A 288358-nucleotide genomic window follows, 5' to 3' on the forward strand; every position below is an offset into this window, starting at 1 on the left:
TCCTGAAGGAAGCACTCAACATGGAAAGGAACAACTGGTACCAGCTGATGCAAAATCACGCCAAAATGTAAAGACCACCAAGACTAGGAAGAAACTGCATCAACTAATGAGAAAAATAACCAGCTAACATCATAAAGACAGGATCAAATTCACACATAACAATATTAACTTTAAATGTAAATGGACTAAATGCTCCAATTAAAAGACACAGACTGGCAAATTGGATAAAGAGTCAAGACCCATCAGTGTGTTGTATTCAGGAAACCCATCTCACATGCAGAGACACACATAGGCTCAAAATAAAAGGATGGAGGAAGATCTACCAAGCAAATGGAAAACATAAAAAGGCAGGGGTTGCAATCCTAGTCTCTGATAAAACAGACTTTAAACCAACAAAGATCAAAAGAGACAAAGAAGGCCATTACATAATGGTAAAGGGATCAATACAACAAGAAGAGCTAACTATCCTAAATGAATACGCACCCAATACAGGAGCACCCAGATTCATAAAGCAAGTCCTGAGTGACCTACAAAGAGACTTAGACTCCCACACAATAATAATGGGAGACTTTAACACCCCACTGTCAACATTAGACAGGTCAACGAGACAGAAAGTCAACAAGGATACGCAGGAATTGAACTCAGCTCTGCACCAAGTGGACCTAATAGACATCTACAGAACTCTCCACCCCAAATCAACAGAATATACATTTTTTTCAGCACCACACCACACCTATTCCAAAATTGACCACATAATTGGAAGTAAAGCTCTCCTCAGCAAATGTAAAAGAACAGAATTTATAACAAACTACCTCTCAGACCACAGTGCAATCAAACTAGAACTCAGGATTAAGAAACTCACTCAAAACCACTCAACTACATGGAAACTGAACAACCTGCTCCTGAATGACTACTGGGTACATAATGAAATGAAGGCAGAAATAAAGATGTTCTTTGAAACCAATGAGAACAAAGACACAACATACCAGAATCTCTGGGACACATTCAAAGCAGTGTGTAGAGGGAAATTTATAGCACTAAATGCCCACAAGAGAAAGCAGGAAAGATCCAAAATTGACACCCTAACATCACAATTAAAAGAACTAGAAAAGCAAGAGCAAACACATTCGAAAGCTAGCAGAAGAGAAGAAATAACTAAGATCAGAGCAGAACTGAAGGAAATAGAGACACAAAAAACCCTTCAAAAAATTAATGAATTCAGGAGCTGATTTTTTGAAAGGATCAACAAAATTGATAGACCGCTAGCAAGACTAATAAAGAAAAAAAGAGAGAAGAATCAAATAGATGCAATAAAAAATGATAAAGGGGATATCACCACTGATCCCACAGAAATACAAACTACCATCAGAGAATACTACAAACACCTCTACGCAAATAAACTGGAAAATCTAGACGAAATGGATAAATTCCTTGACACATACACTCTCCCAAGACTAAACCAGGAAGAAGTTGAATCCCTGAATAGACCAATAACAGGAGCTGAAATTGTGGCAATAATCAACAGCTTACCAACCAAAAAGAGTCCAAGACCAGATGGATTCACAGCCGAATTCTACCAGAGGTACAAGGAGGAACCGGTACCATTCCTTCTGAAACTATTCCAATCAATAGAAAAAGAGGGAATCCTCCCTAACTCATTTTATGAGGCCAGCATCATCCTGATACCAAAGCCAGGCAGAGACACAACAAAAAAAGAGAATTTTAGACCAATATCCTTCATGAACATTGATGCAAAAATCCTCAAAAAAATACTGGCAAACCGAATCCAGCAGCACATCAAAAAGCTTATCCACCATGATCAAGTGGGCTTCATCCCTGGGATGCAAGGCTGGTTCAATATATGCAAATCAATAAATATAATCCAGCATACAAACAGAACCAAAGACAAAAACCACATGATTATCTCAATAGATGCAGAAAACGCCTTTGACAAAATTCAACAACGCTTCATGTTAAAAACTCTCAATAAATTAGGTATTGATGGGACATATCTCAAAATAAGAAGAGCTATCTATGACAAACCCACAGTCAATATCATACTGAATGGGCAAAAACTGGAAGCATTCCCTTTGAAAACTGGCACAAGACAGGGATGCCCTCTCTCACCACTCCTGTTCAACATAGTGTTGGAAGTTCTGGCCAGGGCAATGAGGCCAGAGAAGGAAATAAAGGGTATTCAATTAGGAAAAGAGGAAGTCAAGTTGTCCCTGTTTGCAGATGACATGATTGTATATCTACAAAACCCCATCGTCTCAGCCCAAAATCTCCTTAAGCTGATAAGCAACTTCAGCAAAGTCTCAGGATACAACATCAATGTACAAAAATCACAAGCATTCTTATACACCAATAACAGACAAACAGAGAGCCAAATCAGGAGTGAACTCCCATTCACAATTGCTTCAAAGAGAATAAAATACCTAGGAATCCAACTTACAAGGGACGTGAAGGACCTCTTCAAGGAGAACTACAAACCACTGCTCAATGAAATAAAAGAGGATACTAACAAACGGAAGACCATTCCATGCTCATGGGTAGGAAGAATCAATATCGTGAAAATGGCCATACTGCCCAAGGTAATTTATAGGTTCAATGCCATCCCCATTGAGCTACCAATGACTTTCTTCACAGAATTGGAAAAAACTACTTTAAAGTTCATATGGAACCAAAAAAGAGCCCGCATCGCCAAGTCAATCCTAAGCCAAAGAACAAAGTGGGAGGCATCACGGTAGCTGACTTCAAACTGTACTACAAGGCTACAGTAACCAAAATAGAGATATAGATCAATGGAACAGAACAGAGCCCTCAGAAAAAATGCCGCATATCTACAACTATCTGATCTTTGACAAACCTGAGAAAAACAAGAAATTGGGAAAGGATTCCCTATTTAATAAATGGTGCTGGGAAAACTGGCTAGCCAGATGTAGAAAGCTGAAACTGGATCCCTTCCTTACACCTTATACAAAAATCAATTCAAGATGGCTTAAAGACTTAAACGTTAGACCTAAAACCATAAAAACACTAGAAGAAAACCTAGGCATTACCATTCAGGACATAGGCATGGGCAATGACTTCATGTCTAAAACACCAAAAACAATGGCAAGAAAAGCCAAAATTGACAAATGGGATCTAATTCAACTAAAGAGCTTCTGCCCAGCAAAAGAAACTACCATCAGAGTGAACAGGCAACCCACAAAATGGGAGAAAATTTTTGCAACCTACTCATCTGACAAAGGGCTAATATCCAGAATCTACAATGAACTCAAACAAATTTACAAGAAAAAAACAAACAACCCCATCAAAAAGTGGGCAAAGGATATGAACAGACACTTCTCAAAAGAAGACATTTATGCAGCCAAAAAACACATGAAAAAATGCTCACCATCGCTGGCCATCAGAGAAATGCAAATCAAAAGCACGATGAGATATCATCTCACACCAGTTAGAATGGCAATCATTAAAAAGTCAGGAAACAACAGGTGCTGGAGAGGATGTGGAGAAATAGGAACACTTTTACACTGTTGGTGGGACTGTAAACTAGTTCAACCATTGTGGAAGTTAGTGTGGTGATTCCTCAGGGATCTAGAACTATAAATACCATTTGACCCAGCCATGCCATTACTGGGTATATACCCAAAGGACTATAAATCATGCTGCTATAAAGACACATGCACACGTATGTTTATTGCGGCACTATTCACAATAGCAAAGACTTGGAACCAACCCACATGTCCAACAATGATAGACTGGATTAAGAAAATGTGGCACATATACACCATGGAATACTATGCAGCCATAAAAAATGATGAGTTCATGTCCTTCGTAGGGACATGGATGAAATTGGAAATCATCATTCTCAGTAAACTATCGCAAGAACAAAAAACCAAACACCGCATATTCTCACTCATAGGTGGGAATTGAACAATGAGAACACATGGACACAGGAAGGGGAACATCACACTCTGGGGACTGTTGTGGGTTGGGGGGAGGGGTAAGGGATAGCATTGGGAGATATACCTAATGCTAGATTACGAGTTAGTGGGTGCAGCGCACCAGCATGTCACATGTATACATATGTAACTAACCTGCACATTGTGCACATGTACCCTAAAACTTAAAGTATAATAATAATAATAATAAAAGAAATTCACTGGAGTGGCAGAGCAGCAGGTTTGAGCTGAAAGAGGAAATAATCAGTGAACTTGGAGACAGATCAATAGGGATATGCAACCTGAAGAACACAGAGAAAAAAGAACAAAGAACAATGAACAGAGACTTAGAGTAATTTAGTACACTTTTGTGATGGTTAATGTTAGGTGTCAACTTGATTGGACTGAAGGATACCTAAACAGCTGGTAAAATATTGTTTCTGGATGTGTCTGTGAGGGTGTTGCCAGAGGAGATTGACATTGGAGTCAGTGGACTGGGAGAGGAAGACCCACTCTCACTGTGGTTGGGCACCATCCACTCAGCTGCCAGCATGGCTAGAACAAATTAGGCAGAAGGAGGTGGGAAAAACCAGTTTGCTGAGTCTTCTGGCTTTCATCTTTCTTCCATGCTGGATGCTTCCTTCTGTTCCTCCTGTCCTTAGACATGAGACTCTAGGTTTTTCGGCCTTTGGACTATTGGTTTGCTGGGGGCTCTTGGGCCTTTGGCCACAGACTGAAGACTGCATTTTTGGCTTCCCTACTTTTGAGGCTTTTGGACTTGGACTGAGCCATTACTGGCTTCTTTTTTCCTCAGCTTGCAGACAACCTATCATGGGAATTTGCATTGTGATCATGTGAGCTAATTCTCTCCATTAAACGTCTTTTCATATATACATGTATCCTATTAGTTCTGTCCCTCTGGAGAACCCTAATACACCTGTTAAGCACACTAACATATGCATAATGGGAGCAATGGAAAGAGAAGAGAGAAAAAAAGGAACAGAAAAAAATATTCAAAGGAATAATGGATGAGAACTCCCAAAATATGGCAAAAACGTTAATTTGCACTTTCAAGAAGCTCAACAAACTCCAAGTAGTGTAAACTAAAAGAAGTCCACACCTAGACACACCACAAAAAACTGTTGAAAAACAGACAATCTTGAAAGCAACAATACAAAATGACTCACAAAAATACCCTAATAAAGAATAGCAGCTGACTTCCCATTAGAAATCATGGAGCCAGAAGGCAATGGGATAATATTCAAAGTGTTGAAAGAAAAAAACTGTCCACCAAGAATTCTATCTTTCAAAAAGGAAAATGAAATAAAAACATTCTTAGTTAAACAAAGACTGAGAAAGTTCATTGCAATCAGACCTGCCTTACAAGAAATTCCAAGTTTTCAGGCTGAAAAGATATAAAACCAGATGGTAACTTGAATCTGTTATGAAGAAATAAAGAACACAGGTAAAGTAATTCCATAAGTAAATATAATAGAATAAAGATATATTTAAATCTTCTTTTAGTTTTTAAAACATTAAATAAAATAATTAAATTGTGTAAAACAATTTAAAACTGTATTGTTGGGCATATAACATATAAAGATGTCCAGGTGAGGTGGCTCATGCCTGTAAAGCCAGCATGTTGGGAGGCCGGGGAAGGTGGACTGCTTGAGGTCAGGAGTTCAAGACCAGACTGGCCAACATGGTGAAACCTCCTCTCTACTAAAAATATAAAAAATTATATATTTTGTATATATATAAAAAATATATAAAATGTGGTGACAGGCACCTGTAATCCCAGCTACTTGGGTGGCTGAGGCGGGGAAATTGCTTGAACCCTGAAGGTGGAGGTTGCAGTAAGCCAAGATTGTGCCATTGCACTACATTCTGGGTAGCAAGAACGAAACTCCGTGTAAAAAAACAAACAACATATAAAGATATAATTTGTCCAAAGCAATAGTATTGAGAAGAGATGGAAGGGAGCTATTGTGGAGCAGTTTGTATATACTACCAGAGTGAAATTAGGATTAATTCAAAGTAGATTATTTTAAGATGCAAATTATAATCCCAACAACAACCCTAAGAAAACAACTCAAAATATATTAAAAACAACTACAAAGGAATTAAAATGGTATATTAGAAAATATCTATTCAACAAAAATAGGTAGTAAAGAAAAAGGATAAGATTAATGAAGGCATGAGACATGTATGGAAAAAATACCCAGATAGCAGACATAAATCTAACTACATAAAGTTACATTAAATAAATAAATTAAGGAACCCGGTGTAAACATAGATTGTCAGATTGGATAAGTGAAACACAGGATCCAACTATTTCCTGCCTGCAAGAGATACACTTCAGATTTAAAGCCACAAACAGGTTGAAAGTAAGTGGATGGAAAAAGACACACCATGCAAACAGTAACCATAAGGTAGCTGAAATTGCTATTTTAATATCACACAGAATAGGCTTTAAGACAAAAATTGTTACGAGACAAAGAGAAATATTTTGTCTTGATAAAATTGACAATTTGTTTTGAGACAGAATCTTACTCTTTGCTCAGGCTGGAGTATAGTGGTGTAATCTCAGCTCACTGCAACCTCCACCTCCTGGGTTCAAGCAATCCTCCTGCCTCAGCCTCCTAAGTGTTGGGACTACAGGCATGTGCCACCACACCCGGCTAACTTTTGTATTTTTAGTAGAGACAGGGTTTTGCGATGTTGTCCAGGCTGGTCTCAAATGCCTGACCTCAGGTGATCTGCTCGCCTTGGCCTCCCAAAGGGCTGGGGTTACAGACGTGAGCCACCACACCAGGCAGAAATTGACAATTTATCAGAAAGATGTAAATATTATAAACATGTTTGTATCTAACAACAAAGCCCTAAAAATACTTAAAACAAAGCTGACAGAATTGAGTAAAACAGACAACTTGACAATAATAGTTAGAAACTAAAATATTAATAGAACTGCTAGATGGTTAATCTGTAAGTATTAAAGCAACTTGAAGAACTCTATTAATCAATTTGACTAACTGATATAGAAGACTGCATCTAACCACAGTAAAATTCACATCCTTTCAAAAGTGAACATGAACTATTCCCCAGGGTAGACTATATGCTATGCCTATATAAGTCTCAACAACTTAAAAGGATTGAAACCATGCCAATTATATTGTCTGACCACAAGGAAATTAAATTATAAATCAATAGAAAGGCATTTGCAAAATCCGGAAATACTTGGAAATCAAACAATATATAGCCAAATAGTCCATGGATCAAAGAAGAAATCACAAAGAAGATTAGAAAGTATTTTGAACTGAATGAAAATGAAAACACAACATATAAAAGTTTATGGGATGTAGCTAACTTAGTGCTTAGGATAAAATACATAGCTTTAAATATCTGTATTACAAAAGAAGTTCTTCAATCAGTAATCTAATATTCCACCTTCAGAATCTAGAAAAAGAAGAGCAAAATAAACCCATGACAAAGATAGGGAGCAGGCATAAATAAAATTAGAGCAGACATAAATAAAATACAAAACAGAAAAATAACTGGGGAAATCAATGAAACAAAAAAATTTGTTCTTTGAAAAGATCAACAAAACTTGAGAAATCTTTAGCTAAACTGACCAAAACAAAAGAGAGAAGATACACATCACCAAAATCAGGAATATAAGAGGGGACATCAGCACTGAACGTACAGCCATTAAAAGGATTATAAAGAAATATTGTAAACAAATTTAATCCAATAAATTAGAAGACTTAGATGAAATGGACAAATTCCCAGAAAGGCACAAATTACCAACACAGACTTTAAAAGAAACAGAAAATCTGAATAGATCTATAACAACTAAAGAAATTGAATATATAATTTAAAAATTCTCATAAGGAAAACGCAGATGTGGGTGGCTTCCCTGGTAATTCAATCAAACATTTAAAGAAGAAATGGTGCCAATATTCCAAAATTGTTCATTATTAAAAGTCCCCTGCTATTATTGTATTGCAATCTATCTCCCCCTTTAGATCTATTAATGTTTGCTTTATATATTTGGGTGCTCCAGTGTTGAATGCGTGTAAATTTACAATTGTTATGTCTTCTTGCTGAATTGACCCCTTTATCATTATAAATTGACCTACTTTGTCTCTTTTTGTAGTCTATGACTTGAAGTCTATTTTATCTGATATAAATATAGATAATCCTGCTCTTTTTGGTTTCGATTTGCATGGAATATCTTTTTCCATCCCTTTACTTTCCGTCCATGTATGTCTTCGTAGGTGAAGTGAGTTTCTTATATGCAGTATATAGTTGGGTCTTGTTTTTTGTCCAAGTGCTTCAGAACATTGTTCCGGGCAAAGACTTTTTAAGTAAGACCTCAAAAGCATAGGCAAAAATGCAAAAATAAACAAATGAGATTATGTCAAGATAAAATCATAGGTTGGTGCCAAAGTAATTGTGGTTTTTGCCATTAATGGCAAACAATTCAATAGCAAAATAATAAATAATCAAATTTAAATATGGCTAAAAGATATGAGTAGAGATTTCTCAAAATACGACATACAAATGGCCATTGGGTATATTAAAAATACTCAACATCGCTAATCATCAGGGAAATGCAAGTCAAAACTACAATAATGTAACATCTCACCCCTGTTAAAATGACTTTTATTAAAAAAACGAAAAATAACAGATACTGGTGAGGATGTGGAGAAGAGGAACCCTCGTACCCTGTTGGTGGGAATGTAAATTAGTACAGCCACTATGGAATGTATATCCAAAAAAAAAAAAAAAGGAAATCAGTATATTGAAAAGATATCTGTACGCCCATGTCTATTGCAGCACTACTTACAAAAGTAAGTTGATATGGAATCAACCTAAGTGTCCATCAATAGAAGAATGAAAAAAGAAAATGTGGTATGTATACACAATGGGATATTATTTAGCCATAAAAAAGTGAAATCCTGTCATTTGCAGCAACATTGATGGTACTGTAGTTCATTATGTTAAGCAAAATAAGCCAAGCACAGAAAGAAAAATATCACATGTTCTCACTTATCAATGGAAGCTAAAACTGGTTCTCATGGAGGTAGAGAGTTGATTGGCAATTACCAGAGGCTGGGAATAGTAGAGGGGAGGGGAAATGAAGTGAGGTATGTTAATGGGTACAAAAATACAGTTTGATAGAAGGAATAAGATCTAGTGTTCTATAGTACAATAGGGTGTCTATAGTTAACAATAATATATTGTATATTTCAAAAAAGCTAGATGAGAGGAATTGGAATGTTGTCAACATAAAGAAAAGATAAAAGTTCGAGGTGATAGATATCCCAATTACTCTGATTTGATCGTGATCATTACAAACTGTATGCATGTATCAAAATATCATGTATACCCCCAAAATATGTACAAGTTATGTATCGATAAAAAAAGAAAATAAGACAATCACTGTGCAGGGAAAAATTTTGCATATCATATTCCTGAAAAATAAGTTGCATTTAGAATATAAAATAACTCTAAAAATTAAATAATAAGACAAATAATCCAATTAAAAATGGGCAAAAAAAATATTGGAATAGACATGTTTCCAAGGAAGATAAAGGAATGGCTAATAAGCACATGAAAAGATACTCAATGCCAGTAGGAGATACCACTCCACAATTACTGGAATGACTGTAATCAATGCAACAGACAAATGTTGATTGCAACGTGGAGAAACTGGAACACTTAATCATTGTTTGTGGGAATGTAAAATATCACAGCCGCTTTGGAAAACAATGTGGCCGTTTCTCCAAATATTAAACATAGAGGTCCCAGTGACCAAGCAATTCCACTCCTGGCAATCTACCCAAAAGAACTGAAAACATATGTCCACACAAAAACTTGTAAGCAAATGTTCACAGCAGCACTATTTACAATACTCAGAAAGTGGAAATGACCCAATTGTCTCAATTGATGACTGGATAGACAAAATGTGCTATAGCCATACAATGGAATACTATTTAGCCATAAAAAGGAATGGAATACTGATACGTGCTATCACATGGATGAAACTCAAAAACATTATGCTAATTGAAGCCAGACACAAAAGACTACACATTATATGATTCCATTTCAATGAAATGTGATGTAAAGGCAAATCTATAGAGATGGAAAGATTAGTGGTTGCTCTGATATGGAGCTGGAAACAGGGATTCAATGTAAATAGGAATAAGGTATCTTTTTTAAAAAAAATTTTTATGTTATGTTCAGGGATACATGTGCAGGTTTGTTGAATAGGTAAACTTGTGTCATGGGAGTTTGTTGTACAGATTATTTCATCACCCAGGTATTAGTTTTTTTCATGATTCTCTCCCTCCTCCCACCCCCACCCTTCGATAGGCCCCAGGGTGTATTGTTCCCCTCTACATGTCCATGTGTTCTCATCATTTAGTGCCCCCTTATAAGTGAGAACATGCAGTATTTGGTTTTCTGTTCCTGCATTAGTTTGCTAAGGATAATGGCCTCCAGCTCCATCCATGTCCCTGCAAAGAACATGATCTTGTTCTTTTTTATGTCTGCATAGTATCCCATGGTGTATATGTAGCACATTTTCTCTATCCAGTCTACCATTGATAGCTATTTAGGTTGATTCTATGTCTTTGCTACTGGAAACAGTGTGACAATGAATATATGTCTGCATGTGTCTTTATAATAGAATGATTTATATTCCTTTGGGTATATACCTGGTAATAGGATTGTTGGGTCGATAGTATTTCTGTCTTTAGGTCTTCGAGGAATTGCCACACGGTCTTCCACAATGGTTGAATTAATTTACACTCTCACCAACAGTGTATAAGTGTTTCTTTTTCTCCACAACCTCGCCAGGATCTGTTATTTTTTGGCTTTTTAATAATAGCCATTCTGACTGGTGTGAAATGGTATCTCACTGTGGTTTTAATTTGCATTTCTCTAATGATTAGTGATGTTGAGCTTTTTTTCATATGCATGTAGGCCACATATATATCTTCTTTTGAAAAGTGTTCACGCCCTTTGCTCACTTTTAAATGTTTTTTCTTTTTTTTTGTGATTTTAAGTTCCTTATAGATGTCAGAAAGTAGACCTTTGTCGGATGCATAGTTTGTAAATATTTTCTCTGTAGGTTGTCTGTTTATGCTGTTGATAGTTTCTTTTGCTGTGCAGAAGCTCTTTAGTTTAATTAGATCCCATTTATCAATTTTTGCTTTTATTGCAATTTCTTTTGGAGTCTTCGTCATGAAATTTTTACCAGGGCACATGTCCTGAATGGTATTGCTTATGTTGTCTTCTAGGGTTTTTATAGTTTTGGATTTTATGTTTAAGTCTTTAATCCATCTTGAATTAATTCTTGTACATGGTGTAAGGAAGGGGTACAGTTTCAATCTTCTGCGTATGGCTAGCCAGTTATTCCAGCAGCATTTATTGAATAGGGATTCCTTTACCCATTGCTCTTTTTTTGTCAGATTTGTTGAAGATCAGACAGTTGTAGGTGTGTAGTCTTATTTCTAGATTCTTTATTCTGTTCTGTTGGTCTATGTGTCTGTTTTTGTACCAGCACCATACTGTTTTGGTTACTGTAGCTCGGTAGTGTAGTTTGAAATCAGGTAGCATGATGCTTCCAGCTTTGCTCTTTTTGCTTAGGATTGCCTTGGCTATTTGGGCTCTGTTTTGGTTCCATAAATTTAAAAATGTTTTTTTTTTTTCTGGTTCTGTGAAGAATCTCAATGGTAGTTTAATAAGAATAGCATTGAATTTATAAATTGTTCTGGGCACTATTGCCATTTTATTTTTTTCAGTTTCTAAAAGCCCAGAAAGTATGGCTATTTAAAAGATATTGATTTTTCCTCTCCATGAGCATGGAATGTTTTCCATTTGTTTGTGTCATCTCTGATTTCTTTGAGCAGTGGTTTGTAGTGCTCCTTGTGGAGCTCTTTCACCTCCCTAGTTAGCTGTTTTCCTGTGTATTTTATTCTTTTTGTGGCAATTGTGAATGGGATTTTGTTCCTGATTTGGCTCTCGGCTTGACTGTTGTTGTATAGGAATGCTAGCAATTTTTTCACATTGATTTTGTATCCTGAGACTTTGCTGAAGTTATGAGCTTAAGAAGCTTTTGGGTTGAGACTATGGGGTTTTCTAGATGTAGGATCATGTCATCTGCAAACAGGGATAGTTTGACTTGCTCTCTTCCTATTTGGATGCCCTTTATTTCTTTCTCTTGCCTGATTGCCCTGGCCAGGACTTCCAATACCACGTTGAATAGGAGTGGTAAGAGAGGGCATTCTTGTCTTGTGCCTGTTTACAAGGGGAATGCTTCCAGCTTTTGCCCATTAAGTATAATCTTGACTGTGGGTTTGTCGTATATGGCTCTGGAATAAAAAGGTATCTTATGGGGGTAATGGAAATGTTGTAAAACTGGATTATGGCAATTGTTAAATAATTTGGTAAATTTATTGAAAATTATTGAATTTTACACTTAGGTGGCTGAATTTTATGGTATGTAAATTATATCTCAATGCATGTTGTAAGAATCTATCATTCAGACCTCCATTTTTCAACCATCTAGTCAACAGGACAGAGTATACCATGACTATGAGGTTATGAACAACTAATTCTCCCAATTTTTTATTTTATCCATTATAGAATCATGGGGAAATAACTCACTTCTCAAATAATTATTTCCAAATAATCAATGCAAAAGAATTTATTTTAAGAAAGGCAAACTCAGGAGGTTGAGGCTGCAATGAGCCATGATCATGCCACTGCGCTCCAGCTTGGGCACCAGAGTGAGATCCTGTCTCTAAAAACAACAACCAAAAAGGCTGGGAGTGGTGGCTCATGCCTGTAATCCCAACACTTTGGGCAGATCACCTGAGGTCAAGAGTTCGAGACCAGCCTGACCAACATGGTGAAACCCTGTCTGTACTAAAAATACAAAAATTAGCCAGGTGTGGTGGTGGGCACCTGTAATCCCAGCTACTTGGGAGGTTGAGGTAGGAGAATCGCTTGAACCTGGGAGGCAGAGGTTGCAGTGAGCTGAAACTGTGCCACCGCACTCCAGCCTGGGTGACAAAGTGAGACTCTGTCTCAAAAAAAAAAAAAAGAAAAAAAAAAAACTAAAAGAGGGCGAAAATTTAAAAGTTATTTTATTATACCATCAATAGGAAAGGCTAAATAGTCATGTGTTCTCCTCATCAACAGGACATATCGGGGAAGAGTTGGTAAGTCAATGCAAAGTTACTGATTTGCAGAAGAGTGGATGCTGCCTGATTTAGTAGATCTATTGTAAATCAACTTTCTCACTTTGGTAGTTTTAATACTTTAAAAATATTTGTAAGCAGTTTTAATTTAAACATGTGATAAAAGCTTTTGAGATTCGCAAAACTGTACCTGCTTAACATGAGCTCGTGTGGTGAGAATATAAATTTTCTTTGTTTAATTTTAAGCTTAAAACAGTACAAAGGGAAGTGTATTTGTTTTTTAAGAACCTGAGGCAAATTTAATTCCCAATGCTGATTTTCCTGTGGGGATCCAGTGATTGAGTTGTTAATTGAGTAACTCCCTTGTAAAATGCAACATGATGGGTTTATTTCCTTTCTAGAACTTACTAAAGAAATGTACAGAAACAGATGCATATTTTTAAAATTTTAAGCTTCAAAATAGTTTGGCATATTCAGTTAGACTGATATAAGTTACTGTGCATTAATGGTTATGTATTTTATGGTTTGAAACAATGCCTGAGCTGGGGAGAATCTTGAAGGTCCAACTATCAGGGGATTAAAATTAGGGCCATCGAGATTAACTCAAAGCCAAAGACAAGTCAGGCTTGTCTGCATTTTATTTAAGGAGTGTGTGCATAAATAGTTCACATAATCCAAAGTTAGTATAATTCTGACAAAAGACAGAAGGTATTTCTATTTAATGACTAAAGTGACACCAAAATGTGGCAATAGCATAACACAGCTTATCTTTCACATACTTGCCCACTTTGAAATTAATTATGTTCTTCCTGATGATTTTTTTTACTTGAACTATTTCAAAAGTTGCATGCATAGTCAAACTCTCAATATTTTGTATTGTACTATCTTAAATTTGCATAGTTAAAATTCCGTAAATTGTGACCAAATTGGAACATGTAAAGCAGTACTCTCTGATCTCATCTCTCTACTCCTTTCCAGCCACACTGGCTGTCTTCTAGTTCCTTGAGTACTGAGTACTGCATGCTTTTCCTACCAAAGGACCTTCACATGTGCTCTTTCTGGGATGTTACCCACTCTCATCCCCGACTTCTTCTTCACCTAGGTAAATCCTACTCATGCTTAGGGTGCCACCCTCAGTATCAGGTCAAGTTTCTTCATCAGTGGTTCTCATGAAAGTATATTCCTTCAGAGTTCTTATTTCAGTTTTAAATTATATACTTATAATTGAAGTGCGTTTCTGATTAAGTTTTTTTTTTTTTTTTTTTTGAGACAGAGTCTCGCTCTGTTGCCCAGGCTGGAGTGCAGTGGCGGGATCTCCGCTCATTGCAAGCTCCGCCTCCCGGCTTCACGCCATTCTCCTGCCTCAGCCTCCCGAGTAGCTGGGACTGCAGGCGCCTGCAACCACGCCTGGCTAATTTTTTGTATTTTTAGTAGAGACGGGGTTTCATCATGTTAGCCAGGATGGTCTTGATCTCCTGACCTCGTGATCCGCCCATCTCGGCCTCCCAAAGTTCTGGGATTACAGGCGTGAGCCACCACGCCTGGCCTTGATTAAGTTTTATAAGGACAGAGTCAAAGTCCCATTTTGCTCTCAGTAGCTACCATGGTTGTTGACACACAAATGGTGCTTAACAATAATTTGTTGAATGAATTAATTGAATAATGAACAAATATATACATAGTTACTTCATTAAATTCTAATTCAGCTATGGCAGCCCAGATAATAAAATGAATCATGGGTTTTATTTATTTTTATTTTTATTTTTAGTTTTAGTTTTTGAGATGGAGTTTCACTTTTGTTTCCCATGCTGGAGTACAATGGGGTGATAGCTTACTGCAACCTCCACCTCCCAGGTTCAAGCGATTCGTGTGCCTCAGCCTCCTGAGTAGCTGGGATTACAGCCGCACGCCCCTACGCCCGGCTAATTTTTGTATTTTTAATAGAGACAGGGTTTCACCATGTTGGCGGGGTTGGTCTCAAACTCCTGACCTCAAGTGATCTGCCTGCCTGGGCCTCACAAAGTGCTAGGACTACAAGCATGAGACACTGCACCCGGCCCATGGGTTTTAAAAGGGAAGGACCCTTCAATATTATAACAGGTAATATTTATTGAGCCTTTTATACATGCACCAGTCACTATTTTAAATGCTTTTTGTGCATTATCTCATTTAATTCTCCCTCAAATCCTGTGAGATAGGCATCATAATTATTCTCACTTTACTGGTGAGGAAGTTGAGGTAGGTCTTATTATTATCAAGAGGAAAGCTTGGATTCAATCTGGGCAGGCTGACTTCACACTTTATGCTCTTAAATGTTATCTAGCCCAACCTCACCATTTTCCAGATGAGGAAATTGAGGCCCAGAAGGGAAGTGACTTGTTCAAATTCTTAAACAAATTTAGTGGCAAAGCCAGGCGTAGAACCCAGGTAATCTGGATTAATAAGGTATAGCTTTAACTAGCTTATTTGGCTACTGATAATAAATTAACTCTAATAATAAATGTTTAATATAATGACTCTTCTAATTTTATCTTTAAAATGTTATCTTTCTCCAAATGAAGATCAAAGGCTCTTTGAGCCAGGAGTTTACTAATTTTCTTAGATGAACACCTAATAAAAGGAGAAATATTTGGGGAAGGGAGATGGAGTTATTTCTAAGGAATCAAAATAAGAACTATTAGTAAAACACTTTACATCTACTAAAAATTAGCAAATGTTAATTATGACCTGACCGCTCAACTGGTGCCAAGGCTTTACAAGAAGGTCTTTGATCTTCCCAACAAGCCTATGGGAACAATAGTATTGTTATAGTAGGTTTGTGTGTGTGTGTGTGGGGGGGAGGGGGTGGTGATTAGAGGCTCTGGGATATAGAGAGATTAAAGTAATTGGTCCTGGCCGGGAGCGGTGGCTCATGCCTGTAATCCCAGCACTTTGGGAGGCTGAGGCGGGTGGATCACGAGGTCAGGAGATTGAGACCATCCTGGCTAACACAGTGAAACCACGTCTCCACTAAAAATACAAAAAATTATTCGGGCGTGGTAACAGGTGCCTGTAGTCCCAGTTACTCAGGAGGCTGAGGCAGGAGAATGGTGTGAACCCGGGAGGCGGAGTTTGCAGTGAGCCGAGATCGTGCCACTGCACTCCAGCCTGGGTGACAGAGCGAGACTCTGTCTCAAAAACAACAACAACAACAACAACAACAACAACAACAAAGTAATTGGTCCCAAATCACATAGCTAGTAAGTGATGGATCTAAGCTCACTCTCAACTCTGATTCCAAAATAGGGAGAAGGATGGAAGGTGAAATATTGGCTACTGACATTTTGTGACATTGTTCCCTCCATAACAATGGATGGAGGTTCTTTTCCTCTAAGGTATTTAAGGACAGCAAATCATTAGTTATTTTATATGTGATCATTTATGTTAAATTGGCCACTGGGTGTTTTTTAATTTAAACTATTAAATTATACCTGTCTGTTGTCTGTGAGCTCCTAGAGGGAAACACATGTGCTTTATATTTCAATTCTTTGTTTTCCTAGCATCTAGCACAATATCTGACACAGAGTGAACTATTTATTAATGGCTATTAATATTAATATTTATCATATTTTTGACATGGTATAGTTAATATGGTTATGCTGGAAAATGAATTTTGAGTTACAGACATGGGATTGTGGTAAGACAAACATAAAGGGCTTTGCCAGCTCTGGTGAAAGTCTTTGAAGATTAACAGTTGTGCAATCTTGAGGAAATTTACTGCACCAATCTTTGTCCCAATTTTCTTATATGTAAAATAGGGAAGATGCTTCCTTTGCAGGGTTGTTGTAAGAAATTGTAATTCATGTAAAGTAACTGACACATAGTAGACAATAAATAAATGAGTTATCATCTTGGGTCAGTGAAGAGGAGATAGACTGAGATTCCATTATGATGTGGGGAAGATGTTTTAGGGAATTCATGACCCTAATATAGCAGTTTTTAATTTGTGACTTCCACAAAATTCTGAATATGTTTGTTTTTCTGGGGACAAGGCCCACTGATTTAATTCGTTTCTTAAAGTGGTATGTGGCCTATAAAGTTTAATAACTATAGCTCCAATTACTTTTAAGTAGAAATCTGTATTAAAATAGTGCCATAATCTCCCCAAAATTAGGTCCATCAAAAGCTCAGTTCCAAGACAGATCAAATGCCTTTAGACAAAGGACCTACCATCTTCCCCCTAAGCTCTAGTATGATCTCAACTTTTGCCAGGGAAGAACAAAAAGGATGTGAAACCACAGGGAAAAGAATGGGATCACTCACTTACCCCAACTCTGCCACTAGTTTAGTGCAAGAATCTTTATCTAGGCCATGTTCACCAGAATACACCTCTGAATCCTGCATGGAGTGAAGAATATGCATTTGGAATCTCTATCACATGTGAAACTTCTAGAACTTGGGAGAAATGAAGACTCAGAGCATTAAATAGGTCTGATCATAGGGTCTTTAACTGCTCTGCCCCTCGTTCTCCATCCTCTCCCACCCCCTTAGATGTGAAATTCAAAATCTCCTTCACTCTTTAAATTAATGAGTTGGGGGTTTGGTTTCAATGTCTTATGGTCCATGGTGAAGAGAAAAAGACAATACAGTACATATTAAACAAAGGACTATCTGACTGTCTTTTGGTGTTAAATGATCTTCTGTGATTTGATAACAAATGATTTTTTAAAATACTCCCTACTGAGCACAATAAAAAGTTGGCTACTATAAAGACTCTCCTTTCCATTTCTTTTTTCTTGTTAAAAAATTTCCAGGTCCAGCATGGGCAACATAGTGAAACACGGTCTCTAAAAAAATACAAAAATTAGCCAGATGTGGTGGTAGTACAGGTAGCACACCTGTAGTCTCAGCTCCTTGGGAGGCTGAGGTGGGAGGATCACTTGACCTGGGAAGTGTAGGTTGCAGTGAGCCAAGACTGTGCCACTGCAGTCTAGTCTAGGTGGCAGAATGAGACACTGTCTCAAAAAAACCCCAAAATTTCCAGATGTGAAATCCAAGTCCAAAAGTCACTGAATTAGGGCAATGTTGCAATAGTCCAGGTGAAATACCATGAAAGCTTGAATTAAGGCAGTGGTCATGGTGATAGAAAGGCAGGAGAATTGAGAGTGGCCAGTTGGATGTGAGGTTGGAAGAGGCATGAGTTGCTGGCTTGGATGGATGGCAGCATCATTCACTGAGCTAGGGCACACTCAGAGGGTAAAGAGCTAGAGCACACTCAGACTTGAATAAATGTCTGAGGATGTTGCAGAATGTCCAAGTAGAGACAGCCAGCCTACAACTAAAAATATAAGCCAGGAACATGGGGGAGATTTGTGGACATCTAGATGGTAGCTGAAGTGGTAGAAGTGGATGAGGATATCCAGTGAGAAGAGAGACATTTCCTCATGCACACTTTTCAATTTCTTTGAGCAGTGGTGTTCAAAACCAAAGAAGTGACTGTTGGCTCACGTGTGCCTCAATGATCTTGCTATGGTTAGCCAAGACTCCAGGCTCTGATGGGTGACTCAAACAGTTTGGGCAATTGAAAACAAAGTTCAATTTTTCTAGACATAGCAAATACTTTGAAATACTGGGTACTGTAGGGACTGAGTTTGGGAAAGTCCTGAATAAAGCAAACAAGGTTCATGAGCGAGTGGTAAGTAACATGATGTAGGAACTGTAGGGAATTATGGAAAATCTGACATCTTTTGGGTACCAGGCAAATCAGCATTTATTACTTTCAATAAACAGCTTTAACACTTTGAGAGGACTGCATCTCTGCAGATTCCATCTGGATCACAAAACAAAGACACAATTTGTTTTAAGGTCTTTGAAGACTGGACACACTAGAAGATGATTCCTCAATTTGAGGGGCAAAAGAATCCCCTACACAAAACTCTAGCCCAGTGCTTCTCAAACTTTAACATGCACACAAAACACCTAGGGATCTTGTTAAAATTCAGATTCTCATTCAGCAGAATTGGTGTAGGGCTTGGAATTTCGCATTCCTAACAAGTTCCCAGATGATGGCAATGCTGCTGGTCTAGTCAAAGTGTTATTCAAAGTATGATTAGAACCTTCTATGGCAATTTGACATTGATGAGTGGACTTGTCTCAAACAGGGTACCAACTTTTTGCAATTCGTTTCTTTCCCCTTATGTTATGTTTATCTCGAAATGTAATTTTACATGTTAAATCTAATACATTTGGGCTTTTATTTTGCATATCTTTTTTCCATTTAACTTTCTTAGAAATTCATTTTTGTTGTGTTTTATAATAGTATTGGTCTGTGATGGATTGCAAAAACTATTGGTCCCTCACCACAGATAGTTTGAGAAACACTGCTCTAGATGATAAAGAACGTTTTATTTGGGACATAGATTTAATTAGAAATGGTTTGATTTCTAATACATATGATTCTAAAGCAGTATTTTAAACTTTTCTTTTTATTTATTTCATAAACAATAACAAAACTCAGCTAGGTAACATTATGACAGTTTCACCGTACATTCAGTCACAAATATTTGAAACCTTTGCAACAAGAACAACAAAACCAGAAGTGTTACAAGAATAATTTACAAGAAAATCTATAAAACAGCAAGAAGCTCACAAATGTTCATTTTCTTTTGCACAAGATCACTACACTCTTTCACAACATGTTTTGTGTTACAAAATTTCCAACAAAAGTGTATTTTTTTTCTTTGTATTGTGGTTTCTAAAACCAGAAACTTTGAAGTAAATATCCTTTTATTAGCACCTAGTGGTGCAGAAAAAGGAAAACTCTCACATACAGACACTTCACAGCACTTTTCTAAGAAAAATATACACTTACAAAATATGTTACAAATTGGCACACTTAAAAATATACAAGATTTTGTAGACGTCTTAAGAGTGATCCTTAAGCTTTAAACTTCAATTGGTTCTACAGATTATTTATAAAGCTTAACTCTAAAAGAAAAAAAAAGGCAAATAATTTCCTAACATTTTTAAGTTGCAGTGTCATATGTCAAACAGAAACTTAGGTTACATTCATAAAAAGGGCCTCTAACGCTTTTATTTTAAATTTTCTTAAATGCTTAAGGGGCTTGGGGAAGAAGAAAAAAATGGGAATAATCATTTTCTTTAGCACCATAAATCAGCAACTTACTAAAGAGGTGCATTCAGTTCTATGGAAACTAAGGACTAGTACATTCAAAACTCTGTAGGCAGCAAACTCCAGTCAGTGCTACAGGTAGCCCAGTAGAGCATCTTAAGATTTCTACTCTCCTCACTGGGAGTGAAAAACAAAAGGCCTCTTCTAGTTTTCATTCTAAGCCTTTTTTTGTGCTGTAAATAACCAGTCATCTCTCAAACAGGCAGAATGATTTCAATATCTCTTTTCTTCTTTTTGAAATGGGATGTCATTCTGAGACTCAGAAACCCCTGAGCTTGTTAGATGGACAGACATCCTTTCCATCTTATGTGGATGAGTGTTTCTTCAGTGTCGTTAGTATCAATTTACCCAGATACTGATTTTGAAAGCCTCATTCACACCGTAAACTTTGTTCTAAACCTCTATCTTTTACATTGTCCTTCTCCAATGCCTTACCTCTTAGTTACGATTCTGAAACCAAGAGTACATCTCAAGTATGTAGCTGCAATGGGAGCTCTGCTTCATGACTGTAGCTAGTGTTTAATGCTGAGTAAAAAATGTGCCTTAAAGGGTAGCCTGAGTCCTGTCATCAAAATAATCACATGCTGGCTGAGGACCCTCAAGCTGATGACAGTGTTTCCCAAGTTAAACAGCCCAACCAAAATTTTTTTCTCCCTTATTTGGGTCTTTGAGAAACCTTTACAAAATCCCTGGCCTACATTGTGCTGACAAGATTCCTGTTTGTTACTAAAAGTTTGATTTTGGTACTAAATCTTCTAAATGTAACTATAGGCTTAGTGAATTTTATGATTAGAAAACAAACCAACCTCACATTAGTTTTATTTTATAAAAAGAACATATTTCTGTAGTGATGGGCAGTCATTAAAAAAATCCCTAAATGAAAATGGTTACTCCTTAAATTAGATAATTTCTCAATAATAAAGGAGAAAATAAACATTTCTATTTCTAGCAATAGTTAGGACTAGCTAGTGCTCCATTCTCCTCTTCAGCATAGAAACTTAGCTCTCTTCAATTCTTGGAACTGTTCTGAGAGCATCTGTAAGCTGAAGACATGTTGGATCTACATCACACTGGTCCAGCTTGGTAATAGCAAGCATGGCTAAAAGGTCCTTGGATATGGTTTTTCTCCTTTAGGCAGTAAATGTTAATTGAAACCTACTAAAACAGAAATTCACTAGAACTGCAAAACCTCACATAGGACTTAGGATGCTTGCTAGAGTTGTTTATAGCTTTTGAAGCATCCTTTTGCCTCTCTCTTACACACACACACACTTCCCTCCGTAGCCCCCTCACACACGCAGATGCTTCCCAGCAAGGAAAAAGTTCAGAGAAGGTGAAAGTTGTCACAAAAGCCCAGCTAGCACCAAGGACTTCAGTGAGATGGCTGAAGAAGTGATGATCAAAGTAATGCAGGAGGTTTGAAAACATTAGGAAAAGGTAAGGCCTTGACACATAGTTGCACAGAGTAACAAGAAGTCAGAAGGGAAAGCTGGGAGGAAGCAGCATATGTGAAGAAGCTGGTATAAGAGACCTTGGTGAGGCAGAAAGGATGGTCACTGGTTCAAACCAGTTATCACAGCCCAAACATGACCCCCAAAGTCTCAATACCCTTCTCCATATAGTATAGCACCTAACCAGGGCAGGAGATGAGACCTATTCTTAACAGATCTTCAGGGAAAAGGAATTTCTAAGTTTCCTCAGTCATGTGATATAATTTGTCCATGTGGGCACGAGTGTGTGTTTAAAATTATATTTGAGGGAATGAAATACCACCTATTGGGTACAATGTACACTATTTGGGTGATGGGTACACTAAAAGCCTAGATTTCAACACTAAGCAATATATCCATGTAACACAACTGTCCTTGCACCCCTACTCTATAAAAATTAAAAAAAGTTTAATTAAAAAATTAGATTTGAAAATAGCCAAAGCAATTAAAGGCAATTAAGAATGGGAAGGTTTCCCTCTGAACTTCCAGAAGAAAGCAGCCTAAGATTGTTGAGCCCTGACAATTTGGGCAGGTGGGATATGAGACCATAAAAGAAAAATTCTAAGACCAAGGTCTGAGATTAAGTAAGAAGAATAAGGGAGGTTACCATTTCCAGGAAAGTAAAGATTAAATGGGACTCTGTTAGGGAGGCATTAATAGGAAACAGCTTCTCAGAGGGGGAAGGTTAGAAGGGAGCAGTAATCAGGAATTTCAGACCAAGGATAATATATATTTCTGACTTGAGATACCAGTGATAGGGCAAAACACTATTTTTATACTCTACTAAGGCAGCTGGTTATGACAGGAAGAAAAAGAACTGTGAGAGCAGAGACAGGACCAACAAAATGCTAAATGATGAACATCTCAGAACACAATGTACTGAGAGGAATATTAAATGCAATTAAGAGAATAAACATCTTCTGCCTTGGCCTATTGCTCATTTCTCAAACTCTGTTTCTTTTTATGTTTCAGTACAAAGTGACTGGTTATGCGTCACTAATTTATATGTTAAAAACATATAATACACTGCAGGCCAATTAAAAAGGTGCTTTAAAATAACAATTCTCTTTGGAGAAAGGGATGAACTATGCCCTAGAATTGGCCCTTAATGGGCTCCATAGGAGCAACTGAAAGAATATCCATTCCAAAGGACTTATGATAGCAAGTTCTCACAAGGAAATTGTTTCCAACAGTTTCAGGCTGTCCTACCCCACTCACGCCCCATTCTCCAAAGCTGAACTGATACCGAAAAAAAACTGGGACAACTGCTCCCATATTTACTTTTATAAAAACACATTGTATTAATGGAACATTTTCTTTATTTTTTCATTAATTGCCACCTTTTCATTACATAGAAAGCACTCCACTCCTCTAAGCCAGCAGGTGACTCTGAGGTCTGGAGTCTTGGGGATCACAATACAGGCAGAGTTGGTGATTCCAAGCCAAAATTCAGCTGCAAAACAGAAAAATCAAAAACAAAAACAAAAACAAAAACAAAACAAAGACCAGTTTCTAGGGACTGGCCATAGCATTTAGTACAGCTAGCTATCAGAATAGAGAAATAGAAGAAGGTTTTCCAGTTTGGTTATTTTCCCTTTTGAATGGTAGCTATGGGGCAGGAGACATGTTTCATCTGGTGCCTTTCCACTAAGTAATTTTCCAGGGCTCACTGCAAACAGAGCATTAAAGCCTAGGAATGGGCCTGTACCAGCCTCACAGAATGCTCCTCACCCACTCATCCCCACAGACACAAGAGACTAACGTTGGGAACACACACGATCAAGAACACAGGCTTGTTCATTTTACGACCCAGCTGTAGGGAATAGAGCAGGCTGGTGAAAGGAATCATGGACCGGGAAGTGTATATACTATACTTATATACATGACAGGCTTCCTTCCATTTCTCTCTGACTACTTTCAAATGTTGCTTCTCTGTTTGTGAATACATTTAGGTGGCATTGACTAGGTAGGTTCATATTTTGCTTAAAATTTTCCTTTTGAAACATCTTCCCTTTTTTTGTTAAATCCCCTTTTTCCCTTCCCACTTATTCTCCACCCTCCCACCCCAGCCTATATATTCACAAGTTAATAGGTTAGTAACAATATTAATAAGAATAGTAACAACGACAACAACTAACAATATTAATAATTTAATCCCCTATATCTGTATAGCACTTTATGATCTACAAAGCGCTCTCACATCCATTATCTCATCTGTGCCATAATGCATCAGTCATCAGATGCACAGGCCTTCAATTGCGCAAAGAAAAGAGATCAAATGTTAGAAGTCAAGTGGTGAATAACAGGGAAGAAAAAGTAGTAGTGAGGAATGTCGGGGCTGTGAAATTTTTTTTAAAAAGTAGGGGGAGTACTGAATAAAAAATGTGATTTAAAAATTTGTACTTAAAATTGAGATTTAAGTTTAGTGTGTGGCATCAAATATTGGTTATCCTCAGACTAAGTGTATATGGCCCAAATCAGTTGTTGCCACAAATGTTCATCTTATCTGATAGTAAATGTACTTTACTCACAAGAAGAAAAATTTGGTTGAACTGGGATGCCTTAACATTTTCTTTAAATGACATTGGCATTGCAAGATTAAACACTGAAAGAACACTAAAGCCATGATATGAGTGCACTTTTGACAAAACTGGAATAAAACATTTAGGAAAGTATTTAAATAAAAGCATTCTATATACTTCATTTATCATTAGTGTTGATTTTATAGCTATTTTTATAATTTATCCCAGACTATTATAAAATATATAAAACTGAGATATAAAGTATCAGCAATATAACTTTGCACTTTAAATAATTTTCAGCTACAGATTTTGCTTTTAGAAAACAAACTTTGAAAGCAGCTGTTTTGTTTCCTTGTAAAACGTTCTGTAAATGTATATACTTGGGTCCCTGATGGACTTAGCTGTTGTGGCCTTCAGACTTTTCCAAAATTTTAACCCTTACACAATGGAACAAGCAAATCTTTATTTTGCCTTGTTTAGCTGTTCATGTTTCCACACAGGACAGTAGAGTCTAAAAGAACGTATGTGTGTGTGTGTGTGTATATATACACACACACACACATACATATATATGTTTGGGTGTGTATATATCCATTTAAAAATAATTAATGAGCTTTAAACTGTGGGTGAATCTGTGAGATGAGGTAAGAAAATTTGGCACATTTCAAACAGTATCCTTTAATTTTGGTAAATTGTGTAACACAACATATTTTTCCACCATGATCTACAGGTGCTATCCACATAAGTGGGGGTGGTTGATAGCAAGAATCACTGGAATGTTTCTAGTAAATTAACAGGGACAAGTTCCCCAAATACAACCAAATGTTGATATAGAAGTAAAAATATATACAGTACAGTCACTTGTTTGTAGTTTGGCACAATGTTTTCAATTTTTTCCTTGTGGGTAAATAGTGCATAAACTACTTGTGCAACTGTATGACTTTTTAAGTCTTTTAAATAGAACATGAGATTAAAGTTTGCTCCAAAGACGTATTCCCACAATTTAAAATTCTTTTCTTTAAGCACTTACATGTCAACATACATACCACAAGGCATATTTTGAAAGAAATAAAACACAAACATCAAATGTCTTTCTGGAAAATGCGAGTCTCTTCTTCAAACACAGGTAAAACCCAAAAGGTTGTTTCTGCTTTTAGGAGATTGTAGTCGGAATCCCTGCAGAAAAATCAAACAATTTATGCCATCTTAGTTAGTTTTAGTGTATGTCCCACAAAGGGATCATACAAGCTAAATTTGTTAACATCATACTAGATGCCGTATGATGTAGAAAAAGATACAAATAGCATGGGGCACTGGAAAGCCCTCCTATTTGCCACATGTTCAGATTTTGTTTTCCAGCTAATGCTCTTTTGTTTAAATGATCTTGGCTTTTTGTCTACATGACTTTTAAATTCTATTTTTCAAAATCTGACTTACTGCAAAGCCTTTCACTTCCAAAAATCATTCAAGAGCATATTTTAATTCTATTTTCTTAATATGTAGTAACTAGTGATGAATAGCAGAAGAAGAAATAGCTTTGTTAGAGCTTATCCCTAGCCAAGCCACAACAAAATTGCCCAATCTTTTGGGTGGCTTACAGGCATAGGGATTTTCATGCACTTTAAAATTTTCTTTTTACTTTGAAAAAGAAGGGAATGGGACAGTTTCTTTCATGCAAATTTTTGCTTTCAAGAGGGAAAAAATGAGGGACTGCGGGCTTAGTAGGTAGTAGGAGAGCTAAGGGTGCATCATCTCAGCCATACTGGTGCAGTATTACCTCAGTTTTTCAAAAGAAGCTGTCCCAGACTCATCCTTGTGGACCTGTTCTCGCTCCATGTGCTTTCCCTTACATTTCTCATCTCTCAGGGCCTTGGAGCTGGATTTGTGACGATACAACTTTTTGTGTGTCGGTCCGTTATTGCCTAAAGTGCTCATGTTACTATACTTTTTATCAAAGAAGGTAGAGCGAGAGTCCTCGTTATAACCAGGCATGTTTGCACGACCAGGATCACCTATTGCTGTTTTCCCATTGCTTTTGCTCACACCCTTGATTGACCTGTGATTCTTAGTGGCTCCTTGGGACCCACTGTTGATCTTTTTCTTAGACTCCTGTGGTGTCCCAGCCAATATTTTGAGGGTTTTTAATTTTAGACTATTGGACTCAGGGGAGTAGAATATGTTGGGATCCCCATGGTGCTCCATGGGTTCCCAAAGGGGCTCTATGGAGGCCATCATGAATCTCTGCACATCTGCCATACCAGAGGCAATGTTGGACAAGATATAGGAAGGCTCCTGAAATTCCCGTTGGTCATCATCCAGAAGGCTGTTGGTGTTGGTGCCCATGCTCATATCGCTCCAGCCTGGGCTGCTCTCCTTCCCCAAGGCCCAATCTCCAGAAAGTCCCTTTTGACTTGGCATCTTCATAGAGGCCATAGGGCCACCATGTTGGATACATTCAGCCAATGTCTTCCCAGTGGAGGATATGGTGTTGGTTTGGCTTCCCCCACGGCCAATGCCAATTTGCATTTTCTCTCCATTGATGGCAGCCATGTATTTCCCTTTCTTTGTGGACTTAGGGACCTGGCGGGAGTTTTTGCCAGGTGGCTTTTCAATCCCCTTGTTGTTACCTTTGAGGGATTTTTTCCTGGTGTTTTTCTGAGAAGAGCTTTGGTTCATAGCCCCACTCTTGCTGGGTGAACTTTTCTTTCTTGATTTTGACACTTTGTTGTTGGTACTAATTTGACCAGATGGATCATTAAATGTTGACAGGCAAGGGTTTTTTTGGAGCAGGCTGACAGAATCCTCATCATTGAACATATGGAACTGAAACTGGTGGTTATTTAAAGTAAATCCATCCTCCATTTGGACCTGCCGTGAAAGGGTACTGCAGTCCCACTTGATTTTTTCCACACTGTCCAATGGTCCTGGGACACCCTCTTGGAACCCCTTTAGTGTTCCTAGTGTCTTCATACTCTCACATCTGGTAATTTGAGGGGAAAGACTAGGGGTGTCCGGTGGGGACATCTCTGAAAGGGAAGAGTGGCGGAATTTGTCAGGGGTGAAGTTGGATATATCCAGGAGGTCAGTGGACTCCTTTAGTGGTGCTATCTCATCAATGCTTTGCTGGATCACCAGCTTAGGGCTGCAATGGGCCAGGAAGTCATCAGTGATATCATCATCGCCATCCTTTTCACAGGACTTCAAGCTTAAGGAGCAATAATTACTTGAGCTGACAGAGAGTGGGGCCATTGAATCAAAGCTAAAGAGCCGACCATCATCCATATTGACTGGCCCCTGCTGGAAAGGAAAGCAGATCTCTCCATTATTAAAGTGACATAATTGGTAAGAGTCATCAGATGGGAGTTGGGTATCTTGCATGGAATCATACAGGACCTTGTTGCAATTACTGCCACCACTATTGAGACAGATTGGATTGTATGTTGTAGGTGTGAGGTTATTTTCCATGGAGACTACTTGGGAGGCTCCAAATTCACTGGATTGGGTTGGGGCTATCTCCCTTGAGACTTCAGCCATGAATTCCTGGGTGCCAGAAGTAGCCTTGTTGGGCCACACATTTCCATAGTTGCTTGATTCCATTTTGAAGTTATGAGATGACTGCTGCAGCTCAGAGTCAGAGGATGAGGTGAGCACACAGTCCTGGGTAGGCTGGAGGGGTACAAATGATTTTTCGGTTTGAGTGAGGCTGCCTTCATTTTGCTCTGGAGAATGGTGGCTGAAGTATGAGATGCTAGTGTTATTTGACAAGTCAGAAGCATCTAACAATGTCTGCAGATACCCTCCAGGGATAACAGGTATATTAGTGGTAACATTAGCAGATGATAAAGGCATTTCAGAAGAGCAGGTCGTTGGTAGAAAAGTGGAACTCTTAGCAGCCTTTGCCTCATGAAATTCAGATAGACGGGAACTGTTTGATGTCCCAGGAATAACTTCATTCTTTAAATTAGCCTTGGAGGATTGGTTTTCCAAGAGAGGGCTCATTTGAACAATTGGCTTGTTTTCTTGCCCAGCAGCTTTGACTTTCTTAGATTTTAACCTAGCTTCACTTTTAAATTTGATTTTGTTGAGCACTTTCCTCTCTGGCCCCTTAAACTCTGTGTCTTGGGCTTTGACTTTCACTGAGTCAGGGCCTGTGATGTCATTTAAATGTGATCCATTTGCACAGCTAGGAGCACCCAGAGGTGCTGACTTCAGTGTACCTTTTAGGCCTCCATCTTCTTTACGATTACTAGCGTGCCTCTGATCATTACATAATGAAATCTGTTTACTACTTGCTGAAATTTCAATGGATGGGATTCTTTGAATCCTGTGCCTGTTGCCAAGTTTAGATTTTCGTTTGCGAGCAGGTGGCAGAAATGACACCTCAAAGCTACCTGGTTCAAAGCTTTGCTTTTGGGAAAAAGGTGTCTTGATGGAGTCCGTGTTGGTGTTTCTCTGCTTCTTCTTCTTTTGCCAGAAGCCTTTCAAGGGTGCCAGCTTGGCATATTTGTTGAGCTGATTCTCACTCAAATTCACTGTTGTCTCACTGGCATCCACCTTACCCAACTTCACCAGCATGTTCTTCTCACCTTTAAAGCGATTAATGATGATATATTTGATAATAACAGGGGGCTCCTTACGGGTTACTTTTCTTCTCTTTTTGGGACACCATTCATCATCATCTTCCTCTTTGGAACCAAGTGGCAGCCATTCCTTCCTCTCATTTACTTTTTCACCCTCTAGTGAGTCAACATCATATAGATAATCTTCACTGTATCTGACTTTTCTCTTGGCTCGCAGCCCATAGTTCTGTTGGGAGGAGGAGCTGCCAGAATTAGTGTCCCGAGCCATATAGCGACTACAGTCCTTGATCTCACCCATAGCATCATATGAGATCTCAATGAAGGAACTATCATCACTGAAACTCCCTGATGTCTCCAAGGAATTAGCAAGATGGCCCTGCTTTGGATTCTTAAGTTGCTCTACTTCAGTCCCACTGCATGGTTTATTTAAGGCAGGCTTTTCTCCATTATCCTTTCCATCTTTCTTCTCTACACCTTTGTCTTCCTGTCCTTCCTCTTTGCCTTTCTTCTTGTCCAAGTTTTTATCTTCCTCCCCCCAGATGATGCTCACATCAGGGACCTTGAATTGGGAAAAATCACTGCTCTGCTTCAGGGCCCCACTCTTAGACTCTCGCTTGGGGCAGGTAGTAAAGACGCTGGGAAAAAAGTTGAATTGGGCATCTTCCTGCATCAAAAGAGTAGTCTTGTCTCGAACATTGTCCTGAAAGGATTCATATCGAATTTTCAGGGAGCAGACATCACTGCCTAGTGTTGATTCATCATCATCAAACATGTAGTTATCCACATCTTCTTCAGAGAATAGGTTGACAGACAGCTCATTTTTGGAACAGAGGTCAAGCAGTTCAATCTTACTTTCACTAATGAAAGTCTCAAAGTAACCCCAATCCTGACTGGAATTTGCAAGCAAAGCTTCTTCTGTATTGCACTTGTCTAACAGTAATGCCTCATAATAGCTTTTCTGAGCTGGATCCTCCAAGTCAATGTCAGGTTTCTCAGTTTCTCGTCTGTCTCCTGCCCTTGACTTATGCAGGGGGAAGCCTAGGAGCTGGTCTGAGAGCAGCTGCTCTCCATATTTCATATTTTCTCCAGCATTAATACACTGAATCCCTATATCAGAGACTGCACACGTTTCATAATCCCTATTTAGATCACCAACTTTCAGACTGATCCCTGGCTCAGGATCTACTGCATCCTTGGATTCCATGAAGCAGCCTAAGCAAGTCCGACTTGGCTGCATGAGACAGTCCCCATTCAGAGCTGACATGCCTGCAGGCTCCATTATGGCAAATGGAGCTTTCTCACATTCATTGGGAAGTGACCATGTGTTCAGGCCTTTTGCAATGCCTGATGTGAGGGAGATGGCATTCACAGAAGCACTATTAGCAGCATGTTCGGGTGCTTCAATCAGGCCCAAAGGAGAGGGCGGGCTCTGCATACAGGGCTTCTTAGAGGGTAGAGGCAGGAGACCCCTGGGATACATCAGGGTCTCTTTTTGTGCCACCGGTGTAGGCTGGATAGGTGCAGCAGCTTCTAGAGCTGCAAATGACTTCATTGCCACATCCTGGTCCTCTGAGTCTAGAAAAAAGGGAAAGAAATGACAGGAATAAAATTAAGAGTCTTAGACCAGACTCATTAACTCTCTTTCCCTTGATCAGTTTCTGGTACTTGATCTTATTGTATAAGCTAAGCCTTCACATCTCTATCTTTACAAATAAAAACTACAATGTTAAAGAACAACGCTGATTTTATATTGAACATTCATGCAAATCAAAAATAATAATTATTTAGGCCGAGTTTCTTCCTCAGAAAAAGGCAAAGCTCTCCTCAGAAATGAGAAAATAATTGGACTGCTTGATCAATTGGAAAGTCAAGGCTTTCAAGGGGAAAATGCTCAGATGGAACATTAATACTTTTGAGCTACGAGGCTCAGGCCTGTCCTCCAGATCCATGTTCTGGAAGCTCCTAGTGACTCTACAAGTTCCTTTTCTTTTCTTTTCTCTCTCTCTCTCTCTCTCTCTCTCCCTCTCTCTCTCTCTTTCTTGTTTTTGAGTCTTGCTCTATTGCCCAGGCTGAAATGCAGTGGCGTGATCTCGGCTCCCTGCAATCTCCATCTCCTGGGTTCAAGTGATTCTCATGCCTCAGCCTCCCGAGTAGCTGGGATTACAGGCACCTGCCACCACACCCGGCTAATTTTTTATATTTTTGGCAGAGATGGGGTTTCACCATGCTGGCCAGGCTGGTCTCGAACTCCTGACCTCAAATGATCTGCCCACCTCGGCCTCCCAAAGTACTGGGATTACAGGCATGAGCCACTGTGCCCGGCCACTCTAGAAGTTCTAAGCCTCACATCACAGCATATTTCTAATTCACCAGGAATTTTGAGGATCTTCATCTGACAGATACGATTTGGGAGGGCAAAGGGGTCAGATTCAATGCCTCTTAGAGACTCTTATAGCCAAGTTAGATATTTGGTGGAATAAAGTTTACAATTAACATTTATTTCAGAGGCATCCTGGACTCAACCTGTCCCAACTTTGTGGGTACTGAAAATCCATAGTAATAACAGAGGACTACCAGGAGAGATATTAATATACTATAATTAAATTCCCTTACCATTTTCTTTGACCCCATTAATCAGAGTGTTTTCTCCGTTGGCTGAGGCAACAATAGCCTTATCTTGTTGGTTATCCATGAATGTAACCTCTTATTGTTTCATTCCAAGTCCAAATGCTGTCCAACCTGCACATTTCAAATATATAATATCAGTCATTAAATTTGTTTTATTTTGTGTTTTATAGGTTATTTCAGCTAGAGGGGTCTTAAAAGGCTCACTGGGATTTACCTGTTTCCAGACTGACTTCATCACTGCTATTGTTTTTGTTTCACAATTCATACCTACCACATAAAGTCAGTTTGGAAACTCACACTCATTCATACATCCTAGATCCTTCTATCACCTCTGTGCCACAATATTATTCAAAACTGAAATCCGAGGAAGCAGACAAGCGTATCCCTTCCTCCAAATAGTAATGCATTTAACCTAATCATGGTTGCCTGATTAAGAAGGACACAAAGCAAAGACAAGACTAACCTGAGATAAGGTGTGTTTGTATGTGTGTTTGTGTGCGGCAATTAACTTTATTTTTGTTTGCCTCATTTCTATTTCAAATGATCAGATGCTCTTCAAAAACAAGGCAATTCATATACATACACACATATACATCATATTCAGATTTTCTCTTTCTGTGCCTTAAAATTTGACTGCTAAGGATGAAGGAGGTAGAGAATTCCTTGGTTTATCGACTTCCAGGACTTTAACTTGGACTTTGACAAGTATTCCTCCAAACTCACAGCAAATTTTTTAAAAATGTGACTACAAACAAGATTAGATTTTCTGAAAAGGCCCCAGCATCATCTGATATTTTTAGGTCATAGGACATATATCTATCTGTAGCCCTTCATCTCCTGCCCACCTACCTGAGTGGTATTTATGTGCAAAATGATAGGAGATGAGATGGGGGTATCTGCCACATGCCACTACAACATCTAGCCCTCCCCCTGTCCCTAGACCTTCTCCCCAACTGAGTATCTATCCCTTTATTAAAAAGCATATGGTATTGATAGTCAAGCAGCTATTATAAGAATCTCAATTGTATAGTCATTTATCCTAATGCATGCAATATACTCTAAAAAGCAGGTTCAGCATTGAGAAACAGGAAGCAGTAACAGTTCCACATGATTCAATCTATAAAATATTTTACCCATCTGGACCTATTCCCTTATCTATAAAATACAAAGACTGTATTAGGCAGTCTCTCAGTTTTAAAAATGTTAGATGACTCTGGGTTTCCCCTAACACTTATATATTAGAATTGCCACATTTTCTTCTCATTTTATATGAGATCTGATTTGATGCATAGGCAATAAGCCATGGGTGCCAGGGAAAAGAGAAAATATATGCTTACTTGTATTTACACAGAAAAGGGCTGGAGAGTTTTAAAAGATGGAGAAGAGTGGATAGCAATGTCCAAGTCCCCACCCTTTGTCAAGGAGGGCTCATTTGTAGTATAACTGAATGAACAGATTGGATAGCTGCCTCTGCTTCAAAGACGACCCTATAAATCAGATGGAATCATATTGCCATCATGGATTACTCTGTGCATTTTTGTTTTGGAGTTCAGTAGAACTTCAGGTATCATTTACCCCTCTTTTGCCCCTCCACTAAGTCCATCTTGGCAGAAACTTGATAAGGGGCAAATTACTTTTAGATTTCAATAATTTAATGTCTTCTTATCCCTTATGTCTATAGTTAACTACAAGCAAGTCCATTTTTATCACCAGGAAGACCAAGGTATGGAAAGAGAGACTATGACAGCCAAGGTTGTAAAACAACACAATGAGAGATCTATGAAAAAAAACCCCAAGTTTCCTGACCAAGAGACTAGGTGTTTTTTCTTAAAACACAAAATGCCATCTCCATGATTCTTACCAACTCCAACCCCTGACTAAAACAGGGCTAGACAAATACAAGTTTCCACATGTTACTGATCTATACTTCTATACCCTTTCAGGTAGGAAAATACAGAACAGCTGCCACAGATAAGCATCTATTATCAGTAAAAATTAATGTACCATGAAATATATATAGGAACAATACATTTAAGTATCAACAATTATCCAATCTTTTTTTTTTTTTGAGACAGAGTCTCATTCCATCACCCAGGTGGAGGGCAGTGGCCCCTCCAGAGTTCAAGCGATTCTCGTGTCTCAGCCTCCCAAGTAACTGGAATTAACAGGCACGCACCAACATGCCCAGCTAATTTTTGTATTTTTAGTAGAGATGGGATTTCGCCATGTTGGCCAGGCTGGTCTTGAACTCCTGATCTCAAGCGATCCAACTGCCTCAGCCTCCTGAAGTGCTGGATTACAGGCATGAGCAACTGTGTCTAGCCAATTATCCAGTCTTTTCAGGCAGGACAAGAACACTATGTCAGGGGACATATTAGTGCTGCTGTAACTTTACTCTGGGATGTTATTTCCCTAAGAACATAAATTGCCTCTAATGGAAAAATCTGGCCAAGCACCCAAGATTTATGACTCTGAAGTAAAGGGAATCTTATAAGGTTGAGAACAGAGAGGAGATACACTTTGGCAAAAGATAAAGAAGAGGTAGAGTGGGGACATGGGAGGTTGGATGTGTAATTAATTACCTCATAAGTTTGGTTCTATTAGAGTCTATAACTTTTTTTTGAAAAGGGAAAACTGAGTATCACAGATATTAACTTAGTGATTATCAATAATTTGGGCCTTTGTTCTCCAGAATTAGTAGGCTAGACCTTGAGCAGACAATCCTTTAGTCCTTTCCTATGATTTTTCAAATCTCAGCTATAAACAGGACAACTAAAGGTATATATTTTTCTACATACCTATTTACTTATACCTTGGCTGCTTATAAAAATAATTTTGGGGAGGAATTATAATTTCTTACAGTTACAGTACAAACAACTCTGGGCTTGCTTTAGCTTTCCCCCACTGATCAGCATTTTAGGACAGTAAATTAGGTGGGGTTTTAAAATCTATTTTGAGCTAAAATTGATTAACACTTTTGGAAGAATGTACAACAAATTGCTTTGCTGATCACAGTAAATTACACAGTGTAATGGCATTAAAATAACATTAACATGGAGATGGTATTTTGAAGCAAGGAAATGCTCCATTAGACTGGAAAAGCAATCCCTCCTATCTGCCCTTCCCCTCAGCTGGGCTTGAGAAAGGCTCATAGATCCTGTAGGCTGCTATCCTCTTCCCCAGCGGCCTTGAAGTCTAAGGTCTCAGAGTCTAGATGACCCACACCAGCATTTGTGTTGAGGCTGTCCCTGGCTTTTCCCAACTGGTGAAAAAAAATCAAGGCAAGAAAGTAAGTCCTGTTTTTGTCTATGGGTCTGGGGCAATATAGCCTTTGGAGTTTGAGTAGTGCCAGTCTCTGGGATACCAGTTGAAATCAATTCATCAAAATTATTAGTACTACCTGTGATCACAGTATTGTATCAAGTACAGCATAGAAAAGACAGATAAATGAGGCTAGATCTCTGTTCTCAAGATGCTCAGAGTCTAGAGGGGGAAAGCAAGCTACAGACAAATTGTAAGTATAATACACTGAAAGAGGGGCAGAAAGTTGCTATGGGAATCTCAAATGGAGGGAAATTACTCCAATTCTAGAATTCTAGAGAGGCGGGAGATTTGGGAAGGCTTCACTAAAAGCAGCAACATTAAGGTGAACCTTGAAGGATGACCTTTCTGGAGGTGAGGATGGGGAAGTTCAGTGGAGAGAAAAGTATTCCAGGCAGAAGGACCTTCATGAAATGCTACAAGTCTCCCTCCCACTCCAGTCTATGTTCTAAACAACTGCTATAGAATCATAGCAAGTTGACAAGGTACCTTAAAACTTTGTTTTGCTTTGCAAAACACTCTCCTCAATCAATCCTCACCTTCTCCAGTTGTATCCTCTTTTCATTCTGTTCACTTCCCCCTATGTTCCTAAATATTCTAACCCTCTCCGCTCCCTTAATATTAAACCATTTGTTTTTGCTTCCCGGTGTCTTGCACTTGATATTCTCTCTGTTTGGAATCTCTGTCCCCTCTTCCCATTCCTTCCCTTCCCCTTTCCCAACCTCCCTTTCACCTCTCTGTCCTCTTCCCTTCTCAGTTTTTCCTTGACACATTCCTTGATTCCCCACTCCAAACAAAATTAGTCTCTGTCATTCTCTGTATTCTCAAAGAATTTTTATCTCCTCTGTGTTTATCATCTTATACAAGCTTTACTACTTTATATCTGATACCCCCAAAAGACTAAGCACCAACACCCCCAACTCCACAGGGCCTAGCTCACATAGTGCTTATAACATGGTATGTACTTTGTAAAAACTGGTTAAACAATGATGTTGAATGGTAGGAAAAGATGGGAGAGAATTTAGGGAATAATGTTTGGCTGAAATAGGTACAAACAAGAAAATATAGTGGAAAGATAAACTGAAATATACTGTGGAGGCCAACTAAATTGTAATTCAGGAAGATGCTGAAGGGTTTTGAGTAGTGAAGAATATTAGGACCAGTGAAAGTGGGAGAGACAGAGGGTGGGAAGATAGGAAAAAATGTTCAGGTGTGAGATGTCAAAAAGATTAGAATTCAGGAGGAGGAAATAGGAATGGAAAGGAGATGTTAGATGTAAGTAGAACTACATAGGTGTGCTGTATAGACCTGGAAGATGATTTAGATGTGACAGGTAAGGGAGCAGTAGTCAGAATATAGAGAGAAAAGACAGATCAAAGAGTTAATAGATGATTGTGAAAGAAGAATCATGGGTGGTTGGATTCCAGACCAGGGTAGCCTCAGAAATATCGGCGCCAGGATCTTCTTGGGAATAAAGCAAGGCCAGTATGAAGACCCATTATCAGGTACAACATGTCTAATGAAGCTGACCAGGACCTTAGCTGTCACACTGGAAAGAAAGCAACTGACAAGCAAGCTGTTACAGATGGGGAATCTTCAGGTTGGGTTAGGGACTGTAATGAAGCAAGGAGATGGTACTGCTATAGCAAATAGGCCCACAGACAGTTTTCCAAGCTAGCCCAGCTAGCTCTGTCTAGTCTGATTCTTCCCAGTCTAGCTTTAGTCAGTATTATGGACGGCAGAATCAGCAACAGTACAGGGAGCACATTCTAATCCATAACTCTGCTTGGCTAATTCTATTTTCAGATATCTATCAGGATTTTAAGACCCTAAGCTGGAAATACAGAGGTATGATGATGTTAAGTACAGGAAACATGCTTAAATGAGCAACGATACAAGTTTTAACAATATTAAGGGTGAGAAAGACATCAAGAAGAGATTACTACAGCTACACTCTAAAGAATTCTATATATCTCAAAACTATGGTATGACTCTATTAAATATTTCCTCTCTCATGATAAAGATTCCAAAATTCTGGCCGGGCGTGGTGGTTCACACCTGTAATCCTAGCACTTTGGGAGGCTGAGGTGGGCGAATTGCTTGAGCTCAGAAGTTTGAGACCAGCCTGGGCAACATGGGGAAACCCTGTCTCTACAAAAAATACAAAAACATTAGCCGGGCATGGTGGCACGTGCCTGTAGTCCCAGCCACTTGGCGGGCTGAGGCAGGAGGATTGCTTGAACCCGGGAGGTTGAAGCCACAGTGAGCCAAGATCGTGCCACTGCACTTAAGCCTGGAGGACAAAGTGAGACTCTGTCTCAAAAAAAAAATTCCAAAATTCAAAAGATATGCACAAAAAACTCATATAGAAGAGGGGATACTGTATAATGGACAGAGTACGATCATTAGCTAGGTGTCCTCAGACAAGCTCCCTCCCTTCTCTGGTACTTAGTTTTACTAGCTATACAATAAGGGAGAAAAACTAGATTATATCTAAGGGTTCTTTTAGTTCCTAACAATCTAGAATTCATTTAATTTTTGTCTCTTTCTTTCTTGCTTCTTTCTTCTCTCTGTCTCTCTCTCTCTCTTTTTTTTTTTTTGAAACAGAGTCTGGCTTTGTCACCCAGGCTGGAGTGCAGTGGCATGATCTCAGCTCACTGCAACCTCCGCCTGCCACTCAGCCTCTCGAGTAGCTGTAATTACAGGCTACCATCACGCCCTTCCTTCCTTCCTTCCTTCCTTTCCTTCCTTCCTTCCCTCCCTCCCTCCCTCTTTTCTTCCTTCCTTCCTTCCTTCCCTCCCTCTTCTTTCCTTCCCTCCCTCCCTCCTCCCTTCCTTCCCTTCCTTCCCTTCCTTCCTTCCTTCCTTTCCAGAGTCTCGCTCTATCCCCAAGGCTGGAGTGCAACAGCACGATCTTGCTTCACTGCAACCTCTGCCTCCCAGGTACAAGCGGTTCTCCTGCCTTATCCTCCTAAGCTAATTTTTGTATTTTTAGTAGAGGCGGGGTTTCGCCATGTTGGCCAGTCTGGTCTGGAACTCGTGACCTCAGGTGATCCGGCTGTCTCGGCCTCCCAAAGTGCTAGGATTACAGGCATGAACCACTATGCCCAGCCTATTTTTTCGTCTTTAAAAATTGAAACTAATTACATGTACTACAAAAAATTGACATGCAAGAATAAATTCTGATTTAAGTTTTGTGTGATACTGAGATGAGCCTGAGGGAACTCTTTAATCCCTTCCATCTCATGTCCTTTCCTGTATGCCTCTGATTTTTATACACACATACCCCAATCCTGTCAGGGGTAGCAAGTAGGGTGCTGCTGGTGGTGACAGGGCTCCGTATGTATCACCTGCCTTCATTTTTGGCAGCCACCAATCTAAGAGGGACCCTCTTTGCCATCATGTTCCTAGGCAGAAGTGATAGTGGCTGCATTTGTGTCCTAGCTCAGTGCCTCAACATTTGGGTCTCCCTTCCTCTTCTTTTCTTTCTCTCTGTACCGGTTTTATCTGTACCATTTTTTGTGACATCACTCTAAAGAAATTTTCAAGAAGAGTAGGTGCATAAGACGATGAATCAATGAGAAAGCATGTACAAATGCACTGTATATATTAAAGCACTATACAAATGCCAAGAAACAATATTCATTAAGACTGGAATTAGGGGTAGAACGAACAAGCAGAGGCACTATTAGGTTCAAGTCAAGAATAGCCAGCCTCCTCACTAGTCTTAACTTTTAAACCTTATAAACTATAGGTAGCTCAACTTCACTGACACATCTGAGTCCCTTTGCCTTTGTGAAAGAATTTTATTTTCAGGACTTCTGCCTGCTTTCTTTCTCAAATCTGAGGAAAGAGTGACAGAAGAGTATAATCACTGTTTCTCAGGTGGGGTATTTCTTTCTAAAGACAGTCACTTTCTCCTTGACTCTAGACCCAAATGGGCAGTATAATGGTATATTAGGAAAAGAGAGATCAACCTGGAAGACCCATTTGTGTGTGGAAGATGACGAGTCCTCTGAAGAACCACACCACTGTAGCCTGGCTCTTTCTGAGAATGCATTTATATAAGGACTGTATCCTAATCAAAGAGTGCTTTTGTTGCCAGGCAGCACTGAGTTACATTTAATGCTTGAGCGCAATAACTTTAGGCTAAATTATCTTTTGACTTTCTCCATATGGTTTCTAATCTCTTTTCTTATTACTAATTTATCCTGTTAACTGCATTTTAAAAAATGTTATTACATTCTTTTCAGAAATATAATCACTAAACCACAGGGCTGGAAGGATCTTGGAAGATAGTCTCATCCCAAACTCCCCATTTTACAAGTGGGGTAACCAAGTCCCAGAAAGGGGAAACTACTTGCCAGTGTTACATAGTGATTTGGTAACACATACACATTCTTGGATGTGGGATGTATGTTGCCTTCTAGTCCAGAAATATCCCCATAGCACCAAGTTACTTACCAAGTGGAATGTAAGTTATCAATAAAAATAACCACTAATCAGAGGGCTACTAACTTTTTGTTTGTCTTTATTGGAGGAAATGCTGTCAGAAATAAGAAAGCTGTTCTTACTTATCCCAAGAGGAGAAGTGAAAAGTAGAGATAAAGCCAAAATCCATCTGAGAAGTAGGCACTGCTCTTCCAGCCTCTGGTTCTAGAGCTCTGTATTGTCACCCCAAGGCATACCCACCCAAGCAACACATTTCCTCCTTACACACACACACACACACACACACACACACACACACACACACACACACAGAGGACATTCATGTAAACTCAAAAAAATTATGGTGACTTTCTTCTTCCATCATGGAAGCAGGATGCAATATAAAGGACTGGAAGTTGGAAGATGAACAAAGCTGGGAATTCTTTGGAAGTGCTAAAATAAATTCAGCTATTTAATAACGACCAGTTAAGATACCATTTGAAATTTTGGGGGGAGAATAGAGGGACTAGGGATACCATGACAAGTACAAAAGTTTCTTTATTTTTTTTTTGAGATGGAGTCTCGCTCTGTCGCCCAGGCTGGAGTGCAGTGGTGTGATCTCAGCTCACTGCAACCTCGGCCTCCAGGGTTCAGGTGATTCTCCTGCCTCAGCCTCCCGAGTAGCTGGGACTACAGGCATGCACCACCACACCCGGCTCATTTTTGTATTTTTAGTAGAGATGGGGTTTCACCATGTTGGCCAGGCTGGTCTTGAACTCCTGACCTCAGATGATCTGCCCACCTCAGCTTCCCAAAGTGCTGGGATTACAGGCGTGAGCCACTGTGCCTGGCCCAACTTTCTTTCTTTTTCTTTTCTTTCTCTTTTTTTATTTTTATTTATTTATTTATTTATTTTTTTGTGAGATGGAGTCTCACTCTATCACCCAGGCTGGAGTGTAGTGGTGCGATCTCGGCTCACTGCAACCTCTGCCACCTGGGTTCAAGTGATTCTCCTGCCTCAGCCTCCTGAATAACTGAGATTACAGGCGCCTGCCACCACGCCTGGCTAATTTTTGTATTTTTAGTAGAGATGGAGTTTCACCATCTTGGCCAGGCTGGTCTTGAACTCCTGACCTTGTGATCCACCCACCTCGGCCTCCCAAAGTGCTAGGATTACAGGCGTGAGTCATCGCACCCAGCCTTCTTTTTCTTCATATATATATATATATATATATATATATATATATAAAAATATACACATATATAAAATCCCAAGTGATCATAGTTTTCTTTTACTCATTTCTGACTTCATTCTAACTTCCAAAGCAGAAAACAAGACCATAAAGAGATAAACATCAAATTAATTACTATATTTCAGAACCCCTAAGAATTATAGAACTATCTATTCATTTCCCTACAGATCAGCTATTTTTAGGTAAGTACACAAGAATAATGCATAAATGGTTCCAAGTAAATTGAAGACAATGCATACTCAAATACAAAACATCCCATTAAAAAAAGTGATACTACTGTCCTGGCCCAGGAAACAATCTTGGTCCCACTGTAGTTTTCCCATGAGATACTGAGGTAGCTGTTACAGGTAACTGGGAGCCTCAGTTTTACCATCCATAAAATCTCTGGCCTTCCTTCTTAATATCAGGGTAGTTCCCAGGCCATCCTAACATGTGTACTTGAAACAGTGATACCCTTTTTATATTCTAAGCAGTGAAGAACAGCATAGTTCAACACTGAAGAAGGTCTGTGAATCTGGGGCTTACTTGAGCACTCCACTTCCTTACCTCTCTTGGCTATGTGGAAACAAAATACAAACAGCTTGCTGGAAGGCTGGGACTGTCACATGGGTGTGGATGTATGTTAAGTTTTTTCACATTTATTAAATACCTGTTTTATATGTTAGACTATGCCATGAGGAAAACAGAAGTGAGAAACACAAGCTCTAGTCTCAAAGCACTTACAATCTTAGAGAGGTAGGCATGTACTTGGCAAAGCAGGTATCTCTCAGTGGGACAAGTCTTAGATTGGCTCAAATATTTATTTCTGTATTTTGATTTTACTTTCAAAATATTCTCCTAGCCTTGTTGATCCCCAGATAGGTCTTCTAGATATTGGTTTAACGTGAATTTCTTTCACCAAGAAAAAAAAAATCCCTTTGGTTCACAGGCTTGGGCCCTACAGGAAAAATAAATAAATAAATAAATCCATCTCTGATCACTCCATGAAGATAAGTGCAACTTCCCACTTAACTCTGGACTTGCTTTCACTAAGTACACAACTGCTAGGCAATCCATGCCAAGTGGTAAAACTACTGTTTCAGATGCCACCCTCATCACACTCCTTTTGCAGATATGCTTGTAGTGGGGCCCAGCAGTCATGCTCAAACTGATAGGCTGATGAATGTTTAGACCTTTTCATAGCCAGAAGACCTGTCACTGCCAAAGGTCAAAGGACTCAGGCATCCTCCATCAGTAAGTGAACTCCACTGGGGTAAATTTTAAATTAAATTTTTTTTTTTGAGATGGAGTCTCACTCTGTCATCCAGGCTGGAGTGCAGTCACGCTCACTGCAACCTCTGCCTCCTGGGTTCCAGTGATTCTCCTGCCTCAGCCTCCTGAGTAGCTGGGATTACAGGCACGCGCCACCATACCCGACTAATTTTTGTATTTTTGTAGAGACGGGGTTTCACCATGTTGGTCAGGCTGGTCTCCAACTCCTGATCTCGTGATCTGCCCGCCTCGGCCTCCCGTAGTGCTGGGATTACAGGCGTGAGCCACCGCGCCTGGCCTAAATTTTTAATTTTTGTGGGTACATGATAGCTATTGGCTACTTATATATGGGGAAAGTACTTTAAGATGACTTTGACCATCTGTACAATACTTTTACAACTGCTGTTTAATTTTTATTCAACAGAGGAAAGGAAAATTTCAATAATTCCACAAAAGCACCCAGGAACCCAAACACACGTGTTAATAAGGCCATGTCCCCCCCACCCCCATTAGAAGCATTTTCTCATATTCCTTTTATTTGCCACATGGGACAAGGAATGGGCTATCCAGGAGCAAGGGAAAGGATACAGGGCTAAGATGAACGGAATATCAGAAAAGAAGAGGGGTTGGGCCTAAGAATAAGTATGTTGCCATTCTAGTTAGAATTCTGTAATAGCCTAGCAATCATTTATACTATTAACTCTCTATTCTGACCCCTCACAACTCATTACTGTTACCCATACCCAAGGCAGCAAAGAAGTCCTCAGAGCACCATAGTTCGAAATAGTTCACTAGGTAGCACCCAACTCAAGCCAATCCTGGCTGATGCCCAAAGCCATACACGTGGCATTCTGGGGGTGCTGTGCTCATTAAAGTCTGCATAGGAAACACCCATTGCACATGCAATTCTGAAGCCCACATTTCTTGAACAACAATAGTCAGCTCTGCAGGACTCCTCCCAAATCTAGCAGCCAAATCCACAGTAGAGGAGAACTTCTAGGGGCTAGCCTTCTGCAAGTTCACCTACTGATGGGCAAAACAGGTCCTGGAAAAGGCAAGGATGAACGCTGTTTCCTGCAACCACAGTGTACACTTACCTTTTCTGTGCCAGGATTTGGGCTCACTTGCAACATCCAATCTGTCCCCTCCAATACAATAGCCTCTAGTCATATGCAGCTATTTAAATGTAAATGTAAATTAATTATAATTAAAACTTCAGTTCTTCAGTAATACTAGAAAAATTTCAAGTGCTCAGTAATCACCTGTGGCTAGTGGTTACAATATTGGACAGAGCAGATACCGAACATTTTCATTATCACAGAAAGTTCTACTAGACAGCACTGTTATTCTTATTTCCTAACTAACTTGTCTATTTGCATGGGATGGCCTAGGGTTTTATTTATTTTATTGGTCTCAAGTGCAGAGGGTTGATGTCATCATATTCTTCAATTCATCAGTGATCCAAGAAAGGCTTCCCTTTTGCCATTATTCAGTTATTCTGATTTATTTCCACAGTCTTTCTTAGGTAACTATTCTAATGTGGTAAATTGCGGGTATCTTATCTCCATGGAATAGAGACTCTTGTCCTGTACTTCAGTATTCTAACTTACCAGAATTACTCTTTGCCCATTTTAGACCGTTGTCCATTTTTTGCTTGGCTCTGATCCTGTATGAGGTTTCTTCCTTACTCTTAATTTCAAATAATGGGTTTCCATCGGTCTTTGGTCTTGACTACCTAGACTCAGGTTATTAGCTCACAGAGTCCCTTATTTCTTTTGCTCATTTCTGACTCTTCCTACATCTTCTTTTCTTTGCCTTTCTGCCACTCAAGATTCAGTGTGAAGGGTAGTTTCTTGACTAAAGTGTTCTCTGAGCGGTGGGGGTTAGGAACTTAATGGAGACAATGTTGCTAGACTGACAACCAGAGATGCCCAGTGCCTGATGGGAAGTTTCATGTTCTCTGTTAGCTTGACACACTAGGGAAATAACCTTTTAATCCAGTGCAGCATGTTTCATTTATTGTCGTGTTAGCCAGTTCGAAGATGTTATGAAAAACATCCCCAGAGAGACTTAACATTTGAAAAACATCCTGAGTTTGAACTTAATTCAACTACTCCAGAAGGCTAAAACAATGGAAGATGACCTTTTAGGCACTTCATATGCCAGACACTGTTAGGCCAGATAATGTCATGCCAAATTAGAATGTCTGTCTCTTGGGGAAGAGGAGAGTGGGTGGGAAGAAGGGGTTGTGGGTATTATTTTAATTAAAATCATCTTTTAAAATGATCTAACATAAAAAATTAATAATCTACAGAGACACAAAGACAGGATTAAGCAGGGTAAACATGTCATTAAGATGGCAGGAACAGAATGAATGTATGTTCTAATAAACTTTGATAAGTGATATAGACAAATTGGAACTCATTTAGATAAAAAGTCTAGAACAAGAGGACTCAAAACTGATTTAAAAAAACTTTCATTTTAGGTTCAGGGATACATATGTAAATTTGTTATATAGGTCATAACATGGGGGTTTGTTGTACAGTTTATTTTGTCACCCAGGGACAAAGATTAGTACTTAATCGTTACTTTTTCTGATCCTCTCCCTCCTCCCTCCCTCCACCCTCAAGTAAGCCCCAGTGTCTGTTGTTCCCCTATTTGCATCCATGTATTTGCATCATTTAGCTCCCACTTCTATGTGAGAACAAGTGGTATTTGGTATTCTGTTCCTGCACTAGATTGCTAAGGATAATGGCCTCCAGCTCTGTCCATGTCCCTGCGAAGCACATGACCTCGTTCTTTTTTTATGGTATTCCATGGTGTATATGTACCACATTTTCTGTATCCTATCTGCTACTGATGAGCATTTAGGTTGATCCCACGTCTTTGCTATTGTGAATAGTGCTGCAATGAACATATGTATGCATGTGTCTTTATAACAGAATGATTTATATTCCTTTGTGTATATACCCAGTAATGGGATTATTGACTTGAATGGTAGGTCTGTTTTTAGCTCTTTGAGGAATTGCCACCTACTTTTCACATTGGTCGAATTAATTTACCCTCCCACCAACAGTGTATAAGCATTTATTTTTCTCTACAACTTCGCCAACATCTGTTATTTTTTGACTTCTTAATAATAGCCATTCTGACTGGCATGAAATGGCATCTCATCGTGGTCTTAATTTGCACTTCTCTAATGATCAGTGACGCTGAGATTTTTTTCATATGATTATCTTCTTTTGAAAAGTGTCTGTTCATGTCCTTTGCCCACTTTTTAATGGGGTTGTTTGTTTTTTCTTGTAAATGTGTTGAAGTTCCTTAAAGATGCTGGATATTAGACCTTTGTCAAATGCATAGTTTGTAAAAATTTTCTCCCATTCTGTAGCTTGTCTGTTCACTCTGTTGATAGTTTCTTTTGCTGTACAGAAGCTCTTTAGTTTAACTAGGTCCCATTTGTCAAATTTTGCTTTTGTTATGGTTGCTTTTGGCATCTTTGTCATGAAATCTTTGCCTGTTCCTATGTCCAAAATGGCACTGCCTAGGTTGTCTTCCAGGGATTTTATAGTTTTGGGTTTTACATTTAAGTCTTTAATTCATCTTCAGTTGATTTTTGTATATGGTGTAAAGAAGGTGTCCAGTTTCAATCTTCTGCCTGTATCTAGACAGTTATCCCAGCAACATTTATTGAATAGGGAGTCCTTTACCCATTGCTTGTTTTTGTCCACTGTGTTGAAGATTAGATGGCCATAGGTGAGAGGCCTTACTTCTGAACTCCCTTTTCTGTCCCATTGGTATATGTGTCTGTTTTTGTACCAGTACTATCCTGTTTTGGTTACTATATCCCTGTAGTACAGTTTGAAGTTGGGTAACCTTGGTGCCTCCAGCTTTGCTCCTTTTGCTTAGGATTGCCTGGGCTACTTGGGCTCTTTTTTTGGTTCCATATGAATTTTAAAATAGTTTTTTCTAGTTCTATTAAGAATGTCCTTGGTAATTTGATAGGAATATCATTGAATCTATAAACTGCTTTGGGCAATATGGCCATTTTAATGATATTGATTCTTCCTATCCATGAGCATGGACTATTTTTCCATTTGTGTGTGTCATCTCTGATTTCTTTGAGCAGTGTTTTGTAATTCTCAGTGTAGAGATCTTTCACCTCCCTTGTTAGCTGTATTCTTAGGTATTTTATTCTTTTTGTGGCAATTATGAATGGGTTTGTGTTCCTGATTTGGCTCTCAGCTTGGATGTTGTTAGCATATAGGAATGCTAGTGATTTTTGTACATTGATTTTGTATCCTGAGACTTTGCTGAAGTTGTTTATTGGCTGAAGGAATTTTTGGGCTGAGACTATGAGATTTTCTAGACACAGAATCACGTCACTTGCAAATAGGGATAGTTTGACTTCCTCTCTTCCTATTTGGATGCCCTTTATTTCTTTCTCTTGTCTGATTACTCTGGCCAGAACTTCTAATATGTTGAATAGGAATGGTGAGGGAGGACATCCTTGTCTTGTGCCAGTTTTCAATGGAAATGCTTCCAGCTTTTGCCCATTCAGTATGATGTTGGCTGTGGGTTTGTAATAGATGGCTCTTATTATTTTGAAGTATGTTCCTTCAATACCTAGTTTATTGAGAATTTTTAACATGAAGAGATGCTGAATTTTAACAAAGCCTTTTCTGCATCTATTGAGATAATCATGTGGTTTTTGTCTTTAGTTGTGTTTATGTGATGAATCACATTTATTGATTTGCATATATTGAACCTACCTTGCATCCTAGGGAAAAGTCTAGTTGATCATGGTGTATTAGCTTTTTGATTGCTCCTGGATTCAGTTTGCAAGTATTGTGTTGATGATTGATGCATCAATGTTCATCAAGGTTATTGGCCCTAAGATTTATTTATTTATTTATTTATTTATTTATTTATTTATTTATTTATTTAAGATGGAGTCTCGCTCTGTTGCCCAGGCTGGAGTGCAATGGCACAATCTTGGCTCACTGCAACCTCTGCCTCCCTGGTTCAAGTGATTCTCTTGCCTCAGCCTCCCAAGTAGCTGGGACTACAGGCAGGCATTACCACGCCCAGCTGATTTTTTTTGTATTTTTAGTAGAGATGGGTTTCACTATGTTGGTCAGGCTGGTCGTGAACTCCTGACCTCAAGTGATCAGCCCGCCTCGGCCTCCCAAAGTGCTGGGATTACAGGCATGACCCACCATGCCTGGCCCAAAGTTTTATTTTTTGTTGTGTCTCTGCCAGGCTTTTGAATCAGGATGATGCTGGCCTCATAGAATGAGTTAGAGAGGTGTCTCTCCCCCTCAATTTTTTGGAATAGTTTTGGTAGGAATGTTACCAGCTCTTCTTTGTACATCTTGAAGAACTTGGCTGTGAATCCACCTGGTCCTGGGCAATTTTTCAGTTGGTGGACTATTTATTACTGATTCAATTTTGGAGCTTGTTACTAATTCCCTGTTCAGAAAATAAATTCCTCCCTGGTTCAGTCTTGGGAGAATGTATGTGTCCAGGAATTTATCCATCTCTTCTAGGTTTTCCAGTTTGTGTCCATAGAGGTGTTTGTAGTAGTCTCTGGTGGTTGTTTGTATTTCTGTGGTGTCAGTGGTAACATCCTCTTTGTCATTTCTCATTGTGTTTATTTGTATCTTCTCTCCTTTATTATTTATTAGTCTAGCTAGTGGCTTATCTATCTTAATAATTTTTTTCAAAAAACCAACTCCTGTTTACATTTCTCTTTTGAATGGTTTTTCGTGTCTTGACCTCCTTCAGTTCAGCTCTGATTTTGGTTATTTCTTGTCTTCTGCTACCTTTGGGGTTGGTTTGCTCTTGCTTCTATAGTTCTTTTAGTTGTGATGTCTAATTTGAGATATTTCCAGCTTTCTGATGTGGGCATTTGGCACTGTAAATTTCTCTTTTAACACCGTGTCCCAGAGACTCTAGTATGTTGTATCTTTGTTCTTATCAGTTTCAAGGAACTTCTTAAATTCTGCCTCAATTTCTTTCTTTCTTTTTTTTTATTATACTTTAAGTTCTAGGGTACATGTGCACAATGAGCAGGTTTGTTACATATGTATACATGCATCATTTTGGTGTGCTGCACCCATTAACTCCTCGCCATTTACATTAGGTATACCTCCTAATGCTATCCCTGCACCCTCCCCCCACCCCACAACAGGCCCTGGTGTGTGATGTTCCCCTTCCTGTGTTCAAGTGTTCTCATTGTTCAATTCCCACCTATGAGTGAGAACATGCGGTGCTTGGTTTTTTGTCCTTGCGATAGTTTGCTCAGAATGGTTTCCAGCTTCATCCATGTCCCTACAAAGGACATGAACTCATCCTTTTTTATGGCTGCATAGTATTCCATGGTGTATATGTGCCACATTATCTTAATCCAATCTATCATTGATGGACATTTGGGTTGGTTCCAAGTCTTTGCCATTGTGAATAGTGCCACAATAAACATATGTGTGTGTGTGTCTTTATAGCAGCATGATTTATAATCCTGTGGGTATATACCCAGTTATGGGATCGCTGGGTCAAATGCTATTTCTAGTTCTAGATCCCTGAGGAATCGCCACACTGTCTTCCACAATGGTTGAACTAGTTTACAGTCCCACCAACGGTGTAAAAGCATTACTATTTCTCCACATCCTCTCCAGCACCTGTTGTTTCCTGACTTTTTAATGATTGCCATTCTAACTGGTGTGAGATGGTATCTCATTGTGGTTTTGATTTGCATTTCTCTGATGGCCAGTGATGATGAGCATTTTTTCATGTGTCTGTTGGCTGCATAAATGTCTTCTTTTGAGAAGTGTCTGTTCATATCCTTTGCCCACTTTTTGATGGGGTTGTTTGTTTTTTTCTTGTAAATTTGTTTCAGTTCTTTGTAGTTCTGGATATTAGCCCTTTGTCAGATGAGTAGATTGCAAAAATTTTCTCCCATTCTGTAGGTTGCCTGTTCATTCTGATGGTAGTTTCTTTTGCTGTGCAGAAGCTCTTTAGTTGAATTAGATCCCATCTATCAATTTTGGCTTTTGTTGCCATTGCTTTTGGTGTTTTAGACATAAAGTCCTTGCCCATGCCTATGTCCTGAATGGTATTGCCTAGGTTTTCTTCTAGGGTTTTTATGGTTTTAGGTCTAATATTTAAGTCTTTAATCCATCTTGAATTAATTTTTGTGTAAGTTGTAAGGAAGGGATCCAGTTTCAGCTTTCTACATATGGCTAGCCAGTTATTCCAGCACCATTTATTAAATAGGGAATCCTTTCCCCATTGCTTGTTTTTGTCAGGTTTGTCAAAGATCAGATGGTTGTAGATGTGTGGTATTATTTCTGAGGGCTCTGTTCTGTTCCATTGGTCTATATCTCTGTTTTGGTACCAGTACCATGCTGTTTTGGTTACTATAGCCTTGTAGTATAGTTTGAAGTCAGGTAGTGTGATGCCTCCAGCTTTGTTCTTTTGGCTTAGGATTGTCTTGGCACTGGGGGCCCTTTTTTGGCTCCATATGAACTTTAAAGTAGTTGTTTCCAATTCTGTGAAGAAAGTCATTGGTAGCTTGATGGGGATGGCATTGAATCTGTAAATTACCTTGGGCAGTATGGCCATTTTCACAATATTGATTCTTCCTATCCATGAGCATGGAATGTTTTTCCATTTGTTTGTGTCTTCTTTTATTTTGTTGAGCAGTGGTTTGTAGTTCTCCTTGAAAAGGTCCTTCACATCCCTTGTAAGTTGGATTCCTAGGTATTTTGTTCTCTTTGAAGCAATTGTGAATGGGAGTTCACTCATGATTTGGCTCTCTGTTTGTCTGTTATTGGTGTATAAGAATGCTTGTAATTTTTGCACATTGATTTTGTATCCTGAGACTTTACTGAAGTTGCTTATCAGCTTAAGGAGATTTTGGGCTGAGACAATGGGGTTTTGTAGATATACAATCATGTCATCTGCAAACAGGGACAATTTGACTTCCTCTTTTCCTAATTGAATACCCTTTATTTCCTTCTCCTGCCTGATTGCCCTGGCCAGAACTTCCAACACTATGTTGAATAGGAGTGGTGAGAGAGGGCATCCCTGTCTTGTGCCCGTTTTCAAAGGGAATGCTTCCCGTTTTTGCCCATTCAGTATGATATTGGCTGTGGGTTTGTCATAGATAGCTCTTATTATTTTGAGATACGTCCCATCAATACCTAATTTATTGAGAGTTTTTAGCATGAAAGGCTGTTGAATTTTGTCAAAGGCCTTTTCTGCATCTATTGAGATAATCATGTGGTTTTTGTCTTTGGTTCTGTTTATATGCTGGATTACGTTTATTGATTTGCATATGTTGAACCAGCCTTGCATCCCAGGGATGAAGTCCACTTGATCATGGTGGATAAGCTTTTTGATGTGATGCTGGATTCGGTTTGCCAGTATTTTATTGGGGATTTTTGAATCAATGTTCATCAGGGATATTGGTCTAAAATACTCTTTTTTTGTTGTGTCTCTGCCAGGCTTTGGTATCAGGATGATGCTGGCCTCATAAAATGAGTTAGGGAGGATTCCCTCTTTTTCTGTTGATTGGAATAGTTTCAGAAGGAATGGTACCAGCTCCTCCTTGTACCTCTGGTAGAATTCGGCTATGAAGCCATCTGGTCCTGGACTTTTTTTGGTTGGTAGGGTTTTTATTATTGCCTCAATTTCAGAGCCTGTTCATTCTGCCTCAATTTCATCATTCACCCAAAAGCCATTCAGGAGCAGGTTGTTGAATTTCCATGCTATTGCACTGTTTTCCGTGAGTTTTTTTTAGTCCTGATTGCTATCTTTGTTGTGCTGTGGTTTGAGAGTGTGTTTGATATGATTTTGGTTCTTTTGCCTTTGTTGAGGATTGTTTTATGTCTGATTGTGTGGTTGATTATAGAGTATGTGCCATGTGGCAGTGAGAAGAATGTATATTCTGTTGTTTTGGGGTGGAGCATTCTGTAGAGGTCTATCAGGTCCATTTGGTCCACTGTTGAGTTCACGTCCTAAATATCTTTGTTAACTTTTTGCCTTGATGATCTGTCTAATACTGTCAGTGGAGTGCTAAAGTCTCCCACTATTATTGTGTGGGAATCTAGGTCTCTTTGTAGGTCTCTAAGAACTTGCTTTATGAATCTGGGTGCTCCTGTGATGGGTGCATATATATTTACACTAGTTAGGACTTCTCGTTCAATTAAACTTTGTACCATTATGTAATGCCCTTCTTAGTCTTTTTAAAAGTCTGTGTTGGTTTAAAGTCTGTTTTGTCTGAAATTAGGACTGCAACCCCTGCATTTTCCTGATTTCCATTTGCTTGGTAGATTTTCCTTCATCCTTTTGTTTTGAGACTGTAGGTGTCACTGTGTGTAAGTTGGGTTTCTTGAAGATGGCTTATCATTGGGTCTTGCTTTTTTATCCAGCTTACCACTCTGTGCTTTTTAAATGAGGCATTTATCCCATTTACATTCAAGATTAGTATTGATATGTGCGGATTTGATCCTGTCATTATGTTGTTAGCTGGTTATTATGCCTACCTGTTTGTGTGGTTGCTTTATAGTGTCATTGGACAGTGTACTTAAGTTTGTTTATGTATTGGCTGGTAGCAGCCTTTCCTTTCCATATTTAGTGCTCCTTTCAAGATCTCTTGTAAGGCAGTTATGGTTGTAATAAACTTCCTCTGCATTTGCTTATCTGAAAAGGACCTTATTTCTCCTTTGCTGAGGAAGCTTAATTTGGCTGAGTATGAAATTATCGGTTGAAGATTTTTTTCTTTAAGAATGTTGAGACTGGGTGTGGTGGCTCATGCCTGTAATCCTAGCACTTTGAGAGGCTGAGGCAGGCAGATTGCCTGAGTTCAAGAGTTTGAGACCAGCCTGGGCAACATGGTAAAACCGCATCTCTACCAAAAATACAAAAAAAAAAAAAAGTAACCAGGTGTGGTGGCACATACCTGTAGTCCCAGCTACTCAGGAGGCTGAGTCAGTAGAATTGTTTGAACCTGGGAGACAGAGGTTGCAGTGAGCCGAGATAGCACTACTGCACTCCAGCCTGGGTGACAGAGTGAGACTCTGTCTCCAAAAAAAAAAAAAAAAAAAAAAAAAATGTTGAATATAGGCCCCTAATCTCTTCTGGCTTGTAGGGTTTCTGCTGAGGGATCTGCTATTAGCCTGATGAAGCCCCCTTTGTAGGTGACCTGCCCTTTATCTCTAGCTACCTTTAACATTCTTTCTTTCATTTTGACCTTGGGAAGTCTGATGAGTATGTTTCTTGGGATGATCATCTTGTGTTGAATCTTGCAGGGATTGTCTGTAGTTCCCAGATTTGACTGTTGGCATCTCTAGTAAGGTTGGAGAAGTTTTCACGTATGATATCTTGAAATATATTTTCCAAGTTGTTTGCTTTCTCTCCCTTCCTTTCAGAAATGCCAATGATTTGTAGCTTTGCCCTCTTTACATAACCCCATATTACTCAGAGGTTTTGTTTGTTCCTTTTTATTCTTTTTTCTTTATTTTTGTCTTATTTCAGAGAGCCAGTCTTCAAGTTCTGAGATTCTTTCCTCAGCTTGGTCTATTTGGCTGTTAATAGTTGTGACTGCATTGTGAAATTCTTGTCTTGTGTTTTTCAGCTCTATCAGATCTGTTAGTTTCTTTTTTTATACTGGCTATTTCATCTGTCAGCTCCTGTATCATTTTATTGTGATTCTTAGTTTCCTTGAATTGGGCTTTGGCATTCTCCTAAATCTGAATGATCTTTCCTACCCATATTCTGCATTCTATTTGTTATTTCAGCCAATTCAGTCTGGTTAAGAACCCTTGTTGGAGAACTAGTGTGATCATTTGGAGGACATAAGACACTCTAGCCATTTGAGTTGCCAGAGTTCTTACATTGGTTCTTTCTCATCTCTGTGTGTGGGTCTTCCTTTCACTGCTTGGCTGCCTCTGATTGAAGTGGTCAGGCAGGGGCAGGGTGGTTGTGCTGCAGTCCTAGGTCGAGTGGCCCTGACTAGTGAGAAGTGAGGACTGTGACCTGCATGGAGAACAGCCTTTTCCATGAGGTGGGTTCTCTGTGCTAGGGGTCCAGACCAGTCTTTAGTCCTCATGGACTCTCCAAAGCCTGGAGACAGCGAGAGTGAGGGCTGCAAGACAGCAAAGATGGCAACCTGCCCCTCCCACTGGGAGCTCTGTTCCAGGGAGCTGCAGAGCTGCTACTGGCTTGATAGGCCCAGCAGAGGGTGGCTGGAGGCCCAGGTTGGGAGGACTCACCCAGTGAGGAAATACAGGATTGAGGACCCATATAACAGTCTGGCCACTTTTCAATAGGGCTGAGATGCAGTATGCTGGGGGTCTGCTCCAGTCCCTAGTCACTTCAGATTTTCTAGCACCTAAGGTATCGACAGTGAAGGTTGTGAAACAGCAAAGATGGCGGCCTGTCCCTCTCTCTGGGAGCTCCATCCCAGGTAGGTATGGACTTGTTAATGGCCTGAACACACCAGTAAGGATGGTTGTAGGCTTCGGTTGGGAGATTCTGCCCAGTGAAGAGAAACGGGATCCAGCACCCATGTGAAAAGGCAGTCTGGCTGATTCTTTGTAGAGCTGCTGTACTGTGCCAGTTGACTGCTCTAGTCAGTCAACTGGAACAGCAAAGATGGCTACCCATCCCTCCCCTGGGAGCTCCATCCCAGGGAGGCTCAGAACCACTGACAGCTGGAAAACCCCGGCAAGCGTGGTTGGTGACCCCAGTCAGGAGGTCCCACCCAGTGAGGAGAAGTAGGGTGAGGGACCCATGTAAAAAAAGCAGTCTGACTGGTTTACCAAAGGGTGGCTGCACTGAAGGCAATAACAGCAAAGATGGTAGCTTGCCCTCCCTCTGGGAGCTCCGTCTTAGGGAGGTGTAACACTGCTATTGGTGGCTGGTTAAAGTTCCAAGCCAGTGGGTCTTATCCTGCAAGGTTCCATGGAAGTAGGGTCTGCAGACCATCACTGCTCAGCCTCCTGGATTCAGCCCCTTTTCTAGAGGTATGTATGGGGGAGGGGGGTCTAACCTCCAGGTTTGCTGGAGTTGCAGACTCTTTTGCTGGGAAGCCCAGATATCTAAAGCTCCCAGGGCTCCATGTGTGCCTTACCAGCTGCTCTGCCAAGACTCCACATAGCTTTGTGTGTCAGACTGCAGGCCCTGGTGGAGTGGGTTCACTAAGGGATCTCCTGACCCAAGGGTTGCAAAGATCCATGAAAAAAGGCATGTGTCTTCAGTGTTGCTCACTCATTCACCACTTCCCTGGGTGAGGGAGGTTCCCCTGGCTCCATGTCACTCCTGGCTGGATGGTCATCCTGCCTTGCTTTTCTCCATTCTCTGTGGGTTGGATTGTTTCCCTGATAAATCCCAATGCATGTACCTGGATGTTTCAGTTAAAGGTGCCGTATCTACTTGCCACTTCTTCTCTCCATGAAAGCAGCACGCATTAGCTGCTTCTAGTTGGCCATCTTGGCCAGCCTCCCCGAAACTGATGTTTTGAGAAAATTTAAGAAATGTGCTTTCTGTCTTCAAATCCTTAAAGAGCTATCACAAAAGAGTGAAATGAAATGTGTTTAGTTAGACCACAATGGAAAGTAACGTGAGGGAGGAAGACTGTAGCTCAACATGTAGACTGACAGATTTGTCCAAAGATGAAACGGGTGCTATAAGAAGAGCATAGGGAAAACAGTGAGCTCCCCATCAATAGAAGTACTAAAGCAGTGGCTTGGCAAAACTTCAGCAACATTAAAGAACAGGTTTAAACATTGGATGGAGAAGCTGGACTAGATAATTTTAACTCTATGTGACAGTAAGAAAATCACTTGTACAAATCTTAAACCAATTCAATGAGCTTTAACAAAGACATAAAAGAAAACACAGCAAAGCTAATAAAACTGGGTCCCGCTCAGGCTACCCAGCCATGTGCGTGAGAAAAAGAAAAACAGAACACATTCCTACAGTCTGACACAAAGTACAGCCTTTAATATGGGCCCATAGCAACAAGGAGCATGGTCTTTGTATGGACTCAAGTCATGTTGGGCATGTTTTTATAAAGCACAGAGAGATTTGTCAGGAACAAGAGGCTTAGGGCACTGGAGGAATGCTGTAGGTTTTTGAAAATCTTAAAGAACTGATCTATAGTTTTTTTTTTCTCAGCCAAAATCATGATAGTGTCTCCAAAGCAATTAAGATACATGCAAACTGGCCTAGGAAGATGAGGGTTCACGCCCTTAGCACCTTGGCACCACCTCTTTCCCATCAAAACAAAAACAAAAACAAAACACCTGTGTTTCCTTTCAGAAGGCTCTGCCACATATCTCCAGGACTCTGTACAGAGTTTGAAAGCTGGATAAAATGACACTCTACTTGTCTGGATTTTATTGCCTGCTGTACTCTTCAATTTCCCTTCTAGCCCAGGTTCGATTACAATCAAGGTATGCAGAAGGCACACAACATGCAATGAACCTGCTACAGTGCCAATTAAGTGCAAATATACCCTGAAAATTAAAAGGAAAATCAAATGCCAACACTATGAAAAGAAACTACAGAGAAATAAAGGCAAAGAGTCCTTCCAGTGCCACTTGAGCTCCAGAGCACTAGCTCTGCCAGCGCTGAGAAACCGACCAATTTTGTAAAGATGTACTTCTGCAATGTGTCTGATGGGATATATTCAGTCACGGTATCCGAACTTTGTAAGACGAACTCTGTGGCAAGGCTGGAAAAGCACAAGAATTTGTTCTTAAATTATAGGAATCTGCACCATTTTCCACTGGAGTTACTGAAAGATGAGGGACTGCAGTACTTGGAGAGATTGTATATGAAAAGGACCTCCCTGACAACCTTGGTACAGTATTATACTATAAAAAAATCATTTATAAATGTGGTCCTGATCAAGATACACTTTACGTACCACCCTAAGATAGTCAAACCAACACTTATATCCCCTGTTGTTATATACACAGGTAATATAAATACACACACAGGGGTTTCTCATTGGCTATGAATTTGTTATCCAAATCCCTGCTGCTATGAGGTTGCAGGAGAAATTGTGTAGGGAAGCAAAATATTCACTCTTGTACCACTTATAAAATTAGTCCCTGTTCATAAATCCCTCTTCATTTAGTGTGTCTATCTGTCCTGACTTGTAATTTGTTTGTATGTTAAGCTTCTGAGGTGATATTTGGATGTTACTTTGTATGACCTTTTCTGGCTGTCACTTAACCTCATTTGAATCTTGTACTTGAATTCTAGTTCTTACTCATTTTAGATGATTTATTATATCTTATTACTTTGTGAATTCACCCATTCTTCATTCCGTTCTCTGTATTGGATTTTCCTAAATATCTGGGAAGTATATCTGATTGGCTTCATGTATATGGCATATTTTCCTGGAAAAGTTTTATTTAATCTGTGAACAATACCTACAGTGGGTAGAAAGCATTACAAAATTAGTTTATCTTTGCTGTGTCTGGAAATAGAAAGTAAATAGACATTATGTTTCTTTTTGTCATTGGCATATTGATATATATGTTCAGTGCCTACTTATATTTTTGAAATTAGATTTTTCAGTTTTCCAACTTGGAGAATCTATATACAGTTATACAAACCCTTTTTGCAAAGTCAGTATTGCATGATGTGCAACCATACTAGTACTTTTTAACCCTTTAGGCAAGAAGCAGTGTAAGAAATATCTTGTCAAGGATTATAGCCCAGATTTTCCCATGTTTGTTCTTTACGTATAAAGAAAAATTCGTAAGATTACTTATTAACTATCAGTCATAGCCCAATGGGGTAGACTTTGTTCAAAGAATTGACCTTTGCTTATAAAAATTAAAATAAACTTTTGGTCTTGTGGTAGTTTCTCAGGTTCAGTTTTTTATTTATGAAAATAAGAACCTACTATACAGTAGACTGATATTTATAATAGCTTATAGCAATATATTTTAATTCTCTGCAACCTTTTTAATCATCAAAGATTAAATTGTTGCAAATGTTAAAAAATAAAGGCAAAGAGAATAAAAGAACCTGTTTTTAGCCTAGCAATGCAGCTCCAGTTTTGTTATATAACATTCTATCGTCCCACACATCTGCATACTCTATACCTTTATCAAAATTTGCATACTCTATACCTTTATCAAATTGGTTATGTTTTAGTATATTTATAATCAATATGTCTTATAAAGTTGATTTCATAAATTTATTTAGTGGCATATGGCTGCTCTGGGTTTCTAAGACAACAAATGTACTTTGCCTTAGCCACCCAGTATCTCATGACTGGTCGCGATCTTCAGGTCTTGAATTTGGGTACTGACAGTACTGAGGTAGTTTTGGCCTAGGGAATGGCTCCAGCATGAAGATGGTGGTGGTGGCTAACATTAGAGGTTAGTTTGAAATCCCTGATTTCAGCTGTATAAATCTGGGCTGCGGAATAAAAAGTCTTAAATCAACCTTAGGGATATTGTCTAAAAGTAGCTACCTGTTACTGCTAAACATTCTCTCAGTGTCTAGTACAGGGCTTAGTAGTTTAGTTTCTTTCTCTCTACACCTATTTTGGTTCCAAAGGCATACGGTATATAATATAATAATAATAGTGAAAATGATAATAATAGCTAATATTTAAGTAGTGTTATCTTCTTTTGGAGCTGGGTAGAGGTGAGGGTGGGGAGAAAGGGAAATTAATCAGTATTGAATGAAATCACTAGGCTGCTTTCTGGTCTCTGTCTTCCACTTAGTAGCTATGTGATGCTGGATAAATCACTGAAACTCTCCAAGCTCCAGTTTCCTTATCTGTCTAATAAAAATAATAGTTACCTCATAGGCTTACATGGTTATACAATTTTTACATACAAATAAAATTTAACTCTCTGTGTGCGTGTGCGTGTGCGTGTGCGTGTGTGTGTGTGTGTGTATCTGTAAAGAAGTACAGTACCTGGCTCATAGTGGGTCCACAAAAGTGGTAGTACTTATCTTCTTCTCCCTCTTCACCACTCAGAGTACCATTTAAAGAATTCCTGATAGGATACTCTTAAATTGTGAAGTGGAATCCCCAGGATCTTGTGGTAATTCAAGGAGGGGGACACCGAATCCAGTGCTCAAAGCAACTAAGCAGAACTACAAGAATGGGGAGAACTACCTGAATGGGGCAATCAGGTCCTTCCTTCATCTTTTCTGTTGATCTCTAAGACATTTTGAGGTGCCAAAAGCAATGGGAATGATAAAGTTCCTACAGCCTATATAGTGTCTGCAAATATTTGCTGAATGGAGACAGAGCCGTGGAACATTGTGGGATATGGTTTAAGATAAATTGAAAAACCTTGCCTTCTGCCATGCAGTCAAGCTCCTCCGCTACAGTGTGGATGGTTTCACGTGGCCCTAGTATAATCCTACTTTTTATCCCACCATTTTCTAGCCTCTCCCCACCAGGGCTATCCTGGAAGACCATATTTTGCTTTTCCCCAACATCTTAACAAACTTATTCTATCAAAACTCAAAACAGCCTGAAGTGGAATCCAGAATCCATTCAGGTTTTTAGGTGGAGAGGCAGGTCAGAGGAGAGAGGAACCAATGTTTTCTGCCCCTGAAAGCTGATGACAAAAGTCTCTGCTACTTTTTCTCTCCAGCCCCTCCTTGGGGAAAGAAAGAAACACCTCAATTTCCATGACCTGCTCCATTTAGTCTCCTTTGACCAATGACAGTTTCAATCTTGGTTATTACTCCATCCAGTTATGCAACAAGTAGAAAGCAGACCTTGATGTGATATCTTTAGAGTCATCTGTTCCTTGCAGAAATGGTGGAAGCAGGACCTTCTGAAAAAATATATTAGTCATTAAAGCTTTTACTTTAAAGTCCTCAACTTCTTGCCTCTTCAGGTATCCACTGTCCTCATGTCTTTCAAATGCTTATCCAGCTTCTTATTCAAATTTTTAAAAAGGCCCCTATTTCTTGGGGAAATAACTAGGGGGTGGGGGAAATCAAGCTACAATTATACTTTTTAGCAAGAAAAAAAGAAATCAGATGGTGATGAAATCTCAGGAGAAAACATAGATTAAAGTCTGCACTTTCTAAATCTGTTACTTAACTAAACACAGCTGTTAAAAATGATGTCTGTGCTGCACATGTATATCTATAATAGTGCTAGCATTAGTATTCAGATAGGATGTAGGTAACCTGCCCCATTTTAAAGCTATGCTCTCAGAAAAACTTTCTCCCAGAGTTGGGGACTGGGGGGTTCTATAAGGATCCATCCACAAGCTCACCTGGTTACACTATATGTCCACAATATGGGAAGGAAAGATTAATGTTTATTGAGTGATCCTCTACTAAGCACTTTAAATATATTTATTACTTTAATTCAAACAATGGTCTTACAAGATAGTTATTACTATCTCCTTTAATATATAAGGAAACTGAGACTCAGTAAAAGTTAAGTAACTCTTTCAGGCCCACCTGCCTAGCAGGAGGGGAATCAGGATTCAAACCTAACATTGAGTTAGTACAAAGCTCATGGTCCTGCTATTCAATCACAGGCTTTTGAGATGCCTGGGCTGAGAGCTAGGGTTCAGTCTTTGGTGGGGCCATCAAGGTGGACTGACTCGCCCCAAGACTGGTAGGGCAACCTTCAACTCATTATATGCTGCTCTATACAATCAAGTTGAACTCTTTACATATAAAACATCCTTTAAAAGAAAAGTAATGGTCAGGTGCGGTGGCTTACGCTTGTAATCCCAGCACTTTGGGAGGCCGAGGCGGGTGGATCACCTAAGGTCAGGAGTTTGAGACCAGTCTGGCCATTATGGCAAAACCCCGTCTCTAACTAAAAATACAAAAATTAGCTGGGCATAGTGGCGGGCGCCTGTAATTCCAGCTACTCGGGAGGCTGAGCCAGGAGAATCCCTTGATCCTGGGAGGCAGAGGTTGCAGTGAGCCGAGATTGCCCCACTGCACTCCAGCCTGGGCGACAGAGTAAGACTCCGTCTCAAAAAAAAAAAAAAAAAAAAAAAAAAAAAAAAGAGAAAACGAGAGAAGAGGTTGCAGTAGGTTCTGAACTTGATGAACATCTGTAATTGAGAGCTGGCATTTATTTGAGGTACTTCTGTTGGCTCAAACTTATCAAAAGAACACAATAGGGTCTTATCTATGAACAGCTTTTTGCACATCTTAGAAAGTCATACTTTTTTTTTCCCATGCTACTTCTAACTAAAGTTAAGGAATTTATAAGTGAATACGGTAACAGGATTATAGAGGGCTTTACAGTTTAATAAAACTATCATATCCATCCTACCACTTGAAAATCATTACACTGTGAGAGGAAACTAATTATCATCTTGATTTACAGATGAGAAAACTAAGGACAAGGGAAGTAATAATATATTACTTTATCACCTTAGTAATGGCTTTATCACCTTAGTACGTGGCCCTATAAAATAAAGATGAAGATCCCTGTCATTTCTACTTAACAGGGCTGTTGGGGGCTCAGATGAGAGAAATAATGAATGTAAGAGTGCTTAATGTCATCAGCTACTTTGAAAGAAATCAGACCTTTGGAGCCTAGAAGAGTTATAGTCAGTTTTAAATAAATATTCTGTGGATCATGCATTCTGTTGTCACTTATGATACATTGTCATATCAACTCAAAACATTCTTTGTGAAGAAATAAGATGACAGCTCACCTTAAAATGTGCTCTGTAGCTCTTTGATACTTTAGGTAAGTACTTTTAAAAATTAGTTGAGAATAAGATGAATGTGATGATATTGCTGACTATATTACATAGCCTCTTTCCTCTGAACTCTAAGGATCACTAGGGTCCAAAGGAAACAGCTTCATTTAAAGGCCAAGATACCACCAGTAAGAAGGCAGGAATAGTGAGTAAGATGATGAGTCAAAGGATAGAGAGGTGCAGCAAAATATCTCCTAACATCTACTATTATGGGGTGAGGAATGAAGAAAACTGCACACTCACATTTTGATCTTTTCCCAGTGCCAGTGACAGCTTAATTACCACTCATTATATACTAAGATAAAAATATCATTATGTGCCTAGATCAAATGAGTCCACTATTAGGCCACCTATGGACTAAGCAGTGTCATTCTGGCCCCTGTTAAAATATTTTTTTTGGGGGAGAAAGGAGACTGTTATCCTGACCCACGTTGTTTTTTCCCCCACATCAACTAATGGATAAGCAGACCCAAGTTGTTTTTATTCCTTGCTTCCTGCCTTATTCCTTTCTAGCTCCTTTTCATTTTTTGCTCCAATCATTTTCCAATTTTCTTGTCTCAACCAGTTCTGTACTGTCATTTACCTCTTCTCACAAAATGTTCCAGCATATTTACAACAATTCTGAAATAATTGCACCACACTCAGATATGGCATTCTCATCTCCACCTATTCCATAATATGTCCAAATTGATGTTTTTGCCAGGATACTGGGCCTTGAAAAGGTGAAGGCCAGTATTATTATAAAGACAGAGCCGTAAATATGATCAAGTAATTAAAGACCCAGAACCCCTATGGAGACTATCTAATAAAGGGCATCTTGCCATTTGCAAAAACATCACAGAATCAGTTTAGAGCCTGCTATTTTGTTGATGCCTTGAACACTACCAAGATTGCTCTACCAGAGAGGCAGTCTTAGGTTCTTGGAATATGAAGAACTGAGATTAAGGAGCTGGAGATTTCCAGCCAATGGGTATGAAGGGCTGAATATTTTTTAGGTGGGTTAACATGACAAAGTTTGCTGCTACTTCTTACCCCTAATCTCACCCAAGTGGACTAGGGTTCAATCCTGTTGCCTCAGAGCGACAGCTCTACCTACTGACACTAAAATCTGTGCAGTCACCCAAATTGTTGTCACCGAGAAGCCATAGAAAGATAAGGCAATATTGTGACTTGATTCCATTTTGATGGAGAGGTCACAGTAGGCTCATTGCTAAATTACTGTGAAGAATAGTGTGTCACCTTAGAGCCAATGATCTCCAAACATTTAATTGCAGCAAGTGATTTATTTGGTATTTTCTGTATGATTTATTTATACTGAAAACACATTTTATATATTTACTTATTCATTTAACCATAAAAGTGATAAAGGGCAAGGGGACAAGATATATAGAATTTTACCTGGAAAAGGCATCATGGCCTTTGTACTCCCTTTAGATAAAATTCTGGCCCTGTTGAACAAAGAAGGAAACCCATCTAAGTAGAAGGGGAATTTCTCCAAAAATGTGAGCATGTCATCATTTCTCCATGTACCTTAAGTAAATGAAGAATGTTTGTGTGTCTGATATGCATGAACAGGCAGCACAGACAGTGTTTGCAGGTGAATGGCAATAAATAGCTCTCATTATCAATGCCTCCCATATGGTATCTTTCATTCCTTCTTGGGCGTTTCCAAGTGAAGCTACACCATAATCAAGGTCCATGGGGAAATATAGGGATGAAGATGAATGAGTTAAACTGGAGTCACATCACCCTTAGGAGTGGGATCACTTTATTCCTAGAAAGTAGGATTATCTTGGCTGGGTGCGGTGGCTCACGCCTGTAATCCCAGCACTTTGGGAGGCCGAGGTGGGTAGATCACCTGAGGTCAGGAGTTCAAGACCAGCTTGGCCAACATGGTGAAACCCCGTCTCTACTAAAAATACAAAAAATAACCTGGGCGTGGTGGCGGGCACCTGTAATCTCAGCTACTTGGGAGGCTGAGGCAGAAGAATTGCTTGAACCTGGGAGGTGGAGGTTGCAGTGAGCTGAGATCGCACCACTGCACTCCAGCCTGGGCAACAAGAGCAAAACTCAGTCTCAAAAAAAAAAAACACACACAAAAAAGGAAGTAGGATTATCTTATATAACAATGAATGAGTCGACTTTTCAAGGTTAAAAATATGGCATTTCCCCAGGACCAGTTATACGTTAGACTTACTAGTTACTGACCATTTCTCCAACATAACCTTAGTCCAGTTGTATGCAGTCAAGTAAACTGAAACCCAGGCTGCTATTGTAGCAGCTGCTGATGGGGCTGGGTTAAATTCTACACATTAGCGACTACTTAAACAACAAGCTGGGGGAAATGTTTGCTGCTTTTAGATGAGTGCAAGTTTAAGTTCCAACACTAAGTTGACCTATCCCCTCTAATGATAAGGATATTAACATCTATCAATTACCTGCTGTGTGCTAGAAACTTTATGTTGATATACATTTAGCCCTTACAAAAATCCTGTGAAGTAGGTAGGAATTAGCATTACTATATTATAAATGAGAAGCTCTAAAGCTTCTCAGAGAGTTTAAGTAACTTGCTCAGAGTCACACAGCTTTACCATCATTATAGGCCAATATGCTCAGGTCAAAATAGACATTTTTGACCCTGTTTAAATTTTTAAAATTGATATATCATAGTTGTACATACTTTTGGGGTACACGTGATAATTTGATACATGTATACAATGTGTAATGATCAAGTCAGGGTAATTGAGATATCCATCACCTCAAACATTCATCTTTTCTTTGTGTTGGGAACATTACAATTTTTCTCTTCTAGATATTTAAAAATATACAGTAAATTACTGTTAAATATAATTTCCCTACTGTACTATCGAATCACATATAGGCAGTTTAAGGAGGGAAGAGATGCGTGTGTGTGTCAAAGTGAACAGCAGTTTCCTGAGTAACCATAAGAATACATTGCTACTTCAATATTTTTCTCTTGTTTTCCATGTAATTTCCCCTTAGTTTACAGTCTTTTTGTGCTGGTGTTTTGCTCAGTTTGTCTTTTGTACTGTTAAAATATGCCCCAACAGACAGATAAAATGGACTCCCTGTGGCTAAAATGAGACACACCAAAAACAGAATCTCATGGCCAGCAGGATTGGGGCTTAGTTAAGTATTTCTGTGTTATTAACTGCCATAGGCTTTTTCCCCTGTAATTAAGCAGAAACCAGCTCCCAAAAAGCATTACTGAAACAACTACAGCTGGAAAATTTCCCAGCTGACCGAGATAGACTGCCTGATGCCAACCTATTGAATCCACTGACCTCCACTCTCTATCCCAAGCCCCTGCCTTGCAGTCCCACCACAGCTCTGATTGGACAGAGGACCTGTCTTATGAACATTTTTTACTGATAAATAGCTGCAGACCTTGAGCCAGTTTCAACCAACTTATAAAGACTGTGCACGAACTTTGTGTCCTGTAGTTCACCTTTAGATATAAAGAGCCAAATTCCACCTCATTTTAATACTACAACCTCACCCCAAAGTGAACATGAAATGCATGCTACATACATGTTTACCCACTGTGCATGGTGCCTGATTCCTGTTATAAATATTCATAGATTTTTCCCAACCTAACTCAATTATGTATGTATGGCTGACCCCAGCTCCTTGTCCCTTCTGTGGGGCTTGTACTGAAGCCGCACTCCCGGATCTACAGATTGTATCTCCTCTGAAAATAAAGTCTCCTTTCCTTCCTCCATGGATCTCATCTCCCTTTCTCCCTTCCTCCCTTCCTTCCTTCTTTTCTTTTTCTTTCATCTCGCTCTCTCGCCCAGGCTGGAGTGCAGTGATGCAATTACCTGCTGTGTGCTAGAAACTTTATGTTGATATACATTTAACCCTTACAAAAACCCTGTGAAGCAGGTAGGAATTAGCATTACTATATTATAAATGAGAAGCTCTAAAGCTTCTCAGAGAGTTTAAGTAACTTGCTCAGAGTCACACAGCTTTACCATCATTATAGGCCAATATGTTCAGGTCACAATAGACATTTTTGTCTCACTTTTACATTACATTACATTTAGTCTCACAATAGACATTCTGTCTCACTGCAACCTCTGCCTCCCGGGTTCAAGTGATTCTCCTGCCTCAACCTCCAGAGTAGCTGGGATTACAGGTGCATGCCACCACATCCGGCTGGGGTTTCACCATGTTGGCCAGGCTGGTTTTGAACCCCTGACCTTAAATGATCCGCCCACCTTAGCCTCCCAAAGTGCTGGGATTACAGGCATGAGCCACTGTGCCCGGCTGATCTCATCATCTTTTAACAGTACTTCCTCAATTTCTTTTCAGAGACAACAAAGGCTTTCATTTTAACCCAGTCACATTAACACAAATGCTGGGTCCTCCAGCTCTGAGAAAGCCTGGAGAAGATTCTTGCACATTCTTGCTGCTGCAAATAGGTCAAGTTCAGACGCCATTCACCAATTCATCTCTGGGAACTTATATTTTAAGCCTATAAGCTAACCATTTAAAGTTAAAAATTTGTTTCCAACAAATAGATATGTTTTTCACTAAAATCACCTATGATGCCAGAGTTCTGACTGATTGAATAAGACGTAATCTGACCTTCTGAGCCCCAGTGTTCTTATTGTTCTCTTTTCTTTGGCCATATCTTGTTTTCAATCATCCTCTTCCATGACTATGACCACATCTTACAATGGAAGCTAACAAATGGGTTTCTGGTAGTAGGTGTCTGTCTCTGTTCTAATTCACCCTGCATGCTGCTTTTTAACACACTACTTTTTCAGCAGTCTCCTGGCTCAAGAACTCACAATGAGTCACCACTGCTTACTATATACAATCAACTCTCCTTTGCCAGGCCTTCAGGGACATCTATAATCTGGCTCTATCATACCTCAGCAGTCTTACGTGGCACCATGCACAACACCTGACATGTTCTTTCCAACTCAGAGGCTCCCGCCCTTACTTTCCCAACATAGGCAAGATCTCCCTGCCTTCTTCCTCTGTCTTTCTTAAGCTGAAAGGCCCAGCCCACCTTGACCTCTACTTTTCTGAATGCCTTTTGCTCCACACTATTTGACACCTGATGCTATTTTGTCTTAGATTGTTTCATTTCTTCTAACAAAAGACTTAATTTTTCTGTTTTGTAGACCCAATCAGAATATGAGCTCCTGGAAAGCAGGCTTTTAGGATTTTACATCTACCACCATACCCTGCCCCTAAACACATAGCTGGGCTGCAATAAGGGATCACGAGATCCTTGCTGCTTGATTCCCTCAAAAATATTTCATTTGGTGAATTTGGGACACAGATTTATATAGTTTATACTTGGAGATGGCTGGGGGGATGTAGATTCAGTTATCATTTAAGTTTGTTACATTTTACTAATTGCCTTTATATACTTCCTCCGCCAAACCCAGTCTGCTGTAATTATTCCTGGGCATTCGTTTGGGAACTTCACCAAAATACCAAAGGAAAATAAAATCTAACTACATTCAAGTGATGTAATTGCTACTGGTCTTTGTATCAAACATAGATAAAGGTTAGGTTTTTGTCTTTCCTAATGTTAACTTTAATCAGTGTTCAGATGAACTGAACCTAAGCAAATGTGGGTCTATAAATAGGCCTGGAACTCTATATACCACATGATCTAGTTGGAGGCATGGTTCATGGATGTAATAAAAATTGTGTGCCTTTTGACATTTGTTGACTAATCTGATAAAACCATCTTACCGTTTTTTTTTTTTTCTTAGAGATGGGGTCTGGCTCTGTCACCCAGGCTGGAGTACAGTGGCATGAATATGGCTCACTGGGCTTTACCTCCTGGGCTCAAGCAATCCTCCTGCCTCAGTCCCCCCCCGGGACTACAGGCGTGTGCCACCATGCCTGGCTAATTTTTTTTCTTTGTATTTTCTGTAGAGATGGGGTTTCGCTATATTGCCCAGACTGGTCTCTAACTCCTGAGCTCAGGCAATCGGCCCGCCGTGGCCTCCCAAAGTGCTGTGATTATAGGCATGAGCCACTGCGCCTGGCCCCATCTTAACATTTTCACAGCACCTTATAGGCTATAAAATATTTCATATCTGTTATTTTATTTGATCTGTACAACAAAGCTATGAAGCATGTATTATCTCTTCTAGGGAAGATGAAACAAACTCAGTCAGAGAAGTTAAGAAACCTACCAAAACCTCAAGGCTAGGAAGTGGTAGAAACAAGACGTGAATCCAAGGTGCAGAGAAGTTGGGCAGGGAAGGGAGAGTACAGCACAGTGGGGGCCCTGGGGACTCACCTGAACATGAGCTGTGTGATAGGTACTGTCAGATGAGACAAATATGAGTGATTATCCTTACCCTAAAGGTACATAAATGTGTGAGAATATAGGTAAAGCCTGGGCAACTGTTAAGTCCAAAATGAGGTCTTCAGACCTATGGTCCTTCCATTATTCCACACTGCCTCCCACAGTTCTGTTGCTAGGGCCCAGCTCCCACTTACCACATTCTAGCTCTTCTCCTTTTAGCTTTCAGAGGCCAGCTTTTGGCATTGTTACAAAGTAGACTTTGATAAAGTTTCACTGCTCTCCTGAGAAATAGTAAGAGAATGTTGGCTGGAAATGAATATTGAGAGAGGTTGCTACGATCTCCTTTAGAGAGAACTGAATCAGGTTAGTGGCATAAATCGATGAGGGCAGGAGTTTTGTATTTTTGTCTATCGCCAAATGTGCAGTTGGTATGGAACAACAAACCATAAGAAGAACGTCTGAAAAAGAGAGATCAGAGGAAGAGTGGAGGGAGAGGTGAAGGAGGAGAAGAGGGAGAAAGAACAAGGGAAACCTTAGGTTTCCTTAGGTGTATGTGAAGCCTTAGGTGTATGTGAAAGCCTTAGGTGTATGTGAAATTTATACTAAGATTTTCCCTCTTACCAGGATGTGGTGTAGCTCAGTTTAGTGGAGGCCAGTGGTTTATGTGTATGTGAAATGTATGTGAAAGCCTTAGGTGTATGTGAAATTTATACTAAGATTTTCCCTTTTACCAGGGTGTGGTGTAGCTCAGTTTAGTGGAGGCCAGTGGTTTTTCAATATTTGATATTCTGGAGGACAAGACAGGAACTGACTGACTGAATGACTGACTGAAAATTTGTTAAGTCCTCACAATATAGGGAACTAACCAGATGACACAGACATCTGAAGGGCTGGATGGTAGGCAAGAACTTGAGAGACCTGAACAAAATAGTAGCTGAATGACAGTGTTTCCCCAGAGGATAAACCCAGAGATTTAAAAGGATGAGGGGTGGGTGGTTTAAGGACTCATACTCTCTCTCAGGAGCTACATTTACTTTAAACTTCTCTGATTTAGAGTGCCAGAGAGACCTCTGGAGTTGGCAGCTTCTTCTAGGCCAGGCAAAATCCTTATTACCATGAAAAAGAGTTCTGAAATGCTTTCAAACTTGTAAGAGAGTTCCCTTTGAGCTCAGGTTTGGAAATTTGGCAACTAACATTAAATGCTAGTGAGCAAGTTAGAATATCTTAATAAAATATACTTCACATTCAGAGTTGACCAAATCAAGAGGCAGGAGGTTCAGGGTCTTAGGTCCCTGCCATGATTTCAAACTTCCAAAAGAGCCAGTAGACCAGAAAGCCCTAAGTCCTCCCTACTACAGACCCTTCCCTCATATAAGGCCTTCTGTATGGGGCCCTTACTTCCTGCTACAACACATTCCAACATTTCTGTATGGTTTTCAAGACTTGCCCCAAACAATTCTCGCTGCCCTGGTTCTTAGGCTTGGCCTCGTTACTCTACAGACCATGTTCTTCCTCCCACCCTCCTTATGTGCTTTCACTGCTAATTCTGGAATACCCTTCCCTCTGCATTTCACTTAGTAACATTATACTCATTTGTCAAGGTCTACCTCCTCCTTAAAGCCTTTCCTGATTATTAGAGACTTAGCTAATTTCCTTCCTTCTGAAGAGTAAATGCTATCTGGCCTGAGTAAGGGAGGCAGTGTGGTGGAGAATTTAAGATAGCAGTACAGGACTAGAAGAAGATTCAAGTTCTAGGCCTTCCAGTAATTAGAGTAAATGAGAGGCAGTTATCTAAGCTTCAAGCATTTGTTTGTCTTCTATTCTATTTCATCTTTATTATTCATTGCTTGCCTGCTATATGTAAGTTGTTGATGAATCCTATCTAGATCTTGCCATTGAGGATCTTAGAGTCTAATAAATGATATATATATATAAATAATTAGAATAAAAATAGGAAAAATGGTTAAAAACCATGAGAGCATCATGGAAAGTTCCTTAAGAGGTCAGAGGAAGTTAAAATTAATCTCTCTGTAGAAAATAGCATCTGAGCTTGGCCTTGGAGCATGAATGAAAATATGTAAGAATAAAATAATAAATAAGAAAGTGTTAGAAAAGTATAGAATGTGATACAAATGCAAGGGCTAGTATTTTAAATGGGGTGAAGTGTAGGAGCTGTTTTAAGAAAAGATAAGGTAGGGAAAGGAGTGATTCCATCCCTCACTTCTAGGCAAAACTTGCCAAATACTTTATTTCAAAAGAAGCAATGAGTTCCCTTGATGGCAGGGCCACCATTTAATCTCTGTCATTTTCTGCTAGCACATTAAAGAGCCTACATTACATTGTATATGAAGTTTTTAGGGCCACCTGGAGCAGAGGGCTCAGAAAAAGTCTCAGATAGGGCTCAATAAAGTCTGGCAGCAGAGGGTCAATTTGAGGAGAACCATTGACATGGCTCCAACGTAAAGGGTAAAAGAACATACCAGGTAGACAAATGAGCCAGCTCTAGCTTACATGCAGAATAAAGGCAGATGCCTTAGGCCCCATTCATGAGTTTGGGGAGAGCTACAGCAGCTCTGGGGGTATAAAGCAGACGAAGAGGCTTACAGCAGCTAAAATGCTATTAACAAATACTCCATTACCAAAGTTCCATCAGGAGGTTTATTGTCCATCTGTAAGATAGGCCCACTTTCTCAAGCTGTTCTCCAGTCTACTTGGTGCCATTACCACCTGAGTTCAGGGAGTACAGGCTACCCTTGGCAAATGCTTTCAGTAGTTTTAGGTATGAGTATGTGCACCTCCTCAGGATGTTCCCCTCCACATCCTAGCATACAATGCCTGAGCTTCCTTTCTATAGTCATTTCCGTCATCCTTAGAGGGCAAATTTTTATAAAATGATCGGGCTAGACTGGGCATCTAGTGCAGTATTTAGCTCAAAATCGTATTTCAATAGTATTTAGGTTCACATAAATTCACTTCAATTCAATTCAGACTAAAATTCACTGTTGGTATTAGTTACCACGATTATAGTATAATTAACCATAGTCTTTCATTGGGACTTGCTCAGGGTTTTCTAGGAAGCACCTGCCTATGCCTTCTGCAAAGGCTCAATTCTGCACTTTCCTTAAGAGGATCACATCCTTGCCAAAACTCCACAGTGCGTAGTGAAACAATTTGGCTTATGCAAAAACCCCAAGAAATATATAGCTATGATAAGAAAGTACAATGTGAAACTGATGAGGGACAGAATGGTAGTGGTGATGAAATTATCTCTAATCATAGAGAAAAATAAAGTCCTCAGTGGGATTGTTTACAGCTTCCCCATTCATTGCCCTGGAGAGTTGTCTTAGATACTTCCATTCTTACTGCACTTAATCACACCCCAGAATAGCTCTAGCTCTCTTTACTCATATGTATAATAATCCCTCACATTTAATGTACTGCTTTATACTGTGTGTATGTATATGCAATATTTTATATATATATATACACACATACAATAATTTAATACCTATCTGTGAAAGAAAGAGTTAACCCAGCAGTCTTGAGTTGCTCAAATCGTATACATTTTTAGAAGGGTCCACTTGTGTGACTGGTCCTTGGCCAGCTCCTGGGAACTGAGGTCTTAGAATGTTCTCTATTCTAGTAACTGATAAGGGCATTGTGTATGCCCTTTCAACCATGCTGTAACAGCCTGTCTAGGTATCTTGTGCAAAAAATATGATTTATGGTGAATGCATGCTTTCTTTCCAAGGGATATGGAGTTTCAGTCACTAGTTACCCCAATAAAAATCCTGGAGTTTCAGGCTCAAGTACGCTTCCCTGGCAGAAAACACTTTGCATATGTTTCTGAACTTCACTGTTGGAGGATTAAGCACAACCTGTGTGACTCTATTGGGAGAAGACTCTTGGAAGCTTGCACCTGGTATCCTCCAGTCTCTGACTTTTGTACGTTTTCCCATTATTGATCCTGCTTTCTATCCTTTTGATATAATAAACTGTAGCCTGATTGTAACAATTTATGAGTCCTGTGAGTCCTTCTAGCAAATCAGTGAACCTGGGGATGGTATTGGGGGCCACCAGTACATTGCTTTACAATGTCATTATGAGGATTACCACCTCCATTTTACATATAAAGAAACTGAGATCAAATGGCTTGAGCTGGAAGTAGAATTCAGTTCTTTCCAAATCCCATGTTCTTTCTACTATACTGAACTGCTCCCTATATAATCTTTTTTTGTGGTTAAGGGGTAGATAAAATGGTATCAGAGGTACCTTTTAGCTCTGACAAGACATTAACTGTATGTCTAAAGTCCATATGAAAAAAAGGAGGATGTAAAACTAAAAAAAAAAATTTTTTTTCAAGTTATCTCCACTCATTCCCCCTTTGCATAGTTCACTTCTATCTTACGGTGTCAAGGGCTCTACTGAAACTCTACAAGAATGCATAGGCAAGGAAAATTACACTTTAAAGAATGATTAGTTCTATTATGCACGCCTTCCCCCAGGCATTCTGCTTAGTCTCTGACAAATAAAAACTGTACACATGGATTTGAGAAAGATCTTGGCTGGGTTTGTTCAGTGGCATTATTACGGTAAAGATGAAAGGCAAAGTTTATAGCCTTGTCTGACCTGGCCTTGCCAACATAACCTTGCTGTGCTCCAAACGCCTAAAGGGCTGGCTTTGTCACTCAACACTCTGCATTCATCTGTGTAGTCTGTCTGACTAAGCCATATGTCCTGAGAATGGTGGAGGAAGAGACTGTGCTTAGATAAGGTAATAGACAAAACTTATGAAATAAATCCCCTTTCATGAAATTTGGTGTTTATGAAATATATGTTTTATATTTTATAGAGAACACTAAAGCAAATGAATGAGTTAGTCTACAGCCTTGCTTTTATCCCCAACACTAAAATCTCATTCGGTGGGTTTTAAGGCGCTGGGATGAGCTATTTTTTGTCATGGTGGGCCAGATTTTCCACTGAGCGAGGGAAATGGGCAGGCACCTGCCAGTGTAGCAATCAATCTTATCCTTGGCAATGGCTTCCTAGAGGGTTTTTCTGCTCAGAGTTTGGAATCAGCAAGTCCAGTTGTACTATAATGTGTGGGAGTTTTCATAGATTTATATCACACAGAAAAGAAGATTGATTGTCTATGCAGAGAATGTTGGGTTGGTTGTACAGTGTAGTGTGGAGGGTGGGTATACAAGTTGTCTTTTCAAGAGCTAGAAAAATCCCTTGATAAAGTGCTTAAAAAAGAGATAAACACACCAAGATTGGTTTTTATCATACATGGAAGGGAATATCTAAAGAGAAAGGAAGAAGAGGCAGATCAATTACTTACAGAGATACTTTCTGGCACAGACTAGCACACAGCATATCACATTAATAAAACTGAGCTCTGCAAGAAAAAAGGTAGACCATTCTCCCTCATTAAAAAGTTCCAGTTTTAAGGAACTATTACTATTCTGAATCCAGCACATTCCCCCACACACAATCACCACACATCTAGCCAAATGAGCACACGACATTCCTAAACTAAGGACACTCTTTAACCTAGCCTCCACTTACAAACTCAAAAAGGCACATATTTACTAAATGATTCTGACAGGAGAAGGGGAAAATATGTAGAATTTAGAGGCCAAAGAGAAGTAGATAACTGAAAACAAGGTTGTACACACACACACACACACACACCCCTATCACTAGTCCCTCCCATGTCCTACATTACATCAACTGTTTTCAGTTAGGCTAAGCCCCTTCCACTGGAGAAAAATAAAGATTGAAGCTATGGGCCGGGCACAGTGGCTCACGCCTGTAATCCCAGCATTTTGGGAGGCTGAGGCGGGCAGATCACGAGGTCAGGAGATCGAGACCATCCTGGCTAACATGGTGAAACCCTGTCTCTACCAAAAATACAAGAAAGAAAAAAAATTAGCCGGGCGTGGTGGTGGGTGCCTGTAGTCCCAGCTACTCAGGAGGCTGAGGCAGGAGAATGGCGTGAACCCAGGAGGCGGAGGTTGTGGTGAGCCAAGATCGCGCCACTGTACTCCAGTCTGGGCGACAGAGCGAGACTCCGTCTCAAAAGAAAAAAGAAAAAAAAAAAAAGATTGAAGCTATGGGAATGACAGTGTCCCTTCTCTACTTGATCAATACCTTCTTTGGCTACTGTTAAGATGCACTCTCCATGACCAGTAATAATAAAGCAAGACCTACATAGCTAATTAGTTATTACTTTTTGGTCTGGGTTTCAGTTTCCCCAATTGTAAAATGAAGGGTAGAAACTGGACCTCCCACCTCAGGTCATATCCTACGATTCCCTGACTCTATTACAAACCATTGCATGTGTCACATGACAGATGCCAAGGATGCCTTCAAGCCTTACTTCTTACATACAGGCCCACACATACACATGGGGCCTTTCTTTTTGACTCTGACAGGCAGGGGAGCCCAGAGGGCTGAGACTTTCTAAGTGCAGATAAATAAGCTGAAAAGATTACAATGAGTAGATTCTGTTTTCCCCAGCTTACCTCTTTGGGCGAGAGAGCTGTGCTGAGCTGCAAGGGCAAGGTTGAAAAAAACCTGACAACAGTTATGGTGACAATGTTTTGATGATTATTGGTTTCTGCACTGCTGGGAAGAGAGAGTACACTCCTCAAACCTTGAAAGTACACTCCTCAAACCTTCCTTTAAGCTTTGAACCAGAGCAACTGCAGATGATTTCTAGGGTAAAGGTAAAGCCACCTCTATAACTGAGGTTTGCTGTCCCCTGGTACATACCAAAGGATCTGGATCCAGAGCACCAGAGTCAATCATGAGTACCAGTTGGAACCCAAAATAGTAATATCTACTGAATGTGCCAGTATTTACTCGGTAAATTGAAATAATGTGGATTTTATGAGGGTGAGGAATTACCCTATAAAATCGTTCAATCTGGAATCAAGTATTTTCTGTAACTGCTATACCAAAAATTAAACAAGTAGATAATAATAAATTACCCACCCACTAAGTTCTGAGGAAAATACTGCATCACTTCAGAGACTAAATATCTACCTCTCCTGATCAAGGTAAACAGATTGTATTTTTAAGTCAGATTTATTAATGTATGATGCCACCTAATATGAATAGTATTTCATATTCTATTTGGTTTGACCATTAATAATTAATCATTCATATTTGTATGATGTTAAACTTATAAAGTCCTTCAATATATTTCACATTATGTATCTTAGGTTGATCTCTGACAACAGCCCTGTGAGCATGAATGGGCAGGTATTATCCTTATTTTACAGATGATGAATATGAGGCCAAGAGAGTTGGGACAATAGATGGCTGGCATTAGAACCCAGGAATCAAGGTTCTATGCTTCTTTTACTTTGCAATGAGGTCAGCAAGGGGCACAAACACGACATGATGTTGCTTACCCCATTTCAGGTCAAAACTCATTATCTAACCTAAAGTTTACCATTACACAAATTTAGCTGTTGGGATACTTGCCAACATGAAACCCAAGCCTAACTTCCTGAAGCAGTATAAAGGTACATGCCAGGAGTCATAAATCAGGTATTTTATTTCCTGAGTGTGGCTAGAATATCCCTTTGCCAAGAAAAGGGAAGGGGGTAGAGTGATATAATTTTCACAGTCTCCCACAATCTCCCAGACTTCCAGCTCAGAGTACCAGCAAGTACCCCGCCATCTAATGGTCATTTGCAGAAACTTCATCTTCCAGGTAGGAGAAGAAGACATCCCATTGATATTCTATTTTCCATCCACATGGAATATGGTGTGAGAGTGATCACTATTTCAGTCCAGCTCAGGAACAGATATTCTACTGCACCATACATACATACTCAACCCAGACTTCTTGGAAAGGAATTGTGTTAAAAGTTAGACCTACCATATGATACAGCAAATACACTTCTAGGTATTTACCCAAGTGAATTGAAAATTTACATCCACACAAAAACCTGCTTGTGGATGTCTCTAGCAACTTTATTCCTAATTTCTCAAAGCTAAAAACAATCAAGATGTCTTTCAACAAGAGAATGAATAAACAAGTATTCTTACAATGGAATACTATTCAGTGATTAAAAGGAACTACTTACATAAAAGGAGCTATTGATTCACACAACATGAATGAGTCTTAAATGCATTTTGCTAGGAGACAGAAGCCATACCCAAAGACTACATATTGTATTATTCCATTTATATGACACTCTGGAAAATATAAAACTATAGGGATGGGATACTTATCAGTAGTTTCTGAGTATTAGGGGTGGGGGAACTGGTTGATAACAAAGGGGATTCACAGAGGAATTTTGAGAGTGATGGAACTCTTCTGTATGGTATTGGGGTGGTGAGCACATGACATTATGCATTTGTCAAAACCTATAGACCTGTAATTTACAAAGAATGAGCCTTAACATATGCAAATTCAAACATCAACCAGATGTCAGAGGATCCCAGGATGAAATGCAGACCGTGACAAATGAATCTAACTGTATTACAAATGTGTGACATAAGTGCACTGAGGAAGGGGGTACGAAGCTGATTTAACTTTGAAAAATTGTGTTTTAGCTAGAAAGTATAAAGATAAAAGACAAATAACCATACATAAACACTGTACTGTAGTTGATAAAGCTGTTGTCATGGCAGTATAGATGAACAACTGTGAGACTGGTTTGAATGTACTGGGTTTGAACAAGTAAGTAAATGGATGGTGGGTAGTGGAAGCTAAGTTTGTCATTGTTATAGGGGGAAGTTACAGATAAAAAGAAAGGAAGGCTAGAATGAACCCTGTAGTATTGGATTAGACTTAGAGACATCAATATAAACTCATGTTTAGCTTTATATATATATATACGCACACACACACACACACACACACAATGGATAGACACACAAATGATTATAGATATATATGTATACAAAGGTTAGTACATAAACAAACATATATTACCCAGTTATGTCCACTGAGAAAGTCTGGAAGCAATGATAGCTTGGTAAAAATGACCACTCCTAGATCTTGGTTTCTAAATAACATTTTCCAATAAAAGGAACCAGAGTTATTTGGATAAATGGTTCATTCTAGGGCTAGGTCAGGGAAAACACAAGATGAGCCTGGAGTATCTTGTAGTACCAGAAAATTAGCAAGTACTAAAAAGATAAAAGAAAGAGGGCATGTGTTTAAAGGGACACAGGAACCAACCTGAAATAATTCCTAATGGCTAAAGCAGGAGCATTTGAGTAACAAAATAGATAAGGTAGTATTGGATTAAAGCCCAAAGTATAAAATAAATAAATATTAGCCCACATATACAGCATAAATAAATGATCAAATAAATGCATAAATGGTGGAGAAAAGACAGATCGTCCTAACAGAAGAATTCTAAATAATGTATGTAGATACTCCCCTTTCAAGGAGGTAGAGCTTGGGTGTGGGCTGGACTTACTTCCAAAGAATAGAGAATGAAAAAGGAAAAAGTAGTTGCTTTACACTGCAAAAACATGGCAAACACAACCTTAACCAAATGACCAAAGTTAAATGTGATAATTAGTAGTGATGTCTTGTTAAAGGCTATTATGTGCGCCTTGAAATAATGTAATGAAAATGGAACTTTACCTCTGTGAGATTCTTCTCCAAAATCTATAACCCCAGTGCAATCATAAGAAAAACATCAAACTACCACAAATTGAAGGACATTCTGCAAAATACCTGACCAGTACTCTTAAAAATCTTAACGTTATGGAAAAGCAGAGAAACTGCCACAGATCAGAGAAGACTAAGGACACATGATGATTAAATGCAATGTATTATCTTGGATTGGATCCTGATATTTTAGAAAAATGATAATTAATGGAAAAACTGGTGAAATCTGAATGAAGTCTGGAGTTTAGTTAATAGTAATAGACCAGTGTTGATTTCTTAGTTTTTATAAATGTACCATAGTAATGTACAGATGATAACATTAGGGGAAACTGGGCAAACGGTATATTGGAACTCTTTGTACTAGCTTTGCAACTTTTCTGTAAGTACAAAAGTCATCCCAAATAAAGTTTAAAAATTAAACCATGTTCACACACACACACAGAGTTAATAGTTTAAACAGATGTCTGTCAGATTCTTCCTTAACATACAACTAGGGAGGAGAACAGTCTTCTGAAGTCAGAAGGTAACCGTTATCTAACTGTGTGACCTTAAGCAAGTTCCTTTTTTCAACTTCGGGCTTGAATTTTCCATCTGTACCATGAGGAGTGGAACTAGATGGTGTTCAAATGCCCTTTCAGCTCTACCTAGACTGGGCTTCTTTTTGGCTGTGTGGGAGGTGGGAACAGAGGCCAAAGCTTTTCTTGGGCTTTCTTAACAAAACCAGCTGCTTTACCAAGCTCAACGTAGAATGTTCCATGTGAATTCCAATCACCAGCAATCCCAGAGAGATGGGTTCAGTAAGAAGAAGGATGGAACTGTGCATGGCATAAGCCTCTTTTCCTGGGAAATATTCAGTGTTCTCCGGGAAATGAGGGCAACGTGAAAGCCAATCTAAAGGTGGGGTTTAAGAAGAACAGAAAGTGGACAAAAACTTGAATTTCTATGGTCAAGAAATGTTACTTCTTGTCAAGCCCTGGCCATCCGGCCACACTGGCTAAGCAAGGATACATTGCCAGTAAACCCAAGTACCTTCAAAATGCCATTCTTGAGGGAGTGAGAGCATCAGGAAGAATAGCTAATGGATGCTGGGTTTAATACCTAGGTGACAGGTTGATCTGTTCAGCAAACCATCATGGCATATGTTTAAATATGTAACAAACCTGCACATTCTGCATATGTACACCGGAACTTAAAATAAAAGTTGATAAAAATGTCACTCTTTCTGTTTACCAGATACAGGGAGGTGATAGTCAGGAGTAATGCCTACTTCCCAGAGGATAATTGGGGCCACTCAGGACAATTACATTATTATTACTCCCTACTCTCGAAGGTCTTTAGTTAGGCCAAATCCTTCAAGGAAATAACCTTTGATTTCCTGGAACCAGAATGTCCTTTCTTCAGACCTTGGCATTACTTCAATGGCTTTACAAGAAAGAGACGGCTGAGAAAGATATGCACCCTCACTTTCAAAGACAGTGATTGTGTGTGATAAATATGTATACTCACACACAGTACACTAACATCAAAACGAAAGGGCTAGATCACCATCTTGTAAAAGATTTAAACCACCAAAAGTCTTCTAGCCCATTCCAGCTGTCTACAGCCTAAAGTAAGATTAAAATAACAGAGGTGAAAATAAACCTTAAATTCAGTGGAGATTTCCAAACCTTATCAGCCTGCAAGAGAATTAAGGAGTGTCTGGCCGGGCACAGTGGCTCCCGCCAGTAATCCCAGCACTCTGGGAGGCCAAGGCAAGAGAATCACTTGAGCCCAGTAGTTTGGGACCAGCCTGAGCAACACAAGAAAACCCCATCTCTACAAAAATTTTTAAAAAATTAGCCGGGAGTGGTGGCATGCACCTGTAGTCCCAGCTAGTTGGGGAGGCTGAGGCAGGAGAATCACTTGAGCCAGAGAGGTTGAGGCTGCAGTAAGCTATGGTCACACCACTGCACTACAGCTGGGGTGATAGAGTGAAATCCTGTCTCAAAAACACCAAAAACCAAAACAAAACAAAAAACCAAAACAAAATAATAAAAGAGTGCCTAACTCAGAAAGGCACTCAAGACTATCACTGCAACCACCACACTTAGCTGTGCTTAAACCCAATAGCTGCTTTTATATTGCATTCTTCTCTCAATCAAAACTCATAATAGGCCAAACTATCCATATGGCACACAACCTGAGAAACTCTGGCTTTCCCGTAAAGTTCATAGCTTTGATGCCAAATGGGGCTTTTTGCAGAGATTGTTTCTTGGAGAAGAGTCTTGCTTTCATCTTTGTATTTAGATAATTCTAATAAAGAGCAAGGTGGACATTTGGGCCTAGCTACTATGCTTTTCTTATCAAGTAGTTTTGGTTTACTTTTTTTCCAGTGCATTTTCTGCCAGCACAGAAGCTCCAATTAGATGGCAATAGAGTATAGGCCTTTTATTTTAATGTGTATATTTCTCCCACAAAGAAACAAAATTATAGTTATGTCTTCTATTAACATATCCCTATTGATGCTAACTTAAAATATTTAGTCTCACTGCCAGTGTCCAGTAATGCAACAGCCACAGGGTAAAGAGAATAATACAGAAAATGAGAAATCAGAGAGAAAGATACATGGGAGGAAAGGGTAAAGAGAAGGGGAAGTAGAGAAGAAAAAAGGAAAGATGTAAAGAAAACAGGGAAAATAGAACAGTTGGAGAAAAACCAGAGAAAGAAAAAGGAATAAAGTAAAAAAAACAAAAAGATGACAGTGAAACAAGGGAACAATGAAGAAAATTCTCAAATTGGTACTGCTTTATTTTTTATTTTTGTAGGGAGGGGGTCTTGCCATGTTGCCTAGGCTGGTCTTGAACCCCTGGCCTCAAGTGATCCTCCCACCTCAGCCTCCCAAAGTGCTGGAATTACAGGCACGAGCCATCACACCTGGCCACTAATGCTTTTTAATTTTATTGACTAGTTGTTGAGTCAATAAAACTAAGACTTCCTGTTGAGTGTGAATTAAATTGGATTTCAATTGTTATCTGTGTGTAGCAGAGATTTTCACAAAGGCCTCAATAAAGACCTGGTCTCCTTCACAGTGAGTCCCCTGACTCATTCTCAACTACAAGATCTTATTATAATAGGGAGCTTATGATCCCAATTTGTGCTGGTTTTAGAGCTGCTGGCAAAATAAATAAATACATACATACATACATACATACATAAAATTAAAAATTAAAAAAAAGTTTCTCATTTTCCATGGAATTAAAGACCAAGTAAAGTAGCCCCACGCTATTTACCACACTGGTCAGCAGCACATGCATGCATGCACATATACACAAACAAATACATACTTCCTCAAATTGAGGGATCTAGCTCAAATAATGAACAATAATGAACTTTCAAAACAAGTAACAGAACATTTTTCTTTTTGGAGACAGGGTCTTGCTCTGTTGTCCAGGCTGGAGTGCACTGGCACGATCATGGCTCACTGCAACCTCGACCTCCTGGGCTCAAGGGATACTCCTGCCTCAGCCTCCCAAAGTGCTGCGATTACAGGCATGAGCCACTGTGCCCATCCAGGAACATTATACATTGATAAAAGAGTCAATTCATCAAGAAGACATAATAATTATAAACACCTCTCTTGTTAAGTACCTAACAAGAGAGGCCCAAAATATATGAAGCAAAAACTCATAGTATTGAAGGGAGAAATAGGCATTTCTATAATAATAGCTGGAGACTTCAAAACCCCACTTTTAATGATAGACAGAACAACTAAATACAAGATCAATGAGAAAATAGAAAGCCTAAACACCAATAAGACCTAACAGACATACAAAGAACACCAGACCCAACAGCAGCAGAATACACATTCTCCAAGACAAGCCATATATGTTAGGCCACAAAATAATTCTCAATAAATGTCAAAAGACTGAAACTACACAAAGTATCCACTAATTTGCATGTAACCTTGGGAAACTCCCTTCTTTCTGGGCCTGTTTCTCCCTCTGTAAAGTGAGGGTGCATGTAGGGGCTTTAGTGATCTTGAAGGACCCTTCCATCCTGAGTAATCTGAGTCTAAGTGAAACATTTGTTAACTGAAAATAATGCCCTTGCGTGCTGTGAGAACTTTCACAATTGGAAGGCTACTACTAGCTTTTTTTTTTTTATAAAAAGCTTTTTAAAATTCCCCATCCTGTTTTTATTTACTTTAAAAATTACGCATAGTAAAAATAATTTTTCATTGTACAGTTCTATGAGTTTTTACAGACACATGCAGTGGGATAATCACTCCACAATCACAATTCAGAACAGTTCCGTGATCCCAAAAATTCCCTCAAGCTACCCCTTTGTAGTCAATCCCTCCCCTAGTTCTTAAGTAACAACTAACCTGTTTTCTGTCCCTATAGTTTTGTCTTTCCATAATGTATCATCCTTTTTAAATAGCTGCAAAATATTCTATTTTTAAAATATTAAAATTAAAAATATATTCTATTGTATAGATAGGCCATACAATAGAATTTACTTAGTGAAGTTATTACTAAATTTTATTTATTTAGTAATTTTTTTCTTTTCCCCCACCCCAAACTAATGTTGATAGACTGTTAACTAAAGTCTATAGTTTATATTAAGACTCACTCTTTGTGTTGAACATTCTATGGGTTTTGAGGAACGTATAATGATATGTATCCACTATTACAGCATCATACAGAATAGTTACACTGCCCTAAAAATGCTCTGTGCTCCACCTACTCATCCCTCTCTCTCTTCCCCCAAAACACCTGGTAACCACTGAATTTTTTATTGTCGCCATAGTTTTGCCTTTTCCAGAATGCCGTATAGTCGGAATCATACATTATGTAGCCTTTCAGATTGGCTTCTTTCATGTAGCAATATGCATTTCAAGTTTCTCCATGTCTTTTTGTGGCTTGATAGCTCATTTCTTTTTAGTGCTGAATAATATTTCATTGCATGGATATAACAGTGTATTTATCAATTCACCTATTAGAAGACATCACGGTTGCTTAGAAGTTTGAGCAATTATGAATAATGCTACTATAAACACTCGTGCAGGTTTTTTGTGGATGCAAGTTTTCCACTCATTTGGATAAATACAAGTAGCATGATTACTGGATCATATGGTAAGAATATGATAAGCTTTGTAAGAAACTGTCAAATTGCCTTCCAAAATGGCCACACAGAGGAGGGGTCAGAGCAAGATGGTGGATGACATTTCTAGACACAACATGGGCCAGAAGGGAAAATGCTGCCTTGAAAGGAAGAACCCAGTCCTGGTGGCATTCACCAGCTGCTAACTGAAGAGCCCTTGAGTTACCCTGGTACTACACTGAAGGTCTTGATGAGTCTCTGAGACTTGCTGGCTTCAGGAGAGACTCATCACATTCCCAGCTTTGGTGGCTGCAGGGCAAGACTCCTGCCTGAGAAAAGCAAAGGGAAAAGTGAAGGGGACTTTGTCTTGCACCTCAGATACCATCTTGCCCACAAGGGCATAGAGCATCAAGCCAACTATCAGGGTCCCCAATTACAGGCTCTGGCTCTTGGATGACATTTCTGGACCTGCACTGGGCCAGAGCAGAGCCCACTGCCCTGAAAGGAGAGTCTGAAACCAGGCAGTATTCACCACAAGCTGACTGAAGAGCCTTTGGGCCTTAAGGGAACATTGGCGCTAGTCTGGCAGTACTCCCTGTGGGCCTGTGGTTGTGGTGGCCATGGGGTGAGGCTCCTCTGCTTGTGGAAATGGGAGGGAAGAGTGGGAAGAACTGCATCTTGTGATTTGAGTGCCAGCTCAGCTGCAACAACAGAACACCAGGTAGACTTCTAAGGTTTTGGACTCTAGTCCCTGGCACCTGTACAGCACCTCTCGACCTGCCTGGGTCCTGTGGGGAGCTCGCCACCCTGAAGGGAAGGACACAGGCCTGGGTGCTTTTGCCACCTATTGATTGTGGAGTCCCAGGTACTCTGAACATAGGTGGTATCCAGGGAGTGGTTACAGCAGGCCTTGTGTAAGACCCAGTGTTGTGCTGGCTTCAGATCTGACCCAGCACAGTCCTAGTGGTGGTGGTCACACGGGGTGCTTGTGTCAGTCTACCCCCAGCTCCAGGTGGCTCAGAACAGAGAGACAGTGTCTGTTTGTTTGGGAGAAAGTAAGGGAAGAGAACAAGAGTTTCTGCTTGGTAATCCAGAGAATTCTTTCAGATTCTTATTCAAGATCACCAAGGTGGTACCTCTAAGAGTCTGCAAAAGCCGCAGAATTATTGGGCTTGGAGTGTCTCCTAAAGTAGATAGAGCTTAGGTGACGACACCTAAGTCCTTTTGAATATCTCGAAAGCCTTTCCAAGAAGGACAGGTACAAACAAACCCAGACTGCGAAGACTACAATAAATATACAAGTCTTCAATGTTCACAGATGAACATCTACAAATATCAAGACCATCCAGGAAAACATAACCACACCAAATGAACTAAATAAGGCACCAGGGACCAATGCTGGAGCAACAGAGATATGTGACCTTTCACACAGAGAATTCAAAATAGCTGTTTTGAGGAAATGCAAATAAATTCAAGCAAACAGAGAAGAAATTTAGAATTCTATCAGATACATTTAACAGAGATATTAAAATAATTAAAAAGAATAAAGTAGAAATTCTGGAGCTGAAAAATGCAACCGGCATACTGAAGAAGGCATCAGACTCTTTCACAGCAGAATTGATCAAGCAGAAGGAAGAATTTGTGAGCTCGAAGACAGGCTATTCGAAAATACACAGTCAGAGGAGACAAAAGAAAAAAGAATGAAAAACAATTAAGCACACTTACAAGATCTAGAAAATAGCCTTGAAAGGAAAAATATGAGTTACTGGCCTTAAAGAGGAGGAAGAGACAGAGATAAAGGTAGAAAGCTTACTCAAAGGGAAAATAACAAGAACTTCCCAAACCTGGAGAAATATATCAACATTTAAGTGCAAAAGGTTATAGAAGACCAAGCACATTTGACCCAAAGACTACCTCAAGGCATTTAATAATTAAACTGTGGGCCGGGCTCACGCCTGTACTCCCAGCACTTTGGGAGGCTGAGGTGGGCAGATCATGAGGTTAGGAGATCGAGACCATCCTGGCTAACACGGTGAAACCCTGTCTGTTCTAAAAATACAAAAATAAATAAATAAATAAATAAGTAGCCAGGCGTGGTGGCAGGCGCCTGTAGTCCCAGCTACTTGGGAGGGTGAGGCAGGAGAACGACGTGAACCCAGGAGGCGGAGCTTGCAGTGAGCAGAGATTGCGCCACTGCACTCCAGCCTGGGCAACAGAGCGAGACTCCGTCTCAAAAAAAAATAAATAAATAAATAAATAATACAAACTGTGAAAGGTCAATGATAAAGAAAGGGTCCTAAAAGCAGAAACAGAAAAGAAACAAACAACATACAATGCAGCTCAAATAGTGTGGCAGCAGACTTTTCAGTGGAAACCTTACAGGTCAGGAGAGAGTGGCATGACATATTTAAAGTGCTGAAGGAAAAAAAAAACACACACTTTTACCCTAGAATAGTATATCTGGTGAAAATATCCTTCAAGCACGAAGGAGAAATAAAGACTTTCCAGACAAACAAAAGCTGAGGAATTTCATCAACACCAGATTTCTCCTACAAGAAATGCTAAAGGGAGTACTTCAATCAGAAAGAAAAGAGTGTTAATGAGCAAGAATAAATCATCTGAAGGTATAAAACTCACTGATAATAGTAAGTATACAGAAAAAGACAGGATATTATAGAACTGTAATTGTGGTGTGTAAATTACTCTTAAGTAGAAGACTAACAATGAGCAAATCAAAAATAATAACTACAACAACTTTTGAAGACATAGATAGTACAATAAGATATAAAAGAACAAAAAGTTAAAAACTCGGGAGATGAAGTTAAGGAATAGAGTTTTTATTGGTTTTCTTTTTGCTCATTTGTTTGTTTATGCAGTGTTAACTTGTTATCAGCTTAAAATAATGGGTTAAAAGATAATATTTGCAAGCCTCACCTAAGGTGCAAGACAAAGTCTGCATTACTTTTCCTTCCACTTTTCTCAAGTAAAAGAAGTCTCTTCCCATAGCCACCACAGGTGGGAATGTACTGAGTCTTACCTGAAGCCAGCTAGTCTCAGAGTCTCATCCAAGGCCAATGGCATAGTACCTGGGTATAGCTGCTGGTTATTCAAGGTCCAAGGGCTCTTTCCTGAGCAGGTGATGGGTCATGCCAGCATTGTGTCCTTCCCTTGAAGGCAGCAGGTTTCCTTTTGGCCCAGGTTGTGTTTCAAAATGTCATCCAGGTGCCTCATGACTCTGCCTGGTGCCTTATCCTGCTATGGCTCAGGTGGTATCCAAGATGCTAGACAAAGTCCTTCCCACTCTTCCCTCTCCTCTCTTCAAGTGGACGGAATGGGTCTCTTTTGTAGCCACAAGCCGTGCAGTCTGGGGTTGAGGGTGGGGTGTTGCAAGCAGTTCCTTAACCACCCCAGCTGGTGTCTCAGTACTGCCCAGTCCACTGGCTCTGAGCCCAGTTCTGCACAAGGATTCGCCTAGGTGTTGCAGTCCTTGTGACCTAGGCTGCCTTTCAAGTTTATTTAGAGCCCCAGAGCATTTTAGCCTGTGTTGCAGAGGCTTGCTGGAACTCAAGTTCCAACCACTAGATGTGCGATTCCCCTCTCACTAGGATTAATTTGAATACTCCCTCTGTGGGTGGGAATCAGCTGAATTCAGTCTGGTTTTGCTTTCTGCTGTGATGGGGAAGCACTGAGTTCAACGCAATGTCTCACAATCGCTGTGCTCTCCCTCTTTCAAACCCCAGGTTCTTCATGCCCCATGGCTGCTGCCAGGACATAGAGGAGGGGTCATATCTGCAATTCAAGACTGTATTTCCTGCCCTTTTCAGTGCCTCTTTCACCAATATGAAGTTAAAACCATGTACTGTGAGTGCTCGCCTGATTTTTGGTTCTTATGAAGGTGCTTTGTGTGTGTGTGTACATAATTGTTAAATTGGTGTCCTTGTTGCGGGGAATGATTGGTAAAGCCTTCTATTTGGCCATCTTGCTCCACCCCTCCCTTGCCCACTTTTTAATGGGTTATTTGCTTTTTGCGTGTTGGTTTAAGTTCCTTATAGATTCTGAATTAGACCTTTGTGAGATGCATAGTATGCAAATATTTTCACCCCTTCTGTAGGCTGCCTGTTTACTCTGTTGATAGTTTCTTTTGCTGTGCAGAAGCTCTTTAGTTTAATGAGGTCCCACTTGTAAATTTTTGTTTTTGTTACAATTGCTTTTGAGGTCTTAGCCATAAATTCTTTGCCAGTGCTGATGTTGACATGGGTTTTTCCTAGGTTTTCTTCTATGATTTTTGTAGTTTGAGATCTTGAGTTAATTTTTGTATGTGGTAATAGGTAGGGGTCCAGTTTCATTCTTCTGCATGTGGCCAGTTTTCCAAGCACCATTTATTGAATAGGGAGTCTTTTCTCCTTTGCTTATTTTTGTCAACTTTGTCAAAGATCAGAGATTACAGGTGTTTGGCTTCATTTCTTGGCTCTCTATTCTGGTCCATTGGTCAATGTGTCTGTTTTTGTTGTTGTTGTTTTCTTTATCAGTACCATGCTATTTTGGTTACTGTAGCCTTGTAGTATAGTTTGAAGTTGGGTAAGGCGATGCCTCTGGCTTTGCTCTTTTTGCTTAGGATTGCTTTGGCTATTCATTTTTTTTTGCCCATTTTTCATTGGGCTGTGTGTTTTCTTATTGTTGAGCTTTAACAGTTCTATATATTTTTTGGATACCAGTCCTTTATCAGATATGTGATTTGCAAATATTTTTTCCCACTCTGTGGTTTGTTATTTTATTCTCTTAACACTGTTTTTCTCAGAGCAGAAGTTTTAAACTCAAATGAAGTTCAACTTACCGTTTTTTTTCTTTCATGGATCACGCCTTTGATGTTTTATCTAAAAAGTTATTATCTGGCAACAATAGACACTGGGGACTATAAGAGGTGGGATGGAGGGAGTGGGGCAAGGATTGAAAAACTAACTATTGGGTACTTAGTACCTGGGTGATGAGACAATTGTATCCCAAACCTCAGCATCATGCAACATACCCATGTAACAAACTTGCACATGTACCCTATGAATCTGAAATAAAAGTTGAAATTATAAAAAATTCAGGAAATCTGACTACTCTATAGCTATTAATTAATAATAATGTTTCAATATTGGTTCCTTAATTGTAACAAATGTATCATACTATAAGAGAAACCAGGTGCAGGGTATATAGAAACTCTGTGCTGCCTGCTTATTTTGTTTTGTAAATCAAAAACTAATCAAAAAAATAAAATCTATTTTCAAAAATAAAAGTCATCACCAAGCCCAAGATCACGTAGATTTTCTCCTATGTTTTCTTCTAGTAGGTTAATAGTTTTAATTTTATATTTAGGTCTATGATACTTTTTATGTTAATTTTTGTGAAAGGTGTAAGGTCTGTGTCTCGATTCATTTATTTGTATATGGTTGTCCAATTGTCCCAGAAACTATTTGTTGAAAAGTCTATCTTTTCCTTATTGCATTGCCTTTGCAGCTTTCTGGAAGATCAGTTGACTGTATTTGTGTATCTATTCTGTTCCATCATCTATTTGTCTATTGCCAATTCCACAATGTTTTGATTACTGTAGCTTTATAGTAAGTCTTACAATTGCATAGTGTCAGCCCTCCAATTTTGTTTTTCCTCTTCAACATTATGTTGGATATTCTGTATCTTTTACCTGCCCATATAAGCTTTAGAATTACTTTGTTGATATCCACAAAGTAACTTACTGGGATTTTTATTTGGATTGTGTGGAATCTAAAGACTAAGTTGGGAAGAAGTGACATCTCGACAACATCGAGTCTTTTTATCCATGTACGTGAAATATCTCCATTTATTTAGATCTCCTTTGATTTTTTTCATCAGAGTTTTGTAGTTTCCCTCATATAGATTTTGTACATATTTTGTTAGATTTATACCTAAGTATTTCCTTTTTTGGATGCTAATGTAAATGGTATTGTTTTTCTTTTGTTTTGGTTTTGAGGGTCTCACTCTGTCATCTAAGCTGGAGTGCAGTAGTGTGATCATACCAAAAACTCCTGGACTGAAGCAATACTCCTGCCTCAGCCTCCTGAGTAGCTGGGACTATAGGCATATGCTACAGTGCTCAGCCTTTTTTTTGGAGACGGAGTCTTGCTTTGTCGCCTGGGCTGGAGTGCAGTGGCGCCATCTTGGCTCACTGCAACCTCCATCTCCCAGGTTCAAGCGATTCTCCTGCCTCGGCCTCACTAGTAGCTGGGATTACAGACACGTGCCACCACACCCAGCTAATTTTTGTATTTTTAGTAGAGATGGGGTTTCACCATGTTGGCCAGGCTGGTCTTGAACTCCTGGCCTCAAGTGATTCTTCCACCTTGGCTTCCCAAAGTGCTGGGAATACAGGCATGAGCCACCATGCTGACATTCTTTTCCTTGTCTTACTGAATTAGCTAGAACTTCCAGTACAATGTTGAATAGGAGTGGTAGGAGTGAATAGCCTTGTCTCATTCTCAGTCTTAGTGGGAAAGCATGTAGTTTCTCACCATTCAGTATACTTTGAGCTGTAGGTTTTTTTCTAAATGTCCTTTATCAAATTGAAGAAGTTCCCCTCCATTGTTAGATTGCTAGGAGCTTTTATTATGAATAGGTGTTGAATTCTGTCAAATGCTTTTTCTGCATCTATTGATATAATCTTATGATTTTTTTTCTGTTAATATGATGGATTACATTAATTGTATTTCAAATGTTGAACCAGCCTTGTAAATCTAGAATAAATTCTACTTGGGGCTGGGTGCAGTGGCTCATACCTGTAATCCCAGCACCTTGGGAGGCCAAGGTGGGCAGATCACTTGAGGTCAGGAGTTCGAGACCAGCCTGGCCAAAATGGTACAACCCTGTCTCTACTAAAAATTCAAAAATTAGCCAGGTGTGGTGGCACAAGACTGTAATCTCAGCTACTTGGGAGGCTGAGGCAGGAGGATCCCTTGAACCCAGGAGTCAGAGGCTGCAGTGAGCCAAGATTGCACCACTGCACTCCAGCCTGGGTGACGAAGTGAGCGAGACTCTGTCTCAAAAAAAAATCTACTTGGTGTGAGGTATAATTCTTTTTGTACATTGTGAGACTTAATTTGATAATCTTTTACTGAGGATTTTTACATCTGTATTAATGAGAGATATTGGTATGTAGTTTTCCTTTCTTGTAATGTCTTTGTCTGGCTTTGGTATTAGGGTAATGCTGGTCTTATAAAATAAGTTAGGAAGTATTCCATCTACCTCAACTTTCTGGAAGCGATCACAGAGAACTGGTATAACTTCTTCGTTAAAAGTTTGGTAGAATTCACTGGTGATCCAATCTGGGCCTGGTGCTTTCTGTTTTGGAAGGTTAATTGTTGATTCAATTTCTTTAACATATATAGGCTCTATTAGCTTTTACTGATAACATTCCAAAGCTATCTCACCTCTAAACAAAGATGATCCCTTCAACTTAAAATGGAATGGAAAGGAGCTTTTACGGCTGGAGGAGGGAAGCGGTTTTTGCCTGCTATGATTTCAATGCTTTTGTTCCTTCCAAAATGCATGTGTTGGAAACTGAATCTCCAATGCAACAGTGTTGGTAAGTGGGGCCTAATAAAAGGTGTTTTGGTCATTGGGGCTCTAGGCTTTGCTCTCATGAATGGATTAGTGCTGTTATAAAAAGAGCTTGCAGGAGTGGGTCTGCTCTTTTCTGATCTTCTGCCATGTGAAGACACAGTAAGAAGGGCCTCACCAGAGAGCAGCACCTTGATCTTGGACTTCCCAGCCTCCAGAAGTGTGAGAAATGAATTTCTTTTCCTACTCAATTACCCAGTCTGGTATTCTGTTATAGTAGCACAGACTAAAACACTGCTTAAAAAAAAAAAAAAGTCTTAACATTCCCTTGTCACACCCAGACCATTATTTCCATTAGGAATAAAAATAAAAAATAAAAGTCATAATGCAATTAAAATTGTAGAACCATGTCTTGTGCCCAGATGAAGGCAAAGGCAACTGTCTACTTTAGGGAATATGAGCTGCAATCTGTCAAGCATGGAGCCTGGCTGATCCTGCACTCATAGGAAATCTGAACATGAAATCCCTAGACAAATTAGAGAACTGTCTTTGCATTGTGTTTCTTTATTCATTTACAAAACCTGCAGAGGAACTGGTCACCTTCAGAACTACAATGTTTAGCTTAAAAGTTCTGATGCACCCAACCAAGAATTTTGGGCCAATGTTGGCCCAAAATTGCTAAGCAAATTGTTGGCCAAAAATTGCTAAGCAAAGACTTTAGTTTAGTAGCCTCACTTAATAGATGAAGAAACTGAGTCATATGACATGCTAGAGGTTGAATTCGTGTTTCCTGATGCCAAATCCATTGTTCTTTCTAGTTTACTATGATACAAACTGCTTCTGCAGCCCCTGCCAACACCCATACCCAGAGTACTTGGGTTTCAACACAGTCCAGTATCAATCATACTTGCATCTTGTGTGATGTTTAGCACACAGTAGATACTCATTATTTGGCTGAATAATGAGGGTGTTTGGTTTACTGCATGCAAAGGAGCAGAAATAAGAGCTGAGTAATAAACAGTGGAACCCAGGAAACTCAAAGGACCATTATTAGTAGAACTGGGTTTTAAATAGGATTACAGAATAGTTCTATGAGAGCAAGAGGAAGAAACAAAATATATTAATATGGCTTTGGTATTCTTGAGAAAAGGAAACTTCCACGTGTTTTCTTCTCTAGACAGAGTAAGGTTAATGATTGCAAATTATAAATGGAATCATCCTTGTACTACTTGAAAGTTGCAATCCTTTGTAATTAGAAATTTTTTTAGCAAATTACAACTGCAGAAAGCTTATCTCAGGAGTAAGAAGCCTATTTATTTATATCTAAGTTTTAATAAATGCTAGACTTCAAGGATAAAACATAGGGAGATGTAGGGATGGGGGCTTTCTAGTGGATTTACCATAAGTAACATACAACATTGGTATGTAAATTACTGTGTAGCCTAATCTTTTGTCATTCAAGTAGCTTTAACTTTAAAAGCTACACAATGTGGTCTACCATAGGTTTGACAGAAAAAAGTAAAAGTCAAAGTTACCTAAACTCCAGTTAAGAGTAAGAGCACTGAATTGGGAGTAAAAGCATTAAGAAACCTGGGTTCTAGGCCGGGTGAGGTGGCTCACGCTTGTAATCCCAGCTCTTTGGGAGGCCGAGGTGGGTGGATTGCTTGAGGTTAGGAGTCAGGGAGTGAGGGACCAGCCTGAGCAACATGGCAAAACCCTCCCTCTACAAAAAAAAAAAAAAAAAAAAAAAAAAAAAAGGAAATCTGTCTGGGTTCTAGTCCTAGCTCTGACATTGTTACGTCACCTTAAGTAATCCATTTCCTGTACGGGCCTCAGGTTTTTCTTGTGTACAATGATCTTAACAACTTCGAAGAATCATTCAAAAGATCAAATGGAATAATATGAATGAAGGTTACCAACTGCTGTACAAATTGAAAGTGACTTAACGACTAAACAGAGAGCAACCTCATTTGTTTCTTCTAAAGCTCAATTACCAAACTGGAATCAAAGGGCTGTAATGAGGTCCAAGGATTACTCATAATAGCTACTATTCACTGAGTACCTACAATGCTAGGCACTGGACTTTATATATATTATCTCACTTAATATTTACAATATTTAGTATTAACAGCTATGCAAGGGAAATTACTACTATCCATATTCTACAAGAGAGAAAAGTGAGGCATTTGAAAGAAGGGGCAACATAGCTAAGAGCCCATAGTAAGTATCAGAAAGAGGACTTCAAAGCCAGGTTTGTTTAAACCCTAAAGCTGCATTATTCTACACCTTTTCAGTCCAGATCACAAGGCTTTCTTCAATTGTTTGTATATACAATGAAGTTTAGATCCCCTCAGCCTGGCAATAAAGGTCTTCTAAGATAAGGCTTACATTGTCTACCTTTCCAATCTCATCTCCAAATACGACTTCCCCTTCCATTTTCCCTTTCCTTCCGCATTCCATCTGTAGGCTATGTGACGTGGGACTGGCTCCTTCCCATAAGAACATAAGAAAACATCCCACTTGAAGTAAAGTTGAAGTCTGCATTTCAAGGTCTCATTGTTGATGGTATTCTCTTATGTCTAACATTAAAACCACAATTCACATATTTAGCGTAATCTTACAGACAAACCCAAATCCTTTATCAGCTTAAAATATTCACTTGTAGCTCTATTCCTTAGCTAGTAGCAACTGTCACACAGTCTAGACTGAAGAGACTAGCAGTCAGGAATGAGACTGAGTTTACCTGCTGTGTGCAAAAGTCAATCATTCTTCTAAACAAGCTGGATTTACCTAGCCATCTTTCTGAGCCTGTAGGCTATTACATTCTTTGAACCTACATCCCCTAAACTTGGGGAGGAAACCAGTTGCATCATAAAACTAGGTTCCCCCTTTCTGGGCTCCCCACAGCACAGTAACAAGATTCCCTTGTTCCTCACAGTGTCCCAGGATGCTAAACTCCTAAGTGACTGTAGACAGGAAATCTCTGTGTTCTTTGCCCTTGCCTTCCAGGCATGGAGAAAACTCTCTAAGTAAGGTGGGGTGGGTGGATATGATTTATTCCCATCTGAACATAAGAGGAGGAAAAGTCTAGCTTCAAAGAGAATATTTATGTGATTCAATTAATCTTTTCTCCTCTAACCAGATTACCTGAGTTTCACAATTTGCTGAAAAATATGCTGCTGTGATTTAGTGAAGATTAGACAGAAGGCAGAATTGGACTCTGAGAATAATTAGGAAATAGAGTTTCATGCTATCAGTATTTCTAGCATTCAGCCTCAGTAAATAGTAACTAACACATCTTAGAAGTTATTTTATTCACTGTTAATCACTAGTAATAACTCATTTGGTACACACAATTTATATATCATATACAAACACTATCCAAACTTAATTGAAACTATACACACATATACATGTATCTCTCCCAACACCAAATTAACATATAGTTTCCCTAGCTTGATGGCCTCTTCTTTAAAAAAATTTATTTAAATAAACTTCTTTGTTAGTTCCTTAAAGTAAAATAGATTTTTACCAACTTATTTGGAATTTTTAATCTTCACCGTGTTTAATATTTTATATTCTTTTTGACAAGTAATCAATTAAGGTACTGTATCCTTTATAAAGATGCCAAATGAGGCTTACTTTCTCTTCATCCAAAGATAATGCAAGAAACTGATCAGATAAATATTACATAGGATAACATGATACCAATAGGAGGAGAGGCAGGCCAGAAAAGATAGTCAGGGCTGCAACAGACAGAGAAAGTCTCAGGAAAAAAAATAGAAGAAAGAAAAGCTAAGTACAAGAAAATCAGAGGAAAGAAGATGATATTAGAGAAAGATATCTGAAGAGTAGAAAAGTTTGAGAGAGAGTTTCAAGAAAAGCTGGCATTTACCCAATTTTGTAGGAGCTCAGAGACCTTAAATGCTTGTCCAAGGTCATAAGAGAGGCAGAACCAGGGGCACAGACCAAGTCTTTTGATTCCAAGATCAGTGCAACTGCAGCTTTTTCTCCTAATGTGATTGGTGCTGAACTTGGAAAACCTGCTGTAGTGAAAAAAAGCACAAGTCTAAGAGTAACATTGACTGCTTTTTATCCCAGAGAATATTGGCCTAGCTATTTACTTTCTTTATACCTTAGTTTCTTCTCTGTCAAACAGAAATCATAATAACAGGCACAAAATTCCTAGGGAGGATGTGAGGTTAAAGAAGAGAGGTGAGAAAACACTTGGAAAAGAAATATTTTAGTTGAGATTCTTTAAGGAGCTGGAATAAGTAGATGGCATAGCCTTAATTAAACAAAAGGAAGCAAACAATTTAGAGCCTCCACATTACTCTGCATTAAGTCCAATATTTAAATAAAACAAAAACAAAACATAAGGCAGATATATAAAATCACATGCTACACACAAAAAAGATATACCTATATCCAATATTCAATAAAAGAAAAGGAAATTAAGAAAAAAAACATGCTATAAAAAAGGGTAAATAATTGTCCCCAGGTCCTTCCTTTAGAAAAGCTTTTCCAAGAGCTGCCCACAGTTGCCACCAAACAGAGCCCAGTGCAATTGTACGCATTTTAAAAATGTGTTTTGTAAACTCTGACAATGGGTAAAGTTGAAACCAGTGTTCTATTCAAGACAATAAGCATCCTGTGAAAGCATCTAGGTAAGAGCATATGCACACATGAATACACATATACACATTTTCTCTCACAACTAGTGAGCTAGTAGCTACAACAGAACTAGAATCCAGGTTTCTTCACTCAGATTTCAATCCACCAGTATGTGAATTCCATGAAAGCAGAAATTTTCATCTGTATGTATCAATGATGTATTACCAGTATCACCAATACTCAGTGGTTTTATTGAACACATGTACTCATGTAGTATATATTAAGGACTCAATGAATAAGCTAAAGCTTTTCATGCATTTCTTTCAGTTGTGAGGGTCAAATGAGATAAGGGGTTGGGAAAACATTTTGTTTACTCTAAATGGCAATATATAATACACATGAAAAGGGATAATGAAAATTATAATCACAGAATTTTAGAGCTTGACAGAACTTTAGTATTATCATATCAGTCATGGATACTACTCCTCAGAACCAGAATTTCTGAATAGATTTGCAGAAAGATTCATTGTCATCCCTGTAGCACATTCCAAAAAAATGGACAACAGGTTACCTGTTCTCACTCCAAGGAACTGGTACTGCCAGGATATTGACATGATATTGTATTTAATCATCACAACAAGTTGCCAAGGTAGGAATTACTATCCCATTTTGCAGGTAGAAAAACTCTTGAGTCCAAAGAGTTTAATTGGTAGACACAAGTGGAAAAGCCAAGAACAGGCCATGAATCAGTTAGATCCTCTCATTTTAAAGATAAGTGTATGTTTCTATTTTCTAGTTTGTATCCTGAATGACTGTATACATTAACAGTGTCCCTGGAAACAACTCTATAAGGAATATAAAGTCATGCTACTGCTTTAAGTCAACATTCGCAGTGCTATTGTGGAATCTAAAGTGTTTTAGGGGATCCACAATAGTACTACAGACCTAGACTTAAGTATTCTGAAATACCTTATTCTAGTTCAACACTCAAAACATGTGCCAGGTCTCTTGCTATTTCCTGGGGGAAACAAAAGAATCATGGTCCCTATCCCTGGGGAATTTCCAGTTTACATAGGAATGCTATGACTGATGCACATGAAACAATTTGACAACAATATAAGGAAGTATATGTAATTGACACAAGCGAATTGGCCAAAAATATACAACTAAAAATATAATTGATGAAAACAATTACAGAAAAATGTGAGACTTAATATATAATTGACTTCCTGCTTTTTAACTCCCTGTTGGTTCACAAATGAAACCCCATACATTCTTGCATTGTAATAGAACCTCAGGAAACTTTCCATTTGCTTAATTTCTAAACAAAGTAGGCTGAGCTCTGGGACTAGCTTGGCAATATTCCAGTCACTGCTGTCAGTGAGCTGCTTTGCTATTCCAGACAGACCCCCCAGAGGGCACAGAATCTTTGCATGAATGGAATAAATCATGTCAATTTAAATCACTAATCAGGAAGAGTCAATTTAATCAATATTTCTGTAAAGAATGTATGCTTGTTTGATTTACCCTTAATACATATTCTTCATAACTCAGACAGATGTAGGATTTATTTTTAGAAGACACATAGGTATGTAATTAAAGTAGTGATTTATATTTTACATTATTTAGATTAATTTTCCAGCTTCATCAGAAAAGTGAATGATGAATTTTTTATTTTATGTATCAAAGCTAATTGAAATAAATCCTTTCAAGATCACTGGAGAATAGCTAGAATTAAGGTCACTATCTTATTTCTGTCAAAGGAATGGATCATGGGTTTTAAGTCTAAGTGACTGAGAGTCATCCTTAAGCTATTCCTTTTCCCCTAAATCTAGTACAGCTACCAAGACTTATCTCTCTTGCATCTTTTTATTAATACGATGCTAGCAATACCCTATGTTATTCCCTCATTGTCACATTTGGGTTAAGGCAAGAACTTTCTAGTTGCTCTCCCTGCCTCCAAAACATTTTCCACACTGCCAGCAGAACACTCTCTTGAAAAATATTCCTTTCCACATGTTCTCATTCCCCTATTAAAAAACCAGTGGTTCTTACTGCCTACTTGCATTAAAGCACTTCATGATCTGACCCTAGTATATTTTAACATTTTCTACAACTACTTTTTTTTTTTTTTGAGATGGGGTCTCGCTCTGTCTCCCAGGCTGGAGTGCAGTGGCAGGATCTCGGCTCACTGCAAGCTCCGCCTCCCGGGTTCATGCCATTCTCCTGCCTCAGCCTCCTGAGTAGCTGGGATTACAGGCACGTGCCACCATTCCCGGCTAATTTTTTGTATCTTTAGTAGAGATGGGGTTTCATCGTGTTAGCCAGGATGGTCTCGATCTCCTGACCTCGTGATCCACCTGCCTCGGCATCCCAAAGTGCTGGGATTATAGGCAGGAGCCACCGTACCTGGCCTACAACTACTTTTTAATATGAATTCTTGTTCTCTAACAAACTGGTCCACTGTTTACCCCATATGACACTATTTCCATTCCTGTCCACAACTTAACACTGCTTATTAACTACATAGGAAATTCCATTCTTTTCCTTAAGTATTGGTCTTCCTTTACCATCTTGTTGAAATCCTACATTTCTCAAAAAGTTTTCTCCAGTAACCTAGCTCACAACAACCTCTTTCTTTCTTTAAACTCCAGAGTACGTACTACCTTTGAACCTCATATATCTTAGTTACTTTATATTGTTTTTCTTTTTGTGTAAGTTGAGTCTTCCCAAGTGGACAGATCCTCACAAATTTATACTGGGAATATTCCTGTCATCAAAAACAATGCACACTTATGCTATTTTTATTTAGAGCAAAATTATCTATGTGTTAGGTTAAATTAACACATCTTTGAATATTAAGAATCTAAGGTAAGTCTCTAAATAAAAAATTGAAGCCCAGTAAATATAAAAAGAAATGAAAATATTGGCTTTTGTAGTTAATTTATTCAACCATTTCCTTTATAGATTGAAAAAGATGAGTTGCTTCTTTTTTAATTCTTAAGTGATTTATTCTATTTAGAATGAAAAGATAATGAATAAGCAAACACTCTCTTTACACTCAGAGATAAAAGCATTGCTTTTAAAAGCTAGATTAACATTTTAATGCTTTTCAATAATCCTTATGCTTAAGTGCATCCCCTTCACATGGCATGACTTCCTTTAAAATCTCATCAGTAAACATAGATTCCTGAATGAGTTATCCTTAACCCTGAAATTTCTTACTTTTGTATGAAGGGATGACAGGAAAATACCCCTATCACAAGTAACTCCTTTTCTTCAGCAGTTGAGGACTTGGCAGGAAAATGGGTCTGAGATAGTATACCATCTGCTGTGATCTATTAAACTTTTCCAACAACTTAAATCATGTTATAATCTGTGAGCAGTAACATATTAAGAAGCATCTTACATAGATTTCTTACACAATGCATTTCAATACACTTGAAAGTCCAATTTGAAATCGGATTTCTCCATTTATACTATTGATTCTTATTCATCCACTCATCCTATTTTGTCTTCGTTTGCACTATTAGAATATGGAAGTTCACTGGTGTGAAATAAAAGGACTTGAGAGATTCAGATTTTTTTTTAAGTAAGGCTTCTAACCTAGACAAAAGCCCTATGTGAAATGAATAATTAGTATTGGAAATAGCAAGCTAAACAGAAATTCAATTCTTGAGTTTGAATTTGCTATTTTATGCCATTGGTCTTTAGCTACTTCAAAGAGCCCGACAAGAATGGAAGGTTACTATAGCATTAATGCCATGGCCTAAGTCTTAAACTGCCAGTTCCTATTGAAGGAGGCCCATTCTACACTAGCCATTGCACAAACTGCACAATCATGACCCATCTTCCGGAAGACTAAGGCAAGGCAACAAACACTTTCCAAACCATCATTTATGAATAGTGAAAAAAATACACTAAAGTTCTTTAAATACAGTCCATATACTAAAGGGTCAGGAAGACCTTAATAATCATCTAAACTAAAGTTGCATTAGATGTTAAAGCAACTTTAGTGAATACTATACCATCCTTGCCTCCTGAAAATAGACTTCCTACCATCCCATTCCATTGCTCACCTATGTTGAGAAAAACTTTGTTTCCCTATAGCTTCTGCCATAAAATAGAAGTATATTTCCTCTTTTCCTTTAGGGCTTTAAGGTAGATAAAGGCAGTAATCATGCCACCTTCCCCTAGTCTTCTCTTCTCTGGGATAAACAATTCTAGCATCTCCAATCTTCCTACAATTCCATTTTCCTAATAATATTCTTATTCTCTTTACTTCTAGGTGATTTTACACAGTAGAAATATTAACTTTCAGTCTGCCATGCTTCAGTAGCCAAAAATTAATAAAATACTTAGGAATACAGCTAACCAAGGAGGTTGAAGATCTATACAAAAAAATTACAAAATACTGCTGAAAGAAATGAAAGATGACACAAACACATAAGAAAAACATTCCATGCTCATGAATAAGAAGACTCAATAATGTTAAAATGGCTATACTGCCCAAAGTAATTTAAAGATTCAATGCTATTCCTATGAAACCACCAATGACATTTTTCACAGAATTTAAAAAAAATTATAAAAAAATTATAAAAAAAACATAAAATTCAGAACCAAAAAAGAGCCCAAATAGCCAATGCCATCCTAAGCAAAAAGAACAAAGCTGGAGGTATCACACTACCTGATTTCAAACTATACTACAAGGTTACAGTAACCAAAACATGGTACTGGTACAAAAACAGACACATAGACCAAGGAATCAGGTTAAAGAACCTAGAAATAAAGCCGCACACCTACAACCATCTGATCTTCAACAGTATCAACAAGAACAAGCAATGGGGAAAGGACTCCCTATTCAAAAAATGGTGATGGGATAACTGGCTAGCCATGTGCAGAAGATTAAAACTGGACCTCTTCCTTTCACCATATACAAAAATCAACTCAAGATGGATTAACGACTTAAATGTAAATCCTAAAACTATAAAAACCCAGAAAACACCATTCTGAACACAGGTCCTGGCAAAGATTTCATGATGAAGACCTCAAAAGGAATTATAACAAAAACAAAAATTGACATGTGGGACCTAATTAAACTAAAGATTTTCTGCACAGCAAAAGAAACTATTAACAAAGTAAACAGACAACTCACAGAATGGGATAAAATATTTGCAAACTATGCATCTGACAAAGGTCTAATATCTATCATCTATAAGGAACTTAAATCAATGAGCAAAAAACAACCCCATTAAAAAGTAGGCAAAGAACATGAAGAGACACTTTTCAAAACAAGACATGCATGTGGCCAACGAGCATATGAAAAAATGCTCAACATCACTAATCATTAGAGAAATGCAAATCAAAACCACAATGAGATACCCTCTCAGACCAGTCAGAATAGCTATTATTCAAAAGTCAAAAAATAACCAATGCTGCTGGTACTGGTACCAAAACAGATATATAGACCAGTGGAACAGAACAGAGGCCTCAGAAATAACACCACACATCTACAACCATCTGATCTTTGACAAACCTTACAAAAACAAGAAATGGGGAAAGGATTCCCTATTTAATAAATGGTGTTGGAAAAACTGGCTAGCCGTATGTAGAAAGCTGAAACTGGATCCCTTCCTTACACCTTGTACAAAAATTAATTCAAGATGGATTAAAGACTTAAATGTTAGACCAAAAACCATAAAAACCCTAGAAGAAAACCTAGGCAATACCATTCAGGACATAGGCATGGGCAAGGACTTCATGACTAAAACACCAAAAGCAATGGCAACAAAAGCCAAAATAGACAAATGAGATCTAATTAAACTTAAAGAGCTTCTGCACGGCAAAAGAAACTATCATCAGAGTGAATAGGCAACCTAAAGAATGGGAGAAAATTTTTGTAATCTACCCATCTGACAAAGGGCTGATATCCAGAATCTACAAAGAACTTAAATTTACAAGAAAAAAATCAAACAACCCCATCAAAAAGTGAGCAAAGGATATGAACAGACACTTTTCAAAAGGAGACATTTATGCAGCCAAGAAACACATGAAAAAATGCTCATCATCACTGGTCATCAGAGAAATGCAAATCAAAACCACAATGAGATACCATCTCATGCCAGTTAGAATGACAATCATTAAAAAGTCAGGAAACAACAGATGCTGGAGAGGATGTGGAGAAATAGAAATGCTTTTACACTGTTGGTGGGAGTGTAAATTAGTTCAACCATTCTGGAAGACAGTGTAGCGATCCCTCAAGGATCTAGAACTAGAAATACCATTTGACCCAGCAATCCCATTACTGGGTATATACCCAAAGGATTATAAATCATGCTACTATAAAGACACATGCACACATATGTTTATTGAGGCACTGTTCACAATAGCAAAGACTTGGAACCAACTGAAATGTCCATCAATGATAGACTGGATTAACAAAATGCGGCACATATACACCATGGAATACTATGCAGCCATGAAAAAGGATGCGTTCATGTCCTTTGCAGGGACATGGATGAAGCTGGAAACCATCATTCTCAGCAAACTATCACAAGGAGAGAAAACCAAACACCGCATGTTCTCACTCATAGGTGGGAAATAGACAATCAGATCACCTGGACACAGGGTGGGGAACATCACACACCGGGGCCTGTTGGGGGGTGAGGGCTGGAGGAGGGATAGCATTAGGAGAAATACCTAATGTAAATGACCAGTTGATGGGTGCAGCAAACCAACATGGCACATGTATACCTATGTATCAAACCTGCACATTGTGCACATGTACCCTAGAACTTAAAGTATAATAATAATAATAATAATAATAACCTATGCTGGCAAGGTTGTGGAGAAAAGGGAAAGCTTATATACTGTTGGTGGGAATGCAAATTAGTTCAGCCATTGGAAAATCAATGTGATGATTTTTCAAAGAACTTAAAATAGAATTACCATTTGACCCAGCAATCCCACTATTGGGTATATACCCAAAGGAATATTAACTGTTCTACCATTAAGACACATGCATGAGTATGTTCATGATAGCACTATTCACTTAGCAAAGATAAGGAATCAACCTAGGTGTCCATCGACGGTGGACTGGATAAAGAAACTGTGCTGTATGTCATGGAATACTATGCATCCATAAAAAAGAATGAAATCATGTCCTTTGCAGCAACATGGATGCAGCTGGAGGCCATTACCTTAAGCAAATTAATGCAGGAAAATTTCTGTTCCTAATTTCCTAATGCAAAACCAAATACCACATATTCTCACTTACAAGTGGGAGCTAAACACATGGACATAAAGACGGGAACAATGGACACTGGGGCCTACCTGAGGGCAGAGGGTGGAAGCAGGGTGAACATTGAGAAACTATCTATCGAGTACTATGTTCACTGCCTGGGTGAACATGAAATAATTTGCAACTGAAACCCCAGCCACATGCAATTTACCAGTGTAACCAACCTGTACATGTGTCCCCTCAACCTAAAATAAAACTTTGAAGGAAAAAAATAAGAAATAAGTAAATTTTTTTGCAGAGACAGTCTCACTATGTTGTCCAGGCTGCTCTCCAGAAAAAAAAAATCTCTCATACTTTAGTAGAAAACAACTGTTTGTCTCTTCTGAGATGGACCCTTTCCTGCCCTCTCTTCTTCTACCTCTCCCATTCCTTTCCAACATTATCTTCTTTCTCTCTCTCACCCTTTTCTTTTTCTTCTCTATCCTCTAACTACCCATGACATAAAAGTAAAGAACATTTCAATTATTTGTTATACTCACCTTGACTCCTGTTCTATATTTTAAAAATCAGGTGAGTTTGTCCTTGTGGAGGTTTTATGAGGGAAAAAAATCACAAAAACCTATAACTCAAATAGGTTCTTTTTGACTTTTATTTTGTCTCAGATTGAATTTTGGGTCAATGATTCCTGAAAGGGGAAAAAGTCCTTTGTTTCTGCCATGGGATATTTCTTTAGCACTATCAGGTTTTCCATTACTCCTATAGATGAACAATTTTCAGTATCCTAAGATGGGGGACAGAGAGAAAATGAATAATATTGACTGCATCAAAACTTAATTTAATTCATTCGTTTTCAATCTCCTCCCTTTCCCTCTTTTACCTAAGTAGCAAGATTAACTGGAAGCAAGGACAGAGGAATAATAAAAACAAAAAAGTTAATAAAATTTAAAGGGGTTGAAAATTGTGTGTGTGTGTGTGTTTCTGAGACAAAGATTTCTGTCAACCAGGTCAGAGCGCCGTGGCTCAATCCTGGTTCACTGCAGCCTCCACCTCTGGTTTAATCAAGCTAATTAACAGGATCAAGCTATCCTCCCACCTCAGGCTACCAAGTAGCTGGGACTACAGGCATGCACCACCACGCTCGGCTAATTTTTGCATTTTTTTGTAGAGACGAGGTTTTGCCACGTAGCTCAGGCAGGTCTGGAACTCTTTGGCTCAAGAGATCCTTCCGCCTCAGCCTCCCAGTGTTGGGATTACAGGAGTGAGCCACCACATCCGGTCTCAATTGATTTTTTTGAGTGCCAAGATCATTCAATGAGGGAAAGAGGAGTCTTTTCAACAAATGTTGCTGGGAAAACTGAATATCCACATGCAAAAGAATAAAGTTGCACCCCTTCCTCACACCATACTTAAAAATTAACACAAAGTGAATCAAAGACCTAAACGGAAGAGCTAAAACTACAAAACCCTCAGAAGAAAACATGGAAGTAAATCTTCTTGATCTTGGTTAGACAATGGTTTCTTGGATATGACAACAAAAGCACAAGCACCAACTGTATAAATAGATAAATTGAACTTCAAAATTGAAAACTTTTTCTTTGAAGTTTCAATAAGGTATTTAAGAAAATTATTTCCAAAAGTAAAATCTTTTGTGCTGCAAAAGACACCACCAAAAATGGAGAAACAACTCACAGAATGTAATAAGGTATTTGTAAATCATATATCTGATAAGGAACATGTATCTAGAATATACAAAGAATACCTACAACTCAACAATAAAAAAGTCAAGTAAATCAATTAAAAATGGGCAAAGAGTCTGAATAGACATTTCTTCAAAGAAGATATACAAATGGCCAATATGCACATGCAAAGATGTTTCACATCACTGGTCAGCAGGGAAATGCAAATAAAAATGACAATGAGATACCACTTCATACCCACTATGATGGCTATTATAAAAAAGATAATAATTTTGGCATGGATGTAGATAAATTGGTCCCTCTGACTGGTGGGAATGTAAAATGGTGCAACTGCTCTAGAAGACAGTTTGGTAATTTCTTATAAAGTTAAAGTTACCATGTGACCCAGCAATTCCACTCAGTTGAAAACATATGTCCGCAGAAACACTTGTACATGAATGTTCATAGCAGCATTTTTCACAATAGCCAAAATGTGTTAAAAACCTAAATGTTCCTCACATTATGAATGAATAAATAATGTAGCATACCCATACAATGGTATATTATTCCGCTGCAAAAAGGAACGAAGTACACACTATAACATAGGTGAACCTTGAAAACATTATGCCAACTGAAAGAAGCCAGACACAAAAGGCCACATATTGCTACAGATCCATTTATAAAATATGTCCTTAATAGGCAAATATATAAAAACAGAAAGTAAATTAGTGGTTACCTAGGATCAGAAATGGTGGGGAGTAACTGCTAATGAGTAATGATTTTCTTTTATCAAGGACAAAAATATTCTAAAATTAGATTGTGGTGATAGTTGCACAGTCATGAAAATATACTAAAGAACAATGAACTGTATGCCTTAAATGCCTTATACGAGTGAATTGTATAGTATGCTAATTACATCTTGATAAAGCTGCTAAAAATAACTGGTCTATACTCTTCAAAAAAGTCAATGCCTTAAAAGACAGACTGAGGAACTATTCTGAGTTAAAGGGCACTAAAACATTGTGACATCTGAATGCTAAACACGATTTGAGCTTTTCATTTTCTATAAAAACATAATTGTGACAATTGATGAAATTCCAAATTTTGATTGTAGTACTGTTGTTATGAAAGAGAATTATCTTGTTTTTAGGAAATATACACTGTAGTATTGGGGACACTATGTATTTGTTCTCAAATGCTTCAGAAAAAAAAGGAGAGAGAGAGAGAAGCAGAAACAGACAGAGAAAGATAGATAGATAGATAGATAGATAGATAGATAGATAGATAGGGCAAAATGAACACTGTGTAAGACTATGAATGAGAAAATAGATGGGGGAGAGAAGGATAAAGTAAATGTAAAAAACGTTAACATTTGGGAAATCTGGGGAAGGTGTATACAGGAGTTCGTTTTACAATTTATTCTTGCAAATTTTCTGTAAGTCCTAAATTATTTCAAAATTAAAAATTAAAGGAAAACCAACTTATATCAACTGTATACATTTAGAGTTGTATTTCAGAGACTGTATTTGAATATCTAGAGAAATATTCAGTCTTCTCGACCAAAGTTTAATTGCTTCCCCTCCAGTTGGTCCTCATATCATTCAAGTCTCAGGGCAAGTTTCTATATTCAGTACGAAAGAAGTGTTCTGTTCAAGATGCAACAGCTCTCCAAGGAACAATAAAATCTAAGATGTATGTGTCTTAGCAATTTTGAAATGCACAGTATATTATTATTAACTATAATCACCATGATGTGCAATAGATCTCAAAAAACCCTGTATTTCTCTTACCTGAGACTTTGTATCTTTTGACTATCATCTCCCCATTCCCCACAAGCCCCAGCCTGTGTAACCACCATCTACTATCTGATTCCATGAGTTTGATTGTTTTAGATTCCACAAGTGAAAACATGCGGTATTTGTCTTTCTGTGCCTGGCTTCTTTCACTTAGCATAACTCCAGGTTCATCTATGTTACTGTAAATGACAGCAGTTCCTTCTTTTTAAAGGCTGAATAGCATTCCATTGTGTATATGTACCACATTTTCTTTAGCCATTTATTCCTTGATGGACACTTAGGCTGATTCTATAACTTGGCAATGAACATGGGGGTGCAGACATTTCTTTGACAAACTGTCTTCAAATATTTTGGGTAAATACCCAGAAGTGGGATTGATGGATCATATGGTAATTCTGCTTTTAGTTTTTTTTTTTTTTTTTTTTTTTTTGAGACAGAGTCTCACTCTGTCGCCCAGGCTGGAGTGCAGTGGTGCGATCTTGGCTCACAGAAAGCTCCGCCTCCCGGGTTCACGCCATTCTCCTGCCTCAGCCTCCCCAGCAGCTGGGGCTACAGGCACCCGCCACCACGCCCAGCTAATTTTTTTGTATTTTTAGTACAGACAGAGTTTCACCGTGTTAGCCAGGATGGTCTCCATCTCCTGACGTCGTGATCCGCCCACCTCGGCCTCCCAAAGTGCTGGGATTACAGGTATAAGCCCCCGAGCCCCGCCTAGTTTTTTAAGGAATCTCTATTCAGTTTTCCATAATGGCTGTACTAATTTACATTCCTATCAACAGTATACAAGGGTTCTCTTTTCTTCACATCCTCACCAATACTTGTTAACTTTCATCTTTTGGATAATAGCTATTTTGATAAATATGAGGTTATATTTCACTGTGGTTTTAATTTGGATTTCCCTAACAATTAGCAACATTGAGCATTTTTTCATATCTTTTCTGTTGGCCATTTTTACAAGTCCTTTTGAGAATTGCCTATTCAGGTCCCTTGCCCATTTAAAAAAACTTTTACTTTAAGTTCAGAGATACATGTGCAGATTTATTAAATAGGTAAACTCGTGTCATGGGGTTGTGTTGTACAGTTTATTTAATCACCCAGGTATTGAACCTAGTACCCATTAGTTATTTCTCCTGATCCTCTCCCTCCTCCCACCCCCCACCATCTGGTAGGCCTCAGTGTCTGTTGTTCCTCTTTGTGCCCATGTTTGCATCATTTAGCTGCCACTTATCAGTAAGAACAAGTAGTATTTGGTTTTCTGTTCCTGTGTTAGTTTGGTAAGGATAATGGCCTCCAGCAACCATGTTCCTGCAAAGTACATGATCTTGTTCTTTTTTTTTTTTTTTTTTTTTTTTGACAGAGTCTTGCTCTTGTCGCCCAGGCTGAAGTGCAAAGGCATGATCTCGGCTCATTGCAACCTTCACCTCCCAGGTTCAAGTGATTCTCCTGCTTCAGCCTCCCGAGTAGCTGGGATTACAGGCGCCCACCATCATGTCTGGCTAATTTTTGTATTTTTAGTAGAGATGGTGTTTTGCCATGTTGGCCAGGCTGGTTTTGAACACCTGACCTCGTGATCCACCAGCCTTGGCCTCCCAAAGTGCTGGGATTACAGGTGTGAGCCACCACACCCGGCCATGATCTTGTTCTTTTTTATGGCTGCATATAATGTATATATACCACATTTCCTTTATCCTATCTGCCACTGATAGGCATTTAGGTGGATCCCATGTCTTTGCTATTGTGAACATGCTGCAATGAACATAGGTGTACTTGTGTATTTATAATAGAATAATTTATATTCCTTTGGTCATATACCCAGTAATGGGATTGCTGGCTGAAATGGTAGTTCTGTTTTTAGCTCTTTGAGGAATTGCCACACTGTTTTTTACAATGATTGAATTAATTTACACTCCTAACAACAGTGTATAAGTGTTCCTTTTTCTCTAAAATTTTGCCAGCATCTGTTATTTTTTGGCTTTTTAGTAATAGCCATTCTGACTAGCATGAAATGGCATCTCATTGTGGTTTTCATTTACATTTCTCTAATTATCAGTGATATTGAGCTTTTTTTCATATGATTGCTCGCCACATGTATGTCTTCTTTTGAAAAGTGTCTGTTCACATAGTTTGCCCACTTTTTAATGGGGTTGTTTGTTTTCTTCTTGTAAATTTGTTGAAATTCCTTATAGATTCTGGACATTAGACCTTTGTCAGATGCATTGTTTCTTGTCCATTTTTTAATTGGGTCATTTGTTTCCTGGCTACTAAGTTGTTTGAGTTCCTTATATATTTTGGATAATAACCCCTTATCGAATGTATGGCTTACACATATTTTCTCCCAATCTGTAGGTTGTTTCTTCACACTGTTAATTGTTTCCTTTGCTGTGAAGAAAGTTTTTAGTTTGATACAATCCCCTTTGTCCTTTTTTCTTTTGTTGTCTGCACTTTTGGGGTCAAATCCAAAAAATTACTGCCCAGACCAATGTATTGTAGTTTCCCCCTGTGTTTTTTTCAAGTAATTTTATAGTTTCAGGCTTACATTTAAGTCTTTATTCCATTTTGAGTTGACTTTTATAGCCATGCATGTTTTAAACTAAAGGATATTGGACTAGATGAATTTCTAAGGGTTCCTTTCAATTCTGAAGTGTTATGATTCTAATATTAAATTTATTGTTGGGAGGATTAATTCCTCTTGAAATATACTTAATAAATCCCTCTCCAAATATGGTACAGTATAAAATTAGTCAAAGACATAGACCTTGACCTACAGGGACTTATTTGCCAAGAAAGCTAAGTCACATCTTTGCCACTACAGACTATAGCTTCTACTTATCTACCCACTAATTATAAGTAATCACTTTTACATAAATGCAAATTAATGTCCACTCTAGCTTTTCCCTTTCACTGACAAGAACAGCTGAGGCTCAGACAACCTAAATGACCCCCAAGCCTATCAGCACTAAAGTTGAGGTAAATACTAGTTTGCATATTTCATATCTAGTTCTTGTGAAGGGTCAGATGCACCCACCTCTACCAGCAAGGTGCTTGATAAATCAACAAGGGAGGCAGGCCTGAAACATGTAACAAGAGAATCTGGCTGCTGAAGGGTACAGTCAGCCCTGATTTCCACCTCACTACTACCTTCTAATTCCCACAGCTGAAGTCAAGCTCCAGCAGGTGGGCCCAACTCCATTCCAGTTGTTGGGTCATTTCATCCCCTAGGTAGGGTAAATAAGTATTCTTGGACTGAGAACTCAGAAGCATAGAACCAAAACAGATATAGTATTCCTCTGATCTACCATGATGCCTTAGTTTAATTGCCCAGGTTCTTGCCTAGTTGATTCCAACTGGACAGGTACTTAAGATAGACTTTCTTATCAAGACTGATTTTGAAACAGGCAGTAATATGCTGGTAAATGTTTAACAACAAGCCTGATGGGTGGGGAGCCCTTATTTGTTAGCTTTGCTGATTTCCATGGATTAAACAATTCCACCATGGTCAATTTCAAGCTACCAATCACTAAACATGAACTTGAAGTTGGGAAGAGATGTGTACAATTAGTTGTCAAAAGCCAATGCAAACCAATTCTAGTACACCACTGGATATAGAGCAGAAACAAATCAGAAAAGACCCCTCTCCAACCCACCCCATCCCTGTGAGAAAGAAAAGTGATTCCCAAGATATTTTTGTCTTGTTGCCTTCATGGGTGGAGAGCACAGGAGCCAGATGAAAACAGATATCCCATAAAATTGGTGCATATAGTTTCCTAATTATGTAGTGGAAAAAATAGCATGCCCCATACCACATCAATAAGGAGTTAAGAAGAGAGAAAGCAAACTACAAAGATAATGGAAACAAGTGATGAAGATGGGTCTAAATTACTGGCATCTTTCAGCATAGAGTAGAGAAAGAAGGTGGATGGGTGGGTTTGTAGAGAGAAAAATCATTAATTGGAAAGGCTGTTCATTTGTTTAGAAAGAGACAAAAGGAAAAGAGGAGGGAGTATGACGAGCGAATAATCTCCAAGGGGAATTGGAAAAGAAAACAGGGCTTAAACTGCAGTGGAAGGTATTTGGAGTATTATGTTTGAATACATGATACAGCAGTTGTAGGAATACACACTACATAAAGTTCCAAGTACTACAACACTTCAAAGACTCCAACTCTATTGCTGTGTTACAGCTATCCAGTAAAAGTTAAAATATTCATGCTGATTATCATATAATTAACCATAAAATTGATCAACCTATCCAAGGTTTCAATAAGAAAAAAGTGGAAGTCTAGGTTGGTGTTGTCATAAAATGAATGTTACCAACTTGCTGTGCAATCTCAGGTCAGTCCCTTGCTTCTTGGCATAGGATGCCTTCTCAAAAATAGCAGACTTTAAGCAATAGGAATATGCTGTATCTTATTGATAAAATAGCCTATGATTGCTTCTGGTTTTAGTGGTCCTCTTGCCTACCAGGCAACTGTGAAACAACAAATTAAGTTGAAATCACTCAGGGCAACAAGTCACTGCTTGAAAGCAGTGTTACTTTGAGGTTTTGTCATCCTAGCCTTAAAAAAGCAAAGAAAATTTCATTTTCACTACAGCCTCTGAAATCTTCCCTTATCTAATCTCTTCTTTGCTCATTTGTGCTACGGAATCAGCAGTCAACAAACCTTATTAGGGGCCACATTTACTGCTTTGCATCTAAAACTAAAGCACTCATGACCGACAACACCTGCACATGCTGGGAATACACCTTGCACAATTATCTAGAAAAGGTGATACATAATAGGTCTAAGCAGGACAAATTAATTTTCCTCCATTCTTCTACACATTCCAAGTTTTTACATTTTTAAAATTTTTGTGGGTACATAGTAGGTACATATGTTTATGGGGTACATGAGATATTTTAATACATGCATGCAATGAATAATAATCACATCATGGTAAATGGGGTATCCATCCACTCAAGCATTTATCCTTTGTGTTACAAACAATCCAATTATACTCTTAGTTATTTTTAAATGTGCAATTATGTCCATGAGTTTAATCGTTTTGATTATTAGATCCCACAAACAAGTGACAGAACATGTGATGTTTGTATTTCTGTGTTTGGTTGATTTCACTTAACAAAATGACCTCCAATTCCATCTACGTTGTTGCAAATGGCAGGATCTTATTATTCTTTATGGTTGAATAGTACTTCATGGTGTATATGTACCATATTTTCTTTCTCCATTCATCTGTTGATAGACACTTAGGTTGCTTCCAAATCTTGGCTATTGTGAACAGTGCTGCAACAAACGTGGGAGTGCAGATATCACTTTGATATACTGATTTCCTTTCTTTAGGGTATATACCCAGCAGTGGAATTGCTGGATCATATCATAGCCCTACTTTCATTTTTTTGAGGAACCTCCAAACTCTTCCCCACAGTGCTTGTACTAATTTACATTCCCACAACATTGTAGGAGAGTTCGCTTTTCTCCACATTCTTACCAGCATTTGTTATTGCCTGTCTTTTGGATAAAAGCCATTTTAACTGGGGTGAGATGATATCTTCTCATTGTACCTTTGATTTGCACATCTCTGATGATCAATAATGTTGAGCACCTTTTCATATTCCTGTTTGCCATTTATATTTCTTCTTTTTGGAAATGTCTGTTCAAATCTTCTGTCAGTTTTTAAATCCGATTATTAGATTTTTTTTCCTATGGAGTTGTTTGAGCTTCTTATATATTCTGGTTATTGATCCCTTGTCAGATGGGTAGTTTGCAAATATTTTCTCCTAATCTGTGAGTTGTCTCTTCACTTTGTTGATTGTTTCCTTTGCTGTACAGAATCTTTTTAACTTGATATGATCCCATTTGTCCACTTTTGCTTTGGTTGCCTATGCTTGTGGAGTATTACTCAAGAAATTTTTGCCCAGACCAATGTCCTGGAGAGTTTCTCCAATGTTTTCTTGTAGTAGTTTCATAGTTTGAGGTCTAAGATTTAAGTCTTTAATCCATTTTGATTTCATTTTAGTATATGGCAAGAGATGGGGATCAAGTTTCATTCTTCTGCATATGGATATCCAGTTTTCCCAGCACCATTCATTGAAAAGACAGTCCTTTCTCCATTGTATGTTCTTGGCATCTTTGTCAAACACGGGCTCACCATAGGTGTATGGATTTATTTCTGGGTTCTCTATTCTGTTCCATTGATCAATGTGTCTGTTTTCATGCCAGTACCTTGCTGTTTTGGTTACCATAGCTCTATAGTATAACTTGAAGAAGTCAGGTAATGTGATTCCTTCAGTTTTGTCCTTTATGCTCCAGATAGCCTTGGCAATTCTGAGACTTTTGTGGTTCCAAATAAAGTTTAGGTTTTAAAAAAAATTATGTGAAAAATGTCACTGGTATTTTGATAAGGATTGCATTGAATCTACAGATTGCTTTGGGTACTACAAACATTTTAACAATATTGATTCTTCCAATCCATGAACATGGAATATCTTTCCATTTTTTGGTGTCCTCTTCAATTTCTTTCATCAGCATTTTGTACTTTTCATTGTAGAGATCTTTCACTTCTTTGGTTAAATTAATTCCTAGGTATTTGATTTTATTTGTGGCTATTATGAAAGAGATTACTTTTTTATTCCTTTTTCAGATTATTCACTCTTGGTATATAGAAATGCTACTGATTTTTGTATGTTGATTTGGTATCATCCAACTTTACTGAATTTGTTTATCAGTTCTAATAGTTTTTTGGTGGCATCGTTGTCTTTTTTCAAATGTAAGATTATATCATCTGCAAACAAGGATACTTTGACTTCTTCCTTTCCAATTTGAATGCCTTTAATACCTTTCTCTAGCTAGGACTTCCACTAGTATGTTAAATAATAGTGGAGACAGTCAGCATCCTTGTTTTTTCCAATCTTGAAGGAAAGACTTTCTTTTTTTATGCCTTCAACTTTTATATATTTTTCCAAATTTCCCATAATGAACATTTTTTAAAAGTATTATTATACTTTAAGTTTTAGGGTACATGTGCACAATGCGCAGGTTTTTTACATATGTATACATGTGCCATGTTGGTGTGCTGTACCCATTAACTCGTCATTTAGCATTAGGTATATCTCCTAATGCTATCCCTCCCCCCTCCCCCCACCCCACAACAGTCCCCGGAGTGTGATGTTCCCCTTCCTGTGTCCATGTGTCCTCATTGTTCAATTCCCACCTATGAGTGAGAACATGTGGTGTTTGGTCTTTTGTCCTTGAGATAGTTTGCTGAGAATGATGGTTTCCAGTTTCATCCATGTCCCTACAAAGGACATGAACTCATCATTTTTTATGGCTGCATAGTATTCCATGGTGTATATGTGCCAAATTTTCTTAATCCAGTCTATCGTTGTTGGACATTTGGGTTGGTTCCAAGTCTTTGCTATTGTGAATAGTGCCACAATAAACATACGTGTGCATGTGTCTTTATAGCAGCATGTTTTATAATCCTTTGGGTGAAGGAAAGACTTTCAGTTTTATCCCATTCATTATAATACTAGCTGTGGTCTGTCATATATGGCTTTTATTTTATCAAGATATGTTCCTTCTATCCCTAGTTTTTTGAGAATTTTTATCATGAAGGAATTTTAAATTTTAGCAAATGCTTTTTCAGTATCAACTGAAATGATCACACGGTTTTTGTGCTACACTCCATTCATATGATGTATCATATTGATTTGTGTATGCTGTATCATCCTTGTATCCCTGGGATAAATCCCACTTGGTCACAATGAATGATCATACTAATGTATTGTTGAATTCAGTTTGCTAGTATTTTAATGAGGACTTTTACAGCAATATTCATCAGAGATATTGGCCTGTAGTTTTCTTTTTCTGTTGTGTCTTTGTTTGTTTTGGTTATTAGAGTAATACCGCCCTCACAGAATGAGTTTCCCTCCTGCTCTTTTTTTCCAGATAGTTTGAGTAGGATTGGTTTTAGTTCCTCTTTAAATACTTGGAATAATTCCCCAGTGAAGCCATCAGTTCCTGGGCTTTTCTTTACTAAGAGACTTTTATTATGGTTTTGATCTCATTACTTGTAATTGGTCTGTTCAGGTTTTGAATTTTTTCCTGGTTCAAACATGGTAGGTTGTATGTGTCTCAAAATTTATTTATTTCTTCTACATTTTTCAGTTTATTAGCATATAGTTGCTGATAGTAGCCACTGGTGATCCTTTACATTCCTGTGGTATCAGTTGTATGTCTCCATTTTCATCTCTGATTTTATTTATTTGGACTTTCTCTGTTTTTTTATTAGTTAGTCTGGGTTAGTTTGTCAATTTTATCTTCTCAAAACAAAACAAAACGAAAACAAAATAAAAAAAACCAAGGTTTGGTTTCATTGATCTTTTGTATTGTTTTCTTCATTTTCATTTATTTTTGCTCTGATCATTATTTCTTTCCTTCTAATTCTGGGTTTGGTTTGCTCTTGCTTTTTTAATTCTTTAAGATGCATTGGTAGGTTGTTTATTTGAAGTTCTTTTTCTTTTTTGAGGTAGTCACTTATAGCTATAAGCTTCCCTCTGAGTACTGTTTTCATTGTGTCCCACATGTTTTTGTATGTTGTGTTTCCATTATCATTGGCTTCAAGAAAATTTCCAATTTCCTTCTTAATTTCTTCACTGACTCACTGGTCATTAGGAAGAACATTGTTTAGTTTCCATGTGTTTGTATAGTTTCCAAAATTCGTTTTGTTCTTAATTTTTTGTTTTATTCCATTGTATGAGAGAAGATGCCTGACATTATTTTAATTTTTTGAATGCTTTAAGAGTTGTTTTGTGACCTAACATATGGTCTATTCCTGAGAATGATCCATGTGCTGAGAAGAATGTGTATTCTGCAGCCTTTGGATGAAATATTCTGTAAATATCTATTAGGTCCATTTGTTCTATAGAGAAGATTAAGTTCCATGTTTCTTTGTTGATTGTCTGGAACATCTGCCTAATGCTGAAAGTAGAGTGTTGAAGTCTCCAGCTATTACTGTATTGAGGTCTATCTCTCTCTTTAGTTCTAATAATATTTGCTTTATATATGTGTGTTCCAGTGTTTGTTGCATATATATTTACAATCGTTATATCCTGTCACTGGATTGAACCCTTTATCATTATATAATGATGTTCTTTGTGTCTTCTTAGAGTGTTTATAGCTATTCCTGCTCCTTTTTTGTTTCCATTGGCATGAAATATCTTTTTTCATCCCTTTATTTTCAGTCCATGTATATCTTTATAGTTGAAATGTGTTTCTTGTAGGCAATGGATCATGGGGTCTTGTATTTTCATCCATTCAGCTATTTTATATCTTTTGATTGGACAGTTTAGTCCATTTACATTCACTGGTATTATTCATAAGTAGTGATTTATTTCTGTCATTTGTTTCTTGATTTCCGGTTGTTTTGTGGTCTTCTCTTCCTACTTCCCTTCCTTTCCTTTTAGTAAAGGTGATTTTCTCTGATGGTATGATTTAATTGCTTGCCTTTTATTTTGTGTGATCCATTGCATGTTTTTTGATTTGAGGTTACTGAGAGGCTTGCAAATACGATTTTATAACTCATTGTTTTCAACTGATAACAACTTAACACTGATTACATAAACAAACAAACACACAAAAAGAAAACTAATAAGGCTGGGTGCGGTGGCTCATGACTGTAATTCCAGCACTTTGGGAGGCCGAGGCAGACGGATCACCTGAGGTCGGGAGTCTGACCGACATGGAGAAACCCCATCTCTACTAAAAATACAAAATTAGCCAGGCATGGTGGTGCATGCCTGTAATCCCAGCTACTCGGGAGGCTGAGGCAGGAGAACTGCTTGAACCCAGGAGGCAGAGGTTGCGGTGAGCCAAGATTGCACCATTGCACTCCAGCCTGGGCAACAAGAGCGAAAGTCCATCTCAAAAAAAAAAAAAAAAAAAAAGAAAACTAATAAAAGTTCTACGCTTAAACTTCATCCTTTCCACTTTTTAACTTTTTGTTGTTTCTCTTTGTGTCTTGTTGTATTGTCTATGTCTTGAAAAGTTGTTGTAGTGTAGATATTATTTTTGATTGGTTCATCATTTCATCTTTCTACTTATGATAAGGGTAGTTAAAATACCATAATTATATCATTATAATATTCTGTGTTTTTCTGTGTACTTATTATTACCAGTGAGTTTTGTACCTTCAGACAACTTCTTTTTGCTCATTGACATCCTTTTATTTCAGATTGAAGAACTCCCTGTAGCATTTGTTGTAGGACAGGTCTGGTGTTGAAATGCCCAGCTTTTGTTTCTCTGGGAAGGTCTTTATTTCTGCTTCATGCTTGAAGGATATTTTCACCAGAAATACTCTTCTAGGGTAAAATATGTTTCCTTTAGCCCTTTAAATATGTCATGCCACTCTCTCCTGGCCTGTAAGGTTTCCACTGAAAAGACTGCTGCCACAGGTATTGGAGTTCCATAGTATGTTATGTTGTTTCTTTTCTCTTGCTGCTTTTAGGATCCTTTCTTTATCCTTGACCTTTAGGAGGTTTGATTATTAGATGCCTTGAGGTAGTCTTCTTTGGGTTAAAGCTGCTTAGTGTTCTATAACCTTCTTGTACTTGAATGCTGATATATTTCCATAGGTTTGGGAAGTTCCCTGATATTATCCCCCTGAATAAAATTTCTACCTCTATCTGTTTCTCTATCCCCCATCTAAATGCAATAGCTCTTAGATTTGCCCTGTTGAGGCTGTATTCTAGATATTGTAGGTGTGCTTCATTGTTTTTCATTCTTTTTTCTTTCATCTACTGTGTATTGTCAAATAGTCTGTCTTCAAGCTCACTAATTCTTTCTTGTGCTCGATCAGTTCTGCTAAGAGACTCTGATGCATTCATTCTTCAGTACGTCAATTTCATTTTCAACTCTAGAATTTCTGCTTGATTCTTTTTAATTATTTTAATCTCTTTGTTAAGTTTATCTGACAGAATTCTGAATTCCTTCTCTGTGTTACCTTGAATTTCTTTAAGTTTCCTCAAAACAGCTATTCTGAATTCTATGTCTGAAAGGTCACATATCACTGTTTCTTTAGGATAGGTCCTGGTGCCTTATTTAGTTCGTTTGATGAGCTCATGTTTTCCTGGATGATCTTGCTGCTTGTAGATGTTCACTGGTGTCTGAACATTGATGAGTTAGGTATTTATTGCAGTCTTCACAGTCTGGGCTTATTTGCTTCTGCCTTTCTTGAGGAGGCTTTACAAGTATTTTAAGAGACTGGACCCCAAGCCCAATATTTCTGTGGTTTTTGCAGACTCATAAGAGGTACCACCTTGGTGGTCTTAAATAAAATCTGGAAGAATTTTCTGGATGACCAGAAAGGAACTCTTGTTTTTTTTGTCCTTACTTTCTCACAAACAGTCTCTGTCACTGACCTGAGCTGTCTGGAGGTGGGGGTATGGTGATGGAAGCACTCCTGTGGCCACCATCCCTGAGACTGCACTTGTTCATACCTGAAGCCAGCACAACACTGGATCTTACCCAAGGTCTGCTGAAACCACTACCTGGCTACCACCCACATTTACTCAAGTCCTTGGGCTCTACAACCAGCAGGTGGCAAAGTCAGACTGTTTGGTGTCCTTCCCTTCAGGGTGACAAGTTCCTCCATGCCACAAGCTGGTCAGGAGATGTTGTCTGGGTGCCAGGGATTGGAGTTAAAAAAACATCAGAAATTAGCCTGATGTTCTATCCTACTAAATAGATAAGTGGCTAAGCTGGTGCTAAAACCATGACATGCAGTCTTTCCCACTCTTTTTTCTTCTTTCCACAGGCAGAGAGGCCTCTCCCTGTCACCATCACCACCACTTGCCCATGGTGGGGGAAGGAGGAGGGCGGGCTTCTGCCTGGCCACTGCCAATGTTCCCTTAAAGCCTAAGGCCTCTTCAGTTAGCTTGTGGTGAATGCTGCCAGGCCTGTGACTCACCCTTCAGGGCTATGGTCTGACCCAGGGCAGGTCCGGAAATGCCATCCAGGAGCCTAGGCCTAGACTCAGGGAACCCAAGAGCCTGCTTGTTGCTCTACCCCACTTTGGTCAAGTTGGTACCTAAGGTGCAAGACGAAGTCCCCTTTACTTTTCTGTCTGCTTTTCTCATACAGAAGGAGTCGTTTACTGTAGACAGCACAGCTGGGAATGTGCTGGATCACATCTGTGGTCAGAACGTCTTAGAACCCAAAGCCCACAGCATACTACTAGGGTATTGGTGCTGGTTATTCAGGTCCCAAGAGCTCTTTAGTTAGCAGCTGATGAATCCTGCCAGGAGTGAGTCCTTCCCTCAAGGAAGCAGTTTCTCTTTTGGACCAAGGTATATCTAGAAATGTTGTCCAGGACCTAGGCCCTGGAATAAGGGCCTCACGACTCTGCCTGGTACCCTACCCTATTGTGGCTTAGCTGGTATCCAAGATGCAAGACAAAGTCCTCTTTCATCTTTGTTTTCCTCCCCTTAAGCAGAAGGAAGGAGACAATTTCATTGCTGTGAACTGCATTGCCTGGGGTTGGGGGGAGGCATGGGGCAAGCACTCCCTTAGCTGCCCTGGCTGGTGTCTCCCTAGGTCACGTGCCACCCTAGTCCTCTGGCTCTGAGCCTAGCCCAGCACTAAGGGCCACCTGGAAATTGCAGTCACTGTGTCCTAGACTGCCTTTCAAGTTTACCTAGGACCCCAGAGCTCTTTTGCCTGTGGTGGTGAGGCTTGCTGAGAGAGTGGAGTTCTGACTGATGGGATGGATGATTGATCCCTCTCTGGCTAGGGCTGCTGCAAATGCCCCCTCTGTGCACAGGTGCTGACTGAGCCCAGCATGGCTTTTTTCTCCACTGTGACAGTGTAGCACTGAAATCAATATAATGTCCCCAGTCACTTCACTCTCCCTCCTGAAAGTGCACAGACACTCTGTGCTGCATGGCTGCTGCTGGGGGATAGGGGAGGGGTGGATCTGGTGATTCAAGACTGTCTCTCTGACCCTCCTCAATACCTCTTTCAACAATATAAAGTCTGGTACTGTGATTGCTCACCTGATTTTTGTTTTTTTGTGACAGTGCTTTTCTGTGTGCAGATAGTTGTTAAAATTTGGTGTTCCTGTGGGGAGTACTAACGTTGCAGGTTTGTATTCTGCCATCTTGTTCTGCCCCTCCCAATAGTTTTATATACCAGCAAACATAAGGACTGTCTTTCTCATCTTCCTTACACTAACCAGATACTCATTTTGGTTACCCAATAAGTAAATATTACCTCCTAACAGAAGACCGTATCATTATAATTTTCCTGTTCCCTGCTTTTGTCACATTTTACAATTCAGCCCCTCTAACAGAAGAGTAATGAATAGCAGAATAAGAATCTCTTCACTATCTTGTCCTGCTCCTTTTTATTCCTACCATTTCTGCATTTTTTCCAAGCTTCTTTGTCATCTACAAAGGCAGAACTGCAAACACCAGAGAAGAGCTGAAGAGACCAGTGTTAGTAAAAGAAAACAAGAACAGCAATACGGGTCTGAAAATGAAAGGGTCAGGCTATCAGAGAGTAGTCATCAAGGGGGACAATTGTTATATGTAACTAACAGCTCAGATTCTTATAAGAAAGAATAAATCAGGCATCAAAAGGAAAAAAAACTGAGCTTATGAGAAAGGCACAGTGATTTCTTAAACGGCATAGCAGTTTCCTGTCTATAAATACGTATGTTTCTATGTATGTGTGTGTGCATGCATGTGTGTCTTTTATAAGTAAGTGGTGAAAAAGAAGAACATAGAGCCCATTGTGGATGGAGGAAATAATAAAAATAGGCCTCAAACAGCAAATGCCCTGGACTTACAAGCCCTGAACCTGAAGGAAAAACTAGTTTCAGTCCAGAATAAATTGGAATCTGAGCAATTACAAATTTTTATTAAAAGAATAAAATATTGAATCCAGAAAATCCTCATGACTTAATGTAGGTATGTGTGTATGTAAAATGTGCTAAGCCTGTATATGGGCGAACCTGATCCAAACAATCTGGGTGATAGTTCTAACTACCCTGAACTTGGGGAAAGCAAAGGGTTTAGAACCCCCAACTTTTAATTTAAAAACATTTTAAATTGAGCTTTTTACCAAAGAAAAATTCTGATATTACTAGATATTAAGTTAAACAGAAAATTAGTTTGAAGCAACTGAATCAAAGTGGGGTAAATTTACATTAAATTTGATTTTTTAAATCAGGTTTTTAAAGCATACAATATCTTTTGATTACCATTTTATTATGCTCCCTGTGAAGTTTCCTCTATATTTGAACTGGCCAGCCTCATCAACCAGTTTGCCAATGGGCTTTTCCTTGAATGAGTGCTATTAACAACATATGGTAACAATACAGGGATGTCTTTTTAAACTTCAGGCAGTGTACACAGCTTTTGCTGTGCTTCAAGGTCCCTTCTTTTTATTTAAATTGTTGGTTGTTAAGGCTCTGCTTTAACCCCTCAGTCTTGCTGAAACTGAAGATCTCTCCCCATCAAACTGCACCCTACCATCCCCAGTTATAAGGAAAACATGATTCTTATACATCATTTATTATCATCCTTGTACATCATTATGGTATAAAGAAAACATAGAATGAGAAAAAATATAATGAAAACCTGCAAATATGTGAGTATAAGCCTACAATTTTAATACCTCTTTATAGTTTTATGGTAAAATTCTAGTAATCTGCTCAGTCCTTACTTAGGATATAAATCATTATCCTTTTCTCAAAGGAGTGCTGTCAATTGTCAGTGTGAACTAAGTTCAGTTACCATTAAAAATAATTACCCTGGAAAAGTAAACATGCATCCCCTACCTTGTGATAATCTCACTTACTGAATCATTACAAATCACTCTTTCCTCTTCTCGCACCTTGTACCACTTAGAACAGTTAATACATTCTGCCTTCCATTGTTCCTTTATTTATCTTTACCTAAAACACTATAAACCAGTAGGTGGAAAAAGGGTGGGAATCCAGTTCATCACTGCATTCCACACAGAACTCTTCATATTGTAGGTATTCAATGCCTACTTAAAAATGACATTTGGTCCTTTCCTAGAGATATGAGAGAAATATCCCAGACCCATACTCTTCCTTAGGTGGTATCACTAGAAGAGCCTTCTAACTACAACTGTAGCATTTTTCATTGCCCAAATTGGGATTTTTAAAAACTTTTATTTTAGGTTTGGGGGTACATGTGAAGGTTTGTTACATAGGAGGTTGTAACATCGGAGTTTGTTTTACAGATTATTTCATCACACAGGTATTAAGCCCAGTACCCAATAGTTATCTTTTCTGCTCCTCTCCGTCCTCCCACCCTTCACCCTCAAGTAGACCTCAGTGTCTGTTGTTTCCTTCTTTGTGTTCATAAGTTCTTATCATTTAGCTCCCACTTACAAGTAAGAACACGCGGTATTTGGTTTTCTGTTCCTGCGTTAGTTTGCTAAGAATAATAGCCTCCAGCTCCATCCATGTTCCCACAAAAGACATGATCTTGTTCTTTTTATTTCTGCATGGTATTCTATGGTGTATGTGTATCACATTTTCTTTATCCAATCTGTCATTGATGGACATTTAGACTTATTCCATATCTTCACTATTGTGAATAGTGCTGCAATGAACATTCGGATGCCTGTGTCTTTATGGTAGGATGATTTATATTCCTCTGGGTATATACCCAGTCATGGGATCACTGGATTGAATGGCAGTTCTGCTTTCAGCTCTTTGAGGAATCACCATACTGCTTTCCACAATAGTTGAACTAATTTACACACTCACCAATAGTGTATAAGTGTTTCCTTTTCTCCACAACCTCGCCAACATCCAGTATTTATTGACTTTTTAATAATAGCCATTCTGTCTGGGGTGAGATGGCATCTCATTGTGGTTTTGATTTGCATATCTCTAATGATCAGTGATTTTGAGCTATTTTTCATATGCTTGTTGGCTGCATGTATGTCTTCTTTTGAGAACTGTCTGTTCATATCCTTTGCCCACTTTTAAGTGGGGTTGTTTTTCTCTTGTAAATTTGTGTAAGTTCCCTATAGATGCTGATTATGAGACCTTTGTCAGGTGCATGGTTTGCAAATATTTTCTCCCATTCTGTAGGTTGCAAAAAAATCAGAGAGGACACAAACACAGGGAAAAACATCCCATGCTCCACTGGGATGCTCAGCTGCAGGTTGTTTCTTTACTCTGTTGATAGTTTCTTTTGTGGTGCAGAAGCCCTTAAGTTTAATTAGATCCCACTTGTCAATTTTTGCATTTGTTGCAACTGCCTTTGGTGTCTTTGTTATGAAATCTTTGGCCATTCCTATGTCTAGGATGGTATTGCCTAGGTTGTCTTCCAGGGTTTTTATAGTTTTGGGTTTTACATTTAAGTCTTTAATCCATCTTGAGTTAGTTTTTGTATATGGTGTAAGGAAGGTGTCCAGTTTCAATCTTCTGTATATGGCTAGCCAGTTATCTCATCACCATTTATTGAATAGGAAGTCTTTTCCCAATTGCTTGTTTTTGTCAGGTTTGTCCAAGATCAGATGGTTGTAGGTGAAAGGCCTCACTTCTGGGCTTTCTATTCTGTTCCACTGTTCTATGTGCCTGTTTTGTACCAGTATCATGCTGTTTTGGTTACTGTAGCCCTGTAGTATAGTTTGAAGTCAGATGATGTGATACCTCCAGGTTTGTTCTTCTTGCTTAGTATTGTCTTGGCTATTCAGGCTCTATTTTGGTTCCATATGAATTTTAAAATAGTTTTTTCTAATTCTGTGAAGAATGTCATTGGTAGTTTGATAGGAATAGAATTGAATCTGTAAGTTGCTTTGGGCGGTATGATAATTTTAATGACATTGATTCTTCCCAGCTGAGCATGGGATGTTTTTCCCTTTATTTGTGTCCTCTCTGATTTTTTTTGCAGTGTTTTGTAATTCTCATTGTAGAGATATTTCACCTCCCTGGATAGCTGTATTCCTAGGTATTTTATTCTTTTGTGGCAATTGTGAATGAAATTGTCTTTCTGATTTGGCTCTCGGTCTGGCTGTTGTTGGTTTATAGGAATGCTAGTGATTCTTGTACATTGATTTTGTATCCTGAAACTTTGTTGAAGTTGTTTATCAGCTGAAGGAGGTTTTGGGCCAAGACTATGGGGTTTTCTTGATGTAGAATCTTGTCGTCTGCAAACAGAGATAGTTTGACTTCCTCTCTTTCTATGTGGATGCCTTTTATTTCTTTCTCTTGCCTGATGGCTCTGTCTAGGACTTCCCCTTACTATGCTGAATAGAAGTGGTGAGAGAAGCCATCCTTGTCTTGTGCTGGTTTTCAAGGGGTATGCTTCCAGCTTTTCCCCATTCTGCATGTTGTTGGCTGTGGGACTGTCATAGATGGCTCTTATTATTTTGAGGTATGTTCCTTCAATACCTAGTTTATTGAGAGTTTTTAACATAAACGGATGTTGAATTTTATCAAAGGCTTTTTGTGCATCTATTGAAATAATCATGTGGGTTTTGTTTTTAGTTCTGTTTATGTGATGAATCACATTTTTTTGATTTGCTTATGTTGAACCAGCCTTGCATCATGGTGATGAAGCCTGGTTGATCATGGTGAATTAGCTTTTGACGTGCTGCTGGATTCGGTTTGCAAGTTTGTTGTTGAGAATTCTTGTACCAATGTTCATCAAGGATATCGGACCTGAAGTTTTCTTTTGCTGTTGTGTCTCTGCCAGGTTTTGAAATCAAGATGATGCTGGCCTCACAGGATGAGTTGGGGAGGAGATCTTCCTCCTCAACTTTTTGGAATAGTTTCTGTGAGAATAGTACCAGCTCTTCTTTGTAATCTGGTTGAATTCTATTGTGAATCTATCAGGTTCTGGGATTTTTTTGGTTGGTAGGCTATTTGTTACTGATTCAATTTTGGAGCTTGTTATTGGTCTATTCAGGGAATCAAGTTCTTTCTGGCTCAGTCTTGGGAGAGAGTATGTGTCCAGAAATTTATCCATCTCTTCTAGGTTTTCTAGTTTGTGTGCACAGAGGTGTTCATAGTAGTTTCTGATGGTTGTTTTTATTTCTGTGGGGTCAGTAGTAACATTCCCTTCATCATTTCTAATTGTGTTTATTTGTATCTTCTTTTCTTCTTTATTAGTCTAGCTAGAGGCCTATCTATCTTATTAATTTTTTCAAGAAACAAACTTCTGGATTCACTGATCTTTTGGTTTTTCATGTCTCAATTTCCTTCAGTTCAGTTCTGATTTTTTTTATTTCTTGTCTTCTGCGAGCTTTGGAGTTGATTTGTTCTTACTTCACTAATTCTTTCAGTTGCGATGTTAGGTTGTTAATTTGAGATCTTTCTAACTTTTTGATGTGGGCATTTAGTGCTATTAGTTTCCCTCTTAACACTGCCCTAGCTGTGTCCCAGAAATTCTGGCATGTTGTATCTTGATTCTCATTCTTTTCAAAGAACTTCTTGACTTCTGTCTCAATTTCATTATTTACCCAAAAGTCATTCAGGAGCATGCTGTTTAATTTCCATGTAATTGTATGGTTTTGAGCAATTTTCATAGTTTTTATTTCTATTTTTATTGTGCTGTGGTCCTGAGAGTGTGTTTGGTATGAATGTGGATCTTTTGCAGTTGCTGAGGATTGTTTTATGTCTAATTATGTGGTCAGTTTTAGAGTATGTGCCACGTGGCAATGAGAATAATGTATATTCTGTTGTTTGGGGGTGGAGAGTTCTGTCATGGTCTATCAGATCCATTTGGTCCAATGTTGAGTTTAGGTCCTGAATAACTTTGTTAATTTTCTGCCTTGATGATCTGTCTAATACTGTCAGTGGAGTGTTGAAGTCTCCCACTATTATTGCGTGGGAATCTAAGTCTCTTTTTATGTTTCTAAGAATTTGCTTTATGAATTTCGGTGCTCCTGTGTTGGGTGCATATATACTTAGGATGGTTAGATTTTCTCGTTGAATTGAAACCTTTACCATTATGTAATGCCCTTAGGCTTTTTTGATCTTTCTTCGTTTGAAATCTGTTTTGTCTGAAATTAGGATTGCAACCCTTGTTTTTGCTCTGTTTTCCATTTGCTTGGTAGATTTTCATGCATCCCTTTATTTTGAGCCTGTAAGTGTCATTATGTGTAAGATGGGTCTCTTGAAGATAGCATACTATTGGGTCTTGCTTTTTTTTTTTGTTTGAGATGGAGTTTTGCTCTGTTGCCCAGGCTGGAGTGCAGTGGTGTGATCTCGGCTCACTGCAACCTCCACCTCCCAGGTTCACGTCATCCTCCTGCCTCAACCTCCCGAGTAGCTGGGACTACAGGCGCCTGCCACCACGCATGGCTAATTTTTTGTATTTTTAGTAGAGACAGGGTTTCATCATGTTAGGGAGGATGGTGTTGATCTCCTGACCTCGTGATCCGCCTGCCTCGGCCTCCCAAAATGCTGGGATTACAGGCGTGAGCCACCGGGCCCAGCCGGGTCTTGCTTTTTTAATCCAGCTTGCCACTCTCTGCCTTTTAAGTCGGGCATTTAGCCTATTTGCATTCAAGGTTAGTATTGATATGTGTGGATTTGATCCTGTCATTGTGCTGTTAGCTGGTTACGATGTTGGCTTGTTTATGTGGTTGCTTTACAATGACACTGGTCTGTGTGTTTAAGTGTGTTTTTGTATTAGCCAGTAGCAGCCTTTCCTTTCGATATTTAGTGCTTCTTTCAAGATCTCTTGTAAGGCAGGTCTGGTGTTAATGAAACCCCTCAACATTTGCTTATCTGAAAAGGATCTTATTTCTCCTTCACTTAAGAAGCTTAGTTTAGCTGGATATGAAATTCTTGGTTGAAGATTTTTTTCTTTAAGAATATTAAATATAGGCCCCCAGTCTCTTCTGGCTTGTAGGGCTTCAGCTGAGAGGTCTGCTGTTAGACTGATAACCCCTTTGTAGGTGACCTGCCCATTCTCTCTAGCTGCCTTTAACATTCTTTCTTTCATTTTGACCTTGGAAAATCTGATGATTGTGTGTCTTGGGGATGATCTTCTTGTGTAGAATCTTGCAGGAGTTCTCTGTATTTCCTGAATTTCACTGTTGGCCTCTCTAGCAAGGTTGGGGAAATTTTCATGGATGATATTCTGAAATATGTTTCCCAGCCAACCTGGGATTTTAAATGATGATTAATCATTATACTCTCAAAACTAATGGGTTGTGCTTTGGGTTTTCAACACTTTCTCCATCTTCCAGGTCCCCTTACTCCTTGTACCACCATTTACCCCAAAAGAAAAAAGAACAGTTGTTTGCAGTAAACCTCCTCAACTCCCCTGGCGAGCCTCATGAACACCTAATACAGGGGGGCTAGAGAGGAGAGACTGAGGAGATTTCTAGTCCACAGGTGACTTGCCTGATTTCTCTTTAAGTGAGCTAAAGAGCCTCTGTTACTCATCTAAACCATAATAACAAATCGTCTCTATACTTTTGGCTTTAACTGTACCATAACTGCAAAACATTTTGGAAGAGGTAATGCTAATAATTGTGATACTTAAGTCCTGCAATCCAGCTCAATAATTCAACAAGCATTTTCAGAGAGCCTCCTATGTACAAGGTGAGAAGGAATACAAACATGAGAGAACTAGGATACTCCCTTAATTATATCTATTAATACATCCAACACCATTTTTTTCAACAAAACTAACTAGACATGGATTTTTTAACTGGGCTAGGGCTTGCCCTGATTGATTAGTGTTCACATATAGAGCAATGGGTTTAGCTAAATAAATAATGTTACTAAACAAACCCAACCAGGGTAGCTATTGGTAAAGAGAATTAATGATTATGTACATATATCACTTCTTAAGTATTAGGTGCTCCTAGGCTCCAGGAAACAGAAGCCCTGAATTAGATCTTATTTGAGTATCTACTAGGTGCATGACTCAGTAATACATGCCGAGTTGCAGGAGTGACATAGAGTATTAGAAGCCATCTTAAATAAGGATGACTCCATCATAGTCTCCCCTGTGGAATAAAAAATACCCCACACACCTTGCACTGCCACTATTATACTGTGTGTTGTTTACCCTTTTTAGAAAATAGTCTACTCTAAGGACACACATGGATCAAAAATAAACAAAAATAAAGGTGCTGTTTCCAAAAAACCAAATTCTCAATTGAGACATTGTTCAAATAACTCATATTCTATGTCTTTGTTTGGGGTGGGGGTTAGAAACCCCAACCAAAAGATTCAAACATGTTGGTATACAATAGATATAGTTCAAGAACTCAAGGTATATTTAGGGGAGGGTGCAAAGGAGGCAGTGAGAAAGAAAGAAAGGGAGAGTGTAGATGCTAAGTACATGGGTTTATATGGCTAGTCAAATAATAACAAGTGAAGCAAGCTCTACTGCTCTCAGTATACATAGTGCTACTCTAATATACAAACCTATTTGTGATATAATTCAATAATTTAAGTGGACAATGTATAATGGCAACTTTTTTTGAACACTGACAAAAGTTGAGTCTTTCCTCCTACAAGTGAGCCACAACTTATTTGCCTTGAAAATAAACATAAAAATCCAAGAGAATTAAAAAAAAAACTATACATGAAGCCCCCAAACACTAATTATAACCTCTCTTAAAACATTTCCGATTATCAGCTCCCGAGAAAGGTATAATAGAAATGGAGGCACCAAGCACATTTCCTTATGCAACTGTCTTCCCACACTAGTAGTAAAGAAGATTCTTTATCAGCAGTGATTTAGTTACCCACCTAATGCTTACTTATTGTGTTTTCAGAAAAACCACTACAAGAATTTTCAAATAGAAACTATTAGCATCCATTGTAATTAATATCTTCTTTCCCAATGCTAAAGGCTCTACTTTGTCAGAAACCACTGGTTTTTCTCCCAGCCACCCTCAACTACTACAGCTACTTGCCAAAGGGCCCAGCTTTAAAGAGTGAAACCATCTTTAATTTTATCTCCTCCTTTTTGTTTAGGGTTTGTTTTAAAACCTTCATCTCCAGGAAGATAGAACAAATAATAAAAACACCTATCACTGTACTGGACTAAATTAAAAGGCCCTTTACCTCACTTAAGAGATCTATTCTAGTCTGTTCTCAGTCCTTCCAAATTCTACTTGAATTTTAAGGCCTTGCATAAATTCCACTCCCACCACTAAACCTTCTCAAGACCACTCTAGCCTATGGATATCCTGTCTATGGACTATTTAACTAGCTCTCAATACCACTTATTTCTCCCTTATCATATATTATTTAGTATTATTACCTGTTTCAAGTGTATCCTGTCTAGAAATCCTGACATATGAGAATGACAGAAGAACTTGAGGGTGCTTGGCCTGGAGGGGAGATGTTTCAAGGACACATTAGGTAAATATATTTTTAAACGATTGAAGCTTTGTCATATAGAAGAAGAATTAAGAATTAACCTTTGTTGCTCCAGAAGATAGAGTTTGAAGGAAGCACATTTTAGGGCTACATGAGCAGGTTATAAATATCTATCATGTATTTTACTATGTTCTATGTGCTATATTGGGCACGTATCCATATCTTGTATCATTTAACTATAATAGGTTTTTCTAACAGTATAACTGATTCAAACAATGGACTAGTGTGTCTTATAAAGTAATAAGCTCTTTTCCTCAGAACTGTTGGAGGCAAGGATCCCATGCTGGGTGAAGGGGATGGAACTAGAATATTCAAAATGTCCCATTTTAATGCTGATGATATATGGGGTGTGCCCATTAAGTAATGACATAAATTCATCTTTAGAAAAGAAACCCATTAAGATCTGTGCAGGACCCAACCTGTACATGGTTTGGGGCTGCTATATGCCTCATAAAGCAAGTGAAGGGTTTGTTTTCTGAAAAAACAAAGTCATTTTCTCTTCTGAAAAAGCCTCCTACATATTTGGCTTTGCAATTTTCCAGGAATAAGAGGGCAAGGATTGAGGCTTCATAAGTCTGGGTTTTCAGTTCAGGTTAAGAGAGAAGATGAATTGAAACCAGAAAATTCAGACTGGGAAGTAGGTCCCTCTAGAACTCATCACTGTTAACTCAGCCTGGGTTTCACGAGTCATAGAAGTGGATTCCTTGATAACAAAATAAATATAGTTTCTCCCCAAAAGAAGACAAACTCAAGTACATGAATACATATAAGCGTTCTACTTTAAAGACGTTAACCTAGAAAATGTGAACTTAGTTCCAAATGACATAGCTGCTCCACCCTCAAAGGAAAAAGGACTGTCATTTCAAAGTAGGTTCTAAGCAACATACTGGAGGGTCTGGAGATAATCTCAAAAACACTTTTAAGTAACATCGGTTTTGTGAAAATAATGTAAGTTTCCTAAAGTAGCCAATTTGGAAAGGGACAGCATGAATTTTCATATGTAACTACTGATTTTTTAAAGCAAATATTTATTACTTTGTAATCGCAGCCCATATATGTTGTCTCTCTACCTCAATTATAAGGGCCTGTTGGCAAGGACATTTTCAAGTGGCAGCATGCACTCTTTAACACCTTCTTCATTGTTTTTAAAAGGTATCCATGTCAACTCAAGGCTGTGAGTTAATTAATGATAGTAATAATAATAATATTAAATTAAGTTTTGAGTACATACTATGTCAGACACTTGCTGAGCATAAATATTCATCTCACTCATCTCATCAAATGACTCTTTAGTCAAGTAAATGGTCAGACAATCTAGTTAGAAGCTTGGCTGACTCCTCCCCCTTCTAACTGAATTGATCAATTCTAAGGCAGAATTATTTACTTGCCTTATAATCACTGACATACAGCTTATGTCTGGTCTAGACTGCTTGTTTACCAATTTTCTTCTGTATTCCCATAGACAAAAAATCCCTCCTGTTGAATAGTATTCAAAGGTTATGATTATTCTCTATGCTTGATTTTTCTCCTTGGTCAAAAAATGTGTCCTTGTTTATTTAAAAAATGAAAATTACTTTTAGCAAAACTACTAGTTGAGCTAGTAATTAACACAAATGACCTACTCCTCCATGATAAACAAATGAATTTCAAGCTAGCTGGCAAGGAAGCCAGATGGTTAATATTGAACCTGTATTTGAATTGTATTCTCAAAACACCATGGATTTAAAACACATTAATAATTGTATTAGTTTTCTATGGCTGCTGTAATAAATTACAACAAAGTCAGTGGCATAAAACAACAGTAATTTATTCTCTCACAGTTAGAGAGGCCAGAATGTAAAATCAAAGTGTCAGTAGGTCTGTACCCTCCTCTGGAGGCTCTGCAAAGGCACTTTGTCCAAATAAGGTAACATTCACAGGTTCCAGGGATTAGGACATTGACAGACCTTTTAGAGGACCACTATTCAGCCCACTACAATGATTAATACTTAAAACATAAAAACACTTATTAGAATATCCTATAAAGATCAAAATAGCTGAGAAATTAATAAGTAGGTCTTGGTAAAAAAAAGAATATTAAAAGAGCAGTTTGTGTCCCTCCAAAATAAATATGCTGAAATCTAATCCCCAATGTGATGGTATTTGAAGGTGGGGTCCTTTGGGAGGTGATTAGGACATGAGAGTGGACCACTCATGAATGAGATTAGTGCCTTCATAAAAGAGACCCCAGAGAGTTCCCTCATTTCTTCCACCACATGAAGAAACAGCAAGAAGGCATAGTCTGTGAACCAGGAAGCGAGCCCTCACCAGACACCGAATCTACTGATTTCTTGATCTTCGACTTGCCAGCCTCCAGAATTGTGAAAAATAAATTTCTGTTGTTTCTAAGACAGCCAGTCTGTGGTGATTTGTTATAGCAGCCCAAACTGATGGAGAGAGGGCACAAATTTCATCTCTTCAGCCACATCTGCCTATAAAGATGGTACAACTTGGTCTTCCAGTATGTCTGTTCAAGATGGCTGACTGGAAGCATCTGGTACTTGCCTCCTCCATAAAGAGGAACCAAAATAGTATTAGAATCACACTTTGAATTGATCATCCAAAAGACAACACTAGAATTCAACAGAGAAGAGACAGGAAACACCTAAGGCAAGGAAGGAGAGGGAAGAAAGGCACTCTGCTCAGCCAGATTGGCTGGGAGCCCAGAGAGGCTCTCCAGTGCAGGAAAAGGGTATGTGAGAAACCCTCAGCAGTCCACATTCCCACTGCAGACTCCTGCAATCTCAGCCTTCAAAGAGCCCATCCACCCTCTTGGGTCCTGAGACTAACATAGGGATCTGCCTGGAGACTGCATGATGGCATGCTCCAGAGAGGGAGATCACACTGAGTCCCACACACCCTCCAACTCCTAAGAAGCTGCAGCATGTCTCCATTTTGAAAGGCCAGGCCCCACCAGGCTGCATCCTGCACTGGAGCCCAGCAGGCCTTGCATCTCCACATCCCTGGAGCTGAATTCACATCATCCATCTGTAGCCACCACCACTGCTGTCTGGTGCATCCAGAGCAGAACCATAAGCCCCGTTGGCAGTGACCCTGCTATAGGGTGCATTTTCCCACTCCCTGAAGACAGATTTCTCCATCTGCAGTCACTGCCACTGCTGGCTGATGCTGCCAGGGCTGAAGTGTGAGCTACTGGTAGTAACTCTGAGGACAGGCTACCCTGCCTACAGCTACCACCTGAGACCAAGGCATGTGCTCCACAGCTTCCTGCCTATTACTGCTACCAATGAAAGCAACCTTGCCCGCTCCAACGGTAGGGCCACAGCACAGTCACTGCTGTTCCCATCCAAGCATTCCACTAGAAACTTTGGAATCACCCTGGCTCTGCCAACACAGCCAGTGCCCACACATATGACTGAGGATTGAGGAAAGGACGACCTGGTCCAGCTCTGTCCCACTCCCAGTGTCTGAGCATGCCACCTGGAGGCCTGGGGATTTCACTGTCTCATCTACCACCATTAGCACCTGAGCACTTCTCCCAGGGGCCTGAAGACAGACCCACCCAACCTGCCACAACTACCGCAGCTGGCACCCACCTGCATGCGTGACTTGCAGACCTGAGACTGGCCCACCCAGCCTTCCACAGCCACTGCTAACACCAGCACAAACCATTTTGGGGCCAAAGAGTTGTTCTGCCACTGCTACTGCCATCACTCTTTCCAAGCCCACTGCCCAGGGACCTGAGGACCACCACTACCACTTCTGGCACCTGAGCCACATGGAGGTGCAACCATTGGCCTGCCAGGACCAACTAACATTGTTGCCAGCCTATGTTGCCCTGAGGCCCAATGACAGGTATGCTAGGCCTACCATTACCACAGTGGGCCTGATGACATTCCTACCTGGCATCCCAGTGCCCAGCAAAACTTCACCACAGCCTTCACTAACAACCACACCCTAAGCTACTGAGGAAATCACAAACACTACTGATGCTGTTTACAACTGAAGAAATCATATAGAGAATACACTATTGCACGTACCCAGAATCAAAGCCAAGGTGCCCTACCCAGCCAACACAACAGATACATCTTCAGGAAAAGTCCTCCCCTATGAAAGAAAATCCAAAATTTTGGAAGAAGCAACTGGCACACCAGATGTGCAGATATCAATGGAGGGACACAAGAAACATGAAAAAGCAGGAAGTATGACACCTCCAAATAAAAATAATTATTCTCCAGCAAAAGATCCCCCAAAAAAGAGATTTATGAAATCCTAGAAAAATTATTAAAAGTGTTGATATTAAAAACCTCAGTGAGAGACAAGAGAACCTCATAAACAGCACAAAAAAATCAGAAAAACAATTCAGTATATTAATGAGAAATTTATCAAAGAGATATTATTAAAAAAAGAAACAAACAGAAATCCTGGAACTGAAGAATTCACTGAATGAAAAAAAATACATTCCAAAGCTTCAACAATAGACTAGATCAAGCAGAAGAAAAAATTTCAGGACTTGACGACAGGTCTTTTGAAATCACCCAGTCAGTCAAATTTTTTTTAAAGAAAGAATTTTTAAAAATGAACAAAACCTACATGACATAAAGGAGACCACAAATTGACCAAATACTTGACCTTCAGTGTTCCAAAAGGTGAATAGAAGAACAAAGGGGGTAGAAAACCTATTGAACAAAATAATAGCTGAAAACATCTCAAGTCTAGCAGGAGATTTAGACATCCAGACACAGGAAGCTCAGAGATCTCCAAATACATATCGTCTAAAAAGGTCTTATCCACTGCGTATTATAGTCAAATTGCCAAAAGTCAAAGACAAAGAGATAATTTTAAAAACAGCAAGAGAAAAGCATCTAGCCACTTATAAGGGAACCCCTAACAGACTAACAGTTGGTTTCTCAGCAGAAACTTAACAGGCCAGAAGAGAATGGGATGACATCTTCAAAGTGCTTAAAGAAAAAAAAAATAACTGCCAGCCAAGGATACTATACCCAGCAAAGTTAACATTCATAAAAGATAAAGTCCTTCCCAGACAAGCCAAAGCTGAGGGAATTCATCAGCATAAGACCCATCCTACAAGAAATGTTTAAGGTAGTCCTACACCTGGAAGCAAAAGGACAATATCTACTATCACAAAAAGACACAAAAGTATAAAACCACTGGTAGAGCAAACAGACAAGGACAAAAAAGGACTCAAATGTTATGACTATGGAAAACCACCAAACCATAATGAATAAACAATAAGACATAAAGAAAGACACAAAAGATATACAAACAACAAGAAACTAAGTAAAATGATAGGAATAAGCCCTCACATATTAATAATAATCTTGAATGTAAACAAATGAGGCATTCCACTTAAAAGATATAGATGGGCTGAATGGATTTTTTTTAAAAAAAATGACCTATGTATAGAATGCCTATAAGAACTCATTTCACCTGTAAAGACACATATAGATTGAAAGTAAAGGGATGAAAAAAAGATATTCCATGCAAATTGAAATAAAAAATGAGCAAGAGTAGCTATGTTTAAATAAGACAAAAGATACTTTAACTTGAAAACAATAAAAAGAAACAAAGAAGGTCAATATATAATGATACAGAGATCAATTCAGCAAGAGAATATAACAATTCCAAATACATATGCACCCAACACCAGGCCACCCAGATATGTAAAGCAAGTATTTTTAGATCTAAAGGGAGAGATAGACTCCAATACAATAATAGTTGGGAACTTCAACACTCCGCTCACAGCACAAGACAGATCATCTAAACAGAAAATTAATAAAGAAACATTGGATTTAAATGGCACTTTAGACCAAATGGACCTAACAGACATTTACAGAACATTTCATCCAACAGCTACAGAATACACATTATTCTCATCAGCACATGGAACATTCTCCAAGATATAGGCCACACAACAAATCTCAACAGTTTTTTAAAAATCAAAATCATATCAAGATCACAATGGTCTGAAACTCTAAATCAATAATAAGAGGAACTTTGGAAACTACAAACACATGGAAATTAAACAACATGCTCCTGAATGACCACTGGATTAAAGAAAAAGTTAAGGAAAAAATGTTTTAAAAATTTCCTGAAACAAATGAAAATGGAAACGCAAGACACCAAAACTTACAGGACACACAAAAACACTGCTAAGAGGGAAGTTTATAGCAATAAGCATCTAGATCAAAAAAGCAGAAAGATTTCAAATAAATAGTCTAATGATGCACCCCAAGTACTAGAAAAGCAAGAACAAATCAAACCCAAAATTAGTAGGAGGAAGGAAATAATAAAGATCAGAGCAGAACTAAATTAAATAGAGACTAAAAAAATTACAAAGGATCAACAAAATGAAAAGTTTTTTTTCAAAAAAAGATAAAATTGATAAACTGCTAGTGAAATGGCTCCATTTTCTGGGGTATATACCCTGGTTCTTTGTCACAGTTGAGAAAGAATTCAAGACATGGACACACACAAGGAGTGGATTTAGGAGCGGAAAGTTTAATAGAAAAAGAAGAAAGAGAAAAAAAGCTTCCTCATGCTGAAAAAGTGGGTCGCCCAAAAGAGGGTCTCTAGTTTGTGGCAGAACATAATCGGTTTTGTACAGAGGCTTGAGGAGGCAGTGATTGATTTACATAGGGCTCAGGGGATTGGGTTTACCAGTTGTGCCGTTTACATAGCTTGCAAAAAGACTGGCCCTCTGACCCCAGTCTTCTATTATGCAAATGCGGCCTCCACCTGGTGGAGGCCATGATGCCTGTACACATGGTTTTACCTGGAGGCTGCCATGATACCCATAAACATAGTGACAAGCAAAAGAGGATGGGAGATGCCACATTGAATGTACCTGGCTTCCAGGTACAGCTGCCAGCATTTACATATAAAAGCTCCTAGTTTGCATATCTATGCCTGACTTCTCAGGCTGCTTCCTGTTAGAGAAGAAATGGTTTGGGGACTGCTTTTTATTAAAGAAAAATTACACTGGGAGTTTTCACCCTTTCTAGCTGCCTAAAAATAATTTCTTAATAACTCCTGTATTATTAGTTAAGCTAACCAAAAAAAGAGAGAGAAGACTCAAAATCAGAAATAGAAAAGGAGATATTACAACTGATAGCGCAGAAATATAAAAGATCATCAGAGCCTATTAAGAACAACTATACATTAACAAACTGGAAGACCTAGAGGAAAAAAATAAATTCCTGGACCCATACAACTTACCAAGATTGAATCAGGAAGAAGTAGAAAACCTTAACAGACTAATAACGAATAATGAGATTTAATCACTAATAAAGTCTTTCAACAAAGAAAAGCCCAGGACCAGATGGCTTCACTGTTGAATTCTACCAAATTTAAAAAGAACTAACATCACTTCTCCTCAAACTATTCAAAAAAATTGAAGCAAATGGATTTCTCCCTAATTCATTCTATGAGGCACCATTGCCCTAATACCAAAACTAGACAAGGATACAACAACAACAACAAAAACTACATGCCAATATCCCTGATGAACATAGATGCAAAACTCCTTAACTACATATTAGCAAATCAAATCCAACAGCACATGAAAAAGATAATACAGCATGATCAAATGGGATCTATCCCAGGGATGCAAGGATGGTTCAACATATACAAAACAATAAACATGATACATCAAATCAACAGAATGACGGACAACAATAATATGATAATCTCAATAGGCACAGGAAAAATATTTGATAAAATTCAACAGCCCTTTATGATAACAGCACTCAGAAACTAGGCATAGAAGGAACATACCTCAACATACTAAAGACCGTATGTAAACATAATAAAGACCACAGGTAATGATATGGGGAAAAGCTGGAAGCCTTTCCTCTGAGAAGTGGAGCAAGAAAAGGATGCCCACTTTCACCACTCACCACTTGGCTAGGTCTTTCTGTACCTAGCCAAAGCAATCAGGCAAGAGAAAGAAACAAAAGGCATTCACATTGGAAAAAAGGAAGTCAAACTATCCACCTTTGCAGACAACATGATCTTGTATCTAGAAAAACCTAAAGACTTCACCAAAAACTCTTAGTAAAGTTACAGAACACAAAATCAACACACAAAAATCAGTAGTATTTCTACACATAAATAATCAACTAGCTGAGAAGAAATCAAGAAGGCAATCCCATTTACAATAGTTATAAAAAAGTTACAAAAATAAAATACCTAGTATTATATTTAACCAAGGAGGTAAATGACCTCTTTTAAAGAAAACTACAAAACACTGATGAAAGAAATGAAACAGAAAACAAACAAATAAAAATACATCCCATACTCATGGATCAGAAAAAATAATATTTTTACAATGACCATACTGCACAAAGCAATGTAAAAAATAATTGCAGTCCCTATCAAAATATCAATGTCATTTTTCACAGAAATGGAAAAAAAACCCTAAAATTTATATGGAACTCAAAGTAGTCCAAGTAGCCAAAAGAATTCTGAGCAAAAGGTACAGAACTGGAGGCATCACACTATCTGACTTCAAAATATATTACAAAGCTGTAGTACCCAAAACAGCATGATATTGGTATAAAAACAGACACACAGATAAATGAAATAGAACAGAGAACCCAGAAACAAAGCCCATATTTACAGTCAACTGATTTCTATGAAGGCATAAAGAACATACATTGGGGAAAAATACTCTCTTCAATACATGTTGCTGGGAAAAGTGGATATTCATATGTAGAAGAAGGAAACTGGATCCCTATCTCTCCAGTGGCATTTGCTGAAAACAATCAGTGGCAATTGTGTATTATCATGGCTGTCTGAGGCAATGCATAATAGATGGGGCCAACAATAGGTTAACCAAATAGCTTAAAGCTGAGGAATGAAATTCCTATGGGGCGATTTGAAAAACTCACATATTCCTGGAATTCTCCATGGCCACATGCATGTGTAGGGCTGTGCTGTTGCTCGAGGCTGGGTGCATGCACAGGAAATGCCTGAAAAAGGCCTAAGCTCTCACCTGTGACTGACCCTGAGGTTCTAAGCAAGTGGGAAGTGAAGGCTAAGGCAAAGCTGTCAACTACCTGCCTGAGCATTGAAGGCATACTTCCAACATGCACACAGAGTCCCTTCACAAAGACTGGGAGATTTATTGGTTCCAGGTGCTTAAAGAAATCTCTGTCCATTCATTAGCTGACCACTAACCTAACGAAGCAAAGATTTCAGTGGACACATATGACAAAAGAATACAGACTTTACAGAATTAGTTCAGGAAAGTCACTAAACAAACTACAGGAGCAACAAAAAGCCCTGGGGAGATAGGAAAAGAATCTGATTTGCAGATACGCTACATTGTATTACTCAAAATATCTAGTTTTCAACAAAACACCATTATGAAACATGCAAAAAACAAGAAAGTATAGCCCAAACACAGAAAAAAAGCAATCAATAGAAACTGTTCTTGAGGAAGCCCAAATATTGAACTTACTAGACAAACACTTTAAGCCAGTTATTATAAATATGTTCATAAACATGGTTCAGAAACCATGTCTAAAGAATTAAAGTAGGAAAACAATGCCTCACCAAATACAGACTATGAATAAAGACACATAAGTTGTAAAAACAAAGTAGAAATTCTAGACTCAAAAGTATAAATCATATGAAAAATTCACTAGAAGAGCAAGACGACTGCACATTTCAGCAGGTAGAAGAAAGCATCAGTGAACTTGAAGATATATCAATTGAGATTAACCAGTCTAAGGAACACAGACAATGAAGAAAAACAAAGAGAGCCTAAGAGAACTGTGGGAACCATCTAGTGCCCCAACATACACATGATGATATGCCCAGAAGGGGAGAAGAGAGAAAAAGGACAAAAAGAATACAGTAATGCACTGCGTAATGTTTCAGTGAACAATAGACCACATATACAACAGTGGCCACATAAGATTATAATGGAGGGGAGAGGGCAGAGCAAGATGGCTGAATAGAAGGCTCTACTGATCATCCCTCCTATCCCACAGGAACACCGAAACTGACAACTATCTACACACAAAAAAGCACCTTCATAAGAGCTGAAAATCAGGTGAGCCCCCACAGTACCTGTTTTAACTTAATATTTCTGAAAGAGGCACTAAAGAGGGTAGGAAAGACAGTCTTGAACCACTGACATGACCCCTCCCCCATTCCCCCAGCAGTGGCTGTGTGGCATGGAGAGAGAATCTCTGTGCTTAGGAGAAAGAGAATGAAGCAATTGTGAGACTGCATTAAACTCAGTGCTGCCTTGTCCCAGTGGAAAGCAAAACTGTACTGAATGCAGCTGACACTTACCCATGGAGAACGCATGTAGAGCAGCCCTAACTAGAAGGGAATCCCATTTCCCAGCAGTTGGAATGTGAGTTCTGGCAAGCTTTGCCATCATCTGCTAAAAGTGCTCTGGGCTCTAAGTAAATTTGAAAGGCGGTCTAGGACACAAGAACTGCAACTCCTAGGTGAGTATGTATGCTGAGCTGGGCTTAGAGCTAGTGGACTTGGAGGGCATGTAACATACACAAGCCAGGGCAGTGAAGGGAGTGCTTGCACCACCACCACCCAAATCCCAGGCTGCACAGCTCATGGCTCCAAAAGAGACCCCTTCCTTCCTCTTCAGGAGAGGAGAGGGAAGAGTAAAGAAGACTTGGTCTTGCATCTTGGCTCCCTGCTCAGCCAAAGCAGAATAGGGCACTGGTTAGAGTCTTAGCACCCCAGTTCCAGGCCCTAGCTCCTGAACAACATTTCTAGACACATTCTGAAACAGAAGGGTACCCGTTGCCTTCAAGGGAAGGACCTGGTCCTGGAAGGACCCATCATCTGCTGACTAAAGAGCACTTGGGCCCTGAATAACCAGTAGTGATACTCAGGTAGTACACTGTGGGACTTGGGTAAGACTCTGAGATGTGCTGGCTTTGGGTGAGACCCAGCACATTCTCAATTGTAGTGGCTATAGTGAGAGACTGCTGCTTGAGAAAAGCAGAGGGAAAAGTAAAGGGAATTTTGCACTTTAGGTACCAACTCAGCCACAGGGGTGTAGAGAACCAACTGGGCTCTTGGGGTCTCCGATTCTAAGCCCTGGCTCTTGGATGGCATTTCTGGACCTGCCCTGGGCCAAAGGGAGGCTGACTTCCATGAAGAATGAGTCCCAGGCCTGGCAGCATTTGCCACAAGCTGATTGAAGAGCCCTTGGGCTTCAAGTGAACGTTGGCAGTAGCCTGGCAGAACTCCCTGTGGGCCTGTGCTGGTGGAAGCCATGGAGTGAGTCTCTTCTGCCTGTGAAAAGAGTAGAGTGGAAGAGTGGGAAGAAGAACTGTGTCTCCTGATTTGAGTGCCAGCTCAGCTGTAATATAATAGACCACCAGGTAGATTTCTAGGATTTTTGACTCTAGTTCCTGGCCTGGATGGCATCTCAAGAGCTGCCTGGGACCTAGAGAAACTTGCTGCCCTGAAGGGAAGAACAAAATTGTCACTCGATTTGCCACTTGTTGACTGTACAGCTCTGCGACCTTAAGAAAACACAGGCAGTAGCCAGGCAGTATTACAGGGGACCTTGGGTGAGACCCAGTGCTGTGCTGGCTTCAGGTCTGACCCAGTGGAGCCCCAGTGGTGGTGGCCACAGAGGTAGTTGTGCCACCTCATCCCAAGCTCCAGGCAGCTCAGCACAGAAAGAGAGAGACTCCACTTGTTTGGAAGAAAGTAAGGGAAGAAAACAAGAGTCTCTCTGTCTGGTAATGCAGATAATTTCTGTGGATTCTTATCCAAGACCAGCAAGGTGGTACCTCTACGAGACTACAAGAGTCACAGCATTACTGGGTTTGGGGAGCCCCCTGATGCAGATACATCATGGATCACAACACGCAAGTCCTTTTAAATACCTGGAAAGCTTTCCCAAGAAGGATGGGTACAAATAAACGCAGACTACGAAGATTACAATACACACTTAATTCTTCAATTAGTAGACACGGATGAATGTCCACAAGCTTAAAATCCATCCAGGAGAAACATGAAATAACCAAGCAAACCAAATTAGGCACCAGGGACCAATCCTGGAGAAACAGATATGTGAACATTCAGACAGAGAGTTCAAAATAGCTGTTTTGAGGAAACTCAAAGATAACACAAAGAAGAAATTCAGCATTCTATCAGATAAGATTAACAAAGAGATTGAAATAATTAAAAATCAAGCAGAAATTCTGGAGTTGAAAAATGCAATGAACACACTGAAGAATGCATCAGTCTTTTAATAGCAGAATTGATCAAGCAGAAGAAAGAATTAGTAAGAATGAAGACAGGTTATTTGAAAATACACAGTAAGAGTAGACAAAAGAAAAAAATAGAAAAGAATGATGCATGCCTATAAAATCTAGAAAATAGTCTCAAAAGGGGAAATCTAAGAGTAATTGACCTTAAAGAGAAGGTAGAGAAAGAGATGAGGTAGAAAGTTTATTCAGAGATAATAACAGAGAACTGCCCCAAACAGAGAAAGATATCACCATCCAAGTACGAGAAGGTTATAGAACACTCAACAGATTTTACCAAAAGAATACCTCAAAGCATTTAGTCATCAAACTTCCAAAGGTCAGGGATAAAGAAGGATCCGAAAAGCAGCAAGAGAAAAGAAACAACACACAATAAAGCTCCATTACATCTTGCTGCAGACTTTTCGGTAGAAACCTTACAGGCCAGGAGAGAGTGGCATGAAATATTTAAAGTGATGATAGAAAATAACTTTCATTCTAAAATAGTATATCCCGTGAAAATTGCCTTCAAACATGAAGGAGAAATAGACTTTCCCACACAAACAAAAGCTAAGAGATTTCATCAATACCAGACCTGTATACAAGAAATGCTAAAGGGAGTACTTCAATCAGAAAGAAAAGGACATTAATGAGCAATAAATAATCACTTGAAGGTACAAAACTCACTAGTAATAGTAAGTATACTGAAAAACTAGAATATTATAACACCATAACTGTGGTGTGTAAACTACTCTTAAGTAGAAAGGCTAAACAATGAGCCAATCAAAGATAATAACTACAACAACTTTTCAAGACATAATACAATAATATATAAATAGAAACAACAAAAAGTTAAAAAGCGGGAGGATGAAGTTAAGGGGTAGAGTGTTTATTAGTTTACATTTTGCTTGCTTGATTGTTTGTTTATGGAAACAATGCTATGTTGTTGTCAGCTTAAAAAGCCTCATGGTAACCTCAAATCAAGTAACATATAATTGATACACAAAAAATAAAAAGAAAGGAATTAAATCACGCCACCTAAGAAAATTACCTTCACCAAAAGCAAGACAGGAAGGAAAGAAGGAAGAAAGAGAAGGCCACAAAACAACCAGCAGAGAAGTAACAAAATGGTAGAGTAAGTTCCTACTTATTGATAATAACATTGACTGTAAATGGACTAATCTCTCCAGTCAGAAGATAAGGAGTGGTTGAATAAATTTTTAAAAAGGCCCAATGATCTATGACCTACAAGAAACATACTTCACCTATAAGAAAGTCAGTATAAAATGATAAAGGGTTAATTCAACAAGAGGATATACCAATTTTAAATATATATGCACTCAATACTGGAGCACCCAGATATACAAAGCAAATATTATTACAGCTAAGGAGAGAAATAGATTCCAATACAATAAAATCTAGAGACTTCAACAAATCACTTTCAGCATTGGACATATCTCCCAAACAAAAAACGAACAAAGAAACATCTGATTTATTCTGCACAATAGACCAAATGGATCTAACAGATATTTACAGAACATTTCATCCAATGGCTGCAGAATATATATTCTTTTCTTCAGCACATGAATATCATTCTCAAAGAGACCATATGTTAGGTCACAAAACAAGTCTTAAAACATTCAAAAATTGAAATAATATCAAGCATCTTCTCCACCACAATGGAATAAAACTAGAAATAAATAAGAATAATTTTGGAAACTATACAAACACATGGAAATTAAACAACATGCTCCTGAATGACCAATGGTCAATGAATAAATTAAGAAAAAATTCAAATATAGAGTGAAAACAAATGATTATGGAAATACAACATATAAAAACCAATGAGATATAGCCAAAGCAGTGCTAAAAGGGAAGTTTATAGCTATAAGTGTGTACATCAAAAAAGAACAACTTCAAATAAACAACCTAATGATGCATCCTAATGAACTAGAGAAGAGCAAACCAAACCCAAAATTAGTAGAAGAAAAGAAATAACAAAGATCAGAGCAGAAACAAATGAAACTGAAATAAAGAAAACAATAACAAAAGATCAACAAAACCAAAACCTGGTTATTTGAAAAGATAAATGACAAACCTTTAGTTAGAATAACTCAGAAAAAGAGAGAATGCACAAATAAACAAAATCGAAGCTAAAAAAGGATGTTCTAACCCAAACCAAAGATGCTAAGAACCATGATAAAACATTATAGGAGCTGTTAACCAGAATAACCAGTTTAAAGAGGAACACAAATAACTTGATAGAGCTGAAAACACAACATAAGAACTTCATAATGCAACCCCAAGTATCAGTAACTGAATAGACCAAGTAGAATAAAGAATTTCAGAGCTTGAAGACTATCTTGCTGAAATAAGACAGGCAGGCAAGATTAGAGGAAACAGAATAACAAGGAATGAACAAAACCTCTGAGAACTATGGGATTATGTAAAAAGACTGAACTTACGACTAATTGGGGTACCTGAAAGAGGCAGAGACAGAATGGAAATAAGTTGGAAAACATACTACAGAATATCATCCAGGAGAACTTCCGCAACCTAACAAGATAGGCAAACATTCAAACTCAGGAAACCCAGAGAAACCCAATAAGATACTCCATGAGAAGATCAACCCCAAGACACATAATCTTCAGATTGTCCAAGTTCAAAATGAAAACAAATGTTAAGGGCAGTCAGAGAGAAAGGCCATGTCACCTACAAAGGGAAGTCCATCAGACGAAGAGTGGATCTCTCAGCAGAAACCCTACAAGCCAGAAGAGATTGGGAGCTAATATTCAACATTCTTAAAGAAAAGAATTTCCAACCCAGAATTTCATATCTGATCAAACTAAGCTTCATAAGTGAAGAAGAAATAAAGTCCTTTTCAGACAAGAAAATGCTTAGGGAATTCATCACCACCAGACCTGCCTTGCAAGAACTCCTGAATGAAGCACTAAATATGAAAAGGAAAAACCATTACCAGCCACTGCAAAAACACACTGAATTACAAAGACCAATGACACTATGAAGCAACTACATCAACAAGTCTGCAAAATAACCAGCTAGCATCATGATGAAAGGACCAAATTCACATATAACAATATTAACCTTAAATGTAAATGGACTAAATGCCCAAATTAAAAGACACAGAATGGTAAGCTGGGTAGTCAAGACCCATTGGTTTGCTGTATTCAAGAGACCCATCTCACGTGCAAAGACACACATAGGCTCAAAATAAAGGGATGGAGGAAAATTTACCCAGCCAATGGAAAGCAGAAAAGACAGGAGTGACAATCCTAGTTTCTGACAAAACAGACTTTAAAACGACAAAGATAAAAAAAGACAAAGAGGGACATTACATAATGGTAAAGGGATCAATTCAACAAGAAGAGTTAACTATTGTAAATATATATACACCCAATACAGAAGCACCCAGATTTGTAAAACAAGTTCTTAGAGACCAACAAAGAGACTTACACTCCCACACAATAATAGTGGGAGACTTTAACACCCCATTGTCAATATTATACAGACCATCGAGACAGAAAATTAACAAAAATTTTCAGGACTTGAACTCAGCTCACCAAGTAGACCTGATACATATCTACAGAACTCTCCACCAAAACACAACAGAATATACATTCTTCCCTGTGCCACATGGTGTTTACTCTAAAATTGATCACATAAATGAAAGTAAAAAATTCCTCAGCAAATGCAAAAGGACTGATATCATAACAAATAGTCGCTCAGACCACAGCACAATCAAATTAGAACTCAAGATTAAGAAACTCACTCAAAGTCACACAACTACATGGAAATTGAACAACCTGCTCCTGAATGACTACTGGGTAAATAAAGAAATTAAGGCAGAAATCAAAAAGTTCTTTGAAACCAACGAGAACAAACAGATAACATATCAGAATCTCTGGAACACAGCTAAAGCAGTGTTAAAAGGGAAATTTATAGCACTATATGCCCATATGAAAAAGCTAGAAAGCCAGGCACAGTGGCTCATGCCTCTAATCCCAGCAATTTGGGAGGCTGAAGTGGATGGATCACTTGAGGTCAGGGGTTTGAGACCAGCCTGGCTAACATGGTGAAACTCGGTCTCTACAAAAAAATACAAAACTTAGCCAGGTGTGGTGGCATGTGCTTGTAGTCCCCCCTATTTGGGAGGCTGAGGCATGAGAATCACTTGAACCCAGGAGGCAGAGGTTGCAGTGAGCTGAGTCCATGCCACTGGACTCCAGCCTGGGTGACAGAGCAGGACTACATCTCAAAAAAAAAAAAAAAAAGTCTCCAATCAGCACCATAGCATCACAACTAAAAGAACTAGAGAACCAAGAGCAAACAAACTTCAAAGCTAGCAGAAGACAGAAAATAACCAAGATCAGAGTGAACTGAAGGAGACAGAGACACAAAAAACTGTTCAAACAATCAATGAATGCAGAGGCTTGTTTCTTGAAAAAAATAATAAAATAGATAGACCTCTAGCTAGACTAATGAGAGATAAGAATCAAATAAACACAATAAAAATGGTAAAGATATCACCACTGACTCCACAGAAATACAAAAAACCATCAGAGAATACTATTTAATATAAACACCTCTATGCAAATAAACTAAAAAATCTAGACAAAATGGATAAAATCCTGGACACATACACCCTCCCAAGACTGAACCAGGAAGGAGTTGAATCCCTGAATAGACCAATAACAAGTTCTGAAATTGAGGTAGTAATAAATAAAAGCCCAGGACAACATGGATTTACAGCTGAATTCTACCAAAGGTACAAAGTGGAGCTGGTACCATTTCTTCTGAAACTATTCTAAACAACTGAAAAGGAGGGACTTCTCCATAACTCATTTTATGAGGCCAGCATCATCTTGATACCAAAACCTGGCAGAGATACAACAAAAAAAGAAAACTTCAGGCCAATATCTCTGATAAACAACAATGCAAAAATCCTCAGTAAAATACAGGCAAACCAAATCCAACAGCACATCAAAAAGCTTATTCACCACAATCAAGTCAGCTTCATTCCTTGGATGCAAGGCTGGTTCAACATAAGCAAATCAATAAACATAATTGATCACATAGACAGAACTAAAGACAAAAACCACATGATTATCTCAATAGATGCAGAAAAGGCCTTCAGTAAAATTAAACATCCCTTCATGTTAAAAACTCTCAATAAACTAGGTATTGAAAAAGATATACATCAATATAATAAGAGTAATTAATGAAAGCTGGAAGCATTCCGTTTGAAAACTGGCACAAGACGAGGATGTCCTCTCTCATCACTCCTATTCAATATCATATTGGAAGTTCTGGCCAGGGCAATCGGGCAAGAGAAAGAAATACAGGGTATTCAAATAGGAAGAGAGGAAGCCAAACTGTCTCTGTTTGCAAATGACATGATTCTATATCTAGAAAACCCCATCGTCTCAGCCCCAAAGCTTCTTAAGCTAATAAGCAACTTCAGCAAAGTCTTAGTGATATGGTTTGGCTGTGTCCCCACCCAAGCCTCATCTTGAATGTAGCTCTCATAATCCCCATGTGGGAGGGACCCAGTTGGAGGTAATTGAATCATGGGGGCAGGTTTTTCCCATGCTGTTGTTATAATAGTGGATAAGTCTCAAGGGATCTGATGGTTTTATAAAGGGCAGGTCCACTACACATGTGCTCTTGCCTGCTGCCATGTAAGACGTGCCTTTACTCCTCCTTTGCCTTCCACTATGATTGTGAGGCCTTCCCAGCCATGGGGAACTGTGAGTCCATTAAACCTTTTTCCTTTATAAATTACCCAGTCTCAGGTATTTCTTTTTTTTTTCTGAGATGGAGTTTCGCTCTTGTTGCCCAGGCTGGAGTGCAGTGGTATGATCTTGGCTCAATGCAACCTCAGCCTCCTGGGTTCAAGCAATTCTCATGCCTCAGCCTCCTGAGTAGCTGGGACTATAGGCACCCACCACCACCTCCAGCTAATTTTTATATTTTTAGTAGAGATTGGGTTTCACCATGTTGGCCAGACTGGTCTTGAACTCCTGACCTCAGGTGATCTGCCCACCTTGGCCTCCTACAGTGCTAGGATTACAGGCATGAGCAACCACACCCGGCCATCAGGTATTTCTTCATAGCAGTAGGAAAATGGACTAATACAGTCAAATGGTACCAGTAGAGTGGGGTACTGCTATTAAGATATCTGAAAATGTGGAAGCAACTTTTGTACTGCATAGTAAGTAGAGGTTGGAACAGTTTGGAGTGCTCATAAGAAGGTAGTAAGATGTGGGAAAGTTTGGAACTTCCTAGAGACTTGTTCAATGGCTTTGACCAAAATGCTGATAGTGATATGGACAATAAGATCCAGACTGAGGTGGTCTTAGATGGAGATGAGGAATTTGTTGGGAACTGGAGGGAAAGTGACTGTTGTTATGCTTTAGCAAAGAGATGGGTGGCATTTGGCTCCTGCCCTAGAGATCTGTGGAAGTTTGAACTTGAGAGAGATAACTTAGGGTATCTGGCAGAAGAAATTTCTAATCTGCAAAGCATTCAAAAGGAAGAAGAGCATAAAAGTTTGAAAAACTTGCAGCCTGCCAAGAAAAACCTATTTTCTGGGGAGAAACTCAAGCCTGCTGCAGAAATTTGCATAAGTAACAAGGAGCTGAATGTTAATCACCAAGACAATAGGGAAAACATCTCCAGGCTATGTCAGAGACCTTCATGGCAGACCCTCCCATCACAGGCCTGGAGGCCTAGAAGGGAAAAATGGTTTCTTAGATCAGGTCCAGGGCCCCTCGGTTATGTGCAGTCTAGGGACTTGGAGACCTGCATCCCAGCCTCTCTAGCCATGGCTAAAGTACAGCTTGGGCCATGGCTTCAGAGGGTTCAAGCCCAAAACCTTGGCAGCTTCCATGTGTTGTTGAGCTTGTGGGTACACAGAAGTTCAAGGATTGAGGTTTGGGAACCTCTGCCTAGATTTCAGTGGTGGTATGGAAATGCCTGGATGTCCAGGCAGAAGTTTGCTGCAGGGGTGGGGCCCTCATGGAGAACCTCTGCTAGAGAACTGTGGAAGGCAAATATGGGGTGGAAGTCCCCACACAGAATCTCCACTGGGGCACTGCCTAGTGGAGCTGTGAGAAGAGGGCCACTGTACTCCAGAACCCAGAATGGTAGATCTGCCGACAGCTTGCACCATGTTCCCGGAAACGCCACAGAAACTCAAAGCTAATCGGTGAAAGCAGCTGGGAGGGGGCTATATGCTTCCAAGCCACAGGGATGGAGCTGCCCAAGGCCGTGGGATCCCACTGCTTGCATCAGTGTGACCTGGATGTGAGATATGGGGTCAAAGGAGATCACATTGGAACTTTAAGGTTTAATGACAGCCTGATTGGATTTTGGACTTCCATGGAGCCTGCAGACCCTTTGTTTTGGCCAATTTCTCCCATTTGGAAGGGGTGTATTTGCCCAATGCCTGCACACCCATTGTATCTAGGAAGTAACTCATTTGCTTCTGATTTTACAGGCTCATAGGTGGAAGGGACTTGTCTTGTCTCAGATGAGACTTTGGACTGTGAATTTTAAGTTAATGTTGGAATGAGTTAAGACTTTGGGGGACTGTTAGGAAGGCATTATTGGTTTCAAAATGTGAGAACATGAGATTTGGAAGGGGCCAAGGGTGGAATGATATGGTTTGGTTGTGTCCCCACACAAATCTCATCTTGAATTGTAGCTCCCATAATCACCATGTGTGGTGGGAGGGACCTGGTGGGACATAATTGAATCATGGGAGTGGGTTTTTACCATGCTGTTCTCATGATAGTGAATAAGTCTCAAAAAGCCTGTTGGTTTTATAAAGGGCAGTTCCCCTGAACATGTGCTCTGGCATGCTGCCATGTCAGATGTGCCTTTGCTCCCCCTTCACCTTCCGCCATGATTGTGAGGCCTCCTTAGCCATGTGAAACTGTTGAGTCCACTAAACCTCCTTGCTTTATAAACTACCCAGTCTCGGGTATGTCCTTATAGCAGCATGAGAAAGGACTAATACACTCAGAATACAAAACCAATGTGCAAGAATGACAAGCATTCCTATACACCAACAATAGACAAGGGGAGAAACAAATCATAAATGAACTCCCATTTACAATTACTGCAGAGAATAGAATACCTAGGAATACAGCTAACATGGGAAGTGAAGGACCTCTTCAAGGAGAAATACAAACCACTGCTCAAAGAAATCAGAAAGGACACAAACATGAAAAAACATTCCATGCTCATGGATAGGAAGAATCAATATCATGAAAATGGCCACACTGCCCAAAGTAATTTATAGATTCCACGCTATTACCATTACACTACCATTGACATTCTTCACAAAAGTAGAAAAAACTACTTTAAAATTCGTATGGAACCAAAAAAGAGCCCGTATAGCCATGACAATCCTAAGCAAAAAGAATAAAGCTGGAGGCATCACATCATGCCACCCAACTTCAAACTATACTACAAGGCTACAGTAACCAAAACAGCATGGTACTGGTACAAAAACAGACACATAGACCAATGGAACAGAATAGAGATCTCAGAAATAACACCACACATCTACAACCATCTGATCTTCAACAAACTTGACAAAAACAAGCAATGAGGAAAGGAATCCTTATTCAATAAATGGTGCTGAGATAACTGGCTAGCCATGTGCAGAAGATAGAAACTGGACCCTTTCCTTACACCATATACAAAATATGCTGAAGATGGACTAAAGACTTAAATGTAAAACCCAAAACTATATAAACCCTGGAAGACAACCTAAGCAATACCATTCAGGACTTGGACACAGGCAAAGATTTAATGACAAAGACATCAAAAGCAATGGCAACAAAAGTAAAAATTGACAAGTGTGATCTAATTAAACTAAAGAGCTTCTGCACAGCAAAATAAACTATCATCAGAGTGAAGAGACAACCTACAGAATGGGAGAAATTTTTTGCAATCTCTCCATCTGACAAAGGTCTAGTATCCAGAGTCTACAAGGAACTTAAACAAATTTATAAGAAACAGAAAATCCCGTTAAAAAGTGGGCAAAGAACATAGATACTTCTTAAAAGAAGACACTCACATGGCCAAGAGACACGAAAAAAAGCTCAATAGCACTGATCATTAGAGAAATGCAAATCAAAACCACAATAAGATACCATCTTATGCCAGTCAGAATGGTGACTATTAAAAAGTCAAGAAACAACAGATACTGGTGAGACTGTGCAGAGATAGGAACACTTTCACACTGTTGGTGGGAATGTAAATTAGTTCAACCATTGTGGAAGATAATATGGCAATTCCTCAAAGACCTAGAAACCCGAAATACCATTTGACCCAGCAATCCTGTTACTGGGTATATACCCAAAGGAATATAAATCATTCTATTATAAAGATACATGCAGGCATGTGTTAATTGCAGCACTATTCACAATAGCAAAGACATGGAATCAACCCAAATGCCCATCAGTGATAGACTGGATAAAGAAAATGTGGTACATATACACCATGGAATACTATGCAGGCATAAAAAGGAACAAGATTATGTTATTTGCAGGGACATGGATAGAGCTGGAAGCCATTATCTTCAGCAAACTAACACAGGAACAGAAAACCAAGCATCACATGTTCTCACTTATAAGTTGGAGCTGGACAATGAGACCACATGGACACAGGGAGGGGAACAACATGCACTGGGGCCTGTTGGGGGGTGGGGGGGAAGAAGAGCATCAGGATAAATAGCTAATGCATGTGGGGCTTAATACCTAGGTGATGGGTTGATAGGTACAGCAAACCACCAGGGTACATGTTTACCTATGTAACAAACCTCCCATCCTTCACATGTATCCCAGAGCTTAAAATAAAATAAAATTAAATTAAAATTAGAAAAAAAGGTAATGAGTTCGAAGCCATAATAAAAAGTCTCCCAGCAAAGCAAAGCCAATGACCCTGATGGCTTCACTGCTGAGTTCTACCAACATTTAAAGAAGAACTAATACCAATACTACTCCAACTATTCCAATAAATAGAGAAGAAGAAAATACTTCCAATCTCATTCTACAAGGCCAGTATTACCCTGATACCAAAACTAGACAATGACACATCAAAAAAGAAAACTATAAAACAATATGACTGATGAATATTGATGCAAAAATCCTCAACAATATACTAGCAAAGTTCAACAAGACATTAAAAAGATCATTTATTATAACTGAGATTTATCCCAGGAATGAAAGGGTGGTTCAACATATGCAAATCAATCAATATCATACATTGTAGCAATAGAATACAGGACAAAAATCATGTGATCATTTCCATGGATGCTGAAAAAGCATTTAACAAAACTCAACATACCTTCATGATAAAAACCCTCAAAAAACTGGGGATAGAAGGAACATACCTCAAAATAATAAAAGCCATCTATGACAGACCAAAAGTTAGTATCATACTGAATGAGGAAAAATGGAAAGCATTTCCTCTAAGATCTGGAACATGACAAGGATGCCCACTATCACCACTGATATTCAACATATTACTGGAAGTCCCAGCTAGAGCAATCAGACAAAAGAAAGAACTAAAGGGCATCCAAATTGGAAATGAAGAAGTCAAATTATCCTTATTTCCAGATGATATGGTCTTATATTTGGAAAAACTAATGACTCCACAAAAAACAATTAGAGCTGAAAAACAAATTCAGTAAAGTTGCAGGATATGCTATCAACATGCAGAAATCAATCATATTTTTATATGCCAACAGCAATCTGAAAATGAAATAAAGAAAATAATTCCATTTACAATAGCTATAAATAAAATTAAGTACCTAGGAATTAGCTTAACCAAAGAAGTGAAATATCTGTGCAATGAGAACTATACAACGTTGATGCAAAAAATTGAATAGGACACCAAAAAATGGAAAGATATATCCATGTTAATGGATTGCAAGAATCAATAATGTTAAAATGTCGATACTACCCAAATAAATCTACAGATCCAATGCAATCCCTATCAAAATACCAATGACATTATTCACAGAAATAGAAAAAAAACAATCCTAAAGTTTATCTGGAACCAAAACAGACCCAGAATAGCCAAAGCTATCCTGAGCAAAAAGAACAAATCTGAAGGAATCACATTATATTAATTTCTCAAATTATGCTATAGAGCTATAGTAACCAAAAGAGCACTGTATTGTCATAAAAAACAGATACATGTATCAGTGGAACAGAATAGAGAACCTCAAGAAAATCCATACATCCACAGTGAACTCATTTTTGACAAAAGTGCCAAGAATATACATTGGAGAAAGGAGAGTATCCTCAATAAACGGTGCTGGGAAACTGGATATCCATATACAGAAAAAGGAAACTTGACACCCCATCTCTCATCATATACAAAAATCAAATCAAAATAGATTAAAGAATGAAATCTAAGACCTCAAGCTATGAATCCACTAAAAACCTTGAGGAAACTCTCCAGGACATCAGTCTGTGCAAGGATTTCTAGAGTAATACCCCACAAGCACTGACAACCAAAGCAAAAATGGACAAATGGGGTCACATCAAGCTCAAAAGCTTCTGCACAGCAAAGGAAACAATCAACAAAGTGAAAGGGTAACCCACAGAACAGGAGAAAATATTTGCAAAATACCCATCTGACAAGGGATTAATAACCAGAATATATAAGGAGCCCAATCGACTTTACAGGAAGAAATCTAATAATCTGAATAAAAAATGGGCCATAGATCTGAACAGACATTTCTCAAAACAAGACATACAAATGGAAAACAGGTACAATGGCTCAACATCATCAATCATCAGAGAAATGCAAATCAAACTACAATAAGATATCATCTCACACCAGTTAAAGTGGCTTTTATCTAAAAGACAGGCAATAACAAATGCTGGTGAGAATATGGAGAAAACGGAATCCTCTTACACTGTTGGTGGGAATGTATTATATATTAGTACAATCGCTATGCAGAACAGTTTGTAGGGTCCTCAAAAAACTAAAGATAGAGCTACCACAAAATCTAGCAATCCCACTGCTGCGTGTATACCCAAAAGAAAGGAAAACGGTACATTGAAGAGATATTGGTACTCCTGTGTTTATTGCAGCACTATTCACAATAGCCAGGATTTGGACGCAACCTACCTGTCCATCAATAGATGAATAGATACAGAAAATGTATCGGGGGAACCAGCCCCCAATATTTCAACGTAGGTTCTGTTCTATTTTCCCTAAGTGTTGGCCGGTCTGAGAAATAAACAAAAAGAGTACAAAGAGAGAAATTTTATAGCTGGGCCTCCGGGGGTGTCATCACATATTGGTAGGACCGTGATGGTGACCTCGAGCTGCAAAACCAGCAAGTTTTTATTAGGGATTTTGAAAGGGGAGGGGGTGTACGAACAGGGAGTAGGTCACAGAGATCACATGCTTCAAAGGGCAATAAAAGATCAAAAGGCAGAGGCAAAAATTAGAATTACTGATGAGGGTCTGTGTCCCACTGTGCACATATTGTCTTGATAAACATCTTAACAGGAAACAGGGGTCTAGAGCAGACATCTGGTCTGACTAGAATTTACCAGGCTGGAATTTCCCAATCCTAGTAAGCCTGAGGGCACTGCAGGAGACCAGGGTGTATTTCAGTCCTATCTCAACCACAAAAGACAGACACTCCCAGAGCAGCCATCTATAGACCTACCCCCAGGAATGCATTCCTTCCCGAGGGTTACTCCATACTGGGAAAAGAATTCAGCGATATTTCTCCTACTCGCACATCCGTCTATAGGCTTTCTGTGAGAAGAAAAACATGTCTCTATTCTGCTCGACCCCACAAGCAGTCAGCCCTTATGGTTATCTTCCCTTTTTCCCTGAAAATTGCTATTGTTCTGTTTTTTTCAGGGTGCACTGATTTCATATTGTTCAAACACCCTTGTTTCACAATCAGATTTCATATTGTTGAAACACACGTTTTACAAACAATTTGTACAGTTAACGCAATCATTACAGGGTCCTGAGGTGACACACATCCTCAGCTTACAAAGATAATGTGATTAAGAGATTAAAGACAGGCATAAGAAATTATAAGAGTATTAATTGGGGAAGTGATAAATGTCCATGAAATCTTCACAATTCATGTTCAGAGACTGCAGTAAAGACAAACCTAAGAAATGATAAAAGTATTAACTTTGGGAACTGATAAATGTCCATGAAATCTTCACAATTTATGTTCTTCTGCTACAGCTTCAGCCGGTCCCCCTGTTCAGGGTCCCTGACTTCCCGCAACAAAAATGTGTTACATCTACATAATGGAGTGCTACTGGGCCATAAAAAGAATGAGATCCTGTCATTTGCAACAGCATGGATGGAACTGGAGGTCATTCTATTAAGTGAAATAAACCAGGCACAGAAAGACAAACTTCACATGCTGTCACTTATTTGTGGAAGCTAAAAATCAAAATAATTTAACACATGGGGATAGACAGTAGAAGGATGGTTATCAGAGGATGTTAAGGGTAGTGTGTGGGTGGGGGGTGGTGGGGGGAAATGAAGACAGTTAATGGTTACAAAAAATCAGAAATAATGAATAAGACCTAGTATTTGCTAGCACATCAGACTGACTATAGTAAAAAGTAATTTACTATAGTCACTTAGGAAATATAGTAAATATTGTGACTGTAGTAAATTATGTTTTACTACAGTCACAATATTTACTATATTTAAATGTACATAATTATACATTTTAAAAATAACTAAAACAGTATAATTAAATTATAACACAAAAGATAAATGCTTGAGGTGATGGCTAGACCATTTACCCTGATGTGGTTATTACCCACTGCATTCTTGTATCAAAATATCTCATGTAACCCATAAACATATACACACCTACTATGTATCAACAAAAATTTAAAAATAAAGAATTTTTTAAAAGTATTATAATGGAGTAGAAAAATACCTGTCACCTAGTGACACATCAGCTGCCATAATGCTGTAGTGCAATGCATTATTTTTTTATTTTTTATTTTTTTTAAATTGTTTTGGTTTTTATTTATTTATTTATTATTATTATACTCTAAGTTTTAGGGTACATGTGCACAATGTGCAGGTTCATATGTATACATGTGCCATGCTGGTGCGCTGCACCCACTAACTCGTCATCTAGCATTAGGTATACCTCCCAATGCTATCTTTCCCCCCTCCCCCAACCCCACAACAGTCCCCAGAGTGTGATGTTCCCCTTCCTGTGTCCATGTGTTCTCATTGTTCAATTCCCACCTATGAGTGAGAATATGCGGTGTTTGGTTTTTTGTTCTTGTGATAGTTTACTTAGAATGATGATTTCCACTTTCATCCATGTCCCTACAAAGGACATGAACTCATCATTTTTTATGGCTGCATAGTATTCCATGGTGTATATGTGCCACATTTTCTTAATCCAGTCTATCATTGTTGGACATTTGGGTTGGTTCCAAGTCTTTGCTATTGTGAATAATGCTGCAATAAACATACGTGTGCATGTGTCTTTACAGCAGCATGATTTAAAGTCCTTTGGGTATATACCCAGTAATGGGATGGCTGGGTCAAATGGTATTTCTAGTTCTAGATCCCTGAGGAATTGCCACACTGACTTCCACAATGGTTGAACTCGTTTACAGTCCCACCAACAGTGTAAAAGTGTTCCTATTTCTCCACATCCTCTCCAGCACCTGTTGTTTCCTGACTTTTTAACGACTGCCATTCTAACTGGTGTGAGATGGTATCTCATTGTGGTTTTGATTTGCATTTCTCTGATGGCCAGTGATGATGAGCATTTTTTCATGTGTTTTTTGGCTGCATAAATGTCTTCTTTTCAAAAGTGTCTGTTCATGTCCTTCACCCACTTTTTGATGGGGTTGTTTGTTTTTTTCTTGTAAATTTGTTTGAGTTCATTGTAGATTCTGGATATTAGCCCTTTGTCAAATGAGTAGCTTGCAAAATTTTTCTCCCATTCTGTAGGCTGCCTGTTCACTCTGATGGTAGTTTCTTTTGCTGTGCAGAAGCTCTTTGGTTGAATTAGATCCCATTTGTCAATTTTGTCTTTTGTTGCCATTGCTTTTGGTGTGTTAGACATGAAGTCCTTGCCCATGCCTATGTCCTGAATGGTAATGCCTAGGTTTTCTTCTAGGGTTTTCATGGTTTTAGGTCTAACGTTTAAGTCTTTAAGCCATCTTGAATTGATTTTTGTATAAGGTGTAAGGAAGGGATCCAGTTTCAGCTTTCTACATCTGGCTAGCCAGTTTTCCCAGCACCATTTATTAAATAGGGAATCCTTTCCCCATTGCTTGTTTTTCTCAGGTTTGTCAAATATCAGATAGTTGTAGATATGTGGCGTTATTTCTGAGGGCTCTGTTCTGTTCCATTGATCTATATCTCTGTTTTGGTACCAGTACCATGCCCTTTTGGTTACTGTAGCCTTGTAGTATAGTTTGAAGTCAGGTAGTGTGATACCTCCAGCTTTGTTCTTTTGGCTTAGGATTGACTTGGCGATGCGGGCTCTTTTTTGGTTCCATATGAACTTTAAAGTAGTTTTTTCCAATTCTGTGAAGAAAGTCATTGGTAGCTTGATGGGGATGGCATTGAATCTGTAAATTACCTTGGGCAGTATGGCCATTTTCACGATATTGATTCTTCCTACCCATGAGCATGGAATGTTCTTCCATTTGTTTGTATCCTCTTTTATTTCATTGAGCAGTGGTTTGTAGTTCTCCTTGAAGCGGTCCTTCACATCCCTTGTAAGTTGGATTCCTAGGTATTTTATTCTCTTTGAAGCAATTGTGAATGGGAGTTCACTCATGATTTGACTCTCTGTTTGTCTGTTTTTGGTGTATAAGAATGCTTGTGATTTTTGTACATTGATTTTGTATCCTGAGACTTTGCTGAAGTTGCTTATCAGCTTAAGGAGATTTTGGGCTGAGATGATGGGGTTTTGTAGATATACAATCATGTCATCTGCAAACAGGGACAATTTGACTTCCTCTTTTCCTAATTGAATACCCTTTATTTCTTTCTCCTGCCTGATTGCCCTGGCCAGAACTTCCAACACTATGTTGAATAGGAGTGGTGAGAGAGGCCATCCCTGTCTTGTGCCAGTTTTCAAAGGGAATGCTTCCAGTTTTTGTCCATTCAGTATGATATTGGCTGTGGGTCTGTCATAGGTAGCTCTTATTATCTTGAAATACGTCCCATCAATACCTAATTGATTGAGAGTTTTTAGCATGAAGGGTTGTTGGATTTTGTCAAAGGCCTTTTCTGCATCTATTGAGATAACCATGTGGTTTTTGTCTTTGGTTCTGTTTATATGCTGGATTACATTTATTGATTTGTGTATATTGAACCAGCCTTGCATCCCAGGGATGAAGCCCACTTGATCATAGTGGATAAGCTTTTTGCTGCGCTGCTGGATTCGGTTTGTCAGTATTTTATTGAGGATTTTTGCATCGATGTTCATCAAGGATATTGGTCTAAAATTCTCTTTTTTGGTTGTGTCTCTGCCTGGCTTTTGTATCAGGATGATGCTGGCCTCATAAAATGAGTTAGGGAGGATTCTCTCTTTTTCTATTGATTGGAATAGTTTCAGAAGGAATGGTACCAGTTCCTGCTTGTACCTCTGGTAGAATTCGGCTGTGAATCCATCTGGCCCTGGACTCTTTTTGGTTGGTAAGCTATTGATTATTGCCTCAATTTCAGAGCGTGTTATTGGTCTATTCAGAGCCTCAACTTCTTTCTCGTTTAGTCTTGGGAGAGTGTATGTGTCCAGAAATTTATCCACTTCTTCTAGATTTTCTAGTTTATTTGTGTAGAGGTGTTTGTAGTATTCTCTGATGGTAGTTTGTATTTCTGTGGGATCAGTGGTGATATCCCCTTTATCATTTTTTATTGCATCTATTTGATTCTTCTCTCTTTCTTTCCTTATTAGTCTTGCTAGCGGTCTATCAATTTTGTTGATCCTTTCAAAAAACCAGCTCCTACATTCATTAATGTTTTGAAGGGTTTTTTGTGTCTCTATTTCCTTCAGTTCTGCTCTGATTTTAGTTATTTCTTGCCTTCTGCTAGCTTTTGAATGTGTTTGCTCTTGCTTTTCTAGTTCCTTTAATTGTGATGTTAGGGTGTCAATTATGGATCTTTCCTGCTTTCTCTTGTGGGCATTTAGTGCTATAAATTTCCCTCCACACACTGCTTTGAATGTATCCGAGAGATTCTGGTATGTTGTGTCCTTGTTCTTGTTGGTTTCAAATAACATCTTTATTTCTGCCTTCATTTCGTTATGTACCCAGTAGTCATTCAGGAGCAGGTTGTTCAGTTTCAATGTAGTTGAGCAGTTTTGAGTGAGATTCTTAATCCTGAGTTCTAGTTTGATTGCACTGTGGTCTGAGAGATAGTTTGTTATAATTTCTGTTCTTTTACATTTGCTGAGGAGTGCTTTCCTTCCAAGTATGTGGTCAATTTTGGAATAGGTGTGGTGTGGTGCTGAAAAAAATGTATATTCTGTTGATTTGGGGTGGAGAGTTCTGTAGATGTCTATTGGGTCTGCTTGGTGCAGAACTGAGTTCAATTCCTGGGTATCCGTGTCGACTTTCTGTCTCGTTGATCTGTCTAATGTTGACAGTGGGGTGTTAAAGTCTCCCATTATTAATGTGTGGGAGTCTAAGTCTCTTTGTAGGTCACTCAGGACTCGCTTTATGAATCTGGGTGCTCCTGTATTGGGTGCATATATATTTAGGATAGTTAGCTCTTCTTGATGAATTGATTCCTTTACCATTATGTAATGGCCTTCTTTGTCTCTTTTGATCTTTGTTGGTTTAAAGTCTGTTTTATCCGAGACTAGGATTGCAACCCCTGCCTTTTTTTGTTTTCCATTTGCTTGGTAGATCTTCCTCCATCCTTTTATTTTGAGCCTATGTGTGTCTCTCCCCGTGAGATGGGTTTCCTGAATACAGCACACTGATGGGTCTTGACTCTTTATCCAATTTGCCAGTCTGTGTCTTTTAATTGGAGCATTTAGTCCATTTACATTTAAAGTTAATATTGTTATGTGTGAATTTGATCCTGTCATTATGATGTTAGCTGGTTATTTTGCTTGTTAGTTGATGCAGTTTCTTCCTAGTCTTGATGGTCTTTACATTTTGGCATGATTTTGCAGCAGCTGGTACTGGTCGTTCCTTTCCATGTTTAGCGCTTCCTTCAGGAGCTCTTTTAGGGTAGGCCTGGTGGTGACAAAATCTCTCAGCATTTGCTTGTCTGTAAAGGATTTTATTTCTCCTTCACTTATGAAGCTTAGTTTGCCTGGATATGAAATTCTGGGTTGAAAATTCTTTTAAGAATGTTGAATATTGGCCCCCACTCTCTTTTGGCTTGTAGAGTTTCTGCCGAGAGATCCGCTGTTAGTCTGATGGGCTTCCCTTTGAGGGTAACCCGACCTTTCTCTCTGGCTGCCCTTAACATTTTTTCCTTCATTTCAACTTTGGTGAATCTGACAATTATGTGTCTTGAAGTTGCTCTTCTCGAGGAGTATCTTTGTGGCGTTCTCTGTATTTCCTGAATCTGAATGTTGGCCTGCCTTGCTAGATTGGGGAAGTTCTCCTGGATAATATCCTGCAGAGTGTTTTGCAACTTGGTTCCATTCTCCCTGTCACTTTCATGTACACCAAGCAGACGTAGATTTGGTCTTTTCACATAGTCCTGTATTTCTTGGAGGCTTTGCTCATTTCTTTTTATTCTTTTTTCTCTAAACTTCCCTTCTCGCTTCATTTCATTCATTTCATCTTCCATCACTGATACCATTTCTTGCAGTTGATTGCATCGGCTCCTGAGGCTTCTGCATTCTTCACGTAGTTCTCGAGCCTTGGTTTTCAGCTCCATCAGCTCCTTTAAGCACTTCTCTCTATTGGTTATTCTAGTTATACATTCTTCTAAATTGTTTTCAAAGTTTTCAACTTCTTTGCCTTTGGTTTGAATGTCCTCCCCTGGCTCGGAGTAATTTGATCGTCTGAAGCCTTATTCTCTCAGCTTGTCAGTCATTCTCCATCCAGCTTTGTTCCGCTGCTGGTGAGGAACTGCGTTCCTTTGGAGGAGAGTCGCTCTGCTTTTTAGAGTTTCCAGTTTTTCTGTTCTGTTTTTTCCCCATCTTTGTGGTTTTATCTACTTTTGGTCTTTGATGATGGTGATGTACAGATGGGTTTTTGGTGTGGATGTCCTTTCTGTTTGTTAGTTTTCCTTCTAACAGACAGGACCCTCAGCTGCAGGTCTGTTGGATGGGTTTTTGGTGTGGATGTCCTTTCTGTTTGCTAGTTTTCCTTCTAACAGACAGGACCCTCAGCTGCAGGTCTGTTGGAGTACCCGGCCGTGTGAGGTATCAGTCTGCCCCTGCTCGGGTGTGCCTCCCAGTTAGGCTGCTCAGGGGTCAGGGGTCAGGGACCCACTTGAGGAGGCAGTCTGCCCGTTCTCAGATCTCCAGCTGCGTGCTGGGAGAACCACTGGTCTCTTCAAAGCTGTCACACAGGGACATTTAAGTCTGCAGAGGTTACTGCTGTCTTTGTGTTTGTGTGTGCCCTGCCCCCAGAGGTGGAGCCTACAGAGGCAGGCAGGCCTCCTTGAGCTGTGGTGGGCTCCACCCAGTTCAATCTTCCTGGCTGCTTTGTTTACCTAAGCAAGCCTGGGCAATGGCAGGCGCCCCTCCCCCAGCCTCGCTGCCACCTTGTAGTTTGATCTCAGACTGCTGTGCTAGCAATCAGCGGGACTCTGTGGGCGTAGGACCCTGCGAGCCAGGTGCAGGATAGAATCTCCTGATGTGCCGTTTTTTAAGCCTGTCGGAAAAGCGCAGTATTCGGGTGGGAGTGACCCGATTTTCCAGGTGCCGTCTGTCACCCCTTTCTTTGACTAGGAAAGGGAACTCCCTGACCCCTTGTGCTTCCTGTGTGAGGCAATGCCTTGCCCTGCGTCGGCTCGTGCACGGTGCATGCACCCACTGACCTGCGCCCACTGTCTGGCACTCCCTAGTGAGATGAACCTGGTACCTCAGAGGGAAATGCAGAAATCACCCGTCTTCTGCATCGCTCATGCTGGGAGCTGTAGACCAGAGCTGTTCCTATTCGGCCATCTTGGCTCCTCCCTTGCATTATTTTTTATCTTTTTATATATGTTTGCACACACAAATACCACTGTGTTACAGTTTTCTACAGTATCCTGTACAGTAACATGCTGTGAGGTTTGTAGCCTAGGAGCCATAGGCTATACCACATAGCCTAAGTGTGTAGTAGGCTATATCATCTACATTTGTGTAAGTACACTCTATGATGTTGGTACAAGGGTTAAATTTCCTAAGAACACATTTCTCAGAAAATATCCCTATTTTGAAGTGATGCATGACTGTATTGAATAATAGCCAAACTTTCAAAATTTGATGACAAACATTAATCTATACATCCAAGGAGCTCAACAAACTCCAAGTAGGATAGATTCAAAGATATCCACACCTGAACACGTTATAATTATCATCTATGATGAATTCATCTGGAATTATTTTATTTATATGATAATGTAAGAATTAGAGAAAAGAGGTTACTGAGAATAAAGCAAAGAGAAAAATAAAGGGGAAAAGTTAATACATTTGGACAATTTGTCATCATTTAAAGATCAAGGCTGTGGTATTTAATATACAAGAACACCTGGAAGCAAATTTCAGGAAAGGTGTACAAAGCATACATAGTAAAGACCACTCCCATTTCAAGAATGTACTGACATTTGGAATGGGGGTCTGAAACTGAGCTGTTGCCGAACACTGGTCTTAACATTTATAGGCCACCTAATTGAACTATTCGCTTTTCAGAATGTTGTCCTTTGTGGATTATTTGATATAATTAATTCATATTTTCTTTTTAACCTCACTATGACTTTCCATAGTCTGTTGACATATATAGGTGAACCTCAGTTAAAAAAATCATAATAAAACACTCAAACTTGATAGAAAATATTTTAAAATCACCTAATGCTTGGGATTATTTGTACTACTGCTTTTCCCCATTGTCATGGATAATGGGGAAATGATCATACATTGATACTCAAACGCATTCTCTAATTAACATACCAATGACATATCCCCAACATTATGTATACATGTATAAACTCGTAAGTACTCACCATTGAACTGTATCACATTTGCTAATGGCTGCCAGGCTCAACCATACCTCCTGACCTTTAGGAACTTAAATGTATCTATTTCCAATGGCATAGTTTTTATGTAAGTCACTCTATAATTAGAGGACTACTCGTTTCCACATTGCCTTACTTTACACTCATTGTGGATAAACACTCTCTACTCCCCAGTGGAGAAACTCCACACAAAGTCAGAGGGATGAGCAAAGGAGAGGTGGAAATCAAACATAACTTCCACAGACAGACTGAACCACCCTCTTTCACCAGCAATGGAACTCATAGCTCAGCATTGTGCCACTCATGAATTTCATGTGACTTCATGATGATGGCCTAAGAGAAGAGGGAAGGAGGAAACTGGGGCCAGTTTTCCAGGACTTTACCAACACCTGCCCTTGGTTATAACATTTGGTAATTCTCAGAGCCCCACCCCTACATTACAAACGTTACAATTCTGTGCACCATAAGTAGAGGCTTTACAAGGCTTCACAATTACTTTAGGGCCACAATGAATGCAAGCAATTGTTATCCCAGTCTTTGTTTCTACTCAAATAGCAGCATTTTGGTAAAGCCTAATGGAATGAGCATCACTTGTTATCTCTAATGTCAAAGTTGAAGATTAATCACCATTAGTCAATGGAAATTAGGTGTAGAAAAGAAATTATTTATGATACAAAATGAAAGGGGCTTGAATTGGAGCCCAAATACAAAACTGCAAACGCATACCCAGATGCTCAGACATTCCTTCTGCACATCAAATGGCTGTACTTCTTCTTCCCATATACACTGCTCTCTCCTTAGATCCCTCATATTCCCAACATCAGTGACTGGGTTTGTCACAGTATCCTTTGACACATAAGAAATATGACAGTTGGAGAAGAGCCTAAACAACGATCATGAACACCGTTCCTCATCCTTCATCTCAGCTCCATCTATTTAAAAGAAAGAACCCAAGCCATCCTCAAACCCCAAAAGCACTTCTGCAGACAGCTTTGAGGCACTTCTCGCCAGAGGTATGCCCTAAAACTGACAGTAACCCCTGCTGCTCACTCCTCAAGTAAGAATTGAGGCCTATAAAGTTTGGAAATTGCTAGAGAGAAGAAAGATAGAGACAAAAAGACACACCCAGGTGAGTGTTGGCAGATGTTTCTGTGTTTTCAGGCATGTATGCTGTACCTACAACCTTTGGGGAGCCTGGTACCCCAAGTGAATCTCCCCTCAAGTTCACTGTAAAGCACAATCATTTCTTCATAGCACAGTGATACTCTTAAGGTACTCTGAGGGCTTTCCTACATTTACTTAAATGGATAAATTCCAACACACACACACACATACACATGCACACACACACACACACACACACACACAGAGCAAATACAGGGGAAAAAGGCAGAGACTAAATACAAATAATTCTCTGGGACCCAGGCTTCTTCACTTAAACCAGTGTTTCTAAATCTAGGTACTGTTGACATCTTGGGTCAGGTACTTCTTTTTGTATGTGTGGTGTAGGGAAGAGCTGCCCTGTGAATTTTAGGAGGTTTGGAAGCATCTGTGTCCTCTACCCATTAGAAGCCAGTAGCACCCCCCAACCCACTTGTGACTAAAAATGTCTCCAGGCATTGCCAAATGCCTCTACCCATTAGAAGCCAGTAGCACCCCCCAACCCACTTGTGACTAAAAATGTCTCCAGGCATTGCCAAATGTCCTAAATGGCAAAATTCTCCACCATGAGAACCATGGCCTTAGACCAAAAACATTCCCACAGCCTGGGTCCAATCAGCATGTAAATTGCCACATTACAAAAATAGATGCAGAATTAACCAGTTTCACTTAGCAGTCCTTCTAGTACACAGTCAAGGAGGAGGTTATGGGTTTTCACGACTAGAAGTCCCTCTGAGCAACAGGAAAGGGCCTCTGCCACCTAGTAATGAGTCTTTTCTGTGATGGTCTAATCTAGGATTGTTGAAATCTAGGATTTCAACATAGTCTCCCTTGTAGTGTTCAAACACAAAGTGACCCAGTTGGGCCCTTCCATGTGTGATTTTCTGCCAAACCATTTTGCACATTTCCTCTCTCAGCAAATTTTCATATTTGCTAAGAAAATTCCTATTCACAATAGCAAAGACTTGGAACCAACCCAAATATCCATCAATGATAGACTGGATAAAGAAAATGTGGCAGGGTGGAGCTAAGATGGCCAAATAGGAACAGCTCTGGTCTACAGCTCCCAGCGTGAGCCATGCAGAAGACAGGTGATTTCTGCATTTCCAACTGAGGTACCGGGTTCATCTCACTGGGGAGTGCTGGACAGTCGGTGCAGGACAGTGGGTGCAGCGCACCGTGCGTGAGCCGAAGCAGGGCGAGGCTTCACCTCACCCAGGAAGCGCAAAGGGTCAGGGAATTCCCTTTCCTAGTCAAAGAAAGGGGTGACAGACGGCACCTGGAAAATCGGGTCACTCCCACCCTAATACTGTGCTTTTCCAACGGGCTTATCAAACGGCACACCAGGAGATTATATCCCACAACTGGCTCGGAGGGTCCTACGCCCACGGAGCCTCACTCATTGCTAGCACAGCAGTCTGAGATCAAACTGCAAGGTGGCAGTGAGGTTGGGGGAGGGGCGCCCACCATTGCTCAGGCTTGAGTAGGTAAACGAAGTGGCCAGGAAGCTCGAACTGGGTGGAGCCCACCACAGCTCAAGGAGGCCTGCCTGCATCTGTAGGCTCCACCTCTGGGGACAGGGCACAGACAAACAAAAGACAGCAATAACCTCTGCAGACTTAAATGTCCCTGTCTGACAGCTTTGAAGAGAGTAGTGGTTCTCCCAGCATGCAGCTGAAGATCTGAGAATGGACAGACGGCCTCCTCAAGTGGGTCCCTGACCCCTGAGCAGCCTAAATGGGAGGCACCCAAGAGTAGGGGTGGACTGACACCTCACACAACTGGGTACTCCTCTGAGACAAAACTTCCAGAGGAATGATCAGGCAGCAGCATTTGCAGTTCACCAATATCCGCTGTTCTGCAGCCACCACTGCTGATACCTAGGCAAACAGGGTCTGGAGTGGACCTCCAGCAAACTCCAACAGACCTGCAGCTGAGGGTCCTGACTGTTAGAAGGAAAACTAACAAAAAGAAAGGACATCCACACCAAAAACCCATCTGTATGTCACCATCATCAAAGAACAAAGTTACATAAAACTACAAAGATACGGAAAAAAACAGAGCAGAAAAACCGGAAACCCTAAAAATCAGAGTGCCTCTCCTCCTCCAAAGGAAAGCAGCTCCTCACCAGCAACGGAACAAGCTGGATGGAGAATGACTTTGACGAGTTGAGAGAGGAAGGCTTCAGAAGACCAAACTACTCCGAGCTAAAGGAGAAAGTTCGAACCAATGGCAAAGAAGTTAAAAACTTTGAAAAAAAATTAGATGAATGGACAACTAGAAAAACCAATGGAGAGAAGACCTTAAAGGACCTGATGGAGATGAAAACCACGGCATGAGAACTACATGACGAATGCACAAGCCTCAGTGACCGATGCGATCAACTGGAAGAAAGTGTATCAGCGATGGAAGACGAAATGAATGAAATGAAGTGTTAAGAGAAGTTTAGAGAAAAAAGAATAAAAAGAAACGAACAAAGCCTCCAAGAAATATGGGACTATGTGAAAAGACCAAATCTACGACTAATTGGTGTATCTGAAAGTGACGGGCAGAATGGAACCAAGTTGGAAAACACTCTGCAGGATATTCTCTAGGAGAACTTCCCCAATCTAGCAAAGCAGGCCAACATTCAAATACAGGAAATACAGAGAACGCCACAAAGATACTCCTCAAGAAGAGGAACTCCAAGACACATAATTGTCAGATTCACCAAAGTGGAAATGAAGGAAAAAATGTTAAGGGCAGCCAGAGAGAAAGGTCGGGTTACCCTCAAAGGGAAGCCCATCAGACTAACAGCGGATCTCTCTGCAGAAACTCTACAAGCCAGAAGAGAGTGGGGGCCAACATTCAACATTCTTAAAGAAAAGAATTTTCAACCCAGAATTTCATATCCAGCCAAACTAAGCTTCATAAGTGAAGGAGAAATAAAATTCTTTACAGACAAGCAAATGCTGAGAGATTTTGTCACCACTAGGCCTGCCCTAAAAGAGCTCCTGAAGGAAGCACTAAACATGGAAAGGAACAACAAGTACCAGCCACTGCAAAAACATGCCAAATTGTAAAGACCATCCAGGCTAGGAAGAAACTGCATCAACTAATGAGCAAAATAACCAGCTAACATCATAATGACAGGATCAAATTCATACATAACAATACTAACCTTAAATGTAAAAGGGCTAAATGCTCCAATTAAAAGGCACAGACAGGCAAAGTGGATAAAGAGTCAAGACCCATCAGTGTGCTGTATTCAGGAAACCCATTTCACGTGCAGAGACACACATAGCCTCAAAATAAAGGGATGGAGGAAGATCTACCAAGCAAATGGAAAACAAAAAAAGGCAGGGGTTGCAATCCTAGTCTCGGATAAAACAAACTTTAAACCAACAAAGATCAAAAGAGACAAAGAAGGCCATTACATAATGGTAAAGGAATCAATTCAACAAGAAGAACTAACTATACTAAATATATATGCACCCAATACAGGAGCACCCAGATTCATAAAGCAAGTCCTTAGTGGCCTACAAGGTGACTTAGACTCCCACACAATAATAATGGGAGACCTTAACACCCCACTGTCAATATTAGACAGATCAATGTGACAGAAAGTTAACAAGGATATCCAGGAATTGAACTCAGCTCTGCACCAAGCGGGCCTAATAGACATCTACAGAATTCCCCACCCCAAATCAACAGAATATACATTCTTTTCAGCACCATACCACACCTATTCCAAAATTGACCACATACTTGGAAGTAAAGCTCTCCTCAGCAAATGTAAAAGAACAGAAATTATAACAAACTGTCTCTCAGACCACAGTGCAATCAAACTAGAACTCAGGATTAAGAATCTCACTCAAAACCGCTCAACTACATGGAAACTGAACAACCTGCTCCTGAATGACTACTGGGTATGTAACGAAATGAAGGCAGAAATAAAGATGTTATTTGAAACCAACGAGAACAAAGACACAACATACCAGAATCTCTGGGACACATTCAAAGCAGTGTGTAGAGGGAAATTTATAGCACTAAATGCCCACAAGAGAAAGCAGGAAAGATCTGAAATTGACACTCTAGCATCACAATTAAAAGAACTAGAGAAGCAAGAGCAAACACATTCAAAAGCTAGCAGAAGAGAAGAAATAATTAAGATCAGAGCAGAACTGAAGGAAATAGAGACACAAAAAACCCTTCAAAAAATCAGTGAATCCTGGAGCTGGTTTTTTGAAAAGATCAACAAAATTGATAGACCGCTAGCAAGACTAATAAAGAAGAAAAGAGAGAAGAATCAAATAGACGCAATAAAAAATGACAAAGGGGATATCACCACTGATCCCACAGAAATACAAACTACCATCAGAGAATAGTATAAACACCTCTACACAAATAAACTAGAAAATCTAGAAGAAATGGATAAATTCCTCGACACATACACCCTCCCAAGACTAAACCAGGAAGAAGTTGAATCTCTGAATAGACCAATAACAGGATCCGAAATTGTGGCAATAATTAATAGCTTACCAACCAAAAAAAGTCCAGGGACCAGATGGATTCACAGCCGAATTCTACCAGAGGTACAAGGACGAACTGGTACCATTCCTTCTGAAACTATTCCAATCAATAGAAAAAGAGGGAATCCTCCCTAACTCATTTTATGAGGCCAGCATCATCCTGATACCAAAGCCGGGCAGAGACACAACAAAAAAAGAGAATTTTAGACCAATATCCTTGATGAACATTGATGCAAAAATCCTCAGTAAAATACTGGAAAACCAAATCCAGCAGCACATCAAAAAGCTTATCCACCATGATCAAGTGTGCTTCATCCCTGGGATGCAAGGCTGGTTCAACATATGCACATCAATAAACATAATCCAGCATATAAACAGAACCAAAGACAAAAACCACATGGTTATCTCAATAGATGCAGAAAAGGCCTTTGACAAAATTCAACAGCCTTCCATGCTAAAAACTCTCAATAAATTAGGTATTGATGGGACGTATCTCAAGATAATAAGAGCTATCTATGACAAACCCACAGCCAATATCATACTGAATGGACAAAAACTGGAAGCATTCCCTTTGAAAACTGGCACAAGACAGGGATGCCCTCTCTCACCACTCCTATTCAACATAGTGTTGGAAGTTCTGGCCAGGGCAATCAGGCAGGAGAAGGAAATAAAGGGTATTCAATTAGGAAAAGAGGAAGTCAAATTGTCCCTGTTTGCAGATGACATGATTGTATATCTGGAAAACCCCATTGTCTCAGCCCAAAATCTCCTTAAGCTGATAAGCAACTTCAGCAAAGTCTCAGGATACAAAATCAATGTACAAAAATCACAAGCATTCTTATACACCAAAAACAGACAAACAGAGAGCCGAATCATGAGTGAACTCCCATTCACAACGGCTTCAAAGAAAATAAAATACCTAGGAATACAACTTACAAGGGACGTGAAGGACCTCTTCAAGGAGAACTGCAAACCACTGCTCAAGGAAATAAAAGAGTATACAAACAAATGGAAGACCATTCCATGCTCATGGGTAGGAAGAATCAATATCGTGAAAATGGCCATACTGCCCAAGGTAATTTACAGATTCAATGCCATCCCCATCAAGCTACCAATGACTTTCTTCACAGAATTGGAAAAAACTACTTTAAAGTTCATATGGAACCAAAAAAGAGCCCGCATCGCCAAGTCAATCCTAAGCCAAAAGAACAAAGCTGGAGGCATCACGCTACCTGACTTCAAACTATACTACAAGGCTACAGTAACCAAAACAGCATGGTACTGGTACCAAAACAGAGATATAGACCAATGGAACAGAACAGAGCCCTCATAAATAATGCCGCATATCTACAACTATCTGATCTTTGACAAACCTGACAAAAACAAGCAATGGGGAAAGGATTCCCTATTTAATAAATGGTGCTGGGAAAACTGGCTAGCCAGATGTAGAAAGCTCAAACTGGATCCCTTCCTTACACGTTATACAAAAATTAATTCAAGATGGATTAAAGACTTACAGGTTAGACCTAAAACCATAAGAACCCTAGAAGAAAACCTAGGCAATACCATTCAGGACATAGGCATGGGCAAGGACTTCATGTCTAACACACCAAAAGCAATGGCAACAAAAGCCAAAATTGACAAATGGGGTCTAATTAAACTAAAGAGCTCCTGCACAGCAAAAGAAGCCACCATCAGAATGAACAGGCAACCTACAAAATGGGAGAAAATTTTTGCAACCTACTCATCTGACAAAGGGCTAATATCCAGAATCTACAATGAACTCAAAACAAATTTACAAGAAAAAAACAAACAACCCCATGAAAAATTGGGCGAAGGATATGAACAGACACTTCTCAAAAGAAGACATTTATGCAGCCAAAAAACACATGAAGAAATGCTCATCATCACTGGTCATCAGAGAAATGCAAATCAAAACCACAATGAGATACCATCTCACACCAGTTAGAATGGCAATCATTAAAAAGTCAGGAAACAACAGGTGTTGGAGAGGATGTGGAGAAATAGGAACACCTTTACACTGTTGGTGGGACTGTAAACTAGTTCAAGCATTGTGGAAGTCGGTGTGGTGATTCCTCAGGGATCTAGAACTAGAAACACCATTTGACCCAGCCATCCCATTACTGGGTATATACCCAAAGGATTATAAATCATGCTGCTATAAAGACACATGCACACATATGTTTACTGTGGCACTATTCACAATAGCAAAGACTTGGAACGAACCCAAATGTCCAACAATGGTAGACTGGATTAAGAACATGTGGCACATATACCCCAAGGAATACTATGCAGCCATAAAAAAGGATGAGTTCATGTCCTTTGTAGGGACATGGATGAAACTATCATTCTCAGCAAACTATTGCAAGGACAAAAAACCAAACACCGCATGTTCTCACTTATAGGTGGGAACTGAAGAATAAGAACACATGGACACAGGAAGGGGAACATCGCACACCTGGGACTGTTGTGGGGTGGGGGCGGGGGGAGGGATAGCAGTAGGAGATATACCTAATGCTAAATGAGGAGTTAATGCGTGCAGCACACCAGCATCGCACATGTATACATATGTAACAAACCTTCATGTTGTGCACCTGTAGCCTAAAACTTAAAGTATAATAATAATAATAAACAAACAAACAAAAAAAGAAAATGTGGCACATATACACCATGGAATGCTATGCAGCTATAAAAAAGGATGAGTTCATGTCCCTTGCAGGGACATGGATGAAGCTGGAAAACCTCATTCTCAGAAAACTAACACAGGAACAGAAAACCAAACACTGCATGTTCTCACTCATAAGTGGGAGTTGAACAATGCGAAAACATGGACACATGGAGGGGAACATCACACACCGGGGCCTGTTGAGGGGTGAGGGGCTAGGGGAGGGATAGCATTAGGAGAAATACCTAATGTAGATGACAAGTTGATGGGTGCAGCAAACCATCATGGCACGTGTATACCTATGTAACAAACCTGCACCCTCTGCACATGTATCCCAGAATCTAAAGTACAATAAAAAAACTAAACAAAACAAACAAACAAAAAGAATGATGTCAAACATTTTCAAGTTTTAGCAAACACATATTATTCACATAAACAAATGGATGCAGACATACACTTTTACTCACCTAGACAAATAGTTCATTGTTCCCAAAATTTATATACCAAAAAGAAAATTCCTATATATACTCAGTTTTCAAAAAGTAGCAGGAAAAAAATTTGGCCATGGAACTGATGGTGGAAGAAGTGTAGTGAAACAAATTCATCTAGAAACTTTATTGGTTCTGCCCTTAGTTAGCTATATGGCCTTGAGCTAGAATGGGGTAATAATCCATGCCCTGCTTATATAGTGAGGTGTGGAGAGGATCACTCAAGACAATGGATGTGAAAATACCTTGAAAATTATAAAGCACTATAAAATTATAAAGTGCTTATTATTTCCATTAATGCCCAGATCTGCAAAATTGAGAGGCAGAAATAAGCTGTGAGGGACAGGATGCAATATTTAATTTCCAAGGCCAAAGTAGAATGGTAGAAACAAAAGGAATGGGATGGGGAAGCAATGTATTGTGCTTTGAAAATGAAAACCACAGTGAGATGAATGAACACCAAGTACCGATATCAGGTACTAAAGGTTTTCTTTTGTTGGGGCATAGATGTGGCAAGACCAAATGGGGATGGAAAGGAAAATTATAATGAAAATATTGTTTGATTTAAAAGCCTCAAGTCCTCTAAATTTCAGTAATAGTGTTTCACAAACCTTAGAAAACTTTTTATTTACTTATTTATTTTAATCCATGTTAAAATCAGATTGAGAAATGTAACACTCAGAGGATTTCAGAATCAGAATGGACCATAAAGAATGAGTCACTAAGGTGGTTTCTAAGTGGTTCATGGTTGCATGGTATACAAATACAACTCAGAATAGTAAATCCATCTTCCCAGAGCACTGATAAAATTATTCCTGAGGTAGCATATCTAGTTATGGGCCCCAAAAAAGCCATTAAAAAGGAGAGCTAATAAGGACTGTGAAAGTGATAAAAATTCATTCAAGGAATGAGTTAAAAGATCTACACCGGTAGATCTGTTGTGCACTGAGGTATACACTGTGTACATCTCAGAGATAGCTTAATAATAACAGAAAGAGCAATAAGAATGGTTCGGTGAATAGCCATAATCAAAGACACACTGCTCTTCAGTCTGCTTTAGTTTTCTTCTCTTTGTCTGATGTTTCAGGTTCTTCCTAACCTAATCCTAACCTAATCTGTCTGTCTCTCTCTCTCTCTCTCTCTCTCTCTCTCTCTCTCTCTCTCATTCTCTCTCATTCTCTTTCTCTCTCTCCCTCTCTCTCTCTCTCTGCCCCTCTTTCTCTCTACCAAATCGGTACTTAGTTTCTTCCTTCTTCCTGTAGCTCAACACAACACATATTCCAGTTCTTGTCCCATGAGCCTCTATCCCCATTTTGGTTGCATTTCCAGTGACTCTGATCCTGTTCTAGGACTTTGATCCTAGACCTACATGTCTCTCTCAACCAACTACAGGAGAGATATGCATTCAATGTAAGGAAGATGTTCCTAATAGAGAAAGTATGAGTCATACTTTATAGACAGTATTAAAACTGAATACCTATATACCTTTATTAATTAGGTACAACTTTATTTTGAGGAAAAATCATGAACTAGAAGAGAATGAGGGCCAGAAAAGGCCAAGAAAACCCAATAGCTTTATTTTAAGGCACTTGGAAATTGACAACTGGTCTGAAAGAATATTAAGGAACCCAGGCACAGGCACTCTAAAGAGTCCTAGACAAAAATAAAAAAAACTTAAAAAGAGAAACTCCAATATTAAATAATGCAGGTGTGCCCTAAAATGCGCTATGAATTATGTACATATCATCAAACATATTCTTAAATCCTAAGTAGACATTTTAATATTTTTGCAAAAATACTCAACAGAACCTGCAGCCACATGGGACAAATACACCCTCCATGGCTACGCTTGGGCATTTCCAAACTTGGAAACTTAATCTTCAACTCTTTCAGGCCATATGTCAGAGGGACAATGCCTAAATACTGAATGGCCAAGTGTGAAAACACAAGAGATGGTGAGAACTGTGGCCACAGTCATCATTTGAAACTTTGACCCTGCTCACCAGACCAGGGAGTGGCACACGAGAGGGGATCAAGCAGAACAGTGACAAGGCTCCACACTGTCACTGCATCCTGCAGTAGACATGCTGCCACTGCTACAAAGTAAATAAGGGGAGAAAAAAATCCCTTTCTCAAAACAGACCTAGAGTGGGTGTGTGGCTTTGATCTGACAGTCTCATTTTACTTCAGTGCTTTTGGAGAGGATGGAGAGGAGAAAAGGGAGCGAGGAGGAGGTGAGAGAAAAAACAGAGCCATTTTTGTAATTAAATTTCAGAATCTCTTCATTATGCAGTTTCAATTCATTGAAAGTTTTTTTCCTTCCAGCCCCGCTCCTTCCTTAAAACTCTTGCTCCACTTACTACCCTCTCCTGTGTGAACACACACACACACATATGCACACATACAGTGTTGCCCTTGATAAGAATCAAAGCAGGCAGAGCAGCTCCGCCTCAGTACTGGCCTTTGTAACCAGGGATGTAAACAATATTCAGGAGGGTTTTTTTTTTTTTAGACTTCAGAACAGTTTAACAAAATGATGCAGTTCCACATTTACTAGAGAAAAGCCTAAAGGAAACTAAAATGCTTAAGAGGTACAAATATTGTGTTTCTGCTACAATCAATAGATAATGCCAAAGTGAAAGAATGGCAGTGCATGGCAACATACTGAATGATGTTGCTTCTGGTAATCTTCCAGTGAAAGGCTTTGTGAAGTTTTATGCTGCTAATCACATTAAATTGACCTCTGAGGGCCAGGACATAATGCCCTGTTATTATTGTTGTATTTGTTTGTTTTGCTATTTAATGGTTCCCATTTTTAAGTTTAACTTAAATTAGGGGGTGGTTCAGAAAAAACCAAGCAACTCAAGGTCTGACTTGATGAATCCATTTAGGAAAGAGTATGAGATTTGGACACAGATGCTTAGGCTTCTGGCCAAGGAGAAATTATTGCTGTGGAACATGAGACTGGAGAGGCCAGGGCTTCAGTTTTGAATTAATCAAGCTATGTTCTAAACATTTGATTCAGTCTCTTCTACTTCTCCGACATGGCTCCTTTCCCCTCACCCTTTCACAGCTCAACCTGGAGGGAAGTCATAAAGAATACAACAGAGAAATGTGGGGGATGTTCTCAAGCCGGGCTATTACAAAATATTTCCACAGGGTCAGCAACGCTGGCATTTACAAGGAGACATTTTAAGAAAAGTTTTACCAAGTCCTAAATATGTATTTTTTTTTCTCTCAGAAATTCTATGAAGCAAAATTCGTTGACTTGGCCACAGGCAATAAAGCCTAATTAGTTCTGTAAGGTTGTTTAATGTTTAAGCCTAACTATCACTGGACAGCCCTACAGATCCAAAGAAATATTCTCAATTCAAAGCCTCAATGCAGAGGGACAAAAGCTAAACACAAGATGGAAAGAAATCAATTTCTCTTTAACCTGGGCACCAGGGGAAAAAAAAACCTGACAAGGGAAAAGAGAAATTTGTTACAGGGCTTCCAAGACTTTACAGGGCTCTGGGGAACTAACCAAAGATCTTGCGTAGGTCTAATAAAACATCTAAATTTTTCTTTCTGGGTACTCAGGTCACTTTACAGATATTATTTTCCTCATTCTCCCCACAGCCTGGTAAAGCAGGAGAGGCACGTATTTTTATACCCATAAACCCTAATATAGTCTTAGAGGCTTTGCCCTCCTGTCAGTCTGAAAGGTTTCACTGCTGAGTTATAGATACATATATACTTATTACTTAAACAGAGTTGAAATGCTGCCTCTAATTCAATCTCTTCATCAAAGCTCAGATCCACAGAACAATGATCAACTTTGCATTCATTTTCCAACATCAGCCACCTCATTTGAATGACACTATTTTAATGACAATAAATGTTGCATGGGCACCATGAAGTGAGAAACATCACCCTGCATTAATACCCCATCTGCCTGCCATCTCCCTAAGATCCCAAGGCATGCTTCAAAGTGAGCATAGGAGAATTTACCCTAATTAAAACCACAGGGGGAATGGAACGTCAGAGGCAGAATTTACTTTCTTTCTACGAATTAGAGTATTTTTGAGGCATCAGACTAGTCTGTCTACCAGACTTGCTGAGAAGGAAAGGATGGAGAGAGAGAGAGAATATGTATGTATAGAAAAAGAAATGGGCAAGGATGGGGAGCTAGACAGTAGTTTTTAAAAATAAGGATACTGACTTAGGTCTTAAGGAATTAAAGTACTAGAAAATAGACTGATTTCTGTCCCTATAATTTTGTTTCCTCCTACATGCCTACACCCTATGACTGCTCTTCCAGTAGAATCAGAAAATATATTTTAAAAAGCTTTGGAAGAAGTGACACCAAACAGTTAAAGGATGAAGAAACAAGAGTCTAAGTAATCCATAAAGCAGACTACTTCAGATAACAGAAAATTGAAGGTATCTTAAATTATCACTCAAGAAGCTAAGGTACAAGGAGGAAAATGACCTTGTTTTGTTTCCTTCTAGTTTACTATCTTTGCCACCTGATTCTTAGTTCTCATGCTGCAGAGCAAATGGAGAGCTGAAAATCTAAAAGAGTTTTCTTGTTTTTCATCCTCACCTTTTTTAAAGACTCAAAGGGTTCCTCTGATGAGGGAGGTAAGTCCTGTACAGACTGTCTCATGCGTGGCCTTAAAGTCACAGCTAAACAAGCCATTTTATTTTGTGTGCAATGTTAAAATTGTTATATTTAATCTTGTTTCCTCAACAAACATAGGAGAGAAAGAAGAGATAAAAGAGAAGATGAGGCAATTAAGCACCCAAGATGGAGATGGAAAAACTCTATTTAGGCAAGTTGTAAGATTTTAAAAATATTCAGCACACATGTACACACAGTGCATGGATGATGTGGAAGGTTTTTCTGAAAGTCTAATCTTGGAATCATAAGATGCTTTGCAGAAATTATAGCATCGTAAATTTATGCAAAGCTGCCCAACCACCAGGATCAGACAGGGCCATTTGGACCTGGAGTCATGACCTGGCTTTCCCATTAACTGAGATACCCCATCTAGGGAAGAGTATGTTAATTCAATTTACAATGAATAATCCTTTTGTGGGTGAGGGAGAATTAAAAAGTTCAAGTTTCCAAAACAGTTGACTTTTTGAAAAGTTAAGCAAAACAGACAAACCATTAGCCAGACTGAGATAAAAAGAGCCAGGCTACAGTGGCTCACGCTTGAAATCCCAGAACTTTGGGAGGCTAAGGCAGGCAGATCACTTGAGTCCAGGAGTTCAAGACCAGCCTGGGCCACAGAGTGAAACCCCTTCTCTACTAAAAGTACAAAAAAAAATAGCTGGGCATGGTGGCATGCACCTGTAGTCCCAGTTACTTAGGAGGCTGAGGGAGAGGATCACTTGAGCCTGGCAGGCGGAGGCTGCAGTGAGCCAATCACAGCACTGCACTCCAGCCTGGGTGGCAGAGCGAGATTCTGTCAAAAAATAAAATAAAATAAATTAAAAGAAGAGCCAAAGAAATACAATTAGAACTGAAAAAGACGGTATTACAACTGATACTTCAGAAATCCAAAGGATCATTAGTAGCTACTATAAGCAACTATTATCAATCCTACTCAGACTATGCCAAAAAATAAAGGAGGAAGGAATACTTCCAAACTTATTCTATGAGGTCAGTAATACCCTGATACTGAAACCAGACAAAATCACATCAAAAAAAGAAAACTACAGGCCAATATCTCTGATAAATATTGATTCAGAAATCCTCAACAAAATACTAGCAAACCAAATTCAACAATACATTAGAAAGATCATTTATCATGACCAAGTGGGATTTATCCCTGGGATGCAAGGATGGTCCAACACTCACAAATCAATCAATGTGATACATCATATCAACAAAATAAAGGATAAAAACAATATGATCATATCAATCGATGCTGAAAAAGCATTTGATAAAATTCAACATTCCTTCATAATAAAAACCCTCAAAGAAGGAACATACCTCAACATAATAAAAGCCATCTATGACAGATGCACAGCTAGTATCACACTGAATTTGGAGAAACAGAAAGCCTTTCCTCTAAGATCTGGAACACTACAAGGATGCCCACTGTCATCACTGTTATTCAACATAGTACTGGCAGCCCTAGCTAGAGCAATCAGACAAGAGGAAGATAGAAAGGGCATCCAAATTGGAAAGAAAGAAGTCAAATTATCCTTGTTTGCATATGATATCATCTCATATTTGGAAAAACCAATAGAAAACTATTAGAACTAGTAAACAAATTCAGTGATGTTTCAGGAGACAAAATCAACATACAAAAAACAATAGCATTTCTATATGCCAACAGTGAACAATCTGAAAAAGAAATCAAAAAGTAGTCCCAATTACAACAGCCACAAATAAAGTTAAATACCTAGGAATTAACCAAATAAGTGAAAGTTCTCTACAATGAAAAATATAAAGCACTGATAAGAGAAATTGAAAAGGACACCAAAAAATGGAAAGATATTCCATGTCTGTGGGTTGGAAGAATCAATATTGTTAAAATGTCCATACTACTCAAACAATTTACAGATTCAATGCAATCTCTATCAAAATATCAGTGACATTATTCACAGAAATAGAAAAAAATCCTAAAATGTATATGGAACCACAAAAGACCCAGAATAGTCAAAACCTTCCTAAGCAAAAAGAACAAAACTGGAGGAATCACATTACCTGACTTCAAATTATACTACAGAGCTATAGTAACTAAAAGAGCATGGTACTGGCATAAAAAACAGGTGCATAGACCAATGGAACAGAATAAAAAATCCAGAAGCAATTTCACACACCTACAGTGAACTCATTTTCCACAAAGTTGCCAAGAACATCACATGCTCTTACTTATTTGTGGGATTTAAAAATCAAAACAATTGAAGTCATGAAGACAGAGAGTAGAAGGATAGTTACCAGAGGCTGGGAAGGGTAGGGGGTAGGGGTGTGAAGCGGGGGCAGTGGCTACTGTGTAAAAAAAAAAAAAAAAAAATAGAATGAATGAATAAGGCGTACAAATGAATTTGAATGAGAAAAAAGTTCAAGTTTCCAAAGGACTTAGTTTTTCTCCAGTAAAAGGAATCTTATCTGCTCAATTCATATTCCTCATTCAGTTCATCCCAGAACTTTTAGGTGGCAAAGAAACAAAGTACCTAGGTTCAAATAAGTAAAAGCCTGCCCCGTTTCCCCTTTTTCCATAGCAGATTCAACCACTTAGTCATGCTTCCTAGGTTCTTCTGTCAACTCTCCATCTCAGAGATCCAGAAAGTATTAATGCTAAAATTCAATATAAAGCAATAAGTCCTTCTCCTCAGCAACCACCACTCTCCAAGTAAGGATAGTGTCTGTTCCCACTTACTCCTCCCCATCCTTGTCACCAAAGTTGAAAAGCTCTCAGCCCCTTTGCTGCCTTCTTCCTTATCTAGATACCATACTTCCCCTTCCTCAACCCTGAAATTCAACATTTGCTAACTAAACTTCAGACCACTTTCTCCATCCCACTCTGGCCAGTAGGTAATGCCACAGATATCTGACTGTTTCTTTTCAACTGATGACTCCTTAAAGGCAGGAGGCTCTTTGGGTATGGAAACCATTCATCCCAGAAAGTTGTGACTTGAAATATTCTGTACATACTACAATTTCTGGTTTGCACGAACTGGTTTTAAGATTGAAGGAGTGGTCAGGTAGTAAGAGAGAAAAGTTTTCTAGCTCTTTCTTTTCTCTCCTGCTCAGTTTATAAAGGAATACATGAAAAGGCTCCCACTAATTCCTTACCCTGGGTGTGAATGAGCAGAGACAGCCCAGGAATAAAAACTGGTGCCATCTGCCAAATCTAGTGCAGTCTCTGCAACCTCCAAAATAGAAGAGCAGAGACTGGGCACTGGAGTGTGTATGTGTGACAGGATATTACTGTATAAATTATTTGGGGATTATACACTGTTTGGGATTAGCCACACCTCAGCACCTTTCCATTAGAATTTGATAAGTGGTGAAAAAGACACAAAGCTAGCTGCCTAATATCCACAGCAAGCAAGGACAATTAGAAAATATTCATTTTTGTTCTGTTGACACTTCTGTTCCCAAAGCTAACTATATGCTTTCTAAGTTCTGGCTGGATCACCCAATTGATATCTACTAGCATACAAAAATGATTTTGATTTCTAGAAACATTTCTTAAGTGTTTGCATTTCAGACTTACACCTTTCATATCTCATATTATATTGGGAGGCTAAGTTCGGCTCAAAAGAAAATGTATTGGCAATTCTGATTAATGGTTGAGGGTCTGACAAACAAAAATTAGCCTACACAGTTAAAGTTTAAACCTAATTTTAAGGTTACTGGAGTAAGAGTCAAGAGAACCCAGTCTGTCTAACTCATATGGTGACTTTGGATAAGGCACTTTCTCTGGGCTTTGGCTTTCTGGGCATACCACTAACTGCCCTACCTACCTCCCACATGGGTTAGGAGAGTCAAACTAATAGTTTCCTAAATAGCTTTGAAAAATAGTAAGCTCTGCACAAAATGGAAACATATTTCTCCTCTAATTTCTAAGGGTCTTAATTCTAATACGGGGATTATTTTTTCATTCAGTGACACAGCCTGGGTACTATGTACTATCATACATAGTTTCCAGTAGAAGAACTACCTTTGATTTCTCTTAAATTTTATAATTGTTGTGGAGGGTAAGGAGAGTGAAAGGAGGTATTTCAGGTAACTGACAAAATGGAATGTTTCCAGAAGAAAGCTGCTAGATGAGTAAGGGGTCAATAAATCTGTCACATGAGGAATGTGTAAAGGAATGAGTGGGAAATGTTTAGTCTGGAGAACACTAGAGGGGGTAATGGTGGATATTTTTATAAATCTGAAGGGCTGTCACATGCTGGAGAGATTAAGTTTTTCATGGCAGAAGGCAAAACAAAAATCAATCTCAAAAGAAAAAACAAATTAAACCACATGGTGAAGGTATGTCAAAGGGACACAGGAGTCAACCAAAAAAAGCTCCCAATGGCTAAAGCTGAAACAATTTGAGAAACAAAATAAAGCAGTATTGGACTATAATCCAAAGTTTAAAATAAATATACATGATATACATGTGTACATACTTATATAAATAAATTATTGAACAAATAAATAAATGAGCAGGAATAGATACCTCTCCAGTGCACAAGAATTCCAAATAATGTAGGTGGATACTCCATCCTCAAGGAGGTGACACATAACTCCCCAGTCTTAAAGTATGAACTGCCCAAAGTGATTATTTCCAGAGAGTACATTATGGAAATGAGAAAAATATAACTTTACCCTGGATAATCCTGATAAACACTACCTTAGCCAGATAATTACAGTCAACATCAACAGTGTTAAAGTCATGTTGATAGCATGTATCCTTAATACAATGTAATGATAAGGGCACTTTATTCCTGTGGTCTTCTTCAAAACACATTACCCCAGTCTAATCATGAGAAAAACATTAGGTGAATCCCAATTAAGGGACATTCTACAGAATACCTCACCATGAATCCTCAAAGCTATCAAGGTCATCAAAAACAAGGAAAGCCTGAGAAACTGTCACAGTCAAGAGGAGCCTAAGGAGACGTGATAGCTAAATGTCATATGGTATCCTGGATGGGATTTCGGAACAGAAAAAGGACATTAGAAGAAAACTGAAGAAATATAAAGTATAGACTTTAGTTAATTATAATGTATCAATATCAGTTCATTAATTGTGACAAACGTACCACACTCTTGGAATATGTTAATAATAGGAGAAGATGGTGTGGGGTATGTGGGAATTTTCTTTATTATCATTAAAATAATTCTGTAAATGTAAAACTGTTCTAAAATAAACTGTTCTATTTTTAAAAAATAGGAAAACTCCTAATGATTCCACAAAAGACTGTTATAACTAATAACAAATTCAGCAAAGTTGCAGGATACAAAATCAGTATCAAAAATTAGTTGCATTTCTATAAACTAACAAGAAACAATCAGAAAAGGAAATGAAGAAATCAATTCCATTTACAGTACCATCACAAACAATACTTAGGAATAAACTTAATCAAGGAGAAGAAAGACTTGTACACAGAAAAGTACAAAATGTTGATGAAAGAAATTAAAGAAGACACTAATAAATGGAAAGACATCCTGCGTTCATGGATTGGAAGACTTAATATTAAGATGTAAATACCACCAGAGAGACCTTACAAATGTAATGCAATCCCTATCAAAAACCCAATGATGACAAGCCCACAGCTAACATCATACTCATCAATGAAAAGCTGAAATACTTTCCTCGACAATCAGGAACAAGACAAGGACGCCCACTCTCACTACTTCTTTTCAACATAGTACTGGAAGTTCTAGCCAGAAAAATTAGGCAAAAGAAAGAAATAAAAGGCATCAAATAGGAAAGAAAGAAGTTAAATTGTCTCTCTTTGCTGATGACATGATCTTATATATACAAAACCCTAAAGATCATCCCCCCAAAAAACCTGTTATAACTGATCAATGAATTCAGTGAAGCTGCAGGACACAAAATCAACATACAAAAACCAGTTGTATTCCTATACACTAATAATGGACTACCCAAGAAAGAAATTAAGAAAACAATTCTGTTTACGATAGCATCAAAAACAATAAAATAAGTTAAGAATAAATTTAACCAAGGAGGTGAAAGATCTGTACATGGAAAACTATAATACACTGATGAAACAAATGGAAGAAAACACAAATAAATAGGAAGATATCCCATGTTCATGGATTAGAATAATTAATGTTGTTAAAATGTCCATACTACCCAAAGTGATCTACAGATTTAATGCAATCCCTACCAAAATTCTGATGACATTTTTCACAGAAATAGAAAAATACAATCCTAAAACTCACATGGAACCACAAAAGACCCTGAATAGCCAGAGTAATCTTGGGGGGAAAGAACAAAGCACAGGCAGCCAAAGAAAAAATAGATAAATTGGAGTATATAAAAATCTAAGACTTCTGTGCATTGAACAACATTATTGTGAAATAACATTGTAAAAGGGCAATGTAGAAAATGAAAGAAAATACTTCCAAATCATATATCTGGTAAAGTATTAATATCTAGAATATATAAAGAGCTCCTATAACTCAATAACAAAAAACCTAACACCCTAAGTTTTAAAATGAGCAAAGGAGTCAAATAGACATTTCTCCAAAGAAGATATATGAATGGCAAATAAGCACAAGAGCAGATACTCAACATCTCTAGTTATTAGGGAAATGTACATCAAAACCACAATAAGATATCACCTTACACCCATTAGGATGGCTACTATTAAAAAAACAGGGCCAGGCGCGGTGGCTCACGCCTGTAATCCCAGAACTTTGGGAGGCTGAGACAGGTGGATCACGAGGTCAGGAGATCAAGACCAGCCTGGACAACATGGTGAAAACCCCATCTCTACTAAAATACAAAAAATTAGACGGGTGTGGTGGTGCATGCCTGTAGTCCCAGCTACTCGGGAGGCTGAGGCAGGGGAATCGCTTCAACCCAGGAGGTGGAGGTTGCAGTGGGCCAAGATCATGCCACTGCACTCCAGCCTGGCAAGAGAGTGAGACTCCGTCTCAAAAAAAAAAAAAAAAAGAAAGAAAAAGAAAAAGGAAAAGGAAAAACAGAAAACAACAAATGTTGGTGAGGATCTGAAAAAATGGAAACCCTTGTGTACTACTGGTGGGAAGGTAAAATGGTGTAACCACAATGGAAAGCAGTGTGGAAATTCTTCACAAGATTAAAAATAGTCACCATATGACCCAACAATCCCACTTCTGGGTATATACTCAAAATTATTGAAGGCAGGGTCTTGAAGAGATATTTGTACACCCATTGTCATTCACAATAGCCAAAAGGTGAAAGGAAATCAAGTATCCATTGATGGATGAATGGATAAACAAAATGTGGTATATATGCACAATAGAATATTATTCAGCCTAAAAAGAAGTAAATTCTGACACATGCTACAACATGGATGAAACTGAAGAACATTATGGTGATGAACATTACGTGAAATAAGCCAGTTACAAAAAGACAAATACTGTATGATTCCATTTACATGAGGTACTTAGAGTCATCAAATCCATAGGGATAGAAAATAGAATGCTGGCTGCCGGGGGCTGGGAAGAAGGGAAAATAGGGAGCTGTTGTTTAATGGGTACAGAGTTTCAGTATCACAAGATGAAAAGAATTCTGGAGATGGATGGTGGTGATGGTTGCAAAACAGTGTGAATGAATTTAATTCCACACAACTGTACACTTAAAAGTGGTTAAGATGGTAAATTTTATGTGTATTTTACCACAATAAAAATAGTAAAAGAAAATATAAAGAATGGGCTTTCTGGCATGGATTGCCTTTAGAGGTAGCTGCCTGTCTATGGATATTTCTAGGCAAGATAATCTAACAAAAGTAATTAATGTTTCAGATAAAGATGGTTTAGATGATCTCCTAGGTTGTTTCCTGGAGGTAGAAAACAATTGCAGCAAAGATGTCAATGTGAGGTTTAATGATAAACATATAAATAGCCAGGATGGTAGTGCTTCTAAATTTTGTTGTAATTTGTTGCACAAAGCACCTGTGAGGCACAACTTTCACCACTTGTTTTCTCCTCACAGTTAGAAATGGTACAGTTGCTGGTTTACTTGGTTCCATTATACATCTTTCAGTTCCAGAGAATTCTGCTGAACAAAGTGTTACATGTGCAATTTACTACTCACAGAGGCATGCACTGTTTTATGCCTTGCCATAGAAATAGTCCTGTGCACATATATCTCCCTAATAAAATATAGTTTTCCTGAAATGGGGGCTGTTCTACTAATCCACTCCTCCACTGTTACTCCTACCCCTTCCCTTCTCCCAGCTATGATAGCATCTCACACTTAGTAGGCACTCCTTAAGTACATTTTATCTACAAATGACTTACAGCTCCAAATAAATGGAGAGAGCTCCTTTAATACCCCTACCAGAAATTGAAGTCCTGTCTCAAATCTCAAGGCAGTTCCAAACCACCATATGTGCCTTTAATATATATTAAAGACCACTGCCAAAAGTATCATTCAGGACATTTTTTAAATTTAATCATGGATGAGTCAGATTTATAGCTCAGAAATGTCATAGGGGAAACCAAGTGAAGGGATGCAAACTGGCTCCCAGTGGGATGAGTTTTAATCCCAGCTCAAAGACTAACTTTCTATTTGGCCAAAATTTGCCTTACATTCTGACTCAAAAATAGGGAAGAGGAGTTAACTAGATCAGTAGTTTCCAACCTGAGGACCCTGGTCATCTTAACAAAAAAAGGTAATAAATGGGATCCTCAAACCATTTTCAGTATTTCAGAACTTTAAAGAAAATGGAGAGTTTTTTCATACAGCTGCCCCAGTTAGCTAAATGTTTTTACCTTTCCCTGGAATTATAGCAACCAAGCAGAATAACATTGGCTCTCTGTGCTGATCAGCTCTGATGCATGTATGTTTATGTGTGTGTATATATATACATATATATATATATGTATGTATATATTACAGTTTTATGTATGCATATGTATAGGAACACAGAAAAGCTATTATTTAATAAGTGCAGTTTTCAGGAGAAAAAACAACTCTTCAAAGTTGGGTCTTACAAAAAAAGGTAACAGAAGGATTGGGGAGGGTACAAAAAGACTGGGAAGTGCCTATCTAGCTTATCTGTAAATGAGGTCCCTTGTAGCTCTTCTGGGCTCATGTATCTCCTTGCCCCTCTTGTCTTTTCCAGTGAGGACTGCAATCTTCACTTACCTGAGACACTGGAAACAAATGAATAATGGACTTCTTGGCCTGCCATCCTCCTGGGTCTGAGGACAGTTGTGAGCTTTCTGTAGTGCCCCTCGCTTACCCCTTTCACCCATGCATTTGCATTCAGACCTGTTTAGGTGTGGGCCTTTGGATAGGCAAAAAATGGCAAGGTTTCCCATAGCCCAACTGGCCAGCATGCAGGCAAGTTCTTTGGAGGTTAGATTGCAGTAAGTGCCACTTCACATTTCCCAAAGCCTGTGTGATAGGTGTGGCAGGCTCAGACTCCCCACAGAGAAGTTGTCTGCCCAGTTTGAAGGGTAAATGCTACTGCAGTGCCTAAGGCCACTCCTTATTAAAGGCAGCTTTAGCTCAGCTGCCTTTGCAGGAAGGAGGGAAAATAGATGTGGAAAGGAGCTCCCCTGTATTGAAACTTGAATCTGGAGGTAAACACAGCTGGGACTTGTTTCAACATTGGTTTCTACAACCCGGAAGCAAGAGCACCCTATGGCCTAGCAAATACACGTTCACTGAGGCTTCACTGCCTATTTCTAAATGTTAATCAACTGCAGAAATCATTAAGAAGAAAATCATTTGGCAGGGGAAAAGGTTTCTTTATAGAGGAATTTGTTCAATTATTTCAATTCAAAACCTTGAACATTCCCAGTCCTGGAGTCCTCACTGATTCTCCGGCATACACACACACACACACACACACACACACACACACACACACACACACTGGAGTCCTCACTGATTCTCAGGCACACACACACACACACACACACACACACACACCCCTGAGCGAGTTTGGGTCAGAGATACAGCTGGCCACTAGTGTGACTTGTGGCTTTCTAGCCCTGTGAGAAAGAATAGAGCCTGGAATTGAAAAATTGAAACTGGCAAGCACTTCAGAACAACTACTGCAAATTGGTATTTGGCCAATGCAAAGAGAATCAAAGGTGGCAAGGGCAAGCTAGCAACGAATTAAACTGATTAAAGCAGAAGTACACTGAGCTTCAGCAGGCTAAGGCCCAGCTTTCAAGACCCAAGACCAAGAATAAGGGTGTTTTCATTTTTTATTTGTTAATCTCAGCATCGTACTTTTTTGCTGTGTGACTTTGAGCGAGCAGGTTAATCTCTCATTGCTGCACTGTTTCAAACATGTTGAACTGACTAGAATAATAAACCATCACTTTCCTTTCTCCCAGCAAGCCTTCATAGTTAAATGCACTTTTGCACTATTACAATTAAACAATGCAACCAAAACTGTAGGCAACAATTCTAATCGTGTGTGTGTGTGTGTGTGTGTGTGTGTGTGAGAAGTGGTGTGGCTTTGTTGGGAATGGATGCCTTGCCTCTCATAGTAAGTGCTGAAGAAGTTTTAATGACTGTCACTGTCTTTGTGCTCAGGCTCTGGAAAAATTGAGCACCCCACCTCACTCCTCACTCCATGGACTGGGGAAACTACCACAGTCTTTTCCTCAGGGTCAACTTCCATGACCCAGGTAGCTCCAGAATTGGCTCCCTTTGGGCCCCAAGGGCAACACTTGCCCTTGCCTTGTAAGTGGAGGGGAGTATATTAGAGTGACCCTTGGTCACACCCTAGGCCATTTGAGAGAGTAATGAAACTTCTTTGAATGAATACTTTAGTAGCAGGAATCCTAGAAATGTCTACCTAGATCTTATTGTTATTGTTGTTTTGTTTTAGAAGAAAAAGATCTAGCCAAAGGACAGGAACAAACTTGCTGGAAAATATCCCACGCCATTGTTTTCCTCTCTACACAATTCCCTGCCTATACCATTTTAAATGGCTAAATAGCAAATATGTGCCTTAAAAATATTTACTGTCAAGATTTCAATGTAGAAGTCTGCTTTTTGAAAAAGATGTGCATTATGACATTATAAAGTTAAGTGGAAAAAAGCAAGATAGGGTACAATTAAAGAAACAAAAGTTGTACAAGAAAAAAGATCAGAAGTTCAAATTAGGAAAATGGACAATTCTTGATATCTTCATTTTTCTTACTCTTCTGTATTTCCCACGCTTTATTAAAATGGATAATTTTTATGATGAAAAATTGCAGTTCTAGGTTTCCTTTCCCTCTCTCCCTCTCCCCACCGCTCTCTTTTTCCTTGGAAACGTTTCGAGTACAAGACAGGGATCCAGAAATCTCGAGTACAGTATTCAATGAATGTGTGCCCTTGTTAAGTCATTTTCCTTCTCTGGGCCTCTGTTTTACTGCTTCATGGAATGGGGTAACAGACAGGCAAGGAAGTGTCCCTAGAGACTTCCAATTTTGCTCTTCAGTATTTTACAGGCAGAACCACTAGGTTAGCCCAGCTGCCTAGAACCTTTGCAAATCAAGTCTACAGTAGGACACTGAGCTCTCTGGTCCTAAGAGCCATCAATTGGTTGGATTTTCCAACTTTCCTGTAATGTGGTTATATATTATTTTTATCATAAAAATATGAAAAAGTAATGTACATGTCATCAGCTCCAGGGTACAGTTTGAGTAGAAAAGGGGAATACAAAAAAGAGAATAGAATAAATTCCAAAACAAGATGTTGAGTAAAAACAAAACAAAACAAAACAAAACAACTTGTTGCAGAATGACACATACATTAAGGTATTACTTACATAAATTTTAAAAACACACAGACAAGTTCTATATATTATTTATGGGAAGAGGGGAGAGGAGAGACATACTTTCATGCAAAAGTATAAAACAAAATGGAAGAATACATACCAAGCTTATCTTAGTGCTTGCTTCTGAAAATGAATGGAGAGGAATGTGACTGAAAATAGGGGACATAATTTAACTTGTCTGTAATGTTTTATTTCTCCGAGTAGAGATCCAAATGTGTTTCTTATATTATTCCTAGTCTTTTCAATACTTTTATAATTATTCAAAATAAAGACAAACGTCGGGCACAGTGGCTCACACCTGTAATCTTAGCACTTTGGGAGACTGAAGCGGTCAGATCACTTGAGATCAGGAGTTCGAGACCAGCCTGGCCAACATGGTAGAACCCCGTCTCTACTAAAAATACAAAGATTTGCCAGGCGTCATGGCGGGTGCCTGTAATCCCAGCTACTTGGGAGGTTGAGGCATGAGAATTGCTTGAACTCAGGAGTTGGGGGCTGCAATGAGCCAAGACTGCACCACTGCACTCCAGCCTGGGCAACACAGCAAGACTCCATCTGTCTCAAAAACAAAACGAAAAAAAACCAAAAACAAAAATAAAGACACAAATAACTTCTAAAAACAAAAGGTTGAATTATTTCTTTTCTCTACTTTTCAATATTTGTGAAATGTTCATGGATTCTTTTGATAAATGATAAATGAATTTATTCTTAAAATGAGAGAAATAGGGAAAAAAGGCTGGGCAGGGTGGCTCATGCCTGTAATCCCAGCACTTTGGGAGGCTGACGTGGAAGGATTGTTTGAGCCTAGGAGTTTAAGACCAGCCTGGGCAAAATGACGAGACTCTGTCTCTACACAATTTTTTTTTTTAAATTAGCCGGGCATGGTGGCACATGCCTGTAATGCTAGCTACTTGGGAGGCTGAGGCAGGAGGATCCCTTGAGCCCAGGAATTCAAGGCTGCAGTAAACTGTGTTTGTGCCATTGTACTCCAGCTTGGGTGACAGAGCAAGACCCCATCTCTTAAAAAAAAAACAGGAAAAGAAAAGAGAAATGAAAGAAGGGGTAAGAGGCTGTGGACTGGGATAAGATAGAAGCTCTGGGTGCCTGGGGACCTTTTTGTTCCAAGGAAATGAACAAAATCCTGTTCTAGACCATAAGCCAGGAATTTAACAAGTGGACCTATTACAAGATATGGGTTCCTGGGTGTCCCAGACTTCACCCTCCACCATGTGTTTTTAAGCTCTTCTCTGTTTCATTTATTTTCTCCGGACAGAAATTTCCAGTGAGTCTCCTCCAACTGCCTAGCCTTTCAGGGACAAATTTTCCATCTTGGCTTCCAAGGCGGCTGTTATAACACCACAAATCACCTTCTGCCATCCCTTCTTGAGCCAAATTCCTACTGGTTTCCAGGAATCATATGGGGAATATGGTTCTCTGAATTTATTCCCTCACAGTACTTAGCTTGCATTTCTTAAGCTAAATATCTTACTACAAAAGCTGAACTTGCTGAAAATAAAGCTTTTCATTTTTCCCCTACTGCCCTCTCCCAAGATAAATCCCTGTCACAGTCATAAATGCCATGTTTATCCTCCAACTCCAAAGAAATCTCAGGCATCCTAGCCTCTTTGCTGCATATTAATTGATCATTGAATGTATTTGCTTTCATCAACTCACTGTCTGATTTCCCCCATCATACCTTTGTCCAGTCCTTTTTCCCCAGCCCTAATCTACAGACCCTCCTTGCTTTTTCAGGGCACCTTATAATATGATGTTTTTGAATGTCTCTTCTCACTTTGACCCCCTGCCACACCCAGGAGGCACAGCCTCTCTTTCCTGATGTAACTGAAGTGCTGGTTCCAGACTTTACTCTCTAAGGTAGCAATGACTTTGCATCTAGCCACACAATACACCAGGAAAACAGCTGCAGTCAAACAAGATATGAATCCCGAGGAACATCAAGGGAAAAGTTGGAGGCCCTGCTGATGAGTGACAGAAGGTAGTTTGGGAAGGTGGTCAGGTGAGGGGAGAGTGTTAAATGAAACAGATAAGTAAAGCCTTTGTGTGTTCAGAAGCAAGAGCACCACCCCCCTGCCCCTTACCTCACTGTTCAAAGAGACCACTAATAGGGCAAGCTAAGGGAAGGGATCATGGCCTGGGCCTGTAATCATCACTCTGTACCTGATAGAGAGTGTAGTTGTGTGCAACTCACTTTAAAGTGTCTGAGACTTAATTCCTCCACCTGGAAGATGTTGCCACCATAGAAACTGTTACTGTGGGAAACGACCTTAGAGATCATCATCTCTAGACCAAGCCTCCATTTCACAATTTGAAAATTCTGAGGCCCAGAGAGAGAGAAAAGCTTGTCCTACATGACCACCAATATTTACCTTTCCTAAGTCCATGAAGTCCATGAAGATGTTTGTGAGGCCAAATGAAATAAAATATAGGAGTCCTTTGAGTCCTTTAGAAGGAGCTATAGGATGATCAGGTATTATTATTGGCAGCCTAAATGCCTATGGTCCCTTAACATCAATCTGTCGCCGGAATCAAAAAACACCAGTATATGATTTTACTTCCTCAGGACCACTGAACAAACAACTGTCTCCCTCAGCTGGCCATCTCAACAACCAATGGAAATGGCAGCTCTGACCTATCATCCACTGCTCCTTCTCCCACCTCAGGCTGTCTCAGCTGCTTGAGCACACCCTCTACCTGAGGATCTGGAAACAGGCTGCTTCCCTCGGCAAACATCCTCCTCTGGGCCCCTTGTGGTCACTACTACCTTATACCATGTGACACCTGGTATTTCAGTGCCATAAGTAGATGACATGGAACAGGGCCTCCTAGAGGGTTATTGGGAGCGGGGCCTAGAGCCATACAGATCAGAGAAAGGCTGAGGAAACCCAAAAGGACAGTCCAAAAGGCAAAGTAAAGAGCATACCTAGGAGCACACTTTTCCTTTCAGTGCATATTATGCCAAAATAGGCTTTCATTTCAAAGTGTAATCTGAGAGTGCTCTTGTCTAGTATATGGCCTGGTTGTCTGAGGCAGGCCTGTGGATTCTTCAGTCTAATAAACTATAAACTGAATTTTCACAAAACAAAAGGAATTCCATTCCTGGTGTTAACTACATCCACTCTGGCCTTCCCTTAACCAATTCTACTCAGTGCTGGAAGATATTGAAGTCATATCTAAGGTTATAATATTAAAGGTGAAAATCAAAGGGAAGAGATTAATTCACTTACCTGCTTTTCAACTTTCAGTGATTGCCTAGAAGTATCCTGGCCTTAATGAATCACAAATCATGGCAGTCAGCAATGTCATGGCATCCCCACTTTATTTCGACAATAAACAAATGGGTTTTTCTGTTCATTCAGGTGCTAAATCCATGTAAGTATAGCTAACAAAGCATTACTGAATTAGGGCGAAAAATGTGCACATGCGCGTGCACACACAAACACACACCCACCAACCCCACAGAGGCTGATATGGTTTGGCTCTGTGTCCCCACCAAATCTCATCTTGAATTATACTCCCATAATTCCCACATGTTGTGGGAGGGACTCGGTGGGAGATAATTTGAATCATGGGGGCAGTTTCCCCCATACCGTTGTTGTGGTAGTGAATAAGTTTCATGAGATCCGATGGTTTTATCAGGGGTCTCCACTTTTGCATCTCCCTCATTTTCTCTTGCCACCACCATTTAAGAAGTGCCTTTCACCTCCCGCCATGATTCTGAGGCCTCCCCAGCCATGTGGAACTGTAAGTCCAATTAAACTTCTTTTTCTTCCCATTCTCGGGTATGTCTTTATCGGCAGCATGAAAATGGACCAATACAGTAAATTGGTACCAGTAGAGTGGGGCGTTGCTGAAAAGATACCTGAAAATGTGGAAGTGACTTTGGAACTGGGTATCAGGCAGAGGTTGGCACAGTTTGGAGGGCTCAGGAAAAGGAAAATGTGGGAAAGTTAGGAACCTCCTAGAGACTTGTTGAATGGCTTTGACAAAAATGCTGACAGTGATATGAACAATAAGGTCCAGGCTGAGGTGGTCTCAGATGGAGATGAGGAACTTGTTAGGAACTGGAGCAAAGGTGACCCTTGTTATGTTTTAGCAAAGAGACTGGTGGCATTTTGCCCCTGCCCTAGAGATATGTGGAACTTTGAACTTGAGCAAAATGATTTAGGGTATCTGGTGGAATAAATTTCTAAGCAGCAAGGCATTCAAAAGGTGACTTGGGTGCTGTTAAAAGCATTCCCTTTTATAAGGGAAACAGAGCATAAACGTTCAGATAATTTGTAGCCTGATGATGCAGTAAAAAAGAAAAACCCACTTTTTGAAGAGAAATTCAAGCTGGCTGCAGAAATTTGCATAAGTAACAAGGAGCCACATGTTAATCCCCAAGACAATGGGGAAAATGTCTCCAGGGCATATCACAGGTCTTCATGGCAGCCTCTCCCATCATAGACACAGGAGCCTAAGAGGAAAAAATGGTTTTGTGGGCTAGGCCAAGGTCCCCATGCTGTGTGCAGCCTAGGAACTTGGTGCCTTGTGTCTCAGCTGCTCCAGCTGTTGCTAAAAGGGGCCAACGTACAGCTCGGCCCATGGTTTCAGAGGGTGCAAGCCCCAAACCTTGGCAGCTTCCACGTGGTGTTGAGCCTGTGGGTGCACAGTTGTCAAGAATTGAGGTTTGGGAACCTCCACCTAGATTTCAGAAGATGCATGGAAATGCTGGATGCCCAGGCAAAAGTTTGCTGCAGGGGTGGAGCCCTCACAGAGAACCTCTGCTAGGGCAGTGCAGAAGAAAAATGTGGGGTTAGAGCCCCCACACAGAGTCCCTACTGGGGCACTGCCTAGTGGAGCTGTGAGAAGAGGCCCACCATCCTCCAGACCCAGAATGGTAGATCCACTGAAAGCTTGCACCATGTGCCAGGAAAATCCACACTCAGTGCCAGCCTGTGAAAGCAGCCAGCAGGGGTGCTATACCCTGCAAAGCCACAGAGGTGGAGCTGCCCAAGACTATGGGAACCTACCTCTTGCATCAGCGTGACCTGGATGTGAGATATGGAGTCAAAGGAGATCATTTTGCAGCTTTAGAATTTGACGGCCATGCTGGATTTTGGACTTGCATGGGCCCTGTAACCCCTTTGTTTTGGCCAATTTCTCCCATTTGGACAGATGTATTTACCCAATACCTGTACCCCCATTGTATCTGGGAAGTAACTAGCTTGCTTTTGACTTTACAGGCTCATAGGTGGAAGGGACTTGCCTTGTCTTAGATGAGACTTTGGACTGTGCACTTTTGGGTTAATACTGAAATGAGTTAAGACTTTGGGAGACTGTTGGGAAGGCATGATTGGTTTTGAAATGTGAGTACATAAGATTTGGAGGGGCCAGGGGTGGAATGTTATGGTTTGGCTCTGTGTGCCCACCCAAATCTCATCTTAAATAGTATTCCCATCATTCCCTCATGCTGTGGGAGGGACCTTGTCAGAGATAATTTGAATCACGGGGGCAGTTTCCCCCATACTGTTGTGGTGGTAGTGAATAAGTCTTGCAAGATCTGATGGTTTTTATCAAGGGTTTCTGCTTTTGCATCTCCCTCATTCTCCCTTGCTGCAACCATGTAAGAAGTGCCTTTCACCTCCCACCATGATTCTGAGGCCTCCCCAGCCATGTGGAATTGTAAGTCTAATTAAACCTCTTTTTCTTCCCAGGTATGTCTTTATCAGCAGCGTGAAAACAAACTAATACTGTGGCTTATAGGAAAACGGTAAGATCAATGGCAAGAAAAGGTGATTCCAGGTTCTCTTCCTAGATTTGTATAACAGTATCCTGACCCTTTGGCCCCTCAGCACAACTAGTGACCACTGTCTTCAAAAGTAAGTGGCAGCCGGATGTGGTGGCTCACACCTGTAATCCCAGCACTTTGGGAGGCCAAGGCGGGAAGATCACCTGAGGTCAGGAGTTCGAGACCAGCCTTGACAACATGGTGAAACCCTGTCTCTACTAAAAATACAAAAATTAGCCAGGGGTTGTGGCGGGTGCCTGTAATCCCAGCTATTCAGGAGGCTGAGGCAGGAGAATCACTTGAACCCGGGAAGTGGAGGTTGCAGTGAGCTGAGATCATGCCACTACACAGAGCAAGACTCCTTCTCAAAGAAAAAAAAGTAAGTGGCATATTTGGAGCCTTCTTAAAAGACAAAGTGACAAATTGGGATTTTGCTCCCATGATACCATCTCCATATCTCTGAGTAGCAGACCAGCAACACTTACCTCCTCCCCACATATACACATACTGGAAGGATCTGGGTGAGCTATAGTCTAGGGTTTTAAAACCAACACCTTGGCTTTGGGTTATAAAGCATGTTTATTTTCTCTTACAGTCTAACTCTGAAACTGCTTCTTTCTCAAATGAGTGTGTATTTTTGTTTCATTTTAAGTCAAACCACATAGATCTGAAAAACCCCACTATAGCCCTGGCTCAATTCCCTTTTCTTTCACCTATTCAGCCAAGTGGATTTGACTGTGTTATGAAATATCTTAACATGTCAAAGCCACGGCTTTGCACATACAGGTCTTGCTAAGGGAAAAGGTCATGTGACCTGTATACTATACAAACAATACATATTCAATAGACACTAGGTATTCCTTTTCCCTTGCCAAGAGATACAGTACACAGGCAGTCCATAAATACAAGCACATTAGGATGTATACACACATAGAGCCAGTAAGGGAAAATATAACGAACTGCCCCAAGGGGAGATTGAAAACACTGAATCTACATTAAGTACACCCCCACTAATCTAAGCAAAGAGAGACTTGAGAGGGCAACAGTTATTTCAGTGTACAAAGAAGCTGTGTAACAGGGTCCACTAACTCTTTGGGACTTGGACAAAAAGTGCCAACAAGTCAACACAGAGCTCAGTGAAGGACAGAGTTCTTACATAAATGCTCCCCACCTGGCTGAGCATGCTGGAAGTCTCAAGTATTAGAACATTAAGGCCACCAAGATGCCAAATAAACCCTAGATCCTATAAACTAAATGAATACCCTTTTCACAACTCACTCTTTTCTGTTAACGTTTCCCCAATCAATGGTTACCTCAGTCATGGAGGTCAAGTATGTTGCTACAAATAAGCAAACTAACTGCCATCTAATAGGGAAGACTTTCCCTCTACTCAAATAGAGTGGTACTAGGATCTGCAGCATGCCACACCATGTCTTTTACAATGGCTGAGAGGACAAAACTTAGTTAATACTATGGATACTAACTCTGCCCTACTGGATCCATATTAACCAGATGAGTTCTCTGTGCCCATATTTCTCTAGATAGAACTCACAGCACCTCAGGTTTTGGAACCAAACCCTAGCCATGGACCTCAGATCCAATAACTAGATCCTTGTCTTATTCCATCTGTGCCAGTTTTCCCAAACCCCAATTCCTGTACTGCCAAGCTCCTTTACTGCTCCCTCTCCCAACCTCAGTCTTCCTAGAGCAGTGATAGAAATGCTCTACATATATGTTATCCAATATGGTAGCCACTAACCATACATGGCTACCAAGCACTTGAAATGTGGCTGAATTCCAACCCCTAACAAGCAATAATGAGAAGTCCTGCCCTCCAACTGTCAACAAGCAAGCAGACTTCTACTACCATCTGGCAGTAACAAGACAGCAACTCCCTTCCCCAGGAATTGGAGCTCCTGGAGCTAGAGCAGTGCCAGAGAAAGCTAGATAAAACAGAAAGTTTAAATAAGATCCAAAGTCTCATGACATACCACAAAACGTATATATTTCTATAAAAATCACTTATCATACCAATGACCAGAAAGATCTCAAACTGAATGAAAAAAGGCAATCGATAGGTGGCAAAACCAGGATGAAAGAGATATTAGAATTATCTGACAAAGATTTTAAACCAGCCATCACAAAAATGTTTCAATAAGTAATTAGAAACACTCTTGTAACAAACGAAAAATAGAAAGTCTCATAAATATAATAATCAAAACATAAAAACTCAATGTATGGTCTCTACAACAGAATGAAGAAGATGGAGAAAAGAATCACTTAACTTGAAAATATAATGATAGAAACTATCTAGTCTGAACAACAGAGAAAAAATAGATGAGAAAAATGAACAGGCCTCGGGGACCTGTAGAACTACAAAAACAAGATCTAAGTTTTCTCTCATCAGAAGAAACCATGAAGAATAGAAGACAGGACAGAAACATTATTTGAAGGAATAATACTTGAAAACTTCCAAAACTTGGCAAAAGACATAAACCTGCAGACATAAGAAGCTTAGCATATACCAAACCAGAAGAACCCAAAGAAATTTTGCCAAGGCACATCATAGTCAAACTTCTAAAGACTAAAGAAAAAAAAAAAAACCTTAAAAGCAGCAAGAGAGAAATGACACCTTAACTACAAGTGTAAAACAATTCAAATGAAAGCAGATTTCTCATCAGAACCCATGAAGACCAGAAAGAAATGGCACATTTTTCAAATGCTTTCAGGAAACAACAACAACCTGTCAACCAGGATTTCTACATCAGGTGAAAATATCCTTCAGGAATGAATGGGAAATCAATAAATTCTCAGAAGAAGGAAAACTAAGATAATTTGTTGCTAGCAAACCTGCATTAAAAGAATAAGTAAAGGAAGATCTCTAAGAGAAAAAAAATGTAAAAGAAGAAATCTAGAAACCTCAGAAAGAAACAAACAACAGAAAGAGTAAAAGGGTAAATATAATTGACTTTGCTTCTCCCATTGGGTTTCTCAATTATGTTTGAGGGTTGAAGCAAAAATTGTAGCATTGTCTAATGTAGTTCTAGATATACGTAGAGAAAGTAAGGCAATTATAAGTGGGGAAGGTTAAAGGAACTTAAAGAGGGGTAAGGTTTCTATAATTTACTCAAACAGGTAAAATGTTGATACTAGTAGACTATAATAAGTTATGTACTTACAGACACTTTGGAAAATAGATTTTCAGTTTCTGAAAAAACTTCAAAATCAGTTTTTAGTTTAAAAAACTAAACCATACATTTACCATACAATGCAGCAATTGCACTCCTGGGAGCTTTTCCCAGAGAAATGAAAACTTATGTTCACACAAAAATGCTAGGCCAGGTGCAGTGGCTCATGCCTGTAATCCCAGCACTGTAATTCCAACTCTGTAATCAGAGGCTAAGGCAGGTGGATCACTTGAGGTCAGGAGTTTAAGACCAGCCTGGCCAACATGGTGAAACCTGTCCCTACCAAAAATACAAATATTAGAAAAATTAACCAGGCATGGGGGCATGCGCCTGTAGTCCCAGCTACTCGGGAGGCTGAGGTAGGAGAACTACTTGAACCTGGGAGGTGGAGATTGCAGTGGGCCGAGATTGTGCCACTGCACTCCAGCCTGGGCAACAGAGAAAGTCTCCGCCCCACTCAAACAAACAAACAAACAAACAAAACCAACCAACCAAACAAAAAGCACCTGTATGCTAATGTTCATAGCAGTTTTATTTGTAATAACCAAAAACTCCAGACAACCAAAATTTCTCCCTACAGGTGAATGATTAAATAAATTGTGATACACTAATACCATGTAATACTGTTCAACAGTAAAAAGAAATGAATTGTTAATGCCCAAAACAACTGGAATAGATCTCAGGGCATTACGCTGAGTGAAAAAAGCCAACCCCCAAAAGTCACATACTCAATGATTCCATTTATATAAAAATCTTGAAATGATAAAACTTTAGATATGGAAAATATATTGGTGATTGCAAGGAGTTTGATATGGCAAAGGAGTGGGGGTGAATTACAAAGACTATAAAGGTGTAGCACAAAAGAGATCTCTAGCAGTGATGAAATAATATTTTATCTTGATTGTGATGGTGGATACACAAATATACATGTGTGCTGGCTGGGCACGGTGGCTTACACCTGTAATCCAAGCAATTTGGGAGACCAAGGCAGGAGGATTTCTTGAGTCCAGGAGTTCAAGATCAGCCTGGGCAACACAGTAAAACCATGTTTCTACAAAACTAAAAATAAATAAAAAACACAAATATACACATGTGATAAAGTGATACAGAACTACACACAACTATTATGCAAAATGTAACCATTGGGGCATTGGGAGAAGGATACACAGGGCCTCTCTGTCCTTGCAACTTCCAGTGATTCTATAATTATTCCAAAATAAAAAGTAACAACAAAAAAGTCAAGTCACTGTGGTAGGCAGAATAACGGCCTTCAAAGATGTTCACATCCTACTCCTAGAACCTGTGAATATGTTAGGTTACATGGCACAAGAGGAATTAAAATTGCAGATAGAATTATGGTTGAAAATCAACAAATCTTGGGATGGAAATATTATCCCAGATTATCCATCCAGATAGACCAAATATAAGTAGAGGGGTCATTATAAACAGAAGAGGGAGGTAGAAGAGTGAGAGTCAGAAAAGGAAATGTAATGATGGAAGCAAGATTTAAGTGATGCAGTGTGAGGAAACAATCTCCCATCTCTGGCTTGAATATGGAAGGGGACCATGAGCTAAAAAATTCCAGCAGCCCCTAGAAGCCAGAAAAGCAAGAAAATGGAGTCTCCACCCAGAGACCCCAGAAATAAATATAGCCCTGCCTACACCTTGATTATAGCCTAGCCAATGCCTAGTTCAGACAATCTCTGACCTTCAAAACTGTAGAAATATAAATTTGTTGTTTTAAACCACTAAGATTTTGGAAATTTGTTACAGCAACCATAGTAGAAAACTGCTAAAGCTACCAAATAGGGGTTAAAAACCAACCCACTCAAAGATGGACAGCTGGCTTTTTGCAGAGTACATTCAATTCATTAGTCAGAATCAACAACTCCATACTATAATTTTAAGGCAGTAGTCAATACATCATGGCTAATGATATTTGCAATTCCACATCACCAATGATAGCAGTGATAGAAATGTTGCCTCAGAATCACAGGGAAAGAATCACATTATTCCCTATTAAATGGGGCCTGCTAAACTAATGCAAGGATAAGAAAAGAAGCATTTTTGCCATAGGGGCTGGAAATCTTGTCTCAACCCAGCTAGAGATACCTATTTGCCAAGAAACTCCCTGCGGTTTGATTTGTCTCCTCCAAAACTCATTTTGAAATTTAATCCCTGATGTGGCAGTATTGAGAGGTGGAGCCTTTAAAAGGTGAATGGATTGATCCATTCATGGATTAATGGATTAATAGGTTAATGGATAAATGGGTTATCATGGGAGTGGGACTGGTGGCTTTATAAGAAGAGGAAGAGAGAGACCTGAGCTAGCACATTCAGCCCCCTTGCCATGTGATGCCATGGTACTGCTTCAGGACCCTACAGAGAATTCACCAGCAAGAAGGCCCTCACCAGATGCAGCCCCTCTACCTTGAACTTTTCAGCCTCCATAACTTTAAGAAATAAATTCCTTTTCTTTATAAATTACTCAGTTTCAGGCATTCCATTATAAGCAACAGGAAACAGACTAAGACATTTACCAAGGGGTAGAACATAGAAACAATAGAAGAATGCATTGAATTAGGAAAATAGGGGGGTAAATTCATGCAGATGATAAAAAGACCCAGCCAGGAGCAAAGCTAATTTCCTATGAGACAGAAAAATTCATTTTATTCTTTTATCTGTCCCCAATATCTCAGGGCTTAGCACAGAGTAGATGTTCAATAAGTGTTTGCTGAATTGAATCAGTAATTATCATTAATGGACCCCTCCAGTCTTAGGGTTCTATTAACCCACATGCTCTGCAGTATTCTAAACTACCAAGACAAGAAGCAATAAACATTTATTCATGAATCTGAATACTACTTGATATGGTTTGGATTTGTGTCCCTGCCCAAATCCCATGTTGAATTGTAATCCCCAATGTTGGAGGACAGGCCTGGTGGGAGGTAGTTGGGTCATGGGGGGAAGATTTCCCCCTTGCTGTTCTCATGATAGTGAGTGAGTTCTCATGAGCTCTGGTTGTTTAAAAGTGTGTAGCACCACCTCCTTTGGTCTCTTCCTCCTGCTCTGGCCATGTAAGACATGCCTGCTTCCACTTCTGCCATAATTGAAAGTTTCCTGAAGCCTACCCAGCCATGCTTCTTGTACAGCCTGTGGGACCATGAGCCAATTAAACCTCTTTTCTTTGTAAATTACCTAGTTTCAGTTATTTCTTTATAGCAGTATGAGAACAGACTAATATGCCACCTATTACTACCATCCCAACTGCAAGGCGCAGATGTGGCATATATTTGTGTTTGCAGAGCTTAAGGAGCTTTGCCTTTAATATATGATGTTAGATATCCAGGATGAAATACATTAACTCTCTCCAAGATGTCTAATACTCCAAAAGGCTCATGTGTCTCAAGGTCCCCATGAAGGTGTCTAGACACCATCTCCCTCTCTGACTCCATCACCATACCTAATGATTGGTGCTAGAAAGAGTTCCCCACATTTGTCAGAACCTTGGCTAAGAGAAATATATAGAGTGAGAGAAACAGATGAAACAGAGAGAGGTAGAGGCAGATGAAATGTGAGTGAGCTTTTATGGAATATATTTTATATATTAATGATGAACTTGTGTGTGGGGTGTGTGAAAGCTGAACAGGCATTTTGAAGAATCAGAGAGTTGACAAGTCAATAATTTGGGGAAACTAGTCTTGACGTTTTTGGTGAGAATGGTAATGTAAAAGTGAGTGCTAAGTGGCTCTTCTTCATAATAAAAAATGTCTGTGAAGGCTAATCAGAAAAATGCTTGTACGGTAGCTGAGGGATGTGGCCCATAAATATACTAATAACATGTTTTTTGAGAGAGACATTTAATGGCTTCCATTTCAAGCTACCATGACCATGACAGCCATACAACAAGAATTCTGTAACAGCTAGGGAAAGGCTAGCACAGAGGTTTAAACTCACAATATATGGCTGGACTTCCTGAAAATGTATGCAAGTGTTACATGTGTAAATATGCACTTTTCTGAAGAGAGTATCCTTGGCATTCACTGAATTTTCACAGGGGTTCATGCCAAGGTTAGGGACTATTGGCTAGATGGTGATGACCCACTTTTTCTACTTCCCTACTTAGTAAAACAGCACATCTTCAGGATGTGTTCCAGTTATTTAGTAACTAAAGACAAAGCATGTTCCTATTCAAGCAATTTGCTGAGATCTAGTCTCTGGGTTAATAAATCACATGCATGTCTGGAATAACATGACAAATATTGGGGAGGAAGGCATAAAGAATTTAGTGGCACAACAAAATTTGGATTACTCACCTAGGCAGGAAAGAAAAAATAGCTATTGACATTTTGACTCAAACAAAAAAATCCATTTGTGGATTTCACTTTTCGGGTCACCCCCTGCCACTCTACCAGGCTCTGGACAATCTCCAAACACTAGATATGAGCTGAAATATAATCAAGAAATGTGGACTCATTCTAACATTGAACTAAATGAAGCTCAATTAAGAAGAGGAAGCTTGAAAATGTTTGCAGAAGCAACTCTAAATGGCTCCATTTTTTTTCTTGTCTGCATTCTTTCTTTTTCCATGGCAGGCCAGATTTGGCCTGTGGGCCATAGTTTCTTTTAACTCCTGCCCTAGATCGATGAAAGCCAATCATGGATACTGGGAGGAATGAGAAGTAGTTGAAAAGATCATCATGTCCATTATGGAAAAGGCAAATTGAAAAACTATATACATAAGAGTAATGACCACATACAAACTATTTGAAATAGAAAGTTGCCTGTGCACTTCTCAAACCTATTCTGAAAAGAATTAACACTTCTCTTGGTGCTATGCCCTTGTATCTCACAAATACCATGGTCAGGATGTTGCTTCTAAACCTAAGTTTCTCCTGATAAACTTTAAACTTATTAATTCTTACCAGTCTTTCATGAAAGTTAGAGCAGCCATTTTCCAGCATGCAGACATCACCTCTCTATGTGCATGTGTATGTGCAAATACAAACAGGCATTTTGGAGAGATGCCTTTGGAGCCAATAATCCAATTCTGTTGAGCCGAAACCCTGAATCATTTCAGGGGTTCTTCTCCAGAAAGATCTCTTAGCTAGGAAAAAGATAGGTTGAGCTGGGTTAGGGGACTATAATGTCTCCAAAGCTCATTATATCCTCAAGTTTTGCAAATATAATCACCTCCCCAAATTGAGAATCATGGTTTCTTTCAAAGGTGGCTTATACTAAGGTGATCACAAAATTCTTTTCCAAACTGGGACATTTTTGAGGGTAAAATAAGTATGCTGGAGCAACAGGCATAAACCACAACATATGGTCACTCTACTTATAGTCCTCCATAGAGGAAATGTTTTAACTACCCCTAAATAAAATGAATCGCTACACCTGTTCTTTTTTTTTTATTATTATTATACTTTAAGTTTTAGGGTACATGTGCACAATGTGCAGGTTCGTTACATACGTATACATGTGCCATGCTGGTGTGCTGCACCCATTAACTCATCATTTAGCATTAGGTATATCTCCTAATGCTATCCTTCCCCCCTCCCCCAACCCCACAACAGTCCCCAGAGTGTGATGTTCCCCTTCCTGTGTCCATGTGTTCTCATTGTTCAATTCCCATCTATGAGTGAGAACATGCGGTGTTTGGTTTTTTGTCCTTGTGATAGTTTACTGAGAATGATGATTTCCAATTTCATCCATGTCCCTACAAAGGACATGAACTCATCATTTTTTATGGCTGCATAGTATTCCATGGTGTATATGTGCCACATTTTCTTAATCCAGTCTATCATTGTTGGACACTTGGGTTGGTTCCAAGTCTTTGCTATTGTGAATACTGCCAAAATAAACATATGTGTGCATGTGTCTTTATAGCAGCATGATTTATAGTCCTTTGGGTATATACCCAGTAATGGGATGGCTGGGTCAAATGGTATTTCTAGTTCTAGATCCCTGAGGAATCGCCACACTGACTTCCACAATGGTTGAACTAGTTTACAGTCCCACCAACAGTGTAAAATTGTTCCTATTTCTCCACATCCTCTCCAGCACCTGTTGTTTCCTGACTTTTTAATGATTGCCATTCTAACTGGTGTGAGATGGTATCTCATTGTGGTTTTGATTTGCGTTTCTCTGATGGCCAGTGATGATGAACAGTTTTTCATGTGTCTTTTGGCTGCATAAATGTCTTCTTTTGAGAAGTGTCTGTTCATATCCTTTGCCCACTTTTTGATGGGGTTGTTTGTTTTTTTTCTTGTAAATTTGTTTGAGTTCATTGTAGATTCTGGATATTAGCCCTTTGTCAGATGAGTAGGTTGCAAAAATTTTCTCCCATTCTTTAGGTTGCCTGTTCACTCTGATGGTGGCTTCTTTTGCTGTGCAGAAGCTCTTTAGTTGAATTAGATCCCATTTGTCAATTTTGGCTTTTGTTGCCATTGCTTTTGGTGTTTTAGACATGAAGTCCTTGCCCATGCCTATGTCCTGAATGGTGATGCCTAGGTTTTCTTCTAGGGTTTTTATGGTTTTAGGTCTAACGTTTAAGTCTTTACACCTGCTCTTGACAGAGGATGACTTGGCACTACTTTAGCACTCAGGCCCAAGGTATAATTAATCTTGGTCTCAAACCTCTAAACCCCTTCAGAGTAAACATCAGGAGGAACTTCTTGTTTAAGCTAGTGGTATAACACTTAAAATGGGCTACTGAGGGTGAGAAGCTGAAAATTTTTTTAATGGGGCTTGAGGGTGCTAGAGAAAACAGTAGATAATTGTTTACATCAAAATTATCACACTGGGGATAAATAAGATGACATATTGAAGTGCTCTTTGGAAAAGTAATAATTGTGTACATAGTATTAATAGTTGGTCATGAAGACTTCAGCTTCTTTTCCACCAGAGAAGATGGTAGGGAAAGAAATCAGATCATAGTGCTTACCTGCAGAAAAAGACCAAAATGAGCACATTCCCTAGCAGAGGCCTGTGAATCACTGTGGGCAATGAGGGACTGAAGGGAACAGAGACAATGAAGGTCCTCACGCCTACCTGTAGCTGGCCCATAAAAGACTCTATCATCACAAAAAGGCAGCTTTCCCCAACCCTCCACTTTCCCAACTGACGACACCCCAGACCAGATTTCCCCAAGGTTGTGATGTACTTACAAACAGAGCCACTGTTGTTTGAGAAGACACGAATGTTCACCTCTGCCTAAAAAGAAATTTTCTGGGCAAGAGAAAAGGTGTGAACTTAAAGGTAGCTCCAAGTGATGCAAACTTGTCTGGTGCTCTTTGTTTTTGTTTTTGTTTTTCTAATTCTTATGGGTACGTAGTAGGTGTATATATTCTTTGTTTTGTTTTCAAGCAGCCCTGGAGAAGTGCCATAGAGAACGTAACAAGTGCTTTGTGTCTGACCCTATGACCTTGGGTTTGAAAAGGTGCTCTGGTGGAGAAACTGTCCATTAGGGAGCTGGTGGCCAACTTTTCAGAGGAAGTAAAAGAAAAAAAAAATGAAAAGAAAAAATGAATAATGTCCAAACCAAAAATCTCTTAAGATGGGAAAAACAAGGAAGCCAAATGACCTACTCCTTAGTCAATCATTCCCCTTCCCTTTCATCCACTTTGGCCCTTTTCTCCTTTTGCTTACTCCTACCAGGAACACTTATATATGTGCCATCAGATAAAAGATTAAAGATAATGTAACAGTCGAATGCCATTTAGAATCTATTTTTCTCTCCTTACTAAGGGATATACAGAAGAAAAAGTATTATTTACTAGAACTGGATTTAGGAACAGAGAAACTGCAACCAATGCTTCTCTGGATAGGCCAGTCCTTCTCCTATGCAAATACACTATGGTGGTCCGTGAGACGAGGACCTCCATAGTGACCGTGTCCAGGATCCATGAACCCATTTTGTGTGCTCCAACACTTAGCACTTTTCTCATCTTCTCCCACCTCCTAAACACAGGCAACACCACCTCACCTTTAGTTCTCTCTGCTCACCAGGTAGCTTACAGGTAACCGGAAGATTGTGGAAAAAAGAAAAAGAGGGAAAAGAGACAGACTTGAAGTAAAACAGAAAGTGGCAGTACTGCAGTTGTTTGACTTTGGCAACAGGGTGTTACGGGTGTGTGTGTGTGTGTGTGTGAAAGCACTGATGCATCAAAGATTTATTCACTGAACAGGTTGATTTATTTAACAGACTTGACATATGTCAAATTCTGCCATGTACTTACATAATTGTTACCAATTTATCAGAGCTGTTATTTAGGCAAATATTTGCTTTAAAAGTATTTTCCTTTAAATGACTTTCTCTAGCTTACTGCACAATCAATCCGTGGTTCATTTAAATTATGTTATGTTAACAATAGCTATTTGGTGAAGGTCTCTCAAATCTAATCTTCCCGGAGCCATTTCATCTCTACTCAAACTCTATCCCTCTTTTTTCCTAGTAATAAATTTCTGGCTAAAATCACACCATAGGGAAAACTTTAAATATATGTACAATGTATTTTTATGTCATGGTATTTTACACTTATGATTTACAAAAAAAAAGCAGTTTATCAGTATATTGTTAAAATCACAGATCTGAATGCTGTTAACCTTAAAAACTGTCTAAAAGGAAAAAAGCATGTGTTTTTGTATAAGTTTATGTCTGGGGGGGCCAGTTGGGACAGCCAGGTAGAGAATTCATCAGAATAAGAGAAAGTAAATAGAGAAATTTCAAGTCTTACAAATTTTGTTCAATCACCCTACCCCATGTGCACCAAAAAATTATATTTTTTTAACTAGCATGCATGCAATCTATCTAGATTTTCGGGGAGGTGAAATATTGGAAAGTATTTCTAAGAGACAAAAATGTCTAATCACTAGCCACCAGGGCTAGTTTCAGTTCCTCTATTGTAAATACGCTATTTGCAAAAACAAGAAGCTCATTTTTGACCTCCCAGGTTACGCAGTGTGGGGACTATGAAAGACATGGAGGAAGAAAGGGAAATACCACCACCACACAGTAAATTTTTGACCTAGTAAGCAAATACGTTTTTGTTGTTACTGCTGGGTAAAATGTATGTCTTCCAGAAATTAGACACTGTAATAAAAATGTACCAGCCCAAATTTAAATTGCTCACTAGACAGATGGTTAATTATATTCACAGCCACATATTTCACTGGGATAGAGTTTCAGACACTCAGCCAGTTTTATTTGATTAGCCGGTTTCCCAGTTAATATGTAAAATGACAGTTACTTAGGACTTTTTTGTTCCCTTCTAAAAATATTTTTTCAATAAGTGTAAATTCTCCTCAGCCATAAGAACGTCACTGCTGTAAATAAAACGTTTGGTCATATGTTACCTCATGTGTAAAAGATGTAAGGGAGATTCACCCCCCCAAAACACAAATGGTCGTAAGGAGTTCAGAGAAGACCATTACAGCACCTTTTCTCACCAAGCAAAATATTCCAGGAACTCCTCCACCAAAAACAACCAAGGATATATTCAAATCCCGGGATTAAAGTGCTTTAGACATTTTTTTAAAACAGCCCTGCCAGCCCTACAACACAAATCATGTCTTTTCAGATAACAGTCTAGAAAATGCAACATTAGAAAAAGGCCACATATCTAAATGTAGTGCTGTGCACAGCATTCAACAATATGCTGGGAGCCAAGATCCAGAAGCAAAATATGAGACCCACTTATTCCAAAATGCAACCAGAAGCTTGATAAAAATCAAGAGTGCTGTTGTCGAAATGGGGATGCCAATTTTTTTTTTTAACTTCGAAAAAGACAGAAAACCTTGCGCGGGTGATTCGGTCCCTCACGAATCAGACAGACAGAAGCAGTCATGCTGAAATCGCTGAATTCCTCAGCGGAACGGCGCCAACTCAGCAGCGCGGTTTCCACACTTTCCTGGAGCGGGACTCCGCTCCCCGCGCCGGCTCACGGCCTTCCCGCCCTACAGGGTGTACAAGACGCGAGCCGACGTGTGCTGCGGGGCGCGGCAGAGAGAAGCGCCAGAAGCCACACAGAAAAGCGTCAATTCGACCGCCACCGAGAGCGCGAAGGGGCCACAAGCCAATTTCCGCAAAGGAGATGAGCTGGGCGAGGCTCGGTCTGGCCTCCAACTTAAACCTGTCCTCAGCCTCGGCCGAGTGGCGCGTGTCCTGGGGGCGCTCTGTGGTCGCCACGGCCGCCCGGCTTCGCACCTTTGCGGCTTTGGTCGGAGCGCCCGGCCTCGGCCGCCGCGTGGGTTTTCCCGCTCTCGCCGAAGCGTGCCATGCCCATGCCCCATTCCCTGGCCAGGCTCTACCCTGCACCAGTCCGAAAGGAGGCGGCACTCTGCCGAGCTGCGTGCGTGTAAGCGCGGAGGCTCCTGTCCGCTCGCTTCCCCTCCCCCCGCAACCCCCTTCCTACGGCGCAAGCACAGAGGCCTTTCCTAGATTGCAGTGCCTGTCAGGGCGAGCCGGGATCTCTCGCCCTAGCGGCCTCGCTCCCTCATACACAGACACACACATTCGCATACAGACGTCCTCCGTTCCGTTTTCCCTTCCTTCTCGTCTAGCTCGACTTACCCCAGTTCATTCTACCCCCTGCGGCCGCCACCCCGAGCCAGCCGGGGAGCCGGCGAGAAGGCCAGGAAGCTGTATGGCAGCGCTCGTACTCACCTCACAGGCCGACTCCCGAGGCGCACGTCGCTGGCGGGCTCAGGCAGCAGGCGCTGTAGCTAGCGCGGTCGCAGTCAAGGCTGGGCTGTCGCCGTCGCCGCAGCTGTTCGAGCTGCCTTAGCCGCCACCGCCGCTGCTACTGCTGCCGCCGCCGCCGCCGCCTCTGCCTCAGCTCCATGCGCTGGGCCCGCCAGGTGGACGCGCCTCTCTCCTCGCTCGCTCCCTCAGGCTCCGCTGCCGCCGCGCTAGATGGAGTCAGAGCTGTCGGGCTCTGGCCCTGAAACTCAGAGCTTCCGCGGCTGCCCGGCTGCTCCAAGGGTCCGTGCTTCGCTTACACTGTCGCTCGCCCCGGCTGGAGCTACCTAGGGAGCGGGCTGCGCGCTCGGCGCCTGGAGCCCGCTCTGTGCGGTGGCTGCGGCCGTCCGCGAGAGGGAGAGAGGAGGGCGGCTGCTACTGTCGCTATAGCTGTTAAAGCTATTGCTAAATCCTGCTACTGCCGCTAATGCTACTGCTGTGGCGGCGGTGGTGGCGGCGGCGGCTGCTGCTGCTGCTGCTGATGCTACTGGTTTTCCTTCCCAGGTTCTTCCCCTGCCTCGTCCCCCCTCCTCCCCCTTCCTCCTCCTCCTCCTACTCCTCCTCCTCCTTCTCTTCCTCCTCCCTCTTCTCCTCCCTCTGCCGCTTTTCTCAGAGCCTCTGCAGGCACTGCCTGGTCCCCTCTTCTCCCGGAGCTGTCTCTGCCCATTCAGAAAGGTGCCCAGAGTGGGGCCGCCTCTGCTGCCACCATCGCTGTTGCCCCTGCCATTGTTTCCTCCAACACGGCTGTTCTTGCTGGACGCCTTCCCCCCTCTACCCTTCTTCCCCACCACAGCTCTCCCTTTCCCTCCCGCTCTCCTTACCCTCTCTATGGTCCCTTCCTTATGTGCCCCCCCAACTCTGTCCGTCTGTCCCTCCCTCCCCTCGGGCGCCCGGGAGCGCGCACTGCGCGGCCACCTGTCATAAAGGGCGCGCACCCCCCTTCCCCATTCCCACCCCGCCCCCCACTCGCGTTCCTGCTGCCCTTCCAGTCCACCACGCCAGTGGTGCGTTCTTCCCCTGGCAGACACGCAACCGGACACCACTCTCCCATGCCTTTTAGGGCAGTTGTGTGTGCGGAGAGGGGCACTCTGAAGTTTGGGGAAGAATATTTGAATGGTTTCATCCACCAAGCATCTAACCATTCAACCTTTACCTACTCTTAACTTAAGGGCCTGGGCCCCCAGGAAGGTGGGTCCTTTTTGAAGGGTTGGATGAAGGCAGACAATTGGGGAGTGACATTTGGGGAATAAAGGAAAGAAGGGAAGCTGAATATGGCCAGGAAGGAAAACAGATCTGCCTGATGGCTGTCATTGAAAAATCTCTTAGGTGGTCATTTTCCTTCAGACGTCCTGGGAACTCAACAGGAAACAGCAAAACGATTGGAGAGCAACTCAGGAGGGACCATTTAGTACTTCTGGAGTCCTGGGTGCAAGGTTGAGGCCTGAGCCTCGGGAGATTTGTCACCACTAGGAGCCAAGGCAAGAGATGAAAAGGTTGGTAGTAGAACAGAAGGGGTAAAAGTAGCTACTTTGTGTGCACTTGCTCCAACATCATTGCCAAAGCACAGCTTCTCCAGTCAGGCAGAGCCTCATTTCAGATTTCTTTGCTGCCACAGCTACAGCCTCATTTTGCTACGAGGGCTCAGGCTTTGAGATCTGATGTGTGCAACTTCTCACCATCACCTGTCACACAATCCCTCCCCAGAAACAGTACAGAGGCGGGGGTATATTTTCTTTTCCCTGGCAAAGTACAGGAGATAAATGTTCCAGATATCCCATTGACAATAAGGTCTGGGTCACTTTACCAAGTTTGAGGCGCTCTACCATGGGTCTTTCATTCCTGGACCATAAACTGTCTATATGGCTTTTACAACTCCCCATCTCTGTGCCTTTGTTTCTATCATCCCACTTGCTTGAAACACTCTTGTTATTTCTCCCTCTCATTTTATATCTATGAAACTCATCCATAAATAATAGCTTATCCTGAAATAATTATACTTATTGGGTCCTTACTATGTGCCAGACACTGTGCTAAGCAATTTACATGAATTATTTAATCTTCACAACAAACACAATTTTACTATCTCCATTTTACAAATGAGAAAATCGAGTCACAAGGAAGTTCGGTATATGTGTCCTGAGGATAGGGATGATATGTTATTTATCTTGCATTTGTGAGACACTGTGCAAATATATTTGCATCTTTCAGGCACTGGAATAAATAAGAAGACAAAATTTGGCCTCTGCTCTCAAAAGCAAAAACAAACAAAAAAGGTTAAACATGTAAAATGCCACCCATCTATTGGCTGGATCTCAATATCCAGAATGAATTGCTCTTTTTCCGTTGTCGGAAAGCACATTGTTTTCACCTGTATTAACTACATATGCTATTCTTCCTTTATAAAGTTAGTTGCTTATTTGTTACCAGTTATAATTTTTGTCAATGCCCTCCAGCCAAAAACTACCAGAAACACAACTGTAGTTGAACAATTTGGGTTTACTACTTGTTAGAGTGAGGGAGAACACACACCATGGGTGTTATGGGCTGATTGGCATTTCCCCAAAAATTCATATGTTGAAGCTCTGACTATTCCCAGTACCACAGAATGTGACTGCTTGGAGATAGGGCCTTTGCAGAGGATACTAAGTTAAAATAAGGCCTTGAGAATGGGCCCTAATCTAATATGACTGAGGTCCTTATAAGAGGAGAAAATTAGGACACAGACAACACAAAAATGCCATCTGCAAGCCAAGGAGATGGTGATCTCAGGAGAAACCAGACCTACTGACACCTTCATCTTGGACTTTTAACCTCCAGAACTGTGAGAAAATAAATCTCAGTTGTTTTAATCACTCAGTCTGTAATATTTTGTTATGGCAGCCAGAGCGAACTAATAAAACAGGAAACCATGGGGTGTCTCAGATAAAAGGTGGTAGAAAGGACTTATTATAGGATTTGGATTTTGGTTGGGTAATTCGGGGAGGGTTTAAGAAAGTGGGAATTAATTCTACATTGAATGCTCTCAGAAAGCAAGGGCAATTCTGTGACTGGGCATCTTAATAAATCTTATCTATTGGGAGGTAGACTAAAGTGGAGATAAGGCTTTTGTGGGTTTTTTATCTGTGCTTAGACAAAATTATGAAGGGGCCTTGTTTTGTTTCATTTTGTCAATGTTCTCAGTGTAACATTGTCTGATGTCAGTATTTTGTGAGAATGTTTATGTCCATCAGGAGACCAGCCATGGCCTACCTGTGAGTGCCAGGTCATCTTCCAGGTGGCTTTTCTTCTTCTTTAAGACAGGTTTAAGTGTGACTACTTAACAATGTCCATTAGTTGTGCGGCTTTGGGCAAGTTACTTTACTTGTCTGTGCTTCAGTTTCCTCATTTATATTAATAATTGACAAAAAAATTGTGTTAACCATGGAGTTGTTATGGGAACTAAATGAAGGAATAAATATAATGTCCTCAGAACACTGCTTGGCACATAGGCAGCCTTCACTGAATGTGAGTTATTATCCATGTCTGTTTTCTCCAACAGACCATATAGCTTAAATTGCATATTATTATAGTTATATATTGGTACTTTTTCCTTTGCTAGGCCATGAGCTCCTTGAGGGCAGGGACAACGTGTACTGGCATGGTGATAATGGCTAACTTTTACTGAATGTTTTCAATGGGCCAGGCACAGATATTAACTGTAGTTACTCCATGAAAACTTTTGAGGGCCCATCCTTACCTTTAGACTAGCCTGGGCATTCTCTCTGTGCTCCCATAGCATTTGGGTTTACTGTAATCATTACACTTAGTATATGATACTGACACTGTCTGCTTATGTGTCTTCTTCCCTTTCTAGACTGTTCATTTATGAAGAGTAGAGCAGATACTTTCAACTTTGATGTCCATGTCTGAACACAGTGCCCAGAACAACAGAGGCACTCAATATAAAAACACTGATTGGATTTTCAGTACGTTCTTTGCTTCTTCTAGAGCGGAACTCAAATCAGGCCTATCTTAGCCTCCATCATCCCTTTCCCTGGGGTTTTATTGTCTAAAAACATAACAGAGAATCTCAAATAGAGTGGTCCTCCCTATAAGGCAGATCTAAAGAAGAGAATCACTGTGAGACTTCAATTCAAGAAGGTGCCATTTGGGAATAATTGGTCTCTGCTATTTAACAGTCAATGGTAGCATATCCATTAGACCAAAGTGGGGTAATGAAGTATGAGACCAGAACCTAGAATCTTGGGTGTTAACCTTAATTCAGCCGTAAACAAACTGTATGATGTTTAGAAAATTACCAAACCTCTCTGAACCATAGTTTTTCCATAGGGGGCATGGAGAACATAATCTCTCCACTGGCTAATAGATTAGATAACAAAGATTAAAGAGAGTTTACTGGAGTTTCTCTTTGGGAAAAACATTTCATTCCTCCATTACTTCCATGTTACATGCCTGCAAGATTCTCAGCCTCTGTAACTGGTATCATAAAATGGCTACATTCTTTCAGATGCCAGCCAAAAGCCAAGGGTGTTGTGGTTTTTGGCTTGCCATATCACCCCCCTATCGGCCCCACAACTCAGCCTGCTCCCAAAGAAGGGAGCTACAGTGTCTGTATATTTCTGGGGCATAACAGATGTTGACATTCTGGAGATAGATCCAGAAAGTTTCTTTCTATCATGCTGAGGCCAGACACAGGATGTCTTTCAGCCCAAATGTATGTTTTTAGCCCAGAAGGATAAAAGAAGGTGAATGACAGAAACAACATTATTATGGTATCATATGCATATACAAAAACTAGCATATTACTTATGAAAGAAACTACCATATTACTTTTCATATAATGTACCACTATTGTGCCCAGATACTATATAGTAATTATACTAATGGCCTCTGGCTGGGAGTTTATGGTGGCTTTCCCTGGTGAATTTCAAAGAATGGCCCAAAGGAACTGAAAGGGGGTTACAGAACTGAGAGGTCAACGAATCAAAATCAAAACAAGCATCGGCTGTTCCTCTTGTTTGAGGGGCAGCACCCAGGGCTCCATTTAAATACAGTGGAACTGACAAGCTGGCTCAATAATTCTCTCTTTTGTCCTAAACAGTATTAGAAAACTATAGCTTTCCTGACAATAGACAGATGTCTCATTTTTTCCCCTTACAGCAGCCCTTGGAGGGGTAAGGGGATCCCTATTCTATGAATTATTTGGCTAGTGTTTGATTTAGGCCCTGTATTAGGTCTCAGGAGGAGAAAACAGAGACAATTAAAGACACTTTTTTTTTTTTTTGCCTCAAAGGACTTTATAGTCTAGAAGGGGAAATGGAAACACAGGAAGGCAAAACTCTCAGGCTGTGCGGATTCAGGGCTGAAAGAGAGGTGAGAAAAAGGGCTTCAGGATACCAAAGGAGTTTGGGGGTCCCTGAGCCTGCCCCAGGAGTGGTAGCCCGGGAAGAGAAGTATGACTGTACTAGGCAGTAAGGAGAAGAGCATATCAAGCATGAGGAAGAGCATGAGCTGAGGAAGTGCTGAGGCAGGATGATGAGCAATGTGTTTGGGAGTTGGTTGACATGTACAGCATGTCTGGAGCCAAGGGCTTGTTCAGTGGAGCAAGCAAAATTTGAAGGGGTTGGATGGGGCCACACATGAACGGCTTTGGAACTCTAGGATATATTAACCTTAAATTCTCACTCCATACTTTATAAATGTGGAAAAGAAAGGTCATGGTCACACGGTAGATAGGTAGATATCTGAGAAAGTTACCCTTGATGTTCAGACGACAGGCAATGAATAACATTTATGATTTCTGATATACTTTCACACACATCATGTCTTCTGTTCATGACAATCTATTGAAACAAAGTGCCCCATAGCAGATATTCCCTTTCCTCCTACTTCCTTGAAGCCTTATAACAAACAGACAAACATAACCTGTTGATTGCACTCATTGTCCTATGGAGGTGGATCTGAGTTGTTGAGAGAGGAGGTAAATAGTAGGGCTCACAAATAGAGCCCAGATGAGCAAAGTGCTGGTTCCCAGAGTGTCTGGGGTGTCCTGCCCCCATTTGTCCAACATGCTCAGGTGCCTTGGCTGCTGTGTTCAAAGCTAGCCTGGACAAGGACAGCTCCTGCACTTGAGTACTTCTCCTCTCGGGGTGAGCCTTTGAAACATGCTGGGACAGGGTTGAGTGACTCAAAGTTTGGGAACTGAGATCTGGAGAAAACCACTTCCATCTTTAATTGCCAACAGCCATTGGAGAAGCCCCAGATGAAGCCAGGCCAAACAGCTCAGCACACAAGGCCCTGTAACACAGTTCTAGCCACAAGCCAAAGATGTTCGTGGCTTTGGCAGCACTGAGCAAGGTGGGAGCTGTGGTGGGTATAGTGAGGAAATGTGTCCAGCCTTAGGACAGGACCATGGACAGAGATCAGCAGGCATCTTTAACCGGTTCCCACAGTGAAGTGCAGCCCTCCATCATGCAGCTGCATGCCTGGGTGACACTGCAGTTCTGTGGGTAATATATGGAGTGTGTGATGTGGGTTTTGGGCTTCTCAGAGTTGAATACCACCAGAGCACCCTGTACAGTGTGAGCTCTCTCTGTCAAGCACAGACTTACAGGCCTTATTCACTGTGGGAAGTATTAGTAATGGCACTTTCAACAGTGCCACTGTTGAAGATTTCAGTGTAGTCTCATGGTTTGAGGAGGAGGCACAGACTGAGCTCATCTAGCTCCAGAATCATCTGGTCCAGGATTTCTTGGACATGGTAACCTCTGCTCCCTTAAGTAAATGACCTCAAAGAACTCCTCTTCATGTGAAATCCAGTGTCTCAGAGTGTACCTCACTCCCCCATCCCCATCAAGCCAGGTAAAGGGGAGGAGGATTGAGCTGTATTATAGTAGAAAAATGCTAGAAGTGGAATTAAATAACATGGGGTTCTACCCTTTACTAATGTGATCCCGGGTGCGGTGGCTCACGCCTGAGATCTCAGCACTTTGAGAGGCTGAGGTAGAAGGATCGCTTGAGGCCAGAGGTTTGAGACCAGCCTGGGTGGTGTAGTGAGACCCCATACCATAAAAATAATAAATAAATAAATCCATAGTATTCTAATCTGTAAAAGAGGGGCCAATGATAATAATCCTATCTTACAGAGAACATGTGAGCAGTTCATGAGTTAAGGTGTATGAAAACGCCTGCAAAAGGCTTATATATAGAGGTATATAATAAATGTGTCTATTCATGCATATATTCCAGAAGCTCCTAAGATTTCCCATCCTGCAAGAAGGGTTTCCTAATTCATTGATGGAGGTATGTTTCCTTCTATCTATACTAGCAGTTCCTATGATATTCTCCTTTTACCCTGTTAAATAACTGCTGTTCCTGCTTATGTTGACAACGATGGTGATAGTGATAGTATAATGTGGATAACAATGACTGGCTGAGACCATAGAATACATAGTATGGGTAAAAGATAGTGAGAGAAGAAGAATACTTTAGGAAGGAAACAGAAGCTCTGGCTTGTTTGGAGGTCTGATCTTCCCTAAACTAGCCTCTTTGGGTCCATCTACATAGGCATTCATGCCAAATCCCTAAAAATATTGCACCAAAGATTCTTCAGCAAAAGGCATCCTAAGAAGCTTCTACCCTGAATGGGGGGTGTATTTCAAAAGTGAATGCATAACAAGCCAGGAAAAGAGATGATTCCATTAATCTAAAACAAATGCTTCCTGAGCATCTTTTTTGGCTACATACAAACCAATCCATTGGCATCTAGAAAATGTAGAGACAACATACACCCAGTGTGACTATCTGTTCAGAACAGTCCATGTGTATCTTCAACTTTGCTAAATAACACATGGACACTCTCTACTTTATATCCCCATGTCTTTTCTCAGGAAATATCCTGCAAAGACCTTTGCACAAGTTCTTTGTTCTGCCTAGAATGTCCTTTCCTCCTCGGGTGATCTGCCCCTCACCTGCCAAAGCTTCGCTTGAATGCCACCTCCTCACTGAAGTCTTCCTTGACTTCCTACCCTTCCAAGAAGAATGAGTGGCTATTTCTTCTGGTCTCTTATGCATCTTGCATAAATCTCTATTAAAGAACTTATCTTTGTGTATTATATGTATTTGGGCATGTGTCTGCTCCCACATTGGACTGAGAATTTCTAGCTCTTGGAGGGTAGGGACCTTGCTGCCTTCTCTTTATCTTTTCATTCTTTAGGTACTGCCAGGCACTTACATTTGAAGAATAAAATGTCTTAATAAGTGAATGAGCTGGAGATTTCATGCACACTCTTACACCAGCTATGGCCCCAAAGATGCGTGCTCCTAAGACATGTCTTTCAAAGAACAGTGGGGTCTTTCTTAAGAGTGGCTTTGTCAACATATTCATCAAAATCTGGATGAGGTTGGGTCAATTGCCAGTCTCCTCATCCATTATGAGATGACCCTGACGAGGACCACTGTCTCTGCAAGAGGTTCATTCAGTTCTAGGATTGGTGTGACCCTGAAGAAACCTGAAGATGCCCTCATGTCCCCCTGACTGAACTCAGATGGTTCTAGAGTGGAGAGACATTTGCAGGATAAACAAGAAGAGAAAAAAAGAGAGTAGAGAAGAACAGAAAAAGGAAATGAGGGGGAGAGATGGGAAGGAGAGAAAGAGCTAGAAGGGAGGGGACAGCAGAAAGAGGCAGACATGCCACCTTAAATCAGATGGGAGACATTGTAGGAGTTGGAAGATGACAGTTAATTGGTACCATTTTCATGTAAAATCGTATCACTGAGTTTTCACAGGCATATAGCTGATGCTTATAGTCACACACTCTGACCCATACGATATTGACAACAAACACCTGTACCCTTTACATTCCACAAGAATGGAAGCAAGATGTAGTAGACACAGGGTCTGGTGTGAGGCAGATGTGGATTCAAACCCTGAGTGGTGTGCCTTTGATCAAAGAACAACTCTCTGAGGCTTATTTTCCTTTCCTGTCAAATGAAAATAATATTTGCCTTGTAGGGTTATCTATCTTATGAAGATTAGTGGTACTGTTCATAAAGTGTTTGGTAAATAGGCAGTCAACAAATGATAGCTACTATTATTACTGTGCTATCAGAATACTGCATAGTGAATAAAAGCAGACTTTGGAGTCAGACTTCATTTGAATTCTATTTCTGCTATTTACTAGTTAGATTTCATACCCACCTTCTGAGAAATTAGCTCCCCTACCCTTAGAATTGTTACCTAGGCAGTGTAGTGTAAGGGCATGATCTCTAAAGTTTTAATCCTGGCTCTTTCATTTACTGTGTGATGCTGAATAAGTTATCCGACATTTCTGAGTCTGTTTCCCCAACTGTAAAGTGGGAGGATAATAATAGTATCAGTTCCCTAGAGTTGTTGTGAAGATTAAATGAGTTAATTTATACTTAAAACTATAATGCTTAAATGTGTATCTGGAAGATAGTAAGACCTCAATAAAAATCAGCTCTTTCAGTATCCTGAAATTCTTTCCAAATTCATTGTTTCATTTATTTCTTACAATACCCTGTAAAATGTATATTCTCATTCTAATTTTATAGATGAGGAAACTGAGGCTTAGACTTGTTCAAGTTCACATAGGTAGCAATTGACAGGGCCAGAACAAAAGGTGTTTGCTGAGTAACTATATGCAATGTCTCTCTCTTCTCCACTTTAAAACAGATATCTAGACTATTTCTCAGTGCTTTTCCTTGAATGTCATGCAATGTGTCAGGTGTGTCAGGAACGCTTTCTGAAAATGCAGTATGGCCTCATTATCAGCAAACATGCTGGATGGGCTTTGAATTGCCTACTTGTTCTTCTGTACACTTGCTTCTGAACACTCAGCTACATATCACCTCCTATGAAAGGCAGATCCATCGTTCCCTGCTTTGCAGATCACTTAACATTGCCTTTTCTCGGAATCAGAGTTCTTCCTTTGCACATTGGGTCATTCTGGCAAAATGCTTTTCCCCTTTGTCTGACCTAATTAGCTAGAATTTACAGCTCTAAGGTATTAATTTCCACAAACACATTTTTGACCCAGCAAAGTTGGCTAAAAACACATTTCTGTAAAGAGAATCCTAATTCTCTAATTCTCTATTGACTTTCGTTGTAAAGTTGCAGGCGTGTTCCCATGGAAACTGTCCCCACAACACGCTGAATCAAAAGCTTTTGGTGAAGAAGGGTCGTCTATGCTGTGCTGGAAAGGATTGGGCAAGACTGGGCCGTGTATGAAATAATGTATATGAAAACAAAGTGCTATATAAATTGAAGATAGTACTAATAGAAGCAGCAGGACAAGAATCCACTCTCAGTCCCACAGCCATGCTTGCCTACTTTCATCATCTGGAAGGTATTAGAAGTCACCCTACCTTAGATCTTTGCAAACTGCACTCCACACCCCCTCCCCACACCTATCATCAGCCCTCCCTATCACCCTTTGTTGCTTTAAAAAAAAAACCTCCATAGCACTAAACACCTCCTAGCATATCAATTATTTTACATATTTATTGTTTATTTTTGGCACCTTCCCCCATTAAAATGTAAGCAACAAGAGAATATGAATTTTGTTTGTTTTTCACTTCTGTATCCTCATCACTTGGAACAATGCCTAATATATCATAGATGCTTAATAAATACTTGTTGAATGAATGCATGAATGGAGGTTGTTTGCTCTGCCTGTAAAGCTCATTTCTCTGCTCAACCTCCTCCACCTGGTTAACCTCTTCACAGCCTCCGGAATACAGCTGAAATATCACTTCCTCAAGGACACTTTCCTGTTGCCTTAGCCTTGGTTGGATCCTCCTATCATATCTTGTAACAGCAGCCTATGCGTTTTTCCTATAGAGCACAATTAAATAATAAGTCATGTAATTTCTTGTTGTCTATCCCCTTCAGGACAGAAGCTCCATGAAGGCAGGGATTGCATTGGATTCACCTCTCAGTGCCTAGAATAGGGCCTGGCACATGACAGGTGCTTAGTAAATAAGGTATGAATTGCTAAATAAAGATTGTGTCAGTTATGGGATGGAGCTCAGGTGGGAGGGTGGTCTCAGCTTGAGCACATACTGGTTAGCATAAGATTCAGACATGTTTAGAGGACTGACAGGATGGTCTTTCAAGGGATCTATTTAGATGAAGGATTGAGAAGCCTTCTGGGAAAGAATCCAGTTAGAAAAAAAAAAAGAGTGGAGGCTCACAAGGTTGGATCAACAGCAGTACAGCAGTGATCAGCTTGAGAGAGAAAGGTAAAACTCAACAGGGCACTGATTGCAGTGTCTGTCACTCAGCTTTTTCTTTGGCCCTGATCTTGGGGCACTCAAGCCTGAGTTTTAAAGACAGTGTGACAGGAGGAAAAACAAGTAAATCTCTTCTACCAAAAAGAGCAGATATAAGAAATATGAGACAGACCTGCTTTGGGAGCTTTCTTGTTAAATATAGCCTAAAAATGAAGGCATAACCTGGCTCAAAGAAGATCCACAATGCAGACAATAAAGCCCTCAACATTAGTTCCCGGTGGCAGCACCATCTTTGGTGGTGGTGACAGTGGCTAGGGCAGTGGCAGCAGCATCTCTGGAAAACCAGAGGCTGGCACCTAAGCACTACAGGGAAAAAGAAAATGGTGGAAGACAAACTTCAGCTGAGAGAGCTGTGCTTGTGAAAATGTTTCCTAGCAAATGCTTGAAAAGAATTAGGTTATGGTATTCTCATCTTTGTCCAGTAATTTACTTTGTAGAATAGAACTTTGCCAACTCTGATATATTCTCTCTCCTTCTGTAATCAAAATGATCACCTAGCCTCAGTGCCATGGTCACTCCAGCAATTTTCAGCAACATGCACATCTCTCTTTCTCTCCATACTTCCAATTGGTTATGTTACTTTTAGTTAAATATAACAGATTTATTGAGATGTAATTTGCCTACCAAACAAGACACCATTTTAAAGTATATAATTCAATTGTTTTTGGTACATGCACAGTTTCACAACCATTACTACAATCAATTTTAGAACACTGTCATCACCCCCAAAAGAAACAAAAAACCCAGTACCCACTAGCGGTAACTTTCCATCTATTCCCAACATTCCCTCTCCAAGCCTAGGCAACTAATAATCTACTTTCTGAATCTATAGATTTGTCTATTCTGGATATGTCATACAAATGGATTATACAATATTGTGACTGTCTTCTTTTATTACTTGCCATAATGCTTTCAAGGTTCATCCATGTTGTACCATGTATCAGATCTTCATTCCTTTTTACTAATGAATAATATTCCATTGTACAGATATACTGCATTTTATTCATCATTTGGTGGACATTTGGGCTGTGTACACTTTTTGGTTGCTATAAATAATGCTGCTATAAACATTAGCATACAAGTTTTTGTTTTCAGTTCTCTTGTGTATATACCTGGGAGTGGAATTTCTGGGTCATATGGAAACTCTATTTTACACATTTGGAGTAACTGTCAGACTGTTTTCCATAGAAGCTGCACCATTTTACATTCTTAACAGTAATGTATTAGGGTTCTAGTTTCTCCACATACTTATCAACACTTGTTATTATCTGTTTTCTTTTCTTTTTTTTTTTTTACTTTTATTTTAGGTTGAGGGGTACATGTGCAGGCTTGTTCTATAGATAAATTGCATGTCATGGGGATTGGTGTACAGATATTTCATCATCCAGGTAATAATCATAATACCAAATAGGTAGTTTTTTGATCCTCTCCCTCCTCTCACCCTCCACCCTTAAGTAGACCCTGGTGTCCATTGTTTTCTTCTTTGTGTTCATGTGTACTCAATGTTTAGCTCACAGTTATAAGTGAGATCATGTGGTATTTGGTTTTCTATTCCTGTGTTAATTCACTTGGGATAATGGGCTCCAGCTCCATCTATGTTGCTGCAAAGGATATAATATCATGGTGTATAGGTACCACATTTTCTTTATTAAGTCTGCTGGAACTAATGTTGAGGGCTTTTAGGTTTATGAGCATTTAGGTTGATTTCATGAATTTGCTATTGTGAATAGTGCTGCAATGAACATATGCATGTGTGTGTTTTTATGGAGAACCATTTATATTCCTTTGGGTATATACCCAAAAACGGGATTGCTGAGTTGAATGGTATTTCTGTTTTAAGTTCTTTGAGAAATTGCCAAACTGCTTTCCACAATGGCTGAACTAATTTACATTCCCATCAGCATTGCATAAGCAACCTAGCCAGCATCTGTTATTTTTCAACTTTTTAATAATAGCCATTCTGGCTGGTGTGAGATGGTACTTCATTGTGGTTTTGATCTGCAGTTCTTTAATAATTAGTGATGTTGAGCATTATTTCATATGCTTGTTAGCTGTGTGTATGTCTTCTTTTGAAAAGTGTTTTTTCATGTCCTTTGCCCATCTTTTAATGGGGTTGTTTGGTCTTTGCCTGCAAATTTGTTTAAATTCCTTACAGATTCTGGATATTAGACCTTTGTCACATGCATAGTTTGCTAATATTTTCTCCCATTCTGTAGGCTGTCCATTTAATCTGTTGATAGTTTCTTTTGCTATGCAGAAACTCTTTAGTTTAATTAGATCCTATTTGTCAAATTTTGTTTTTGTTGCAATTGCTTTTGGCATCTTCCACATGAAATCTTTGCCAGATCCTATGTCAAGAATGGTATTTCCTAGGTCATATTCCAGGATTTTTATACTTGTAGGTTTTACATTTAAGTCTTTAATCCATCTTTAGTTTATTTCATTGTATGGTGTAAGAAAGAGGTCCAGCTTCAATCCTTTGCATATGGCTAGCCAGTTATCTCAGCACCATTTATTGAATAGAGCATTCTTTCCCTATTGTCTGGTTTTGTCTGCTGTGTCAAAGATCAGATGGTTGTAGGTGTGTGGCCTTATTTCTGGGTTCTCTGTTCTGTTTCATTGGTCTATGTGTCTGTTTTTGTACCAGTATCATTCTGTTTTGGTAACTACAGCCTTTTAGTATAGTTTGATAGTTTGAAGTTAGATAATGTGATAACTCCAGCTTCGTTCTTTTTACTTAGATTGCCTGGGCTATTCTGGCTCTTTTTTGGTTCCATATCAATTTTAAAATAGATTTTTCTAATTCTTTGAAGAATGTCATTGATAGTTTGATAGAATAGCATTTAATCTGTAAATTTCTTTGGGCAGCATGGCAAGTTTTAATATATTGATTCTTCCTATCCATAGGCATGGAATGTTTTTCCATTTGTTTGTGTCATCACTGATTTATTTGAGCAGTGTTTTGTAATTCTTGTTGTAGTGATCTTGCACCTCCCTGGTTAGCAGTATTCTTTTTATGGCTATTGTGAATAGGATTGCATTCTTGATTTGGTACTCAGGTTGCATGTTGTTGATGTATAGGAATGCTACTGATTTTTGTACACTCGTTTTTGTATTCAGAATCTTGCTGAAGTTGTTTTTCAGATCTCGGAACTCTTGGGAAGAAACTTTGGGGTTTTCTAGTTATAGAATTATATCATCTGCAAACAGGGATAATTTTAATTCCTTTCTTTCTATTTGGATGCCATTATTTCTTTCTTTTGCCTGGTTGCTTTGTCTAGAACTTCCATTACTATGTGGAATAGGAGTAGTGAAAGTGGGCATCCTTGTCTTGTTCCCATTCTCAAGGGCAATGCTTCCAGCTTTTTCCCATTTGGTATGAAGTTGGCTGTGGGTTTGTCATAAATGGCTCTTATTATTTTGAGGTGTGTTCCTTCAATGTATAGTTTGTTGAGGGTTTTAACAAGAAAAGCTGTTGTAATTTATCAGAAGCCTTTTCTGCATCTATAGAGATGATCATGTGTTTTTTGTTTTTAGTTCTGTTTATGTGGTGAATCCTATATATTGATTTTCATATGTTGAACCAACCTTGCTTCCCAGGGATAAAGCCTACTTAATCCTGGTGGATTATCTTTTTGATGTGCTACTGGATTTGGTTTGCTAGTATTTCATTGAGGATTTTTTCATCTATGTTCATCAAGGATATCTGCCTGAAGTGTTTTTTGTTTTTCATCTCTGCCAGACGTTGGTATCAAGATGATGCTGGCCTCATAAAATGAGTAGGGAAGAGTCCCTCCTCCTCAATTTTTGGAAATAGTTTCAGCAGGAATGGTTCCAATTCTTCTTCATATATCTGGTAGAATTTGGCTATGAATCTATCTGGCCCAGGGCTTTTTTTCTGGTTGGTAGGCTTTTTATTACTGATTCAATTTTGGAACTTGTTACTGGTCCATTCAGGGCTTCAATATCTACCTCATTCAATCTTGGGATGTTGTATGTTTCCAGGAATTTAACCATTTCTTCTAGATGTTTTAGTTTGTGTGCATGGAGATGTTCATAATAGTCTCTGAGAGTTTGTTGTATTTCTGTAGGGTCAGTGGTAATGTCCCCTTTGTCATTTCTGATTGTGTTTATTTGGAGCTTCTCTCTTTTGTGTTTTTAGTCTAGCTATCCATCTCTCAATCTTATTTATTCTTTCAAAAAACAAACTACTGGATTCGTTGATCTCTTGTATGAGTTTTTGCATCTCAATTTCCTTCAGTTAAGCTCTGATTCTGGTTATTTCCTGTCTTCTGCTAGCTTTGTGGTTGATTTGCTGTTATTTCTCTAGTTCCTCTAGGTATGATGTTAGGTTGTCAATTTGAAATCTTTCTAACTTTTTGATGTGGGCATTTAGCACTGTAAACTTCCCTCTTAACAGCGCCTTAGCTGTGTCCTAGAGATTCTGGTATGAAGCCTCTTTGTTCTAATTAGTTTCAAAGAATTTCTTGATTTTTGCCTTAATTTGCTTGTTTACCCAAAAGTCATTTGTTAGTAGGTTGTTTAATTTCGATGTAATTGTATGGTGTTGTGTGATTTTCTTAGTATTGATTTTTTTTTTGAAATACACTGAGTAATTTTTATTTATTTATTTATTTTTTATTATTATACTTTAAGTTCTAGGGTACATGTGCACAATGTGCAGGTTTGTTACATATGTATACATGTGCCATGTTGGTTTCTATTTTTATTGCACTGTGGTCGGAGAGTATGCTTGGTATGATTTTGATTTTTTTTGAAATTTTCTGAGGATTTTTTTAAAAGGCTGATTGTGTAGTTGATTTTAGAGTATATGGTATGTGCAGATAAGAAGGATGTATATTCTGTTGTTTTGTGTGGAGAGATCTATAGATGTCTGTTGGGCCCATTTGGTCAAATGTTGAGTTCAGGTCCCAAATAGCTTTGTTAGTTTTTCTGCCATGATGATCTAGTACTGTCAATGGAGCATTGAAGCTTCCTAATATTATTGTGTGGTTATCTAAGTCCCTTTGTAGTTCCCTAAGAACTTGTTTTATGAATCTGGGTGCTCCTGTGTTGGGTGCATATATATTTAGGTTATTTAGGTCTTCTTGTTGAATTGAGCCCTTAACCATTATGTAATGCCCTTCTTTGTGTTTTTTGATGGTTGTTGGTTTTAAATCTGCTTTTTTTCTGAAATTAGAATAATGAATCCTGCTTTTTTCTGTTTTCCATTTGCTTGGTAGATTTTTCTCCATCCCTTTACTTTGAGGCTATGGATTTCACTGTGTGTGAGATGGGCCTCTTGAAGACAACATATCATTGGGTTTTGTTTCTTTATCCAACTTGCCACTCTGTGACTTGGGCATTTAGTCAATTTACATTCAAGGTTAGTATTAATATTGATAAATATGAATTTAATCCTGTCATCATATTGTTAGCTGGTTATTATGCAGACTTGTTTGTGTGGTTGCTTTATATTTTCCTCATCTGTGTGGGCTGATGTTCCTTCAATCTTTGAAGTTGTCCTTTGGATGGGTTTTTTTTTCTTTTAATTTCTTTGATGCCCTTAAGTGTTTGATTGCCATATAAACTGGGTTCAGTCTACTGGCTTTGATTTTAGTGTGCTCCTGGATCTTGGAGGAGCCCCCTTCAATTACTGTCTGCATGCCCATGTTTCTTTTGTTGGGTGTTCTGGTCCACAGCGCTCCTTTTGGTAGGATCTGCTGTTAGCAGACACACTATATCCTTGCCAAGGCAGTGCTGATTTGCTGCCTGAGTGCTTCCTGCAGGGGGACATGGGGTTGTGCCTGCTTGCAGAGTTCAGACAGAAGGGGAAACCTTGGACTGGAAGCTCTTGTAGGTGTGGTCTATCTGGTTACAAGAGGCAGGAATAGGCTGGGTTGCCTGAGATGTCATCTGAGTGTTTCCAGGAAAACAGGAGGTGGTGCCCCTTAGCAAATTCAGGCAGAGGTAGGACCTGTAGGCTGGACTCTCCAGCAGGCATGCCTCACCTGGCTATGAGAGGCAAGGGTGGGTGGAGTCACCAATCCTGCTGTCCAGGTGTTTCCCAGGACAACAGGAGGCTGTGCCCACCAGCTAAATTCAGATAGAATTGAGACTGCTGGGCTGGAAGCTCTAGCCAGCATTGCCTTCCTGTCTCCCAGCAGTGGGGATGGATGGGGTCATCTGCCCTGCCGTCTGGGTGTTTACCAGGATAACAGGAGTCTGAGCATACTAGCTGGGTTTAGGCAGAAGACAGATCACTGGGCTAAAAGGTCTAGCAGGCATTACCTGTCAGGCTACCAGTGGTGGGGGTGAGTGAGGTCACATGCCCTGCTGTCCATGTGCTTCCTGTGACAGCAGGAGGCTGCATCCACCAGGTGAGTTCACAGACAAGTGGGACTGCTGGGACAGAAGCTTTAGCAGGCATTGTATGCCTGGCTACCAGTGGTGGGGTTGGGTGGGGTCACCAACTCTGACATTTGGGTGCATCCCAAGACAACAAAAATTGCTAGATGAGTTCAGGCAGAAGTGGAACCACTGGGCCAGAAGTTGGTGCCAAGCCCCATCTGGTGAGGGGGGATGGAACAATCTTTCTGTTCCCAGCACTGCAAGTGCAGCCTCTACTGGGGCTATGGCACTAGTGCTGGTCTGCTCCAGGTTCCAAGGATTGTAGAGCCCCCACCCCGGGACTCAGGAGTTGCCCCTGCAAAATGTCTAGGTGGCTCTCTGGCTGAGTCTAGAAGTGCAGTGGGGAGAAGTGCAGGGGGTGAGGGGAATTTTCCCATTCCCAGTCTTGCACAAGTCTCTGTGGAGAGCATGAATCCCCCAGGGGTATCTCACTCACTCACCCTTTCACATGCTGGAGAGGTTCTCCTGGCCCCCTGCTGAGCCCAGAAAGGCTGGTGCCAAGCTTCACTCCTCACTGCTCTCTGTGGCCCCCTGCTGCCTTGATGGATCCCAATGTGGTGTCTGAGATGATTGTCCTGCAGTGTCAGTGTTCACTAGCCCTATTGTTTCCTCTCCATGAGAGCAGTGAACAGGAACTGCTTCTAGTCTGCCATCTTGACCCCTCCCCCCTGCCTTTTTTTATTATAGACATCCTAGTGGGTGTGAAATGGTAGATCACTGTGGTTCTAATTTTCATTTCCCTAGTGGATAATGATGTTGAGCATCTTTTTATGTATTTATTGGCCATTTGTATATATTCTTTGGAAAAATATTTATTCAGATTCTTTTTGCATTTTAATTGACTTATGTCTTCTTATTATTGAGCTGAAAGTGTTCTTATATATTCTACATTAAATTCTTTTGGCAAAAATGTAATTTGCCAATATTTTCTCCCATTCTTTAGGTTCTCATTTTACTTTCTTGACAACACACAAAAGACCTTAATTTTTATGAAGTCCAATTTATCTATTTCTGCTTTCTCCCCTTGTGCTATTGATGTCATATCTCAGAAACTATTGTCTAATCCACAAAGATTTATGTATATGTTTTCTTCTAAGAGTTTTATAGCTTTAGCACTTACATGTAGGTCTATGATTGATTCGACTTAATGTTTTTACAAGGGGTGAGGTAGGCATCCAGCCACATTATTTTGCAGATGAATATCCAGTTGTCCCAGTACCATGTGTTGAGAACACGACTTGTTCCTCCATCAGATTGTTCTGGTACTCTTATTGAAAAGCAAATGACTCTCAATTGCATTCCACTGATTTATATTTCTATTTTTAAACCAGTACCACACTGTCTTGATTACTGTATCTTTGTAGTAAATTTTGAAATCAGGAAGTGTGCATCCTCTAGCTTTTTTCTTTTTCAAGAATGTTTTGGATTCTTGAATTTTCTTATAAATTTTATGATCAGCTTGTCAATTCATGTAATGAATCCAGCTGGAATTTTGATGGGGTCTATAGACCAATTTGAGGAGTATTGCCACCTTAGCAATACTAAAATTCTTGATCCATGAACATGGGATGTCTTTTCATTTATTTAAGTCTTCTTTCATATTTTATAGCAATTTTAGAATATAAGTTTCACACTTCTTTTGTTAAATTTCTTCCTAAATATTTTACTATTTTTGGTGCTATTATAAATGGAGTTGTTTAATTTCATGTTTGGACTTCTCATTGCCAGCATGTAAAAATACCAGTGATTTTTTTCTTTTTGATATTGTAGCCTATGATGTTGTTGAATTTGCTTATTAGCTCTAATAGTGGTTTTTATTGGGGGGGGTATTCTTTTTTTCCTTAGATACAGGGTCTCATTCTGTCACCCAGGCTGGAGTGCAGTGGCACAATCATAGCTCACTTCAGCCTTGAACTCCTGGGCTGAAGTGATCCTCCCACCTTGGCCTCCCAAAGTGTTAGGATTACAGGCGTGGGTTAGCACACCTTGGCCTTAGGTGTGGATTCTTTAGGGTTTCTGGAATTTAAGATTATGTCATCTGTGAATAGAGATAGTGTTACTTCTTGCTTTCCAATTTGGATGCTTTTATTTATTTTTCTTGCCTAATTGCTATGGCTAGAACTTCCATTACAATGTTGAATAGAAGTGATGAAAGTAAACATCTTTGTTTTGTTCCTGATCTTATGGGAAAAACTTTCACAGTTGCACAACTGAGTATGATGTTAGCTGTGGGTTTTCATATGTGGCCTTTATTAATGTTGAAGAAATTCCCTTCTATTCCTAGTTTACTGAGTATTTTTATCAAGAGACAGTGTTGGATTTTTGTCAAATGCCTTCTTTTTATCAACTGAGATGAAATAAAAACTCCAGAAATAGAAGAAAATGTTTTTTTAAAGAAAAGAAAAACAGACACTACTTGCTCTAAGAGCAAGCACAACAGCCTAGGTCACTCTTTCAGCAGACACATTCTTGCTTTGAGACCTTCCATCACTTACACAAAAAAGAAAAATAAGAAAAGTTTTTTAAAAAGCAGAAAAAGGTATAATCAGTGTGGTAGATATTAAGCACACTAATGACCCTGGTACTTTAGCTACTATAAGTAGAATTCCATTCTCCCAAAATGAAGGCAAAGTCTATATGACACAAGCATTTCTAAATTAATACCAATAGTCCATTTCTTACAATGAAATTGTAAAACAATAGCTTATAAAGCTGAAGTCTGTGTGTGAGAATTTCATCTTGGCATAACCTTAAGTTAGAAAGACAGTGAACTCTGCTTTTCAAAACTTACTCAGTCTCCTCCTAAATCTGAGTTAAACTCTGGGAGAATAGGGAGATGATTTCAATATTTGAGAGATCTTAGAAAGGTCTCTGTATACTTCTCACTAGGCCCTCACCATTTTAGGGGAATGAGACTAAATCTTACTGACCTTGATACCTCAACATCTAATACAGTTCCTAGCCTAGAAAGAAGGCACTTATCTGATAAGCACCTAGGAATCAATGTATGTGCATTGAATGCTTTCTGAGACTCATGTGGTATATAAATGATAGTTCCTAATTACCTAGAGTAAAACACCTTGGAAAAGTGTTCTCAGCAGATCAGATAAACAGGTCTGAAAGGTTTACAAAGTACCTTCACACTGGAGCATGTAGCTCTGTCTTTCTCTGAGACATTTTTCAACTGTTGGTTCTAGTCAAAGCTGAAAGACAGAGTCTGACATAAATGTCTGCAAGCATCTTGGCATAACACTACCTGGAATATATTTCCAAATCAAATAAATACGCCAATATGTTCTCTCTACCCAGCTATTCTACAGGCACTTCAAACTGAACTTTTTACCTTCCATGCAATTCCATTCTGTTCCCTGGAAATCTGAGTCACCCTTGCATCTCTCATCTCCCTCGTCCAAGTCTACTTTATGTAAAATATCTCGCATGAATATACCCTTTTCCCTTTTGTTCCTACTTCTACTACTCTAGGTGAAACCCTCATTCTCTACCATTGTAGAAGCCTCACCAGTTTCTCTACTTTCAGGCTTGTTGACTCTATTTAATCTTTCATAGCACAGCTGTTGTGATCTTTAAAAAATACGAAACTGATCCTATTATTCCCTTGCTAAAAAAACATTAATGGCATCTGAAAACCTACAGGGAAAGCATCTTCTCTGATCCATTCTTTCAGCCTCATCTCCTTCCACTTAATTTCCACACATGTGCCCTCTAATCACACTAACCTTCTTAAGATATCCTGAATAGTCCATGCTCAGTCATACACTTATGCCTTCGCACATTTTATTCTCTTTGCTTGGAATGTCTTTCTATTCTCTCTGACTGGTAAGCTCCTATTTATCCATTAGTCTAATTCATAAGTCAGTTCCTTTGTGAAGATATCTCTGGCTTCCTAAGGCAGGGGTAGTCAATTTGTGCTCTATGTTCTGTATATTGCACTATTGTTGCTTTCATTTAAACATCTCTGGCTCCCCGAGTAAACTTAAGGTTAGGGACTGGTTCTGGGGTGGAATAATCTTTATATCCCCAACCCCTTGCAAAGCACTTGGTACAAAGCAGGCATTCTGAAAATATTTGTCAATGATCAATCCTTCAACAATATAGTCTTGCTATTGAGCCTGTCAGCAAAGTGACACTGCAAATGAATAGAAACCTTATAAACACATGGATTCAGATACCCACAGTGATGGATCTTGGTTTTAATTCAAGACCCCTTCTTGTACAGATAAAGGGGTAATGTTTTCTCCCATTAGACAAATTCATTTTGAGTTGAGAAGAATTTTGAAATATATAAAATATAATATTAGTCTTTCTCTTCAAATTTACAAACAAATAGGAAGCCGAAGATGAAAACTCACTTCTTTAAGTAAATTACTTTTAGTTTTTGGATGAAAAGGGACTTGATTCTTATTTAAAATTATGGTTACTACACATATACTTATCACTAAGTAAAAACACTTTGAAAGTTCATATTCGTGTCTTTTTAAAATAATTATATATGTTTTAGCAAAGGAAAAATTTCCAGAATAAGTTGGTCATTTTTGTTAACATAAAACACCATCATTCTCTTTTTAAATACAGTCTGGCAAAAAATAACTCACCAATATTCATGACTAGCCAACTGAATAGTAAATGACATGTCTCCCAATGACCTCACAAGTATCTACTTCAATTAGCTCTGGCAAATTTTAAGAAACCATTACTTAGTTTCCTTATGTAGATGCAAAATTAATCTGAAGAGAAAAAAGTAGTCGTTGCTTTAAATTGTACTATTATGTACCTTCTAAAATGAAGCCTAAATCTACTGCTGAGTTGAATAACCTGCATTAAGGCTACAGCAAACAACAGGAAAGCACTTTTCCAAGAAAAATGTCAGGGATGTAGTTAATAATCTGAGATGGAGGGTCAGTCTCAATGACCTCTAATTTCCCTTTCAATGCCAATATTTTATGGTTCTAGGAAATCACGTCTTCCTAACCTGTGATTTGAATATATTTACTTTAAATAAAATCTGCCTTACCATGAAGCACATTTGTTAATCAAATCACATTTTCAATGCCTTTCATTACAAAACCAGAAATTTCTTCTCTAATAGGAAGAATTGGGACCAAATGACAAATTTTAAAACACACACTTAATAATGCAGGAACTCATTTAAAATGACAGAGTTACAGGGGAAAAACAGGTCATTTTCTGATAAGTATTAATAACAATTCTCAGTACAAATCAAAAAGTACAAAGAGTACCCTGTGTTGAAAAAATGAGCGTGAGATCAGAAATTAAGTATCTCTAGTAAATATCCTTTTGAAACAAAAAGCTATTGGTCTCTTTTTATGTAATCAAGGATTTTTGAGCTGTTTATAATTTAAGCTACAATCCCTTTTAATACAATGAGGATGAAGTTTTCCTTAAAAATCATTCCTTAACTTATGATTTCTTTCACGGCCAATTTCCCCACATGGTGGCTTTCTCTCAGGTATAGAAAACCTCAAACAAGGCTTTGAGAGGAATGTAACATAGTTAGTGGAGGTTACTGGCTCTGTTATCAGTTAGTCTTGGGGATTCAGATCCCTCATGACCTTAGACAAGCTCCTTAAAGTAACCAAAACTGTTTCACCAGCTATAAAATGGATTGTAATAAGGATTACATGAAACAACTGTTTTCAAATAATGTGATCAATAATTATTATTAGGGTGAACACCAAAAATGATCATTAACATTTGGACTGCTTGAAACTGTTACCAGGTAGAGCTCTTTCAATTAAAAATATTCATTAAAAAAACTTTTCCATACAACTTTGTTTCTTGTTCTTACATAAAGAGATAAACAGAAAAGGACAGAGACTTTTATTTTTATCATACTTTAAGTTCTGGGATACATGTGCAGAACGTGCAGGTGTGTTACATAGGTGTACATGTGCCATAGGTATACATGTACAATGGTACACATTTGCTGCACCCATCAACCCATCATCTAGGTTTTAAGCCCTGCATGCATTAGGTATTTGTCCTAATGCTCTCTCTCCTCTTGCCCTCCACTCCCCAACAGGCCCTGGTGTGTGATGTTCCCCTCCCTGTGTCCATGTGTTCTCAGTGTTCAACTCCCACTTATGAGTGAGAACATGTGGTGTTTGGTTTTCTGTTCTTTGTTAGTTTTCTGAGAATGATGGTTTCCAGCTTCATCCATGTCCCGGCAAAGGACATGAACTCATTCTTTTTTATGGCTGCATAGTATTCCATGGTGTATATGAAGGGCAGAGACTTTTAAAGGTCACAAATGCCATCCAATGAGAGTTGCTAGAGATTTTAGCTGTCCACTTAGATTTACGAACTTAATTTTACTCTATGATTAATTTTTTACTATAGGAAGGGGCAATATGGCCTTCCCATTTCACTTAACAAAAATAGGAAACACAATGAAAATCAGTGGTTTAAGTTATAACCAATAAAAGCTGATTAATTCACAGAACGAGTAGTTATTAATCCAGTGTTTATTATGTGCAAAGTCCAAGGCAAATTCACCCCAAAGAGGACTCAAATGAGAAAAATGTCCTGTTTGCCCTCAAGGAGCTTATAGTGTAGTAATCTGTGAGATAAAAAAACACAACTTTAGCGCAGGGCCTAATGTGCTGAGTGCAAATAGATTAGCACAAAGTGTGATAAATTTTTCCTAATGTCTTGAAACATTTTCTGGATGTAGCAAAGATTCTTCAGTCATTTAAAATATTAATCCATGTATCTTAACTAAAGATTCAGAATCTTTCTACCTCTTACTCATTTGCAACAAAAACAGATGAGGTCTGTCTTTAGTTTTCCATGCAAATTGGGAAGGGCAGAATGTTCTCACATAAGGTAAGGTCTCACTTTTTGTTATGGTTTTAACTGGTTTCCCACAACGTTCTACTGTTTCATCTTATTATTTCTACAGAGAGCCAAATGGGCTGTCAATTTTCTGGCAGGTTCAGTCTGCCTCTTTGAATGAAACTAGGCAGATTAACAGGTTTCTAGCTCTCTAAATCAGGAGTCCCCAACTCCCAGGCCACAGAAGAGTACAGATGTATGTCTTGTTAGAAACTGGGCCAGGCAGCAGGAAGTGAGCAGCGGGGGAGTGAGTTCTGCCTCCTGTCAGATTAGTGGCGGCATTAGATTCTCATAGGAGCAAGAACCCTATTGTGAACTACACATGTGAGCGATCTAGGTTGCACACTTCTTAGGAGAATCTAGTATCTGATGATCTGAGGTGGAACAGTTTCATCCTGAATCCATTCCCCCCATCCCCCACCACCGTCCATGGAAAAATTGTCTTCCATGAAACCAGTCCTTGGTGCCAAAAAGGTTGGAGATCACTGCTCTAAGTGATGTAATTAAGGTGGTGATTTGTGGTGGTAAGAACAAGGACAGTATTGGAAACCTGGGTTCGAGTATTGGTTCTATTACTAACAAGCTATGTGACCTTAAAAGACATTTCCCTCTCTATGCCTTCATTTCTTCATCTATCCTTTTTTTGGTGTGATGAGAACATTTAAGATCTATGTTCTCAGCAATTATCAAGTATATATCATTAACTATAGTCACCATGCTATACATTAGACCTCTAGAACTTATTCATCCTGTTAAATTAAAATTTTGCACGATTTGACCAACATCTCCCAAGTCCTTCACTCCCCCCAGCTCCCGGGAACTATCATTCTACTCTCTGCTTGTATGAGTTCCACTTTTCTAGATTCCACATATAACTGAGATCATGCAGTATCTGTATTTCTGTGCCTGGCTTATTTCACTTTGTATAATGTCCTCCAGGTTCATCCATGTTGTTGCAAATGACAGAATTTCTTTTTAAGGTTGAATAATGTTTCATTTTATATATATATATATGTATATATACACACATATATATATATACACACATATATATACATATATATACATATATATATATATATACACACACACACACACACACACACAATCAATGGACACTTAGGTTGATTCCATATCTTGGCTATTGTGAATAATGTTACAATGAACGTGGGAGTGCAGATATCTCTTCAACATACTGATTTCATTTCCTTTGGCTATAATCCTGTGAGTGGGATTGCTGGATCATATGGTAATTCCATTTTTAAGTTTTTGAGGAACCTTCATACCATTGTCAATAATGGCTGTACTAATTTACATTCCGACCAAAAGCATGCAAGTGTTTCCTTTTCTGCACATCCTCACCAACACTTGTTATAGTTCATCTTTTTGATAATATCCATCCTAACAGGTATGAGGTGATAGTTTATTGTGTTTTCTTTTAAATTTAATTTAATTTTATCTTATGTTCTGGGATACATGTGCAGGACATGCAGGTTTGTTACACAGGTAAACATGTGCCAAGGTGGTTTGCTGCACCTATCAACCCATCAACTAGGTATTAAGCCTGGCATGCATTAGCTACTTATCCTGATGCTCTCCATCTCCCTGGAGATGACAGGCCCCAGTGTGTGTTGTTTCCCTCCCTGTGTCCATGGTCATTGTGATTTTAATTTGCATTACCTTTGATGATTAGTGATGTTGACCATTTTTTCATATACCTGTTGGCCATTTGTATGTCTTCTTTTGAGAAATATCTATGCAGGTCCTTTTCTCATTTTTAAATTGGCCTGTTTTCATCCTATTGAGTTCTTTCTGTTCCTCACAAATTTTAGATATTAACCCCTTATCAGATGTATGTATGTATGGTCTGTAAATATTGTTGGGGTCTGTTGTTATCCAGATTGATTGTATTCTTTAATAAATTGGGATTGTGATTCTCCTAAAGGAAGCTTGCAGATTCTTAGCTAAAGACCTTTAGTTATATCATCTGGATGAAATATTCAAGGTTCTTGTAATCACCTCTTCTAACCTCACTCTCTCTTTACAAAATGATAAAATTTCCACTAGCTTAGAGGTGGGGTTTCGGGATAGCATAGTACAAGAGGGAGCAAGAAGATGGTGATGATAAATAGTGTTAAAGATGTCTAGGGAATTTAGGAAGTAAATTGATATAGTCCAGCTTCCTCATTCTACAGTTTAGGAAACAGAGCCTGACAATGGAGATAAATTAAGATAAGAATAGCAACAGCTAGCATTTATAAGTTGCCGACTGTGTGCCAGGCACTGTCCTAAGTGCTTGACATGCATCATCTCATTTAATACCCACAATAATACTCTAGAGTAGGTACTATTATACCCATTTTACAGATGAGAAAACTGGAACACAGGGAGGTTAACTTGCTCAAGGTCACATAATTAGAGGGTAATAGAAACTAAATAATGCAAAAAAAATCTCTCTGGCATATTTTTCTTTCTTTTTTTATGTTTCATGTCTCTTTTATTTATTTTATTATTTTTTTTATTATTATTATACTTTAAGTTTTAGGGTACATGTGCACAATGTGCAGGTTAGTTACAAATGTATACATCTGCCATGCTGGTGTGCTGCACCCATTAACTCGTCATTTAGCATTAGGTATATCTCCTAAAGCTATACCTCCCCGCTCCCTGCACCCCACAACAGTCCCCAGAGTGTGATGTTCCCCTTCCTGTGTCCATGTGTTCTCATTGTTCAATTCCCACCTATGAGTGAGAATATGCGGTATCTGGTTTTTTGTTCTTGCAATAGTTTACTGAGAATGATGATTTCCAATTTCATCCATGTCCCTACAAAGGACATGAACTCATCATTTTTTATGGCTGCATAGTATTCCATGGTGTATATGTGCCACATTTTCTTAATCCAGTCTATCATTGTTGGACATTTGGGTTGGTTCCAAGTCTTTGCTATTGTGAATAATGCCGCAATAAACATACGTGTGCATGTGTCTTTATAGCAGCATGATTTATAGTCCTTTGGGTATATACCCAGCAATGGGATGGCTGGGTCAAATGGTATTTCTAGTTCTAGATCCCTGAGGAATCACCACACTGACTTCCACATGGGTTGAACTAGTTTACAGTCCCACCAACAGTGTAAAAGTGTTCCTATATCTCCACATCCTCTCCAGCACCTGTTGTTTCCTGACTTTTTAATGATTGCCATTCTAACTGGTGTGAGACGGTTAGATTTGCATTTCTCTGATGGCCAGTGATGGTGAGCATTTTTTCATGTGTCTGTTGGCTGCATAAATGTCTTCTTTTGAGAAGTGTCTGTTCATATCCTTTGCCCACTTGTTGATGGTGTTGTTTTTTTCTTGTAAATTTGTTTGAGTTCATTGTAGATTCTGGATGTTAGCCCTTGGTCAGATGAGTAGGTTGCAAAAATCTTCTCCCATTCTGTAGGTTGCCTGTTCACTCTGATGGTAGTTTCTTTTGCTGTGCAGAAGCTCTTTAGTTGAATTAGATCCCATTTGTCAATTTTGTCTTTTGTTGCCATTACTTTTGGTGTTTTAGACATGAAGTCCTTGCCCATGCCTATGTCCTGAATGGTAATGCCAAGGTTTTCTTCTAGGGTTTTTATGGTTTTAGGTATAACGTTTAAGTCTTTAATCCATCTTGAATTAATATTTGTATAAGGTATAAGGAAGGGATCCAGTTTCAGCTTTCTACATCTGGCTAGCCAGTATTCCCAGCACCATTTATTAAATAGGGAATCATTTCCCCATTGTTTGTTTTCCTCAGGTTTGTCAAAGATCAGATAGTTGTAGATATGCGGCGTTATTTCTGAGGGCTCTGTTCTGTTCCATTGGTCTATATCTCTGTTTTGGTACCAGTACCATGCTGTTTTGGTTACTGTAGCCACCCAGCGTGAGCAGAAGCAGGACAAGACATTGCCTCACTCAGGAAGTGCAAGGGGTCAGGGAGTTCCCTTTCCTAGTGAAAGAAAGGGGTGACAGATGGCACGTGGAAAATCTGGTCACTCCCACCCAAATACTGTGCTTTTCCGATGGGCTTAAAAAATGGCGCACCAGGAGATTATATCCCGCACATGGCTTGGAGGGTCCTACATGCATGGAGTCTCGCTGATTGCTAGCACAGCAGTCTGAGATCAAACTGCAAGGTGGCAGCGAGGCTGGGGGAGGGGAGCCCGCCATTGCCCAGGCTTGCTTAGGTAAACAAAGCAGCCAGGAAGCTCGAATTGGGTGAAGCCCACCACAGCTCAAGGAGGCCTGCCTGCCTCTGTAGGCTCCACCTCTGGGGGCAGGGCACAGACAAACACAAAGACAGCAGTTACCTCTGCAGACTTAAATGTCCCTGTTTGACAGCTTTGAAGAGAGCAGTGGTTCTCCCAGCATGCAGCTTGAGATCTGAGAATGGGCAGACTGCCTCCTCAAGTGGGTCCCCGAACCCTGACCCCCAAGCAGCCTAACTGGGAGGCACCCGCAGTAGGGGCAAACTGACATCTCACACGGCCGGGTACTCCTCTGAGACAAAACTTCCAGAGGAACCATCCGACAGCAGCATTCGTGTTCACGAAAATCCGCTGTTCTGCAGCCACCACTGCTGGTACCCAGGCAAACAGGGTCTGGGGTGGACCTCCAGCAAACTCCAACAGACCTGCACCTGAGGGTCCTGTCTGTTAGAAGGAAAACTAACAAACAGAAAGGACATCCACACCAAAAACCCATCTGTACATCACCATCATCAAAGACCAAAAGTAGATAAAACCACAAAGATGGGGAAAAAACAGAGCAGAAAAACTGGAAACTCTAAAAAGCAGAGTGCCTCTCCTCCTCCAAAGGAACACAGCTCCTCCCCAGCAACGGAACAAAGCTGGATGGAGAATGACTGACGAGTTGAGAGAAGAAGGCTTCAGACGATGAAACTACTCCGAGCTACAGGAGGAAATTCAAACCAAAGGCAAAGAAGTTGAAAACTTTGAAAAAAATTTAGAAGAATGTATAACTAGAATAACCAATACAGAGAAGTGCTTAAAGGAGCTGATGGAGCTGAAAACCAAGGCTCGAGAACTACATGAAGAATGCAGAAGCCTCAGGAGCCGATGCGATCAACTGGAAGAAAGGGTGTCAGTGATGGAAGATGAAATGAACAAAATGAAGCGAGAAGGGAAGTTTAGAGAAAAAAGAATAAAAAGAAATGAACAAAGCCTCCAAGAAATATGGGACTATGTGAAAAGACCAAATCTACGTCTGATTGGTGTACCTGAAAGTGACGGGGAGAATGGAACCAAGTTGGAAAACACTCTGCAGGATATTCTCTAGGAGAACTTCCCCAATCTAGCAAGGCAGGCCAACATTCAGATTCAGGAAATACAGAGAACGCCACAAAGATACTCCTCGAGAAGAGCAACTCCACGACACATAATTGTCAGATTCACCAAAGTGGAAATGAAGGAAAAAATGTTAAGGGCAGCCAGAGAGAAAGGTCGGGTTGCCCACAAAGGGAAACCCATCAGACTAACAGCAGATCTCTCGGCAGAAACTCTACAAGCCAGAAGAGAGTGGGGACCAATATGCAACATTCTTAAAGAAAAGAATTTTCAACCCAGAATTTCATATCCAGCCAAACTAAGCTTCATAAGTGAAGGAGAAATAAAATACTTTACAGACAAGAAAATGCTGAGAGATTTTGTCACCACCAGGCCTGCCCTAAAAGAGCTCCTGAAGGAAGCACTAAACATGGAAAGGAACAACCGGTACCAGCCACTGCAAAATCATGCCAAATTGTAAAGACCATCAAGGCTAGGAAGAAACTGCATCAACTAACGAGCAAAATAACCAGCTAACATCATAATGACAGGATCAAATTCACACATAACAATATTAACTTTAAATGTAAATGGACTAAATGCTCCAATTAAAAGACACAGACTGGCAAATTGGATAAAGAATCAAGACCCATCAGTGTGCTGTATTCAGGAAACCCATCTCACGTGCACAGACACACATAGTCTCAAAATAAAAGGATGGAGGAAGATCTACCAAGCAAATGGAAAACAAAAAAAGGCAGGGGTTGCAATCTCAGTCTCTGATAAAACAGACTTTAAAGCAACAAAGATCAAAAGAGACAAAGAAGGCCATTACATAATGGTAAAGGGATCAATTCAACAAGAAGAGCTAACTATCCTAAATATATATGCACCCAATACAGGAGCACCCAGATTCATAAAGCAAGTCCTGAGTGACCTACAAAGAGACTTAGACTCCCACACATTAATAATGGGAGACTTTAACACCTCACTGTCAACATTAGACAGATCAATGAGACAGAAAGTTAACAAGGATATCCAGGAATTGAACTCAGCTCTGCACCAAGCAGACCTAATAGACAACTACAGAACTCTCCACCCCAAATCAACAGAATATACATTTTTTCAGCACCACACCACACCTATTTCAAAATTGGCCACATACTTGGAAGTAAAGCTCTCCTCAGCAAATGTAAAAGATCAGAAATTATAACAAACTATCTCTCAGACCACAGTGCAATCAAACTAGAACTCAGGATTAAGAAACTCACTCAAAACCGCTCAACTACATGGAAACTGAACAACCTGCTCCTGAATGACTACTGGGTACATAACGAAATGAAGGCAGAAACACAGATGTTCTTTGAAGCCAACAAGTACAAAGACACAACATACCAGAATCTCTGGGACACATTCAAAGCAGTGTGTAGAGGGAAGTTTATAGCACTAAATGCCCACAAGAGAAAGCAGGAAAGATCCAAAATTGACACCCTAACATCACAATTAAAAGAACTAGAAAAGCAAGAGCAAACACATTCAAAAGCTAGCAGAAGGCAAGAAATAACTAAAATCAGAGCAGAACTGAAGGAAATAGAGACACAAAAAACCCTTCAAAAAATTAATGAATCCAGGAGCTGGTGTTTTTAAAGGATCGACAAAATTGATAGACCACTAGCAAGACTAATAAAGAAGAAAAGAGAGAAGAATCAAATAGACGCAATAAAAAATGATAAAGGGGATATCACAACCGATCGCACAGAAATATAAACTACCATCAGAGAATACTACAAACACCTCTATGCAAATAAACTAGAAAACCTAGAAGAAATGGATAAATTCCTCGACACATACACTCTCCCAAGACTAAACCAGGAAGAAGTTGAATCTCTGAATAGACCAATAACAGCCTCTGAAATTGTGGCAATAATCAACAGCTTACCAACCAAAAAGAGTCCAGGACCAGATGGATTCACAGCCGAATTCTACCAGAGGTCCAAGGAGGAACTGGTACCATTCCTTCTGAAACTATTCCAATCAATAGAAAAAGAGGGAATCCTCCCTAACTCATTTTATGAGGCCAGCATCATCCTGATACCAAAGCCGGGCAGAGACACAACAAAAAAAGAGAATTTTAGACCAACATCCTTGATGAACATTGATGCAAAAATCCTCAACAAAATACTGGCAAACCGAATCCAGCAGCACATCAAAAAGCTTATCCACCATGATCAAGTGGGCTTCATCCCTGGGATGCAAGGCTGGTTCAATATACACAAATCAATAAATGTAATCCAGCATATAAACAGAACCAAAGACAAAAACCACATGATTATCTCAATAGATGCAGAAAAGGCCTTTGACAAAATTCAACAACCCTTCATGCTAAAAACTCTCAATAAATTAGGTATTGATGGGACGTATCTCAAAATAAGAAGAGCTATCTATGACAAACCCACAGCCAATATCATACTGAATGGGTAAAAACTGGAAGCATTCCCTTTGAAAACTGGCACAAGACAGGGATGGCCTCTCTCACCACTCCTATTCAACATAGTGTTGGAAGTTCTGGCCAGGGCAATCAGGCAGGAGAAGGAAATAAAGGCCATTCAATTAGGAAAAGAGGAAGTCAAATTGTACCTGTTTGCAGATGACATGATTGTATATTTAGAAAACCCCATCGTCTCAGCCCAAAATCTCCTTAAGCTGATAAGCAACTTCAGCAAAGTCTCAGGATACAAAATCAATGTACAAAAATCACAAGCATTCTTATACACCAAAAACAGACAAACTGAGAGTCAAATCAGGAGTGAACTCCCATTCACAATTGCTTCAAAGAGAATAAAATACCTAGGAATACAACTTACAAGGGACGTGAAGGAACTCTTCAAGGAGAACTACAAATAAGTGCTCAATGAAATAAAAGAGGATACAAACAAATGGAAGACCATTCCATGCTCATGGGTAGGAAGAATCAATATCATGAAAATGGCCATACAGACCAAGGTAATTTATAGATTCAATGCCATCCCCATCAAGCTACCAATGACTTTCTTCACAGAATTGGAAAAAACTACTTTAAAGTTCATATGGAACCAAAAAAGAGCCCGCATTGCCAAGTCAATCCTAAGCCAAAAGAACAAAGCTGGAGGCATCACGCTACCTGACTTCAAACTATACTTCAAGGCATATTTTTTCCTTCTAAAAACCATACTGCTTACTAAAAGCAACTTAAACTTTTAAATATGACATTTAAGACCTTCCATGATCTGATACCAGCCTATCTCTCAGCGTTGTTTCTTACAATTCATATTCATGTATCTTGCACTCCAGAAAACGGTTTGCCTAATATGCCACATGCTTTCCTCATGTGTTGCCTTGGCTGTGATACCTTCTGTTTCTGCTCTTGCCATCTCTACGAGTCCAAATGTTGCCCATTCTTTAAGATCCAGTTCAAATGTCATTCTGTTCACTTAGAAGAATTTTCAACCTCCTCTGTGCATCTGAAGCTCTTCAAACTGACCTTCTGCCCAGGAATGGCTTTTATTCTGGTTTAGCTGGGGAGAGGGGATGGTAAGAGAACCTATGCTTTTGTCAGTTTCCTAGTTCCATGCCTGCCTTATAAGCTTGTCATAAGGATGCAATGAGAAAACGGATATAAAAGGGTTTTTGAACTGTAGAGCACTGTAATGGTCATCATTGCATTTGGAGTATCTCTTTATTTTTCCAGGTTTGGGAAACCATAGTCTTTTCAGGGTGTGCCTATTTTTAGGAGGGCAAAGTTCAATTTCTGATCTATATTTTTGAAAATGTCAAAAGTTGAATAAGAAAAAGGGCAAGTAATAAAAGGTAACATGGAGAAATACAAATATTGACCTTTATTAGATGATGAGAATGTGGACAATTATGGTATTACATTTCTGTTGCTTTTATAATAGAGGAACATGAAAAGATGAGAAAAGCAAGGATAGCTGCTTGGAATTAATTGTGTATGCTCATAGCTTTTGTTCGATTTGCAAAATCTGTGTTCATTTAAAAGCCCTAAGAGCAGGCTTATGCTCTTTACTGATAGAATGATATGGCCATAGTGCTATAAAATGAAGGGTGGCTACAGGCCCAGGTTTTATTTATGTCTATGTGCCACCTCCATGCTAAAGGATGACACTCAAAAGCCTTTAAAGAGACAGTGACATCTGCTATGGGGGAGTCACACTTGGGACAACTTGATTGACCATTTTTGGCCTATGCTGGTCTAAATACCTCATCTATTGGCTAACAATCTTTTCTGAATTAGGTCCAACTCTCAGCAGGCACATTTCCATCTGGTTAAGTTTAGAACTCAAGCCGTTTTTAAAAACGACCTTACAACAATACTAGCCTAGGCAAAAGGTTCTTATGTATATCACCCCTGCCCTTCTCTAAAATACATTTTCATTTCTCTTTGTTTTAAACCAGGGGTGAGTGACATGGTTGTTGGGGCTCTTGGAGCCTGGATTTTGATGAAGAGCAAGACTGTTTTTTTAAAAAAACAAAACAAAACAAAACAAAACAAAACACAAAAGGAGATAGGGAGAAAGAAAATGTGTACTCCTGAAAAAAAAAAAAAAAGACTAGAGTGCTTGCATGGTAAAACAGGAAGCTGATATGTTGGATGCCTGCATTCTCTCAGTGGAGGGAGGTAACCCTGATGAACAGCTGCTTAGTGTAGACAGAACCTTCTGCTACATGGATCTCTCATTGTTTCTACATCATGCACTAGCCTTTGGGACAGTGCCTCATATTATCAACTCTCACAGATGATCAGAAGAGAGGAGACAAAAAGCAAAGCTATGTGGTGTATAACATATACCAGCAGGACAGTAAATCAAAAGCCTGAGGGCTTTGTCTTGTAATTTCCTCAATAATAATGCTGCTCACCTTTCCTTACCACCCTCTGCTTCTCGCTTCTGGGTGTAAGTTCCCATAGGAGAGTTGACTGGTTTAGGGATGGAAAGAGAAGGGCAAGTTAGAGGATTCAGAGACATGGTTAGTATTTCTTCAGAATGTGTTTACAGCCCTGATATTAACATAGAAGCGTGAGGTAGAGCCTCTCATATCCAGGTGCTCTGTGATTCTGTCATAGGACTGGGGTTTAGCAGGTTTCCTAGTTGTTAAAACTTTGTGTAAAAATACTTTTCACATAATTCCTAGTCTGGATCAACTTCAGAAAGCAATGTTTGGATCCCTGATGAATATCGATGCAAAAATCCTCAATAAAATACTGGCAAACCGAATCCAGCAGCACATCAAAAAGCTTATCCACCATGATCAAGTGGGCTTCATCCCTGGGAAGCAAGGCTGGTTCAACATACGCAAATCAATCAACGTAACCCAGCATATAAACAGAACCAAAGACAAAAACCACCTGATTATCTCAATAGATGCAGAAAAGGCCTTTGACAAACTTCAACAGCCTTTCATGCTAAAAAGTCTCAATAAACTCGGTATTGATGGGACATATCGCAAAATAATAGGAGCTATTTATAACAAAACCACAGCTAATATCATACTGAATAGGCAAAAACTGGAAGCATTCCCTTTGAAAACTGGCACAAGACAGGGATACCCTCTCTCACCACTCCTATTCAACATAGTGTTGGAAGTTCTGGCCAGGGCAATCAGGCAGGAGAAGGAAATAAAGGGTATTCAATTAGGAAAAGAGGAAGTCAAATTGTCCCTGTTTGCAGATGACATGATTGTATATCTAGAAAACCCCATTGTCTCAGCCCAAAATATCCTTAAGCTGATAAGCAACTTCAGCAAAGTCTCAAGATACAAAATCAATGTACAAAAATCACAAGCATTCCTATACACCAATAACAGACAAACAGAGAGCCAAATCATGAGTGAACTCCCATTCACAGTTGCTTCAAAGAGAATAAAATACCTAGGAATCCAACTTACAAGGGATGTGAAGGACGTCTTCAAGGAGAACTACAAACCACTGCTTAACGAAATAAAAGAGGATACAAACAAATGGAAGACCATTCCATGCTCATGGGTAGGAAGAATCAATATCATGAAAATGGCCATACTACCCAAGGTAATTTGTGGATTCAGTGCTGTCCCCATCAAGCTACCAATGACTTTCTTCACAGAATTGGAAAATCTACTTTAAAGTTCATATGGAACCAAAAAAGAGCCCGCATTGCCAAGTCAATCCTAAGCCAAAAGAACAAAGCTGGAGGCATCACGCTACCTGACTTCAAACTATACTACAAGGCTACAGTAACCAAAACAGCATGGTACTGGTACCAAAACAGAGATATAGACCAATGGAACAGAACAGAATCCTCAGAAGTAATGCCGCATATCTACAACTATCTGATCTTTGACAAACCTGACAAAAACAAGAAATGGGGAAAGGATTCCCTATTTAATAAATGGTGCTGGGAATACTGGCTAGCCAGATGTAGAAAGCTGAAACTGGATCCCTTCCTAACACCTTATACTAAAATTAATTCAAGATGGATTAAAGACTTAAATGTTAGACCTAAGACCACAAAAACCCTAGAAGAAAACCTAGGCAATACCATTTAGGACATAGGCATGGGCAAGGACTTCATGTCTAAAACACTAAAAGCAATGGCAACAAAAGACAAAATTGACAAATGGGATCTAATTCAACTAAAGAGCTTCTGCACAGCAAAAGAAACTACCATCAGAGTGAACAGGCAACCTACAGAATGGGAGAAAATTTTTGCAACCTACTCATCTGACAAAGGGCTAATATCCAGAATCTACAATGAACTCAAAACAAATTTACAAGAAAAAAACAAACAACCCCATCAAAAAGTGGGCAAAGGATATGAACAGACATTTCTCAAAAGAAGACATTTATGCAGCCAACAGACACATGAAAAAATGCTCATCATCACTGGCCATCAGAGAAATGCAAATCAAAACCACAATGAGATACCATCTCACACCAGTTAAAATGGCAATAATAAAAAAGTCAGGAAACAACAGGTGCTGGAGAGGATGTGGAGAAATAGGAACACTTTTACACTGTTGGTGGGAATGTAAACTAGTTCAACCATTTTGGAAGTCAGTGTGGCAATTCCTCAGGGATCTAGAACTAGAAATACCATTTGACCCAGCCATCCCATTGCTGGGTATGTACCCAAAGGACTATAAATCATGCTGCTATAAAGGCACATGCACACATATGTTTATTGCAGCACTATTCACAATAGCAAAGACTTGGAACAAACCCAAATGTCCAACAACGAGACTGGATTAAGAAAATGTGGCACATATACACCATGGAATACTATGCAGCCATGAAAAAGGATGAATTCATGTCCTTTGCAGGGACATGGATGAAGCTGGAAACCATTATTCTCAGAAAACTATCACAAGGACAGAAAACCAAACACCACATGTTCTCACTCATAGGTGGGAATTGAACAATGAGATCAGTTGGACACAGGGCAGGGAACATCACACACCGGGGCCTGTTGCGGGGTGAGGGCTGGAGGGGGGATAGCGTTAGGAGAAATACCTAATGTAAATGACCAGTTGATGGGTGCAGCAAACCAACATGGCACATGTATACATATGTAACAAACCTGCACGTTGTGCACATGTACCCTAAAACTTAAAGTATAATTAAAAAAAAATTGGAAAAAGAAAAAAAAGAAAGCAATGTTTGGGATGGTGTCAGAAGTCTAGGGGTGTCCAGTTCTTTTTTCAGTTAAACATTTTTAATTTTGAAATAAGTTAAGACTCATAAGAAGTTGCAAAACAGTAGAGAGTTCCTGTGTACCCCTCATCCAGATTTCCCCAGTAGAAACATCTTATGTAACCATAGAACATTATGAAAACCAGGAAATTAACATTGGTACAATGCTATTAGCCAAACTCTAGACCTGATTCAGGTGTTATCAAGTTTTATATGCATTCATTTTTGGAGGTATTTCAAATGAAATTTCATCACTTGTAACTACCACCACCATCAGGGTACAAAACTGTTCCATTACCAGAAAGAAGCTTCCTCATGCTACCCTTTTATTAAAAAGGAGTCACACTAGGGGTGCTTAAGATTAACTAAGTTTAAACCTATCCGAACTGGCCCCTAACAGGAAATACTTTCCTGAAGCCTTTCTTCCAGCTTAAACCATCATGCGTGACCTCCAGAGGAACACTATTTTCATATTAAATCTCTGGCATGAGTGTGAATAATTTCCTTATTGCTTGGTTTCCCGTAGCACAGCTGTAAAAGGTTGAAATTTTTTTAAGACTTGAAAAAATGTGAATGAAGAACACAAAGAAAATAAAGAAGTGCAAGACACACACAAGAAAATCAAGCTTCCAAATAATTTTTTTGCCAATTCCACATTAGTTAACTTGCTTATAGGACTCTTAAGCCATGTCCCATGCCTTATTCTGTCTCCTTAGCTACTTGTGCTTCAGCCCCCAGGTACTGGCCAATACAACTTCCCAGGCACCTTGACTTACCCATTCTCCAAATCTCCATATGGCAGGAATCAATGTATTTCCTATTACTTATAAGACAGCTATTCCTTCCTTTTGCTTCTTCCATCAAGTACCCACACCTCTAACCCTATATGGACATCCATTCAGTGATGACTTCCCATCTGACATTTTATCCATAATTGATTGGTGACTGACACAACTAATATTCTCATCTTTTAGGTGAGACTCTCACAGTAGTAATACAGTAGTAATATAGTAATATAGTAGTTACATAAAGTCTTGTTAAGGTCTTTTCATTATAGACTCCCATAAAGTAACCGCTTAGCCTTGTTATCACACGTTTATCTCTAAGAGGGTCTCTATAAATCTGAACTCATCAGAAAAAGGGACTATATTAGTTTTTTAGGGCAATGTAATAAATCATCACAAACTTAGAGCTCACAGTTCTATGGAAGTTGAGGAATGCTATAGCTGCATTTCTCTGCTCAGGGTTTTACTGAACTAAACTCAGGGTGTTGGCTGAGGTGCATTCCTTTCTGGAAACTCTAAGGAATAAATTAATTCAAACCTCATTCAGGTTGTTGGAGAATTCATTTCCTTCCTGCTGTAGGACAGAGGTCCCTATTTTTCTGCTATTTGTTGGCTAGGGAATGCAATGCTCTCAGCTCCAGAGGCTACCCCTCTCCATTGGCAGTTCACACTGTGGGTGTTTGCTTTATTCCAGGCCTGATGGAGGACCTCTCTCTGACTTACTCATCTGCTCCCAGTTGGAGAAAACTCTATTTCTAAAGCACTTATGTGATTAGGACAGGTCCACTAGATAATCTCCCTGTCTTAAAATCATCTGTGCTACATGATATAACCTAATCATAGGAGTAAAATGCATCATCTTCACAGCCCTGGGGATTATTCAGGGAATGCACACAAGGGAAAGGGAAATACTGGGGGACACAACACCTTATATTCTGCCTACAACAGGAAACACTGTTTTTCCTTTTTAAACAAATCCCTTCAGTGATTGCTTCTCCATCCAGAATAAAGGCTGGATGAAAAATAGCATAGGTTCTAAATTGATGTACTAAGAACAGGTAACAAGTAAGACCAGTTATTGATTCCTTCAACCCTTATGAAGATGAGTCAGAGCCTATGGTGACATGAGCCCCTAAGCCCAATGGACTCAAGTTGTGAGCTACCTTGGTCACATATCCCAGAAATCTGTGCAAATACTAGAACTTTCTATCTATGCTTGATATGAAAAAGTTCAGGAACATAACTTTAGTGCTTCAGGAAAATGAAAACAAGCTATTCAGGCCAATGTGAAATGTGCTCAGAACTCAGATCTGATGTCTTTCTATTCTGACAAGGTCACTGTGATATTTAATGGTGCCTTGAATGTGCAAAGTGCTATTTAGAATACATACAGACATGCTACTCAAAATTTATGTGTGGAATGGGCATTATATTTCAGTTGAAATGGATTTTTCTCTATATGATTTAAGAGAACAATGCATAAAACAATATTTATAAATCTGTGTTGATGGGCACACATAATGTATAAAATGTAATTTGTGATAACAACATAAATGGGAAGGGAGGAAACTGTATAGGAGGAGAGTTCTTGTATATGATTGAAGCAAAGTTGGTATTAATTCAAACTAGATCATTATAAGTTTAAGATGTTGATTGTAACCACTAAGAAAATAACTAAAAATATACAGAAAAGGAAAAGAGAAAGTACAATACAAAAAGTCAACTGAACACAAAAGAAGGCAGTTATGTTGAAATTGAGGAATAAAAAGCATGTAAGACATGCAGGAAACAAATAGCAAAATGGCTGAATTGAAGTCTTCCTTATCAGTATTTTAAATGTAAAGAGACTCTTCAGTTAAAAAGCAGAGATTGGTAGATGAATGAAGAAATATAATCCAACTATTTACTGTCTATAAGACACTCACTCCCCATCATTTTACCCAAAAGCCTCCAAAATTGTCTCAGTGTTTGCAGTCTTAATCTCCTACAAACTATTTCCCCAAATCAGAGTAATCATTCTAAAATAATTCTCATCTAAAGATTTGCCCCTAGTTCTTAATATTCACCTCCATGTTTCTCATTCTACACTCCAACTGTAAACTCAACTGCTCGCTCTTTTCCACTCTAATTTTCATTTTTTGGGCTTTGTGTGTGTGATAATTCCTTCTCCATGAGCAATTCTTACTCATGCTTCAGTTAACTGTATCTTCCAGAAAGCCTTCTCTGACCAAGGCCCATTGCTCCCCACTCCTGAACTGTGCCTACCCTGATAATATTGAAATTTCCTGTATTTTTGTCCTTATCTCCCCATTGGGTGTAATTATTATTGGCTATTCTGCTGCCTAATGACCTCTTTGTTTTTATTACTGTTAAGGAGGCCACAAGGACTGTTGTACTACTAGCTAAGTTCCCCACTGGGTGCTCTACACTTGAGTTCATTGTAGACACTTGGGTTCTGAGTAAGTTTTGTTTGAAAACAGCCAACATGATTGTTTCTTTCTAAAAGGCAAGAATCTGACTGGCTTCTTTTAGTTGTATCTTGTTATCTGCCTCTCTAATAAGTAATATATTCTCCTCACTCCCCTGCAAATGTCATGTCTATCTTATCTGGCACTGTAATTTCCCATTACCTACAATAGGATCAGATATTTCATAAGTACTTAATTGATATTTTTGAACATCTAAAAATTTGCAGTGTTATCCAGCCATGATTATTTACTGATGAACTGCTTGATTCCAGAAGGAAAAAGAGTGAAAAAGGGGTCTATGAATGCAAACCTTTAGACTAATATTAATAACTCAGGTGAGATGGGTGGAATCTGGCATCATCCTATTAAGGAGGAAATTTGAATGCTGAGTGATAAGGTGGAGGAATTAACTTGAACAAAGTCCATAGGTAAGCCTCATCCTTATCTGTGGGAAAAATTGGAGATATGGGTAAAGCACAATTCAGGATATCACAAGTCAAGTTCTACTAACACATGTGTTAGGACCAGGAAACACTGAGAAGGAGACACTGTTGAAGATTCTGTACTTTAATAATTACAAACACAAAAACACATGCTCTTTAGAGACTCATATATGCCTAATGACTTTCATAGTACTCCCTCAAAATGTGTGTTTTAAGCCTTTTAACCTTCCCCAAAAAACACGAAGAAGCAAGGATTATCCATTTGCTTGGCATAGTATCGCCTTGACCAATAAAAGCCCAGTGTTGATGAGCAAGAACTTCTAGACTGGTACTCCAATTTTTCTGACCCAAACTTTATTCAACATTTACTGAATGATACCAAGTATATTCAGTGCAAATATTGTGCTGGGTGGTGCTGTGGGGGAATCATTCAGCAAGACAATTTCTTAAGAAGGTTACAGTAAAGCAAAGAGTGACACAAATACTTATGTCCACAAGTCCAAAGTGTGAACGGAGTATACAGTCAGGAAAGATGAATTTAAACTGGGGTTGGATTTGGGAAATATAAGTTTTGTGAAGGGTATAGGATTTTAGTTGAACCTTCTTTGAAGAATGGATAAATCTTTCAGGTAAGGGGGAGTAGAGCACTCTATGCAGAAGTAATAACTTAAACAAGGGGTCAGAGGTAAAAGTAAAAAAAATTGGGTGATGGTGATAAAATAATGTACATGTAAGACTTGTGCGTTCAAATCTGAAATGGAAGATGATACTGGGCACTCTAAATTGGGGCTTATTTTGGAGGATCTTGGATGCCAGGCTGAGCAGTTAGGATTTTATTAAGAAGTGAGCTCAAGCTTAGATATGTGTTTTAGGAAGATAACTCTGATGGCACTGGGGAAATGGGGAGGGAATGGACTAGAAAAGAATGGACTGGAAAAGGAATGGGGAAGGAATGGCTTGCAAATGAAAATTTTCCATTTGCAAGTAATGAATGGGCCTGGTGATTTCAAGTAATAAGAGCCTAAACTAGGGAGGTGCAATGAGAATGAAGCAAACTGGAGATATCTCAGGAGCAAATGTCTGTTTGAATGAATTAGCAAGAGTAAACTAATGGACTTTGACAAAATGTTGTTTTTTGAGGGATTCTGAAGATATTAGTGGGAGACTAGGACAACAGAGTGACTTTAATCAAGATAAAAAAGAAGAGAAGGAGCTGTCTTGTGAATTATTCACATATCTGATACAAAATGTTGCTTTGGGACTTCCAGATATGTTCTAAGATGGTCTTCAGGCGATCAGTGGAAGAATAGTAGATGCTAGAGTTTAAAATAAAACAGGCTTCACACTAGAGTAAGTCAGGCACTTCTTAGGTTTCCCTTGAACCTTTTGTCTTAGAGTTGCACACAGAGTTTTTTCCTACAAAGGTCAAATATCATTTTAGAACAGCTTCTTAGTTCAATTTATGATAGTAAAAGTCTGACGACATTTTAAACTTGCAAAAAGTAATAGAGAGAACAAGCTGGAAATAGAATTATATGAAAGAACAAGTAATCCTGAGCCTTATTTGTTCACTGGAGGTAGGGAGGCCAGAAGAATTAAAAGGTAAGAAACTCTACAAGCAACCTTATGCTGAGAATCTATTCACCAAGCACACATTTACTGAATCCCATGAGCAAGGGCCTTACTAGATACTGTCGGAGCTACAAACGTGAACGAAATGGTTCTTGCTCTCCAGAAGCTTACAGTTTAGTGTGCCATAGACAAGAAGAAAAAAAGCCACACACACACAATGATTACAAGCCTGGGTAACTAACTGGAAGGGTGGCTGGTGCCATAATAGAAGTAAGGGGGAAAAAGCACATTTGTTTTTATATTGGACCACCTGCTTTTTGTTGGTCTTTTTGGGTTTATTTTTGGTCAGAATCTATGGTTTATTACATGTGTTAAACATTACACTTTGTTTATTGTAACAACCCTTAAAGCATGTAAAGGAGTGGAAATGGAGCATTTTGGATGGAAAAATAGAAGATAACTTTATTCTTAAGTCTAGCTGTAGCATTTAATTTTTATATTAAGGAGCTCAATATGTTTTCACATACATTCTCACTCTCATATAATTCCTGTGAAGCACAGGGAGACAGAAATTATCCAGAGTATGCAGCAAGTCATCTCTCCAGGGTCCCTCAACAACAATCAACAGCAGAGCCAGGACTGGAATGTAGGTTTCCTAACTCCCACTTTAAACCCCACTAGTTTAAACACCACTCCTTCACAAGATAATACTTTTTTAAAAAGTTAAGTAAAATCCTCTACATTAGGAACTGTCAACTCTAATTTGTTTATAACTTTTTTTTTTTTTTTTTGATGGAGTCTCTCTCTGTCGACCAGGCTGAAGTGCATTGGCGCGATCTCGGCTCTCGGCTCACTGCAACCTCCGCCTCCCTGGTTCAAGCAATTCTCCTTTCTCAGCCTCCCGAGTAGCTGGGACTACAGGCACACGAAACTACACCTGGCTAATTTTTTTGTATTTTTAGTAGAGACGAGGTTTCACCATATTGGTCAGGCTGGTCTCAAATTCCTGACCTCAGGTGATCCACCCGCCTCAGCCTCCCAAAGTGCTGGGATTACAGGCGTGAGCCACTGTGCCCAGCCTATAACATTTTTATTCATTCCAAATCTTAGTTCCTGGAAACATTAAAAAGAAAGACATTGCATTGGAATTTACTGGAGATGGGCTCTTGAGCCTTGAAAGACTTCATGAAGACTGTAGACTGAGTTCCCAATAAGCTCAACCATTAACAGGGACTTTTGAAAGAAGTCTGAAGTGTGTGATATTCCCTGTAAATTCATCAACGGGTGGGGCAAAAAGTAACCTTGGTATCTACTTTCCCTTAAAAATTAGAGTCCATTTTATACAGGGAAGTATTACATCCAGATGTCTTTGTTAATATTCCTATAAGATTAGTCATTCAAGCAACAAAGTGAGCTCTTATTACAGCCTGGGCATGGCATAAATTAGAATTTTACGCTTTCTTATAATAACTGGGCCAGGATACCTATAAAAATAAAGTAATTGGGAACCTATATCTAGGTTACTAGACATTGACCCTTTCTTTAGGCTGTAAGTTCTTGAATGTGGTGTGTAGATAATTATAATTCATTTATGTGTGTGTCTGTGTGTGCCTATACATATACACTTATATATATATATACACATATACATGCTTATAAAAGTACATTTGAAATGTAGTTTCTGATGAAAAGTGATTTTACTGCTATGACACAGGTGGAAAAAGACTGAACTCAACAAAGTTGTACTTCTTCTTGAAAATCTAGAAGTCCCAGTAAGAAAGACCAATAGGGTTACTAGGAGGATACAGTATAACTTTTCCAGTGGTTTTCTCCTGTTCTTAAAAGAAGTAGGGGGACACTCTATATCTTAAGATAAAAGCCTAGAATTAGCCTTAAATTACCAAAAACTTCTTTATTATGAATAAATCTTTCCTGCTACTGTAATTGAAGCACGTTTACTCTTTTTCTATAATAATAAAAGGAGGCTGTGTAAGAGTATGAGAATACAGGACTCAGAATACGGAGTCCTCGTTTCTCCAAGCTCTGTCATTGATTTATTGATTCACTCACTCACTCATTGAGACATGCACACCTCAAATAGGTATTGAGTGTCTACATAGTGTTAGTTACTGTGGATGCAGTGAACATTATTATTCAGGAATCAACCTAAATGCCAATTAACAATAGACTTTAGATAAATCATCTCTCTTCTTGAGCCTGAAATTTCTCATCTATAACAAAAAGTATGGGTCTTTATCTTTTTTTATTTTATTTTATTATTATTATACTTTAAGTTTTAGGGTACATGTGCACAATGTGCAGGTTAGTTACATATGTATACATCTGCCATGCTGGTGCGCTGCACCCATTAACTCATCATTTAGCATTAGGTATATCTCCTAAAGCTATCCCTCCCCCCTCCCCCCACCCCACAACAGTCCCCAGAGTGTGATGTTCCCCTTCCTGTGTCCATGTGTTCTTATTGTTCAATTCCCACCTATGAGTGAGAATACGCGGTGTTTGGTTTTTTGTTCTTGCAATAGTTTACTGAGAATGATGATTTCCAATTTCATCCATGTCCCTACAAAGGATATGAACTCTTCATTTTTTTTTTTAAAGCATCTTTCTTTTTTTTTTTATTATACTTTAAGTTTTAGGGTACATGTGCACATTGTGCAGGTTAGTTACATATGTATACATGTGCCATGCTGGTGCGCTGCACCCACTAACTCATCATCTAGCATTAGGTATATCTCCCAATGCTATCCCTCCCCCCTCCCCCCACCCCACAACAGTCCCCAGAGTGTGATATTCCCCTTCCTGTGTCCATGTGATCTCATTGTTCAATTCCCACCTATGAGTGAGAATATGTGGTGTTTGGTTTTTTGTTCTTGCGATAGTTTACTGAGAATGATGGTTTCCAATTTCATCCATGTCCCTACAAAGGACATGAACTCATCATTTTTTATGGCTGCATAGTATTCCATGGTGTATATGTGCCACATTTTCTTAATCCAGTCTATCATTGTTGGACATTTGGGTTGGTTCCAAGTCTTTGCTATTGTGAATAATGCCGCAATAAACATACGTGTGCATGTGTCTTTATAGCAGCATGATTTATAGTCCTTTGGGTATATACCCAGTAATGGGATGGCTGGGTCAAATGGTATTTCTAGTTCTAGATCCCTGAGGAATCGCCACACTGACTTCCACAATGGTTGAACTAGTTTACAGTCCCACCGACAGTGTAAAAGTGTTCCTATTTCTCCACATCCTCTCCAGCACCTGTTGTTTCCTGACTTTTTAATGATTGCCATTCTAACTGGTGTGAGATGATATCTCATAGTGGTTTTGATTTGCATTTCTCTGATGGCCAGTGATGATGAGCATTTTTTCATGTGTTTTTTGGCTGCATAAATGTCTTCTTTTGAGAAGTGTCTGTTCATGTCCTTCGCCCAATTTTTCATGGGGTTGTTTGTTTTTTTCTTGTAAATTTGTTTTGAGTTCATTGTAGATTCTGGATATTAGCCCTTTGTCAGATGAGTAGGTTGCGAAAATTTTCTCCCATTTTGTAGGTTGCCTGTTCACTCTGATGGTCGTTTCTTTTGCTGTGCAGAAGCTCTTTAGTTTAATTAGATCCCATTTGTCAATTTTGGCTTTTGTTGCCATTGCTTTTGGTGTTTTGGACATGAAGTCCTCGCCCACGCCTATGTCCTGAATGGTAATGCCTAGGTTTTCTTCTAGGGTTTTTATGGTTTTAGGTCTAACGTTTAAATCTTTAATCCATCTTGAATTGATTTTTGTATAAGGTGTAAGGAAGGGATCCAGTTTCAGCTTTCTACATCTGGCTAGCCAGTTTTCCCAGCACCATTTATTAAATAGGGAATCCTTTCCCCATTGCTTGTTTTTGTCAGGTTTGTCAAAGATCAGATAGTTGTAGGTATGCAGCATTATTTCTGAGGGCTCTGTTCTGTTCCATTGATCTATATCTCTGTTTTGGTACCAGTACCATGCTGTTTTGGTTACTGTAGCCTTGTAGTATAGTTTGAAGTCAGGTAGTGTGATGCCTCCAGCTTTGGTCTTTTGGCTTAGGATTGATTGGCGATGCGGGCTCTTTTTTGGTTCCATATGAACTTTAAAGTAGTTTTTTCCAATTCTGTGAAGAAAGTCATTGGTAGCTTGATGGGGATGGCATTGAATCTGTAAATGACCTTGGGCAGTATGGCCATTTTCACGATATTGATTCTTCCTACCCATGAGCATGGAATGGTCTTCCATTTGTTTGTATCCTCTTCTATTTCATTGAGCAGTGGTTTGTAGTTCTCCTTGAAGAGGTCCTTCACATCCCTTGTAAGTTGGATTCCTAGGTATTTTATTCTCTTTGAAGCAATTGTGAATGGGAGTTCACTCATGATTTGGCTCTCTGTTTGTCTGTTGTTGGTGTATAAGAATGCTTGTGATTTTTGTACATTGATTTTGTATCCTGAGACTTTGCTGAAGTTGCTTATCAGCTTAAGGCGATTTTGGGCTGAGACAATGGGGTTTTCTAGATAAACAATCATGTCATCTGCAAACGGGGACAATTTGACTTCCTCTTTTCCTAATTGAATACCCTTTATTTCCTTCTCCTGCTTAATTGCCTTGGCCAGAACTTCCAACACTATGTTGAATAGGAGTGGTGAGAGATGGCATCCCTGTCTTGTGCCCGTTTTCAAAGGGAATGCTTCCAGTTTTTGCCCATTCAGTATGATATTGGCTGTGGGTTTGTCATAGATAGCTCTTATTATTTTGAGATATGTCGCATCAATACCTAATTTATTGAGAGTTTTTAGCGTGAATGGTTGTTGAATTTTTTCAAAGGCCTTTTCTGCATCTATTGAGATAATCAGGTGGTTTTTGTCTTTGGTTCTGTTTATATGCTGGATTACATTTATTGTTTTGCGTATGTTGAACCAGCCTTGCATCCCAGGGATGAAGCCCACTTGATCATGGTGGATAAGCTTTTTGATGTGCTGCTGGATTTGGTTTGTCAGTATTTTTTTGAGGATTTTTGCATCAATGTTCATCAAGGATATTGGTCTAAAATTCTCTTTTTTTGTTGTGTCTCTGCCCGGCTTTGGTATCAGGATGATGCTGGCCTCATAAAATGAGTTAGGGAAGATTCCCTCTTTTTCTATTGATTGGAATAGTTTCAGAAGGAATGGTACCAGTTCCTGCTTGTACCTCTGGTACAATTGGGCTGTGAATCCATCTGGTCCTGGACTCTTTTTGATTAGTAAGCTATTGATTATTGCCACAATTTCAGATCCTGTTATTGGTCTATTCAAAGAGTCAACTTCTTCCCGGTTTAGTCTTGGGAGGGTGTATGTGTCGAGGAATTTATCCATTTCTTCTAGATTTTCTAGTTTATTTGCGCAGAGGTGTTTGTAGTATTCTCTGATGGTAGTTTATATTTCTGTGGGATCGTTTGTGATATCCCCTTTATCATTTTGTATTGTGTCTTTTTGATTCTTCTCTCTTTTCTTTATTGTCTTGCTAGCGGTCTATTAATTTTGTGGATCGTTTCAAAAAACCAGCTCCTGGATTCATTAATTTTTTGAAGGGTTTTTTGTGTCTCTATTTCCTTCAGTTCTGCTCTGATTTTAGTTATTTCTTGCCTTCTGCTAGCTTTTGAATGTGTTTGCTCTTGCTTCTCTAGTTCTTTTAATTGTGATTTTATCTTAAAAACATTTTTTATCTTTTTAATTTTCTAAAATTTTTGTGGATGCACAATAGGTGTATATATTTATGGGGCACAGAGATATTCTGATACAGACATGCAATGCATAATAGTCACATCAGGGTAAATGGGGTATCCATCCCCTCAAGCATTTGTCCTTTTTGTTACGAACAATCCAATTATACATAGTTATTTTAAAATTACAATTAAATTATTTTTTACTATACTCATCCTGTTGTGTAGCAAATACTAGGTCTTATTCATTTTTCTAAGTATGTTTTGTACCCAGTAACCATTCCCACTTCCACCCCTACCCCTACAATACCCTTTATATCCTATGGTAGCCATCCTTCTACTCTCTATCTCCATGATTGAATCATTTTAATTTTTAGCTCCCACGAATAAGGGGGAACATGTGAAGTTTGCCATTCTGTGTCTGGCTTATTTTACTTAATATAATGACCTCCAGTTCCATCTATGTTGTTGCAAATGACAGGATCTCATTATTTCTATGGCTCAACAGTACTACATTATGTACATGTACTACATTTTCTTTATCCAATAATCTGTTGATGGATGCTTAGGTTGCTTCCAAATCTTGGCTATTGTGAATAGTACTGCAATACCTATTCACAATAGCAAAAACATGGAATCAACCTACATGCCTATTAACAGTATAATGGATAAAGAAAATGTTGTGCATATACATCATAGAACACTATGTGGCCATAAAAAAGAATCAGATCTTGTCTTTTGCAGCAACATGGATGAAGCTGGGGGCCGTTATCCTAAGTGAACTAATGCAAAAACATAAAACCAAATACCACATGTTCTCACTTATAAGTGGGAGCTAAACAATGAAAGCACACAGACATAAGGAGGGGAACAACAGCCACCAGGGTCTAATTGAGGGTGGAGAGTGGCAGAAGGGAGAGGATAAAAGACTACCTATCAGGAACTATGCTTATTACCTGGGTGATGAAAAAAATCTCTACACCAAAACCCCATTACATGCACTTTACCTATATAAAAAACCTGCACGTGTACTCCTAAACCTAAAATAAAAGTTGAAAAAAGAAAATAAATTACAGACTAATGCTGCTTAAAAAAATGTGCTATAACAAACATGGGAGTGTAGACGTGTTTTTGATATATTGATTTCCTTTCTTTTGGATATATACTTAGTAGTAGGATTGCTGTATTATATAATAGATCCCTTTTTAGGTCTCTGAGGAACTTCCAAACTGTTCTCCATATTGGTTGTAATAATTTACATTCCCATCCACAGTATACAAGGGTTCCCTTTTCTCCATATACTTGCTAGCATTTGTTATTGCATGTCTTTCAGGTAAAAGCTACTTTAACTGGGGAGAGATGATGTCTCACTGTAGAACTGATTTGCAGTTCTCTGATGACCAGTGATGTTGAACACCTTTTCACATACCTGTTTGCCATTTGCATGTCTTCTTTTGAGAAATGTATATTCGGATTTTTGCTCTTTTTAAAAAATTGAATCATTAGTTGTTTTTTTCCAGTGGAGTTGATTGAGCTTCTTATATATTCTGGTTATTAATTCCTTGCTAGATGGGTAGTTTGAAATATTTACTTGCATTCTGTCAGTTGTGTCTTCATTTTGTTTATTGTTTCCTTTGCTGTGCAGAAGCTTTTTAACTTGATGTGATCCCATTTGTCCATTTTTGCTTTGGTTGCCTTTACTTGTGGGGTATTGCTCAAGAAATATTTGCCCAATCCAAAGTCCTGGAGAATTTTCCTAATGTTTTCTTTTAGTAGTTTCATAGATTGAGGTCTTAGAGTTAAGTCTTTAATTCATTTCGTGTGTTTTAAAAATTTTTTTTTATTTTAAAGCATCTACAGGGACTTTTTTTCAGTAGGATTTTGGGGAAAAGGTGGTGTTTGGTTACAGGAATAAGTTCTTTAGTGGTGATTTTTGTGATTTTGGTGCATCTATCACCCAAGCAGTGTACAGTTTACCCAACGTATAGTCTTTTATCCCTTACTCGCTTCCCACCCTTTCTCCTGAGTCTCCAAAGTCCATTTTATCATTCTTATGCCTTTGTGTCCTCATAGCTTAGCTCCCACTTTGTTTTGTTTTGAAACAGAGGCTTGCTCTGTTGCCCAGGCTGGAGTGCAGTGGCATGATCTCAGCTCACCACAACCTCTGCCTGTCAGGTTCAAGCGATTCTCCTGCCTCAGCCTCCCGAGTAGCTGAGAATACAGGTGCCCACCACCATGCCCAGCTAATTTTTGTATTTTTAGTAGAGATGGGGTCTTGCCATGTTGGCCAGGCTGATCTTGAACTCCTGATCTCAAGTGATCCACCTGCCTCAGCCTCCCAAAGTACTAAGATTACAGTCATGAGCCGCCACAGCCAGCCTTAGTTCCCACTTATAAGTGAGAACATATGATGTTTGGTTTTCCATTCCTGAGTTACTTCACTTAGAATAATGGTCTCCAATTCTATACAGGTTGCTGCAAATGCCATTATTTCGTTGTTTTTTTATGGCTGAGTAGTATTCCATGGTGTGTGTGTGTGCATGTGTGTGTGTATATATACATATATATATACATATATATACATATATACATACATATATATGTATATGTATGTATATACATGTGTGTATATATATACGTGTATATATACACGTATATATATACATATATATATACACGTATATATATACACACACATATATTTCACATTTTCTTTATCCATTCGTTGATTGATGGGCATTTGGGCTGTTTCCATATTTTTGCAATTGCAAATCGTGCTGCTATAAACATGCCTGTGCAAGTATCCTTTATGTATAATGACTTCTTTTCCTCTGGGTAGATACCTAGTAGTGGGATTGCTGGATTGAATGGTAGATCTACTTTTAGTTCCTTAAGGAATTTCCACAGTGTTTTCCATAGTGGTTGTACTAGTTTACATTCCCACCAATGGTGTAAAATTGTCCCCTTTTCACCACATCCTTGCCAACATCTATTATTTTTTGATTTTTTGATTATGGCCATTCTTGCAGGAGTAAGGTAGTATTGCCTTGTAGTTTTGATTTGCATTTCCCTGATAATTAGTGATGTTGAGCATTTTTCCATATGCTTGCTGGCCATTTGTCTATCTTCTTTTAAGAATTGTCTATGCATGTCCTTAGCCCACTTTTTGATGGGATTGCTTGTCTTATTCTTGCTAATTTGTTTAAGTTCTTTGTAGATTCTGGGTATTAGTCCTTTGTTAGATGTATAGATTGTGAAGATTTTCTTCCACTCTCTGGGTTGTCTGTTAACTCTGCTGATTATTTCTTTGGCTGTGCAGAAGCTTTTTAGTTTAACTAATTCTCATATATTTATCTTTGTTTTTGTTGCATTTGCTTTGGGTTCTTGGAAGCTTTGTTCATTTTTAAAAATTCTTCTTTCATTGTCTTTGATGAATTTGATTAATTCAAAATTCTTGTCTTCAAGCTCTGAAGTTCTTTCTTCTGTGCGTTTGATTCTATTGTTGAGAATTTCCAGTGCATTTTGTATTTCTCTAAGTGTGTCCTTGATTTCCAGAAGTTGTGGTTGTTTTTTATTTATGCTACCTATTTCATTGAAGATTTTGCCTTTCATATCTTGTATCATTTTTTAAATTTCATTAAGTTGGACTTCACCTTTCTCTGGTGCCTCCATGATTAGCTTAATAGTCAACTTGAATTCTTTTTCTGGCATTTCAGAGATTTCATCTTGGTTTAGATCCATTACTGGTGAGCTGGTGTAATCTTTTGGGAATGTTAAAGAACCTTGTTTTGTCATATCGCCATAATTTTTTTTTCTGGTTCCTTCTCATTTGGGTAAACTATGTCAGAGGGAAGATCTGGGACTCAAGGGGTGTTGTTCAGATTCTTTTGTCCCAAAAGGTGCTCCCTTGATGTGGTGTTCTCCCCCTTCCCCTAGGGATGGGGCTTCCTAAGAGCCGAATCACAATGATTGTTTTTGCTCTTCTGGGTCTAGCCACAAGCAGAGCTACTGAGCTCCCAGGCTGGTACTGGAAAGGGTCTGCAAAGAGTCCTGCAATGTGATTCATCTTTAGGCCTTTCAGCTGTGGATACCAGTACCTGCTCCAGTGGAGCAGGGGAGTGAAGTGGACTCTGAGAAGGTCCTTGGTTGTATTTCTGTTTAGTGTGCTGTTTTTGTGTTGCTTGGCCTCCAGCCAGGAGGTGGCACTTTCAAGAGCACATCAGCTATGGTACTATATGGAGGATGCAAACTTGCCCTAGTGTTGCCTGGTTAAGTATTCAGGTTTCTCAGGTGGTGAACAGGGCCATAAAACTTCTAAGAGATTATGTACTTTGTCTTTGGCAACCAGGGCAGGTAGAGAAAGACCACCAGGTGGGGGCAGGTATAGGCGTGTCTGAGCTCAGACTCTCCTTGGGTGGGGCTTGCTATGGCTGCTGTGGGGTATGGGGGTGTGGTTCCCAGGCCAATGGAGTTATGTTCTCAGAGGGATTATGGCTACCTCTGCTGAGTCATACAGGTCTCCAGGGAAGTGGGTGAAAGACAGCAGTCACAGGCCTCACCCGACTCCCATGCAGCACCGAGTCTATTTCCAGGCAGCCAGTGACCAGGGCTGAGAACTTGTCCCAGACCACCAGCCTCTCTGCTGAGAAAGGGAGCTGATTTACAGCTTTCTGGCAACTCAGGGAACCTGCAGCGGCAATCCAGTTCCTCAAAGCATCTGTGAATTCTCTCAGGTTTCCTTATGTGTTCCTCTGGTAGTTCTTGGAACAAAAGTTTATGAAGTGAGCCTCCACATGCTGCTCTCTCTGTCCAGGAGCTGCGAGCTAGTGCTGCCTCCTATCTGCCATCTTAATGTATCAGCTTTAATTCATTTTGATTTTATTTTTATATATGATGAGAGATAAGGGTCTAGATTCATTCTTTTTCATTTACATATCTAGTTTTCCAAGCACAATTTATTGAAAAGACTGTCCTTTCCCCATTGTATGTTCTTGGCACCTTAGTCAAAAAAGAGTTTACTGTAGATGCGTATATTTATTTCTGGATTATTTATTCTGTTCCACTGGTCTATGTATCAGTTTTTATGCCAGTACCATGTTGTATTGGTTACTATAGCTCTATAGTATAACTTGAAGTCAGATAATGTGATTCCTCCAGTTTTGTTCTTTTTGCTTAGGATAGCGTTGGCTAATCTGGGTCTTTTGTGGTTTCATATAAGTTTTAGGACTTTTTTTTTTCTATTGCTGTGAATAATGTCATTGGCATTTTGATAAGGATTGCATTAAACTGGTAGATTGCTTTGGGTAGCATAGACATTTTAACAATATTGATTCTTCCAATCCATAAACATGGAATACCTTTCCATTTTTTGGTGTCTTTGTCAAGTTGTTTCTTTGGTGTTTTATACTTTTCATTACAGAGATCTTTTACTTCTTTGGTTGGATTAATTTCTGGGTATTTAATTTCATGAGTAGCTATTGTAAATGGGATTACTTTTACAATTTCTTTTTCAGTTGTTCATTGTTGGCATATAGAAATGCTACTGATTTTTGTATGTTGAATTTGTATCCTGAAACTTTAGTGAATTTGTTTATCGGTTACAATAGTTTTCTTGTGGAGTCTTATGTTTTTCCAAGCATAAGATTATACCATCAGCAAACCAGGATAATTTGACTTCTTTCTTCCTAATTTGAATGCCCTTTATATCTTTCTCTTGTCTGATTGCTCTAGCTAGGACTTCCAGTACTACGCTGAATAACAGTGATGACAGTGGGCATCCTTTTCATCTTCCAGATCTTAGAGAAAAGGCTTTCAGTTTTTCTCCATTTACTATGATACTAGCTGTGGGTCTGTCATATATAGCTATTATTATGTTAAGATATGTTTCTCTTATCTCAAGATTTTTGTGGATTTTATTATGAAGCAATGTTGAATTTTATCAAATGCTGTTTCAGCATCAATTAAAATGATCATATGGTTTTTGTCCTTCATTTTGTTGATGAGATGTATCACATTGGTTGATTTGCATATGTTGAACCATCCATACATCCCTATGATTAATCCTACTTGATCATGATGATACTCTTTTTAATGTATTGTTTGAATTTGCTTTGCTATTACTTTGTTTAGGAGTTTTGCATCTATATTCATCAGTTATGTTATCCTATAGTTTTTTTTTGTTTTTTGTTCTGTTTTGTTTTGCTTTGTTTTTTTTTTTGGTATGTCTTTGTCTTATTTTGGTATCAGGGTTATACTGCTCTTGTAGAATGAGTTTGAAAGTATTTCCTCCTATATTTTGGGGAATAGTTGGAGTAGGATTAGTATTAGTTCTTCTTTAAATGTTTGGTAGAATTCAGGACATGGAGCAAAATGTTAGAAGAGAAAGGTCCACTGATTGACCCCCAACAAGGACACCAAGTTAACAAATATCTACACAGAAGAAAACACTTTCAAAAGAACAAAAAAATTAGGTGAGCACTCATAGTACCTGGATTTAACTTCACATCACTGTTAGAGGCACTGAAGAGATTTAAATAAACCATACAGAATCAGCAATGCCATCCCTCTCCCACCCCCAGCAGCAGCTTGGTGCAGAGAGCTTCTGTGGGCACTGCGGGAGGGAGAACACAGCACTTGTGAGACATTGAACTCAGTGCTGTCCTGTTAGAGCAGAAAAGTAAAACTGGACCAAACTCAGCTGACACCTGCCTATGGAGGGAACATTTAAACCAGCCAGAGAAAAATGGTCAGTTTCAGTGGTCTGAATTTGAGTGCTTGAAAACCTTACCACTGAGGGCCACAGCAATCTGTGTCTCCAAGTAAACTTGAAATATGGTCTAGGCCATAAGGACTGCAACTTCTAGGTGATTCCTAGTGCTGAACTAGGCCAAGAGACAGTGAACTTGGGTGGGGGTCATTGGAACGCAACATACTGAGACATCAGCTGGGGCAGCCAAGGAAGTGCTAGCATCACTCCTCCCTCAACCCCAGGCCACACAGTGTCTCGAAAACAGACCTTTTCTTCCACTTGAGGGAAGGAGATGGAAGAGTAGGGAAGATTTTGTCTTGCATGTAGTATACCAGCTCGGTCACAGCAGGACAGGGAACTAGTCAGTCATGAGGCCCTAGTTCCGGGCCCTAAATCCTGGATGACATTTCTAGACAACCATATGCCAGAAAGGAACCCACTGCCTTGAAGAAAAGGACCCAGTCCTGGCAACATTCATCACCTGCTAACTGAAGAGCCCTTGGGCCCTGAATAATGAACAGTGATAGCTGGGTACCACATCGAGGGACTTGGGTAAGCATCTGAGACTTGCTGGCTTCAGATGAGACTCAGTACATTACCAGCTGTGGTGGCTATGGGGAAAAATCCCTTCTCCTTCAGAAAAGCAGAGAGCAAAGTAAAGGGGAGTTTGTCTTGCACCATAGGTACCAGCATGGCCCCAGGGATATAAAACACCAAGTAGGCTCTTGGGGTCCCCAAATCTAGGACTTGACACTTGGATGGCATTTTTAGTCCTGACCTGGGCCAGAGAGGAAATCCTGCTGCCCTGAAGGGTAAGTCACAGGTCAGGCAGCATTCATGACAAGCTGACTTAAAAGACTTTGGGGTCACAGGGTGAAAGAAGCTCGTAGCTGAACTTTGTAATGATTTCAACTGAGCTTGAACTTTCCTGAGCAGAATCTGGGGAGGGGGCAAATGACAAATGCAGATACAAGCACAGAACTGCTGCTGAAGGTGCAGGCAGGTGGGGAGGCAAGGCCTGAGAACGCTGCTTGCTTTCTCAGCCAGGAGGCTTGTAGCCTGGGGCAAGATCTCAGCCCTGCTCACTAGCTGCCTGGATATAAACTCAGTGCAGTTGGGGAGGCACAGCTGGAGTGAGACTGGCTTTGCTGGCTGTGTGGGAGCTGGGTGAAGCATGTCATTGCTGGCTTTCCCCTACTTCCCTGACGAAGTGTATGACACAGCAGAGGCGGCCATAATCCTCCTGGGAACATAACTCCATTGGCCTCACAACCATCCCCCCATCCGCCATAGTGTCCACAGTAAGCCCTGCATCCATCACCTAAGAAACCCGAGTACTCATCTTGGCCAATGTAGGGCAAGATAATATTCCCCTTGTACTACTGCAGCTGGCACTCTCTTGAAAGCATCACCTCCTGGCTGGAGGCCAACAAACTTACGCCATTACAGCAACTTTGAAGCAGAACAACCCTGCTTCAAAGAAGGAGAAAACGAAAGCTAATTCAACGGCCTGCAACACCCTGGCTAACCAGAGGTCCTGAGTCTGTCCACATGGCAACTTCACTCCTAGCATAACGAGCATTTGAGAAAACCAGGACACTAAAGAAAGCTACAACCAAGGACTTCCACAGAGTCCACTTCACTCCCTTGTCACCTCCAAGCAGGTGCTGGTATCCACAACTGGGAGACCTAAAGATGGGATCACATCACAGGACTCTGAAGATATTCCCCAGCACCAGCCTGAAGCCTGGTAGTACCGCCGAGTGGCTAGACCAAGAAGGGCAATAACAATCACTGCCATCCAGCTCTCAGGAAACATTATCCCTTGAGGAAGAGGGAGAGCACCACATTAAGGGATCACCCTGTGGGACAAAAGAATCTGAACAGCAGCCCTTGAGTTCCAGATCTTTCCACTAAAGCAGTCTATTCAAATGAGAAGGAACCAGAAAAGTAATTCTGGTAATATGACAAAACAAGGTTCTATAACACCCCCAAAATATCACACTAGCTCTCTGGCAATGGATTCACACCAAGAAGAAATCACTGAATTGCCAGAAAAAGAATTCAGAGGGTTATTAAGCTACTCAAGGGGGCACCAGAGAAAGGCAAAAACCAACTTAAAGAAATTCTAAAAAATACAGAATTTGGATGACAAAGTCTCCAGAGAAATAGACATCATAAAGAAAAGACAATTACAACTAGTGGAAATTAAAGACACACTTAGATAAATGCAAAATACACTGGAAAGTTTCAACAACACACTCAAACAAATAGAAGGAAGAACAAAGCTCAAAGACAAGGCTTTCAAATTAACCCACTACAACAAAGACAAAGAATATGTAACTAACCTGCACAATGTGCACATGTACCCTAAAACTTAAAGTATAATTAAAAAAAAAGAGAAAACACTCGGTAGATGAAGAAAAAAAAAAGAAAAAAGAATAAAAAAAGAACAAAGCCTCCAAAAAATTTGAGATTATGTTAAGTGACCAGGCACTTGTGTTCCTGAGGAAGAAGATAAATCTAAAAGTTTTAAAAACTTATTTGAGGGAATAATCAAGGAGAACTTCCCTGGTCTTGCTAGAGATCTAGACCTCCAAATACAAGAAGCTTAAACAGAAAGAGGGAGATAATCTGTATGTTTAGAAGAAAGTAAGGAAAGAGAACCACAGTTTCTGCCTGGTAATTCAGAGTATTCTCCTGGATCTTGTCAAAGACCATCAAGGCAGTCTCTCTAAGAGTCTGCAAGAACCACAGTGTGATAGGTCTTTGGGTGCCCCCTAAATCAGATACAGCTTATATCAAAACACCCAAGTCCTTGCAAATATCTGGAAAGCCTTCCCAAGAAAGATGACTACAAATAAACCCAGATAGTGAAGAATATAATAGATACCTAACCCTTCAATTCCCAGACGCTGAAGAACATCTAGTAGCATTAACACCATTCAGGAAAACATGACCTCATAAAATGAACTAAATAAGGCATTAGGGACCAATCCTGGAGCAACAGAGATATGTGACCTTTTAGACAGAGATTCAAATTAGCTGTATTGAGGATACTCAAAGAAATTTGTGGTAACACAGAGAAGTAATTCAGAATTTTATCAAATAAATTTAACAAAGACATTGACATAATGAAAAGAAATCAAGAAGAGATTCTGGAGCTGAAAAATGCAGTTGGCATACAGAAGAATGTGTCAGCATCTTTAATAGCAGAATTGATGAAGCAGAAGAAGGAAAGAGTGAGCTTGAAGACACGCTATTTGAAAATACACAGGAGACAAAAGAAAAATGAATAAAAAACAATGAAGCATGCCTAAAGAATCTAGAAAATAGCCTTGAAGGGGGCAAATCTAAAAGTTGTTAGGCTTAAGAAAGAGGTAGAGGAAGTAAGAGGGGTAGAAAGTTTATTCAAAGAGATAATGACAGAGAATGCCTCAAAACTAAAAGAACAATATTAATATTCATGTATAAGAAAGTTATAGAACATCAAGAAGATTCATCCCAAAGAAGAATACCTCTAAACATTTAATAATCAAACTCCCAAAGGGCAAGAATAAAGAAGGGATCCTAAAAGCAGCAAAAGAAGAGAAACAAAAAACATACAATAAAGCTCCAATTCTTCTGGTAGCAGAACTTTCAGTGGAAATCTTATAGGCCAGAAGAGAGGGGCATGACATATTTAAAGTGCTGAAGGAAAAAAAGGAACACAAAATGTTGACCCTAGAACAGTGTATCTGGTGAAAATATTCTTCAAATGTGAAGGAGACTTTCCAAGACAAAGAAAAGCTGAGGAATTTTATGAATATCAGAACTATCCTGCAAAAAATGCTAAAGGGAGCACTTCAATCAGAGACAAAAGGATATTAATGAGAAATAGTTACCTAAATGAAAAAAACTCACTGGTCATAGTAAGTACACAGAAAAGCACAGAATATTATATCACTAACTGTGGTGTGTAAAATATTATTATCCTAAGTAGAAAGGCTAAAAATATACCTATAAAAATAATAACTACAAAAAATCTTCCAGACATAGTCAATGCAATAATATATAAATGGAAACCATAAAAAGTTAAAAAGCAGGGGAATGGAGTTAAGGTATAGAGCTTCCATTAGTTCTTTTATGCAAATAGTATTAACTTGCTATCAGGTTAAAATAATGGGTTATAAAATAGTATTTGCAAGCCTCATGGTGGCCTTAAGCCAAAAAACATATAATGGGTACACAAAAAATATAAAGCAAGAAACGAAATTGTGTCACCAAAGAAAACCACTCTCACTAGAAGAAGACAGAAAGAAAAGACAGAAAGAAAAGAAAGAAGGAAAGGAGGCCACAAGACAACCAGAAATCAAATAATAAAATGTCAGGAGCGAGTACTTACTTATCAATAACATTGAATGTAAATGGACTAAACTCTTCATCAAAAGTCAAATACTGGCTGAATAAATAAAAAAGCAGGACCCATTGATCTGTTGTCTAGAAGAAACACACTTCACCCAGAAAGACACACATAGACTGAAAATAAAGAGATAGAAAAAGATATTCCATGCCAATGGAAGCCAAAAAAAAAAAGCAGTTACTATACTTATATCAGAAAAAATAGATGTCAAGACAAAAACTATCAGAAGAGACAAAGAAGGTCACTACATAATGATAAAGGTGTCAATTCAGCAAGAGGATATAACAATTATTAATATATATGCACCCAACACTGGAGCACCCAGATATATAAATCAAATATTTGAGCTAAAGAGATAAATATGCACTCATAAAATAATAGCTGGAGACTTCAACACCCTACTTTCTTTTTTTTATTATTATACTTTAAGTTCTAGGGTACATGTGCACAACTTGCAGGTTTGTTACATATGTATACATGTGTCGTATTGGTTTGCTGCACGCATTAACTTGTCATTTATATAAGGTGTTTCTCCTAATGCTATCCCTACCCCATCCCCCCACCCCATGACATGCCCCAGTGTGTGATGTTCCTCTCCCTGTGTCCAAGTGTTCTCATTGTTTGATTCCCACCTATGAGTGAGAACATGTGGTGTTTGGTTTTCTGCCCTTGTGATAGTTTGCTCAGAATGGTTTCCAGCTTCATCCATGTCCCTAAAAAGGACATGAACTCATCCTGTTTTTATGGCTGCATAGTATTCCATGGTGTATATGTGCCATATTTTCTTAATCCAGTCTATCATTGTTGGATATTTTGGTTGGTTCCAAGTCTTTGCTATTGTGAATAGTGCCATAAAAAACATACGTGTGCATGTGTCTTTATAGTAGCATGATTTATAATCCTTTGGGTATATACCCAGTAATGGGGTCGCTGGGTCAAATGGTATTTCTAGTTCTAGATCCTTGAGGAATCGCCACACTGTCTTCGACAATGGTTGAAATAGTTTACAGTCCCACCAATGGTGTAAAAGCATTCTTATTTCTCCACATCCTCTCCAGCACCTCTTGTTTCCCGACTTTTTAATGATCGCCATTCTAACTGGTGTGAGATGGTATCTCATTGTGGTTTTGATTTGCATTTCTCTGATGACCAGTGATGATGAGCATTTTTTCATGTGTTTCTTGGCTGCATAAATATCTTCTTTTGAAAAGTGTCTGTTGATATCCTTTGCTCACTTTTTGATGGGGTTGTTTGATTTTTTCTTGTAAATTTGATTGAGTTCTTTGTAGATTCTGGATATTAGCCCTTTGTCAGATGGGTAGATTGCAAAAATTTTCTCCCATTCTGTAGGTTGCCTGTTCATTCTGATGGTAGTTGCTTTTGCTGTGCAGAAGCTCTTTAGTTGAATTAGATCCCGTTTGTCAATTTTGGCTTTTGTTGCCATTGCTTTTGGTGTTTTAGACATGAAGTCCTTGCCCATGCCTATGTCCTGAATGGTATTGCCTAGGTTTTCTTCTAGGGTTTTTATGGTTTTAGGTCTAACATTTAAGTCTTTAATCCATCTTGAATTAATTTTTGTATAAGGTGTAAGGAAGGGATCCAGTTTCAGCTTTCTACATCTGGCTAGCCGGTTTTCCCAGCACCATTTATTAAATAGGGAATCCTTTCCCCATTGCTTGTTTTTGTCAGGTTTGTCAAAGATCAGATGGTTGTAGATGTGTGGTGTTATTTCTGAGGCCTCTGTTCTGTTCCATTGGTCTATATCTCTGTTTTGGTACCAGTACCATGCTGTTTTTGTTACTGTAGCCTTGTAGTATAGTTTGAAGTCAGGTAGCATGATGCCTCCAACTTTGTTCTTTTTGCTTAGGATTGTCTTGGCAATATAGGCTCTTTTTGGTTCTATATGAACTTTAATGTAGTTTTTTCCAATTCAGTGAAGAAAGTCATTGGTAGCTTGATGGGGATGGCATTGAATCTATAAATTACCTTGGGCAATATGGCCATTTTCACGATATTGATTCTTCCTACCCATGAGCATGGAATGTTCTTCCATTTGTTTGTGTCCTCTTTTATTTCGTTGAGCAATGGTTTGCAGTTCTCCTTGAAGGGGTCCTTCACATCCCTTGCAAGTTTTATTCCTAGGTATTTTATTCTCTTTGTAGCAATTATGAATGGGAGTTCACTCATGATTTGGCTTTCTGTTTGTCTGTTATTGGTGTATAAGAATGCTTGTGATTTTTGAACATTGATTTTGTATCCTGAGACTTTGCTGAAGTTGCTTATCAGCTTAAGGAGATTTTGGGCTGAGACAATGGGGTTTTCTAAATATAGAATTATGTCATCTGCAAACAGGGACAATTTGACTTCCTCTTTTCCTAACTGAATATGATTTATTTCTTTCTCTTGCCTGATTGCACTGGCCAGAACTTCCAACATTATGTTGAATAGGAATGGTGAGAGAGGGTATCCCTGTCTTGGGCCAGTTTTCAAAGGGAATGCTTCCAGTTTTTGCCCATTCAGTATTGTTACTGGGGGTTCCTTGCTCCAAGAGCTCCCAAGATGGTGGCAGGCAGCTTCCAAGATGGCGGCCGGCCACTTCCAAGATGGTAGCAAGCCTCGTGTTCTCTGACCTGGTGTTCTTGGCCTCATGGATTCCAAGGAATGGAATCTTGGGTCATGCGTTGAGTGTTATAGCTCTATTAGAAGCCGTGAATCATGGAAAAGAACCGTGGAACCCAGTGACTACTGTTCAGCTTGATTAGGACAAACCCAGGCACTTAGCAGGGTAGGAACAATGGCAGGCCTTTAGCCCATTCGGGAGTGGCAATGAGCGTCTCACTGGATCAGGAGCAGCAGGTCTGCAACAGCGGCAAACAGCAGTGGCGGACGGCGAGCGAAAGCTCCGCTGAAGCCATAACAAACACGCACCAGAAGAGTGTGCAGTTGCAAGATTTAACAGAGTGAAAACAGAGCTCCCATACAAAGGGAGAGGACCCAAAGATGGTAGCCATTGCTGGCTCGAATGCCTGGGTTTATATCCCAATCATTGTCACTCCCGCTGTGCTCTCAGGCGATAGATGATCGGCTATTTCTTTACCTCCTGTTTTTGCCTAATTAGCATTTCAGTGAGCTCTCTTTACTACCTGATTGGTCGGGTGTGAGTTAAGTTGCAAGCCCCGTGTTTAAAGGTGGATGCAGTCACCTTCCCAGCTAGGCTTAGGGATTCTTAGTCGGCCTAGGAAATCCAGCTAGTCCTCTCTCTCAGTATGATACTGTCTTTGGGTTTGTCATAAATAGCTCTTATTATTTTGAGATACATTCCATCAATACCTAGTTTATTGAGAGTTTTTAGCATGAAGGGCTGTTGAATTTTGTCAAAGGCCTTTTCTGCATCTACTGAGATAATCATGTGGTTTTTGTCTTCGGTTCTATTTATGTGATGTATTACGTATATTGATTTGCATATGTTGAACCAGCCTTGCATCTCAGGGATGAAGTCAACTTGATCTTGGGGGATAAGCTTTTTGTTGTGCTGCTAGATTCGGTTTGCAAGTATTTTATTGAGGATTATTGCATCAAAGTTCATCAGGGATATTGGTCTAAAATTCAATTTTTTTGTTGTGTCTCTGCCAGGCTTTGGTATCAGGATGATGCTGGCCTCATAAAATGAGTTAGGGAGGATTCCTTCTTTTTCTATTGATTGGAATAGTTTCAGAAGGAATGGTACCAGTTCCTCCTTGTACCTCTGGTAGAATTCAGCTGTGAATCCATCTGGTCCTGGACTTTTTTTGGTTGGACTTTTTTTGGTTGGTAGGCTATTAATTATTGCCTCAATTTCAAAGCCTATTATTGGTCTATTCAGTGGTTCAACTTCTTCCTGGTTTAGTCTTGGGAGGGTGTATGTTCAACACCCTACTTTCAGCATTGCACAGATCTTCCACACAGACTCAACAAAGAAACATTAGATTTAATCTGCACTACAGGCCAAATGGATCTAACGGATATTTACAGAACATTTCATGCAAAAGCTACAGAATACACTATCTTTTCCTCAGCACATGGATCATTCTCAAGGATAGACCACATGTTAGGTCACAAAACAACTCTTAAAGATTTCCAAAAATAGAAATAATATTAAGCATCTTCTCTGACTGGAATGAAATAAAACTAGAAATTAATAAGAAGAGGAATTTAGAAAACTAAACAAATACATAAAAATTAAACAATATGCTCCTGAATTATTAGTGGGTCTATGAAGAAATTAACAAAAAAATTGAAAGAAAGATTTCCTCACACAAATAACAATTCAAGTATAACATACAAAACCTATGTGATACAGAAAAATAGTATTCAGAGTGAAGTTTATAGCTATCAGTGACTACATCAAAAAAGAGGAAAAGCTTTACATGAACAACTTAATGATGCATCTTAAAGCACTAGAAAAGCAAGAGCAAACCAAACCTGACATTAGTAGAAAAAAAAAGAAATAATAAAGATCAGAGCAGAAATAAATGAAATTGAAATAATGAAAACAATACAAAAGATGAATGAAACCAAACCTTGGTTTTTTGAAAAGTTAACAAAATTGACAAACCTTTAGCCAGCCTAACTATGAAAAAGAGAGAACATCCAAATAAATAAAATCAGAACCAAAAAAGGAGACACTATAACTGATATTGTAGATAATCAAAGAATCATTTGTGGCTACTGTGAGCAACTATATACCAATACATTAGAAAATCTGGAAGAAATGGACAAATCCCTATACAGACTGTCAAGATTGAACCATGAAGATATCCAAAACCTGAATAGACCAACAACAAATAACAAAATCAAAGCTGTAATAAAAACTCTCCCAATAAGGAAAAGCCCAGGACCTGATGGCTTCATTGCGGAATTCTGCAAACATTTACTGAACTGTTAGTACCAATATTACTCAGATCAGATGATTCTGAGAAATAGAGGAGGAGTAAATACTTACACATTCATTCTATGAGGCTAGTATTACCCTGATATCAAAACTAGGCAAAGACACATTAAAAAAACCCTACAGGACAATATCTCTGATGAATATTGATGCAAAAATACTCAACAAATGACTAGCAAACTGAATTCAACAGTATATTAGAAAGATTGTTTATCATGACAAAGTGGGATTTATCTCCATGATGCAAGGATAGTTCAACATACACAAATCAAGCAATGCAAAATATCATATCAACACGATGAAGGATTAAAAACCATTTGATCATTCAATTAATGTTGAAAAAGCATTTGATAAAATTCAACATCCCTTCATGATAAAAGCCCTCAAAAAACAGAGGATAGAAGAAACACACCTTAACATAATAAAAGCCATCTACAACAGACCTACAGCTAGTATCATACTAAATGAGAAAAAACTGAAAGCCTTTTCTCTAAGATCTGAAAAACAATAAGGATGCCCACTGCCACCTCTGTTATTAAACATAGTACAAGAAGTCTTAGCTAGAGCAATCAGACAAACGAAAGATATAAAGGGCAACCAAATTGGAAATAAAGAAGTCAAAGTATCCTTGTTTGCAGCTGATATAATCTTATACTGCAAAAAGCCTAAAGACTCCACCAGAAAACTATTACAACTGATAAACAAATTCAGTAAAGCTGCAGGATACAAAATCAACATACAAAAATCAGTACCATTTCTATATGTCAACACTGAACAAAGTGAAAAAAATCAAAATAGTAATCCCATTTACAATAGCCACACATAAAATTAAATACCTAGGAATTAACTTAAAGAAATTAAAGATCTCTATAATAAAAATTATAAAACAGTAAGGAAGTTAACTAAAGAAAACATCAAAAACGGAAAGATATTCCATGTTCATGGATTTGAAGAATCAATATTTTTTAAACGTTTATATTACCCAAAGCAATATACAGATTCAGTGCAATCCCTATCAAAATACCAAAGACATTTTTCACAGAAATAGAAAAAAATGTAAAATTTATATGGAACCACAAAGACTCAGAATAGCAAAAGCAACCCTAAGCAAAAAGAACAAAACTGGAGGAATCACGTTACCTGAGTTCAAACTATACTACAGAGCTATAGTAAGCAAAAGAGCACAGTACTGGCATAAAAACAGAAACATAGATCAATTGAACAGAAGAGAGAACCAAGAAACAAGTTTACGCACCTACAGTGAACTCATTTTTTACAAAGGCACCGAGAACATACACAGCAGAAAAGAGAGTCTGTTCAATAATGTTGCTGGGAAAACTGGATATCCATACTCAGAATGAAACTAGGGCCCCATCTCTTGCCATACTCAAAAATCAAATCAAAATGAATTAAGGAGTTAAATCTAAGACCTCAAACTATGGAACTATTACAAGAAAAGTTGGGGAATATCTCCAGGACATTGGTCTGGGCAAAAAAATTCTTCAGCAACCTCACAAGCACAGGCAACCAAAGAAAACATGAACAAATGAGATCACAAGTTTAAAAGCTTCTGCACAGCAAAGAATACAATCACCAAAGTGAAGAGACAACCCATAGAATGAGAGAAAATATTTGCAAACTACCCATCTGACAAGGGATTCATAACCAGAATATATAAGAAAGCTCAAGCAACTCTATAGGAAAAAAATCTAATAATCTGATAAAAAATGGGCAAAAGATTTGTATAGATATTTCTTAAAAAGCATATGAAAGGCAAACAGGCATATGAAAAGGTGCTCAACATCAGTGATTATCAGAGAAATGCAAATCAAAACTACAATGAAATATCATCTCACCTTAGTTACAAAGGCTTACATCCAAAAGACAGGCAATAACAAATGCTGGCGAGGATGTGGAGAAAAGATAACCCCTGTACACTGTTGGTGGGAATGTAAATTCACACAACCACTAAGGAGAAAAGTTTAGAGGTTCCTCAAAAAGCTAAAAGTTGAGCAATTACCATATTATTCAGCAATGCCACTGCTGAGTGTGTACCCAATAGAAAAGAAATCAATATATCAAAGAGATATCTGTACTCCTATGTTTGTTGCAGCACTGTTTACAATAGTGAAGAATTGGAAGCAATCTAAGTGTCCATCAACAAATGAATAAAGAAAATGTGGTATATATACACAATGGAGTACTAGTCAGCCATGAACAAAAAGGGATCCTGTTATTTGCAGCAACATGGATGGAACTGGAGATCATTATGCTATGTGTAAAAAGCCAGGCACAGAAAGACAAACATCACATCTTCTCACTTATTTGTGGGATCTAAAAATTAAGACAATTGAAATCATGCAGATAGAGAGTAGAAAGATTGTTAGTAGAGGCTGGGAAGAAAAGTGGGGGACTCAGGGAGGATGTGGAGATGGTTAATGGATACAATAAAAATAGTTTAAAATAATGAATACAACCTACTATTTGATAGTGCATTAGGTTGTCTGTAATCAATAATAACTGAACGTTTTAAAATGAAGAGAATATTTGGATTGTTTGTAACTCAAAAGATAAATGCTTGAAGGGATAGATACCCCGTTCTCTATGATGTGCTTATTTCACATTGCATGCCTATATCAAAATATCCATGTATCTCCTAAATATATACATTTACTATGTACACACAAAAATTGAAACTAAAACTAAAAATTAAATGTTTGTTAGAATTCAGCAGTGAAACCATTGAGTTCTGGGCTTTTCTTTACTGGAAGAATTTTTATTACAGTTTTAATCACATTACTTGTTAATGATTTGTTCAGTAGGTTGTATGTGTCTAAGAATTTATCCATTTTTTTTGATTTTCCAATTTATTGGCATAGTTGCTGTTAGTAGCCACTAATGATCCTTCAAATTTCAGTATCAGTTGTAATGTCTCCTTTTTCATCTCCAGTTTTACTTATTTGGATTTCTCTTTCTCTCTCTCTCTCTCGATCTCACTCTCTCCCTCTCACTCACTTCCTGTTTTAATTAATCTGCCTAAATGTCAATTTTATCTTCTCAAAAATCAAGGTTCAGTTTCATTCATCTTTTGTATTTTTTATCTCAATTTCCTTTATTTCTGTTCTGATCATTATTATTTCTTTCCTTCTACGAATCTTGGGTTTGGTTTGCTCTTGCTTTTCTAATTGTTTAAGATGCATCATTTGGTTATTTGGAGTTCTTCTTCGTTTTTTTTTAATTTTATTATTATTATACTTTAAGTTTTAGGGTACCTGTGCACAATGTGCAGGTTAGTTACATATGTATACATGTGCCATGTTGGTGTGCTGCACCCATTAACTCGTCATTTAGCATTAGGTATATTTCCTAATGCTATCCCTTCCCGCCTCCCCCCACGACACAACAGTAACTGGAGTGTGATGTTCCCCTTCCTGTGTCCATGTGTTCTCATTGTTCAATTCCCACCTATGAGTGAGAATATGCGGTGTTTGGTTTTTTGTCCTTGCAATAGTTTGCTGAGAATAATGGTTTCCAGTTTCAACCATGTCCCTACAAAGGACATGAACTCATCACTTTTTATGTCTGCATAGTATACCATGGTGTATATGTGCCACATTTTCTTAATCCAGTCTATCATTGTTGGACATTTGGGTTGGTTCCAAGTCTTTGCTATTGTCAATACTGCTGCAATAAACATACGTGTGCATGTGTCTTTATAGCAGCATGATTTATAGTCCTTTGGGTATATACCCAGTAATGGGATGGCTGGGTCAAATGGTATTTCTAGTTCTAGATCCCTGAGGAATCGCCACACCGACTCCCACAATGGTTGAACTAGTTTACAGTCTCACCGACAGTGTAAAAGTGTTCCTATTTCTCCACATCCTCTCCAACACCTGTTGTTTCCTGACATTTTAATGATCGCCATTCTAACTGGTGTGAGATGGTATCTCATTGTGGTTTTGATTTGCATTTCTCTTACAGCCAGTGATGATGAGCATTTTTTCATGTGTTTTTTGGCTACATAAATGTCTTCTTTTGAGAAGTGTCTGTTCATATACTTCGTCCACTTTTTGATGGGGTTGTTTGTTTTTTTCTTGTAAATTTGTTTGAGTTCATTGTAGATTCTGAATATTAGCCCTTTGTCAGGTGAGTAGGTTGCAAAAATTTTTTCCCATTTCGTAGGTTGCCTGTTCACTCTGGTGGTAGTTTCTTTTGCTGTGCAGAAGCTCTTCAGTTGAATTAGATCCCATTTGTCAATTTTGGCTTTTGATGCCATTGTTTTTGGTGTTTGAGACATGAAGTCCTTGTCCATGCCTATGTCCTGAATGGTATGGCCTAAGTTTTCCTCTCAGGTTTTTATGGTTTTAGGTCTAACATGTAAGTTTTTAATCCATCTTGAATTAATTTTTGTATAAGGTGTAAGGGAGGGATCCAGTTTCAGCTTTCTACATCTGGCTAGCCAGTTTTCCCAGCACCATTTATTAAATAGGGAATCCTTTCTCCATTGCTTGTTTTTGTCAGGTTTGTCAAAGATCAGATGGTTGTAGATATGCGGTATTATTTCTGAGGGCTCTGTTCTGTTCCATTGATTTATATCTCTGTTTTGGTACCAGTACCATGCTGTTTTGGTTGCTATAGCCTTGTAGTATAGTTTGAAGTCAGGTAGCATGATGCCTCCAGCTTTGTTCTTTTGGCTTAGGATTGACTTGGCAATGCGGGCTCTTTTTTGATTCCATATGAAGTTTAAAGTAGTTTTTTCCAATTCTGTGAAGAAAGTCATTGGTAGCTTGATGGGGATGGCATTGAATCTGTAAATGACCTTGGGCAGTATGGCCATTTTCACGATATTGATTCTTCCTACCCATGAGCATGGAATGGTCTTCCATTTGTTTGTATCCTCTTCTATTTCATTGAGCAGTGGTTTGTAGTTCTCCTTGAAGAGGTCCTTCACATCCCTTGTAAGTTGGATTCTTAGGTATTTTATTCTCTTTGAAGCAATTGTGAATGGGAGTTCACTCCTGATTTGGCTCTCTGTTTGTCTGTTATTGGTGTATAAGAAAGCTTGTGACTTTTGTACATTGATTTTGTATCCTGAGACTTTGCTGAAGTTGCTTATCAGTTTAAGGAGATTTTAGGCTGAGACGAAGGGGTTTTCTAGATATACAATCATGTCATCTGCAAACAGGGACAACTTGACTTCCTCTTTTCCTAATTGAATGCCCTATATTTCCTTCTCCTGCCTCATTGCCCTGACCAGAACTTCCAACACTATGTTGAATAGGAGTGGTGAGAGAGGGCATCCCTGTCTTGTGCCAGTTTTCAAAGGGAATGTTTCCAGTTTTTGCCCATTCAGTATGATATTGGCTGTGGGTTTGTCACAGCTAGCTCTTATTATTTTGAGATACGTCCCATCAATACCTAATTTATTGAGAGTTTTTAGCATGAAGGGGTGTTGAATTGTGTCAAAGGCCTTTTCTGCATCTATTGAGATAATCATGTGGTTTTTGTCTTTGGTTCTGTTTATATGCTGGATTACATTTATTGATTTGCATATGTTGGACCAGCCTTGCATCCCAGGGATGAAGCCCACTTGATCATGGTGGATAAGCTTTTTGATGTGCCGCTGGATTCGGTTTGCCAGTATTTTATTGAGGATTTTTGCATCAATGTTCATTAAGGTTATTGGTCTAAAATTCTGTTTTTTGGTTTGTCTCCACCAGGCTTTGGTATCAGGATGATGCTGGCCTCATAAAATGAGTTAGGGAAGATTCCCTCTTTTTCTGTTGATTGGAATAGTTTCAGAAGGAATGGTACCAGCTCCTCCTTGTACCTCTGGTAGAATTCGGCTGTGAATCCGTCTGGTCCCGGACTCTTTTTGGTTGGTAAGCTATTGATTATTGCCACAATTTCAGAGCCTGTTATTGGTCAATTCAGAGATTCAACTTCTTCCTGGTTTAGTCTTGCGAGGGTGTATGTGTCGAGGAATTTATCCATTTCGTCTAGATTTTCTAGTTTATTTGCATAGAGGTGTTTGCAGTATTCTCTGATGGTAGTTTGTATTTCTGTGGGATTGGTGGTGATATCCCCTTTATCATTTTTTATTGCATCTATTTGATTCTTCTCTCTTTTTTCTTTATTAGTCTTGCTGGCGGTCTATCAGTTTTGTTGATCTTTTCAAAAAGCAGCTCCTGGATTCATTAATTTTTTGAAGGGTGTTTGTGTCTCTATTTCCTTCAGTTCTACTCTGTTTTAAGTTATTTCCTGCCTTCTGTAAGCTTTTGAATGTGTTTGCTCTTGCTTTTCTAGTTCTTTTAATTGTGATGTTAGGGTGTCAATTTTGGATATTTCCTGCCTTCTCTTGTGGGCATTTAGTGCTATAAATTTCCCTCTACACACTGCTTTGAATGTGTCCCAGAGATTCTGGTATGTTGTGTCTTTGTTCTCGTTGGTTTCAAACAACATGTTTATTCCTGCCTTCATTTTGTTATGTACCCAGTAGTCATTCAGGAGCAGATTGTTCAGTTTCCATGTAGTTGAGCGCTTTTGAGTGAGTTTCTTAATCCTGAGTTCTAGTTTGTTTGCACTGTGGTCTGAGAGACAGTTTGTTATAATTTCTGTTTTTTTACATTTGCTGAGGAGTGCTTTACTTCCAACTATGTGGTCAGTTTTGGAATAGGTGTGGTGTGGTGCTGAAAAAATGTATATTCTGTTGATTTGGCGTGGAGACTTCTGTAGATGTCTATTAGGTCCGCTTGGTACAGAGCTGAGTTCAATTCCTGGATATCCTTGTTAACTTTCTGTCTTGTTGATCTGTCTAATGTTGACAGTGGGGTATTACAGTCTCCCATTATTAATGTGTGGGAGTCTAATTCTCTTTGTAGGTCACTCAGGACTTGCTTTATGAATCTGGGTGCTCCTGTATTGGGTGCATATATATTTAGGATAGTTAGCTCTTCTTGTTGAATTGATCCCTTTACCATTATGTAATGGCCTTCTTTGTCTCTTTTGATCTTTGTTAGTTTAAAGTCTGTTTTATCAGAGACTAGGATTGCAACCCCTTCCTTTTTTTGTTTTCCATTTGCTTGGTAGATCTTCCTCCATCCCTTTATTTTGAGCCCATAGGTTTCCTGAATACAGCACACTGATGGGTCTTGACTCTTTATCCAATTTGCCAGTCTGTGTCTTTTAGTTGGAGCATTTAGCCCATTTACATTTAAGGTTAATATTGTTATGTGTGAATTTGATCGTGTCATTATGATGTTAGTTGGTTATTTTGCTCGTTAGTTGATGCATTTTCTTCCTAGTCTTGACGGTCTTTACAATTTGGCATGTCTTTGCAGTGGCTGGTACTGGTTGTTCCTTTCCATGTTTAGTGCTTCCTTTAGGAGCTCTTTTAGGGTAGGCCTGGTGGTGACAAAATCTCTCAGCATTTTCTTGTCTGTAAAGTATTTTATTTCTCCTTCACTTATGAAGCTTAGTTTGGCTGGATATGAGATTCTGGGTTGAAAATTCTTTTCTTTAAGAATGTTGAATATTGGTCCCCACTCTCTTCTGGCTTGTAGAGTTTCTGCCGAGAGATCCTCTGTTAGTCTGATGGGCTTCCCTTTGTGGGTAACCCGACCTTTCTCTCTGGCTGCCCTTAACATTTTTTCCTTCATTTCAACTTTGGTGAATCTGACAATTATGTGTCTTGGAGGTGCTCTTCTCGAGGAGTATCTTTGTGGCATTTTCTGTATTTCCTGAATCTGAATGTTGGCCTGCCTTCCTAGATTGGGGAAGTTCTCCTGGAGAATATCCTGCAGAGTGTTTTCCAACTTGGTTCCATTCTCCCCATCACTTTCAGGTACACCAATCAGACGTAGATTTGATCTTTTCACATAGTCCCATATTTCTTGGAGGCTTTGTTTGTTTCTTTTTATTCTTTTTTCTCTAAACTTTCCTTCTCGCTTTATTTCATTCATTTCATCTTCCGTCACTGATAACCTTTCTTCCAATTGATTGCATCGGCTCCTGAAGCTTCTGCATTCTTCACATAGTTCTTGAGCCTTGGCTTTCAGCTCCATCAGCTCCTTTAAGGACTTCTGTGCATTGGTTATTCTAGTTATCCATTTGTCTAATTTTTTTTCAAGGTTTTTAACTTCTTTGCCATTGGTTTGAATTTCTTCCTGTAGCTTGGATATTTAGATCATCTGAAGCCTTCTTCTCTCAACTCGTAGAAGTCATTCTCTGTCCAGCTTTGTTCTGTTGCTGGTGAGGAACTGCGTTCCTTTGGAGGAGGAGAGGTGCTCTGCTTTTTAGAGTTTCCAGTTTTTCTGCTCTGTTTTTTCCCCATCTTTGTGGTTTTATCTACTTTTGGTCTTTGATGATGGTGATGTACAGATGGGTTTTTGTGTGGATGTCCTTTCTCTTTGTTAGTTTTCCTTCTAGCAGACAGGACCCTCAGCTGCAGGTCTGTTGGAGTTTGCTAGAGGTCCACTCCAGACCCCGTTTGCCTGGGTATCTGCAGTGGTGGCTGCAGAACAGCAGTTGCTGTAGAACTGCAGATTTTGGTTAACTGCAAATGCTGCTGCCTGATCGTTCCTCTGGAAGTTTTGTCTCAGAGGAGTACCCGGCCGTGTGTGGTGTCAGTCTGCCCCTACTCGGGAGTGCCTCCCAGTTAGGGTGCTCGGGCATCAGGGACCCACTTGAGGAGGCAGTCTGCCCGTTCTCAGATCTCCAGCTGCGTGCTGGGAGAACCACTACTCTCTTCAAAGCTGTCAGACAGGGACATTTAAGTCTGTAGAGGTTATTGCTGTCTTTTTTTTTGTCTGTGCCCTGCCCCCAAAGATGGAGCCTATAGAGGCAGGAAGGCCTCCTTGAGCTGTGGTGGGCTCCACCCAGTTCGAGCTTCCCGGGCTGCTTTGTTTACCTAAGCAAGCCTGGGCAATGGCGGGCTCCCTTCCCCCAGCCTCGCTGCCACCTTGCAGTTTGATCTCAGACTGCTGTGCTAGCAATCTGTGAGACTCCATGGGCGTAGGACCCTCTGAGCCATGAGCAGGATATAATCTCCTGGTGTGCGGTTTTTTAAGCCCATTGGAAAAGTGCAGTATTAGGGTGGGAGTGACCCGATTTTCCAGGTGCTGTCTATCACCCCTTTCTTTGACTAGGAAAGGGAACTCCCTGATCCCTTGCGCTTCCCAAGTGAGGCAATGCCTCACCCTGCTTCGGCTCATGCACGGTGCACACAGTGCACTGCACCCACTGTCCTGCGCCCACTGTCTGGCACTCCCTAGTGAGATGAACCCAGTACCTCAGATGGAAATGCAGAAATCACCCATCTTCTGCGTCGTTCACGCTGGGAGCTGTAGACTGGAGCTCTTCCTATTCGGCCATCTTTCTTCGTTTTTTTATGTAGGCACTTATAGTTAAAAATTTCCATGTTAGTAATGCTTTCACTGTATCCCAAAGGTTTTGCTTTGTTGTATTTTCATTATCATTTTTAATACAATTGTCAATTTCTTTTTCAATTTTTTCTTTGACCCACTGGTCATTCAGCAGCATATCATTTAATTTTTATGTATTTTTATAGTTTCCAAAACTCCTCTTGTTATTGATTTCTAGTATTATTCCATCGTGGTCAGTAAAGATGCTGCGCCACCTGGAGTTTGGGAAGGGGTGGTGCAAGCACTCTGTTAGCTGCCCTGGCTGGTGTCTCAGTGTGTCTCGTGCCCCACATGTCCACTGGCTCTGAGCCCACCTGAGTATTAGGGCTTGCCTAGGAGTTGCAGTTCTTGTGGTTTAGTCTGCCTTTCAGGTTTATTTAGGGACCCATAGGACTTTAGCCTGTGGTGGAGAGGCTTGCTGGAACTCAAATTCCAACCACTGTGATGTATGATTCCCTTATAGCAAGGGCAGGTGTATATGCTCCCTCTTTGGGTGGGTGTTAGCCGAATTCAGTCTGGTTTTGCTTTCTGCTGTCACAGCCGGCATCGAGTTCAATGGAAATTCTCACAATTTTTTCTCTCTCTCTCCCCCAACAACAGAGGTTCTCTCTCCGTGACACACAGCTGCTGCTGTGGGATGTGGGAGTGGTGGCATCAGCAATTTAAGATTGAGTTTCCTACCCTCTTCAGTGCCTGCTTTAATGACATTCGGTTGAAACCAGGTACTGAGTGCTCACCTGATTTGGGGTTCTTATGAAAGTGCTTTTCTGTATAGACAGTTGTTAAATTTGGTGATCCTTTCAGGGCAGGGTGGGTGGTGTGATGATTTGTGAAGCCTACTATTCAGCCATCTTTCCCTTCCTATCAAAAACTCTTAATCTTGAAGAAAAGAGATAATAGGTGTGAGAAATGTAGAATATAATGCTAGGTTGTCCAAAGATAACACATACCATAATATGTTTTTCCACACTTATTTTCAAGGATTAGTTCACTTAATTTGCACAGAGTTTATATAGCTCACTAGAAGTCACAGTGGAGACAATGACTTCCTCACTGCTCAGAAACCACTTTCCTTGTTTGACAAGATGCTACATTTCCAACAAGGCTTGGAACTTCAAGTCATGGATCCATGTCCTACATATAGAACATTTCTCAAAGGTTTTGGTCCCAGGAACATTTCTCAAATGTCTGGTCTCCTTTTATACTCTTAAGAATTATTAAAGACCTTAAATAGCTTTTATTAAATATATGGGTTATATTTATCAATATTTACTGTATTGAAAATTACATTTGAGAAAATACATGTTTATTTTAAAATAGTAAACATATTACAAAACATAAATATGTTTTTTATGAAGAATAATCTTTTATAAAGAATTAGTGAGAAAAGAGGCACTGTCTTATGATTTGCAAATCTCTTTAATGTCTGACTTAATAGAAGATAGCTGGATTCTCATATCTGCTTCTTCATTCAATCTTTTGTGATACGCTGTTTTAGTTGAAGAAAATTTGGCCTTAAATTGATATATAGTTGGGAAGAGAGGAATATTTTAATAGCTTTTTCCAATTACTGTGGATTTTTTTTGACTCTACAACAAGCTTGACAAGTGTAGTTTCTTAGTTTGCAATGTGGAATCTCACAATATATCAGTGAATTTTTCAGACTTTGTTGCATTAAAATCTACTGGTCTATCTTGCACTTTGAATGGATCTGCTACCCAAACATGATTTTGTAACATCATGCGTTGGTTATATTAAAAATACTGGTTTACTGATTTATGCAGGTCTTCCAAATGTTGACATATTCTTATAAAATATCTAAACTATTATATTTGTTAATATCACCACTGATCTCTTCAGAAAAGTCATAAGTATTGGAAAGCTGTCAGGCTCACAGTAGTGGACATAAGTTTTGCAAAATTCTAATTTATTTTCTGAGAGTTCAAATTTTACCATTGGCAACAAATACTGTCTATTGTTTTGCTTGAAGTGACATGCTCACTTTATTAGTTTTTGAGAAAATGTGTCAGATATTTGAATCTGAATAGTCATAATTCTGTCAATCCTCCATTCAAGTAAAAATGGTGTTTAATGACAAAAGTGACTAGTTCAGTTCTCAACTCAAGCAACTGCAGAAGTACCTTTCCATGAGAAAACCATTATATTTCAGTGCGTAGTGGAAGTGCTGTATGTATACTTCCCATTTCACACCACAGAATACTTTTACTGTTTTGTCAAAGATGTTTCTAAATAAAATTATCAAAAAATTTTTATTGTAATTCATGATGGTAAAGAATACAGTAACAAGTAGTACAGTTTGGCCCTTGTCAACACAGTTGTTCCAGGATAAACCATGAGATTCAAAAAAGTTATTCAACACTTTGCATATTTCAGCAACACTTGTGCTTGTTTCTAAGCATTGACAGCAACTTCAGCAACATTTATAGATTTTTATGTTTGAAAGGCAAAAGTATAATTCTGCAGATGATGTCATTCTTCATATTTGTAGCTAAATAGATGAGTTATTGTATCATTGGAAGATGGCAGTGCCACAATTCGTTTTATTGACTTTTTATTCAATAGGCATTCATTCAGCAGTGTCAACTGTAAAAGGCTTAATTAGTCTCTTAGTTACTGTGTGTATTCCTCTACCCAGTTTATGACAATTTACCCATAAGTTGCTTTGGTGGCTTTATTTCTAGTTTGCAAAAGTGTAACAAACAATTTTTGGCTTTAAACAGCTTTTCCCATCTATGTTTAAAATATTTAATTTCTTTTTCTATAAATGCAGAATAATTAACCTCAAAATGACGCAATTTAACTGGCATCAACAATACTATCTGAATGTGTTCAGTTCCATAAGACACAATAGGGTAAATTATTAACATCTATACAGCTGAAAGAATAATGTATCATATTTTAATTTACAGCATTGTACAATTTCTTTGGAGTATATTCTTCCCTTCCTTGAGTCAAAGAACTTTATTAGGATATGTCAGTTTCAAGATGAAAATGATTTTCAGCATGTTTAGAGATGGATGGTGTAGTTGTGGTTTGGGACAGTGATTCTTCTAGTTTCCATTTTGGAAGCCAATAATGCATATCAAAATATGAGGAAAAACTTTTATAAATAAAATTTTGTTAGTATAAAATATTATTAAATTCTAAAATATTTTAGAAAAAATATAAACCAATTTTTGAAAAATAAAAATATTACTGCAAAACAAGACAAAAGTACTTACTTCTTGTGTCTCCACATAGGCATGAGGGAAACTATAGAATTTTAAAATAGTGATTTAGTGGATAATAAGGAGATTAAAAGATTATGACAGGTATAAGCATAGATAGCTAGTAAGAAAACAGTGGAAGTACTGAGTACAAATGGACAGCTGTGTGTGCGTGTGTGTGTGCGTGTGCCCATGTTAATACCCTAAACCTACTATCTTGGAAAATGTTTGAAAACAGAAGAATGCACATGCTAACTTTCAGAACAATGATGTCATCATATATCATGTAGCCTCTGGAAAATGCCACTGTATACTTGTGAGAGAATGAGAGTGAAAAATCCAAACAACATTTTGGCATTATTATGAAAACCATATGGAACTCACAGGCTCTGAAAGGGTCTTAGGAGCCCCCAGACCATACTCTGACAACCTCTGATCTAGACTCTGTACTTCCCAGTATGACATGGAGTCACTCACTTTATCAATTTCTACATGTTTTTGCATTAGCAAAAATGAAGGAGAATTAGACTGTGTCACCTGAAATTGCTTAGAAATCTCAGGAAGGTGAATAATTAACACCATAATTTTCATCCACCTCCCTACATTTATTTACTATTATTTCCCATTAGAGCTTGCTTCTGAATCAGTTGAAATTTGGTGATGTAACATTTCCAGCTTCAAGTTAAAAGTGAACTACTGGCCAGGCGTGGTGACTCATGCCTGTAGCCCCAACACTTTGGGATGCCAAGGCAGGAGGATCACTTGAGCCCAGGAGTTTGAGAACAGCCTGAGCAACATAGGGAGACCCCATTTCTACAAAAAATAGAAAAATTAGCTGGGAGTGGTGGCATGCGTCTGTGGTCCCAGCTACTCAGGAGGCTGTGGTGGGAGTATCACTTGAGCCTCATAGGATGAGGCTGCAGTAAGCCATGTTCACGCCACTGCACTCCAGCCTGGGTGACAGAGCAAGACACTGTCTCAAAAAAGAAAAAAAGTGATTTACCACTGAGAGCACAGAAAAACTAGCCTGCATATTTTCTCCCCCAAAGCAAAACAGAGTCCTCAATCCTTCCCTCCTTTTTACCTGCCAAGTTAGTTTCTAGAAGAGAAAAAAATAATCCACAGGAAAATGTTCCTAAGTGCCATGAACAATTAATATTTCTATTGCTAATGGCAGTACATTGTAACTAACAAAAGCAATATCTGGTGTAAAAATATTAGCAAAGTAAGTCTTTAAAAAGTCAAGGAATGTCCCTTCTGTCATGTGGGAAACCTGGAATTAAAATATTCCTACACACAAACATCCATAGAACTGGCTTACTAGGATGTCTTTTGTCATAAACTGTTTTGGAGGCGGTCATTTTCTGTTTTTGCCTGTTTGTGTTATTATAAAGAAAAACCGGAGCCTGGGTAATGTATAAAGAAAAGAGGTTTATTTGCCTTACAATTCTATAGGCTGTACACAAAGCATGGTACCAGATCTGCTTCTGGTGAGAGTTTCAGGATATTTCCACTCATGGTTGAAGGCAAAGGGGAACTGGAGTGTGCAGAGATCACATGGTGAGACAGGAAGCAAGAGAGAGAGAGAGAGGGAGGTGCCAGGCTCTTTTCAACAACCAGTTCTCATGGAACTAAGAGTGAGAACTCACTCCTGCGAGAAAGACATCAAGCAATTCATGGTGGATCAGCCTCCACAACTCAAACACTTCCTACTAGGCCACATCTCCATAACTGGGGATCAAATTTCATCGTGAGAATTGATGGGGCCAAACAAACCGTATCCAAAGCATAGCATTTGTAAAATAAACAAACAAAAAAGTTCTTTCTGATAACTGATAATGCACTTCTATGACCACCCTGAGGATAAGTTTGCCTTCAGAAGAATTATATTTCCTCTCCCAGGAATGGATCAGTCCTCACATTAAAAAACACAACAAACTTGGCTGGGCACAATGGCTCATGACTGTAAGCCCAGTGCTTTGGGAGACCAAGGTGGAAAGACTGCTTGAGGCCAGGAGTTTGAAAACAGCTTGGGCAACGTACTGAGACCCTGTCTCTTAAAAAAATAGAAAAAAACGTTGGGCATAGAGGCACATACCTGTAGTTTCAGCCACTTGGGAGGCTGAGGTGGGACAATCACTTGAGCCCAGGAGTTTGAGGCTACAGTGAGCTATGACTGCACCACTGCACTCCAGCCTGGGTAACAGAATGGGACTGTGTCTCTAAACAAACAAACAAACAAATAAACAATAAAAAAACACAAAAACCTTGGTAAGCTTTAATTGACTTTACCACATATCCTCTAGTTTAAATTTCTAACATTGACTAAACTCAAGAAGTCAATTCATAAAAGTCTTTGTTGTAGTAAAATTACCTAAAACACCAAAGTGAGATGAATGTCAGTCCAAATCTCTAGAAACAGATTCTACCACTTTTTTGAAAACATCACTCTGGAGATTATTAGTTTATATGAATGAAAACTCCCATGATATATGATAAAGAAGTCTCAAAATGTAATTAATTGAAAAACTCTTTAGGTAAGAAACTAATTTTGAGTACTGATTTTATTTCCTACTATTTTCTTATCATTAAATTATTTTTTTTTTTTTAGAGATGGGCTCTCGCTATGTTGCCCAGGCTGGTCTTGAACTCCTGGGCTCAAGTGATTGTACTGCCTCAGCACCCCTACTTGCTGGGATTTTTTCTTATTGTTAATAGAACTGATTTTAATGCTTTCTCATTTACCATTTACCAGTTTTTTAATTTCAAAACAATTTTAATTATTTAAAAAAGTTTTTGTGGGTACATAGTAGGTGTATATATTTAAGGGTACATAAGATGTTTTGATGAAAATATGCAATGTGAAGTAAACACATCATGGAGAATGAGGTATCCATCCTCTCAAGCGTTTATCCTTTGAGTTACAAACAATCCAGTTACATTAAGTCATTTAAAAATATACAATTAATCTATTATTGACTATAGTCATCCTACTATGCTATCAATTAGAAGGTCTTATTGATTCTATTTTTTTTTTTTTTTTGGTGTGCATTACTTATTCCCGTCTTCCGCCCAACTCCCCAGTACCCTTCCCAGCCTCTGGTAATTATCCTTCTATTCCCTATTTTCACGAGTTCAACTGATTTGATTTTTAGATCCCATAAATAAATGAGAACATGCAATGTTTGTCTTTATGTGCTTGGCTTATTTCACTTAACACAATGATCTCCACTTCCATCCATGAAGTTGCAAATGAAAGGATCTTATTTTTTTATGGCTGAAGAGTACTCCATTTTGTATACATCCCACATTTTCTTTATCCATTTATCTGTTGATGGACACTTATGTTGCTTCAAAATCTTAGCTATTGTAAACAGCTCAGCAACAAACATAAGAATGCTGATATTTGTTCAATATACTAATTTCCTTTCTTTTGGCTATATCTCTAGTGTATGTCCTTGGCAACTTTGTCAAATATGACTTAACAGTTGGTGTGTAGATTTGTTCCTGCATTCTCTATTCTGTCCTATTGGTCCATACATCTGTTTTAGGCCAGTACCATGCTCTTTTGGTTACTATATAAAATTGGTAGTATAATTTGAAGTCAGGATATGTGATTCCTCCAGTTTTGTTCTTTTTGTTTAGGAAAGCTTTGGCTATTCTGGGTCTTTTGCAGTTCCATATACATTTGAGGATTGCTTTTTCTATTTCTGTAAAGTATGTCATGGGTATTTTGATAGGGATTGCAGTGAATCTGTAGATTGCTTTGAGTAGTATGAACATTTTAACAATACTGATACTTCCAATTCATGAACATAAAATATCTTTTAATTTTTTGTTGTCCTCTTCAGTTTCCTTCATCAGTGTTTTACAGTTTTCATTATAGAGATCTTTTAGTTCTTTAATTAATCCCTAGGCATTTAATTTTATGTGTGGCTATTGTAAATGGGATTACTTTTTTCTTTTTCACTTTGTTCCCTGTTTGCATATAGAAACGCTACTGGTTTTTGTGTGTTAATTTTGTATCCTGAAGTTTCAACTTCATTAATTTGTTTATCATTCTGTTATTTTTCTTGTGAAGTCTTTAGGTTGTATCAAATATAAGATCATATCATCAGCAAACAAGGATAATTTGAATTCTTTCTTTCCAGTATAGATCCCCTTTATATCTTTCTTTTTTTGATTGCTCTAGCTAGGACTGCCAGTACTATGTTGAATAACTGGTGACAGTGGGCATCCTTGTTGCATTCCAGATCTTACTGGAAAGACTTTCAATTTTTCCCCATTCAGTATGATACTAGCTGTGGATCTGTCATATATGGCTTTTATTATGTTGAGATACGTTCCTTTTATCTCCCATTTTTGAAGGTTTTATCATGAAAGAATGTTGAATATTATTAAATGCTTTTTAGGATCAATTGAAATAATCCTAAAGTTTTTATTCTTCATTCTGCTGATATGATGTCTCATGTTGATTGATTTGAATACACTGAATCATCCTTGCATCCTAGGGAAAAATCCCATTTGGTTATGATGAATGATCTTTCTAATGTATTGTTGAATTTGGTTTGCTACTAAGGACAAAAACCACAATTACTTGTGCACCACCCTAATAGTATTTTATTGAGGGTTTTTGTATCAATATTCATGAGAGATATTGGCCAGTAGTTTTCTTTTTGTGATGTGTCTTTGTCTGTCCTTGGTATCAGGGTGATACTAGCTTCATAGAATGAGTAGGAAAGTATTTCCTCCTCTTTCATTTTTTGAAATAGAGCAGGATTGGCATTAGTTCTTTAAATCTTTGGTAGAAATCAGCAGTGAAGCTATTAGGCCTCACACTTTTCTTTACTGGAAGAGTTTTTATTACAGCTTCAATCTCATTACTTGTTATTGGTCTGTTCAAGGTTTGGATTTCTTCCTGATTCAATCTGGGTAGGTTGTATGTAACTAGAAATTCGTCCATTTATCCAGATTGTCCAATTTATTGGTATATAGTTGCTGATAGTAGCCTCTAATGATCCTTTGAATTTCTGCAGTATCAGTTGTAATGTCTCCTTATTCAGTTCTGATTTTATTTATCTGGATATTCTCTTTTTCTTAGGCTGGCTAAATGTTTGTCAATTTTATTAACTTAAAAAAACAACTTTTTGTTTCATTGATCTTTTGTATTTTTTATTTCAAATTCATTTATTTCGCTCTGATCTTTATGATTTCTTTCCTTCTACTCTTTTTAGGTTTGATTTGCTCTTGCTTTTCTAGTTCTTTAAGATGCATTGTGAGATTGTTTATTTGAAGATTTTCCTCTTTATCTGATGTAGGCACCAATAGTTGTAAACTTCCCTCTGAGTGCTGCTTTTGCTGTATCCCATAAATTTTCTTATGTTGTGTTTCCATTATCATTTGTTTAAATAAATGTTTAAGTTTCCTTCTTAATTTCTTCATTTACTCACTGGCCAGTCAGGAGCATATTGTTTTATTTTTATGTATTTGTATTGTTTCCAAAATTCCTCTTATTAATTTCTAGTTTTATTTCATTGTGGTTAGAGAAGACGTTTGGTATTATTTAAATTTTTTTGAATGTTTTAAGAGTTGTTTTTTGACCTCATGTATG

General features: G+C 39.1%; 1 protein-coding gene across 1 annotated transcript; it reads right to left on the minus strand.

Moving 5' to 3' along the window:
• Nucleotides 1-18890: 18890 nt before the first annotated feature.
• On the minus strand, nt 18891-205914 carry NEXMIF (neurite extension and migration factor). Its single transcript, XM_004064411.5, has 4 exons — nt 205314-205914; nt 31536-31661; nt 26120-30497; nt 18891-25518 (listed from the first exon to the last, which is right to left on the minus strand). The coding sequence occupies exons 2-4, from the start codon at nt 31612-31614 to the stop codon at nt 25425-25427; spliced, it is 4551 nt and encodes a 1516-aa protein (XP_004064459.1). The 5' UTR covers nt 31615-31661; nt 205314-205914; the 3' UTR covers nt 18891-25424.
• Between the last annotated feature and the right edge of the window lie 82444 nt (nt 205915-288358).

The sequence above is a fragment of the Gorilla gorilla genome, chromosome X (assembly GCF_029281585.2).
Source record: "Gorilla gorilla gorilla isolate KB3781 chromosome X, NHGRI_mGorGor1-v2.1_pri, whole genome shotgun sequence".
NCBI classification, from domain to species: Eukaryota; Metazoa; Chordata; class Mammalia; order Primates; family Hominidae; genus Gorilla; species Gorilla gorilla.

What these genes read in the sequence shown, in the direction of transcription:
- NEXMIF (XM_004064411.5), bottom strand. Translation starts at nt 31,614, where the DNA reads ATGGATAACCAACAAGATAAGGCTATTGTTGCCTCAGCCAACGGAGAA. An exon ending in TAATGGGGTCAAAGAAAATG is followed by an intron (nt 30,498 to 31,535) that starts GTAAGGGAATTT and finishes CCTTTTTTCTAG; the next exon opens with ACTCAGAGGACCAGGATGTG. An exon ending in GCTTCTTTTGAAAAACTGAG is followed by an intron (nt 25,519 to 26,119) that starts GTAATACTGCAC and finishes ATTTTTCTGCAG; the next exon opens with GGATTCCGACTACAATCTCC.